This window comes from Crocodylus siamensis, chromosome 6 (genome assembly GCF_052110815.1).
Source record: "Crocodylus siamensis isolate JL-2025a chromosome 6, ASM5211081v1, whole genome shotgun sequence".
NCBI classification, from domain to species: Eukaryota; Metazoa; Chordata; order Crocodylia; family Crocodylidae; genus Crocodylus; species Crocodylus siamensis.
This window is the reverse complement of record NC_143400.1, coordinates 80,287,164-80,528,777: the sequence shown is the minus strand read 5'-3', so window position 1 is coordinate 80,528,777 and position 241,614 is coordinate 80,287,164. Positions and strand designations below refer to the sequence as shown.

At 42.2% G+C, this 241,614-nt stretch overlaps 1 protein-coding gene across 1 annotated transcript; it reads left to right on the top strand.

The window, feature by feature from the left end:
• The first annotated feature begins 44,937 nt into the window (after window positions 1-44,937).
• LOC149863059 (maltase-glucoamylase-like) lies at window positions 44,938-196,475 on the top strand. The gene is made up of 48 exons (XM_090051177.1): window positions 44,938-45,242; window positions 47,900-48,042; window positions 50,448-50,524; window positions 66,135-66,255; window positions 66,347-66,456; window positions 69,379-69,530; window positions 78,938-79,109; window positions 81,612-81,711; window positions 83,152-83,264; window positions 86,759-86,884; window positions 92,548-92,679; window positions 92,851-92,967; window positions 96,865-96,978; window positions 102,534-102,618; window positions 103,572-103,689; window positions 104,822-104,993; window positions 106,136-106,252; window positions 106,800-106,954; window positions 108,954-109,038; window positions 109,565-109,621; window positions 111,619-111,743; window positions 112,642-112,730; window positions 117,659-117,708; window positions 118,643-118,813; window positions 120,467-120,616; window positions 121,555-121,764; window positions 122,744-122,898; window positions 126,122-126,290; window positions 130,905-131,001; window positions 131,121-131,233; window positions 131,330-131,455; window positions 135,725-135,853; window positions 135,992-136,099; window positions 137,602-137,664; window positions 138,901-139,035; window positions 142,326-142,410; window positions 143,920-144,058; window positions 157,987-158,120; window positions 158,730-158,764; window positions 158,855-158,971; window positions 161,330-161,478; window positions 167,255-167,339; window positions 167,451-167,507; window positions 170,035-170,159; window positions 171,292-171,380; window positions 187,259-187,308; window positions 195,477-195,647; window positions 196,239-196,475. The coding sequence occupies exons 2-48, from the start codon at window positions 47,916-47,918 to the stop codon at window positions 196,311-196,313; spliced, it is 5,451 nt and encodes a 1,816-aa protein (XP_089907303.1). The 5' UTR covers window positions 44,938-45,242; window positions 47,900-47,915; the 3' UTR covers window positions 196,314-196,475.
• Window positions 196,476-241,614: the final 45,139 nt, after the last annotated feature.

Here is a 241,614-nt window from a genome sequence, read left to right as displayed (position 1 = left end):
AGCCTTCACCGAGGCCCGGGCTCGCAAGCGGGAGAAGTACGCCCCGCTGGCCGCCACCCTGAGGAGCCGCGGCTACGACGTGACGGTGGACGCGCTCATCGTGGGGACGCTCGGAGCCTGGGACCCCAACAACGAGAGCGTCCTCCGCGCCTGCCGCGTTTCCCGCCGCTACGCCAAGCTGATGCGCTGCCTCATGGTGTCCGACACCATCCGCTGGTCCCGCGACATCTACGTGGAGCACATCACGGGCCACCGCCAGTTCATCGACCCCTCCAGACCAGCCGCCGCCGGACCGGACCCGGAGGACGCCGCCGCCTGAACCGCCCCCCCACCGCCTCGCTTCGCGTCGAGAGGACTTCGCCGCCACGGATGACCCTGCCCCACCCGAAGAGGACCCCCGCGATCGGACTTTATGGACTGAGACGCTCACTCCGAGCCACTTCCTTCAACATCGTGGACCACTGTAACGGGTATGTGTGTATCTATCTTCTTTCCCTCTCAGCGTCGCGATCCCCCCCTCCCCGCTCCCCCTTCCACACACCCCCCCACCCCCGGGCTTAGTTGGCTAACATTGTATGCTATGTAACCTAGTCGCGTTCCACTCCTCTCCCCCACCCCTGGATTGTTAGTCCCTCGCTTGGGCGCTTTGTATTTCCATCTCAACATTGTCATCTTTTTCCTGGATTCCCCAACCAAAACATCTTCTAATTACATATCTAGAATTACGATATATATGAGAGGACTTTCAAAAATATTTTTTCTTCACTTCACTTCTTTTTGCTTTTTCCTTTAATGTACATGACACATATGTATTTACATTCTAGAATGCTACATCAGTATGAGTTTATATATCAAATGCATGCTAGTATGATGTTACACAATAAATGATTAAAAAACCCTTGACCTTTTTCCTAATGGTAAAACACTATTAGAATAATCTGTTAGTCTTAGTAGTGCAATATTCTCAGCTGAGACTTAAAATAAGAAACAGAATCCATGAAATAGGAAGGTAATTACTAAGGGCAAGAAATATACACCATGTGACTGGGATGTTACCAGAAAGAATCCAATGACACCTACTCCAAAGTTGCCATGGAGGATGGATAGGAGGGAGTCGAATGATTAATAGAAGAAGAACAAGAAGTGTGGTAGAGATAGGATAGTATCCATGGCAGATTTTAAAAACAGTGGATGTGTGTGTGTGTGGGGGGGGGGGGTGTTGAAGGGAGAGGAGCTTTGTTTTTTTCATTTGTTTTTTGTTTTGTTTTTGTTTGGAGATAGTGGGGTGTGGGGGGGAAGGAAATAGCATACATTTTGGAAATTAATGTCTAGATTTTGGACCTGATTGTGTGAGGTGCTAATCACTATTACTAGGAATTACATGTTCAAGTGATAACTGAATAAGGAGTCAAAATAGGAGAAGGGGTTTCAAGTCACTAAATTCCATTACAGAAGCATTAAGATAAAGGAGTTGTGTATGTGGAGGTAGGAAACTTAAGAACAGGCTAACTTCTCTTCAAATTATTCATTCAGGTGTGCAAATCTGAATTCATGATAGCATGGTGAATGTTATTGTTTCGAGCAATTTCACAACAAAATCTAGTATAAGTACTAAATAAAGGCACAGTAACTGGCATGCATCTTTTAAGTTATGTTACTATGAAGTAGCCTAATAATACTGTGCCGTAGCATAAGCATTGTCAATGATATGACGTGCTACGGTGCAATATCATTCAGCTACTGTGAAGACTTCTTGTGTAGACATGCCCACTTTAATTTAAATAGGTTTCATACAGTAATATTAATGCTGAGTTAAAACAGATGAAAGTCACAAATCCGATAAATTTTCAAAGCTGTTTATGTCATAACCATTTTTGTTGCTTTTCACAACCTGAATGGTCTATCTGCTGTTTATTATGAGACAGGAAAAGGAGGAAGGGATCATTTGGAGCAAAGTAATTGCACCTGCCTTCCACAGGGAGAAAGTAGGAGGAGGAACGTCCCTTAATCATCAAAAAAAACACTATTTATCATCACTTTGTCATTCAGTTGCCTCACTTAAGATCATTTCCTGCACACTAGTTTCAAAGTGTTTTATGAATGCAGAATTTTATTGTCTTACCTTGTCTTATAAATATTGCACAGATACCATTGTATCTAAAAGACTTGTAAATGTATAATAATAAACATAAACCAATATTTCTGTGATAAAAAGTAACTGGTGAATTTATGATCCGATTCTCCTTTCATTATACATAACTGCTTTTAATAAGTAACTGAACTGAAGTCATTTTTTAATAGGAAATGTATATTGGCTTAAGGGGACAATTCAATGATTTTCCAACTCCTCTTGAACATATCAACTTTCATATCCAAGGTGGTTACATCATTCCTTGGCAATACCCTGCTGCTAATACTGCTTCCAGGTACTATAAGATGAATTAGACATGTGAAATTTGGTATATTTTATTTATGAATATAGGTGTTTGAAATCTTCTTACTAGTCTAGAATGTTAAATGTTGTCTCAATTTAAATGAGCTATAGAGCAGGTTTTAAGTTAGGTATAGGATCATTTGAACTTATTATGTGGTGAATAAATATAAAAAAGTCAGTCTAATCCAAAGATAGTCTAGTATAAAGTAAATAGCAATGCATCACGGTCAAACCCTGAGTTGTTCTTTAGAAATCAGTTTCAGTATCTCTTGATATAAGATAGGTCTAACTTTGTGCATCTTACTTTTGGAGGGCACACCTGGTTCTACCATTTTTAAACTACATTTTTGGACTGTAGCCCTTAGGGTTATCATTTATGTCAATATTACAAATCTAGCTGAATTCTGAACCTGAAATTCTGGACAGCTGATAGATGGCTATACCCTGTACAAGAGGGATCGAGTCGACAAAAGGGGCAGGGGTGTAGCTCTGTATGTTAAGGAGAGCTACACATCCCTACAAGCCGATATTGGCACCCAAGGTGGATGACTAGAGACCCTCTGGGTTAAAATCTGTGGGGAACATGGCACAGGGGATACAGTGGTGGCAGTTGACTACAGACCTCCCTTCCAGAATCAAGTCAGCCAGGACGGACCATTCCAGGAGGTTCCTGGCTAAGATACAGGACCTCCACTTAATTCAGGAAGTGCATGGTCCCAGCAGAGGAAACGCCCAGTTGGTCCAGGTCCTGGCCACAGGCGATGAGCTGGTATGGGGCATCCAGGTTCTTGACCACCTGGGCAATAGCAATCATTCCTCGCTGGAATTCACCATCCAGCACACAGTGTCAAGGAAGATGGTAGCCCTAGATTTTAGGAGGGCCAACTTCAACAAGTTGAGGAGACTAGTGGATGAGGCGCTGGGGTCCTTGAGGGCAGGGGAACTCAGTGTCCAGGATGAGTGGTCGTTCCTTAAGGAAATGATACTCAGGGCTCAAGGGGAGTCCACCCCAACAAAAAGCAAAGGAGGCAAGGGTGCCCGAAAGCCCCCTGGCTCACCAAGGGTATCCGGGAATGCCTGCTTACCAAAAAGGCAGCGTACACCCAGTGGAAGGGGGGTGCTATCTCCAAAGAGGAGTATACCTCCTCTGCTTGGGCCTGTAGGGGGGCTGTCAGGAAAGCTAAGGTGGACATAGAGCTAGGACTAGCATCCAAGATCAAAGATAATAAAAAGTCCTTTTTCAAATATATAAGGAGGATGAAGAAGGCACCGGGTAATGTGGGGCCCCTGCAAAGTACGCTGGGCAATCTGGTGGTTGCGCCAGAGGAGAAAGTGGAACTTTATAACCAATTCTTTGTGTCTTGTTCAGGGACCGGGACTTCCCCACTGTGATGCCAGATGGACTTGAGTGATTTGGACGATGGGGTGAAATGCAACCTGTTTAAATTTGCTGATGCTACCAAAATTTGGGGTGAGGTGAGCACGCTAGTAGGGAGGCAAAGATTGCAGCAAGATCTGGATAGGTTACAGGAGTGGCCTGATATAAATAGGATATGTTTCAATACTGACAAGTGCAGGGTGCCGCACTTGGGCAGTAGAAACCAGCAGCACACTTATAGAATGGGAAACTCCCTTCTTGAGAGCATGAAGGCAGAAAGGGATCTTGGAGTCATTATTGACTCCAAGATGAACATGGGCCAATAATGCGAGGTGACGGTTGGTAGGACTAACCGGACATTGTCATGCATCCACAGGTGCATCTCTAGTAGAGCCAGGGAGGTGATCCTCCCCCTCTTTGCAACGCTGGTCAGGCCACAGCTGGAGTACTGCGCCCAGTTCTGTGCACCCCATTTCAGGAGGGATGTGGACAACATTGAAAGGGTCCAGAGGAGGGCCACCCACATGATCCGGGGACTACAGGGTAGACCCTACACTGAAAGACTGCGGGACCTAAACCTGTTCAGCCTTCACAAGAGAAGGCTGAGGGGGGACCTGGTGACTGTCTATAAACTCTCTAGGGGGGACCAGATGGGTTTGGCGGAAACACTGTTTCCCCTAGCGTCCCCTGGCATGACAAGGAATAATGGACACAAATTATTGGAGAGTAGGTTTAGATTAGACATCCGCAAGAACTACTTCACAGTTAGGGCGGCTAGGATCTGGAACCAACTTCCAAGGGAAGTGATGCTGGCTCCTACTCTGAGGGTCTTTAAGAAGAATCTTGATGCCTACCTGGCTGGACTCATTTGAGTCCAGTTTTTCTTCTGCCCAGTCAGGGGGTTGGACTTAAAGGTCTACAAGGTCCCTTCCGACCCTACTTCTATGATTCTATGAAGAGCTTGACCAGTAGTTCACCAGGGAATTGGCTGAGGCTGCATGTTCCTGGTCCATGGTTGTCATGGGAGACTTCAACTACCTGAACACCTTGTGGGAAGAACACTTGGCCAAATCTGAATGGTCGCAAAGCTTCGTCATGTGCATTGATGGGTTCTATGTGAGTCAAGAAGTCTACGGGACTGTATGAGATAAAGCCCTGCTTGACCCAGTACTGAAAACCAGGGATGAACTAATCAGTGACCTAACAATCGAAAGGAACCTGGGTGACAGCAACCATGAGCTGATCAACTTCATCATTTGCTGAAAAGCTGGCAAGGTCAGTCAGCAGTACAGAGGTATTCGACTTCAGGAAGGCTGATTTTGACAAGCTTAGGAGGCTTTGACAAGCTTAGGAGGACCATGACCCCAAGGGGAGGGGAGTCCAGGAAGAGTGGTTGCTCCCCAAGGGACCAATCCTAGAAGCATAAGCTAAGGGTATTCCATTACGAAGGAAAGGCAGCAAAAGGGCACAGGAGCTCCCTTGGCTCAACAAGGAACTAGCGGACCTCCTGTGTCTAAAAAGAAAGACCTACAAAGGATGGAGGACAGGATCCACCTCCAAGGGGGAATATACTGCACTGGTCTGGACCTGCAGAGCATGAACCAGGAAAGCCAAAGCTGAGATGGAACTCCAGCTGGCTCCAAGTATCAAGGACAATAAAAAGTCCTTTTTTAGATTTCATAGAGTTCATAGACATTAGGGCTGGAAGGGACCTCAGAAGATTGAGCCTTGCCCCCTGCCTGAAGGGCAGGAAGTCAGCTGGGGTCAAAGGATACCAGCAAGATAAGCATCCAATTTACTCTTGAAGGTGTTCAATGTAGGTGCTTGAACCACCTCTGATGGCAGGCTGTTCCAGACCTTGGGGTCTCGGACAGTAAAGAAATTCTTCCTTATGTCCAGCCTGAAATGGTCTTGCAGTAGTTTATAACCATTTGACCTCAGCATCTCTTGGGGTGCTCTGGTGAACAAACATTTCCCCAGGTACTGGTGGTCACCATGGATAAACTTACAGGTGGCCATCAGATCACCCTTGATCCTTTTCCAGGATAAATTCTCATTCACCCATTTGCTGAGCCAGGATCAGATTCTCATTCGCCCATTTGCTGAGTCTGTCCAGGTCAGCCTGGATCACCCTCCTGTCTTCAGGTGTGGATGCTGTGCCCCAAAGTTTGGTTTCATCGGCGAACTTGGCCAGTCTGCTTCTCACTCCTATGCCCACATCATTAATGAAGATGTTGAACAATATGGGTCTAAGGACAGAGCCTTGGGGGACCCCACTGGTCACGGGGTGCAATGATGAGTGACTTCCATCAATCACAACCCTCTGGGTCCAACCACGGAGCCAATTTCCCAGCCAGTGGATCGTGGTGGACCCAAAGCCACAATTGGCCAGTTTTGCCAAGAGGTGATCAAAGGATACCAGATCAAAGGCTTTTTTGAAGTCAAGATATATGACATTAATCTCTTCTCCCTTGTCCAGTTGATAGGTCACCTCATTGTAAAAGGAAATGACATTGGACACATGAGGACAGGATGGCAATCCAGGCTGCCCTTGACAGGCTCTGGAAATGGGCGTATGAGAACCTGATGGTGTTTAGTACTGAAAAATGCAAAGTTTTCCATCTTGGGAGGAAAAACTGGCAGCATGTTTATAGTCTCAGCAGTGCTACACTGGCTAGCACTATGGGCAAGAGGGACATGGGGGTCAGGATTGACCACAAGATGAACATGAGCCTTCAGTGTGATGCTGTGGCTAGTAAAGTGAGCAAAACCATGGCTTGAATAGTTCCATAGATGCTTCTCAAGCAACTCCCAGGATGTCATTATCCCCTTGTACTCGGCCTTGGTGAGGCCGCAGCTGGAGTACTGCATCCAGTTTTGGGCCCCACAATTCAAAAAGGATGTGGAGAAGCTTGAGAGAGTCCAGGGAAGAGCCATGCACATGATTGGGGTCAGGAAAACAGTCCTTACAATGAGAGGGTGAGTGCTATGGGACTCTTCAGCCTGGAAAAGTGCAGGCTCAGGAGCAATCTGATGGCCACCTACAAGTTCTTAAGGGGTATTCCCCAGTATCTGGGGGAATGTTTGTTCACCAGAGTTCTCCAAGGGGTGACAAGGTCGAATGGTTATAAACTCCTCCATGACTGTTTCAGGATGGACATAAGGAAGAACTTCTTTACTGTCCGACCCCACAAGGTCTGCAATAGCCTGCTGCTGAAGTTGGTTCAAGCATCTACTTTGAACACCTTCAAGAGAAATCTGGATGTTTTTCTTCCTGGGATCCTATGACTCCTGCTGACTTCCTGCCCCTGGGGCAGGAGGCTGGACTTGATGATCTTCCGAGGTTCCTTCCAGCCCTAATGTCTATGAAATCTATGACAGCATAAGATTTCACAGCATAGAAATCACCATTTTGCTATGTCTTCATTCCTAAAATATTTGTCAGGTATTCTGAGACAGTGAGACTGCAGATGGAGCTGAAGGAGGTACAACAAGGGCTATAGGCTGTACAGGAGGGACAGGATAGGAAAGAGAGGTGGGGGCGTGGCGCTCTATAATAAGGAGGAATACACATCATCGTTAATTAGCAAGGAGTTAGGGGAGGGGCACTCTGAAGTGCTTTGGGTTAGAGTACAGGGCAGTCAAGGGGAAAGGGACTTAATGGTGGGAGTCCACTACAGACCTCCCAACCAGGGAGAAGAGCTTGACCAGGAATTCTTGGGTCAGCACACAGAGGTAGTGAAGGCTAAGGATGTGGTAGTCATGGGGTACCTGAACTTCCCGATCATCTGCTGGGAAGAACAGTCAGCCAGGTCTGACTGCTCACGTAGGTTCTTGGCCAGAGTGCAGGACCTACATCTAACCCAGGAGGTGCACAGCCCCACAAGGGGGGACGCCTTGTTGGACCTAGTGCTGGCCACGGGTAATGTCCTGGTGAGGGGGCTGCGGGTGCTCGACCACCTGGGCGACAGCGATCATCGCCTGCTGGGATTCACCATCCAACGCAAGGTGGCAAAGGCATGCAGTAAGGCAGCGGCCCAAGATTTTAGGAGGGCAGACTTCAATGAGCTAAGGAGGATAGCTGGAGAAGCGCTGAGGTCCCAGAGGGGAGGAGAGCCAGGTGTCCAAGGAGAGTGGTCGCTCCTTAAGGAGACAATCCTCCAAGCCCAAAGGAAGGTAATCCCAATGAGGATCAAAGGAAGCAGGAGAGCACACAAGCCTCCGTGGCTCACCAAAAGCATCCAGGAATGTCTCCTTGCTAAAAAGGAGGCTTACACCCAATGGAAAGAAGGGGTCATCACCAGGGAGGGCTATTCTGTAGTTGCTCGGGGATGCAGGGGGGTAGTTAGGAAGGCCAAGGCAGAGATGGAACTGGGGCTAGCTTCCCAGATTAAGGACAATAAGAAGTCCTTTTTTAAATATGTAGGAGGTAAAAGGAAGGTGCCGGGTAATGTGGGGCCCTTGCAGGATGCCATGGGGAACTTGGTCTTCACACCAGATGGTAAAGCTAACATGTTTAACGATTTCTTTGCCTCCGTCTTCCTAAGTAGGGACCAGAACAGCCACCTCCCTGCTGGGCCCCCCTCGGGCCCCGGGGGAGGCACACCTGGGCCAGGGGTTAGCGAGGATTTAGTTAGGGAGCTTCTGGAGGGGTTGGATGTATTCAAGTCAGCTGGCCCGGATGATCTCCACCCTAGAGTTCTAAAGGAACTGGCCGAGGTCATTGCAAGTCCCCTGGCACAACTTTACGAGCACTCGTGGTGCTCTGGTGAGGTACCGGAGGACTGGAAGAGGGCCAACATGGTCCCCATCTTCAAAAAAGGCAGGAAGGAGGACCCAGGAAACTATAGGCCAGTTAGTCTCACCTCAATCCTAGGCAAGCTGTTCGAGAAAATTATGCTGGCACACATCCAGGAGGGGCCAGCAGGGGACTGCATGCTTAGGGGCAACCAACGTGGGTTCATCAGTGGCAGGTCATGTCAGACCAACCTGGTGGCCTTTTACAATCAGATCACCAGATCATTAGATGCAGGAGTAGCAGTGGATATAATCTTCCTGGACTTCCGGAAGGCTTTTGACACGGTCTCTCACCCTGTTCATAGATTCATAGATTCATAGATTCATAGATGCTAGGGTCAGAAGGGACCTCAATAGATAATCGAGTCCGACCCCCTGCATAAGCAGGAAAGAGTGCTGGGCCTACATTACCCCAGCTAGATACACATCTAACCTTCGCTTGAAGACCCCCAGGGTAGGGGAGAGCACCACCTCCCTTGGGAGCCCGTTCCAGACCTTGGCCACTCGAACTGTGAAGAAGTTCCTCCTAACATCCAATCTAAATCTGCTCTCTTCTAGCTTGTGGCCATTATTTCTTGTAACCCCCGGGGGGGCCTTGGTGAATAAATACTCACCAATTCCCTTCTGTGCCCCCCGATGAACTTATAGGCAGCCACCAGGTCGCCTCTCAACCCTCTCTTGCGGAGGCTGAAAAGGTCCAGTTTCTCTAGTCTCTCCTCATAGGGCTTGGCCTGCAGGCCCTTAACCATACGAGTGGCCCTTCTCTGGACCCTCTCCAGGTTATCCGCATCCTTCGTGAAGTGCGGCGCCCAGAATTGCACGCAGTACTCCAGCTGCGGTCTGACCAGCGCCCGATAGAGGGGAAGTATCACCTCCTTGGACCTATTTGTCATGCATCTGCTGATGCACGATAAAGTGCCGTTGGCTTTTCTGATGGTTTTGTCATGTTCTCATTAAGAAACTGGGGGGCCGTGGTGTAGACACTCACACAGTCAAATGGGTCGCAAACTGGCTGGAGGGCCGCACCCAGAGGGTGGTAGTAGATGGAACCTGGAAGGACGTGGGCAGTGGGGTTCCGCAGGGCTCGGTCCTCGGGCCCGCACAGTTCAACATCTTCATCAGTGATTTGGATGAGGGGGTAGAAAGCACCCTGTTCAAATTTGCTGATGACACTAAGATGTGGGGGGACGTGGGCACATTGGAAGGATGGAACAGGCTACAATCAGAGCTAGACAGGCTACAAGGGTGGGCGGACGAGAACAGGATGGGTTTCAACACAGACAAGTGCAAGGTGATGCACCTGGGGAGGAACAACTGGCACCATACCTACAGGTTGGGGAACTCCCCTCTTGTCATCACGGAGGTGGAAAGGGATCTGGGGGTCATCATTGACTCCAAGATGAACATGAGCCGGCAGTGTGGGGAGGCAGTCAGGAAGGCCAACCGCACCTTGTCATGCATCCACAGATGCATCTCGAGCAGGTCCAAGGAGGTGATCCTCCCCCTCTATGCGGCACTGGTCAGGCCGCAGCTGGAGTACTGCATCCAGTTCTGGGCACTGCACTTCAAGAGGGATGTCGACAGCATGGAGAGGGTCCAGAGGAGGGCCACTCATATGATCAGGGGACAGCAGGGCAGGCCCTATGAGGACAGGCTGTGGGACATGAACCTGTTCAGCCTCCAAAAGAGAAGGCTGAGGGGGGATCTTGTGGCCTGTTATAAACTAGTCAGGGGGGATCAGCAGGCATTGGGGAAGTCACTGTTTCCCCGAGCACCGCCAGGAGAGACCAGGAATAATGGTCACAAGCTGGCAGAGGGTAGGTTTAGGTTAGATATCAGGAGGCGCGACTTCACTGTCAGGGCGGCTAGGATCTGGAACCAGCTTCCAAGAGAAGTGGTGCAGGCTCCTACCCTGGGGGTGTTTAAGAGGAGGTTAGATGAACATCTTGCTGGGGTCATTTGACCCCAGTATTCTTTCCTGCCATGGTAGAGGGTCGGACTAGATGATCTGCTCAGGTCCCTTCCGATCCTAGAAACTATGAAACTATGAAACATTGTGGAAAATAATTTAAAACAAGAGAGAGAGTTGTATGCTTCTTGTCTTGAAAAACTTAACCTATCATTCATTTTGATACAGCTTATTGAAGGTGCCCCTGCTCAGTATGAGAGTTAGTGTGCAGCCACACAGATTTTCTCCCTGTGTCTCTGTTAGTGGCCATGAATAAAAGTTCATTTCTCTCAGGGACATGGAGGAGTTGAGCAGCTGCTACAATCCTTCTCACCGTCCCTTCCTTCCTACCAGCACCTGCTCCCTGCATCTTCCCTAGGCTAGGGTGACCCATATCTGGGATGGGTGTGGGAACATGTCCCCAGCCATTATGGACTCCTCATTGTCTTTGGAAAGAGTCAAGCAGAGAAAGCACACAGGCATTTGTCTCTGCATTTAGGAGATTCTCCTTATTCCTTCCTAAGGAAGAAGAAACTGTACTAAAGCCTGTATACTCCCAGTTTCTAGCAAGGTGCTTTCATTTTCCCCTCCATAAATTGAATGTCTGTCTATACCAGGTGACAACTGTATCTGCAGCTGATAACCCACAAAGGGTGCACAGAGCTCAGAGGTGGGTTGGGTTTTAATTAGAGCACTTCCTGGAGAGGTGATGGCCGTGGGACACTCTAACTAAAGCTGGTTGAATGATCTTTAGTTAAAGTGCCTCAGGGGCCATTTTTAAAGTTGTGGGGACTTATATATGTGACACTGGGGATGCCTGAGCATTTTAGTTAGAATGCAGAGGAAACTTGAATAATCAAATGCATGTTAGCACCTGTTGGAGCATGTTTATAGGCACCCAAAACCTCCAATCCTTCCTGCGCGTAATAGCACCTTTAATGTTTTAATATTAAGGACAAGGTTTAGCTTGTCTGGGATTATTTAGTAACAATCCCTGACTGGTATTGTTAATTTCCTCTCATGCGCTCCTTCTGTTTAATATTGTGCATTCATGTTGGTTAATATCACAGGGGGAAATGGAGGTGTTTATAATCTCCATAAAATGTAATACATTAATCTCTTAGTTTCCAGACTATGACTATGAAGAAATGGAGGAAAATAGTATATTTGCTGGATTTATTTATTTTTTTAATCAGAAAAAAACAATGGACCTTACTGTTACTTCGGATGATAGTGGATTTGCTCAAGGTCAGCCTTATTGGGATAATGGTGTACACATTGGTGAGCGTTTCTGGTCTCATAGAAAACTTCAATTGATAAAACCTTATCAATTTATATAAACTTACCTAAATATAAATTTATCACCTTGTATTCCTGATTTGAACAGTGGAATTTTGTATTTAAAAATATGCTTTTATATTATATAGGTTGTGGTAATAATTATATATCTGGACTTCCGCATATGCATGCAAGCTCCAATCATAATATTTTTTGCATTGGTGTAGTTCTGTTATATTCAGTGGAACTATGTCAAAATAAAGGTACTTATGTATGTCAGCTTTGTAGGAGATTACCCATACAAATGTTCTGAGACCCCGAATTCTACAACTCAAAATGCATGTGGATATTTCCAAATTTGCAAAGACCTATGCAAGTCAGGAGCTCTGTGTATCACATTTATGTTGCAAATTTCAACATCAGGCCTTTTTAACCCCTCCCCAAAACAAAACAAAACAAAACAAAACCCAAAACTAAGCCAAACCTCTGCAGAACCTTATCTAGAAATAGAAAGTGGAAGTTACTTACCTGGCATAATTGGAGTTCTTTGAGATATGTCCTCTATTTGTTTTCCATGTATAGTGCCTCTGTGGCAGAGATTAGAGCATTTTAGCCTCTGGTGAAACCTGCTCCCTAAGGACTTGAAACCCATTCACACAAACAACATATTATGGACAGAGCAGACAGTTGATCGGTTTCTTCTCAACGGAATCAACAGTAGCATAGCAGGGATTATAGGTAGGCTGATCATATGAAAATGCTAGAAATATGGGACAGCATCTGGGACACTGCCACCCCTCCCTACTCCCATGGTCTCACAAGTCAGAGGGGGCAGGGGTGCATGCCAGATTGGCAGCAGTGCCTGCCTGCCCACCTGCAAGGCGCTCTGCACCACTCTGACTCCCAGCCAGACTATGTCCCATGTCCCCTCACTTCTGGGATGCCCATTATAATTCTCAACAGACAACTGGGACTAGCTTCTGAAATCCAGGACTGTACTGGCTAAACTGGGATATATGATGATCACCCTACGTATAGAACACATATCGAGAACACATCTTGAGGAACACCATTAACATCTCATTGTACTTCAAATGATTGGCTACATTTTTATTTGTTAAAAAGGATGAATTAGAGGGTGTGTGGGCCCTACATAATTCCCAAAATGATGCTTTTTTGCATGGGGTTAACACTCTAGTAAGTATCTTCAAACATTTTACAATGGTACTGTGTGAAAACACTGTGCAGTCCTTATCTGTGTCCAGTAATAGCAGCAAGGTGACTACAGATTGACATTCATGACAAACCAAAGGTTTTCATTGATTACAAATAGTGGGAATGGAGGCTGCTAGTGGTATTAAATCATTCTTAGGTTGCCACAGAGTAGAGGAGGAGATCAAAGTCAACAGAGAGGGATACTGCTATCTAAAGTGTTCCTATCTCTGGGCAATGGGCACATGCACACCAGGATCAGAACATACATCAATGAGAGCTCAGAGAAGAAATTCAGTAAAATTCAATGAGATAAGACTGTTCACCTGATTTAAGGCACATAATATTACAAAGTTCAGGATTCCTACTTGTCACAATTTGTCTTAGATGTGCTTCATACCTAGTGTTGTATGTATAGTAAGAAGAGCATTTCCTCAGACATAAACATAACCCACAGGAAATATAGCAATGTTAAAGATTAATCAATTTCTTAACATTAGTAATTTTTTTTTAAATTAAAAGAAAGATGTATCAAATATATTCACATATAAAGTTTATCTTAAGACATTATTCTTAAAAAAACCCATAAATCTTCATCTAAGGTTACAACAGCTTTCTTTTGCATCCTTGAAGATGTCACTGGACATATAGCATGCAGTTAATTTGCCTTGAGGTTCATTGAAATATACCAAACCTTGAATCAATAGGATTTGGAAATAATGGTCATGTGTGTAGAGTGTAACTATATATTAAATTAACACAGAACATAAAACATTAGGGTTGAAACGGACCTTAGGAGGTCATTTAGTCCAACCACCTGCTCAAAGCAGGACCATCCCCAGCTAGATCATTCCAGCTTTGTCTAGCTGGGTCTTAAAAACATACAAGGATGGAGATTCAGCAGCCTCTCTGGGCAATCTGTTCCAGTTCTTTATTATCCTTCTAGTGAGAAATTTCTTCCTAATATCTAACCTAAACCTCCCTTGTTGCAACTTGAGACCATTGCTCTTTGTTCTGTCATCTGCCACCACTGAGAACAGTATAGCTCCATCCTATTTTGAATCCCCTTTAGGTAGTTCAGGGCTGCTATTAAATTCCCTCTCAGTCTTCCCTTCTGCAAACTAAAGAAACCCAGTTCCTTCATAAGTCTTGTGCCTCAGCCCCGTCAACATTTTCATTGCCCTCCACTAGACTCTCTCCAATTTGACCACTCTTCAACTTACTGAAGAGTTCCCTGCTAAGCCAAGCTGGTCTTCTAGATGACAAGGTACACTTCAGCAGTCTTTCTGTGATCTGTTTTCCATAGATCAGTAATGCAAGAGACTACAGTTTCTCTCATTATCAACATCACTGCCAGCTAGTGTAGATCCCAGTGTGAAGCTTATTGATAAAAATAGCCAGTAATGATTTCAAAGGAGACATTCCTGTCTATCATGATAATGTGTAACCAGGGAATGAATGGAGTGGGAGGTGGGAAATCATGGGCATGTAAGGCTTACACACCTTTGCATCTCCCTCTGAGGGAGTAGACTTCCCTTAACAGCTGGAAGATGAATAAGAAGCAAAAATACTGTATAATGATTCAAGAAGAGTTGTTAGCATTAGTTATGATTTGAGATTTAAGAATGATTGGGTCTCTAACTACACAGCATGAGTCTTATCAAAGGCAACATAAAAAGTGAAATGCAGTAGCCTTTTAATTTCTAAAAGCCACACGGAGAAATCAGAAGTTGAGATTGAAGTGCCATAAGAAATGACTTTTGCCAAATGTCAGTTTGCTGACCCAGCCATTGTAGGTCAGGGGTCAGCAACCTGCAGCTCAAAGGCTAGATCCAATCCATGAACAGACTGGATCCAACCTGTGGCAGCACAGGTAAACAGCAGTACACTCCAGCTATGGCAGCCAAGGAGGTATTTACAGGGTCCTATTGCCTTCATCCCCAGGGTTATATTATCTGCCTTTTTTTGTCTATTGCCTTCACAGCATTTATTGCTGATTTCAGAGGGGTGCAGGTATCCAGCCTACAGTGGGAGTTGCGTTGCAAGCAATGGTCTGTGAAGGCCCATTAGCCTGACTTCTATCCTGGGGAAGATCTTAGAAAAGTTTATTAAGGAGGCCATCCTTGAGGGACTGGCCCAGGCTAACATTCTAAGGGACAGCCAGCACGGGTTTGTTGCGGGTAGGTCTTGTTTGACCAATCTCATTTCCTCCTATGACCAGGTGACCTATCACCTGGACAAGGGAGAAGAGATTGATGTCATATATCTTGACTTCAAAAAAGCTTTTGATCTGGTATCCTATGATCACCTCTTGGCCAAACTGCCCAGTTGTGGCCTTGGCTCCACCACGATCCGCTGGCTGGGAAATTGGCTTCGTGGTCAGACCCAGAGGGTTGTGATTGATGGCAGTCACTCATCATGGTGCCCTGTGACCAGTGGGGTCCCTCAAGGCTCTGTCCTGGGACCCATACTATTCAACATCTTCATTAACGATGTGGACACTGGAGTCAGGAGTGGACTGGCCAAGTTCACCGATGACACCAAACTTTGGGGCAAAGCATTCACACCAGAAGATAGGCGGGTGATCCAGGCTGACCTGGACAAGCTCAGCAAATGGGAAGACAAGAACCTGATGGTGTTAAACACCGAAAAATGCCAGGTTCTCCACCTTGGGAGGAAAAACCTGCAGCACCCTTATAGGCTCGGCAGTGCTACGTTGGTTAGCACTACAGAAGAAAAAGACTTGGGGGTCATCATTGACCACAAGATGAACATGAGCCTGCAATGCGATGCTGCAGCTAGTAAAGTGACCAAAATGCTGGCGTGCATCCATAGATGCTTCTCGAGCAAATCCCGGGACGTCATTCTCCCCTTGTACTCGGCCTTGGTGAGGCAGCAGCTGGAGTACTGCGTCCAGTTTTGGGCTCCACAATTCAAAAAGGATGTGGAGAAGCTTGAGAGAGTCCAGAGGAGAGCCACATGCATGATCAGAGGTCAGGAAAACAGATCTTACGATGACAGGCTGAGAGCCATGGGACTCTTTAGCCTGGAAAAGCGCAGGCTCAGGGGTGATCTGATGGCCACCAAAAGTTTATCGGGGTGACCACCAGGATCTGGGGGAACGTCTGTTCACCAGAGCGCCCCAAGGAATGACGAGGTCGAACGGTCACAAACTCCTGCAAGACCGTTTCAGGCTGGACATAAGGAAGAATTTCTTTACTGTCCGAGCCCCCAAGGTCTGGAACAGTCTGCCAGCGGAGGTGGTTCAAGCACCTACATTGAACACCTTCAAGAGTGAATTGGATGCTAAACTTGCTGGGATCCTATGACCCCAGCTGACTTCCTGCCCTTTGGGCAGGGGGCTGGACTCGATGATCTCCCGAGGTCCCTTCCAGCCCTAATGTCTATGAAATCTGTGAAAGGCTAAGGATTGCCAAACCCTGCTATAGAAAATAGTGTCTTCTGCCAGTCAAAAGGGGTGGATTAAGACTTGCAACTCCGCCATGTAATGTTACCCTCTCCCAATCACCATATTTTATTGTATGCCACATATCCCCAAATAAGATATGCCCCTTGTTTTGAATGGCAAAATGAAGACAAAAAGATCTTTCCTTGAAATTGCTGGTAAATAGTAGCAAGTCACTGGGAAAAGTAGGTAGGAAGCCCAGTGTGCTGTTTCTGCTGCTCCCTGTGGAGCATGTACAGCATTGCTTTTGGTTTCCTTGGACACAGGCTTAGGCTGAAGAAATTTCTGTTGAGATGTATTTTTTTTTTTTACTTATAATGTGCACCCCAGTTTCCAGCAGATTTTTTATTTTAGAGGTGCATGTCATATACAAGAAATAATAGCAACTGGGCTGGTCCTAGAGAGTCACCATCACCTTCCTAACACTTATTTTTCTCACTTTGTTTCTGAACAATTCACTGCTCCATGTGACCCGTTCCAACATCGAGGCCCAGATCAAAAAGATCCAAGAATCCTATTTTATTTCCCAATTCAATAAAATGCTTAAATATGTTTTTATCTTTAAATTTATGAACAATCCCATAAAAATCATTGTGATAATTTTTGTGTTTTTTGTAATTAGTTAATTGTATATACAAATGTTTTATTAGACAAGTCTAACTATCTTGTATCAGAATGAATGATGTATTCAGATGTACCTTGGACCATGACAAGCATTAAGATAAAATTAGTTTTATATCGACAAGGCACATTTTTAAAAACAGTTAAACTAGTTTTTGAAACAATGCATAGGCTTTTTGTGCTATGATTTTGAATTGTGATGCTAAAGAGAAAAAAAAATATGTCTTTTGGCTTTATTTGCATGGGATGTAACTCACTGAATTTTGTTTTAAACTGTTTTTCCTATGGAAATCGTGGCATTACCTGATTACATGTATTGTACAATTTAAGCATATGATACATTTAGATACTATTTATATTTATCTTGTATCTTTAAAATTATTTTACTAATATCTTCCATATGTACTCATTGGACTGGAATTAGAGAGATTCATTTCAATCCATTAATTTCTTGTTACAGATGCGTATGAGCAGGGTGATTACCCGTTGGAAACATTTAATCCTAGCCAGATACATATTACTTAGAATTTTGCAAAGCATTATTGCCTGCCCAGCATCCTCAAAACTTTTGATGCATGACATGCCCTATTTACCCAAATCTAAGATGATGTCAAATTTAAGATGAAACCCTCCTCCCCACCCATCAATAGATTCTGTACATGGAAAATGAGATAATGTTGTTATAAACTTTCATAGAATCTAATTAGTGGAAGATTGTCTTAAATTTGTTCCTCCCCCACTGCTATGGTGGAGGGCAAGGAGCCAGACCCCCTGCCCTTTGCCCCTCTGCTTTTTGTCCCCCCTGTGTTTGCTTCCCCTGCTGTCTTCCCCTCTGCTCCTTGCTTCCCCCATGGCTGTGTTTCCTCCCTACTCCCTGCCTCCTTCCTGCATCCTTCCTAACCTTTGCCCCATCTTTTGCTGAAGCTCTGCTACTCTGGTGCAGTCAGCAGCCACAGCCCTAACTGTCCAGGGAGAAGCTGGTGACAGATCCTGGCCAGGCCACATCAGGGCTGGAAGGACTAAAGCCAGAACAAAAGTTAGGTAGAGAGGGGACAGATGGAGGGAAGGGACTGGGGGAGGTGGGTAAGGGAGGCAGTGATTGGAGGCAAAGGCAACAGGTGGGGGGGGGATGAGGGGGCATGTGCCCCACCCCGAGATTGGCCACCACCAAAGCCACCACTGGCTTCTGTGGGTGGTCACCACCCACTCCCCCCTTGCTGCCAACACAGCTGCTGGCAGCTGTAGACAGTCCCTACTTGCCACTTGCTACACCAACCCCCTGCTGCTAACACTACTGGTGGTGGCTGTGGGCAGTCCCCGTTCACCTCTTGCCACTGCTGCCACCGACTGTAGACTGTCCCCACTCACCACCACAGTGCCCCACCCAGTCATGGGAGGCATCAGTCATTCATGATTGCAGGTATAGGCACAGGCAGGGATGGAAAAGCCTGGGAGGCAGGTTGTAGGTTTTCCCTGTAACCTGTAATTCCTCCCATGCTTCCCCTGGCCATGTGCATCACCTTGTCCCGCCTCCTGGTAAATGAGCCACCCCAGCCTGCTCAGCTTTGGGTTCAGTCCTAAGCCCAGAGCCGAGGCCAGAGCTGTGCTGCTGTCCACCCTGTGCTGGTACTCAAATCCAATATGAGGCTTTTTTTCCTGCATACTGATTGGAGGAGAATACTGCATCTTGGATCGGAGTAAACAAGATAAAGCTATAAACATTGCCAGCTTTATTTTGTTTTATGTGTTAGACGTTTTACCATAAAACTGACTTTTCATTCTACAGCTAGTCATATTCAATAGTCTAATAGCTTCCTTAAATCCATGACCTTTGATATAAAATATTGTATAAGTTACGGCAGCAGTTCCCAACACAGTGCCCATGGGCACCATCACACCCTCCAAGGTTTATTCAGGTGCCCATGCACATTTTCACGATCGGTAAAAATCATTATTCCAACAAACAATACTGTCATATTGGCACCCATTGATTTTTTCTTTTAAATTTGAATGTTCCCTTCAGCACATAAACATTGGGAACCCCTGGGTTAAGGGATAAAATACTGTGCAACCACATTATTGGACAAAACCTTTCTCTCACTTATAGGTACCAGAGATAACTTCATTGTCTTCAATGTTGTTCTGTATATCCTATACTAGGGGCATCAAGCCTATAGCCTGCAGGCTGGATCTGGCTTGCTAAAGTGGGCCATCCAGACCATGGGGTATCTTGTCCACCTTAGTGACCAAGATTTAGTCATGGGTTTGGTGCCATGACTGATGGAGTCCATTTGTGATGGTTAATCCCTGTGGCTGTCAAAGCTGCTGTTTCAGTGTGGATTTGGGACCCAGGGAATTCTGCTTTCCTTGGCCTCTCCTCCCCCTTACCTGCTGCTGAAGTCAAGTGGGGTTTATAGTTTCATAGTTGGTAGGGTCAGAAGGGACCTGAGCATATCATCAAGTCCGACCCCTGCCATGGCAGGAAAAAGTACTGGGGTCAGATGACCCCAGGAAGATGTTCATCTAGCCTCCTCTTAAAGACCCCCAGTTCCATGTATTTATAAATTTTCTCAAGAGTGGGAAAATCTGGGTGTTTCACATCCCAAATCCATTAGGACATTTTATGACCAGTATGATTAAATTACATTAAGTATTTTGAAGAGATCATTTCTTAAATACTATATGTAAGTACATTTCATAAAAAGTTTTTACAACCTAAAGGTAAACACGAAATCAAAATCAAAGGAACATGAAACTAACAATATTATTTTTTTCAGCTGCACTTTCAGTGCCACTTTACCAATTAATTTAGTAGCATATCTATTTAATTGAGAACAATATAGTTCATCATCTCTCGCATTTTTTAAATCTAGTATGTAGTCAAGTACATATATATATATATATATATGCCACAATAATTTTTTCTGTGGTATAGAGAAAAGCTGGGCATATTGGAAAGGAACACATCCAACTTGAACTATAGTCAAACAGAGAGATTCAATGCAGGAGTTATATACCTACAGTCTACCTACAATCTTATAGGTGCTTCTAGTGTGGAGTGTAGAATTCTTTGTTAGCTGTCAAGAATCCTTACATAGTACAAGAGTTAGGGATCTCAAAACAGCCTAAAAACCCATACACTGACAGTTGGTCACCATAATACCAAGATTAATCTGAAATACTACCCCATACAGTCTGTCTCAGAGCTGTAGGGAGGTGCCTGCATTCACTTGGAATCCAGAGCCTGGAACCCTTTCCTGAAGACAGAGGTCTACAACTGTTCATTTCAAGAACTGAACAAGACTGTTTGTTTATTTTTGTAATGCAATAGGTAGAAAAAGGATATGGTGTTCAATAGCTTAAGAGGTAGAACATTTCCCCAAGATGTGGAACACTCATATCCTGAACCCATTTCAATTTAGGGGGTTTCAGTCACACATCTCTCACAGGCCAGTAGAATTGCCCTAGGAAGATATAGGTGAAGCTGGGTTGGGATAGTCTGCATCCTTCTTGCTGAAGCTGGGCTAGTGTGTAGCAAAGAATGGAAAGGCCAGAAGCAAAACATGAGGAGCCTTATTTTGTACCCTTGTGGTATGAAACCCCCTGGAAAGGCAGAGTCCTGAGTGTTTATTGGGGCTATGTGAAGCTTTGGTTGCTGATTTGATTCAGTGGAGATTTGGCCTGATTCAGAGGCTGAGTCTCTGAATCCGAAGCAAATCAGGAAACCCTTTAATCTCTCCGAATTGAATTGGAACCCTCCGAATCAATTACAAGAGATTCAATGATTTAGACATAGACACAGCTTTAAATGTTTTATTTATGTACCTCGAGGCACCAGGCATGGCTTGTGAACACTGCGATAGTGGGGCAGTTGGTAAGTCCCACAGGAGCATGGAGGGGAGGGCTGAATGCTCAGCAGTGGACCCAGCAGTGGACCAGAAGCACTTCCAGTTCATTTCTGGGTCTGCTTAGAACTCATGGGGAACCCTCCCCCACCTCCTGGCTTCATGACTAGTGCCTCGTACGTCTGGGGGGAGCACCTGGGGATCTCCTACGGCCAATCGCCGAGCCATGTGATCAGGGGAGGTGTCCCCTGCACATTCAGCAGTGGACCTGGAAGTGGACCGGAAGTATTTCCAGTCCATTTCTGGGTTTGCTGCTGAGTATGCAGGGAGACTCCCATGCTCCTGTGAGATGCTCCATCTACCCCACCATCGCAGCACTCATTAGCTGTGTCTGGTACCTCAAGTTAGGTAGAGACAACATTGAAAGCTGTGTCAGTATCAAATCTTCATATTCAGATTCTGCTGAATAGAATTGGGACAGTGATCTGAATTAACAAATCGAATAACAGTCCCCCAATTCAGGCCGAATCCAAATCCAAATTGAATATGGCCCATTTCACACATCCCTAATGTCTATTTTATTCAAGGACTCTAAAACTGTAAATGTGGAAACAGTCCTGGGATCAAGACCCAGAATCTAACATTCCCCCATTATACAGCTTCATTATCACGGCAGAAGGAGACACTTTCCAAAGTGACATAGAGGAAGAAACAGGATTTGCTCCTTCATTAATACATCCTTTTAGTACCTTTCATGGAATCAAAGCACCTTTAGTCAGTGATAACAATTTAAGTAGTCTAGAATCTACAACCTCTGATGCGTCCATGTGGCTAAAAATACAGACATGTGTTGTGTTATGTTGAAAACTTGTGTTTAGCAGTCAGATTCTTGTGCTGGCACTGAGAAACTCAATTAATTACTGGGCATCTGAATTTTGTGTCCCTGAAAGGCAAGAGAGTGCTTAGTCAGTCTGAAACATTCTTTAATTACTGGGAAATCTTTTGAGTAGATTAGAATAGAGTTGAGATTTAGTTCAGTATTATTTTTTCTCTTTATTCTGCAAAACAAGAATATTTAGCTTGCAGCAGTGGTACATAATAAATCCAACAAATAGAAATTTTTGTTTTAGGTATTGGCATTTCTGAGGGGGTCACTTAAAAAATTTGTTTACAGCCAGAGATAGCTGGAATTTAATTAGCCTGCAATTATATGGGTTATTGATTGAAAAGAAATGCTATTTATATTGTTTTTTTTTAAAAGATAAACTCAGTTGTTTCATTATTTTTGAGCACTTAATTGTATGTTATTGTATCTCTGTTGCACTCACTCTGCATTTAACTTAGTCCTTGTCAAATAATTAGATGCTAATTGCTACAGAAGAAGTTTGCTTCACTAATAATGACTATTTGCAATTTTAAAGGAATTTTAAAGCAAATGCACATTTCCTACTTTGACAGAAACTCAGTAAGATAAAGCCTAATTAACTAAAGATGCAGTGTGTTAGTTCAACCAATATTAAATAATGCCCATACCAAACCAAACAAATTGCTACTGCGATTCCATTAAATATGCTTCAAATATAATAATAGGTTTAAATGGAGTCCTGAACCAGTAAGTCTCCTCTCTTCATATAACTCTTATGAAATTTAGCGGAAGTTCTTTCCCTATCATTGGCTGTACCTAGAAGAAAATATAAGCCCGTAACTTTTCTTTGCCAAGTTTTATCAACAGATCCACAAAATTAATTTTCCTGTTTTTTAATCGTGATGTGATAAACTTCCTATATTCTGGCTAAGTATTTGGTCTTTCATAGTTATGTATTAGACCTATCAGAAGTAGATGGTCAATTGACCTGTCAAATATTAGCGGTGGTCAATAATTTTAAACATTTATTTATTAGAACAGTGAAGAGAGAGAGGTAAATTTCAGTGGGTTAGATACCTATGCTAATTACAAAAAATAGTATTTTAAAATAAAAATAATTCACTGTTATTATAAACACTGACATAAAATAATTATTTTTTTTATTTAATAACTACCAGTGGGTGCATCTACATGAGATTTTTAATGTAGAGTTGCCTAATTAGCCCCACAGTAAATGCGTTCTGTCTATATGTGTGACCCTTTTAGGCTGCAGGAAACTAATGAACTCTGCAGCAGGTTAGTAGTTGTAAATGCAAGTACTGTCCTGATGCAGAGGGGTTTTTTTGTGCACAGCAAAGCACGTGTAGATGCTGGCTGGGGCCCAAGGGTGCTTCAGTCCAAGGCTGCCTACTGTTTAGCCCCATAATGGAGTATCCTTATGCCCCAGCCAACCCCTACATATCATGTTGAGCTGTCAGAGCTCAGAGTTATTCTCTTTCCAGCAAGGTTACCTCTTAACACAAGCTAATAGGTCACTACATTCCAGTGATTTGCAATTGTTGCAAGTGAATGTGTGACAAGGGCCGGTGATACAAGGGCATTCTTGGCTTTTTGGAATATTTAGTAGTTTTCTGACTATGATCAAATAATAGCAGTCAGTTGACCAGCCAAATGATAGTATTTGATTGTTTAGTTTACCGGCTTGCAAACACTATTGCCACAGTGGCCAAAACGTGGCTCGCGAGCTGCATGCGGCTTGCCAACATGATATTTGCAACTCTCTAGAAATTGGCCAAAGCCCCACCCACTTCTCCCGGAGGCGGGTCCAGGGGACCGTGCAGCCCAGCACTTCATGCCTCTCTGGCTTTTCCAGTGGGGAGCATGCCCTGACCCCACCCTTCTCCCTCTGGGACTGCTGACTCAGATGCTGGGCTACTGGGGCAGGGGCTGCAGCCATACTGCTTACCCCAGGCTGCACTTCCTGCAGGGAAAGCCAGAGCAGCTCAGTGGTGCAGGGGAGGGGGGGCGGGGCACAGCTCCACTCTGAGTTCCTTAGCACCCCCCCCGCCCCCCAGCCTGCTCTCTGGCTCTTGAACTTTGGTGGAGGATCAGATATGGCTTCCAGGGAAGTAACTCTGGACACCCTTGCCCTATTGCATCAATTTTTAAAAAGTAGAAAAAAGGACTAAAAGTGTTGCAGCCTTGAGTCACTGTACCAGCCTTATAGGTATGTTTCACCCATTTATTCATCCACAGTGCATTGAGTCAAGGAACCTTTCCATTGAGTTCAGTGGTGTTCAGATCTGGCTCAGAATGAAAGTACTGAACTAGAGCTCATTTGACAATCAGAATTTGAATTTACTTGCTCCTTACCCAGATAAAATTCATAATGACCAGAATTTGGCTAAGTGCTAAACACCTACTTAGATGTTTTAAGTCCTCCCCAAAAGTCAGTTACAGCTATAAGAACAGGACTGGGGGTGGAGAAAAGTTTCTGTCATGCTGTTGCATGCATACACAAGGACCAGAAAAGATTCATGGAGTTTTGTCTCACATAAACCAAAAAGTTGAAGACAGTTGCTTTCCCTGTCCTACCAGAGTACAAAGCCTGCATACTTCCAATAATCTCAGTCAGAGATATTGCATATAGTCCCATGGGGCCTGTTTGAAGGTACGGTATCTTCCAAACAGGCTAGCTGAGCTAAACAACCAAAGACAGGGAATGAAACTTTATTTAGAAGCTTGCTAAGACAATGGAGTACTGGATCACCCCAGGATAGTGCATTCATGATGCAGTAGAGCATACAATTGGGCCCTCTAGTTTGAACAGGAATGTCTGAGTGCAGGAGGAAAAGAAACCTGGGAAAGACTTTTAACAATTACCCGGACATCTCATGGGAGGATCACTCAGCAAAATCCAAGTGGTCACAAAGCTTCCTGTCATGCATAGATGATGTCTACCTGACTGAAGAAGTCTATAGGCCAATGAGAGGCAAAGCACTACTCAACCTGGTACTGGCTACTGGGGATGACCTAATCAGTGACCTAGTGCTCGATGGGAAATTCGGTGACAGTGACCACGAGCTGATCACCTTCACCATCTGCCATAAAGTTGGTGAGTCAGTCAGCAACACGGAAGTCCTTGACTTCAGGAAAGCTGACTTGGACAAGCTCAGGAGGCTTGTCAGTGAGGCCCTAAGGGACCACGACCCAAGGAAGAGGGGAGTTCAAGAATAGTGGTTGCTCCTCAAGGGAGCGATCCTCAATGCACAAGCTAATTCTATTCCATCTCAGGGGAAAGGCAGCAAGAGGGCACAGCAGCCCCCCTGGCTCTCCGGGGACCTAGCAGACTTCCTGAGGCTAAAAAGAAAGGCCTACAAAGGATGGAGGATTGCCTCCAAGGAGGATTATTCTGCACTGGTCCGGTCCTGCAGGGAGCAAACCAGGAAAGCCAAGGCTGCAACTGAATTCCAACTAGCTTCAAGGACAATAAAAAGTTCTTTTTCAGATATGTGGGAAGCAGGAGGAAAAGCAGTTACAACATTGGACCCTGCTGAACCAGATGGGGCAACTGACAACTGACGCCCAGGAAAAAGCCAACCTATTAAATGGGTACTTTGTGTCAGTCTTTCATCAGTCCCATGGGATGCCCATGCCCGCTATGGGACATGGAGGTCTGGGTGAGGGAGAGCCCCTGCCCTCCATTAATGCTGACTTCATGAAGGAATATCTTGAGAAGCTGGATAACTTCAAGTCAGCTGGGCCTGACAATCCACACCCCAGGGTACTCAAGGAGCTGGGGAGCATCATAGCCCAGCCTCTGGCACAGATCTTTGAAAACTCCTGGTGCTCTAGTGAAGTGCCTGATGATTGGCAGAAGGCCAATGTAGTTGCACCCGTTGGGCTTTGGTTGTGTAGCACTGCTCGTCGCTCTGTCCCTGTGGTTGTAATCAATGGATGTCCCACCCTGGGATAGCCCCCACCCCAATCTCTCCTGCCACAACTTTGTTTGTTCCTTCAGTGGTGGGGTTTGACTACTGGGGCTTATCCAGAGTCTGGGATCCTTGGATGGCAGTCTTCCACGAGGCTCCAACCTCCCCTACACTTCGCCCCAATACCCAGGCTCAATAAGTTGCTGAAGTCTCTCAACCTGACCCTCGCTCTTGATGTAATGGGCACTATGGTACATATTTATAAGGTCTACCCAGACCTCAGATTGAGCTAACTATAAGGCCCACTGCGGCCTTCCCTCCTACCCCTCCAAAAGTAGGAAACAGAAAGAAACCAAACCAACACTGCCAGTAAAATTCCTGAATTCACACAAAATAGGCTACCCTATCCCTGAGAATTCCCCAACTAACCCTGTCCCGGGTACATATATATCGGGTGGTTATCCCCCCTCTGAGTGCCAAACTGGACTACTGCTGGTCCCTCAAATTCAGCCCACTCTGTCCCTCGCTGGGCAGCTCTAGCCAGTAGGAGCTTGTTTCCTGCAGCCCCTCCCTCTGCTTAGGCTCTCCGTTCCCCATCGGGGTTTACTCCTGGAGCCTTCCCATTCCTGTGCCGATCCCACCTGGGTTGGTGACTCGACTTCCAACACCCTCTCTTCCAGGCCATCCCTGCTGTCATCTTCTTCGTTCTGAACCCTTGGATCCTCTTCCTCGACTCCTTTTCCAGGAAGAGAGGAATCTGCCATACTGCTGCTGCTTCCTTCTTCTGGCAGTCTCCGATGCAGCCTCCTGCCTTGTGGAAGGTCGTCCAGACCCTTCTCACCCCTAATCGGGGTTCCAAAGACACCTCTCCTGGTGACTCTGCTCCTGATCTTCCTCCCTCTTCTTCACCTGAACCGCCTTTTATCTTCCTGCGCTGGCTCCGTTCACTGCTCCTTGCAGCTGGCTGCAGTTTCAAAAAGACGCGGCTAATCAGCCGCGCAGGTCCCACTGCCATTTCCAGTCTCACCATGGCATCAGCTGCGGGTAAGGTGGTCTTCATTTCTTTTCCTCTTTCTTCACCTTCCCTGTTATGTTCTGGGTCCTGGGGTTCCCCCTTGCCCCTTGGAGTCTGTCCCCTGCACCTTTCCTGTGACAGTGGTGCCTATCTTCAAGAAAGGAAGCTGGATATGGTTAACTATAGGCCTATCAGCCTGACTTCTGTGCTGGGGAAGATCTTAGAACAGTTTATTAAAGAGGCTTAATGGACTGGCTCATGCCAACATCCTAAGGGATAGCCAACATGGGTTTGTTGCGGGTAGGTCTTGCTTGACCAATGTCATTCCCTTTTACAATGAGGTGACCTATGACCTGGAAAAGGGAGAAGAGATTGATGTCATATATCTTGACTTCAAAAAAGCCTTTGATCTGGTATCCCATGATTACCTCTTGGTGAAACTGGCCAATTGTGCCCTTGGGTCCACCACGATGCACTGGCTGGAAGATTGGCTCCATGGTCGGACCCTGAGGGTAGTAATTGAGGGAAGTCAATCATCATGGTGCCCTGTGACCAGTGGGGTCCCCCAAGGCTTTGTCCTTGGACCCATATTGTTCAACATCTTCATTAATGATGTGGACATTGGAGTGAGAAGCGACTGGCCAAGTTTTCCAATGACACCAAACTTTGGGGCAAAGCATCCACACCAGAAGATAGGCGGGTGATCCAGGCTGACCTGGACAGGCTCAGCAAATGGTTGGATAAGAACCTGATGGTGTTTAATGCCAAAAAATGTAAGGTTCTCCACCTTGGGAAGAAAAACCTGCAGCATCCTTATAGGCTCAGCAGTGCTACGCTGGCTAGCACGGCGGAAGAAAGAGACTTGGGGGTCATCATTGACCACAAGATGAACATGAGCCTGTAGTGCAATACTGTGGCTAGTAAAATAACCAAAATGCTGGCTTGCATCCATAGATGCTTTTCAAGCAAATCCCAGGACGTCATTCTCCCCTTGTACTCGGCCTTGGTGAGGCCGCAGCTGGAGTACTGCATGCAGTTTTGGGCTCCACAATTCTAAAAGGATGACCACATCCTAAGCTTGAAAGAATCCAGAGAAAAGCCACGCGCATGATCAGAGGTCAGGAAAGCAGACCTTACGACAACAGGCTGAGAGCCATGGGGCTCTTTAGCCTGGAAAAGCGCAGGCTCAGGGGTGATCTGATGGCCACTTATAAGTTTATCAGAGGTGACCACCAGGATCTGGGGGAAAGTTTGTTCACCAGACTGCCCCAAGGTCAAACGATCACAAACTACTGCAAGACCGTTTCAGGCTGGACATAAGGAAGAATTTCTTTACTGTCCGAGCCCCCAAGTTTTGGAACAGTCTGCCATCGGAGGTGGTTCAATCACCTACATTGAACACCTTCAAGAGCAAATTGGGTGCTTATCTAACCCTATGACCCCAGCTGACTTCCTGCCCTTTGGGCAGGGGGCTGGACTCGATGATCTTCCGAGGTCCCTTCCAGCCCTAATGTCTATGAAATCTATGAACATTTGTCAATGAAACGTTAACATAAAGATGTAAAAAAATAAAATGTACAGGTGCAAATTTGCAATTGAAATGAAATTAATCAGATATTCAACTACCCAAAACTCTAATCTTTCTTTTTTATGTATAGTTAGTACCGTTTCATGGCTTCACTGATGCATATGCAGGAGGAAGGAATCTATTCCACTACTTTCTCTGAGGTGTGCAATATGGTTTTGTGCCTTTCAGACAGGGCTACTAGATAACCAGCTTCATTACTTCTCCCCTTCTTTTGAGCTACCTTTTTTCATCAGGATTTCCTGGTAGAAAGCAGTCTGTAATTAAAGAAGGTCTGCAATTGTGGTTGGCTTTTGCATAGAGAAAAGCTCCTTCTGCTGTTCCCATTTCATGTGCACTTACATGGAGAGAAGAAATAGTTTGGTATACAGTTACATGACACACAGAAATAGTTGTATAGTCTGAAGCAGGAAATACCAGCCATCCCACATAACTCCCGAATGGAGGGATCTGGAAATAAAGGGCTGGGTATTTATTTTTTTAGCCAATAATTAAATAAAAATAATTGAAACTGGCTAAATCAATTTTTGACATGGTCCTAATATCTGTTGTTTTATTTCAGGATGTTCTAGCAATCAGAGTTTTCCACAATGGCTAGACTGACCCAAACCAGTTCAAGTTCAGTGTAACTAAAATATTTATAACTAAAATACTTTGAGAGTTTCCAAAAGCCCTTCAATGGTTACAATAAAACAAAATGGAGAGATACATCCACCTGTTCATAATATCAGTAATTGTGCTGAAAATCAGGTAAATAGATGATTTAAGGAATGAAACTATCTACCCAGTCCCATCCCTTTTTGGCTTTCATTTAAAATCACACAGCTATTAGATTTCGTTCTGGTTTCCTTTCTTGGGTGGAAAATTGGGAGTTCCTAAGTCTAGGATGGGTTAGAAGGGGCAACACTTTTTTTTTTAACAGTAAAGAAGTATTTCCTTGACATAGTACCTGAAAAGAAAGGAACTGGGAGAGGAACAAAAAATCTATGCCATGTTAAAATGATTTTAAAATGTTTTAAATCTGAGGAAAAGAAAAAGATAAATACCTACCCAATAAAAGACGAAATTACCATATAGTGTATGAGCTTAAGGCATGTCTTAATAGAGATTTAATTATTGTTTTTTCCCTCTGTTTTCAAAGGTTCTGCATATAACTCAGCTTCAGCTTGAACTAGGACAAGATTATTCAGTAAAATGAAAGCCCTAAACTGTCTTCAAGTAATTAGGAAGATTTTTGGCCATATCTTTACATTTCTTGCCTTTTTACCTTCATAGAAAGCTTTAAAAAAGATTTCAGTATTAATTGTACCACTCCAATTTATTAAAATCTCATTTACTGTAATGGTATATTACAGCAGATCATTGTGAAGTATTATGTCCATACCAAAATTGTGGGTTTTTTAAAAATACATTTCTATTTTATGTGCAAGCTTTACATTGGAAGTACAATGATATTTTAAATATCTATGACATATATCTTGTCTAAGATATTTTACAAAGGGATGATCCTGCCTTGAGCAGAATATTGACATAGATGAACTCCTGAGGTCCCTCTCAACCCAAATTTTCTATGAGCCTAATAAACACAGTAATTTTGGACCTAGATTATTTAGTGCTTTTACTTAAGAATGCCACCGGACTTAATTTATTTTTTAAATTAGGGCTGTCCAGCTGGTGGCATGTGAACCACATGCAGTCCCTATGGGTTTAAGCTGCAGCCCCCAGACTCCTGGTCCAGATGTGTCTCCCCTTACTACTGTTACAGCTTCTGCTGTCTCCACTGGAGTCACTGGGCTGGCCCTTCTTCTACCTTCTACTTCCAGCTCTCACTGGACAGGGCCAAATGGCAAAGTGCAGCCAAGGGAACCTGAAGCTGGGGGTCTCAGGGACACTGCACAGTGTAGGAGTGCAGTGTGGAGGAGTACACAAGGGCCACACAACACAGTGTGCAAGGTTTCAGGGTGCTGGCACAACATATTTGGGGGTGCCCATCTTGGTAGTTGGGGGGGGGTGCCCATCTGGATGCCCACCTTGGCAGGAGGGCATCCAGGAGGTGAGAGGATGCCCATGTGCATGCAACCCAGGGACCACGTGGTCTGTACTGTGAGTGGCTGGGAGGCCTGCAGATCCTGGCCACTCAGAAGTTGGAGAGTCCTGTCACAAATTAGTAATATGCATATTTAATACTAACTAAGAAGCCATATCTCTATTCCTGGTTTGCTTCCTCTCCTGATTTTTAAGCAACCTATACATACATCAATACTACTAGAATGTGTTTATGACAATTCAAATATAAATGTTTTGGGGTAATTGATTTAGTATGAAATGTGTCCCCAGCTGTAACTGGGCAATACATTGCTGAGGCTCACACAACAGTTACTTCAAGTGATTTGTATGGCTTTACCACACAAAGGCATTACTTTTCTACTTTCTTGCTGGAAACTAGCAATGTACAAAAACTGATCCAATGTCTCCTGGAGAAACATACCCCCTTTGGGAGAAAATTCTTCCAGGCTAAGACCTGGAAGATCTCCCCTGCCAGAATTTTTTTCACAAATATGAATGCCTCTACACTTCTGCTCAACTCCTCTGAGTTATAAATGTGTCAATTCCCTTTAACTAGGCTTTTGATCTAATATTTTGATTTTATATCTGTATTATCTTTAGTGAGAATGCCATGAATTCAGGGATGATTAGGTTTTTACAGAAACTGAGATGCATCTTTAAGAAACTTTGTGTTGAAACAGCAGTATTTCAATACTGATTTATCACAGGGGGTAACTCTGAGAAGAATTTTATGGAATTAGAAAAATACTAGATAAGCTCCGCCCCCATACAATGTATAGAATCTTTCTAGCAATATATTTTGTGTGCGTTAATTTGACTACAGTATGCCTGTTAGATTTCATTAAGACATTTCCATGCTTAACTGCTCTACATGTTGAATAGGAGAGAAAGGGGGGAAAGGGAGGGAAATGTGTGAAGGAATGGAAGTGGCCAGCTAAAGGTAGGCTACTTGGGGTATCAGATGTTAGGCAGGCTATAATGTATCATAAATCTAATATCTATACTTAATACATGATTTTTTGTATCCAGTAGATTTATGAAGTTTGTAGGCTCATTTATGAAAGGTGTTTTGTACGTTCCCATTGAGGATTAGAACTGAGAGATTGGAGAGGGAGTGGTTGTCTTGTGAGAAGGTAATGGGATTTTTTTTGTCTTGGATGGATTTTTGGTTTGCATTCATTCTGTTGTGCAGTTGTTACTTGGTTTCTCCTACAAATTTTCCATCATGGCATTTGGGGTACTGCATGAGATACAGTACATTTCTGAAAGTGCAGGTGTAAGATCCAGGAATGGTGATGGCTCTGTTCTGAGGTGTACTTGTTGTGGGGAATGGTGGAGATGTATTGACAGGTTCTACATTTTTTGTCCTGGCATGGTCTGGATCCATTCAGTGTGCTTTGGGCCATAGGAAGTTCGCTTCTGGTGGTGAGGTTGGTGATGCTAGGTGCTTATTTAAAGGCTAGGGTGGGTGGCTTTGGAAAGAGCTCTTTAAGCTGAAAACCCATACTTCTTCTAGTGTGGGTTGCAATTCTTTGAGGATTTTCCATTTAGGTTCCAGGGAAGAATGGTATGTCATAACTAATATTGTGCATTTTGTGGAGATTTTCTTTTCTCAGTTCTTCACATGGTATCCAGGTTGCTCTTTCAAAAGTCTGATGTGTCTCTTTGGAGGAGTGTCTTTGTTGGGTGAAAGCCCTTTTGAGATTTGTGTGGTGACAATCGCAGGTACTGGTAACCTGCCTCCAGCTGACCACATGCATTCCTTCACACATTTCCCTCACCACCCCACCCCCATCACCATCTTTATCCATTGTCTTCCCAACTTCTACTCATTTGCATTTTCCCAGACTTGCTTGTTATAAATTAGCTTCCTTTCTACCTTGGAAAACACAATACCAGCACAGTCTATGTTTGACGAAGGGTGTTTGTGCCTGAAAGCTTGCAAATACCATTTTTTCCAACTATTTATTCAGTCTAATAAAAGATATAACATCTCCCTAAAGAGCCTTGCCTACATTTTGAGTTGCTTGGATATTTCAGGATTATCATTTAATAGTTGGGGTACCATATTTGGTGAGCCTCCATGGCTCACCTAAAGCATCCGGGAATGTCGCCTTGCTAAAAAGGAGGCTTATACCCAATGGAAAGAAGGGGATATTGCCAGGGAGAACTATTCTGTAGTTGCTCAGGGATGCAGGGGAGTAGTTAGGAAGGCCAAGGCAGAGATGGAACTGGGACTAGCTTCCCAGATTAAGGACAATAAGAAGTCCTTTTTTAAATACATAGGGGGTAAAAAGAAGGTCCCGGGTAATGTGGGGCCCTTGCAGGATGCGTTGGGAAACTTGGTTGTCACACCAGATGGCAAAGCTAACATGTTTAACAATTTCTTTGCCTCCATCTTCCTAAGTAGGGACCAGAACAGCCACCTCCCTGCTGGGCCCCCCTCGGGCCCCGGGGGAGGCACACCTGGGCCAGGGGTTAGCGAGGATTTAGTTAGGAAGCTTCTGGAGGGGTTGGACGTATTCAAGTCAGCCGGTCCATATGATCTCCACCCTAGAGTTCTAAAGGAACTGGCCGAGGTCATTGCAAGTCCCTTGGCACGGCTTTACGAGCACTCATGGAGCTCTGGTGAGGTACCTGGGGACTGGAAGAGGGCCAACGTGGTTCCCATCTTCAAAAAAGGCAGGAAGGAGGACCCAGGAAACTATAGGCCGGTTAGTCTTAGCTCGATCCTAGGCAAGCTGTTCAAGAAAATTATGCTGGCACACATCCAGGAGGGGCCAGCAGGGGACTGCATGCTTAGGGGCAACCAACACGGGTTCATCAGTGGCAGGTCTTGTCAGACCAATCTGGTGGTCTTCCTGGACTTCCAGAAGGCTTTTGACACTGTCTCTCACCCCGTTCTCATTAAGAAACTAGGGGGCTGTGGTGTAGACACCCACACAGTCAAATGGGTCACCAACTGGCTGGAGGGCCGCACCCAGAGGGTGGTGGTGGATGGGTCCTTCTCAACCTGGAAGGATGTGGGCAATGGGGTTCCGCAGGGCTCGGTCCTCGGTCCCGCACTGTTCAACATCTTCATCAGTGATTTGGACGAGGGGGTAAAAAGCACCCTGTTCAAATTTGCTGATGACACTAAGGTTAGGGAACTCCCCTCTTGTCAGCACGGAGGCGGAAAAGGATCTTTGGGTCATCACTGACTCCAAGATGAACATGGGCTGGCAGTGTGGCGAGTAGTTAGGAAGGCCAACCGCACCTTGTCACGCATCCACAGATGCTTCTCGAGCAGGTCCAAAGAGGTGATCCTCCCCCTCTATGCGGCACTGGTCAGGCCGCAGTCAGAGTACTGCATCCAGTTCTGGATGCCACACTTCAAGAGGGATGTGGAAAGCATGGAGAGGGTCCAGAGGAGGGCCACTTGTATGATCAGGGGACAACAGGGCAGGCCCTATGAGAAGAGGCTACGGGACCTGAACCTGTTCAGCCTCCAAAAGAGAAGGCTGAGGGGGGATCTTGTGGCCTGTTATAAACTAGTCAGGGGGGATCAGCAGGCATTGGGGGAGTCACTGTTTCCCTGAGCACTGCCAGGAGTGACCAGGAATAATGGTCACAAGCTGGCGGAGGCTAGGTTTAGGTTAGATATCAGGCGGCGCTACTTCACAGTCAGGGTGGCTAGGGTCTGGAACCAGCTTCCAAGAGAAGTGGTGCAGGCTCTCGCCCTGGGGGTTTTTAAGAGGAGGTTAGATGAACATCTTGCTGGGGTCATTTGACCCCAGTATTCTTTCCTGCCATGGCAGAGGGTCAGACTTGATGATCTTCTCGGGTCCCTTCCGACCCTAGAAACTATGAAACTATGTTCTGTTTCAAGCAAGTGATGTAAGCATGCTGCAAAAGAGAACCTGAAACTTTTTTATTTTCAGCATAGGCTGTGGAAAGTAATCTTTTAATTAAAGTACTGTATATGGGATAGTCAATATTATTTGTTAAATATGTATTACTGCAATTCAGACTCCAGGCTGACTTAACCCCTTCAGTTAAATGGGGAAACTAAGACACAAAATATTCAATATAAAATCCATGAATTAAGTTGCAAAATTACATTGTGTCCATGTTTTTGATACAATAGAATTGTGTGAATTTGAACAGCTTTAAAAATGTTCTAGAACAGCACTATGATGTGGTAGTTTTGGATAATACCTTTGGGGGAGAGGGGAAGGAGACATGAGTGAAATCACTGTAGTATCTTAATTACTGTTCACCAGCAGTCTCTTCAAAGCATATTACAAAATTAAATCCATGTATGAAATCCCACTGCCAACAATTGGTCTAAACAACAGCCATCACTTCTTCAGTCCACTGCAATTTCAGTGACTGACAAATCTCCCTTGATACAAAATGCTGGGTTCTGAACTAGCTGTTATGACTCAGGAAAAGAAACCTTAGAGTCATGGTAGATAGTTCTCTAAAAATATCAACTTAATATGCAGTGGCGACCAAAAAAAATAGTTAAAATTTTGGGCATCATTAAGAAAGGAACTGAAAACAAAACAGAAAACATCATTGTATCATTATGCAAATCCATGGTGCTCTCACACCATAATATTGTGTGCAGTTCCAGTCCCTGCATCTCAAAAAGATGTGGAAGAATTAGAGAAGTTATAGAGAAGAGCAACCCAGATGCTCAGGGGAATGGAGTAACTGCCATACCAGGAGAGACTAAAAAGGCTAGGACTTTTCAGTTTGAAAAGGAGAAGGCTGTAGGTGTCAGGGGATAAGATAGAAGTCTATAAATTATAATCATGAAGGGTGTGGATAAAGTGAATAGGGGATTTATTCACCAGTCCCCGAATACTAAAACTAAGAAGCACCCACTGAAATTGGCAAGAGATAGTTTTAAACTAACAAGAGAAAGTACTTTTTATATAGTGCATAGTTAATTTGCAAATCTCACTACCACAGGAGGTTGTAGAGGCTGATTAGTATTGCCAGGTATAAAACGGGACAAGACAGATTCATGGATGATAGATCTATTCATAACCATTAAAAAGAACAAGCACAGATGTACCCTCTGGCATCTCTAAGCCAATCATGGTACATACCAGGGAGGATACAACAGAGGGTAGATTACAGAGGGGAGATGGGCGTACAGGTGGTTTTCTCTTCTATCCTGCCAGTGAGTGGATGAGGCAGACAGCATGAAATGTGCATCGCAGAGACCAACTGGCGGCTACAGGAATGGTGCTTTGAGGAGGGCTTTGGCTTCCTCAGCCATAACCGGCACATCATGACGAGAGACATGCTGGGATGGGATGGGCTCCACCTTTCAGCTAAAGGTAAGCGTGTGTTCTCTTCTAGGTTGGCGGACCTCCTCCGGCGGGCTTTAAACTAGGCTCGTCGGGGGAAAGGGAAGATGAGGGCGGAGGAAACATCAGACTGCCGGACAAAACAGCACCCACAACTACAGCCCAGCCCAGCCCAACAAGTGAAGCAAATAAACAGGTAAGAGATAGGGGCCAGGGTAACGCTGGGACCAGGGGGTCAGTACACACACCCACAGGAGGCCTAAAATGCCTCTACACAAACGCTCATAGTATGGGCAACAAGCAGGAGGAACTCACCCTCCTGCTGGCTGACACCAGCCCAGACATAGTGGGGATTACGGAAACATGGTGGGATGCAACGCACGACTGGGTGGTGAATGTCAAGATCTATAGGCTGTACAGGAGGGACAGGATAGGAAAGAGAGGTGGGGGTGTGGCACTCTATATTAAGGAGGAATACACATCCTCGACAATTAGCAAGGAGTCAGGAGAAGGGGCATTCTGAAGTGCTTTGGGTTAGAGTACTAGGTAGTCGAGGGGAAAGAGACTTAACGGTGGGAGTCTACTACAGACCTCCCAACCAGGGAGAAGAGCTTGACCAGGAATTCTTGGGTCAGCTCACAGAGGTAGTGAAGGCTAAGGATGTGGTAGTCATGGGGGACCTGAACTTCCCAGACAGCTGCTGGGAAGAACAGTCAGCCAGGTCTGACTGCTCACGTAGGTTCTTGGCCAGAGTGCAGGACCTCCATCTAACCCAGGAGGTGCACAGCCCCACAAGGGGAGACACCTTGTTGGACCTAGTGCTGGTCACAGGTGATGACCTGGTGAGGGGGCTGTGGGTGCTCGACCACCTGGGCAACAGCGATCATCGCCTGCTGGAATTCACCATCCAGCGCAAGGTGGCAAAGGCATGCAGTAAGGCAGCGGCCCAAGATTTTAGGAAGGCAAACTTCAATGAGCTAAGGAGGATAGTTGGAGAAGCGCTGAGGTCCCAGAGGGGAGGGGAGCCAGGTGTCCAAGGAGAGTGGTCGCTCCTTAAGGAGACGATCCCCCAAGCCCAAAGGAAGGTAATCCCAATGAGGATCAAAGGAAGCAGGAGAGCACACAAGCCTCCGTGGCTCACCAAAAGCATCCAGGAATGTCTCCTTGCTAAAAAGGAGGCTTACACCCAATGGAAAGAAGGGGTCATCACCAGGGAGAACTATTCTGTAGTTGCTCGGGGATGCAGGGGGGTAGTTAGGAAGGCCAAGGCAGAGATGGAACTGGGGCTAGCTTCCCAGATTAAGGACAATAAGATGTCCTTTTTTAAATACGTAGGGGGTAAAAAGAAGGTCCCGGGTAATGTGGGGCCCTTACAGGATGCGATGGGAAACTTGGTTGTCACACCAGACGGCAAAGCTAACATGTTTAACGATTTCTTTGCCTCCGTCTTCCTAAGTAGGGACCAGAACAGCCACCTCCCTGCTGGGCCCCCCTTGGGGCCACGGGTTAGCAAGGATTTAGTTAGGGAGCTTCTGGAGGGGTTGGACGTATTCAAGTCAGCCAGTCCGGATGATCTTCACCCTAGAGTTCTAAAGGAATTGGCTGAGGTCATTGCAAGTCCCCTGGCACGGCTTTACGAGCACTCATGGAGCTCTGGTGAGGTACCTGGGGACTGGAAGAGGGCCAACGTGGTTCCCATCTTCAAAAAAGGCAGGAAGGAGGACCCAGGAAACTATAGGCCGGTTAGTCTTAGCTCGATCCTAGGCAAGCTGTTCGAGAAAATTATGCTGGCACACATCCAGGAGGGGCCAGCAGGGGACTGCATGCTTAGGGGAACCAACATGGGTTCATCAGTGGCAGGTCCTGTCAGACCAACCTGGTGGCCTTTTACGATCAGATCACCAGATCATTAGATGCAGGGGTAGCAGCGGACATAGTCTTCCTGGACTTCCGGAAGGCTTTTGACACTGTCTCTCACCCCGTTCCCATTAAGAAACTGGGGGGCCATGGTGTAGATACCCACACAGTCAAATGGGTCGCCAACTGGCTGGAGGGCCGCACCCAGAGGGTGGTGGTGGATGGGTCCTTCTCAACCTGGAAGGACGTGGGCAGGGGGGTTCTGCAGGGCTCGGTCCTCGGGCCCGCGCTGTTCAACATCTTCATCAGTGATTTGGATGAGGGGGTAAAAAGCACCCTGTTCAAATTTGCTGATGACACTAAGATGTGGGGGCACATGGGCACACTGGAAGGATGCAACAGGCTACAATCAGACCAAGATAGTTTACAAGGGTGGGCAGACGAGAATAGGATGGGTTTCAACACATACAAGTGCAAGGTGCTGCACCTTGGGAGGAACAAGGTCATTGATTATGTGTCCAAGGTGTTAAAGTTGGGGGCTGTAGATGACAACAATGTGAGATCCTGTTGTCAACAACCACAGGGAACCTATTCTCCTTGTCACAAAATCAGTATTGCAGCAGGTCAGAACACAGTCCGGGTCTAGCTCTGTTGATCTGGTGGCTACAGTTTTGGGATTGTACTGTAAGAGTAGGAAACTGTTATCCAGATACATAAGATGTGCATCTCAGGGCTTTATTACACATAGCACTTTGTTGAACATACACAAGTTTCTCAGATGATGATTGGTATTAGTATTTATTGAGTTTAGAACAATTATATTCTAGTTGTGGTGGTGGGCAAACAGGGCCACTGCACATGGCACTTAATGGGGACGTATGATGACCAATCCTCCACTCCAAACACCTGCCAAACCCCGCCTCAATCCAGGTTTTCTTCTCACTCTAAAGAGAATCCCAGGAAAATCCTGGCACTGATTTCTGGAAGGCATGTTGGTCTGGGTACTCTACCACCCCGTAGTGGCATATAGGCAGCAATGCAGTTCCTAAAAATGAGGGTTCTACTTAGAGTCCTTAGCCTTGTACATGTGGACACTTCTGTCCAGGGACATTGGTGAACCGGCTCCCAATCAGTGACATTCTCAGAATGGCTCAAGTGTTATGTCTGTCTGCACCCGTTGACAAAGTGAGCTGTTGCTTATGAAAGTTTATGCTTCAGTCAGTTTATAAGGTGCAACTCTGCCCTGCTTTCTACATATTATGTAAATACACACATATACCTACATGCATACAGATCTAATGACTGCTTGATGGATTAACAACATAAGTGCCAACACTTGCTCAGACCAATGGTCCATCTAGCCCAGTATCCAGTATGCCCTGTGGTGCTCGGGGAAACAGTGACTCCCCCAATGCCTGCTGATCCCCCCCTGACTAGTTTATAACAGGCCACAAGATCCCCCCTCAGCCTTCTCTTTTGGAGGCTGAACAGGTTATCTGTGTTAGTCGGAAGTCAGTCAGCAGGCAGGGTAGAGATGCATCCTTATAGGCTAAATAAATATATATAGACAGAGAACAAGCTTTTCTGGAACCCAAGTTCACTTCATTAAATGCTATGAAAGAATGTACAGAAAGCAGAGTACAAGAAGGAGAGAGATATTAAAATAAAAAAGGCAAGGGATCAGGGACAGCTAACTACCTCTCTGCTCATAGATGGCACCACACTAAGACAATGAAATGGACTGAAATCAATCTACACAAAAAACTTGATTAGGTATACTCAGACATCTTATTTTCTCTCTCCCCAATCCATTGCCTTGTGACATCCCAAGGTAGCCATAGGGGGAAAACCTGTCCTCATTTACAGACGGCTTCCTTCCCTCCCTCCCCCCACCTTAGACACAACAGACTGCTTGTCTCTTATCCTTACCAAGATTTGCAATGACCCAAATGCCAGCTATACCCATCATTACAGACAACATCAGCACGGGACCAAACAACATGGATTATAACACCTGAGCTTAATTCATCTGCTTCTCTACCAATGGTATCATCTGATTACCTTGAAAAGAGAGGGAGTTCCCTATGTAAATGAATGGACACAGATCTGGCGTCTAGTCCAGGAATAAAGGGAAGCCTGAGGCAGAATACTTTAGCCTCAATGGATATCCCTTGCTGATGTCAGAGTAGCTGTTCTTAAAGAACAACACTTTTAAAACAGACTTCATCAGGAAATTGTGGAACAAGAAATCATCCATAGTTTGGATTGTGTTAGGTATACTAGGAACAGAGCCTACAGATTCTTATCCCATTACCTGGATTAGCTTTTATGACCCCTATGTTCCTATGGGGTTACTGCTTTGTTTTGCTTTTTAATACACCTACACTTTTGCCTCAACACTGTTCTCTCTCCTTCTTCCTTCCCTCCTCTTTATATTTAAAACACTGTTTCTACCTGAATGCCTACTCCCTACATTTTCTTCATAGCACCTGATGAAGTCCCCCATTGTTTACTAAAGCTTACGGGTCTCTGAATTCAGTAGATTATAAAGTGTCAATATATACTTACAGTACTTCTGCCTGAATAAACCCTTTTAACTTTGCTGATTCGTGGTACCTGCAGTTCTCAAGAGTGGTTCCATTGTATTCTAAGCCCTTTCAAAGGTGTGTACCTGATGCCTGTCTTATCTCTTGATCCTTGCTTCATTTCTTCCTTAACTGAACCCTTGACTCCAGACTGACTTAAACCCTTCAGTTCAGTAAGGCACCAAACCAAACTAAATGGGGAAACTGAGCTGTACATGGTAGTTAAAAGAAATGAGATAGGCATTTCCCAGTCCATTTACACAGTCTTCCTTTAATGTGATTTTTACCAATTTTTCCTTTTACTGAGAAGTCTTTTAACTAGGCTTACATTGATGGAAGAGAAAACTGGATTTGGGCTATTGAGTTTTGCAAGGTCCTACATTTAATACTGTATTCAAAATATGATTCAATAAAAGGGTTGTAGAGTTCCATAAAGTTCACTAATATCACTAGTTCATAACTGTATCCTTGTATGTAAAAAATGTTGTCAAAATAAAGTTTATTCCACTGTGTACTTTTCTTAACAGAAGAGTAGGGATAATATTCTTGTTTTCAAATGAGTATTAGTATAAATTGTGTTTAGAAGTTCCTCAGATACATAATATACAAGTGTTTATTCAAATCCTCAGAAAAAAATATTTTCTAGGCATTCATACAAGAGCGAAATTAATTTAACCAGAACTATTTTGCATTTACCTATTGTGTTTTATATAAGGAATTCAGAGAACTTTTCAAAAGTATTATATATATGTGATAGTTGAAGCACTGAGTTATGTAAAAAGTGAGTGGGAACTAGATTTTTCTTTGGCTAAAGATTAGTCACAAATATAAGCTAAGCCTTTTCCCCTTGTCTCTGTCCTGGGACAGGGTCTCTGGTATGGGGTTTTTCTGGATTGACTAGAGAAAGTGGCTATTTCTGTTCCTTTTTGAAATATGAACCATGACTACAGTGTTTACTTTCTATTAGCTAAACGAAGAGCACAGTGTAGATTTTGTTGCTACAAACATTGGGAAAGTCTGTACATGCCCTGCAGAATATTCAAAGTCCATTGTATTCACTTTTTAAATGTAATATTATATTACGTATCATTTAGTCATTGCATTCCTACCCGAGCCAGTAAACGGAAGGATTCTTATTGCAGGAACTGAAAGGACTGAGACGAATTAATGTAAATCCCAAATACCAAAACAATAAGGTTGACGGAAGTATTCTGTAGCTGTGAAAGGAATAAGCCAATTTTTTTCAGTTTCTTAATTTGACTGACAAAGCAATTATTTTCATACCTTTGTGTAATGTAACCTGTTTTGTGATCATGGCTTGCTAGCACATTTTGAAAGACGTTAAGCTCTGATGTTTAACTTAGATTATTTAAAACATATTGAATGATACATTATATATAAGACCTAATTGCATAGTCTAGGTATTCTCATTTGGGTCTGACAATTCCATTCATTAGTGTTAAGAAAGGATCATCTCTTAATTCCTAGAAAGTACATTATATCACAGCAGAGCCCATTTTGCACTGTCCCTCATTTTAACAGATGTCTCAGTTTTCTTTAGTCTCATTCAGTGTATGGAGTTTTTTCCATCTCTCTTTTCTGCAGCTCAGCTATATATTTCTAGTTGAAATCCTGGATGCTGATAGATTAATTAAAATATGCTTTGGGGATACTGATGCTTTAGCCAGAGGACTTTCAGTCTTTATTTTTGCAGTTTGTATCCTCAATTTGCACAGACAATGTTTAGTAAGGGTGAAAACAAGGACTTGGACAACTCAACTCAGTTTAGGTGGCTTGCTTTAAGCTGCCCAAAAAACAGTTTGGGCTTGCTGTATATAGACACTCACCCCAGCAGCTGGAGGTAAGTCATAGAGCTAACAGAATCAGGGAGCTGGTAGGTAAGAGGGAGAGGGGGCAGAGCAGGTGGATCAATGCCCAATCTGGGGAGTGTAGTTGTAGGGATTAAAACACTTCAGCCATAGCCCCAGTCAGGAACTGGCTTTTCCTAGTGTTGCAGGGCACAAAGGCATGCCTGCTCCTTCAACAGCAGAGGCAGCTTAATTAGGGGGCCCTGAGAGATAGGCAAGGCTCCACAGCTTCAGGTTGCCTTGGCAGTAGCTGGCACCTGCACCCAGTCAGCTGACCAGAAGGAAACAGGGCCCTGGGCAGCTATAAACCGTAGGGCTGGGGCTGGCAGGAAGCTAGTTCTCTGTCACCAGCCCGGGGGAAGGAGCTCTTGCTGAAATGCTACTCAGAGATGCTTGGTTACCTATTATTCTGCTGGTAAGACTGATGGGATCTAGGAGCTACTAAAGTATTGGGAGTTAGGAGGTATGCATTGCTGAGGGAGAAGCTTGCCTCCTTAAAGGGGCAGTGTGACCTCCAATGTTATCGTTGTTGTTGTGGGGCTTGCATTTACGTTGTTAGTTGTTTGAACCTGTGGACTGGGTTGAGGCTACTGGGGAGGAGGAGACCTCATCAGGGCACAGTGACAGGGCTGCAGAGGGCCCAGTGATGACAGGAGGCTGAGCTAGATCAATGCTTCAGAGGGACAACTTTTGAATAACACCTGTGAGGCATGGGGTGTGGTAAAGGGGCAGTTTTGGAGCCACACACCTAGTCCATAAGGCTTTTGGTGTCCCGTAAGGCACTGACGGTAATATAAACCATTTAAAAGTGCTTAGTGGGGAAAAAGTTAGGCATCGCACAGTAAGAGCGACCAATTAGAATGGAAGTAGGACCATGACCACAAACTCTTGGGCAGCCTCCCAATTTACTATTTCAACCAACAAGATATAGCCAGCAAGATTAGAAGGTGCCTGCAAAGCGGAACAAGCACAGTCATAGAGCCCTAGGGTCATCACAGCCATGCGTGGGGACCCCATGCTGTGATACCCAGCCTTGCAGCTGTGTTGTGACTGCCTGCTAGGTGGGTTAACCCATTTTAGATCAGGCTAACTGAGGATCTAAAGTTAGTTCATCTCTGAGTTGAACTAACTTTAGATAGGTGCACTACTTTTAGGGAGATTTCATCCCTGTAGACACTTGCACACTGGGCCATTTAAATTGACCCAATCTTGGGCCTGATGGTGACCTAACCTTGGGCCATTAGACTGTAGCCAAAGAGTTAATAAAACTTATAACTTAACTCAATGTAGAATGTGTGCATATGTGTGGTATGCCTGACTAACAAAAAGAAGCAGCAGGTGGCATGAAGAGGTAACAGAAGTTAAGGAGAAAGAAGTTGCAGCTTCAGCCAGAAAGATAAGGCTGTTTGGGGGCCAGCTGTCTGCATAACATCCTTGAAGAAAAAGAACCAGCAAGAAACCAGAGTAAACTGGCTAGATAAGGGGAACTGGCCTACGGGACAACCAAACAGTGCATGCTTTATGGAAAAAACTCCAAAAACTGTGCCCAACAACATGAACTGTTTAAAAAGGGCAAGGAAGAAGATAGAAGGGGGGACTTGCCTCACCATCAGAGCCTGCGCCTGTGCATGCCAGGTCAAAAACCCCACTCCATCAGCGGATAGGGACTGATCACCCCTATCTACAACACCCTAATTTGGACTATGTAAGTGTCGCTTGCGTCTGTGTGTGTGTGTGTGTGTGTGTAAAGGATATAAGCAATCTAAAACTTTATAGTTCAGCATCCCATAATAAGCCTATCTCTCCAGTACCCTTAACAATAAACAGTCCCGCTAACAAAAAGCTTGATTTCAGTACATTTTTAAGTGACAAGAAGACCTAACATTGGCCACTGAGATTGACCTAAACATTTAGACTGGCTCTTGGTTAGGTCCACCTAAATAAAATTTGTACATACTTCAACAGTTTAATCCTGAAAGTTGAAATGAAAAAATTCTGATACTGTGCTCCAATTCAGGAAAGTGTTTTAAGCATATGCCCAGATGGATTGCAGTGGAACTGCCGATGCTTAGAATAAACATTTGTTTGTGTGCTTTCCTGGATTGGGCCAGTCTACAGTGGGCACATCTACATGTGCATTAATACGCCATTATTACAGCACACTAAATTCAGTACCTGTAATAACAGGTACTTTGTAATCAGTGCTACTGGGCAGTAGTACCAGTACACATTTCTAGGTGATGCTAATGTACAGTAAACTACTTCTACTGAGAATTAGTGCATTAGCATAGCTTTTGACATGACACACTAACGCACAGTAGAATTAGTCTACTGTGCTTTCAGCATCTTGTGTAGATGCACAAAGTATCTTATAGGATCACATTTATCTTGGATTTTTAAGTTTTATGAACCTCAAAATAGATCCTGGAAATAACAAACCATTTCATGTTAATGCAATCCCTTTCACTTTTCAGTTGGAGTCACTGAGAGGTGGGATGTTCAAGCAACCAATTAAATTTATGTATGATTTCAGAACAGAAGTTGCACTATTTATCTTGCTTTGATAATAATATGCTGTCCACACTGCATTACAAAATACATTTTAACACATTGGATTGAGGGATTCCCTCTGGGTAACTGACCCTTGTTTTCTAATAAAGGTTCTTTGTAATAGGAAATGGGGTCACATATCTTGTCAGTACGAAAAGCAGGTGTATCCTATACAAACATCTCAGTGCCTTTGCCACAGAGTAAACTTCCATTCTAATTGGTCACTCTTACTGCGCAATGTCTAACTTCTTCCCCACTAAGGACTTTTAAATGGTTTATATTACAGTTAAAGCAGAAATGACTCATAAGGAAAATCAAGGTCCCATGAAAATGTTGTTAGTTGCTTAGTAGAATGCTACTTAGCAAAACTTATTGCCAGGTGGTTGTCGGCACTTGGGAATTGTGGGGTAAATAATATCTCAGCAAAAAATATTACTAATTAACTAGCCATTACCTGGCTACAATAACTATAGCAGCCATTTTCAGCAAAAAGCAGTTTGTCTTCCTGTGATTATCCATGTACCTTCCTCTGATAGATATGTGCTTAGGATGAAGCTGGAAATTTGAAGCTGAACCTTCCCTGCAAGAGCACATATTGAAAGTCAGATCTGGAGGAGGAAACAAAGAGATTTTGAGGTAGGTACTCTCTTTTCAAACCTCTCTTCAGATTTCTAGAGATTTGAGCCTCAGTAACCATTAAGGGTACATCACACAATAGGATTTGTACTTGAAATCTTTGTTTTTAACTTCTCAGTATTCAGATTTGGTCTATGAGAAGCAAGGGGCTGCAACATCCTGATTCATTTTGTTTGATAAGAAAACCTTTTACTGTGGATTTGAAAATTCTGGCTGTAACTTTGTAATGTTCCTAATCAATATAATTTCAAAACGTTAACTGAGAGGAACAGCCAGATTATAATTTCATCTTTATTGAATTGGGCAATATATTAAATGTATATTTTTCAATATAATAATACAGGCTTTAGGTACAATACTCACCAGGAAAACTAACACTGATTTTAATTTGAAATGTATCTGGGGAGCCTTGTAAAATGCATAAAACATGAACAGTACTGTTAAATTTATAGAAGTATTTTTTGCTTGATGAATCACCTTACTGAAAACTATACTTTGAATCGTATCATAGTTTTACTCTTTCTTAGAGACTGCTCTCTCTCCATAAGTTAATAAACTACTTGTTTGTCCCTGTGGTGGTGAGTTGTTTCATCAGTGGAAGTCAAGGAAGAAGAGAGATTATTCAGACTATATGGGGAAGTGAATCTCTGCTGAAGTGTTCTTCGGTTAATCTTTCTTCTTTCCCCTCAGTATTAATGACTAGTGCAGTATGCAAACATTTTGAAGTTTCAACATAATGAGTAATATGACACTGTTCCCACTAGCAAAACTATATTTATTCTTTTTTAACTAAGTAGAAAAAAGTGATTTTTTTTTCCCCCCCCATGGGTCAGCCTACCTAATCAGGTAAATATCTTTTAACCAAATGAAAAATACAGTCACCCGTGCCGGTGTATTGATCTGGATTCTGGAGATTAGTTTTAATTAGTTTTGTTGCTGCTGTAAAGTTAAACATAAATGGTACTGTGTTGTTTTTCACACAAGATTGAACAGTTGGCTCTGCAGCCCAAACACTTCAACAGTAAGTGTTTGTCAATGATGGCACAGTTCCTAACTTCACTAAGTGTTCTGTCTCTCTTGGGATCTTGTCAGAGATGAACAGCTGGTATATTTCTCCTTGTAAATCACATGCTAAAAGATCAAGCATACATACCAAAATGGTAATACTAATAATAGAAGTAATTATTTTAAATATTCCATACGCATGTATGAACAGGGCATGCCTTCCTCTCCTGGTGTAGATACTGAGGGAAAAAAAGCAATATTTAAATGCAGAAATGCAGTCACAAAAGGGGAAGTATGAACTTGCTGCAGAAACTCAAGCTTTAACCCCACTTGCACTTTTCACCCCACTATAGCTGCAACAGCTTCAGCTCCTTAACCTCTCAATGTTCTATTCAGAGCAGTCATTTCTACCCCCAGCTTATACTCTTAGTTTACTAATATACCTTTACTCTTATATTTATGATACTCTTACATTTACTGCTATGTAACGTATACCCCCAGTACAATCCCATCTGATCCATGGCATTAATACTTCCACTGCACATGGACAATAATATTTATAGAGCAGGGCTGTGCGAAGCTTCTGGTAGAGATGCAATTTGGAGGAGATTTGGCCCAATTCGGTGGCTGAATGTCGGAATCCAAATTGAATCAGGGGACCAATGAAAAGGTAGGAAAAGATTTGAGAGCTTTGATTCAGACAATCCCTGATGGCTGCAGCAGGGGGCTGCAGCTGGACTCGGAGCTGGTTAATGGGGGGAAGGGGACCTTAGGGGGATCCCCACCATGACCCATCCCCTGCCTGCTCCCTCAACCCCTCTGACCCTGCCCACTCCCCCAGCTCCTCCATGTCTACCCCACCCTCCCCAGCTCCCAGTGCTTTTAAAAAAAGCCTGGACTCACCAGTTGCTGCCAGGCGGGGGCTGATCCCTGGTGCCCTCCAGTGCCCCACGCTGCATGGGGGACAATTCACAAATGATTACCGAATCAAATCACTCTCCCCTGAATTGGCTGAATCTAAATCCAAAGTGAATGCTAGCTGCTTCGTGCAGGCCTATTATAGAGCTCATTCAAACCAAGGTTTGTCAAATAGTATTCAACAAAATACGCCTTTAATATAAATCCAGGAAAAGCACAGACAGCTGCTTCCTTAGCCTGGTAAAGTGTGTTTGTGCCCAAAAGCTTGCTAAGAAGAATTTTTCCAACTATTTGAGTTGGTCTAATAAAACACATTGAATTTACCCAAAGAACTGTGTATGTCTTTAATATAAATGAACACTTTACCGGAACAATTTCAAGGAATATGGTGGATTTTTTTAAAGAAATAAACACATTTTTTAAATTTATTGATTTGTATAAGAAATAAAATATGGAATTTTAGTTTAGTTGAGGAAACTGACTTTTTTTAGTTTCAATGTTTTTCATTTAAAAAAAAAGAAATCTCAAACTTGACTGAAAATGAACATTTTTGCTTACTTCAAACTTTATTTGAAAGGATCTGAACATGGTAATATTATATTTTATTTTCAAGGAATGGTTGTATTTTAACTCCCTTGATCAAAAGATATATTTTTAAAACAAATATTTGCTAGATGTGTAACAAGCAAATTCTTGATGTTTTTCTTTCTCTCTTTCTTTATCTCTTTTTTCAGTTCTTTCTTTCTGAAGATGGGGAGAAAAAAGTTCAGTTACCTAGAAATCTTGATGATAGTCCTGTTCTGTTTGATGGTAATTATAGCTTGCATTCTGATTGGACTTGTAGCAACAGGGCAGTCCGGACTCAAAGAACTCAAAGGTAAGTTAACAATTATTTATGTATACAACTGCAGGCACCAAATGTCAAGCAGGAATAGCTCCATAGGAACTTATAAAAGAGTATTTCCACTGATTTCAATGGGCTTTGAATCAGACTCTTTTAGGCAAACTTCAAGTACGTGGCTGAGAATTTATATGGCTCCTTTCACAAATGGTGGTTGGTTTTTTTTTTTTGTTTGTTTTAATGAATAGACTATAAGCTCCCCAAGGCAGGGATTTAATTTGCCTGTGCATTTGTTCAAAATCTGGTATAATGGGGCTCTGATATTGCCAGGGGACCATAAGTGCACTCTCCTTGCCTTTAAAGGCAGGTGCAAAAAAGCCTTGGACCCAACGCTGCATTTTCCTTCAGCACTAAGAAGTGTGAATTTCACCTTTTGAACAAAGCCTTTGGTGAGCAGTAGAGAAAACGAGGTGTATGTTTCTGGAAAATCTCTGCTCTCCCACCACTGCCATTGTGTCTGCCCATATTTCCCCTGCATGTATAGTGTACAGCAGGGGTATCAAACTCAATCTTGTCCCTCCACCCCAACCTGGATCAAATCTGGACAGCTGACTCCTAAGGGTCAGAATCCCAATCTGGCAGTGGCAGGCCCAGTAATGGAGGCAGCTGTGGCAGAGACAGTGCAAGTGGCTGCAGAGTAAATGTCAGTGGGCAAAGTTGCAATAGTGTGAGTAGCCTACTGCCACAGCCTGTACTCACCCTCCTGCCAGTAATGGCTATGACCTGTGGGGCTTGGTATGCCCAGATTCTATGACAGGCTCTGTCCCCAAATTTTCTGGCACACCTGGAGCTTCATGGGCTGGGTAAAACAGCTCCAGGGTCAGGATTCAGCCTGCAGGCTGTATGTTTGTAACCTTTGGTGTATAAGAATGAATAAACTTTTAAATACTTGAATTCATTTCACAGCCATACTGATGAATCATTAATATAATATCATCTTTAAATATAATCTGGTCCTTTGGTGTATGTGCCATTGTCTTATACTTTTAATTAGTTAATTTTGCCACTTAAAATGACTTGGAAACTGTAATTTGTAACTAAGTACAAATTGATCGGCAAGATTCTGTAAAGTGTGGAAAAGCAGTCATAATTATGAAGGTGGTAAAGCTGTTTACAAATGTACCAATAATTAATAAACTACCGTAATTTGGGTGTATAAGTGCCAGGCCCTGACGCATGCAGGTGAAGACGAGATGAGATCTGATGTAGGATCCCCACAATTGCACTTCCTGACATGTCACATGTGCAGGGGAGGAGGTGTGACTGTGGGATCCAGAATCAGATTCCATCATGCAGTGTTGCCTGCACTGGCAAGTAGCAAGCTCCCATGGCTGAGAGCCCCATCAGCTGGTGGAGCTTAATTCAGAATCAGATCCCATAATGCACTATTGCCACTACACTGTTGCCTGCACCGGCAAGTAGCAAGCTCCCATGGCTGATGGGGCTCCCAGCCACGGGGGTTCATCACGTACTCCTACAGCTGAGAGCTGTAAGCTGATCCAGGTTTTTAGGAACAGGGGTGTACCATGTTTCCCCCAAGGCTCACAGCTAGTAATTGATAGGGCCTACCAGCCACAAGAACACACCTGATGGCTGGGAGCCAAAGTTTGGCCACACAGTCAATTAAAAACATGATAGGAGCCAGCCACAATGTTATTACACATTTTTTTTTTTTCTCTTCTGGTTTTAACACCTCTTCAATGCCATGTGCCAGTTGAAGATCTTGGATTTCCTAAGAACGCTGATGACAGGACACCCACAAATCTAAATAAAAAAAACTGTGAACTTTCTTAATACCCAATGTCTGGACCTTGTGGTAGAAAACATATGCAGGGAAAGGAGTATGTATAACAATACAGCAGTAGAAAGCAGAGCAGTAATTCTTCCGTTTTTTTATTTTGGGAATACTGTTAAAGGATTTCTGTGGAACATTTTCCCATTGTATATCTTCATTTTTAGCTGTAACTTTAAAAAAAGTCAAATATCTTGAGGGACAATAAGAAACGACTGTTTGCTTTCCTGTGCCCTAGTTTGTATACCTGAAGAAGACGTATCAAATACTAAATTAGAATGGTAAAACCCCTTTTTTCTTTCTTGATAAATGACTGCACAAACATCAAGGTAGTGGAGAATCATACCTTCAAATTTCTTAATTCTTTAAAAATGAATATCTATAATTCAGAGCCATTGGTAGGAGGCATAACTACCAGAGTCTACTCCTGAAGTGGTAGGGGTGGTTGCAGGAACAGGTTGGTTGCAGTAGTGGTAGTGGCTGCCATCTTGCGCCCTCTCTTAGTGGATGCCTAGGGCTGATGTTGTGGTCGTGCATTCCTCATTATGATACTGGTTGGCAATAATCCTTTCATGTATTTTTTTAACAGACTTTTCTCCAGAATGCCCAGTGATAGACATAGGAGAAAGAATCAACTGCATTGCAGACAATCAAGCAGCAACAAAGGTCTGAAAAAGCATATATAAAGTGAAGTTAATTTAAAAATAATGAATTATTATTATTGGATAATTGAATAAAAATTGAATGAAACTTCAGAACTCAAAAAAATCAACTTACACTAGGAAAACTCAGTTTTGTAACTTTTCACAAGTGCAGCAATCAGTGAGCTCTCAAGTGGGAGTTTTAAACGCTTCCTTCAGCTGACTTAGGACGCTTCCTATTGAAATTGAAGGGAATTTTTCTATTTATTTCAGTGAAAGGAAATTTAGACCAACAGTCATTATTCTAGAAAATCCCACTCATAACATACTAAAAATATTCATGCTGTAGTGAAACAACTGATACGTTGTTACTTAACTTTCACCTATCAAAATTTAGAATGAATTGTATCTAAAATTTGATGGGCTCTTAATCTCATCTAATTTCATCAGATCTTTAACCATCACTTACTTTGCCAGCTGTCCCACATAAAATGTTAAACCCAATCTGTTTCTCTGTCTCTGCTGGAATATCAGTCATTCATTATTTCTTTGACAGAACAAATTTTAGAGATGAGCTTTCTGGTTAAAATCTGTTGTTACATAATTCATTTCACCAATGGGAAATGTCTTTTTAGTTTTTTCTACCTTTCCCCTTCAGATCAAAATGTTTATTTTTATTTATATTGTATATTCTCTTCTGATAAAAGCTTGTGAGTAGTATATCATTTTTGTGTGTTTGGTTGTTTGTTTTGTTTTTGGGTTGTTTTTTTTTTAAGAAAAGCCAAAACTAGCCACATAGTTATTCTATAGGATGATTAAGTTCTGCCATTTAGACAAAAAAAAAAATGATTAAATGTGTCCTCAGTCTCGTGGCTTGATGAGAGAATTCCAAAATTCACATTTGCTAATACTTTCATTCCACAAGTTTGTGTTATGATTCAATAATATCATTCAGTAATATTACACAGGTAAATATACATTATCACCAGTTAAATTTATAGTGGGTTTCCCTACTTATTCACTGGGAAAAAGCTGGATTCTCATCTCGTTCAACAGCTTCGGCACAATATACGAGCACAGGTCACTTTAATCTTAAAGTGCAGGTCACTTAAATCTGTATTACTTAATCCAATCTTCCCACTTAAAGCAGTGTTCTCTTCATAGACTAAAAGATATATGCACACAGTACTTTGTTTACCCTAGTGTAGTAAGTTCAGTTTAATATTAGAAGCCTTTTGTAATCAGAAAAAATATGGGTTGGCTATCTGGAAAAATGTGAAAAATAAGACCAAATGTTAATCTTAAGATTTGGATACTGACATTAAATAAGCTTTTGGAGTTCTGGAAAGAAGCAGCAGTCTTAGGATCTAATATTCCATTCATTTTTCTATAGGCAAACAAGGTAAATCCAATATCTTTTACTAGACCAATTCAAATAGTTGGAAAAATTCTTCTTTGCAAGCTTTCAGGTACAAATACCCTTTGTCAGGCTGAGGAAGCATCTGCAGCTGGCTTGTGCTCTTTCTGGATGGGATAGTAAAGCAACCGGAGGCCAGCACGGATGCAAGAAAGTCAGTGAAAATGTAAATTGAGGTAGTCAATGAGTGAGAGACAGGTGGAGAGAAGGGGAATGAACATAGCTGTAGTCAGTGGGTGAGAGGAGGTGGGGAAGGAAGGGGACTAAATATAGCTAGTAGAAAATGGGGAAGTTACCTGGGGAGTCAGATGTTGGTTATGTTACAATGTGACAAAAATCCAATGTCTATATTTAGTCCACAATTTTTTGTAACCAGTAGATTTATGAAGTGAAGTTCATAGGCTCACCTATGAAATGTATTTCGTATATTCCCTATGAGAATTAGAACTAAGAGATTGGAGAGAGAGTGGATTTCTTGTGAGAAATGTGCCCCCACAGGTAATTGGTTATTTTTGTCTTCCATAGATTTTCGGTGGGCGTTCATTCTGGTGTGCAGTTGTTGTTTGGTTTCTCCTACATATTTTCCATCAGGTCATTTGGTGCACTTAATGAGAGAGATTACATTTCTGGGGTTGCTGGTGTAAGATCCAGAAATATTGATGGTTCTGTTGTGAGGTGTAGTAATTGTGGGGGTGGTGGAGTTATGTTGGCAGGTTTTATGTTTCTTGTCCTGGCATGGTCTGTATCAATTTGGTGTGTTTTGGGTTGCAGGAAATTTGCTTTTGGTGATGGGGTTGGTGAGGTTCGATGCTTATTTAAAGGCTAGGATGGGTGGTTCTGGAAAGATCTCTTTAAGAATTGGGTCTTTTTCTAATATGGGTTGCATTTGCTTGATAATTTCCCATACAGGTTCCAAAGAGGGGTGATATGTCATAACCAGTGGTGTGCAATTCATGAGGGGGGTTCTTCCGTACTGCAGCAATTCTTCACGTGGTATCTGGTTTGCTCTTTCAAAAGTGGGATCTTTCTGGTGATCTCACTCTGGAGGAGTGTCCTTGTTAGTGAAAGCCTGTTTGATATTTGTGAGGTGACAATTATGGGTGTTCTCAGTGCAAATTCAGTGGTATCGGAAGGTCTGGCTGTATATTACAGCTTCCTTGATGTATTTAGGGTGATTTCTGGTTCTGTACAGATGTGTGTTGGTCCATGGGTTTCTCGTATATGGTGGTCTGTATTTTCCCATTCTGGATAGCGATTGTCATGTCTAAAAAGGATATGTTGGTGCTGGAGTGTTTAAGAGAGAGTCTAATGGAGGCTGATGGTTGTTGAATTTCTGATGGAACGTAATCATAGATTGCAGGTTTTCAGTGGAAATGGTGTAGATGTCATTAATCTATCTCAAGTATAGCAAGGGTTTGATGGTGTAATTCTTGAGGAATTCTTCCAGGTGGCTCATAAAAAGGTTGGCATACTGTGGGGCCATTGTGGTGCCCATAGCTGTGTCCATGGTCTGGAGTCTGGAGGCAGTGTTGGTTATTGACAGTAAAGTTGTTGTGTGTGAGGCTGAAGTATATAAGTTCAGTAATATCTTTGGGTCTGTACTTTGAGTTGTAATCTTGCTCTTGTGGATATGTAAGGCAGGCTTGGATGCCATACTGGTGTAGGATGTTGATATATAAAGTGGTAATGTCCATGGTGGCTAGGAGCATGGTGTATGTTTTTAACTTTCTTTAGAAAATCTGTTGCGTCTTTGTATCAAACTTGCATTTTGGGTGGAAAGTGGATTTAGGATTGATTCAATGAAACCTGACATTTCCTCAGTGAGGGCTCCATGGTTACCTTGGTCTGCTAGGATTGCCTTGTTTGTGGATTTTAGGGGGTATGTAAAAAGTCCTGGGGTTGGGTAGTGAATGGGATCAAGTTCTGTAGTTTTTCTTGTAGTTCTGATGGCAATGATTTGATGGTAGTTTTGAGTTTCAAGGGGAAAAGGGGAGTAGAATCTTCCTGTAGTTCTTTGTAATAGGGGGTGCCAGAGAGTTGTCTGTTGGCTTCTTTTATGTAGTCTTCATGGGTAAGGATAACTATAGCTCCTCCTTTATCCTGTGGTTTTATTATTATTTGGTGGTTAGATCTTATGGATTCTATGGCCCTGTATTTCTAAGGAGAGGTTATGTTGATTATTTCATTGCTCATTCTTTCCCTGAAGCAGTCAATATAGTGGTCAAGGTTAGAATTTCATCCACTGTGAGGTACCCAACACTTTTCTACAGTGTCTTAAAGTGTAGTATGGCCAGTGCAACTAGACAAAGTGGTTTTGACAGCACTTTTTTTCCCATTGGATGTGAATTTCAATGAATTCTTATAAAGAGGGGGCAGAGAAGAATGATTTCTCACACCCAGTAGCCTGGTGTTTATTTAGGGCACTGTCCCAGGATGTGAGAGGATCCAGGCTCCAGTTCTTGCTGTGTTTTATTCAGTCATCTGGGATGTTTTTTTTTTCTCTGAATAAGAAACTTGAATCAAGGTCTTCCAGATCCCAGGCCAATGGCCTGGATGCACCCTCCTTATCATTTTGCTTACTCAAAACCTCAGTTTTTGTTTAGCAGATATTGGATATTTTGACAAATGTCATTGTTCAATGTCTGTTAGAAAGATTTGCTTTTGTTCTTTGTTCTGGAGTAGAACAAGAAACAGATTTCAAACCTTGAAAATTTCTATGAAACAGAATTGTCTTCCAAACAAGCAATATTGATCAGTAGTTTTGTTTGAAAAATATCCTTTTGGGGGGGGAGGTTGGACCAAAAAGCAAACATTGTTGAAGCTTTCTGTAATCCATTCTTTTTTTTCTTTTTTTTTTATCAAACTTGTTTTCAGGCTAGTTCTTCAGAGTTTTCATTACCTTGTCTTTAGTAAAAAAAATGTGATTTTAGCAATTGAAAATATTATGTGGTGATTTTGATAAAAGAAAAACATTTTTATAAAAATAAAAATGAAAGCTACTTTGAAAAGTAATAAGAAAACAAAAATATGGATGCTTCTCAAATATTGTATAGAGATGCTGAAATTTTGAATTATTTCATGAAATTGATTTTCCATTTTTTACCAATCAGCAGTTGCCTAACTTTATAGGAAGTAAGATTTTGAGGGTAGGGTGGAAAGGCATTTTAAGAGGTTCAGAGTTGCACAGGGTGAAACTGAATAGGAGGTCATAGGTCACTAATTACTATAAGGTGAAGTAAGTTTCTGGAGAGTTTGAAAATGAAGAGTAAATTCAAATTAGATCAGATGTTTGAGAAATTGAAAAAGCAGTTCAGGAAATGAAGTACTGGATGATATAGTTCAGCTACCAGGCATTGTTCTCCTGAAGAATAATGCAAGATGCAGTAAAAGTGGTCTAGCACTGGTTACGAATTTTCAAACAAAACTTGTTTGTTGTAAAATATAAGTATATTGAAATTTAAAGATATTTTGTTTTTATTAGGTAAAGGTGTCTTAGTTTGAGGGTAAAATTTATGGGCATACAGAGGAAAGAGGTTCAGCTTAGAACAGTAAATAGCTTAATACTGGGCTGTCCAAATTCAGAGGGGTTGCAGGCCTCACTGGTCACAGTGCACGGGCTACATGCCACAACAGCCACATGCTGTACAGGCTTCCTGGGACTGCCAGTGCAGGAAGCCTCCCTCCCCACTATGCAGGTAGCACAAGTTCCCCCTTTCCTCAGCTACTGCCACATGATCCCCTCCTATCCACTTTCCTTTCTCCTCTGCCTGCTGCTGCCATCACCCCAACTGGTTGCTGGGCCACCTCTCATGCTGCCCTGCCCTAGAGACCTCAGCCTACATAGCAACAGGAGAAATAGGGGGAGTGACGGCTTGGATGTGGCACCCCAGTTGGACAGGCAAGTTTAGTGGTTAGCTCACTGACAAGAGAGAAACCCAGATCAAAGACCCTATTCCATCTGTTTTAGAGCAGGGACTTGTATCTGTTTCTCTTACACCTCAGGCAAGCCCCTTAGACAAGAGACTGTTGTTGGATGTATGTCTCTATTTCTGAAAGTCTTAATTTTGACTTAAAGCAGAAAGATAAATTTGAAAGATGTCAAAGAGCTTCCTTTTTGGGGGAGAGAAACTTTTTTCCTATCCAATTCTTAGAAGTCCTAGAATGGGACCACACATCCCTCGGCGAACTTCAGATCCTCACAGATTGCACAGTGTGTGTGTGTGTGTGTGTGTGCACGTGCACATGCGTGTAGGCTAGTGGCCAGAGTGACAGAAGTAGAGCGATTACCCCTTCTCCTTCTTTCCTCCCTTCTTGGATTCAATCCTTTCAGTGAAGGGGTTGCAAATCTTATTGGCCTCTGAAAATAAAATAGACAGACATGTTATTAGGTAATTACAGAAAAGCCTAACCAGAGAACAGACTTCTGACTCTTGCTTTTTGCCCTGATGCATGAGGGTTCCCCTATATGTTCCTTTGGATTACACTACAATTGCTCAAGTTACCCATATAAATGTGTATCCAAGGGAACAGGACTGTAGGAGCAAAGATGAGAAATGATTTACACACCCACAAATATATCTAATCTTACTAACCTCTTAGCCTTAGTAATATCTTGGGAGGATGAATTGCACAGGTTAATTATATGCTTTATATAAAAGGATTTTTTTAATTAATTTTTTTGTATCTTACATTTCCCTGTCTTTGAATGTTTGTTCAGTCTTGTATTGTGAGAGAGGATAAATAAGATCCTGGATTAACCTTCTCTGTACCATTCACAACTATAGCATTGTATAGCTTATTCATACCTTCTACAAACTAGAGAGTTGCAGGTTTACATTCTCAGCTGTGCAAAAGCTCCAATGATACAGCTAGTGGACAATTTTCATTGAAATGTAATCATGATCATTTTTTCCCATGTTAAGCTTTGTGCTGTTTGGGACACTTCTGTTTTATACACGAGGCTGGGTAGCTGGTTTGATGGCTGCAGAAGTGGGAGTAAAAAGGCAACCTTTGGTTCCTGTCCTTGTGAGCTGCACTTTATCATAAAGTCAGACACAACCCAGAATCTAGCCCTCTGAAACCTGTCACTCTCATCGAAAGAACTTTCTCCATACACTTGCAATCAGGTTTGTTTTCCTGCTCTTAAGTCCATTTAAATGCCACATAGGCAATAGGAATCAGAGAAGGCCAAGTACCTTTATAAAAGCAGAGCCTAGTATTTTAACAACCTATTTCAGTCTTAAAATGTAGTTAACATATGGGAAATGTTTTTCAGTAATATTTAGTTTTTTGGAAGCTCTTTTTATGGTTTGGATTTTAAAATGATTCACAGATGAAGAAACTGAGGCAGAAGGAATTGGGATGCTGACATAGCAAGTGAGCTGCTGTAGAATCTCTTCTCTCCCAACACGCATTGTATTTCCTGCGCCACTGTGGCCTATTGGAACAAAATTGGCAACTTTTACAGGCAGGATTGTGGAATATGAAGAGAGATATCTGAAAGAAACAGATTTGTGTAGTCATTTAACTGCTGCAGAAGACTATGGTGAAGTTTAATTGCACAAGAGCTCCAAACAGTAACCATATGAATGGTTGAGGCCAGTCCGAACCAACATTCAGTTTTACGTGTCACATTGCATTGATCTCCCTTAAGAGGGAAACACTTAAAAAAAGCATTATTTTTCATGTGTGTACATTTATCTGCTTGTATTGTAACGTGACAATGTTATAGTTGAAAGTGTATGCAAACTGATAAGGTGTTTCTTCTAAGTGAAGCTAATTGAGTTCAATGTTCAGTATCTCTCTCATGGTATTAACCTTTATAAACACATTCTTTTTTTAACCTGTGATTACCTAGGATTAAGCTTTGTCCTTTTGTCCTCTCACTTAATTATTGGGTTCTGGTATCTCTCATGTTTATTGATATAGGACGTAGGTTGTGAATAGTCTGTCCCTGTATTTACATTAGATAAAGTTTCCATTATTCCCTCTAACATGAGAGACCTCTGTACTCTTTGCTCTGTTAGGCATAAAAAACTCACAACTTCAGTCTGTATGCTTTTTGCATCTGCAGATAAAATTATTTCTCTTTCAAGCATGATGTTTCATGTAATGACACAATTATGGCTTGCAGCTCTCTTACGTGGAATCAACTCTATCTATTAGAACATTGCCAAGCTTTTACAGTGACTGCTACAAAGTCTTCTAAGGATATTTGTAGGAGCTGGTTGGAAAATGGAAAACTGGTTGCACAATTTTTTTTTCTGTTTTGAGATGAAATGCCCTTTTGCCAACACTGTTTCTAGCTCTAGCATTCGTTAGGACAGATGGACCATTTAGTGTCTCCGGACCAGAAAGAGGCAGAATATTGCAGTGTTTTTCATTGCAGCACTTTACTTTCTAGTGCCATGCTACCAGTCACATCACATAATTTGGCACATTTACCCCTCCATGTACATGGGAAGCACAGGACAGCATGCTAAGTGAGGAGCCACTTATGGTAGCCAGCAAGAAATGCTTCCCTGCATTTTGGATTCCCACTTCCCACCACTTCGGATTTCTGGCATACTTTTACCAGGAATAGTGTGCCAGGTAGTTGTAATAGTCGCTCAGGATATGGGAGACCTAAATTCAGTTTTATCCTTCTTGAGAGGACATACTCCATGTACATATTGTACATGTGCATGCTAGAATTGCCAGGATATTGGTTATGTTAGGATGGTGCTCCCTCCTGCTGAAGCAAAGAACAATTAAATAGGCAATTTGCTAGAGAGAGATAAATGACTGTAACAGGGCAGGTGATTAGGGCTCCTGCCCTAGTAAGTGTTTAATTATTTACACAAAGTGCAACAGTGCCAGCAGGAGAAAGAGGTGCCAGGTCCCATCTTTTTATTCCAAAATTCCCTGGAGCCAGCAGTGCAGGGATGCAGCCAGGTGCCCAGGGCAAAGCAGAAGTGGTGATTTCCAGTTTATGATTATGAATGCAGGACTACCACCAGCAGCTGCTTTTTTCCCACATATATGCCAAGTCAGCCCTCTATGTGGTTGCCCCTGTCACTCCCCCCAGTTACACTACTTCTTATAGCCTGGTGTTCAGGTCATTCTTCTGGGTGATGAACACAGATCCTCCACAAAACAGGGGAGTGTCCCATCACTGGACTTTCGGGTAAAACAGAGGAAATAGCATGTCTTCCTCCAGCGATGCTTTGTGAGGCCCAATCCAGTAAGTATTCCCTGAGAGTGCCTCCCAAGTAATGTCTCATAAGGAAGACAAGCATGGGACAGCCTACTGTGTAAAACTCAGTGGGGCTCAGTTGCATAGGCTACTCAGCATAGGCAGGGCTCACAGCAGAGATTTAGGAGCCTATGGAAACTGCCTCTGGAACTGATGGGAACTGCCTCTGGGGTTAATTGCAAGCTGCAGTACGGTTGTAACGATCTAAATTTAGAGTTTAGGTGCTTAAGACCTTTTGAAGGTCCAGTGGTCTGTTCTCAGTGAAACTAGTTTTTTTGTATTTATTATTAGCGTACTTCAACCCAGATAACTCATTATTTCTTTACTGAGAGAAAATGTGTGGGCATCAGAAATGATATACTGCTGTAAGCTAGGTATAGATGTTACAGTTAATATGCATTAAGTATGCAGAAAGGGCTTTACAGCTGTAACAGAACAGATGTTCAAGGCACCAAAAGCCCTTTAAAAATGGTGGATCGTGCTCTAAGTTATCCCTGGATGGATCTGTATTAACCTAAAGCACTTTGTGTTAGAGAACTTTTTTGAGCATCTGTGCCAATCTCATCAAGGATTAACTTAAAGCATGATCACCACCATACCAGGCAGCATGGTGTAAGGCTGTTCCACCCCACCAGCTGTCACTGACTTGAGTCAGCGACAGCCCCTGATTCCAGCCCCATTTGCAGCCTCGTGGGGAAAGTGGGGTTTCTGTCCCACTGCCACCCTGGCCCCGTCATGCACTGCAGCTCAGCCAGGGGTGGGGGGACCTTTACGGGGAGAAGTCCAGGGTGTGTCTCCCAGAAGCTGCCCAGCCAGACTGCAGTGAGCCAGTGCTTGTTTTGGGGTGAGGGGTACTGTTGGGGAACGGTTCCAGGGTCTGTGTCCCTGTATCAGCCCAGTATCTGGTCAAGAGGCCTGGGAAGGAAGGGAGCCCTCACAATGTAGACCTGGCCTGCCCCTCCAAGACCTCAGCCAGCACGTTGTGAGGGAACCTTTGTGTCAGGACAGTCACCAGCTGGTGGAGGGGAGAGGTTGGCAGGACGGGGGAGAAAGGTTTCTCTGGCAGTTTCCTGGGAGGCATGTGGGAGCACCCCCAGGGCCAGTGTGGGCAGGCTGCAAGCCTGACCAGTGAATGTCTGGCTGGTTGGCTCCCACTCTAACTTATAAAGCTTTGAGTAAAATGCAATAAATTAGAGAGCTTCCACCAGGGGCTTTTTGAAGGTCGGTATTTGGCTGAAATCTTACTTACAATGTTACAGTGCTTGCTGACAGTCCATTAAAAAGTTAATTTCTAAAAGCACAGCTATGATATTCAGGCTTACTTGCAAAATCTTACGGCACTGCATATCATGGTGGAACAATTTAAGGCAATTTAAATCAAGCATAAATCACCTTGATTTATTATTTTTTTTTAATTATTGATTTAACACAGGTTGAGGGTTTGTAAACCTAATCTGAAATTGTTTGCTATTGCAAGATTAGGTTAGAATTTATAAAGCTGTAAATTATACATGCCATGTGATTTTACTGACTGGATATGTTGTTTGAATTTTATAGAACAGCTTTAGGCAAAGAATAAAACATTAAAAATGAGAGTCCCGATCCTACAAACACTTATTCAGGTTTGCAGTTTTACTCGCATGTATAGTCAGGCTTTTAAATTTAAGCAAGTTCATAAGTGCTTGTAGCATCAGCAGTTAAAATCTTTATATTTATTAGAATTTTCTGTTTTATTTGTTGATATTGGATTTATGACCCAGATACCTTATTCTAGGTGGACCCAAATCCTCAGATTGACCACAACTTTTTCCATAAAAAAAATAGGCCATTTTTATTGACACACAGTGATAGCAGATAACCGTAATGAAGGCAAAACAAATAAAATATGTCCCACAGTTCTAGGGTTCACAGAAGAAAGGCATACCTAGCCAGTATATGAGCTTCATCCTGTGGTTCTTTCTTGAATATCAGCAATCTTGGAAGTTGAGAGCTGAGGCCCACCCTCAGTGGGGTGGGTGAGATGGGCTGGTGGTGTGCCTCTGTCCATGGTGGTCTTGGGTCCCCACCCTTAGGGGACCTTTTGCTGCTCCGTAATCTCTCCTTTTATAATCTTTTCCTCCTCTGATGACTCTTCATTTCTGGGTACCACTGATTGATTTCCCTGTGGTTGTTCACATTCTGTTCTGCCAGGATCTTTCCTTTTTTTCCACTAACACTTCACATGCACACATCTTAATTTGCTCATTTACCAACGTTTTAATTTGAGCATGCCTGGCCTCCTAATTTGGTCATTTCACCAAAATCAAAAATCCCAGGGTTTTGCAACTGAGCACCATGACCTGGCATCACGACAGGAACCTATCTTTGCCTTGGGTTTTCAGGGAACACTGTGCAAATTTTACATTGTCCATTGGCTTCAGGCATGGTGTCTGCCTTGAAGGGTGTGAAACTTTGTTACAAACTGGCTTTTAGAAACCAATTATCCCTTGCCATTCCACTGGACCATTGTTCTAATACTTTGCCTACAAGCCAATTCCTCAATTCAGATCTCTAAATATCATTTTCTAGCCATTAATTTCTGGCCTAATACAGACATTCACTTTCTCTTGGCAGAGCTGCTACTCTCCAGGGACAAACCACAAGTGATATTCAGGCTTTTGCTCCTAGAATAAAAATGACCGTTCCAGGAAAAAAAAAATTATCTGTGAACAGCCAGGGTTAAATCATTCCAAGTAGAGTTTCTCCTGGGAGAGCAAATATTTTTCCTGAGAGAAGAGCCCCTATGTATATATATATATAATTTAATTGAAACAAGCATGACTAGGACGACAAAGGCATGGAGAGTTTAGCTTATGAAGGAAGACTAGCAGACTAGCTTATTTAGTCCAGCAAAACCAAAGCAAGAAGACATGCAATTACTTTCTAAAATGCACTGGTGCACAGGGAGCGGAGTGATTTAAGCATAAAGACAATGTTGGCACCAAAACAAATGCATGTAAATTGGCCATGAATAAATTTAGGCCATGAATTAAAAGACACGTCTATTTATCAAAAGACTAAAGTTTGGAGAAACCTCCAATTACGACTGGTAGGACTGGGAGAAGATACCTGACTAATTTTAAGATAAAACCTGATAAATTGATCAAAGGCCTTGCCTGAAATGATTGATTACAGTAGCAGGACATTGTCTATCATGGACTAAGAGGTCACTCCCAGGCTTTTGATCCTACAACTTTTTAATTACTATTACTACAGCATTTTTGTTTTTGAAGTGAAAAAGTCTGTGTATACACATTCAAATAACCTTAGAGAATTCTCCTAGAATTCTTCTAGCAGAAAAAAATACCCAATGCTACATCTACCGACATTTGATGCTGAGACCCTAAAAGGTGAAAAGTATGTAGTGAGATGGGGGCCCTGTGCATATAATATGAAGGTTCCCTTAGTCTGCCTGGTGATAGAAGGCAGGAGGGTGCAGGGTAGCCCTGATTGGCTACTCAGACTGCACATGATTAGCCTGTGTTTCTCTGCAGCACAATGTGGGAATTATGAAAGGGCATATTCTTCTCCTTGCTGAAGCAGCAATATTCATTGGGTGATATACTGTATCCCAGGGGGAGAATGAAGGGTTGGAGAGAGGCTGTTCTCTCAGGAAAAATATTTGCTCTCCCAGGAGAAACTCTACTTGGAATGATTTAACCCTGGCTGTTCACAGGTAATTTTTTTTTTTCCCTGGAATGGTAATTTTTATTCTAGGAGCAAAAGCCTGAATATCACTTGTGGTTTGTCCTTGGAGAGTAGCAGCTCTGCCAAGAGAAAGTGAACATCTGTATGAGGCCAGAAATTAATGGCTAGAAAATGATATTTAGAGATTTGAAAATTGTTGTCCATCTCCCCTTTTGTCTTATCAACCTTACAATGTTCTACATAGCCTACATATCCCATGTTCTTCAGCTTAACTAATCATTTCTGAATGGATGCCTTTCCTGAAGTCCAAATACATTTCCTATGCTGCGTTTCCCCTTTTTTAGAAAATCAATTGTGTTATAAAGGAATGATATCAATTTAGTGTTTATTTTGGTAAACCCGTGTTTTATTTTATTCATTTTATGTTTATTATTATCTATGTCTAATAAATCTTGCCTTCAACAGTGTTCTAAAACCTTGTATTCCATTAAAATCAGACCTGTGAGTCTCTAGGGTTTTAGATCACTTTTTCCTACTTTCTCAAGTAAAACCACTATCTTCCCATTCTTTATACCACCTCTGTTTAGTTCTGATTTCCTTTGTGTGATGGTTATTTATCAGTTTAGAATTGGGATCCTTTCTGAGGGAAAAAATACCACCCCCCCCTGCTTGGGTTGCAAATTCTAGGTAACGTTTTCTCTTTTGACTTAAAAAAATCCCAAGTCTTTTTATGTTGAAGTCCCTGAACTATTGAGTCTACTTGATATTCCCCAAAACCTCAGGCCCTGCCCTGGTTATGCTTTCATTTAATTTAAACTGAATAAATTCATGATCACTTGATCAATGGTTATTTTCTATTACCAGCTGTTCTGTACCATACTAAGTACTTACCTAAAAAGGCAAAAATAGCATCACATCTTGCTGGTTTCATGACCTTTTAGTTCAGAAATCTACCAGTTGCCTCATCCAGGATTATCTGTCTCTTACCCCTCTGTTATTAGCAGCACTTTTTGTTCATTCTGTATCAGGGACGTTAAAATGTCCCATAATGACACAGGCCCATATAGATCTTCCTTATCTTACAACATTACAGGAATTTCTACCCACATCTAAATCTTATTTTGGTGGTTTACAGTGAGAGTCTATGGACTCCTAGCATTTTCTCATTTGTCGTCTTCAGAGTGATTTTGACTTACACCACGGTATTTAGACTTTTAGTACATTAATAGCATTATTGAAAGCATTTTTTATACACAGGCCAATACTTTTCTTAAAAAAAAAAATCTTAAGTTTTACCTCCTGGCTTAAATGTAAGCGCCTACTAGTCATTTTTTGCAAAAGCATGAAAGGGTTTTTTTTATGTAAAGATATGTTTCCCTCAACTTGCTTAAGATGTCTGAGTTGTTTTTTCCAGTCTATACATAATATAGCACCTTGAATCAAAGCTGTGTATAGGATGCTTCCTGCTCCTTGTTTGGATACCTTTTAGAAATCAACCTGTAAATTAATTTCCTCTCCTTCTGTGCTAAGCTTTAGTTGTGGAGTGTTGCAACTGGATGGCCACTGTAGAGGGACCAGAAGTCAAGAACTTGTTGGTATGATTGCTGTTGGTGGATTTCTGGTGCCAGCCAGACTGAGTGACATCCAAGTGGTCTGGCTGGCTAGGAGAGAGGCTCAGTCTCAGAACCTGGAGTTCAGCAGAGCTTCTGGAGTCTGGCTGGACATCACTGGAGGCCAAATATAGATGGTCATCAAGTATAGATTCAGCAGAAGCCTTAACTACAAATGTAGACATACCCTGAATGACAGGGGGATACAACTTCAGTGACTACCTGTCGTTATAGAGGAATATATCCTGGTTGAAGGATTTGGTTGTGAAGTAATATCAATTTTGGGCTTGATTTCATGTTAGTCTCTCAGTAAGAATGTTAGTAAACTCTGATATTGCATGTTTTAGCACAGAAAGTATTTTAAATATTAAACTTAGAAGGCAAAGAAAATTTTAATAAACTCAGAAAATTAACAGGAAATTAAGGAAGTTAGTACATATCACCAGCTTTGTGCAGTCAACATTTAAAATAGTTTGTCAACCATGATTTTAATTATTTATTTTCATGTATATGTACATGTATTTGCTTTGCATCATGTAGGTCACATGATTCCTCTTTGTAAAATGTAACAGGTCAGTAAAATGCATCTAACTGCGTAGCTAATTCAGCCACTACAGAGAATTTGTGCTCCCAGGAATTTTCAAAAGGAGCTGCATCTGATTATAAATTGTCTGTATACCTTAAAAAGAGAATACAACTTTGGGTGTGAGCATAGCCATAAAGTTGCTCTGTAAAAGGAATGTCAAACACTGGACAAGAGGACATAACAAGGGTTAAATTGATGAAAGATAGGTCATGCCAGGTTCTGCTATGTGTTATTAATACCTATGGATTGTAAACTACATCTTTTATTAAAAGAAATATTTGAAGTGTTAAGACATTTTTATTATACCATCAGCATTTGTGTTTCAGACCAAAGGCACGGGTTTACTAGTTCACAATTTAGTATAAGATAAATTGTGCAGAGGTGGGCTGACAGCTGTGATTTTGCTTGTGGTTGGTCTATGAATAATTGAACAGAATTGCCTTTTGCTTGAATTATCTATAGAATATTTTAAATGCATTGGAAAAAAATACTAAATGAATGGAAAACATGTTTCCAGATGCATTTTGCAATATTCACATAGCTTAATATTTTCTCTTTTGAACCAATATATCAATTATTTTGCACAAATTGAACAACAAAATGTACAATTTTTTACATATACTAGTCTTGGAGGAAGCTCAGAAGTTTTGGAGCTTAGGTTTGATTCAGTTGTGCATCCAGATGTTTCCATTCTTAACCATGTATGAGACTACTGAATCTTCCTAAATGATCTAGAAATTCAATAAGAAGAACATTCCTTGAAGTATTAAGTCCACTTTCTGTCCCGGTGGAAAAATGGCAAAAGGCACAGACAAGGAAAAAAAGTCAGAATCATGCTAAGAATGGTAAAAAAAAATTAGGAGCCCTTTTTCCCCCTTGCAGTGAGTTATTTTAAATTCTGACTTGACTCTAGAAAAGGGATTTTATGTTTATATTAATTTATGAGGCACACAAATCACGATAGAGCAATTATGAAGGTTAGAACAAAGGTCACTGATATTTAAAATCCATGTGAAGCACCTTTTTTTTTAAATCCAGAATATTATTTAGTGCTAATCAGTCCTGGTTAGTGTAATCAAGTTCTTTTTGTCCTTTAATCAGAGCCTATGTGTGCTGCGTGGCTGCTGCTGGAGTCCACAGAATGACTCAAACATACCCTGGTGTTTCTTCTCCAGAAGTCATGGGTACCAAGTGGTAGGGGGTCAAAAACCTATAAATACAGGTAAGATGCAGGGTATGTTCAAAGAGCAGTGTCCATCCCAGTAGCACAGATCAGTAAAGCACTGGTGTAACATTTTGTTTTTCTTTTTAAGGTTTTGAAGCTACATTAACAAGGCTATCTTCACCTTCCCTGTTTGGAAATGATATCAATAAAGTCCTCCTCACTGGAGAGTATCAGACAACAAATCGCTTCCATTTCAAGGTGAAATTGTTTCTTATCCTGTTTAAGGCCTTGTACAGGTATCTGATTACTACTATAATTGTTGCTCTCCCCGTAGAAAGTAAGAGAGCACAAGCATTTCATTAACTCTCACACAGAAAACATGCCCAGTTTGGGATCACCAAGGAAGATCCCTACAAATGCCTGTACACTTTCATGCTGCTCAACTTCTAAACCAGGAAGTGTTCAGCAGTGGGGAAACGCTTCCTGAGCTTTCCCAAGACTGGGATAACAGATCTGGAGAAGACATGGGGAGCACTGGCGGCTCAACTCCTCCTGACACTCAGAGGAGGCAAGGGGCCAGGAATTCTCTATTGTGTGTCCCCCAGCCCAGGGGCACTGGTTCTGGGGAAGGCACAGGCAGCTCTTCCACCACTCCTTCCCCTCCCAGAGACAGGGAAGGCAGTGACAAGCAGTTGTCCGATGCTCCTTGCCTGTCCTCAAATCCAATGTGTCCAGGTTTAAAGAGGGTGGGAAGCCTGCTTTAAATAGGTATATTAAGCTGTGGATGGGGGAAGTTCTCCCATCTCCCACTGCTTGTGCAGGTGCTGCTTTAGATGGCATTGAGCTAGGAATGGGGATTCTTTCACCTCTTTAAATGGATGTGTGCTACGGGGGAACTCTGGGAGCTCTCATATTCATGTCCACTTTTTTAAAGGTTTGGGGTATTGTGAGGCAACTTCAGGGAAAGACTTTCTGAGGCTGGGGTAATGGTACCCCAGACCTTTAGAAAGACACTCCATACCTTCCTAGTCTTTGCTGAGAAGAGAGGAGTGGAATAGCCAGGACTCCTCATGTCTTCCCCAGACACTGATGTGGGGAAGGTACAGAGAGCAGGAGAGGGGGCAGCTGCCGCCTGGAACACCTTTACACATCCTCTCTCAAAAAGATTTATAATAATGGAAATTTCCCAGAAATTTCTAGCACAAGTCAATGCAAGTCACCACCTGCTTTATTTTCTATTTCATTTGAGGTGAAGAAATGGGCAGTAGATCCAAAAAAAAAAAAAAAGTCAAGGTGAGATACAGATGGAAAATGCCCACTTTATTCCCAAAGCATAAATTGTAGACGTGTTAAAATGAGACAAGTTCTAAAATATAAACACATGTAAAAATGCTTCTGTTTATTGGTAACAGCCATTGAAAATGGTATGCGTGGTCTTCAGAGACTAAAACTTCATTAATACTTAGGAAACTTCTAAAGATAAAGGCAACTGTCTACCTTTAACCCTTTGAGTCAGCTGTGAAACAAAACCCTAATGGGTATTAAAAATCTGAGAATCATCTTTTGGATGAGATCCTGAATCCAGGTCTTGATTACTTGTAGTTATTAAACTTTCTGTATTTGATATTGTTAAAAATGCTGGAGACACCTCTCAAATAGTAAGTGGCATTAACCATATACAGAGAAAGGTAGTGTTAGTCTGAAGTTTCTTAGAAGGTAGGGTAGATATTATGTCTGTGCAAAATTTCAAAGGGTGTTTCATTTCGAAGCTGTTTTGATGTGTTTTGAGCTCGAAACAGCAAAATCTAAATGAAATGAAAGGCTTTGAAACAGCGTTGAAATGAAACAAGGGCACTCAAAATGTTTCCAAAGTTTTAAAAGGTTTCAAGTTTCAAAGCCAAGCTTGCTTGCAGGGAAACAGAAAGTAAGGAGAGAGAGGGGAAGGACTGCTCCCATATTGACTGTGTAGCTGGCCAGTGACTGGGATCCTCCCCTGAGGTCCCTTCCAATCCCAGTGCTCTGGGGGAGGGGCAGAAAAACAACATAAAAATCATTGGCAGGCTTTGTGGCCTCAGCAGGGGCTACCATGCCTGCTGTTTTCATCTGAATCAAGAAAGAAATGACAAAGTTATAGGCATTTTCATGATTCCCCATTATAGCCTATGGGCAAAACGTTGAAATGCATCAAAAGAATATCAAAACAGCAAAACAGTTTTAATGAAATGAAACAGAACAGTGCTTCAAAATAGCAAAATGAAACACATCCCTTCAAAATAGTGAAATGGAAGTCAAAACAAAATGGTGCTCTTTCACATAGCCCTAGTAGATATGTTCCTTTATAGACTAAGTAAATGAGAGAGAGAGAGCATACGTGCAAGCTTTCATGAACCCAAATTCACAGCATTTGAGATCCAAACTGGGCAATTAACTTTTCAAAGATTCGATTCAGAAGATATATACTAAGCACACTTCATTTTGGGACTGTGTGCGCTGAGCCAAACTTTCCTTGAAGTGCTGCTTTCAGAGGACTAGGCACTGGAACTGAGAGCAGAAATGCCTCTTCTGTGCTCTTTATATTCCCCTAACTGGGCTCAGGCAATGTGGAGGAAGAACCATTCAGATATAGGAGAGTGAAGAAGTAGACTGGCGAAGTGGAAAGGCAGTGGCAGTGGAAGTCCCAAGAACACATTGGGATAAAGAGACCGGTGTGTAGTAAAATGGAAGATGAGGACTAAGAGCTGGAGAACAGGAAATAAAATATGGACCTGTATTCTGTGAATTAGGGACAGGGGACTATAAACATTTGTGCGAAGCTCAGAGGGAAACTTAAATTGAATGTTTTATAGATATATAAACATCTAATCAAAGAACTGTATTGGTTTCCATATCCACTGTCTTTTATTGTAAGCTGCTCTGAATATTTTTGGAGAAGGGTGGTAAATAAATCAAATAAATTAAAGTTTCATAATGCACATGCAGAAGGAACCAAATTAAGGTTGTACACGCAGACTTAATAATGATATCCCTTAACATTTAAATTCTTGACTTTTCAGCCTGAACATACTTTTGACTTGTGGGTGTCTGAATTCAGAAATATACCATGATTCAGGGAAATATTCTACTAGCCGAGTAGAAATACATTTTCAAAGCTTTTAATGACTTTTTACTGTTTAACTGCAGATTACAGATCCTAATAATAAAAGATTTGAAGTCCCACATGAGAACGTGAAAACTTTTGCTGGACCTGCAGTATCTGGTTTAAAGTACAAAGTCAGTATTGCTGAGAATCCTTTTGGCATCATAGTGACCAGACTAAGCAACAGCAAAACCCTGTAAGTCACTTCTATACCTTTTCTAAGTAACTTTGCAACAAACTGTTTGCCTTAAAAAATCATATCACAACATGAAATAATGCATATCAGAGATGGAATGAATACTCTAATTTGATCATTTACCTCATTTATTTGCTATACTATTTTTTCCATGTTCTGTACTTATCAAGCTTATGTTTTAGTGGCAAAATTGCAGGTAAGGGGGTATGAAGACATCTTTAATAATACATGCATTTGTTTGCAATTATGTTCCATTTAAACACAGCATCTGTCTACTCAGTTTAGTGGTTTGGCTGAACAAATGTACCAATAAGCACGGACTCATGCATGATTTCAAGACTTCCTTTGACATACGTAGCCAAGCTTTTCACATTCATTCACTTATGTAAAGCCAATGATGTTTTCAAATATGTCTACAAGCTGAACAGTAGAGAAACAAGTATTAAACTGTAAGGTCTGTACCAAAGAGCAAGAGTATGCAGCACCCCAGGCTGTGGCTATCAAAAATATGTGCAGCCTTCTGAACTGTATTAACTTTAATGGGAAGGATATTCTGTGAAAAGGTGGTCCTACTGTGCAAAACCAAACTAGTAAGGTAATGACTTCTCCAATGAACAGTTCAGGTTTTGAGAGGCTATGAAAATAGACTTGTCTTGCACATTGCAGTTGCTTATCCCTCTTTCTCTCCCGTGGCCAGGCAGACCATAAGACTTAATATTATCTTAGTAATCCCCTTGAGTTGTTGCCAATGAGAAAACAGGCACAGCAGTAAATGGGAAAGATACTTATCTGATGGAAGGCTTGAAGAGCAGGAGAGGATAGGGTCATTTTTTGCTCCTAGTTGCTGGAAAAGAGATGGATGAACTACTCTTTTTGCCAAATGCTGTAGTGATATGACTTGCAGTGAAATTAATTAATTCTTGGGTCAAAGTACTGGTTCATGTTTAGTGAGTGATCAAGTAGTTGTGCCAGACAACTCAATCTGGAAGATATCTCAAAAACAGTTTACAATTTCTCTCCTGGGTGTGACTTGTGTGGAGGAGGCAAAAGAAAAAAAAGGCTATTTTCTCTCATGACAGAGGGGAAAGTATAAAATCCTTCTAAAGAGACTGAGCGTATTTTGTTATCACGGGTGTTATGGAGCAAAGGGTAGTATAGAGTAACAGGTTATCAAAGAACTGTATTTAGGCAGTTTAGGAAAACATCCCCTTGTAACAGGGTGTTTACTCATCAGAGTAAGCAGTTTTCTGGCTAGAGAGAGGAATAATATGAATTTGGGCCCATACAAGTATTTAAGTACTTTGATTTGTAGATAATTTGTTTTAAGTACCACCAATTATAGATGAAATTATGACAGACTCTTATATTTGTAAATATGGGTTTGTTATATTGCTAGCCTTTGATGTAGTGATAGATGTTCTAGTAGTGTAGTGACAAGGCCTTGTTACATGTTACACTGAGTTAGTGCTGGCTTAAATTTGGAGCGATCACATATTCAGGCCAGCAGAGGCCTGGAGGACTGAAAGGTAAGAATCCCCACTCCTATTCTGGGTTTCAGCTCTGCCCTCCAGACTGCCCCAGTTCTACCCCACCCCAGGGGCTTCCCCCACTGTTCTGTAGGTTTCCTCTAGCCCCCACCACTGCTTACTTGTGCTTTCTGCCCCAAAGGATCAGGCAGGCAAGGGTTAACCCACCTGCCTGGACACCACTGCTGCTGCCAGGCTGCTGGCCTTCTCTGGGCTGAGCCTGCCCAAAGAGCAGCAGCCTTCCCTGCCTGCCCACCCACAGACACTGTGGGCAGTCACATATAAGTGTGCTGGGGGAGGGAGCAGGGGAGGGAATAGAAGAGCAGTGAGTGGAGATCTGGGGTGCTGGGAAGGAGGCCGGAGAGGCAATGGGCCGGATCCAGCCCAGTTGGGGAAGATGGGTGGGCCTAGAGTGGCCACATTTTAGTGCTATACGAGCTTCGTAACATGGATTAGAGATAATCTTATCCTGGAATGAATAATATCCCTTTGAGCTGCATAACAAGTGCTTGAAAATAGTTTCAGGTGTTAATATACAGATAGTTCAGGGTAAAGAACTCCAGAAACAGTCCAAAATGACTGTGTAACAAGGCCAATAGATGCTCCCTAACACAAAAGACTAAGGAACTGGGAAGTGGGAGATGTCCTAGGGTAAGACAGTTGCTAGTTAGTTAGAAAGACAAAGGTTATGGACAGGCTTAGTTATTGCTCCACAATAAAGCAGTTATTTAGTTCTTTTCATTCATGCCTGATAGTTTTCATTAAACCCAGTGATTGCTACACCTGGCTTGCTTCAGGTACTACCGGCTTGGCCCCTCATCCAGCAAAGCATTTAGGCACGTGACTTGTTTTAATTATATGAATTTCCCATTGGCTTCAATCGGACTATAGGTTTCCCTCAATTTACACGGTACATGCGTACCCACATAACAGCGAATATATTGAATTCACATAAAGCAAACTCACTTTACAATGTCAGAAATGGGGATAGGTTCCCTTGGTGGTGAGGGAGGGAAGGAGGAAGGGAGTGAGGCTAGGACTAGGCAAGGGGCATGAGGAGAGGTGCTGCTCCCAGGGCTGCACAAAGCATCAAAGCATTGCAAACAGTGCAGCACTCACCTCAGCTGCAGGGGCCCCGGGAGTGGCTGGTGCCAGCTGCCTGTAGCCCTAGTGCAGGCAGCTGGTGTTGGCCACTCCCAGGGCTGCTGCATCCAGGGCTGGGGTGAGTGCCATGCTCTGTGCCACTCAGGGCTCTGCTTGTCTGAACTCAACCCAGCCCATGCTGAAGCAGCCCCGTGAGCAGCCAACACTAGCTGCTTGCACCAGGGCACAGTGCAGCCCAGTGGCTACAGGCAGCTGGCACCAGCCACTCCCAGGGCCCCTGCAGCTGGGACTGGGGTGAGTGCCATGCCCTGGGCCACCCAAGGCTCTGCTTATCCAAACTTACCCCAGCCCATGCTAGAGTGGCCCTATGAGCAGCCAACACCAGTTGCTTGCACCAGGGCACAGTGCAGCCCAGTGGCTACAGGCAGCTGGCATCAGCTGCTCCTGGGGCTGCTGCAGCAGGAACTGGGGTGAGTGGGGACAGGCAGAGCGCTGGGGGGTTCAGGGTACAGTGCAGCCCAGCGGCTACAGGCAGCTTGTGTTGCTGCTCCTGGGGCTGCTGCAGCCAGGACTGAGATGAGTAGGGCCATGGTCCTTTCCCCTCCCCCCACAAACTAACCTGCATATAATGAATTATGGGTATAAATACGCTCATCACATAAAAGCAAATTCATATATAAAGAACCCGCATAAATCGAGGGAAACCTGTATTCAGATAATTTAAGTTAAGCACATACTTAAATGGTTTTCTGTAGTGGAGCTTTGATAGGCCTCAAAAGTTGTAACAAGGGATTGGGAACTCTGCCACATTCCTGGTGAGTCACCAAAGCAAGCTTTTCTAGCTGAAAGAGAAATTCTTTTGAACATAATGCTACTTGTCTATACTTTTTTGTCATAAAGAAACAAAATAGTTCAGGAACACGGTTTTGTTTCCTTTTTAGATCACCAGTAATGTTTTAAACAAAGAGATTATTTGTTTCTCATCTGCTTTCTCTGGCTTTGGATTTTGTGGATATTCAGCTGAACTTCTTAAGAATTTTGAATGTGGAAAGGGCAAAATAGAAAAAAAAAAGTGAATTCTAAGTAGTGCTGCAATAGCCTCTGTATTGGAGAGGAAGCTGCAAGTACAGACAACAGATCCACGCAACTGGAAAAATGAGGAAATTCATTGCAAAATATAAAAAATAGTATTTATTAAGCCATGCTGTGTCCTCAGCAGTTCTACAGTCTTATCCCAAGGAGGAATTAGCTAGCCATGGCTTAGAGTTTAAGAGGTTCATTCTATTTAATTTTTCTAGAGCTCTCCTGTTGAACAGTCTTATTCTGAACAAATGTATAATATTTGCCCAAAGTTTCAGGTCATGAACTCCATTATGACACTGGTTTAAAGAGAAAAATTCCAGTTGAATCTATGGAAATGTTATTCCTGATAGAACTATGACACTATGCACTTGATATTCATATTTTTCTCATTTACTAATATTAAATATTTAAATATTTGCAAGAGAATGTAAACAGGCAATGGCAGAACTAGTTTTGGGTCCAGTAAATCTATTCCTGGTGCAGAACCCACAAGTGAAGCAACCAAGCCTGGCTGACACCCACTTTATGTTCCTCTTTTGTATTCCTGGCAGTGTATTAGCATCTGTAAAAGTTTCATCATCCAGCAGAATTTAAGGTCAACGAGCCACCAGTTCAACAGCCCTGATCCAGATGGTCTGTAGAGGTCCTTTTCTTGAGAGATTATAGAATGTGCCTGCAACGATAACTTAACACTTTGACATTATGAAATTAGACTGCTCTTTTGATACCTGATACCAGGGAAGGCTGGTGCCAGGTCATCTGAAACCGTAAATAAAGTATTTAACATTTTTATGTCTTTAAATACAACATATCCTTTCAAATATATACTTTCATCCACCTTGTTTTTTGAAAACTAAATTAACTGCCAAACTCTGAGATCCAATGGCAGGAGATATCATGGCTAATAGACTTATTAAATCAATCAAAGATTAATTACCTGTCAGAATGCTAGGATGAATTAAGGTTATCAACTCTTCAACTTTAATTCATTGATAATTAATCTAGGATATTATTAGTATTGTTTATGTAAATGAAGTTAAAATCCTCCATAGTGATCCATTTACTACTATAAATTACAAGATAGATAAGTTTAATATTCAGTCAATAGTTCATGACTTCTTAAATAGGGACATAAGAGGAAATAAATATTCTAGTACAGGAGAATTGATTTAGAAAAATAAATCTTATGAATTATAGTGTCCTATGCACTGAAGAAAGGATTTACATGTTTCTTCCATCTTTCACTGATTTCCTACAAACCACGGCATTTATTGTAAATACTAGGCCTGTGCGAAGCAGCTAGTATTCACTTTGGATGAAGATGTGGCTGATTTGGGGGACAGAGATTCTATTCAGTGATTTGAATCACTGTCCCAAATCAATTCAGATGAATCTGATTTAGTGATTCGGCTGCCACAAAATCAGTTGAATCTCTACACACCCTCTAGGCTGTACATTGTGTGGTCCCCCAGACTCTCTGTGCCCCACACCACAAAGTACCCTCTAACACTTCCCCCCAGTCCTGTAGTATACTGCATATTTTTACCACTCCTACTGTGTGGTCTTCCCTCCACTCCCTTCCCAGTGTAGTACCCCCCTGCCCCGTGCTCCTCTCCACCACTAATATACAGTCTCCCCTGGGCTGGGGCCAGAGTTGGAACTGGAGCCAACTCCACAGCAGATACCTGCCCTGATCTGTACCTGAATCTAAGACGAGGTGGATTTTTCCCCCAATGATGAATAGGAGAAAAAAACTTATCTTGATTTCAAGTAAACATGGTATAAGTCCTACTTTGATAAGGAAAATGAAGAGAGACTAACACATGAATTGCAACCTACTTAGAAAATAAATAATCTAAGCTAGCTTGTAAGTCTAGTAACTACCTTCGTCTGCTTTTAGAATACCTCAGATAATGGTTGAAATTTCCTAGGCCAAATGATTGGAATAGTTTAATGAAAAACAGCTATTGGGTTTCCAATGCATGCATGATATCCCCACTGAAATCACTAGAACGGTGGGGCAGAGGATCCAGTCATGTAAGCCCTATATTGTTACTACAGATACAGAGCTGTTAGAGTAGAGATAAAAATAAGAAAATTAAAATCGGAGGGAGTCTGGACTGTGCCCATTGTACTGACTCATTTAATATAGTTAATGCTTAATTGCTAACACCTAAGTTTGTTTGTTTAACAGTCCAAGAACCACTCTTCACACACAAAACGGTACAGTTCTAGCTACACCAGTTACAGGTAATAGCATAGATGCAATTGTACTGGTATAAAGGTGCGTATTACTGGGGAATGGAACAGAATAAGTTATACCATTGAGAGGCACCTTTATATCTGTTTAACTATGTCCATAGTAGATGACTGGTTTAACTAGTTTAGCAGAAAATTGCATCCTAAACACAAATCCAGTTGTTCTGAACATGTTGAATTTGGCACAAAGACTGTGTGCAGGCAAAACATAAGAAAAAGCAATTGTGATCAGGAACAGTAGAAGTCTGTGAAGAGAATAGCCACAAAGGGATAACTTGGAAACTCTGTGGTACTCAAACATAGCTTAATAATTTGTCAGCTCAATCTATTGTGTTTTTTTCTCTACTTGACAAAAATAAAGGGTAAATATCTCCCTGCCCTATTTGAACCCTCATCTGTGTAAAGCTGAAGGCAACTTTAGAATCCCAGGGTCAATTTCACTGACATGCTCCATTAGCTTTGGGTTGCTTCACCGATGCAAACTGGCCATAAATCTGGCTTAACTGCAGGGTTAAGCTGTGTTTATGATCGTGTTCCTACAGCTGGTTGGGGTTTGTTCCCCCCCCCCCCCCCCCGGCAGCGTTGTTTCACTGGAAACTGCTGATTCATGGAAACCAAAGCTGTTTTTGGAAAGGAGTCAGTTTCAACAAATTTGAAATGAATCATTTGATTCCAGATGTGAGTCTATCTTGTATCTGATTCAGAGTGACTTGGAATGAAAAACCATGTTCAGATTCAGCCACTTGAACCTCATTGCCCCCAAAACCTGAGTGCCATTACCATCATGTACACACACCATTTCAGAACAGGTTCATTTTATCAGTAACATTCAACAGATTTTTGGAAGAGCACATGTTTTGAAACCTAGGAAGTTGCCATTACATAAAACTGTCACCCTGAGCAGACATATTAATAATTTCTGCTATATTTTTATGAGTTGGACCACTAATCGTTTAATCAGTTTGGGCACAATATTTTTAATATTATACAACTTGCCAGCTAGAGACAGTTTGGGATACAACAGCAAAGTTTAAGAAAAATTAATAAAAAACAAGATGAAATAAACTCTGGAACCCTCAAGGGTAATATAGGAATTATGGAATCCTCCATGCTGGGGTAGAATAGGTGGATGCTAGAAGTCATTTTTTTCCTCATTTATACCTTGAGTCTTTTTTTTGTTCCTTTTGGCTGTTCTGGCAAGCATGACCTTATGGAAAGATCAGTTATTTACAACCACTAATATTGTTCCCCATTCCCAGGATAGTAAAATGTCTGTGGGGAGTGTTGGAATTCAACTGCCAACAGAAAGTTCATCAGTTGCAGTCACTCTGACTTCCCAACTTCTACTTCTTACTTGGAACTACTAAGCTGTAACCTCAGAGGTCCATGGCGTAATTCCAACATTATCTGATTCATGAGTAATGAAAGTCAAACCTGAAAAGTCCTCCTTTTTTTGCAAGCCCAGAAGTGTCAGCATCGACATCTTCCAGGAGAGTCTCATTCCATTGCTATTTCATATGCAATTACCAGAAGGAAGCATCCTCTCTTTCACCTTGTCATTTGCATTCCATCATGCTAATGATGTCAATTTTAGAATTAAGGGGAGCAATGAAGCAATATTTTCCTCCTCCTCTTCTGTTTTAGAGCTTTGCTGATGCAGCATAGCTCCCCTTGCGTGTTGGCAATTGCTTAGTTTTGTCCAAAAATTGCTAAAACACAAAAACATCCATATGGGATGTGAACAATTTAAACATTGCAGATTAGATTGTCATTTTGTAATCTGCCTTATTTTAGGAGCATGCCCCAGGGTGGGAATTATGATTTTGAGGGTCTGAGCTGTGATCACTCATGCCCTACTCGATACAAGATGGAGGTAATTGGATAGTGCAGGGCTTGGCAACCTACATTCTGCAGGGCAGATCCAGTCAAAACTGCATTTTACTGAGAGTGCACAGATTTCCAGCTGTTTGTTCCAGTGTGTGTTGTGCTAATGGTACTATTCCAGCCAGCTGCTCTGGCCATCACGGAGGCCTGCTCTCCATTCCTGGAGTGACTGGAAAAGAACAGTGGCCTGAGGCACCAGCCAGGTTACAAGCTGAAGCTCATGTTAGTAAAAAGATTGCTATCTTCATCAAAAAGAAAATTACCAGGAGGAATCATCTATAGTTCTTTTTCTTCAGTTATTCTTGATCCCTAGATGCTTGCCCCAGTCTTATATATATTACTTTCCATGACCTGCATTTCTTGGCCTGGCTGGATGCATAACCCGGGCAGAGAAATGGAAGTTCTTTGAGACTCGGGGAATTACAGTCTCTTTCCTAGTCTGTTCCTAAGGCAGTACAAAAACATGATGTCCTGTATGTACATTGAGCTAGTGGCAAAACCCCTGGTGACCAAACGCTAGTACTTTTTGTTAAATATTGCTTTTGTTCCTTAATGTTGGCATGTAACAGTTCAGCTATAAACAAAAGAGAATCCAAGGAAAAAATATAAAATGAGCAAATGATGCATGGGTGTTCATGGAGTTCTAACTAGGCTTGGCAGACTTTGACTTCTCTTGATAAACATCCTGGAGACCGACGGAAAAATATCTCTGTCAGTAATAGTCAAAATTTATAGAAACGGGACTGTAATAGGGAACACTTACACCTGCTACTGGACAATGGAGGAACAGAGGGTGGAGGGGATAAAATGGAAAACAGTGGTGGCCTAATAGTCAATCAAGCAATTAGGTGCTTGTTGCAGCCTAATGACTCATCAATTAAGCAAGTAGCTGCTCATTCACAGGTGCCTAGAATCGGGTTTGAGGGAGATAACAGGCTACCTAAACAAACCCCTACTCAAAGGCCAGAGGTGGGAAGGTGGAAGAGTATTTGGGACTCCAGCCTGGTGGCACAGCTGGGTTCTGCTTGCGGCTGGTCTGGCTATGTGCTGGGGCCTGAGGGTGGCCACTGCCTGTCCCCATGTTACCAGAGCACTGGGAGTGCTGCTGTCCTCCTCTTCTGGCCCCTTTTTCCTAGCTTTCTCCTGATGAGTGAACAGAATGATTTAAAGCAGGTATGATCGGTAGATTTATGGATATTTACTTTTTATATTTTGACATGTGATTTTTCTTAAAGCTGTAAACAGTATGCTATCGTTTACTAAATTGTCTGCCCCCACACCTATAATTTCCTGCAATGCTTAAAATTTAAATGGATAAAAATTGGGAAAAAACCCTATTTTTGCACCATCCTGATCATTTAAATCAACAGAAATCTAAATTAAATGATGAAAAAAACATAGATTTTTTTTTTAGCTATTGAAATTATTAAAAAATTAAAAACTGAATTTTGCCAAGGCTAACTATAACATACAGCATAGGGCTTTGAGACAGTCATGTTGCACAAAAGCAATGGTAAGATCTTTTAAAAATGTTTAAAATTGTTTAACCAGGTTTAATACAAGCATAGGACCCCTTGTGTATGCTGACCAGTATTTGCAGCTCTCCATAAAGCTACCCAGCAGCAACATTTATGGGGTAGGAGAACATGTGCATAAGCAATACCGACATGACGTTAACTGGAAAACGTGGCCTATCTTTACCAGGGATGCTGCACCCATTGGAGTAAGGAGTGACTTTATTATGTTGTATTAGGGGTTGGTTTGGGGAATTTAAACTGATTTTAAAACACTGGAGTTTTTGCCGTGTACAGTGGATGGGATGCTTTTTCATAAACTGTTTATTAACATTGCCTAGTGAACTTTAGCTAAAGACTTGTAAGCTGCTGACGTTACTGAAACAAGATGGGAGTAGGGGAATAAGGAAGGTCCTGGCAGAATAGTTCTTGCAAATAATTAGATGGTTATGGTTCTTTGAAATGTTGAGGATCATTGGACAGGTCAGTAAAAACATAGCTAGGAGTTTTCAGTTTCTGCTACTAAACGAAACACAAGAGCATACGGGGCTACGGGCAAGTACAGTGGAGATACATCCTCAGTGTAATGAAAATGAAAGCCAAGCAAATAGTGACAAATGGCTGTATCTGTTTTCAAGCTGATTTCATGGGCACCTATTTTCTATTAATTATCAGAAAGGATTATTGATAGTAATTTTGAATCCTTTTAGGCCTTAGTTCCAAGCATTGCTGACACTGCCACACAAAAAAAACAAATCACACTTCAATTTTCCTGACCATGTTGATTTGTTAACTGGGGGCATTTATACATGTACTCAAGGGTGGGGAGCAGGGGGGAGCACTCTGAGAGCTGCTCTAATTAAAGTGCCCAAAGCATCTCATGTATCGGTGTCCCTGCATTTAAAAATGGCGGTGGAGACGCTTTGACTAAATCTCATAGAATCAGCACCTCATGTTTTATAAAACAGACTCTGCAGCATGGATAGTCTCTCAGGGGATATAGATATTAGCAGTGAGACTTCTTCAACACTGTAATTATAGCATGTCGGAGCAGACTTGATTAATTGAATCTGCTGGAGCATGGTAATTACCTCACTCCAACAGACTCGTGTCTCGTGCATCAGTGTCCCTGTGCTTAAAAACGGTGGTGGGGACTAAAGCACCCCGCCACCATTTTTAAGTGCAGGCGTGTTGATACACGAGATGCTGAAGTGTGGTAATGACCATGCTTCTGTAAAAGTTCCGGTTACGGTACATTGCAGCAGCCTTGCTGCTCATGCATAGGTGACCTGAGAGACTGTCCATGCTGCAGAGTCTGTTTTACAAAACACGAGGTGCTGATTTAAAAAAAAAAAAAAATTGAATATTCATTTTCTGTTTCTTGTTGTTTCTGAGCTTGTATTCCCATGCATGACCTCTCCTGTTTGGGGATGTGGACAATAAAATCTTCTTGCTCTGTTTGTGAATACATATTTATGTTAACAGTACCATAACTCTTTTGAACAAGGAGAATTGTCTGCTAATTGCTTGCTACTACAGTATTACAAATAAACAGCTTAGATGTTGGTTTAGTGACATGTGTCAGTATGGCCTGCTCTACATGTTCCAGTTATTGTACAATTAACCAGCTACACCAGCAAAGCACTTACCATGCTTATTAAAAGTTCCAACTAGCTATAATGTTAGACCCCAAAAATGTGCACTATCTGTTATAGCTGGCTCCTATCCAGCTTTAATTTGTACTTGTAGCAAGGAATACTTTGTGTGACTGCAATCTGCTAGTCCTCCAGCATTCCAGAGTGCGTTGCTCCATCTCCAGTGTAAACTTCTCTGAAAAAGAATAAGGAGGAAACCCCAGGATTGTTCCCAGTCCTAGGTTCATTCCCCCTACCCATCAGCACTCAACAGGAAAAATACTGCCCCTCTCCATATGCAAACGCAGAGCACCCCTGCCATACTGAAGCATCCCAGGTAGCAGCAAGCATGGATGGAAGGAGAAAGGGAACGGAAGGGGAAAACCTTCCCCCCTCTGCCCCATTATTGCCCAGCACAAGTGCAGGGAGCTGGGAACATCCTGCCTGGCCACAGCATAGCCTGGATCTCATGGGCAGCAGCAAGCAAGGGGGAGAGACTCACCTCATTGCTTGCTGCTTCCTAGCAGACCTAGATTGCACTGAGGCCTGGCAGAGTATCCCCAGCTCCCTGTACTTGTGTGACAGCCTATTCACGTGTAGTCATGCACGTGGTGCAATGTCTTCATTGTGCAAAGAAAGTAATGTTGCGATTGGAATAATGTCTACAGCCTCCTTAAGTCATAAGTTTTTTTTCCATGTTCTTTTAATTCGTAATGCAATTGAAAATAAATAGTTCTCTTGTATACATAGACCCATAGAGAGCATAAGATATTTTTTGTGGGGGCTGGTGGAGTATCAAGTTTAATTAGCACAGAGGACATTAATTCATCATCTCTCTCTATTTACACTGTCTGCCTGTTTTAAGCAATTCTCTGTTTTCATGTGTGGCTGAATAGAAAACCTTCCCCTATATGGGAGGAAAAAAAATCACAAACACTAGAAAAAAATAGTTGTTTTTTTTTTTTATTGTTGTTAGGTACATATGTTCAGTTGTTTAAATTTGCATCTCTGACACTTTTAAAAAAAATTTCTGGATAATAATCACCTATTGTTTTGGAATTTGCTGTTTCTTTTAAGGACATGAATAACTTGTATGGAGCTCAGACATTTTTTTTGTGTTTGGAAGATAATACTGGAGCCTCTTTTGGTGTCTTTCTAATGAATAGTAATGCCATGGGTAAGAAAAACATCTCTCTAAGTAATATTGTTTAATATATTTTACAATCATTCTTCCAGAGTGTGCCACAAATGTGATTTTTTTTTTTTTTTTAGAAATCATACTAAACAGTTTCTTGGGTTTTTTAGAATAAACTTAAAAAAAAGTATCTGTCAGTAGCTGTTTATGTAAAATTTAATCAAGGTTAAATTCATGCAAAGAAACAATGACTAATACAACCAGCTCTCTAGTGGGGGGGTGTAAACCAGGCAGTATTCGATTTAGATTTGGCCTGATTCAAGGGACAGTGATTTGATTCGCTGATTCGGATCACTTTCCCAATTTGATTTGGGCGAATCTGAAGATCCGATTCTGATTTGGAAAATCAACAATTCATCCATAGACACAGCTTTTTATGTTTTTTCTACATACCTTGAAGGTACCAGGTATGGCTCGTGAGCACTGAGATGGCGAGGCAGATGGAGAATCCTACAGGAGCATGGGGGGGTCCCCTGCATGCTCAGTGGTGGACATGAAATTGGACTGAAAGTATCCACTTCCAGGTTAGCTGCCTAAGGCGCAGGGGACCCCCCACCCCCTGCACCTCCCGGCTTGGCAATTAGCTGTAGGAGGACTCTGGGTGACCCCCCAGACTTGGAAAGCACCAGTTGCCAAACAGGGGGAGGGGGGCGGGAGTCCCCTGTGCACTCTGTGGCAAACCCAGAAGCAGACTGGAAGTACTTCTGGTCCACTTCTGGGTCCACTGCTGAGCATGCAGGGAACCTCCCCACGCTCCCATGGGACACTTCTTCCACCTCATCATCTCAGTATTTACAAGTCACACCTGGTACCATGAGGTGTATAGAAAAAAACATATAAAGCGGTGTCTATGGCTGAATCATCGAATCCCTCCAAATTCAGAGAGATTAATGGGTCTCCTGATTCAATTCAGATTTGGAAATTTGGCTGCCCGATGTCCTCCAAATCAAATCAGCATCTGAAGCTTCGCACAGCCCTACTCCTCACCTCAGGTGTTATAGTCCCTGAATTCCATTTATCTCAGTACCTTGACTGTTGCACTGTAGGATTAAGGGCTAAATTGGTAAAGAACAGTTTATGTATAGATGTGTTTTCTATTAGATAAACATATACTAATTTTATCTGCTTATGAGAGCTGTCCAAGTCTTTTGAGACTACACAGGAGTACTGAAAAAACTCATGAGAGAAAGCAACCTTATTGGCTTTCTAGTGGTTGTTTTGTGGGATGGAAATGTATGCAAAACTTAACATCTGAAAGAGACTGATATCTGACAACTTCAGAACCTTGCTTGAGTTTAACTACTGATTTAGGATGTCCTTATTTTCTTCCAAATTAATTCACTTATTCTTAATCTGGATATGGCATAGATACTTTGGGGGAGTTAAGGTACAACATTTACTTTACAATTTCTTTTCTGGCAGATTTTGCTCTTCAGCCTGCCCCAGCAGTAACTTATAGAACAACTGGTGGAGTTCTAGATTTTTATGTCTTCTTAGGAGACACTCCAGAGGAGGTGGTTCAGGAGTATCTAAAGGTATGTTTGTTATGCAGTGAAATAGATTTTGGAATATTTCTTTGGCTCTTTAATACAGTTTGTTTTCACTGACCTTTCAGCTTGAGGTGTAACTAAATGTTTGTCCCTAATCGGACTCCTGTCCATACAGACGCATCTTTTGCTTCAGTAAAGTTGTATACTCTTATTACTTTGTTCATGAAAGTGGAGGTGGGTTGAAGCTTGAGTGCTGCTGTACTTAATGCAGTGAGGCTGCAGCAGCTTGACTGGATAAACTACTGATTAGCCTTAATCTGTATAGCTTTGACATTTTTTTTTGGTGTAGCCAGCTTTTACTTGAACTAAGTTAACTCAAGCCTACTGTTGTGCTGAAGATGAGAATTATACAGTAGGTAAAATTGCTTCTGATACAATTGTGGTTATGCTAGAAAAATATTAGTAGCAGTCATTTCACATTTGTTCTTTTTTTAGTCCAATAAAATGTTCTAATGGATACTTAAAAGAAGCATGCATCAATTTCAAGACAGTGTTGCCCTCTGTTTGCTTGACTGTTCCCCCTGCACAATAGGGATTCCATTAGCAATGACGAATCTTCAGTGCTCCTCTCAACCTTTTGATATGCTAATGTAATTTTGGTGAGGGAACATGCCTGCCATTATTTTTTGAAATTTCTGTTTAGTCAGAGCATCATCATTTGCAACAAAAGATGTCATGAAATATATGACATGCTTTTGTTAGGTTTAAAATGGCAAGGTGAGTTAGGTCATGGAGCGCAGATCTGATTCCTAGGATCACAGGGAAGAAGGGTTAGAAGTGATCTCATGAAATCATCTAATCTAGCCCCCTGCTCAAGTCCTTGCTAAAGTCCTTGTTAAATTTAGTCACCCCTGACTATACCATCCCAGCTAAGCATCTGCCTAGCCTGCTCTTGGGAAATTTCTGGGTTAGAGAGGCCACAGTTTTTCCAGGTAGCCTGTCCAAATGTTTGATCACCCTCATAGCCAGAAAGTTCTTTCTAATCTCCACAATAAATTTTCTCTGCTTCAGTTTAAGGCCGCTTGCTCCTAGTCCTGTACCCCTACATCTGTAGAGAAAAATCTCTCTCTCTCCTTTCACTAATTTGAACATTGTTATCAAATTCCCCCCCTAAGTCTTCTCTTCTCTAGATGAAATGTCCTTAGTTCTTTCAAAGTTTACTCATAAGTCGTGCTTCCCAGGCTCCTAAACATTTTTGTTACTGCGCTCCTTCCAATCAGTCTACGTCTTTCTTGAAGTGTGGAACCCAAAATTGGACACTATACTCCAAGTGAGGCCTCACCAGTGCCAAATGAAGCAAAAGAATCACTCCCCTTGATTTTTTCCAAGACAAATTCCTCTTAAGACCACTCAGTATGCTTTTTTGCAATAAGAACATACCTGCAGCTCATACTCGGCTTATAGCTCTCAGGTCCTTCTCTGCAGTACTGCAACCCAGCTAGTCATTGCCCCAGTCTGTATTTGTGTGGACGATTATTCAGTACCAAGTGCAGGATTTTGCACTTATCCTTGTTAGATTTCATCTGATTGACTTTTGGACCATTTCTCCAGTTTATCAAGGTCATTCTGGATCTTAACCCTACCCTTTAGAGGGTCTGCAATTCCATCCAACTTGCCAGCATCCACAAATTTGCTAGGAGTACACTCAATCCCGTCACTCACCTAATTGATGTTTAACAAGACCCAGGACAGAATCCCAGGAAACCTCACTCAAAACCTTCTCCCAACTAGATCTTGAGCCACTGATGACTACTTGCTGAGCATGATGATCCAACCAGTTACCTATCCACCTTACAGTATTTTTTTTATTAGCCTGTACTTCCTCAGTTTCTTAATAAGAATGCTGTGGGCAACAATGGCAAAAGCCTCGCTGAAGTAAATGTAAATCGCATCCACTGCTCTCCCCCAATTCATAAAGCCTTTTGCCTTATCAGAGAAGGAAATCAAGTTCATTAGTCATGAAGTGCTCTTAGTTATTTTATGCTGGTTATTCCTGATAACCTTGTTCTCTTTTAGGTGCTTCAAAATAGATTATTTGAGGACCTGCTCCATGATCTTTTCAGGTATCAAGATCAGCATAGATGGGCTGGTCTATAATTCCTTGGAACTTCTTTTCTGGCTTTCTTAAAGAGAGACTCTGTATTTGCCTTTTTCAAATTATCTAGTGAATCACCTCCGTGAGTTCTTAAAGAGGATAGCCAGTAACTGTGAAATGATTTCAGCCGATTTCTTCAGTACCCCAGGGTGTATCCCATCTTGCCCTGCTGATTTGAAAGCAACTAGCTTTTGTAAATAATCCCTCGCCTGTTCTTCCGCTACTCCAGCCTGTCTGTCTCCTTTCCTGTCTTTGCTGCATGACTCATTTAGTAGCTGACTTTATTTGGGAAGAATGAAGTAAAACAGACATTTACTACCTCAGCCTCATTTGCATCATCTATGACTAGATTGCCTTCTGTATTCTGGGGGTCTTACTTTTCTTTGATTTTCCTCTTTCTTTTGATAAACTTGTACAAACTCTTTTTATTTCCCTTATGTCCCTTGACAGTTGCATCTTCAGTTGTGCTTTGGCCTTCCTAATTTTCCCATTTCATGTCTGTGTAAGGCTCTTAAAGGCTTTCCTAGTAATATGGCCAAGTTTCTACTTTCTGTAGAATTCCTTTTTTGAGTTTGAACTGATTGAAACTATTGCCGCTTAGCCAGGCCATTTTTCTGTTGCACTTCTTATTCTACTATTTTGTTTGGACGGATTAAGGGACTTGGTTTTAATCTTATCTCACTCACTGGCCTGCTTCTGATCTTGGGCAAGTCACTTCACCATTCTGAGCCTCAGTTTTACTTCTAGTAAGTGGAGTAATTGTACTGAGTTTCTTTGTACAGGGCTTGCAATTTACTGATAAAAAGCATTATGTAAAAGCAAAGTATTATTTATCTTTCAGAAACTGAAAGAAGTGTGTAACAATTGAGTGTAGTGAATTATACTAATTTGACTTCGCTTACAGAAAGAGATTCCTTGAATCCTGACTTCTCATATACTTGTACACACTTTTAATTGCCTCCTCCGTGGAGGCATTTCTCCTGTTCCACTTTGTAGTTTGTTTTTATGATTTAAACTGTGATATTCCTCCCCGGTAAGTCAGGTTTGTTTGTCAAATAATTGTTGCTGTTTGCATTGTAATAATGCCCAAAGACACACTTCAAAATCAAGGATGAAAAGTGCTTCTATAAACATCTAATAAAAGCAAACCTTACCATAGATGTAACTTAGCTTAAAACAAGATGGAAGAATTAAGTATAAAATATAATAGATGGAAGTAAGAAGGATGATGAACATAGCAGTTATAAGGATTATGTGCCCACCTTTAGACCGTGTACCAAAGTACTTTGTAATACATTTTTGAGAAGGACAGAACTAATGAATTTTGGATTGACAAATGACACCTACAAATGCAGTACCTCCTTTTTTGTTTCTTAACTTTTAGCTAATAGGACAGCCTTCAATGCCTTCATACTGGAGCCTTGGATTCCAAATTAGTCGCTGGAATTATGGATCTCTTGATGAAGTGAAAGCAGTAGTAGACAGGAACAGAGCAATTGGGATACCATACGTAAGTAAATAATAGTGATGAGTGGCCAAGCAGACCAAGAGTGCTGCTATTTAAGTTTTGTTTTTACTGATTCTGTGCTAGTTTATTGCAAGTTATTTTTGGTTGATGAAGTTATATATACTTTTGGTATCAAAGCCCTTTTTAGGCAGTTGCCTTGCTAGGGTCACTTAACCCCCCTGTTATCTTTCCTGCTTGGTGCAGAGGACTGGACCCGATGATCTTCAGAGGTCCCTTCCAACCTTACAATATATGGATCTATGAATAAGATGTTTGACCAGCAATGTGCAATTATTTAGGCCTGTGGGCCACAAAGAGGGTTTTGGGGAGCTGTCATGGGCTGGGGCAGTGTCCCCCCTCCCCCCTACCACAACAGCTTACCACACTTCCCTATGTGGAATGGAGCTGTGGGTGGGAAGGGAGTTGGGGTGGAGAGCTGGGGTGGCACCATCATAAGATTCAGCCTCAGGCCCACCCTCCTACCCCATGGAGGGGCTCAAGTATATGCCCCAACCCCAGAGGGAAGCTGGCACCCACTTGGTGCTGCTACAGCACAGAAGCCGGGAGTTGGTGTAACCTGTGTGGCTGTGTTGGAGGTGTTGGGGGTGATTGGGAAGGGGAAGACATAGAAAGGCAGTCCTGCCTATGGTGAACGGTGGTGGCCAGTGCTGGGTACCAGGCAAAAAAGCAGGACCTGGCAGCAGATGCACTCACCTCTTTTGGGACCTTTCTGGCTGAAACTGCTTAGCGTCCATGTTTGGGCTTCACTGTGGCTCCTTCCTGCTGCTGCTGCCTACAGGCTCCAGGCAGCCACAGCCAGAAGGGTCCTAGAAGAAGCCAGTGTGCCCACTGCTGGGTCCTGCCAGGAGCTGGTGTAAGCTGTGGATGGGGAATGGCATGATGCAGCAGATGGAGCTGCCAGCTGTCTATAGCCCTGAACCTATGACTTTGCTGTCATCAACCCATATTTTGCCCACCCCTGAGTTAGACTGATAACTCTGGGGGAAGGCAGTTGTAATTCATTTGCATTAGTCATTCTTAGAAGCTTCAGCTGAGATCTGTGCCCCTTCTAACTATTCAAATGACTACTAAGAGAAAGTCTGTACCTGGAAAATATTTAGACTCTGAGTAGATGAGACGGAAAAAGGAAGCATTTTAACTCATTTCACAGATTACAAAATGAGAGGCAAAGGCCTGCGTCTTGGGGCATTGAGTTCACAGGCTGAGTCCTACAAATAAATCAACTGCCTAAAGCAGTACTTAGGCAATAGTGGAGGGATCTGATTTTTGAGTTTTCCTGTGTGACTTTAAGCAGTCATTTAGAGCTAAGTCTCTAATAAAGACTATAGGCCCCCTGACCCTATTGGAAGTTGAGTACCTGAATGTTGGTTAGAGCAAGCCTATTAGGAAACGTAGGGGAGAGGTTTATCCTGAAATCTCACTTGCCTCCATAGTTTAGGAGCCTAAGGAAGGGCTGAAGGCAAGTGCTTTTTATATACTGCGGGAAAGAGAGTCCCAAGCCAGTTAAAATAAGTGCCTCCAACCATTTTTGTTAAAAAATGGAGCAGGACTTATTCTTTTAAAGATGTAGCCTAGTGGGAAACACTAGTAAGAATATCTGCATTTTCTATAGTTGCGAGCACGTAGAGGGATTCAGTTTGTTACTATATCACATTAAGTCTTACTTGGGTCATGAAGGTGACATAGGATGGCTGTAATAGCAGATATAAGGATAGTTATGGAGGGGCTCACCTGACATCCTTGTATCTCAGCATTCCTGTGACAATAAGCAACACAATGCTGACAAAAATTGCTGCTCCATGTGTGCCTCTCTTCAAATGTGAAGCTGGAGAGCTGCCTAAGCATAACACTATGGGCAAGTTAATTAGCCTCAATCTTGTAAATGCTTATGCATGTGCTATACTCCAAGCAGTATTTGCAGTATCATGACCTAGAGAACAGGTGGAGGAGGGAATAATGGGAGAATGTAGTAATGGCTATAAACAAATAATCAAGAAGTAGTTATAAAAAGAAACATAAATCACATAACCTGCATGCTTAATTTTTTCTCACTTAAACGTAAATTAAGAGTGACTCTGTGGAATTCAATGAAACTTCACTAGTGTGAAACTGGTGAGGCATAGATTCAACTTTGTTGGCTCAAATTCATAAAAAACATAGAGAAGTAGGGCTGTAAGGGACCTCCATAGGTCAACTAGTCCAACCCGTTGCTTGAGATTCATCCCACAGAAACCATAATCTGAACTTTACCTAAGACTATCATCAACCCTGACCTAACATAGACCTAACATCCTAGGCTGCCACAGGTGAAGTAGGAGAACTATCTCAGCCAATGTCCTGCTTCTATAAAATGTTTTCAAGATTTGGGCAAAAGATCCTGGGTAGAGTGACATGTCTTCTGCTACAGAGGAAAGCAAAACAACAACAACAAAAACCCCACAGCAGTTTGGCCATGGGGTAAAATTCCTACTTGACCATGAATATGGCAATCGGTCGACCCCTTTAGCCAGAAATCTCCAGCTTTAGTCCTAGTAGAAGCATTGGCACAGCCCAATCAAAGTCCCCATCCTTGGCTGTAGTTGACATCCAATAGCTCTGAGAAGATCTAAAAACACCTTGACATGTAGCAGAAAAGGGAGAGGGAGCAGGGGCAGCCAGCAAAGAGCTGTAGCATGGAAAATGCCCATGGTAGAAAATAGGCATAACTACACCTAGATCATCCCCAACCAGTGGCTGTCCAACCTGTTCTTGAACACCTCCAGTGATGGAGAGTCAACTTTGCCAGGCAGTAGGGCTGTGCAAAGCTTTTGGTGCTGATTCTATTTGGAGATTTGGCCCAATTCAGTGGCAAAATTTCCAAAGCTGAATCAAATCAGGGGACCAATTAAAAGGTCTGAATTTAATTCAAAGCTCTCTGAATAGATTCGGAGAGCTTCTATGGTTCGGGCAATCCCCCCTCTCTGCAGCAGGGAGCTGGGCTGACGCCCTCCCGGCCCAGCTCCCGGATCTTTAAAAAAAATCACTGGATGCTGCCAGGTGTGGGAGCAATCCCTACTGCTCCCCAGTGCCCCACACTGTGTGGGGGGCTCTGCCACAACCCCCCCACCCATGGCTGTCCCTCCTGCCCCAGTTCCCAGCCCTTTAAAAAAAAAAAAAAAAAAGGAAGAAAAAATGCTGGACTTACCAGTTGTTGCAGTAGTCTCAGGGGTTCTGGGGGTTCATGGAAGAGCCCCCCATGCAGCATGGAGCTGTTGGGGGGCAGCAGGGATTGACCCCCCTGCTGAGTAGCACCTGGTGAGTCAGGTCTTTTTTGGCATTTTTTTAAGGGCTGGGAGCTAGGGTGGGTGGGGCAGCCATGGGGGGTGGGGCTGGGATAGTGGGCAGGGGTCAAGGTGCTCATGGAATAGCCCCCCCCATGTGGCATGGGACCCTGGGGGGCAGCAGGGATTGCCCACCTGGCAGCAAACGATCAGTGGGGGCTTTTTTTTTTTTCAAAGAGCCAGGAGCTGGGGCTGGGTGGGGCAGGGGATGGGGCCCATGTGACTTGGAGCCCCAGAGGATGGGGCCCATGTGACTCAGAGATTTGGATGATTTGTTAGCAGCCGAATCTCCAAGTCCAATTCAGCCCAATCGATTCAGGACAGTGATTCAAATCACCAAATGGAATCCCTGTCCCCTGAATTATCTGAATCCAAGACAAATACTAGCCGCTTCACACAGGCCTACTGGGCAGCCTGTTCCACTGCCTCACTATTCCCACAGTGAAGAAGTTTTTACTGATATCCAATCTAAACTTTGCTGCAACTTCAAGTCATTGGTCTGTGTCCTCTTCACTGCAGCAAGAGAGAAAATGTGCTTTTCCTTTTTTTATGATAGTCCTTCCAGTATTTGTAGACTGCCCTTAAGTGCCTTCTGTGCAAGTTGAAGAATATACCTAGCTCCTTCAGTCTCTCCTTGTATGACTTGCCTTCCAAGCCTTTGATCATTGCCCGTGTCTGGACCTTTTCTAACTTATCCATGTCCTTTTTTAAAACGTGGAGCCCAGATCTACACAGACTACTCTAGATAAGGCCTAACCAGTGCCAAGTAGGGAGTCACTATCATTTCTTGTGTCTTACACTAATGGTTCTATTGATGCAACCCAAAACCACGCTGGCCTTTTGTGCCACTACATCATCACATTGCAGACTCATAGTGAGTCTGTGATGTACCAAGACTGCCAAGTCCTTTTCCATGGAGCTGCCATCTAGCCAGGTGAACATTGCTGGATCCAAGACAGATGCCTTTGGGACTCCACTCGAAACCTCCTGCCATTCTGTCATGGACCTATTAATAATTAACCTTTGCTTGTGACTACTGAGCCAGTTAACACCTTGCAGTAGTTTTATCCAGCCCACATTTTCCTGATTTGTTTATGAGACAGTCATGTGGGACCTTGTCAAAAGCCTTTCTGAAGTCCAGATACACTATATCTACAGCATTCCCTTCATCTATGGAAGTAGTTACTTTGTCAAAGGACATCAGGTTAGCTTGACATGATTTGTTTTTCATAAATCCATGTTAGCTATTTGCAGTCAGCCTTTCCTCCTCCAGATGCTTGTTAGTGACCTTCTTTAAGATATGCTTAAGTAACTTCTCAGGTATTGCGATAGGTTAACTAGTTTATAGGTCTTCCTTCTTGCCTTTTTAAAGAGGGGTGCTACATTGACCCTTTCCTAGTTCTTTGTTGCCTGGCCTGTCTCCCATAACTTAAAGCCTATTACACGAGTGTGACTGAGATTAAATTGTAGCCCACATGGCTAAATGCTTCTTTTGATTTACAGCTGCACAAGGCAGCTAGGAGAGCAGAGAGAACTCTCTGTCCTGTGCAACAAGAGAAGAGGCGTTAGGGTAATATTCCAAAAGTGCCTAATAACTTAGATGCCCAAGTCCCATAGATTCGGTAATGAAATGCTAGTAGATAAGTTACCTGGACATTTCTGAAAAATCCTTACCCTAATTTAGCAAACAAGTGACTCTGTGAAAAGGAATCACAGTCAGTGCATCCCAGACTGAAGAGTACTTACTCTGTCAGCTACTGACTGAGACTAGGCAGCCACTCATGTGCTGTGGTACATCCTGAGCTCACACATATGGTAATGGCAGCTCATTTTGAGCATAGCACAGCAATGTAACATACTTCCTATCACTGAACAAAGCTGTGCTACTTTGCCCTGTTAGAATGACCCTTGCATCAGTTGTAAGGGCAGCCCTTTTTGTTCCTCCCTATTCTTTACAGATGCCACCTCTTACTGCAGATTAATCTTGTAGAGGAAAGTTTTTAAAAGGCACAGGTTGCACTTAGACATTGAACGATCATGAGTTTTCAATGGTATCTGGGTGCATAGTTGCCATTTCTGCTTTCTTTAAGTTTCCACTTCTCCATCCATAAAGCTTGTAGCTTACGTGGTCTTTGCATTCCAGTCATTGCAGTTTCTCACCATGAATGAAAATTATCCCAACAGCATTCTTTCTGTGTGTCTGCAGTGAAATAACAGAAGTAAGTTTGCTCCAGAGTAAACAGGAATCATAAGAACATGATATCAGAGCACTCCAAGCTCTAGGGTATCACTTCTAATATTAAAAAGAACTGTGTTGTCTTTCAGGATGTTCAATACACAGATATTGACTATATGGAGAACAAGAAAGACTTTACTTATGATAAAGTGAAATTTAAAGATCTCCCCAACTTTGCTATTGACCTACATAACCATGGACAAAAATACATCATCATACTGGTAATGATGAAACCATTTCTTTTCTGAAATGACTGTATTATCATCATGTAATAATTGTTTGTATACAGCTTTAAAAATTGTGTATGCACTTGATCAAACTTTGCCTTACCCCTATAATGCTGCAGAAAATGGAAGATCTTGGCATGCTTTCTATTGTGCTTATTTTGTCAGGACCCTGCCATTAGCATAAATCCGCTCATTAATGGTACCTATGATGCCTATCAAAGAGGACAGAGCAAAGCAGTCTGGGTAAATGAATCAGATGGAGTGACAAAACTCATCGGAGAGGTAACCAGCTATTTATAAAGTCAAAACTCCTCATGTTGTCAATAATCGTTGCCTTAGCAGTTAAGGTTGGGTTAATATCTTTGTTTAAAAGCTCCATTTCCCAGGTTTCTTCTTTTGTCAGAATTAGCTATTCATGGAAACTTTAGTTTACAAAGCCTTAATCATTAGTATTTGAGATATCTTACTTTCCACTGATTTATCTTTAAGAAAAAATAAAGAAAAACTGTTAAATGTTAAGGAAGGGAAACTAGGAGAAAATTGCAGGATTCAAATAATATTTTGGCAGTCAACGCCTATTGATTTTCAATGGCAAATGGATGCCGAATTCCCATTTTAAATCTTTGAAAGTCAGTCCCTAACGTTCACCAATTATGTTGCTTATTTGTGTAATTCAAAAATGAGTTAGAATGAACTTTAGGACATCTGCCATTACCCTACCTGTTTAAAATGCAAATTGTATTAATTTTGTAATACAAGCTAGTGTCAAGCAGAATAAAGAGAAAAATAAAGGCCTGCATATTGTATTCAAGCTTGAATATTTTTCTGTTTAGCTTTTTTTCATGATTTTTTCATGCCCTAAACCTTGCAATACCATGCTTTAAAGCTACATTAAGAGAAACACATATGCATGCATATAAAATACCTAGCAGAAAAAGGGAAATATGATTTTTAGGTGGTTATACAGTAATCCATGTGGGTCCAAGCCTTTTTCCTCAATGAAATTTTGTCCTTGAATACAATAAAAGACTGGAAGGGCCAGATTTACAAAGGTATTTAGGTACTGAAAGATGCAAAATTGCATACTTATCTCACATCTAAATCAAGAAGAATCAAGTGCCTAACTTGGGTAAGTACTTTTGAAACCCTGCTAGTTGCTTATTGCACTTAAATATCTTTGTAATTTTGACCTTAAATCTTTGTGTTGCATGCTATTTTAATTCCTAGTACAACACACTCTTTAAAGTCTATGATAGTCAGGGATCCTGGTTTTCTCTGATTTAAAAAAAAATCCCGAATTTTTGGATTTAAAAAAGTAACCCCAACTCCACATTTTTCCATGATTTAAAACAAAACACTATTATACTATTATAATTCTATACTATAATACTATAATACACCACACTATTATAATAATAATAATAGACTTATTATATCTGTCCAGAGCACTCTGGTTGTCTCAGCAGCCAGCCACAACTGATCAGAGTGCTGTGGACACACAGAATAAGCATGTTGTCATGTACATATCCTGGGGCATTTCAAACAGATATGCAGGCAAGTCAGAGCTCAAATGAGGCACCAGGATCCCCTGCCATGGAGCAGGCAGGCTGTGCTGAAGGGGGAGAAAAAAATAAAGTGGTAAGGGGGCCAATCCTTTTTTTTTTCCCCACAGAGCCTGCCTGTCTGTCCCATGGCCAGGGGGCAAACTGCCAGCAGGCCTTGAGCTGTGGGAGGCCCTCCATGGCAGCGGCACCCCCCACGACCACCCTGGCGGGATATCAGCAGTTGGGTGCTGCTCAGGGGTGCTGCTGCCATGGATGAAAGCACCATGGTCCCCTACAGCTCAAGGACTGTGTGACATGCTGGCAGCTTGCTCGTCAGCCATGGGAGATGCAGGTAGGCTCCAGGAGGGGGGGGAAAAAAAGATCAGGCCCCTTGCTGCTTTATTGATAATGACCCCAAGGGATGACGAGGTCGAACGGTCACAAACTCCTGCAAGACCGTTTCAGGCTGGACATAAGGAAGAATTTCTTTACTGTCCGAGCCCCCAGGGTCTGGAACAGTCTGCCAGCGGAGGTGGTTCAAGCACCTACATTGAACACCTTCAAGAGTAAATTGGATGCTTATCTTGCTGGGATCCTATGACCCCAGCTGACTTCCTGCCCTTTGAGCAGGGGGCTGGACTCGATGATCTCCCGAGGTCCCTTCCAGCCCTAATGTCTATGAAATCTATGTAATAATTTCCTTGGCAGAGCCTGCCCTTGTGACCTGCCACTATGTTGTGCATGCTTTGAGCTGTGGGGGTGCCTGGTGCTTCCCTCCACAGCAACAGTGCTCCTCAGGGCCAGCCAGGTTGAGAGGTAGCTGCGTGGATACAGGCAGTGCTGCAAGCCCCAGTGTGCGGGGGGAAACTCGGGTTTGGCGGGCTTCTGGCGCCCCATGCACCAGAGGCCACGGAATAGAGTGGGCCCCCATGGCCATGGCCCGATCAACATTTAGCATGGCGATTCAAACACAGCCCTGTTCCCTGCCTGCCTCCCTCACACATGTGCTCCACCACCTGCTGCCCCACCAGGAGGGAAGAGTGACATCCCCCTGCAGCCAGTTGCCTGGGCCCATCTCCATTGGCTGCAGGGCATATTGGCTGCAGGGGGCTATCACTCTTCCCTCCTGGCAGGGCTGAGGGTGGCAGAACACATGTGTGAGAGAGGAAGGCGGGCAGGGAGCAGGGCTGTGTTTGAAATGCCATGCTAGACCTTGGTTGGGCCATGACCCGGGTGCCCCATCCTATTCCGTGGCTTCTGCCATGAACCATCCCCACCACCTGAGACCACCCAGGAATGGGCTGGCTGCCCCAGGAAGGTGGCAAGAGGGTGGCTGGGTGTGCTGGCAGCCAGAAGGCAGCAGGGATGGTGCATGGGGCAGTGGAAGCCCACCAAGCCTGAGCTTCCCTGAGCATGCCTGGGCTTCCAGCGCCTTGTGCACAATCCTTTCCATCTTCTCTGGATAGGGCCCTTGTACGCATGTGGAATATCACTGTAATTTGTTATGTAGCAGACTAAAATACATGGGATGTGTTTTAGTTTGCTACGTAAAAAAGTCGTTTAAATCAAAATATGCCGCCAAATGTGTACACTGTTATGAAATTTAATCATAACATGCTGGTGAATGTGTACACTGTTACGCAATTAAATCATTAAAAAGGGCAATTAAATCACTAAAAAGGGCAATTTCCTCATATGTACAAGGCCCTTAGTCATATGTGTAAGGGCTCTCTTATTCTATGACTATAAACAAGTCATAAGGCCAAACGTTTGACAAAATATGTATTTATGTTCCTATGCCTGTGTTTTCACAGGAACAGCTTTATGTAGTCTTATTGAGGGTGAGAAGTTTTGATTCCATTAAAGTATTCAGTAAAAAGATCACTAAAAATCCTGTATTTACTTTTGCAATAAAAATGTAATGGCAAATATTCTGTGGGTTTCAGCTAGTATCTATATATTAATGGCATTGCATTTTAATTACAGAAAAATGTGGATTTTAAGTTAGTTTTTTACGTGAAAATTGGGGATTTTTTTTTTTAATCAGAGAAAACCAGGATCCCTGATGACGACTGTATATACAGAGCAAGGGCAAAACCATACCTGATAGTAAGGAAAATGGAAAATCTTACGCTTTCCTGTCTAAGCCGACGGGAGGAAAATATTGTTAGATGGAGCCATTCTCTCCCTATAACTCCATTTTAGGAAGCTATTCACAGTAGTGTACACAAGGCAGCTTTGAGTATTATAACATTATTAGAAGTACACTTCAGCAAAAGTGGACTTCAGAGCAAATGAGGCTGAAAACCTGCTCTTTACTGCAGTTCTGCCACCTGCTTTAATTGCATGGAAATGGAGGGGAAAAAAGAAAGACAATAAACAACTAATAGTTGAATTTAGGACGTGAAATTGTTCTGAGGATCACAAGATAATTTTCCCAAGCCATATATGCAGAGCAAAAAATATTCCTTTGCTTGTGCTAATATTGTTATAAGATTACACTTGGGGAGGGTTTAAATTACATACTGGAAAAATATTACTAACAAATGGGAACGTTCTTTATAATGTTCTTTACATTAAATTAAATCTTTTCTGATATAACTAACCAGTTACTGGCTCCTCTCTTACATTCTAGGTATGGCCAGGACTGACTGTGTTCCCAGATTTCACCAATCCAGACTGTACCACTTGGTGGGCTGAAGAATGCAAGATTTTTCATGATCAAGTACAATATGATGCAATCTGGATTGTAAGCTATCACATTTTTATGTTTTGGGGGAAAAAGGCAATGAGAAGCTTGAACAATGCATGTTTCCTTTCTCATCTCTCAATATGCCTTAGGAATGTTATTATTAAATTATTAATATCAAAATGTGGCTTACAAATATACTAATCTTTTAGTTGCAAAACTAGACATTTAACGAAATGCAGGCAATTTTGAAACGAGTGGGAGTTTTGCCATTCACTTCAGACAAACAAGTTTGATATTTGTTTTTCCTGGCTATTGTAATGCTCCAAACATTCGTCCTAAGCCTAATGCTAGTAGCAGGCATTAAACACATGTTAAAGGAAATGCTTTTATTCATATTTGCTACCTTCTTCCACAGGGAAAGTAGATAAAAAAAAATAAAGTGGTAAGGGACAATATGTAACTTGCTGGATAGTAGATCTAACAGAGACTTTAAATTCTTCTCCTTTTCTTTTCCTATAGCAAGATAGTGACAAGAGGGATGGGGCACTGCACTTCAAGAGGGATGTAGACAGCATGGAGAGGGTCCAGAGGAGGGCCACTCATATGATCAGGGGGCAGCAGGGCAGGCCCTACGAGGAGAGGCTATGGGACCTGAACCTGTTCAGCCTCCACAAGAGAAGGCTGAGGGGGGATCTTGTGGCCTGTTATAAGCTAGTCAGGGGGGATCAGCAGGCATTGGGGGAGTCACTGTTCCCCCGAGCACCGCCAGGAGTGATCAGGTCACAAGCTGGCAGAGGGTAGGTTTAGGTTAGATATCAGGAGGTGCTACTTCATGGTCATGGCGGCGAGGGTCTGGAACCAACTTCCAAGAGAAGTGGTGCAGGCTCCTACCCTGGGGGTCTTTAAGAGGGGTTTAGATGAACACCTTGCTGGGGTCGTTTGACCCCAGTACTCTTTCCTGCCATGGCAGGGGGTTGGACTAGATGATCTACTCAGGTCCCTTTCGACCCTAGAAACTATGAAACTGAAACAAATGCACTTCAGAGAAAAGAACATAAAGGATGAATTGTAACATCTCGGATGTTTGTTTCAAATTAAAAGAATTAATATATTTTTTAAATCAGTAGACTCTATTTCAATTTTCTTGCTAATTATCAGGTCTGACCTCTACATTGCAAATAATAACATTGCAAATGATAACACTGCATTTTCTGTGCAACTAAAGAGACCTTCTATACTTTCATGATTGAAATACCAAACTCTTGGGCTTTCTGAATCCTACATAAGGAAAGGAATGGGTAGAAACTGTGAATAGAAGGAATGGGACTATATTGTAGGTAGAGAGCTGGAGAGTCTCATTTGTTTGAGCCAACTGTATGTTAGATTCAGCGGTCATTAGTCTGGATTAAATGAACCACATTGGGAGAGCTTTCTCCTGGCAATTCATAAAGTCAAGAAGTTGAACAGTATTTAGTTTTAATAAAAAAGTTGGACTTGACTATTTTTCATGTATCCAAGCATGCCATATACATGCACACACATTCCTAGTATATTTAAAGTTTTAGTTTTATATTTAATTTTGAAAATATTTTTTCCCTTTTTGATACTTTGACTACTTTGCATTTCTGGGGGGGGATGTGAAACTGCTGGAGACTTATTGCCTGTTCATGGAGATCCCTTGCAGTGCTTTGGACAGTTCTCATTTTGGCAGATGACAAGAAGCAGCAATGGTCTCAAGTTGTAGCAAAGGAAGTTTACGTTGAATATTAGGAAACAACTTTCTCACTTGGAGGGTGGTGAAGCACTGGAACAGGTTACCTAGAGAGGTGGTGGAATCTCCGTCATTGGAGATTTTAAGGCCAGGCTCAACAAAGCCTTGGCTGGGATGATCTAGTTGGGATGGTCTTGCTTTGAGCAAGGGGTTGGACTAGATGACATCTTCAAGTCCATTCCAACCCTATTTTTTTATGATTCTATGATTTTATATAATTCACTATTACTGTGCCTGGCAAAGAAGATAAGAATAAATGCTTTAATGACATATTTCTGCTTTAATAATGGCTGTATTGTTTCACCATATAGTGATTCCTTTTCTGTGCACTTGGCATAAAAACAATTCAGCATGGCTCAATGATAGAGTTCTTTAACAAAAAAAGTGGTGATCATATTTTTTCTTTTCTCTCTCTCTCTCTGTCTCTGTCTGTCTGTCTCTCTCTTAATTTTTTAAAAGTAAAACTAATTACAGGGAGTGAAGAAAAAATAAACCAAAATAGTGAACACCATGTCTTGCTTTCCAAAGAGCCATGACAATTTAAAATAATTGCTCTTAGCCCCTTCAGCGAGATTCAAACTTTTTTCTGCTGACAGTGTACTTTTTATTTATGTGGTTTTTGCAGATTTCATCATTACATTTTAGATTTGAGTCCAGTGATCAAGGATAATATGTAAAGGTCTTTTTCAGAAAGCTAAACATTTGCATAAAGCGGCCACTAAAATGAAGTTGCTCCAGCATAAGTGCCCATTTCCTCTCGTGCACATCATTTACATGGTATATAAAGGAATATATACAAAAACAGGGTGTGTCATCTCGTATCAAAAAAAAAAAAAACATTGCAAGTCTCCTATTAGTTGTAGTATTACTGAAGACATCTATGAGGATTTGAAGATACAGTTTGTAATCTGAGAGAAAATCACAAAATACATTTCCTGGTTCCTCATCTCTTAAACAGCTGAAGCCAACACATTAGGTACATAGTACCTTTATATTTAAGGCATTAATGATCAGATTTCACTGAGCACTTCCTTGAATTTATTTTGTTTCTGTTTCTAAATCTGAATTAAATCAAATTTACTAAAGCATATTTACTTGCCTCATGTAGTTCCCATAGTCAGCTTCTGTCTGCCCTCTGTGTAAGAAGCTGGCTAGCAATCATTCATGTACTCGATAGAGGCAGGGTAGAATTTTAGACCCTGAACTCCATAGAGCATCGTGCTGTTAATGGGGTGCTTTGCTCAGGCCCCAAACAGTAATAAAGAAAGGCTGCTTCCTTTATACTTACCTGAAGCTAACTGGCCACATGACTGGAGGGCAGACTGCTGTGCCCTTAAAGGGACGTAATGGTTTGTAGTCTGACCCCAGTGCACCAAAGGCTAAGTACAGAAAATCAAAAAGCCCAAGGTGGAATCAATTCAATATACACAGCTTTCTCTAAGAAATGCACTGTCTCTAGAGTATACGTTCGCTCAGCAGTTGGCTAAGGCAGGCAAATGTCCACATTGGCCAAGGCTGGAAGGTAAGGGGTAGTCATGCATACTCCCAGCCCCACCCCTTCAGCAGCCCCCTACCTGTCAGCCATGGGGGAGAGGTGGGGGGAATGCACTGCTGCTCTGGTTCCTAGCCAGGGTCTAACAGTGACAGGAGGAAGCCCCCAAGGTGGGGGCTTTTCCTATTGCATCAGGGCTCTGCTGGGCTGTGAACTTCCTAGCCGCCCCGCCCTCCCCCCCCAGCTGCCAGCGGGAGTGGGGATCCTTTCCTTCCCCTCCCCATTGATGCCCTCCCCCCCACAGCAGACGAGCACAGCTGATAAGAGGGTGACTGGGGCATTCTCAGCCCAATGGAACTGTGCTGCAGAGGAGAGAGGTCCCATCTAAGTCTGGCTTTTCCCCAGGCCCCTGCTGTGCAGACCCCAGCTGAGGGAAGCTGGGGCTAGGGCAGTGGATATCCCCCCTCCCCGCCTCGCCTGCCCCTCTACTGCTGCTAGCAGAGCTGGGGAGGCTGCCTTAGCAATGTGACAGCCAAGGGTGGGGCCGGGGGCAGGGGGGCTGCAATGCATCCTGGGATACAGAGGGATTGAGACCTAGCTTGTGTTGGGTGGGAGTGGATCTGGGACAGAATTTTGATAGACCAGTTTAACCTTAAGTAGATAAATTTGATACTACATCAGTGTGTCCAGGTCTATCTTAAACTGGTTTTGGCCATTTTGAAATCTGTTTATGTGCACTAAACTTCTGTTCTGATACAGGTTTAAACTGGTTTCCAATCACTTATACCAGTTTATGTGTAATATCTGTCCCTAGCCAAAGAGTTTTGGACTTATCTAATCTCAGAGCATTCCCTGGTGTATTGAGACTCTATTTGCTTTCTAACTGAAGGCTTTGTCTGAGGTTTTTTTTTTTCTTCATGTAGTCAAATGGTTTTAAACAAAAGCACCAGCAGAGACGGGTAATACTGAAGGTGAGAAAGGGCCAGATGGTTTTCCATTTCTGCCCTGCTGGAGTTGTCACCAAGAATGCATGCAAAATCAGCAGTCAAGTTTAATGTTGTATGACACTACATAAGAAAGGAAACAAAAACTTTTTTGATTCCAGACAGAAGGAGAGTATTATAGGGCATGTCCACATGTGGCAATCATCAAGAAATGATTGTCATATGATTGAGTATAACAAATCTACCTTTGGTTTAGGTAACTTAGATAACAGTAGCACTTAAGATGCTGTTCCAAGGGTTTTTGCAACATTTGAACACAGTCTGGAAGCTTAGGTCTTTGCTAGAGCCTGTACTACAGTCAAGTTATTGTCTGCACTGCTTTTTCTGAACTACCTAAATTAAAGCTAGTCAAGCATTGCTACATATGCCACAATCAAACCTCCAGTTTCAGACAAATCCTTAGACAAGACAAAGCAAACGTTTTAAAAAATAGTCTGTGTATAAAAGACCCGATTCTCATCGACTAGCATGATGTTTGTTTTTGTGTGCTGAGTCACTAGCAGATATCAGTCTTGTAAAGTTATGTTTCTATTGGAATAAAAATTGGTACATAATTAATTTCTTAATGTAACCAATGGTTAGCTTTACATAAGCTATATCAGCCCTTGAATAAAGGTGTCAGCAAACCCTTTTATTCAGTGGTTAACTCCAAATGTTAGAGATTAGAGGTTAGCAGAATACCTATTGGTGCTTAATATTGCCAATGAAGCAACAGTTAAGGTCACAGTTGCACCATGTTTTTGTTAGCATACATGAAGTCATTGGACTTTGTCTTTTGTTTGTAGCAAAACAATGGGTTGATCAAAGTTATAGGATATGAAGTGAATCTATAAGTCAATATTCTTATTGTTTCTAGCAGTTGCAATATGTAATAACAATTTTATTTTGTATTTGTTTAGTTCTTATTTTCTGGTAAAGTTTGTGCCCTGCAATTTAATGTTGTTCTTTCAAATAACTAACATATAATCTAATATCTAACTCTTTTAAATAACAAATATCGTGATATGTCATTCTAGTACTATACTTGTTGTATTTTGTCAATTTAAAATAGGATATTTATATCATGTATAAATACTTTTCATATTCTCATAAGCCTGCTCCTGTGAATAAACAGGTAAGTTAACTTTGACACATTACCATGAGTAATGTGTCAAAGAAAAACATAAGAGCCTATATTAATAATGTGAATGAGTAGGTTTGATATTTTAGTTATACATTTGTATTTTAAATTGGAGCTAACAATATTGCACTATCAAAATGTTTTTAAAGAGCTAGGATGAAAAGAATGCACAGAGTCTATTTAAGGAAATATACTTCAACCAAATCTGCTTGTTTGTTTTACCAGGATATGAATGAAGTATCCAGCTTTATTAGAGGTTCGACAAGAGGCTGTCAGCAAAACAACTTAAACTATCCACCTTTCACTCCCAGTGAGTTCATATTCTTTAATTGTATGGTAGAAGTCCAACTGGTTTTGTGACAGAATTAATCGATGATACCAATATTAATTTTTATGTTTTTGAGTGTGTTTGAAACATTCATAACAATGGAAGAGACAATGGGAAATATAAACACGTGGTGCATTATCCTTAGTCTTCGGTACTATTTCTAAAACTCTGAAAGGCCAATGGCTTTACTTGGGCCAGGCTGCAAAAAGTCAAGTAAACGGGCAGTATGTCCCAGACATAGGACAGGAACCGTATTGTTTTCTGGAGAGTTGTTTGCCTTCTGCTCTCAGTCTACCCAGAGCACATAGCAGCAGCACTGGCATGCTCTCTAGATGGCCTCTTCAGGAAAAAATAAAAAATCAGGATGGTTTCTTATACCCTTTACTTCTCTGCTCGGTCACATACCTAGGTTCATAATTAAGTCCACAGTGACCTTAATTACTGCAAAATAACGCGTTAGGAAGAGAAGCGTCAGAAGGTGATGGCATTGAAGAGAGCCTATAGTTACTATTTAATCTCACCTTGATATGGTGCATGATTTTATCATTCTGAATTCTGAACAAGTTGAATTACATTATATGTCAATGTACTAAACTTCATTCTGTTACCAAAGCCACGTTTATATCAGTGTTAGAGGTAATGGATGAATTCTTTTGCTGTTTATGTATTGATTGCTACGAGCTATAGGGAGCTCTAAAGCAGAAAACTCTCTCTGTTAAAACACAGATTAATAAAATCACTAAGCCTTAAGTCTAATGTACTGTTGCATGAGGTGATAAAGATCAGTGCCTTTTGTTTCATTCATGAAATACAATGTTGACTATAAATATGAAACATGCAAAAGCCCCTCCACCATGTGTTTGATATCAAAAGACAAGAATGGTTATATTTAGAAAGATATGTTTTGGTGCCATGGTCTATGTTCTTCTCCAAAGGGATTCTGGATGGACTCATGTATTCAAAGACAATTTGCATGGATGCAGTGCAGACTTGGGGCAAGCACTATGATGTTCACAGTCTATATGGATATTCCATGACCCTGTCTACTGAAAAGTAAGAACTGGTTTCCCATTATTTTTACATAAAGATCCAAAGTGGACATATAGTTTAGCCATTTTAGGGACCCACTTTGCAGTTCTTTAAACAAACTTGATTCTTCTAGAAAATGCTAAGCATCTGCCTTCTGGAAATCTGATTCTTTTGTGGTGTCTGAAGCTACACATCCAAAACAAGAAGCACCCCAAAGCACTAGGGATTTTTGTTACAGTGCTCCGTTCTGTGTAAATTTCATATTTTAAAATGTTGGGTGAACTCCTGACTTTTGTTTAAATGATTTAAGATGTTACAATTTATAGCCCGTGTAAACACAGTCCATTTCAAACAGGAACAAATGAAGCAATGGTTCTGCACTTCAACACAACCCAGGGAACCACTGTTTTGAAAGGTGGAAATATCCTCATCTCTTTCCACTTTGCCATTAAAGATTCCACTTTCACGTGGAAGGTTCTGGTTTGGGTATTGTTAGAAAAGGGAGGGAAATTCACTCCTTTGTCATGTGTCTTGTTTTCTGCTTGGTTAGGCACAGTGGGGTTTAAAAAATTCAGAGTTTTCAACAGTTATTTTCTCCCTCGTGAATTCTCGCCCTCAAACTGGCAGCCAGATATTAGGACCTCAGCTAATGTAGCAGTATTTAAATCAGTGGAATTATGCCAATATGCACTAATTAAGGCTCTAGCTCAAAGGTTAGCAGACAAAACAGGGGAAAAAAATCAATTGGGAGGTTTAACATTGGGAGCTTGACTAAAAGACATCCTGCTAACTAGAAGTAAGACTGCTTGCTGGGCCTCACTATTTCTGTAAATTAATGAATTTTTATTAGTGTTTTATTTGAAATACAAACTTATTTTGCTGAGATCAGTTCAGTTCATTTTTCATTCTTTTGTGAAGAGTGAGGCTGAGTTCAGAAACTCTGTAAAATCTCTCTGTCCATATTTTTTATTATACCTGTCACCTCTGAAGAGCAAAAGATTAAACTAGCAGGCTCACATCATCTTTAATGAAGTATTGAGGAGGATGTATTTAATCCAAGGGGCTGGAGGGTTTAGCAATAAGCATAGATGGGCTCTCAAACTCCATTTAAACTTACTAAACTTTTGTTTTAATTACCATTTTGCTTCATTTTCAGAGCCATCCAAATGGTTTTCCCTGGAAAAAGAAGCCTCATTCTTTCTAGGTCTACTTTTGCTGGGTCAGGGAAGTTCACAGGACATTGGCTGGGAGATAATTTTGCAACTTGGAATGACATTAAATGGGCAATACCAGGCATGCTGGAATTTAACCTCTTTGGAATGCCTTATGTAAACATTTATTTATATTAACTCTTCTTCAGCAATGATAAAGAATTAACAATGTATAACTGCACTATTTGACTATATAATTAATAGCAATAAGAAAAAACTACCTTATTCTTCAAGCCCTAAATTCATTATCTTGAGTAACAGAGTAAACCATTCACCCTTCATCCTCAAGTACTGCTTTAAACAAGGCGGCTCCTATGTCTCAATTCCTGACTAGCCTAGTATCTATGAGGATGTAGCATGTTATTATCTGTGTTTGAAGCCATTGGTCAACTTTTTTATTATTTTTCACTCTTTACTAATTTACTCTTTGAGTTGACACTGTTCACTATTTTCTCACTGCACCAAACATGGGAGCGGTTCTACCTATTTATAAACTAATGGCATGTCCAAATTCCATTTTTAAGATGTGAATTCCTGTGACAATGTTTTATTCTTAACTGTATTTGTATCTATTAATACTGTTTTATGGTAGCAACAACTATTTGGTAGTACATTCAAAAACATTCAAGGAGGAAATTGTGATGTAAAGACAAATTAAGAACAAAGACAGTAAAATAGTCCATTTATATAGACCCTGATTCACTATAGTCAGTTACTAGTGACAATGTGGACTGCTGTACATATACAGATACATGCAGATATCAAAATATTTGCATCAGACTTGTATTCATACATTTAATAGATTTTTAGCGTCAGAAGTGACCTCGGCAGATCATAGAGTCCAACCCACTGCCCTGGACAGGAAAGAGTGCGGGGGTCAGATGACCCCAGCCAGGTGTTTGTCCCGTCTTTTCTTAAAGATCCCCAAGGTAGGGGAGAGCACCACCTCACTTGGAAGCCCATTCCAGATTCTGGTAACCTTTACCATAAAGAAGGGTTATTCCTTTCCCTGTAATGATACTTTTTTTATGTATCAGTGGTCTCTTCTGATGATTTTTTTAAGAAAGAGTGATGTGGGAGATAAAATACCTTTCCTTAAACTCATATGAATTCCATTAGACCAACATACTTCCCCTTCTCAAAGCACAGATGTACCTCAGTTGATATATGCATTAGAGAAGAAACTACTGTTATGTCAGCCTGTATAATTCTATATTTACAGTATTTTGCCAACATGTGGTCTGTATATATTTCTTCAGATTGGAGCAGATATTTGTGGGTTTATCTATGATACCACAGAAGAACTTTGCAGACGGTGGATGCAAGTGGGAGCGTTTTACCCCTTTTCCAGGAATCACAATGCTGAATATAATAAAGTAAGTAACCAATGCTTATACAACTTTTCTTTAAATTGGTAATGATAATATTTCACTGCTGCTGTTTTATACTGTCTTGCCAGTAGAATACGGATATGCTACATCTCTGCTAGCACAACAGAACTGGAACATATAATCTTGGATATAATTATTTTCTTGTCCTTACTCATTTTTTACTCAGTTTTTACTGCCCACAAGGGTTATGCAACTAGCATACTACAGCAGCTCTGCCTCCTGCCTTCTAACACTCTACTTAATTAAAATTTCAATCAAAGTGGGTTACATGTATAGTTCACTAGATTGCAGTTGATATTTTGTGTCCATAAGCTGTCTTATGAAATTTTAACTCCAAAAGATTCAGCTACATTGGAAATAATTGTATGCATTGTGCCAATTTCACCACTGGCTTCAGCAGCTGCATGCTCATTGAGTAGTAGTTCCCTTGGACTCCAGAAATGTTTCAGCTGCTTGTTGAAACGTGGCCTACAGTGCTTTCCAAAACATATTGCCCTCTCTATAACAATAATCCTCTAACCTTTATTGTCAGCCTCAAGATCCTGCTGCATTTGGAGCAGATTCTCTTCTGGTAAGGACATCAAGGCACTACTTGAACATTCGCTACACTTTGCTGCCCTACCTCTACACCCTCTTTTACAAAGCTCATACGCAAGGAAGCACAGTTGTAAGGCCACTGCTTCACGAGTAAGTGCACTGATCACAACGTGCATAAATGTTGCTTTGGTTGGGAAGAGGGACGGGAATTCAGTAGGCAGAACATTATACACAAACAATTTGGGAGAAAGCGAAGTCATAGCTGCATTTCATTTTTGTAGGTATAAGAAACATTGCCAGTGGCTCTAAAATGTATGCCATTGCAATAGAAGTTAAGGATGTGATTCTTTTTTTGCTTGTTTTATCATGAGATGCATACTACTACTGGAAGCAAGTTGGGATGCCTGCTGCCTCATAGGCTCTCTGCTTCCTTGAGACCTTCTCAGCCAGTCCTCTATACGTAAAAACAGTCTTTGAACTAAACAAATGTAACCTGGGTGGTGTTCCAAGATGTACCCCCTCCCCAGTTGAAGGGATCAGAGCAGGTGCACAAGTGCTGTGGGAGGTGTGGGGACTCTCCTTCCCCTGTAGAGCAGAGCTAGATCACCAATGGGGAACCATATACTTTTTAATGAGAAAAACAGTAATGGGAACATGACATACCCCCCATAACCAGGGGGTATAGGGGATACTACAATGCCCTGAGGGGGTAGTATTCAATAAAGATTAGGCACTTACAGTCATAGATATATTCATCCAGTTGACAAAAGACAGGTTTAACAAAAATATAAAACACAAACAGCAGAACAAACAATACTGGTTGGTGAAATATGAAATGCACAAAATACAAAATGTCAAATAACAAGAAATATAGGGCCTAGGTACCTTGGGGGGGGGAGAGGGGAAACACAACGACCCCTTTTCCACTGCAACAAGGATTTTTTCCTGTCATTTCACTCACCTCAATTAATCCTAGCTAGAACTTGAACTCAGCTCTCCCATGCGGCAGGTGGAAACTCTACCACACAGCCACCAGAGCTGGGACTCTAAGTGGCTAGGGGTTTTGACCTTCTAGGGGCCCCTGCCTCACATCAAGACTCTTGCTGGGGGACCTGGAAGTAGAGCTGGGAACCTCTCAGGTCACTGCTCAGCTTCTTGCTGGAGTTGGGGAACCTCTCCTGCTGGCTGCAGCTTCTCATAAGGGATCCTGGAGCCCAGCGGGGAGCCTCTCCTGCTGGCCACATGCCGCACTGCTGAGGGTCCAACTGCTGCCTGCAGGTCCCACTCCTTCAGGCTCTTCTGGGGCACTGCTCCTGCCCTGCTGGCCCAGCTTTTGCCAGCTCTTTGAAACTCCTTCCTCATGGTCCCTCACTGGTCTCCCCTGAGTCAGCTGCACTGGCCCTTTTATCCCCCTCCCGGTGACCCTGGGGCCGGCCAGGGGACATGGAAGGTGTGTCTCTGGGACCTAATTGGTGAGGAAAGGGAATCCCAAGCCCTCCAAACATCTTTTTCACTTTCAAAGCGCCTGGGCCAAATCATTACCACCTAGCCCATCACACAAACAAATAAGTAGGCATATGTAGGAAAGATTAGGAATTGCAAAAGGACAAGACAAGCCCTGTTTTTTAAAATGAGCAAATAAAACCCACTCCCTCTCTGTGGAGTAAAAAAAGCCTTTTAGCTCTGGCCCTTTAGTACTGTCACATGGCCCCTTCCTGGTAGCAAGATTATCTGGGTTCCAGTCTGCCTCCTGGCTCTCTTCCTTTCACCATTCACCACCCCCTCTTTGCTCCTCTGGGTTTTTAACTGCTAGTGGCATACTTCCACATTCCATACTGGGATCCTACAACAGGGGTTTCTACTCCCTCTTAAAAGGCAAGACCTCCCGTTACAGACTCCAAAGAAGAAATATTTCTATTTTCCTATATTAACTAATTCAAGTAAACATGAGAATATATATACTGATGTGTACATTTTTTTTAATTTTTTTTTTTTTTGTGAAGCCAAAAACAAATTATAAGATGGCAGTTATTAGTTTTACCATGTTCCTAGGGAGATTGCCTGGAATGAGTACTTTGAATCATAAAGTGCTGGCCCTAAAAATACAGGAATTATATAAAATTATGTGACTGCTTTCTCTTTTATTTAGATTCTATTCAGATGAAGCAACATGGGCAATTGATAGGCAGTTCTTATGGGGTCCTGGACTACTCATCACTCCTGTACTGGACCCGGTATGTTCAATTATATGTTAGAATTTAAGGGCAGTTTTACACATGCTCAGGGAGTAGGGGAGGGAGGTACTTTAATTAGAATAGCTCTAATCACTTCTATCCACATATGGAGTGGAGGAGGGAGAAGGCAATTGCTGCAGGTCTGACACCAGGTTGGAGTTGATCAGACCAAGAGCAGCTTCCTACCTCCCCTCCCCGCCCCTCACCCCTTCACTTTCCCTCTGCAGCTTCTGTGCCCCAGTTGAGGAGTAATTTCCAAGTGCAGTAATATAAAACTTAATATATCACATTTGTAATGAGAACTCATAGTTCAGTAATAGTATAGGGAATAAATCTTTATTGCATGTGCCTGGATAAGTATTTCTATCTCCAATTTCAATGATTTTTATGAAAAATTCAACATGTTGGTCAGAATCCTTACAGAAAAAATATCAGATATGCACTTCTCACCCTGAGCTTTATTGTCCCTTTAGAAACTTTGTTTCAGGTCCTGACTTGACTCTTTGTTTCATTTTTCTTATTCTAGGGTGTAGAAAGAGTGACAGCATACATTCCTGACGCCGTGTGGTATGATTATGAGACAGTAAGTTGATCCATATAGTAAGCTGGGGTGTGAGTCTGTCTGCCTATTCTATACTGTGCTGTGTACAGTATTCAACATATTGCCATGTTTAGTTCAAAGAGTAAAACTATGTAACACAGAATAACCTGAAGTAAGGAAAAAGATGAGAGAAAAGGGAATAATGGAAAGAAAGACAGAAGAGAGATGGACAGAGGGAAGGAAAAAGATTGGATGGGATGGTGCATTGAGGGGGACTGGAAAGAATACAGAACAGATGCTGAAGGGAAAACACGTTCCATACAGTGCTGAGATAGAACATTAGTTAAATGATGAATTACATACTGTATTTACTTGAATATAAGATACAATGCCCCCCCAATATGGGGGGTGAAGGGAAATCCCTTCATCCTACATTCACATACAATGAACCCACATTAAATGAATGGTCTATCTTTTGAACTACTAGTAAAAGCAACATGTGCTTAGTAATGGAAACCAACCAAGAAGTTGTTTAAATGCAGGCAACACTGAACATAACTATAAATTACATGGTCTATAGGGTGCAAACATGCTGATGGGAACCCACCTAATTTTTTATTTTTTTTGGCAAGGAAAATGTTTCCTGTCCCAAGTCGAATTGGCCAAATCAATTCCAAATCCGTGTGAGTCATTCAAGAACCATATGTGGCCCTGCTACCAGCAGGCATCCTCCAACACCCTCCCCTACTCTCAGGGCTTCACATACTTCCAAATCCTTTGGTGGGCATCCTACATGCAGGCCCAAGCCTGGAGGCTTGAGATTTGGATGCCCCCAAGTTTCGCTTGCCCTCTACTATATGGCCACAGAAGCAAGCTAGAGAGCTAGTCTCCCATTTCTATAAAGTCAGTGTACAACTGAGATCTTCTCACTGGAAGTGAAAGTAGGAGGATAACCATGTATTACCTCAGTCAGGGTACTACCCCCTGCCATGTTCATGGTTTTCCCCTGCCAGTAGGAAAACCACCTTGGTGGTCATGGTATTTTCTCTGCCAGGGAACCACCCATAAGAATATATTAGTACAATTCATCTGTATAAGGCTACCATATGGTAGTGCCCATTGAGCACAGTGCTTGGTTCCAGTCATGCGTGGGGGAGGGGGTTACTTAGCACATGGACCTTTTAGGGGAGCATATCTGGAGTACACATGTATACTGAGAAGTGCTGAGCTGTAGGGTCACCATAGCCTAAAATGCTACCATCTCTGCTGGGGCCCAGCCCAATAACTATATGATAAATCATGAGCCTTTGAGCTTAAAACTAATATCACGCATAATTTGTACTATATACAAATTGTCTCAGATCAAGTATCTTGGCCTTTTGTGGACTAAGATCAAGTGGGGGCATTCAGACACCAAGAACTTTTGGCTTAGGCCTGTACATAGGATGCCTGCCAATGGATATGGGAGTACCTGAAGTCCCAGGGCAAGACCCTGGGATGGAGTATGCTCACCAATTGTAGTGCCATACATGGTGTTTAGAATGAGTGAGTTCTGCCTGCTCAATCGATATGGTTTTTGGAATGATTGAGTTCTGCTCAATTGATATGTTTTGACTGATTTGACCTGGAACAGGAAATATATTAATTAAAAAAATTACTATATATTAGTTGGTACAAAAATGTTACTTAAAAGTATGTTCATGGAGTACCTATGCTATAACTTGAAGTGTTTTTAAAAAGGGCAAAATGTATCAATTTTGAATGAACTATGTCTATGGGTACTACATACAAATTACTACAGATATGTTTATTTCAAGGTCAGTGTTTTCAAATTTGCCTCTCAGAGCAGAGTCTGACAGTAAGGAGGGGGGAAAGGGGCTGCAGAGGAAAGAAGTTGGGGTGCAGAAGGCAAAGGAGGTACCTGACCTGCTCCCCAGACTTATTTTCCCTGCTGTAGCAATGGAAACTGATGAAAACTCAGAATAGCATGGACCATTCTCTGTAAAATATCTAATTTCTTTCTTACTTCTATGAATTAGGGTGAAAGACCATTGTGGAGAAAACAACTGGTGGAGATGTATCTCCCAGCAGACAAACTAGGACTTCATCTGAGGGGAGGCTACATCTTTCCTACTCAGCAGCCAGCTAATACAACAGTTTACAGGCATGTTTAAAGCTGTGATCTTATCTCACCACACCACTATCAAATGTGGTCTTATAACTGTCAGGTTTCGGTGGCAGCATCACATGGGATAAGTCGAAGACTAACTTCTGACTAGAGTCCTAGTACAGTTGAGAATGCATGGCCATGTTCGAGAGTCCATTGTCTCTAGAGTTCTTCAGATCAGTCCCCAAAGCTGTGGAAGCGCCAATTTGTACACACAGGATTAAATGATGAATCTTGAGTAAGGATTAGTGTGTAATTCTGCTGCCTTTGGGATAAATCAGAAATATGCACAGAGAAATGGGGCTAAACTATGTCAGTTAAGGTTCCTTCCACTGCCTACGTCTGTCCATCCTGGTCCATTTGCATGGGAGAGTATTAGATCTGCACCTATAACCTACACAGCTACCTATGATATAGATATGCGGAAGTGGCAGGAATGTAAGTGTTCCCTTTCCCCCGTTGTCACCCTGACTGTGAGGGTATGTACATAATATATAACAGATGCTAAACCAAATTCTTGTCTGAGTACATTAAACCACAGACGTAAAATATCTGAGAAAGAAAACAGCTTATTGCATTTGCACCTTAAAATTTGGTAAGAAATGTAAACCTCAATACACTTTCATGATGAATTAAACAATGTAATTCTTGATTAATCACCAGTTAATTTTGTATTGTGTTTCACTCTTGCCACAGTCTTCCAGCTCCATAAAAATAAGAGGTAGTTTCTGCAGTTGAGGTATTTACTTTTTTTTTTTTTTTGTATCTCAGGATAGAGTAGGGAATCCTATAAAAATAGTGCAATTTTGCAAGCATATATTTTAAGAGAAGCAAATATACATAGTGTCTAGATATAATTTATGCACTTAAGTCAAACAATTTTTCTTTTCTACAGTCGTAAGAAATCTTTGGGACTTATAATTGCATTAGATGACAATGGTCAAGCAACTGGAGACTTTTTCTGGGATGATGGAGAATCCAGAGGTGGGCACAGTGAGATGCATGTTACAATTAAAATCTTAATCACTGAAGATAACTGCTGTTAATTTTTTCTCTAATTCCACTGATCAAGAATGCTGCTACTCTGACCAACTTAACAGTAAAAGGCAAACAATTGCAAATCAAAGACCCTAGTCTGCCAATTTTATTCATGCATAGTTAAGTGGGACGTGCCTAATGATTTGAAATAACCATCCTTAAAATGAAGAAAATGTAACGTCTGTTGACAATTTGGTAGCACTTTTTTTTTTTTTACTATTAACATTTTAAAATGTCTCATAATAGCTTTAAAAAGCTGCCGGTTTGATTATTGTAACACACTGACTTTCAAATATACTGACGTAAATCTACATTAACTCTAATAGAAGCAAAGGTGGAACTTTTAGCTGCAAGATTCAATATTAAGATGCAAAACTAGCTCCTTTATAAAATATGGAAGTGTGTTAAACTTCCAGGGAAGTCGTTAGGAATTTTTTATGAACAAAACCTATATCATTGGAGAAAAAATTTTCTCTCCCAGCTTTTTCACTCTGTTTATGTGAATATAACTTTTCTTCATATAAACCTTAAACTGGATCATTCAGAAACTTGTTTCGGTTTTTGTTTATACTAAAGTGTTTACTAGGGACCTGTAGTTTAGTGGCATCTTTTCAGTGCCTGCAAGAAACAACTTTGATGATGCGGGAGCACAGCTTAAACCAGCATGACTAAATGCCTACAGGTGGCATGACTACACTGCTATAAACAAAATAATTGGTAGATTATATAAACCCCTAAACTGGGATGCCTTTAGCAATCCAGTGGAGAACTATCTCTGAAAAAATCCCAACAGAAGTGCAGCAGGATTAACTACATTAATTTGGGGGCCTTTGTCCATCCTAGAGTGGCATTTTATCAAGGAATATCAGTTATTTGCTGCTCTCCCATACAATATCAAGGCCATCTATAAGGTACATGTATCTTAGAAATAACTGCTTTGTTGTCTGGTTGTGAACATTGTCTAATTTACGTTACTGTAGAAAATTATACAGATTACACTGGGGAGTGTGAGCATCATTCCAGGGCCAAACTTCTGAATGTAGGCTAAATTCACTTGAAAATTAAATGAATGACTTCTTTTAAATGCCGTTGTATCCAAGTACAATAGAGCTGGTATCATTGGTAGTTCAGGAATAATAATAAAAAAAACCTGCGTACAGCAGATCTTTCCTCACTGATGACTTCTGTTTTGCAGTGGTAGTAAGAATTGAAGCCAATGAAATCACCAATATGTGCTCTAAATAATTGCGTTCTCTTTGATACGTCATAAAAATAAAAAAAATTAGATTCATATTGTTTTATGCCAGCTATAGAGTTTAGTTAAATAAAATATCTAAGTTTTATCTCTTTTGCAAAATACTGTAATTAGTCCCAATAATCTTCAGATTAAGACAATTATGAAAAATGAAGGGAGCTTTGGATTTTGAGTTAAGTAGTCATTGGCTAATATTTTCAGAAGCGCTTAAGGGAATTAAATACAAAGGAAATAGACATCTAAATCCTTTTGACTGCTTTAAATTCCAGGCTTTGTTCTTTTTATTATATATTTTAAGAAAAGCTAGGAACAGTTAAATATTTATTCTAAAATGCTGTCCTATATGCATTTTGCTACACACTCAGGCATTTTTTTTTTTAAAGAGGAAATCTTTTATTGTTATAGTTTATAATAGCTATTTGTAGCTTCTTTTACAGGACAGATCTGTGGCCCATGACAAGTGAAACTTGTATATTTCAAGACCATTTCTCCAGGAGGGTTTGATCTCAAATCTTTGACACAGATGTCTCATTTTCTGGTACACATCTGTGAATGGAAAAATTGGAGGATAATTCAGGTTTTTTGGAAAACTTTAGGCTGGAAATTGGAAAAAGGTCTCAAGAATACGAACACTTTAACAATAGAAAAAAGTATCTCTCTTGGAAGGCATTCAGTGACGCCTTTTCAAAGTGGAAATAAGAGAACTGCCACTTGGGAGCAGGTTGGGCATGTTTACACGTGCTCTGGGGGTGAAGGTGGGGTAAGTCACTCAAATTAAAGTGCCTGCAGTGTCTTGTGTATTCAGTGCCCCATATTTCAAAATGGCAGCAGGGGCACTTTAACTAAAACTTGTTTCAGCAGACTCAGTTAATCCTATGTCATGTAAAACATCTCAAGCCATATGTGCCTTTTCACATCTCATGAAACTTTGGGCTGCCTTAGAAAAAGAGCTGTATTTTAGCCAATAATTGCTGCAGTAAATATGGAATGCCTAGGGCAGTTAAACCTACAGTGGGAACACGTTTTCCTTCAAGACCTAAGATAAGTAAGATTTTACTGTAAAACAAAAACAAAATGAAATATTAAGTTTTTTTTAAAAAACGTATTTTAAAGGCTTTCTAAAAATGTATGGCTAGGTACAGACATTGCACACAAACTGGTATAAGTGATCAGAAACTGGTCTATACCTGTAACCAAACAGAAGTTCAGCACCTGCAGTGTTCTTTAAAAATGGCTACTCAGCCAGCCCTGACCCAGACCTGTCGGAGGCCAGGAGCGGGGAAGGGAGCATCCTGTAGTTCACTATTTTTTTATCTTTATACAATGCCCCTGAGGATCCTGAATTGGGCCCCTCAGAGAAGTTGGAGCATGGGAGATGGGGGTGACACAGCAGCTCTGAGCTGGGGGCAGCCTTGGCTTGACCCCATGCCTGGGTGGAAGGTGCCGTGAGTTTGCCAGGTCCCGTATGGGCCCAGAGCACTGGCCTGGGCTCACTGCCACCACCACATTCTCCTTCTCCTCCTTCCAGACGTTTTCTGTCTTTCCCTGCAGAAAAAGCCTTCTTTGCTCGCTCAGGGCTGCCATGCACATGAGAGGGGGAATGGGGGATGCCAAACAGAAACTCCACTACCCCTGCCCCATGACATCTACCCCCCAGCACTCCTCACCCTGGGAAGAAAGCTGGGAATGGGGCTAGAAGGAGGGGCAGCTGCTCCCCCCTGGCCTCTGCCCCATGCTAGGACTGGGCTGGTGGGCATGGAGCATCATGACTGTAGAAGTTGTTGCATGAAGAGAAAAGCTGCTGCTGGGCTGCCCCGTCTCCTAAGTTAGGAGAAGGGGGAGAGTTTGCAGTTAGCCCAGGCTGTGGGGCAGCTGAGCCTGGCATGGGGGTGGCACTAGGAGCAGCCCATATCATCCTACTTCATCCTGCCCCGCACAGCCTGTGACTGTGATTCCCTGCTGGCTGCCATCTGTAGAGCCACCAACCTGGCTGCCAGGTGTGCCATGGTCACTGCTTTGCGGCTTCTTTGACAGGGAGCTCTGGGGTCTGTGGTGACAGGGTTTGGGGACTCGAGCCAGTCAGTGGTGCTTGGCTCTGCTTAGGAGTCTCTGGCAGCCTAGGGAGCTCATGGGGCATGCTGGGAGGTATGTAAGAACACCCCAAACCTGCTGGCTTCAGCAAGGCAGGCAGCCTTCCCCTCCACCAAAGAGTGACGTTCTGTTCTGTTTGCTCCCGAACTAACCGAGTACACTTAGAGAAAGCCCCAAAAGTCCGTCTGAATTGGCCTCAAGATTTTTGAATCTCTGTGCCAATATGAGTTTTAATATTTTCATAAGACTTTTTTAAATGTTACTAGCCACCATAATCTTCATGTCTTAGACTGAAACCCCCCTAGTATTTGATAATGAAATTGCCTGTTGTGTTGCAGCCACTAAAGTATTTGTTTTGTGTTTTACAACTAAATTACATAGACTAAGAATGTAACAGTTACTCTACATAAAAAAAATACTGATCAAATTATTTCAAAGACACGGTTTAAAATATGCATTAGATATAAGAGCCGGTATTGGCAACTGTTCTGGAAAGTAGTGTTTTTCCTGGTGGTGCTTAGGAATATAAAACTTTCTTCAACTTGATTGCATACCAAAGCATTGTATTAAGAGAAAACTAGTAATGTCACAAAGTCAAGCAGTCAAAAGTAAGTACATTTCAGAATTAAAATCGCCTGTGTAGCATTAATTCCCCTCCCTGCTTAATGAAACATGCCTCTAACGATCTAATTCTCCACTATTTTTCAACACAACCACTCTGTCATTTAGGCCAAATGAAGTAAAGCGCTTAAGCACATGAAGTTAATGACACTTCTCACATGATTAAAGTTAAGCTTTACTTATTTGGGGCCTGTATCTTTGACTACAGATGTTTCCATAAGCTTTCTAAGCGTGCAACAGCCTCTACTGTAATAAGCCTTTAAAATTCTGAACTTTTAAAATGTGTTGAAGTATTGTTCTAGCTATTATAGCCCGGGAAATGTCTGAGATGTATTTTTTGTGTTATCTTTTATTGAACAAACTGTATAGGTGGGAGAGCTGCTGTGCAAAGGTTTGGGGGTCAGGGTTAGGGTTTTGTGTCCTTTCTCAGGTGACCTCAGACTTACAGCCTGAGTAATAACACTTGAGACCAGAAAGCTTGTCCAACAACTCTCTCAACTCTATGGATGATTCAGTAAAAGATATATACAGGCACACACACTCACAAACCCTGCCTCTTGAACTTTTAAAAGGAACAGAAAAGATCAGGAATTTAAGGCTAGGTAACAGACAAACACATAAAAGTTGTTTGACTGGACGTTAGGGTGCACCAGAGAGGTCTTTGTCTCAGTTTAGATAGCACCTAACACAGCAGAGCCTCAATCTTGACTGGGGCCACTGAGCGTAACTGTAAAAACAATAATCACAATCATAATGATTAACAATCTGTTGGTGTTTAATTATGGGACAGCCCTATACTTAAAGTCTTAGTAACGCTATACAAAAAACTAGAACTCTTAGTATTAGTAATGCTATATTGTTTTGGTCTGCTGCATAAAAAGTGTACACTTCACTCTCAATATTTTAGGTACCGTGGAAAATAAAAATTACATTTCCTACCAGTTTTCAGTTTCAAATGTAAGTAGATTTTTTTTCCAATGTAATTTTTTATCATTATATTCATTTTAATTTTTAATGTTTTCAGTTGCTTTGGAGTGCCATGTTTTTCTTTCTTCTTCCCCCCCCCAAACTGATTTTTAAATATCACCGTGTATCCCTATTTCCTGGGATATAATTAATAAAACTGACAGGAGGCTCTTTAGTAAGGAGTTGAACTGCAAGGTAGTTCATTTTCCTCTCCTATCACAGCACCAGGAGATTTCCCTTTAGTAAGGAAGGAGGTTCAGTGTTAATATTTAATGCATGTTATAAGCAATCAGGTTAGCCACTTGATTAGGTTATAACAATAAGGATAGTCAGTTTGTCTACCTTTTTTACTTTTCTAGATTTTAAAATTCTTGGAACTGCATAATATTATATAATTATAAAGCTGTAATTGTGCTCTTAAGTCTCCAAAGTAATAAGTATTATTATATCAGTAACCCTGCATTGTTTTATGAAATCTAACAGCATGCTGTCCTGGGGAGGGTGATAATAAAGTATGGTGTCAGTCCATATAAAAATGGGCAAATGTTCAGGGCTTTAAAAACATACTGCTGGTACCCTTATATGCATTCTTAGTAGAGCAGGTTTATCCTCTGATATTTACAGAAACTCTATAGTATCCACAACTATTGAGCTCTCTCCTTCAAGTCATAGCTGAGATGCACCTACTAAATGGTGGTGCATGAAATAGCTTTGGTGCTAGTTTTGCTGCGAGCTTTGCTGCTATTCTGTGGAAACGTGTTACTCATATATCATTAAATTCATATATCTGTGTCTTCCAATTACAGAAGTGGTTAAGGTGAAAAGGAAGAAAGGACTGATGCATTATAAGTGTTATTTAGGCAAATAATTCTTACCAGCAGATTATTATAGATGATTATTATAATATGACTATCTTATCTTTCAGAATACTTTAACAATGAATGTTTTGCACATGAGCTACAGTGATCCAAACAATTTAATATTTGAGGAAATCAAAATTTTTGGATTGGCTTATAAACCAACGCTGCTTACTGTGTCTCAGAATGGAGTGCCGCAGGCTTCTTCTCATAATGTCAGCTATAATCCTTCAAATAAGGTAAATAACCACTGAAGCCAAAGACTGGACCTTCTTCAGAAGTATATAACTTCCTTTACACACTCCATAGAGTGGGATGATCATTACAGTGTACTGCATATATTTGCTACAAAATGAACGGCCTTAAATATGCTCACGATTATAGAAAAGGTATACAGGTTTTGCCTTCAGATACACTCACACAGTTGTAAGTGTTGCCAGTGAAAATCCACGTGTAAATGCTGGTAGCTAGATTTCATGCATATTCAAAGCGGGCTAAACGGTATTATGAATTTTCTGTTCAGGTACTGTTTCTTAAAGTTTGTACCTCAGTGCAACAAACATTTCTCAACAGAGGGAGTTCAGAGCTGTGCCAACATGGACTATAGCCTAAGTAAGCAGAAATGCCCCAATTATGCCCCTTCTGACCATCAGTTTTAAAGAAGGAACTCAGATGCTGAAAGTCCTGTCATTGCTTTGAATGGGGCTGTCTCTGCAGTAGTATAACTGTGGTAGCAGAAATGGTGCACCAGTCCTGGGCGCTGGTTTTAGAAGAGGGCCTGCAGCATCTCTCAGTTTTCCGCACCTTAACTCTCTGGCATTGCGATCCCTGCCCTCTACCTCCAACACCTTCTCGCTCGCTGACATTCAACAAAATTTCCACCCAGGGAGCTGAATTGCTAATTATGCCTTTTGGTTTTGGGGTTGTCTTTTATAGGCAAATGCTTTAAACGAGAGCTCTATCAATTAAAAAAAAAAAGCAGCAGCCAAAATTCATTTTTTATAGACTCGTAAATATTCAGGTGCCTAAATAACTTTAACCTCTATAAAACCTGTGGGTGATTGGACACTATTATTTAGGTGCTTAAAGTTTTCAGGACTAAGCGTGAAATGTTTAGCATGCAAGCATTTGTGAAAATATGAATAAAGTGGACATGGTGAGGCAGATAGCGTTAATTGTCACAGCTTCATTAAAGTCTATTAAGTCTTTTGATTTTAATGGATCCCTGACAATTGACCATTTGAGGATCAGCCAAGAAATGGATTTAAAAAAAAATAGAAGAAGTGAGTTTAGTACCATATTTCTCACATACAACACACACCTTTTCCCTCCAAAATCAGCCCCTCACCATAAAATTGGCCTGCACGTATAAAGCAGGGAAGCTGATTTTCTGACCAGGATATGTACAAGCATACTTTGACTCCCGCTTCGCAGTTCAGCATCTATTGCATTACTGTTAAGGTACCTGAAGATCTCATTTTACTTAGTTGCTCATTGTTCTTCACTCCAGAGGTATTAATGACCACCTCTTCTTTTTAATGGTCTTAATGTTCTACCAATCCTTTTTAGGGGAATTTTGCTACTCCTGGTCTCTCTTTTTTCCTATTTTGTACCTTTGGAGACTCTTTAGCACTGTTCAAAATCATAGATGTACCCATGGAAACCAACCTTCAGCAACAGTTTTAGTTTCAGCTTTAGTTAAACAGGAAAGTGATGGTGAGTCAGCTGAAAATCGGGCTCTGTCCCAGCTGTTTGCTGCTATAACTCTGGAATTTTTTTCTTTATTCTGCCTTTCAAAAAGAAGGTGAGTATTATATATTCTTTGACATGTTATATACAAGAATTAGTGGCATGTTTTATTTATATATATATATATAATGTTATTGTTACAGGTCACCAACATAACAGGGCTTAAGCTTGAACTAGGAAAATCTTATGTACTATCGTGGGGTCAAGTGTTCAGTGACAATGACAGATTTGATTGTTATCCTGCTCCTGGTGCAACAGCAGAACAATGCAGAGCCCGTGGCTGCATCTGGAATGTAAGTACAAATTATTTATCTAATGGGAAGAAAAAGTAAATGGTTAAGAAACTTCTCTCTCTTCCTTATTATTTGATATAGTAAAAGAATGGCCCACCCAAATTTGATATATAATTTATTTTATAAATTTGTCTATCCCCAATACTTTTTGGAAAGAAGTGGTCATATCCTCAGCTGACCTATGTTATAATAACTCTGTGGAACTAAAACAATTTGCAGCCATTGGAAGGTGTTCGGTTCTGAGGACAGGGATCTCTGTATCAATTTTCTAAGCATCATACATCCAAGTCTGCCATTTGTGAAATCCATATACCCGGGCAGTGCACAAGCACTTCTCTTCACTTGATTTTCATCAGGTTCAAATTTCTACTTCTCTGAGCACACAACTTTGCCTACAACTTTACATACATTTTTAAGAAGATGGAGTCACAGTGACTTAGAGATCAAGGAGATGTCTTTTTGCTGTACATGCTAGCAACATTAACCTTTTCTAAAATCTAAAATGTTTGGGCACCTATATGTGTGTCTGACACATATTAATTAGCATACATCAGAACAGACTTGATTAACTGAGTCTGCAGGAGCATGTTAATTAGCATGTTCCAACAGCATCTGTATATTCAGTGTCCCTGCACTTCAAAATGGTGGTGGGGGCACTTTAACTAAAGCTCATCGAATACGCTGTAGAGAAAGTGCTCCCGCAACCATTTTGAAGCTCAGGATGTGAATACACAGAACGCTGTGGGCACTTTAATTAGAGCAGCACCTGAAAGCTGCTGTAATTAAAGCACCCCACCATACACATCAAAGCAAGTGTAATAATGCCCATAGTGTTTCATTCTAAAAATGGAAGCATTTTTTAGCAGTCTCTTTAATACATTTTAAAAGTAAAGTTGCCAAATACAATTCACTAATACATATTATCTTTTCACTTTCAGGACCAAACTGTTACGCAGAATGTTCCCTACTGTTACTACCCTCCCAACTATGGTTATTATGTTAAACAAATTCAATATTCTTCTTCAGGTTTAACAGCAAACTTGAGCACAAATGCTAATTATGTTAAGAATTCACAGTCTTTTACTACACCGATTAATACACTTACCTTGGAAGTGAAATATCATGAAAATAATTTCTTGCAATTTAAGGTAAATTAATATTGCTTCATTTGTTGAAAAGTACTTCATTTCTATAACCTTTTATAGTTTGTTCAAATGAGTCATCTATTTGTGCATTAATGAACCTTCCTGGTTTTTAGATTGCAGTGTTGGTTAGGTAGTCTTCTCAATTTAGCCAAACACCTGGTATTGAGTGTTGAGTTCAAGAATATTTTTCTTCTTACAACATTGTCCTTATTTATATAACTTAATGATGTATATAATTACCCGAAAAAATAAAAATTTGAAGGATTTTAACTCTATCATTAGGATGTAAGAATTCCTCATTAGAACATACTCGTTATTAGCAAGTAGTCTTATGTTAATATTTGTATTATTCGTAATTAGAATATATTCTAGACTTAATGAACCACAATATTGCTATAGTAAATTCCATACAATAAAAAACATCATGATAAATGTATTATATTATTCATCTATTTCTCAATGATTATTGATGATTAAGTATCAGAATATGGAATACAAGGAACATGAAAACCTGATATAGAAAAGCACTGAACATAATAAAAAGCACGTAGAAGGAAAAAATCATGTTTACTATAAAAATAAATAGGTTCAGAGCCGTTTTAACCAACAACCATCCCTGGGAAAACAAAATGTTTTCAATCCCTATGTTTCTTATTTGACAACCAACTTATTTCAACTGTGACAAAAATGGAAACTGAGTGAAAGAGAATGCCTCACTGAAGCAATTACAAAATATTTATTTTTTTACCTGATAGGGACTAGTCTATTAAAGTTTTGTTTTTTTTTTAAATTTATATTAGTCCAGCTTAAACATTTTTCCCTGTGATAAATCATCTCTGTAAAGGGGAGGACTGAAAGATATCTTTTCAGTTAATATGGAAAATACCGACTGAAATATGGGACTGAAATTTGAAGTGTCATCAGTGTATATAACCTGTGAATATTTTACATGCATTTGAGTGAACCAATTTCTCCTTCGCAGATTTATGATTACAACAGTAGAAGGTACGAGGTTCCAGTACCACTAAATATCCCTAGCAGCCCTAGAAGTACAGCTGAGAATAGACTCTATGAAGTATCAATTCAGAATGACCCATTTGGGATCCAGGTTCGACGCAAAAGCACAGGAACAGTTATGTAAGCAGGGGTTTCTTGGGTATCCAGATATCTATCTTTGTTAATTTTAGGTTGAGCCATACCATCTTAGAATCTCCTGTGTTGTGAAAGTCTTGTCTACTTTCCCCAGTACAGTAGGAGTCAGTCAGATGACCCTCTGTTTCTAGCGTCTGCTCAGCCATTGTTTAGATATGAGAACTGCTCTCTGAACTGCCTTTATAGAATAATTATGAATGGACTGAACTTCTATAAGTATAGCTGTACTGAAAAATATATTGCTTATCTCACAATTGGACAAAACTTTTCCCAGATTTTCACAGTATGGCCCATGCCAATTTTGCCCATAATTTTAGAATGATATTATGACAATATTTTTTTTCTCTACAATTTTCTGTGGATTAATTTATTGTTTTGTTCTGTCTTGTGGATAGCTACTTCCTTTTGTTTTATTCCAGATTGCATTTGATTTTTCTTTTCCTTTGTGTGAGATTTTTCCCCCTTCCCTTCTGTGGTGGGTATGACTGTAAAATGTTTTGTTTCCTTGTGGTTTGACATGGACTATGATTGACTGACTTCTGTTTCTTCTGCTGCTTTTCTGGAGTAGACAGGACTTCCTTACTTGCTGTATGTCTCTGCAGGGTGCTTTATTTTTTATTATTTTGGAGACTTTTTGGCTATATATTACCTCAATAGTCTCCCTGTCCTGTAAAATAGACCCCTACAGGATTGTAACTTTCTGAAGTACAAGTGGTAACAGAAGTAAAAAATTGTCTCCACCAGTAAGTATGATAGGTAGATGTATTGTATGTCTTTACATCTAACTAGATTTTTCTACCATTGAATAGAATATTTCATCTTCACCCTTGAATTTGGTGTGATCAATCTGGAGCATTTGGAAAATGGGGGAACTATTGTTCCAAGCTATAGTTAACAACTTATAGATTCATAGATTGCAAGACTGGAAGTGACTTTGGAAGATCATTGGGTCCAGCCCCCTGCACCTGGCAGGAAAGACAACTGGGGTCAGATGACCCCAGCAAGGTGACTGTCCAGTCTTCTCTTGAAAATTTCCAGGATAAATGATTGTACCACCTCTGGAGGGAGCCTATTCACAGTCTAGAAACCCTGGCTGTAAAGAAGTTTTTCCTAATGTTAAGCTTGAAATGGTCTTCCAGGAGTTTATTGCCATTACTCCTGTTATCCCCAAGCGTGCCTTGGTAAACAGTTGTTTGCCGAGCCTTTGATGGTATGACCCTTATGTAGTGGTAAGCCATTATCAAGTCCCCTCTCAGCCTTCTCTTTTTCAGGCTAAAGAGTCCTAGGTCCCTCAGCCTTTCTTCGTATGGTTTGCCACGCAAGCCTCTGATCATATGGGCAGCCCTTCTCTGGACTCTGCTGAGCTTTACCACATCCTTGTTGAAGTGCAGCACCCAGTACTGGATGCAGTACTCCAGCTGTGGTTTCACCAATTTTGGGTAAAATGGAAGAATCACTTCCCTAGTTTTGTTGGAGGTGCATTGATTGATGCATGCCAGGGTATTTTTTGCCCTGTTGGCTACGGCTCACAATGCCGGCTCATATTCATACTATTGTCTATTATTACCCCCAGGTCCCTTTCATTCATGGTGCTAGTCACTTTGGCATTGTCAAGCCTGTAGGTGTGTGTGTGGGGGGGGGGGGGTTGTCCCCAGATGGAGTACTTTACATTTCTTGATGTTGAATTTCATTTGATTTCGATCTGCCCAACTTGCTAGTTTATCTAGGTCTGCCTGTAGCTGCGGTCTATTTTCAAGTGTGACCACACTTTATCATAACTTAGTGTTGTCCAGAAACTTGGTCAGTAAGCTTTTCACCCCCACATTGAAATCATTGATAAAGATGTTGAAAAGCATTGAACCAAGCACCAACCCCTGAGGGACACCACTGGCCACTTCTCACCAAGGTGACACAGATCTGTTCATTAGGACTCTCTGGGTCCTACCCCACAACCATCCTACCTGGCTAACTGTCTCATGGTTGAGCCACAGTCCTCCAATTCATTCTCGAGAATGTTGTGAGATACTAGATCAAAGGCCTTTTGGAAGTCATGGTATACCATGGCAACCTCCTCTCCCTTATCTAGGTGGTGAGTTACCTTATTGTAAAAGGAGATAAGGTTGGTAAGACAAGACCTGTCTGCAATGAAGTCATGCTGGCAGAATCCTACCTTCTGTAAGCCTATCACATATAGAATCCTTGATGATTTTTTCCAGGATCTTCCCTGGGATACAAGTTAGGCTGATTGGCCTATAGTTATCCAGGTCCTCCCTCCTCCCTTTCTTGAAGATGGGCACAATATGGCCCTCCTCCAGTCCTCAGGAACTTCTCTGGAGTGCCATGAGCTTTGGAAAGGTTTTGCCAGTGGTTCTGCAATAACTTCGGCCAGCTCCTTCAGCACCCTCAGATGAAGTTCTTCTGGTCCTGATGAATTAACTTTTTTCAAAAGATCACATACCAATTCTATGGTAATAGTAGGAAGGCAATCATTCCTACCCTGCTCGTTCTGTACCCGCTCTGGCATGATTTTACCCATGGCTGGCTGAAAGCCTGAGGAAAGTAGTCATTCAGAGCTCAATTTTCTCCTTAACTTAAATACTGTACAGGAACGAAAGTGTTTGTTTTCCAAACAGAAGGGTGACTGATGAGGGTAACCCTAGTGAGTAGCTGAGGTCATCTTATAGGCTGTGTTATATACAATGTTTTGAGAGACAGTAGGAAGATTGCCTGAACCTCATAGACAATATAATAGAAAGATAATGCAGAATTAAAGAATGCCATTAAATGAAAACTATGCTAATTATCTTTATGTTCATTGGACTATCTCCATATTAGATTCTGGTCTCTATTATGAGACCAGAAAAATGAAAGCCCCAGAAAAATGTTCTGTTCTGCTACTACCCTCTTAACTATGGTTATTCTGCCAATAACATTCAATATACACCTTCAGATTTAATAACAAACCTCAGCAAAAACCTCACCACCACTTGGTGCATCTATATGTATGCTTGTAAATGAAATAAAGACTTTAACTCTTTTACAAAATGGAAGTCTTTAATTTTGTAAATGAAGTAAAGATAGTATCAGAAATGTGCTGGGCCACTATGTGGGTTTGTGTGCTGTTTCTTCTGGCACAGAAAACTGCTCCTTTCTTATTATTTCTTTTCTACATTTCACTGATGGAATAATTCTTTCCCCCTTTTTTCAGTTGGGATTCTCAGGTACCTGGCTTCACTTTTAGTGATATGTTTATTCAGATTTCAACCCGTGTCCCATCACAGTATGTGTATGGATTTGGTGAAAATGAACATACTATGTTTCGGCGTAACATGAACTGGCACACCTGGGGAATGTTCACAAAAGACCAGCCTCCTGGGGTATGTAAAAAAATAATTTTGATTTCAAATTTGATTAGTCTTCAAGCTGCTGCTCTTTCTCTTTGATTTTACCTTCACATGGGTCTTTTTAAGATTGATTTTCTACCAAGGTAAACAGAGTTTTTGAAAACTTAAATGTTTGAAAGAATGAATTCTCTCTTGGGTAATAGACTTCATATGCCTATAGACTGTATGCTAGATACTCAGGTGTGGCTTAGCTGTTCTCAGAAAGTGGCATCTTCTCTTTTTTCCTGATTTGGGTGAATTAATCATGGAGGAAGGCACAGCATGAAGTTCCCCCATTTTTCAGCATTTCATATCTCAGCCCTAGGCTTCTTTGAGTGCAGAGTCCAAAATTAACGTTCAAAAGGCTTGATTCAAAGTTCATTACAATCAAGTAAATGACTGTTTAAGCACTGAATCAGATCCTTGATGCATTTCAGTGTGACATAAAAAATATGTATAACATGGAGTAAGTTTATGGGCATCTTTATCATTTTACTTCTGACTAGAGACCATAATCTTGAGGCCGAGATGGCTGATAGAAAGTACATTTTGTGCTTTCTCCTCTTAAAGGTTTTAGACAATTATTTATTTCAGAATATGGTTATGTCTGCTTGTGGCAGGGCACTGTTGGTGCCTGCCACTTTAATGCCTGAGCCAAGCAGCCAGCGGGTGCTTGATCGCAGGCCATTTTAGATCTCTGGCCACCTATATAAACAGAGCTGTTTGCTGCTAGCAGGACAGGTAGTAACATCACCTGGCTGCAAGGCTGAATGCAACATCTTGGAGGTAAGGGCAGGAGCTAAAGGGGATGGTTTGGAGGCTCCTGGTCCAGGGCCTGTGGCCAAAGGTCCCAGGGGGGCCACACCCAAGAGGGGGAAGAGCTCAGGGAGCTAGGCAGCCCAGAATGAGGATGGAGTAGGCTGCCTGATTGGAGGGATCTAGTTGCTGTCCAGATTGAAGGATACTGAGGCCCAGTGTGGGGCTGGTGATGCTATAGGAACTGTAGATACCATCTGCGAGGCTTGAGCTGTGGTGTAGGGGAGCCACAGATAGCGCCCCCTGGCATTGGGGCAAGAATGGGCAGCTTCCTGCCTAATTAACAACATAAATTTGCATCATCAAGGCATGGCAGAAGAAGAGGAGGTGAGCGGTTGGCCCAGAAACAGGTGGGTGGGCCATTGAGAGGTTGGCCCCAAGAAAACCCCGTTAGATTACTCTACATTTAAAACCTCACATCTTTGATAAACTAGTATTTGCACAGGTAAATCACTTATGGTGTATTTAAGTATGCCTATGTGTTCTCATGTACAATGTGGTTTGCAGGCTGTATAAAGTTAAAAAAGAAATGGTGGTATCATTAGTCCCTGTCTTTTCTCTACATACTGGGTGCATCTACACAACACTTTACTGTGCTGTAGCTTAGTTTACTGCACAGTAAGCATCCATGTCTACATGTGCACACTTACTTCACAGTAACATTCACTACTCGTCTGGTAGCCTCTCCTGGTACAGCACTGGCCAGCCTTTGTGGCAGCCCCGGCCACAGGCCCCTTAAAAGCCTGTGGGCATTTTTAGCCCTTGGGCATAACAGCAGGGAGCCTGGTGGGACTCCTGGCCTCTGCTGCTGCTGTACAGGCCACAGGCTACCTGTGCCAGCCTGCCTACACCCCGGCACCACTGTCTGGCACTACAGTGCTACATGGCTGCAAGGCACATGCCATCCGGCTGTGCAAGGCTGCTCCAGGCTCCTGCCAGGCCTGCCAGCCCCTGGGTCCAGCTGCAGCCAGCTCCTGGCTGCTGCAGCCAGCTGCCCCATAGCCAACCCTCAGCAGCCTGTCCAGAGCCTGCAGGTACTGTGGGACATCATCTTGCTGCACAGCTCCCAGTCCCATGGTATGCCCCTGCACTGGGTGCTGCAACTAGCTACCCAGGCCAGGCAGCACAGAGGCAGCCATGCAGAGGCCTGGAGAGCCAGCACAGGAGCCTCAATGGCCTCATCACTCATGCCATTCACCACCACCCAGGGCTTTAACTGGTTGCAAGGGGAGACTGGCAATCTTGTGGCATTGTGGGGTGAGGCAGCGGTGCGGCAGCAGTTCACCACCCAGCCCCCCCATCTGGGGCCAGACCTGCTGCTCACCTCAGCTCCACATGGGCACAGAGCAGGAGCTGTCAGCAGCAGGGCTAAGACTGTGCATCAGTCCTTCTGTCCCTGGTCCCCAGCTGCCAGAGGAGGAGCTACCTGCACCAGGGGACCAGCAGCCACCATCGCCCCTGGCCCACCAGAATCACTGCAGCATGCACACCCATGGGAGAATGGCCAGAGGCTGGGCTGCTGTCTGCCTGTCCCTGGGCTGTGCCCCTACCTCACAGCCACCCACCTCAGAAGGGCGTGCAGACACATCACACTGTAAATAGTTTGCACAGGGGAGAGGGTGTTCTATTGTTGGTGGATGGGCTGGGTGGATCTGTGGTGCTGGGGAGGGAGGGCAGAGGGGAGGGAAAGCCTTTTTCTTGTGAGGACAATAAACTGTTTTTCTGAGAACTGTCCACAGTAAACGTGGTGTTGGGAGTGGGTGGTGGGGCAGGGGTCCGTAGGCAGCTGTCCAGGAGAGCTACAGCTGGGAGTGCAGGAGGAGGAGGTGGTTGGCCAGTGTCAGGGGCAGGTATCTGGCTTGCCCAGGGCCTCACTTTCTCTGCCACCACAGGTGGTTGTCTTCCACTCACCATGCCTCCTCTGCCCAGGCCTTGCAAAATAACTCTTCCTGGGCCTCGTAGATGTTATGCTGTATGTGGGCTGTGACAGTGACCTGGGGGATGTTGTCTTCAGTGAACTCAAGGAGGGCAGTGAGTGTGTGCCAGTGTCCTTTGAGGTGGCTGAAGGTGCACTCCACCAGCATGAGGGTCTGGTCCAGGCATCAGTTGAAGAGGGTCTGGTGGCAGTCCAGCTGGCCAGTATAGGACCACATGTGCCAGGGTAGGAGTGAGTAGGTGAGATCCCTGATGAGAAGAGGTGGGAACACCATGGTGCCCAACTGCATGTCTGGCACTCCCAAAGTAAAGCAGTCGCTTTGCACCAGGGCTGGCAGGGTGGAGTTCTAGAAGACATGGGTGTCGTAGGTACTGCCCTCTGAGCCAGCACTCATGTTGGTGAAGGCACTGTGGTGGTCAATGACAGCCTGGAGCACAACTGAGTGAAAACCCTTCTGACTGGTAGAGGTGATCACCATGGGACTGGCAGGTGATAGGGATGTGAGTCCCATCCAGGGCCCAATGTACTGGGGGAAGCCCAGGGCATGGAACTCTGCCACCACTGCCAGGAGATTATGCATGCAGAGCATTGTGTGCCCAGCACATCCTGGAGGGTACTGCGTGCCTCCAGAGTGGCCTCCCCAGCATTGGCCTTACCCACAGCAGATGGAGCTTCTCCAGGAGGTCCCAGAAGGTGGTCTGGGTCATCCTGCATGCCTCTGGCCACTGCTTGTTGTCACAGGTGTGCCAGACAAAGTGGAGCCACCATTCCTGGATGGCCCGGTGGTGGTGGGGCTGGAGGCCCAGGAGGGTGAGGGCAGTGCCACCCTGAAGCAGGACATGGTCCAGCTGGCAGGTATGCAGCAGCAGCAGCCCTGGGATAGTGCAGTGATGTTGAGCAGGTGGTTGCTACATGTGGGGGAGCTGGCAGTGCTCAGGCAGCCATGGGCCAGCAGGGCCAGTGTGGTGGCCAGCAGAAGCCCAGGGCACTGGGATTTGCTGTCAAGGGCAGGGCCTGGAGCAGCCATGGTGCAGGGAGGCAGGGAGGTGCAAGAGCTTCTGTGTGCTGCTCCTGGACAGAAATGCAGCTGGCCAGGGAGAAGGTTGACCTCTGGGCCCAGGCAGCTGCAGCCAGAACCTCCAGCTCCCCCTGATGGCAGCAGGGCCCCGTTCCAGGATCCTAGGAAGCGGGAACAGTTTGCTGCTGGGAGCAGCAAAGATGCTTCCACATCCCTGCAGGTACACATGCCTGCCAAGGAGTATTTACTTATGAGTAGTTTACTCACCAGTAAACTGGTCCTGCATAAAATTCACATAAAGACACACCTGCTAACTCTCAATCAGTCCATGATCTATTTATCATTGTAAGGATCAAAATATCATACCAGATTCTGCTTTGGAAAAAGGGAAATTTATAAGAGATGTATGTACAGAATATGCATACCTATATAAATATGTTTGTAAAGGAAGGGGTGACTTATACTGGGAAAGTTATTTTACATTAGCAGAAATGTATCAATATTTATTTAGGAATATGTAGTAAAACAATTATTTTCATTTCCACTTGAGTGTTCTCATGTATATTGGGCTCAATGTCAAACTCATAAGGAAAAAAAAAAGTCTTTTACTGGGAAATGTAAGCATTTACCTTAATGTGATTTGAAAATGTATTAATATATGCACATGATTGCATATGCTTAAGTAGGTATTTGAAGGGAAAGAAAGCAATTCAGTGATGACTTTTTTTTTAAGTTATTTGTCTGTAATGAATTAATTTTATAGTAAGTGTATAGAAAGTGTGTTACTGTTTATAACATTTTATGCCAGAAACTAAAATTCTCTTTGTTTGTTTTACAGTACAAATTGAATTCTTATGGTTTCCATCCCTTTTACATGGGCCTGGAAGATGATGGAAATGCTCATGGAGTTCTATTGCTTAACAGTAATGCAATGGGTAAAAAAAACCTCACATTTTATTCTCTGGAAGTGTTTTCATAACAGTAATATTCACTTTTTCATAAGAGTAGTTTTATCTGATTATTCTTTTCCTGATTTTCTGCTCTGGATTTTCAGAAATAATATTCCAGCCAACTCCTGCTCTGACGTACCGTACTATTGGAGGAATTCTGGACTTTTACCTGGTTTTGGGCCCCACTCCAGAGCTTGTTGTTCAGGAATACACTTCAGTAGGATTGGCATAATGTCACAACTTTATCACAATTTTTTCCCAATTGTTTTTAATACTTTATTTGAAAACTCTGTCTTTTTCTAATTTATTTTAGCTGATAGGACGACCAGTAATGCCATCCTATTGGGCTTTGGGATTCCAGTTATGCCGTTACGGATACAAAAATGATACTGAAATCTCTGACCTGTATTATGCAATGAAGAAAGCTCAGATACCCTATGTAAGATTTTTTGCAATTTTGCACTTACTATTGTTTGAACTCTGATTTCAGAAGGCTCCATAAAAAAGGGGAAGAGGGAAAGAAAAAGAAAGAAAGCAACTAGCCATTGAAGAATTAATAATATTGTGTTCATTGTGCTGCTGTTAAGCTTCTGTATGATTTCTAATGTCTAGAGCTACAGCTATAATGGCTAAAATCCACATAGTGGACTTAGACATCACAGTGCTGATCACTATAGCATCTAATTTTTTGACCCATACCAATCCTGCAGAATTCACTTCTGTACACAAGCACCCTGTTCAAATTTGCTGATGACACTAAGATGTGGGGGGATGTGGGCATGCTAGAAGGAAGGAATAGGCTACAATCGAACCTAGACAGGTTACAGGGGTGGGCAGATGAGAATAGGATGGGATTCAACACTGACAAGTGCAAGGTGATGCACCTGAGGAGGAAGAACCAGCAGCATACCTACAAGCTAGGGAACTCCCTTCTCATCAGTGCAGAGGCAGAAAAGGATCTTGGAGTCATCATTGATGCCAAGATGAACATGGGCCGGCAGTGTGGGGATGCAGTCAGGAAGGACAACCGCACCTTGTCATGCATCCAAAGATGCATCTCAAGCAGGTCCAAGGAGGTGATCCTCCCCCTCTATGCAGCACTAGTCAGGCCGCAGCTGGAGTACTGCGTCCAGTTCTGGGTGCCGCACTTCAGGAGGGATGTGGACAACATGGAGAGGGTCCAGAGGAGGGCCACTCACATGATCAGGGGGCAGCAGGGCAGGCCCTACGAGGAGAGGCAACGGGACCTGAACCTGTTCAGCCTCCACAAGAGAAGACTGAGGGGGGATCTTGTGGCCTGTTACAAACTAGTCAGAGGGGACCAGCAGGCATTGAGGGATTCTCTGTTCCCCTGAGCATGACCAGCAGTGATTAGAAATAACGGTCACAAGCTGGCAGAGGGTAAATTCAGACTAGACATCAGGAGGCACTACTTCATGGTCAGGGCAGCTAGGATCTGGAACCAACTTCCAAGAGAAGTGGTGCTGGCTCCTAACTTGAGGGTCTTTAAGACAAGGCTAGACAATCACCTTGCTGGGGGCGTTTGACCCCGGTACTCTTTCCTGCCATGGCAGGGGGTTGGACTGGATGATTTACTAAGGACCCTTCTGACCCTAGAAACTATGAAACAATATGTAGGGAACTTAGCTCACCTCCAAAGCGTGTGCCCCTACCAAAAAGTTATAGGGGATTTTCAAGTGGAGTGATGCTCACAGTTATTCCCATTGAAGCTGTTCCACTTTGTAAAACATAAATAAATATACAGATAATTACTTCATGGCCTAGTAGTAAAGATACCTAATTGCAAAATGGGGTTCCAACCCCTTTATTGGAATCTCGAACCTAGTACTTCCCTTTCCCAGCTGGGTGTGTCATACAGCTTCCTTCTCCTTCAAGGAGCCTACTGTATCAAGAGCTATAGGTGGTCTAGTGAATTCTAGTGGTGCTTAGATATTGAGCTTCCCAGAACCGAGGTGCTTCTGGGTATGTCTAGAAGCAGACCTTTACATGCTAAAAGAATTTTAAGGCCTCTGACAAATGTTACTCTTAATATATGCTTAACAGATTGATCATGCCTCAAGCAGAGACCTGGCCACAGGTTCGTTCAATTAATGATATGATAAACAGAGGTGTAATAACTTTGTGACTTATTCATCTTTTGTATAATAACATTGTGACTAGATCCTATCACACTCTTAATTGTACATGTGGCCAGGGCTCCCAACCTCTGAAGGATCCTGATTGGGGCTCCCAGTTGGAGAACTCAGCATGTGCTTCAGCAGCTGGGAGCCCACATCAGGTGATCAGAGCTTGTAGCCATAGGAGCGCAGTGCACTCCCATGGCTGGGGGATCCACTAGCTGAAGGGGGCTCCTGGCTGAGGGAGCACAAGGAGCCAAGGGTACTTGTACATGCAACAGGGATTTAGTTCGGTTTAGTTCTCCCTGAATTGAAACGGTGGGTTTTTAAAAGCCCGCCATTTCCAGCATTTCAATTTAGAAAGAATTAAATTGAACTAAACCCCCGTGGTGTGTACACAAGGTTGGGTCCCAATCCTGAGAGCTTACTTGCCTCCCGGGGGGCGCTGCAGCCATGGAGTGAAGCATTGGGTCCCCACACAGCTGAAGTAGGCAGGCAGACTCCAGGAGAAAAAAACAAAAATGGTCAGGCTCCTTGCTGCTTTTTTTCCGCCCCCCTGCCCCAATCCAGTTGAGCCTGCCTGCACAAAGTGCCACTGGGTCATACGACCCCTGAGCTGTGCGGGGCCTGGTGCTTCCCTCCGCCAGCAGATGGGTGCTGACACCACAGAGGAAAACACCAGGATCCCCCACAGCTCAGGGGCTGTGCAATCTGGTGGCAGCTCGTCCCCTCTTTCCCCAACACTGTGGAAGAAGCACGTAGGCTCCAGCACCCCTGCACCATCCCTTCTGCCTTCCTGCTGTGTGGGACTGCCCAGGAGTGGCTGACTTGCCCCTGGGACAGAACAGTAAGGTGACAGGAGGGTGGCTGGGTATGCTAGTGGCAGGAGAAGGTGGCGGGGACGGTGCACCAGGCACTGGAAGCCTGCCAAGCCTGAGCTTGCCCAAGCACATCAGCTTCCAGCACCACATGCAGTGTTGCACTTTGTTAGGTAGCAAACTAAAACGCCTTGTTACACCTATGTTACAAAGTCATTTAAAGTGGAATACAAGCGTTCAAACAGCAAGGCCATTAAAGCGGAGCAAAAGATAATTTAAACTAATTTTGTAGGCTGTACAAAGTCTCCAAGACTCTTACTTGCTGGTGCAGGGACCCTGGGATCAGGCTTCTCCTACATCAGCAGTATAGTACAATGGCATCTGATGCTGGATCTGACACTGGATCCCACTGTCATGCTTCTTGTGGCATGTCAGAAAGGATCATTGGGATCCCACATCAGATCTCATTGTACCTTTAAATTAGCATTAGCCAACCAACTTCATAGTTTCAGACTTAGGTACATTAAGTGGTAAGGAGAGATCCCCACAGCTTTGGTGATTTAGCCCTAGTACCTTTAAAACTGTTCACAAAATGTCTTCAGTTTTATAAAATAGCTTCTGATATAAATATATTATTTTTAACCATCAATGAAATACTAACCATGCTCTTTTTGCTTTTTGCTTTAAATAAAACTTTAATATTAAGGACTAACATATATTGATTTTCATACATAATCTTGGCATACTTTCAGTTAAGTTCATGCTTGTAAAATGAGCACAGACCCTGTATCCATGCTTGGCTTAGTTTTATGTTCCCTGAATTCATTGATTCAGTGGGAGCAGTCATCATTGGCATTTCCTCAATATGAGGATGACAGATGGGGAGCAGACCAGGAACAGCAGAGTCTAAGAAATACAAGAGTGCATTCTTGAACAAAAGTCATGGCCTAGATTAAGCATTTTGAAGGCAGTCATTCTGAAGAGGGTGCAGCTGATTTGCCTGCTAGAAGTCCTCACAGAATTCATGGAGTGTTCACCGCTTGAAACTTCCCTGACGTTGTTGTGGAAATGATTTCATTTCCCCCCCCAAAACAGATTGGTGGTGGTAGCTTCAACATATAACTTATGAGTCCACCACTCTATCCATTTGTATTCATTTGCATTACAGACCAACTAGAAATACAAGCTAAGCATTGGCTCTCACTGTGCTACTTATAATGGATTAGCAGGGAAGAAGGAGAAAGAAAAAGCAGGATGTATTTAATGCCAGCATTGTAACATTCAGGTGGTTTTTTACAGTCATGGCTGGGCACCGGTTTAATACTGTTGGGAGTAACTTTCAAAGGCATGTGAGCACAGTATAATGGTATCTCACATTAAAGGCACTCTTTCAGTATAGAGTTCAGATGACAGGGAATCATCTCAGAATGGCACAAACTGATGATCCATTTATTCCTCAGGCACTGATTTACACACATGTATATTTTTCATATATATTTGAAAAATGGGACTTTATTCATCTCTAGTGAATAATAAATTTTCTATCTTTCAAATAAATTTAGGATATGAGAGGTCTAACTGTGAAATGACCTTGATTTTGGTTTAATATTCAGTAGATATTCTTGCTAGAAGATGCAGCAGTTTCCACTTTTACTTTTCAGAAAGTCAGCAGTTCTCTTGATTTACCTGCTGTGATATAAATATGCACTTAAAAAAACACTTAACTGCATGCATTGTTTTTGCGAACCACAGGATGTACAATACACGGATATCGATTATATGGAACGGCAGTTAGACTTCACTCTTAGCCCAAACTTCTTTGGATTGCCAAAACTTGTTGACAAAATGAAAGCAGAAGGAATGAGATTCATCATTATTCTGGTTAGTCTTCAGGCCTTCCTCCCCTCCTCAAATTGCTATTCATCATGGCAGGATATATTTAATTCCTGATGCATATTACTTCATTTCTAGGCTTGATTTCTGAACACAAATTTAAAATAGTTTTTCCTTTAATTTTAGGATCCAGCAATTTCTGGAAATGAAACCAATTACCCAGCTTATACAAGGGGCTTACAGAACGATGTCTTTATCAAGTGGCCTAATAGTAGTGATATCGTATGGGGAAAGGTAATGTTTTTGGACAATTTATGTCATTAAAGACAGCGTGTCTGAGTATGATTTTATGTTAACATGGCTAAGTAGTGATTTGACCCTGAGCTACAAGAGGAAAAGGGTTCTGATTCTAGAGAATTCTTTTAATAAAGTAGAAAAAGGATATGATGAAATTTAGTATTTGGAAGCTGAAGCTAGACCAGTTCAGAAGTTCTTTAGCTTGTTTTATAAGGGAATCTAAGAAAATTATAAAAATCCCCTTCAGGTCTTAACATTTATTATAGCAGTAGTAAATCTAAGGAGATATTCTTATGTCTCTTCAATTAGGAGAGATGTCCTGTTTTTATGCCAGCATCTTCGCAGAGCAAATCCCGAAGGCAAATCCAATAGGAATTCTCCACAAATAGCTAATCATATGTCATGGGTATGTCTCAGTTCACATCAAAATATGTAAAAGTAAAATCCTCATGATACTGAGTGAGGCTCAAAATGCCTAATGATACTGAGTGAGGCTTACTAACTGGATTTTACTACTGAAACCCAACATCTGTAAGTCCACCTGGACTAAAATAGCTGAATAATGAACCGTCATCAGCACCTATCCATGTATGACCCAAAATGTTCCTGCCACCTCTGGTGGTACCAGCAGATTAGACCAAAGGAAAACGTGTACATGGAATAGTGTCATTCCTTTTTCTTCATGCGAGGACTTGGGATGGTTGGCTGGGGAAATAACCCCAGATGAAGGTGCCTGGAGGAAGCCCTTGATCCATTTAGGAAGGGAACGGCAGAGGTGGTATCACACTATAGAGTCTTGTCATCTCTGCATGGAAGACCGTGGGTCCTAACGATTTTCTTGAGATCTGCATGGGTTGAGTGAATTTTGGAGGCTGAGCACAAGCTATTTTGAAGAGGGATAGTGTACATACCCTTCCAAAGGACCAACAACACTTTCCATTAGTTTTCTTCTCTAGAGAGAGCATGGTTTTTATAACTTTTATTTATTTCTTCCTTAATACTGGTTTTCTATGTACTGGTACCCATAAGATGAAACTATGCACACAGAAGGGCTTCCCTTCATTATAACAGTAATCTCTTTAAAAAATTGAGTGGCTTGTATGTTCTAAAGAAATCCAAATCTTAGCAGTATCAGCAGTGGGTGGAACACATACCTTATTACTGATAATTGTGTGAAAAAATGGTCTGAGATTGATTTTGATACAAAAAGGAGTCCTATGTCCTTTTGATGAAAGAGGTTGCGTCTCTTGTAGTAAATAGCTATCAGCCTTAGAAATAGTTGTGCTGGAGAGGAACTTGGTTTGAAAGGACATAGTTACTATTGAATCAATGAGGAAGGATCAGGAAATATTACTGTGAGTGTTCACAAGAGTCCCTTTTAAGAAAAGAAAATGCTTGCGGTGGGGGATTTCAAAATGAGTCTAAAACAGAGTTTGTCATATATTATGTAACTACCATGTTTGTACTGATCTTTTAAATACTTGTTTTCCTTTTAATAGGTCTGGCCAGATTATCCTAATGTTACTGTTAATGAATCTTTACCCTGGGAAACCCAAGTGGAAGTAAGTATGTATGCCATTGTTGGCATGATCATTTCCTACTGACACCAAGCCACACAGGCAGAATGAACAACACGTCTGTTCAAAATAGCAGAATAACTATGTAATGAAGTGGTTCTCAAACTTTTTGGACTTGAGGCACCCTTCAGTGGACTTGAGGCACCCCTCCATATTGAATGGCATCCAGTTTCAAAAAACAATATATATATATATGACAGTGCTTAGCTCCTTGCAGAGGGGCTGGGCACTGGAGGTGGATTGGCCGGGCAAGGACAAGCCTGAGCTTGCACTTCTCTAAGACCATTTATGTTTTAGGGTTTTATGCTAAGACCAAATGAGGCACTAGTGTTCACTTATACTTTGACAATGTGAAGTGGCCACAAAGTTGGTGCACATGTAATTCTTGTTTGATTTAAGAACTCGTTAAACCACCAGAGTGGAGTACAGCTGTTTTAATATGAGTGAAAAGAGACCCTGAGAGTCAGATCCTTGAGGATGAATTCCTGATTCTACAATGATTAGAAGTGTTCTTTTAAATAAATGACTTTGCTCTTATGTAAATTTGTCTATTCCAAAATACAAAGTCATTATACTTTGACTACAAAGTAGCCAATTATCAGTGTTTATTTGTGAAAACAACCAAAATTAAAATTCACCTTTGCAAGCAACGCTTTCTTCTTCTATCTCTCTGTATTTATTATTCAGTTAAAAAATAGCCAAACTATTTTTCTTTTAGTACTCTAATGAATTTTAAATCCCTTTTAATCTGGTAGTATTTTAAGCATTCCTGAAGATTAATTTATTTTTTTTTTATTTATTTTTTTTTAATTCAACACAAAAATAAGAAATGCATACGTACTGATTACATAAATATCCATCTAAAAGACATAGATGTCTACCACAAATAAAGCACTAAATGGCAGGAGGGAAAAAAGAGGGAGGGATAAGAGACGAAAAGATAAGTATGTAAGGAATAATAATCACTAAACCTAGTTTTGAATTTAGTTTCCAACATTTCTAAAAAAAAAATCTTTCTAAATGGCATTAAACTTTTGAAAGCAGTTACAGTCACAAAACCCTTTTTTTTTTTTCCATGGATGCTAGTTGTGACATTTGATATTCAGAGATTTTATGCCTGTGTTTGCAGATTTCAGTTAAAAATCCATAAACTATGAAAAACATTTACTGCTGTAAATGCAGTGGTTCCATCTATTTCTAAGTATCTATCATTTTTTGCAGCTGTACAGAGCATATGCAGCTTTCCCAGACTTCTTCCGTAATACCACAGCTCAATGGTGGGAAATGGAAATAAGAGAATATTACACTAATCCTAATCAGCCTGAAAAAAGTGTAAAGTTTGATGGCCTGTGGATTGTGAGTATTTATATTTTATCTTTTGAATTAAAACCTGTTTTAAATTTCTGAGGCTTTTATGAGGCTAGGGTTTATACTAACATTTGGTTGTAAACCTTAATGCTATTGAACTGCAAAGCTCAGGGCAGTTCTGGAAAAGGATTTTCCCAGAGGTTTGCCTGTTCAGATCCAGACTATTAAAAGGAGGTGGCCATGTACAGCGAGTAAACCCAAAGCTAAATTCCTTCAAAAGTTTGGGAGAAGCAAGGATTTTTGTGGATGATATCTTTTATTGACTGGGATAAATTTGCAAAGCATTCCTCACCAGCCCTGAGGAAAGAAGCAGGTACAGCAATGGCTGTTTCACTAATACACTGCTGTTTGCCACTAGGCAGTCCTAATTTTTTCGTTATTGAGATATTTTAGTTTCATTACCTTATTGGCATTATTGTGATTTTTGTATCTTCAGCTATTGTTTTTTAGGTTGATCCTACTGTTATTCACATCTTTAGGGCTGTCCACAACACAGGGTTATCAAACAATTTGCCATAATTTTTCTCTCTGCAGGACAAACTACAGAACTGGGCTACATGAGGTTTTTAGCTTATTTCTAAAATGGAATGGACACAATTTCTGTTGGAGATAAAATATTAATATACTGTTCTATCCCTACGATGCAGTAATGTTGTTGACATTTTTCAGTAATGCTACCAATGGCCAGATACAGATATTCAAAAAGTCCAAGGCAGAATTGATCTAAATTACACGGTTTTCTGTAAGTGGCACAGGCTGTGTGTAGACGAAGCAAGAAGCATGTGTGCATAACACTGTAAAGTGAGCTAAATGCTTTTGCACCGCTTTAATGGTGTCAGTATTTGCATGAGTCAGAGGTGTATTCACATTAAGTCCAGCTGCTTTAGGAAATTCGGCAACATAATGCGCCTTAGATAAGTTGGGGTGCAGCAAACTAAAACTCGTTTGCTGTCCCTACAGCTGTGGAACAAAGCGCTGGGCTCCGTGCAGCTCCACAGCTCTAAGTCAACAGGATGTGTACATGACACGGGAGGGGGTTAATCAGCCCTAAATTGAAGCAGTGTTTTTTAAAACCCACTGCTTCAATTTAGGACCTCCATTTTGTCTACACACGCCCATAGTTTTGATCATTAGTGAACAGAATGCACATTCACACTTTGGTAGGGTTGCAAGTCTTTGATAGGGCTCTGCCATTTTAAAACTAGTCTATATGTGCCAAACTTCTCTTCTGTTATGGGTATAGACTGGTTCTGTGTGCTAACTTCTGTTCTGTTACAAGTATAGAGTGGTTTCTGATCAATTATAGTGGTAAAAGTATAGTGTCTGTACCTGGCTTGATTGTTAGTTAAACCAGTAGACAACATAACGGAGCAACTGTAGCTACACACAAATTATTAAATGTTTCAAAATTCAGAGATGCAAGCATTCATACATCTGTACTCTGTCTTGTTCTCGAGGTAGTGGGATTTATAAAGAGAGACTGAGAGGATGCATGCTATGTGATCAAAATATTGACACCAGCCAGCGTGCACTCTGTCATAATGAGATCAGAGTCTAAGAATAAAGTTTCAGTCCATTACTCAGGATGCTGCAAAATCCTTGGTCCGTATCCAAGAATAAAGGACTTAGGGACTTAAAATGGGGCTCAAGTTGAATTTAGGCTTCATAAGATCCAAATCTGCAATCCTGAAAAACTTGCTAAGCCATTGTCAAACTTTGAAGGCACCTGATGTTCATGGCACTGAAATTTTTTACCTTAAAATTCTTTAAGCATATAAAGGCTTCATTTCTGGGCATATGCAAAAGCACTTCATTTTTTATAGGAATGACCAACTTCATGTATATGTCACACCTAACCCTGGTGTGGGTCAGGATATGGAAATGAGGCTTTCCTTTGCTGAAGTCCATTGAATGGCTTGATAAGCATTCTCAGATCATACATAAACCATACTGAAATAACTCTCTACAAAATACAACTCTTCCTCCCCACCCCCCTGCCCCATATGAATGTTTCACAGAATTGCTTAGTAGTAAGAACACTTTCTCAAGAACTGGCAGCATTGGGTCTGATTCTCTACTTTTCACTAAGGAAACCAAACCTACAACTCCTCTTCTCCTAGGTGAGCACCCTAACCATCAAGCTAATTTTTATATTAAATAGCCATTAGTTAAAGTATGACTTAGGAACAGGGGCCATTACCCAGTTTTCTCCTGCCCCTTCCCAGGTGAGCACTTCAATTATGTAGTTATACTCTTGCATTCTGTCTATTTCTGGTCTAATTTATGTTGAATTCCTTTCTTCACAAATGGCACAGCATCAACAGGAGGAGTGGACCGTGCCCCCCTGTCCCATCTAGGATAGCTTATACTAGAGAAAAAGGCTTAGAACATTTTCTTGCAAGTTAAGTTTTAATTCCCTCTCATGGAGGAAAAATTTGACCCTGGCCTCCCCAGTTCCTAGGTGATTGCTCAAAGAACTAGATGTATGTAAACGGAGATCCATGTCCATTCTTCTCTGTGTAACAGAGTGAGCTCAGAGTTTCTTTGAAACAAAGAAAGAGCATAAATGTTGGGGAGGTGGGGAGCAAAACTCTGGGCTTTAGGCGCTGTTTGGAAATTTTAGCCCAGATTCTGTCATTTTTAAACCAGTCTATGTATACCAAACCTCTGTTCTATTATGGATATAGACTACTTTCCAATCACTTATACTGGTAAAAGTGCAATGTCTGTATCTGGCCTGTGGGTCACTAGTTAAGCCAGTGGACAACATAATGCAGCAACTGTAGATCTCTAGAAACTATTACATGTAGCCATGAGTCACAGTGACATAGGTTGGGTGTATATAGGAGGAACAAAAAAAGGAGATTCCAAAAGGACCATGGAAGGTTAGTGGATCTCTTACAGAGGCCAAAGGAAAATTATCTGTCAGTATCTTGGCAGGGAGCCTTTCAGATCACTAGTAATTATTTCTAGGAGCTTATTACAACTAATACGTTGAGAAGGGAAATTTTAAAAAGTAAGAATTAGAACTTTGCATGTTAAATCCCAAGAAGAAGCAATATTTTTTCCTTCCTTTTCTTTCTTAGAAATTTTGAATATTACCATCTGAAATAAAGGTAAGTTGCAGGGATACAAATACTAAAAAAAATTGCTTTACAAGCACTTGAAGGACTTTTTCTATGCTTGTTTGCAATACAGGGTTCAGTAGATAGTGGTGTACCATTGACACAAATAAGATTCATGTTGCGAGTAAGTTTATATTATTTCTCATTATTTAGGACATGAATGAACCTGCAAGTTTTGTTAACGGTGCAGTCGGAGGCTGTAGAGATGCCATACTAAATAATCCTCCATATATGCCATGTAAGTATAACAGCTGTCACTCACTCTCTTAGGTCCCCCTGGTTATTGTAAATTATTGCTCGGCCAAATTTTCAAGCATGGGATGCCTAAAGTTAAGACATGTAAGTCCACGTCTTCAGAGCTTATGAATAGAGTCCTACTGGATTAACAGTTGAAGTGGGCTGTGCTGGAGCTCCTTTAATCTTGCAAGTTCCCTCGAACACCCTACTGCTGGTGATTGGTGGAGGGGCCCTGCTTGAGACTCATTCCTGATCAGCAGGGAAGCAAAAACCATGGGTTTAAACTTGGCAGCATTTTTGTCTCCCCACCAGTCAGCAGAAAGCAGTGGGGCCATTGGGGCCCCCCAGCCGATCAGTGGCAGGGAAACAAACACTGCACCAAGTTTAAACCCACAAATTTAACTTCTTTGCTGAACTAAGAATGAGCTGAAAGCGAGGCCCCTCCACCAGTCATTTGGGGTGGGGGGAGTGGATGCAAAGGGGAACCTGCAAGATTAAAGGAACTGCAGCACAGTCTACTTCTGCCATGTATCTGGTAGGGCCCTACTTACGAGCTCTTGCTGCAGAAACTGGTTTCTTAAGACATCTACATCTGTTTACATATGGATTTAGATACCTGACTTCAGACATAAATAAAAATGTAGAGCCAAGTGGTTTTTTTCCCCTGGTTTATAAGTTATGGGAATTTGTTTCTTCAGATGAACAATTGAGTTCAGTTTTAAGGATTTAAAAAAGATTCCTCTTGGTTCCCATCTTTAACAATGGGCCTGATTTAAAAAAAAAAACAACTTAATTTTTAAGCTAATTTTTAAGCTCAAGGAATACACTTTAGATACACAATCAAATACAAATGTTCTTCAGTCACCCTTGAGTACCACCATATAGACGCTCCAGAACCAACCACTACTGCCTCTGTTAATGAACAATTTGTGCTCAAATTGTTAGAATATTGGGACCTCAGCAGAAATGTACATGGCATGTCGTTATTTAGGTGGATATTTCAAAGGTAGAAAGGATAATTATGTGCTCCAATTCCTCTGAAAGTCCTTTTCTGAACACCTCTGACCTAATGCATTGCTCATATTTTCACTGCATTGTCATCTGCTTACTAATTTTTTTCAAACCTCATGCATAGTATCTCAGTATAAATTTGCGCAGCTTTCACCTGCTTCATACTCACTCACAGACATTTTCCATTCTGCAGGTGATATGGATGATACATAGAGATGCTTATAAAGTGTTAGGTATCCTTTGCTGTTTGTGTATGCTAAGGAGTCAGTATTTCTTTCATAGTCCCTTATTAATGCACAGGAGCACGGGAGACTGCCAGTATTCACATGTTGGACATTTAAAAAAGCAAAAAGAACTTGAATGTATTGCATCGGAAGGTAGAGGAGAATGGGAAGAGAGAGAAAATTCAGATATTGATAAAGAATGAATTATTTAGTTATTAAATATACTTAGTTACTTGAGAGTGCCAATATTTAAATTTAAATGTTATTTCCATTAGATTTGGAATCACAGTCACTTGGACTGAATCACAAAACCTTGTGCATGGAAAGTCAACAGTTCCTGCCAGATGGAAGTCCAGTTAGACATTATGATGTGCATAATCTCTATGGATGGTCACATGCTAAACCCACCTATGAGTAAGGTTTTTTCTTCTCTTTTTGAACAGTCTCTTTATGCTGTAGTCCCATATGCTGTAGGTGCTTCTTTACTGATAATAGCAATGGGTGCATCTACACTGGATGTTTACTGCAGTCGCCTAATTAGCTCATCAGTAAACATTTCAGCATCTACACATGTGGCTCTATTAGGCTGCATTGAAATGAATAAAGTGTGCAGCAGGTTACTAAATAGTAAATAAAAGTACTGTCCTGCTGCAGAGTTGTTGTGTTCTGTGCACAACAGCGCACATGTAGATGCTGACAGGGCCGGCTGGGGCATGAGGGTGCTTCAGTGCAGGGACTGCCTGCTGGCTAGCCCCACACTGAAGCACCATTATGTCCCAGCCAGCCCCTCTGTAGCATGTTGAGCCAGGTGAGAGCAGCCCTGGGCTGGCAGGTAGACTCCCCTGGAACGTCTGCTAGCCAGGGATGCTCCAACCCAGCTCAATGGGCTGTGGGCCTGGGTGCATGGGGAAATGCAGTGCCTGGCAGCAATAAACTCTGGTGCGATATGCACTGAAATTTATTACTTCACATAAATATGCATGTGTAGATGTGCCCCTTGAGATGTATTCAAAGAGTTAAACAAATATTACAAGGGGCAACAATTATTGTTGTGAAAATTGTAGGCCATTTCTATTTTATTTTACATTGTTCTAGAAAATTAACTTCTAAATTAATGCTTTGCATCCAGTAATGTATATGTGTGACCCAATTTAGGATTTATTAGCCACATTCAATTAATAACCTTTCCTTTTTCTTCACTTTATTTCTTCCTAAGTTCAAGAATGAGTTGTTTCAAATGTATAAGGAGCATAGTTCTCCAGCAGCTCTGAGTGCAGTAATGATTGAGATACTTTGACTTTTCTGGCTTTAGATACGTTATCAGGACATATTGCCATATTATGTACTAAGGTCTTAATTCTGATGACCTTGCACTTAGTGTATCCAAGTCATGGGGAAGGGCTGGGGCAAAGAAAAAAATTTTGCTCTACCTGACTTTTATTCCTGTCTTCTCCTGACCCATCTTAGGCCCAAATTGCTCCCTGTACAATTAACAGCTACAGCTGTTCTGATTTACTCTGGCTAGTACTGTCATTTAGGGTCAGCTAGGGTCTGGGGACTGACAGAACATAGTGTGCAAATGTCCTTTGTCCTTGATCCCACCCTCTGTCCTTGATCTCACCCACTTCTTTCCACCCCGAAATGTTCTCTGCTCAACTGCAGCTTGCTCTGGTGTGCCCATTTCCTTTGCAAGCAAGTATTTTGCAGCAAATGCTAGCATAAAGCCAATATGACAGCTTTGCCCTGGGATTCTTTCCCTGCCAGAAAAAAACTCAGTTTTCCACAGTAGCTGTTATTTTGAAAATGCCCCCTTCAAAAATAAATTCTCAGGTAGCCTAGACCTGCTGTGGCTGCAGCTACACTGCCTGTCCATCCTCCCTTTATATTGACTGTGGTGCAAGCTTCCCCTGCGTGTGAATCCCGGCTGTTGCAACAGTCCTCAGGGAATTGTTGATATCTAGTATATATTGGGTCATCCATGTGTCTGTTTTCATTTTACACTTGGGACCAACTTGGTGTTTGAATGGCTCCAGGGTCAACAAGTCATAAACAAGATATAAAGCATCCTTTCCACTCCCCACTCCAAGCTGTTCTTATTTCACAAAGCTGATACAATTGAAAAAGCAGAATTGAGTTGAAGTCACCTGTATAATGAAACAGAGGGAAGGCTACCTATAGGGATACCATGTGCACCCATTTTAAGTTAACATCATTCTTCCTTGATCATGAAGAGTTCCTGGTCATGAAGAATTCACATTCTTATGACCAAATCTCTCAGCACAAAAAGGTACAAAGGATGATGTTATATTAAGCATCTGGCTGTTTTGTGTTTCTCTTTCTTCTCTTGGTGGTAGTGATGGTGGGGATGATCACACTTCCCATGTTGTAGAGTTTCTTGCTTGGTACTATGATCTTCATGAGGTTTATGCAAAGAAGAGGATTAAAGGATCCAGAAACAGCTTGCAGTTGAACAGTTAACTGAAGTCAGGACCTGGAACTGTAATCTGTTTTTAATAGGAACACTGTATGTACATGTCATGGACATGTAGACATGGTTTCTGTACTTGTGTAACCAGTGAGGCCCTGAATTGGGTTGTACTGCCTCATGCCCTGCTACTGCCCCAAGTGGCTGGTGGACCTTCGCAGCTCTTTCCACCTGCTGACCTTTCACGGGACCACCCTGTTGCCTTGCCTGCCACATCTTCATGTTGAAGTTAAACAGGGAGGCTGCCCTTAGAGATCAATGGGCTTTCTCTCCAGCTTCTTGTCAGGCTCCACTGAGCCTGCTTGATTCAGAGTCCTGACACACTTCCCCATCTCTCCATATCAAGAACACTGCCTCTTAGGGGCCTTTCAGGACCTGAACATTTAGCCCTCTGGTGTTTGCTCTCTTGCTTTAGCTGGGCCCCTCATCCCCAGGTCCATTGCCCCAGACCCCAGGATCCTAGGTTCCCCAGCCCCAGCCTTGCCCTCCTGATTTCTGGGCCCCTTGGCCCCAGTCTTACCCTCCTGGGTTCTGGGCTTATGCCCTCAGTTTTGGGGGATTCAGGCCTGCTTTCCTCTTCCATCCTTTCTGGAGTCTGAGCCCATGCCCACAGTCCATTTTATTACAGGTTCAGATCCTCAGTTTGCAAGCTAGTCCTCCAGCAACAGTAGCAGTGCATTCCTTTGGGGCTGCCTGCAGCCTCCAAGCCTCCCCTCACAGCCGCTCCCCTTCCTCCGCTATTTAAACAGAAGCACAGATCTAAGCCAAAAACTGCTTCTGAACTGAAACCCTTCCTCCCAGCTGTGTCACACCACAATAAAATAATAAATATGTAGCCAGAATAACTCAGCCTTTATGCCTACCTGGAGGTTCGTTTCAGCCCCGCTAGGATCTGGAACTTCCCAGGCAGTCCAGGGCCCGTTCCCTGTAATAGGGAACCCTTTGCCTTATTACAGGGGTTGTCAAATGGGGGTACGCATACCTCCAGGGGTACTTTGAAAGGTCCCAGGGGATACACGGGGGTGGGCGGGGATGGAGTGCTGCCCGGCTTCACATCCAGCCACTCGTCACCCCCCCCCCACTCCACATCCGGCTGCTCGCCACCCCCCCCACCCGCTTTCTGACCAGCCACTCACCCCTTGCTCCACACACTCAGCATCTTGCTGCTTGCCACCCCCACCTCCACTCCCTGCTCTGTGTCCAGCCTCTCACCACCCTCCCCATCCCATAAGGGTACACTTATTAAAAAGTGGGCTGCCGGGAGTATGCTTGTTAAAAAAAGTTGAAAACTCCTGCTCTATTACATATAAAGAGAACCCTGTGCCTTTAAGGAGGCCACCCTGGGGTGAAATCCATGCCTCCCCAAGGGAATATAGAAGAGGCCTGACCGCAGGAATCAGTCAGTGAGGGAGGACACAGTATAGATACAGGAGCTTTGCCAGTGGAAATATGAGCTAGCTGCAGAGCCACAGGTAGGTAAATCCTAAAAGGCAAGCCAGGTCTGGGAGACTTCAGTTAGGATCCTTTTCTCAAGTAACACTGTGAACATTGATTTACATTACAGTTTAGGAAAAAATGGTGTCTGGGCAAAACAGGTATTTAAGAAAAGTCTCTTTTAGTGTCTCATGTTTCTATGTTTGCCTTATCTTTAAATACAATATATTTAGTCCTTTCTCTTCTATCATAGTTTACTGCTGCTGGAACACAGTGAAACACTGTCACAAACAAATATAACAACTCTTCATAACTGTTTATTTCTGAAAAATGTATGTGCAAGATTAGGAATAAAATAAGATTATTTTTCAGAATGCAAAGCAGAAAATTGAATACAAAAGGGTAGCTGTCATAAATAAAAAATATGTATATACCAAGGTTTACAAGAGCTGACACTGTAGTTTACACTAGAAAATGACCTGTATCCTCAAATACAGTCCAGACCACTTAAGTCAGTAACCAGCAACTTTAGGTATGTTTTTTTTCTCTTAGCATCTTACAAGTTGGCTTTCTCCATAGAGCTTTTTATGACTCATCCAGTCCTCCTTCCTTGGACAAACCAAGGTGTTTGTGTCCCCTTTCTAAGATCTGTTCAAACCATGACAGACCTTTCCTAAAGTCGCTGGAATTCTTCCAGCAGAAACTAAAAGCTAATTTAAAAAAAAAACAAAAAATACCATCTCCTTTGGAGACAGATCTATTATCTCCCTTCCTTAGCCAATCACAGCATAGGTGATGACTCAGCATTCGTTTCTTGTTCTTCCATCGAATAAAGGGAATAGTGTTCTTTTTTTCTGTGTAGTAACATAATGCAAGCAGTTCTGTCTCCATGATCATTGTGGTTTCTTTCTTCTACTCACACATCAAGACAGGGTATTTGAAGGTAGCATCTGAACTGGTATTAGACTCATAGGATGTGTACAGGCAAGTGTGGATGTATGGTATGCGGCGGGGGGTGGGGGTTGACCTGAGAGATCCTGGATTAAAAAACACCCACACCAAAAAAAAATGGGGTAGTGCACATGACAGCAGTGCATACTTCCCAAAACCAGAGCCTGGCCAGCTGGAGCCATACTCTAGCTGTCAGCCAGGATTCCTGCCACAGCTTCAGCTCTAGGAGGCCCCCAGGACCACAGGTAAGGCACAGTTGCTGGCCCCAGCCTCCTACCACACCTGGGGTAACCTGCCATGCAGCAGAGCTCATGTGGCACAGGTGTTCCCCAGGGACAAGTAGCACTGGCATAAGAGACAGTCTGGGGAAATAAATGCCTGCAGTTATCTGGATGTGCCCATGAGGGTTCAAGCAGAGAGATTAAAGCATAGACTGGTCTCTTCCCCTCCCTCTATGCACAAGTTGTATGATCTGCCTTTGCCTACTGGAAGCCTTTGAATGATAGCATTGCAGCAACTGGCCTGACTGTTTGCCCTTCAAACTGGATCTACGTAGTACTAAACAGTATTTTAGAAGAAGTGGCACTTTCTGTGGTTAAAGGGAAAGTCAGCATCCAGTACAATCCTCCACTCTTAAGCCTTAGAGGTGAACTGAGTTCTGCATGAACAAGATGCATCCTCAGGGCTCTCTTTCCCAAACTAAATTCTGAAACTTCCAGTGCTTTCCTTCCCTGCTACCATTTACATGACACTTTTAACTTCTTTGCCTAGGCCTAGTATCTAGGAATATGCATCTCAGCTATAAAAATGGGTTACTAGCACTTGTTTACATCACAAGAGTGTAGAGAGTTTAAACATACTAAAGATTGCAAAGGGTGCAGTTACTGCAGTAATGTACAGCAAACCTGTACAGCTGGCCACCTGCAGGCCACATGCTGCCTCCAAGAGCCCAACATCTGGCACAAATGCTTAACATGTATCCTATGGGCTCCAGTGGTAGCTTCTCCCATTGCTGCATGGTGATGGGGGGCCTGGCTGTACTAGCCTAGCCCACACGGACACTAGTGCAGCCCAACTGGGGGGGCATAGAGGGCTTCTTACCATGGGCAGTGGTGGGCAGACTGCATGCCTATTGCACAGCACACACAGCAGTGAGTCATGTGCTCCTGGTAGACAGCCCTGCCTTACATAAAGAGATGGCGCTGCTTACCCTCACACCTACCAAAGTCTGTGACTGCCTATGTATACGTTTTAAGGGGAGAATGCCCTTACTTTGTTGAAGTGAAATACATATGGCCTGACAAAGGGTATTTATACACAAAAACTTGCAAAGAAGAATTTTTAATAAAAGATATCAGATTTACCCAAAGAACCTTGTCTGCCAGATACAAACATTACACTTTTACCACCATAAGTGATCAGAAACCAGTCTATACCCATAACGGAACAGAAGTTTGGTACACATAGGCTGGTTTAGAAATGGCAGAACCTGGTCTAAGTTTTCTCTGCCTCCCCACCCCCCTTCCCACCAAATGGTGAATGTATATTCTGTTCACTACCAACCTAAACTATGCCACTTACGGAAAACTGCCTAACTTAAATCGATTCCACTGCAAGCTTTTTGACTGTCTGTCCCAAGCCGCAAAGCCCAAAGTCCTTGAGAGATTACAAGAGTTCCAGCATCCTTTAGATGCCTGTAGCCATAAGGCCCAGGAGCCTTTGTAAAAGCTTACATGTCCTGTATGTGACCTTCCCAGTCTCCCAGTTTCTATGACTTTTACTTATCCCCACCTTCCCCCAGTGATTATTGTAATAATCCGGAAAACATGAAGGGAGCTTAAATACATTCAAGATTATGAAGTGTGCAGATACAGCAGTAATGAATGCCAAACCTCCATAGCTGACATTACGTGAGTGGTAATCACCCTTTCAGCATGTTCTATAAACCTAGCCCAGCCTTCCCATAATAGATTCAAGGATGATCAGGAGATTCCCTGTATTTTTCCCCCTAGGTTTCCTGAGTCTCTAGCACCCCCAACATGATAATTTATGCAGGGATTTCTTTGGCCCAGCAGAGTCTCTTCTGTGTTAACACAAGAAAGTTTGCTTTTACCCTACCCATCTGGTGCAGCTGACAAGAAGAAAGTATTCAGGGAGACAGTAGTATGGCTGCTGAAGGGCCTTGTTTAATACCAGTGCCATTTCCTTTTTCTTACCGCTCTATAGAGGTTTAGGTCTTATCCTTTAGCTCAGGCTGTAAGGACTTAGGTTCTTATCTTGGGAGGTCCCTGATTCAGTCCCTGATTCTAACCAGTATGATGGCTATTACACCTGCCAGCGGAAGAGGAAAAGGCTTATGATGAGAGGCAGAAGTGAAGGCAAAAGGCAAGCCAAGAGAGGAGAGACAAGAGCAAAGGTAAAACAGGAGTTGTAGATCATAGGTACATCCTTTTGGGAAGAATTGTAACTCGCTTTTAATTTGGGTTAGTTCTTTTGCACTTGGATAATTGTGATACCAAAGTCTGCAATCTATATCCTTTGAAAACATCATAATAAGAATGCACGCTTGTCTTGATTATATATACCTTAGTTTAAATATTCTACTAGTAGCTTATGTATGTAAATATTGTATGTGAAGATGATGAATGAACTTGCATGCCCAGATGGAAATGAAGACTTTTTGATACAAGTTTGAGAATCAGAGTCCCAAGTCCTATTAGGACCTTGACTGCTTATATTTAATACATCTTCTATTATTCAGTCACTACTGTACAGTGATCTCATTTGCAATAATGCTGTGGCAGCATAGACTTGAGCTGCCAAGAAAGTTCATGGGATGTCAGAAAGGATTATACAACTCACAACTCCATTTGGATGCAACTTCACTACCGTTGGCACCTAAGCAAGATAGATTAAAGCTAGCTCAAGGAAATCTATGCATGCTGCAGTTTTTCAATACAGATATACTCTTGGTTTTGAGTTCAGGAGCTTTACAATTGCTAACTTTTAGTAGATGCAATTTGTGAGCAGCATTCTGGAAACAGTTTGCCCAAGTCTGATATTAAGGGAACTTCATTTCTTACTTAGCTGGGAGCAATTACTTGTACATTGATTCTAATGAGTTCATCCATATAATTTTTTACGTTGTGTGATCCTAACTGCTGACCTACTTTATGAAATAAGATGGCCATGGCGATATTCCTAATATAGTTTAATTTGGAGGCAATTACTTGCCATCAAATGTTTTCTTGTTCCAGCACATTCAGACACAACATGTTGTATTTTCAACAGGGATTTCTATAATGAAACAGTTACCAAGGCCATGCTGGGACAATGCTGCGCATTGTAAACAAGATCAGTCAATCATAAGAGAACACTTGCTGCCACTCATTTACGAGGCAGAACTGTTCTCAGCATTTTGATCAACTGTTAAGAACATTAATTACCCAACAATAACCTCAAGTAACTAAAGTAATTAAAATATGAAATACCTTTTGCTTCTAGGTATAGCTGTGATGGACTATTTTAATTATAGAGTTGATATTGTTTTGGCCTTACAGTGTAAAGCATATGAGGGTATGTGAATTTATCATTTTAAATGCAGGCACCATACACCCGTTTTTCAATTAACACGCTTAATAAAAAAACCCAAGAAGTAATATTATAAAGGGAAAAAGAGTGAAGTTTTTATGTAAATGATATGCATACAGCTTTTCTTTTAATAATTTATTTTCTCACTTTCAAGGCGAACTTTATTATATGTTAATTCCTTACTGAGTAATACTATCCTATTTTAGATAATGTCTGAGCTAATGATAATATATCTAGGTTGTTTCATTTCCAATTCAATGAGCAAGCAAAGAACATCATTTTTATGTGGGTCTTAATGACCTTAAAGCCCTTGGTAACTTTGATATTATCATAAAGAAAGAAAATATCAAGGCCACTTGATTTTTTGACAGAAAGGATGGTATATTTGGCAGTGATCCAGTACATCACTGTCAATCAAAGCTCTCACAGAATTGCTGACAGAACAGTACAGAATCTCTGGTCTTTATACTGTCAGCCAAATCAAAGTACAATTTGGATTGTGTCAGTAGACAATAAGCTAACACCGAGGACAGTAGTATCATTACTTCTGAATAGTAAATGTACAATTAGACTTATTTTCTTCTTTTTTAAGAGGTCCAATAGGAGAACTGACTTAGACAAAAGATACATTGCACACATTGTCATTATATCGAAAAATCAACAGTATAGCTGTTTACAAATCTCAAAACATTCATTTTATCCTTCTTCATTAGTTTTAAGATGACCCAATGCCATAATTCAAGAGGTGCCATCATAGTAGAGTTGGGAACAATGAAAGCCAAAAAAATAGTTGTGAAATATCCCATGCTCTGAATTAATGGCAGGTGCAATATAGTTTGCATATGTAAACCTTATGACTGGTGACTTTTGGCCATACCTTTGGAATGGATTTTAATTAGATCAAGCCATAGTGACTTGCAAAATTCAGGGATTAAAATATTGACTTTTTTTTTCTAGGAAAGAGTACTGGGCAGGGAAACTGAGCTGCGGTGAGCTAGTATTTTTCTGCTCAAGTCAGACACTGGAAACAGTATCTCAGGGGAAACATGCTTCCTGATTCTTTTGCATTTGCTCTTCCAGGACTGTCTTTTGAAGCCAAAGAATTCCACACAGAGATCAGGGACTTGGGGCTGAAGAGCACTGCTACAGAGAGTCTAGCTCTTTCCACTTTCCTAGTGCTAGGGGACTATTTTAACTTCATTTCTGCCTTAGCGCCATGCCTTCCCACCTTTTAACACTATGCTTTGTATCCTGCATAGATACAACTGCAGAGGATTAACCACAGTATATTTCTGTATGCGTTGTGAAACTAAATAGCTTAGCATTTCAAGAAATTCATTATCCCTATTCCCTAATCTGTGGAAATAAATTTAAACAAAATATACTGTAAGATAATTAAAGGACTTCAGTAAAATGAATCTTTAAAATGTGTCAGCAACCAATAGTTACCACAAGTGTACAGTGTGAAGGTAATTCATTGATAAAATTTTCTTAAAATGAAAGTTCAACAGTATTGTTATTGCCAAGTTTCCATATAGTAATGAGAGTTGTTTTAAAAATAGATATTACAATAATGATAGATTTGGGATTTTTTGTATTTGTCTTCTGGTATTTTAGTCTCAGAGCTCTGTGTTTTCCTTCCCAGCATATTTTTAACAATGGCTGAAATTCTCACCTAAGCAACCACTTCCCACGATTAGGGCTGTAAGACCATCAGATATTGTGAAACTCTCAATAAAATCCCCAAAGTTGCCAGCACCAATACAGATATATGTTCACTGTAGTGGTTTTATAGTTCATTTGCAGTGGTTAAAGGTAAGCCCGTTCAGAAAGAGCACAATATGCACACAAGCACATAGCTTCCACATCCATATGGGTTTTGAAGAGAACTTTTGAACAAAAGTACCCTTCTGGCCTGACTTGAAAATATACCAGTCTCTTGACTGCCATGCTGGATTACTGTCATTCACTACTAAAATAGCTTCCAGACTGAATTAAAAGCCAAAATATTTTCAAGGAAAATTTAGTAGCTAGGAAGAATTTTCAGATATATATTTTTTTCCTTTCATGCAAGCGCTGTTCATGTACATACTTCAATCCTGCAAACTGCTGAGTGCCCTGACCCTGATCCCACAAAACACTTGAGACACATGCTGAATGTCTTCCACAGATGACATTTTCTTTTCATTTACTTTACTTAGATGCAAGTTCCAAAGCATTGTGCAAATAGGACAATTCAAGCAGGGCAGGAATGTGTGTGATAATACATTACCAAGAAATAAAAGATACTAGAAAAGTTATTGTTTATCTTGGAAGAAATAATTACAGTACATTAGTCTAGTTTAATTACTATGGTAATTTAAGTGACTTGTGTGTTTTTACTGTAATTATAGTGTCAGTAAAGCAGCAAATCCTGTAGAAGAATAAATAAATAGTGCCTTATTGAAGCAGCTGTTTAGGCTATTATTGTAGAAAGCAAAAGCGAGCAATGCAATTTCATCATTGTGGCTTTTTAACTAGTATTTTAGTTTAGTATTTTTGTGTAATGATTCACAGCATGTGTTCACAGTTACACAGGAATAGTTCTTTCTAAGAGCTCAAACCAGTGGTTCATATAACAAAGGGGGTCAAAAAACAGGTTTTACAGGAAGGTGCCAAAATACTTATAATGACAGTTAAAGGACAAAAGGAAATTTCTTATTTATGCTGTCAGCTAGTCATTGCCCCAATGTACATATGTTTAATATCCCAGGGGGTAGGACTCTCATGTGTAAAGTCAGTTGCTATAGGTAAATATACATTGTATAATAAATATCCTTTTTCCTTCATAGTAAGGACCACGGGCCCATTCCAGTGGATACTTTTACCTGTTTTTGTGGATGTATTTGGTAGTCGTGTTGGTCTGCGACAAACAGAAATGCAAAACTCTAGAACTCTTGCTTCACAGCTGATACCTTTTATTAGACCAACTAAGAAATTGCAAAAAAAAAAAAAAAATCTTTTTCTGCAAGCTTTCAGGCATCTCCCAGGGCTGCATGTACTTTTTTGGAAGATTGTTCACTCATCTCTACTTCTCCTTCTGGATAATTTGCATCAGCCATTGCCCCTGCAGGCCTCAGGGAGGAAGGTCAGGAGCAAAAGGAATGGTCTGTCTCTCTCATATGAGTGTCTTGTTGGAGAGCTTAGCCAGCAGGGTTGCTATGTATAAATTTTCAGACTGTCCATAAAAATCCAGGATAAAAACACCTGTCTGAAAAGGCTGTAAAAAAATATCGAGCTGTCTGTAGAAACACTGAGCAACCCAGAGCTGATTGACAATCCCTCCTCAGAAATAAAGCTGGAGTTAAGCATTGAAAGATGGACAAGCAGAGGAGCCCCAGTTAGTCTCTGAGTGGGAGCAAAGCTGTCAGAGCTTTGTAGCACATGGAAGCTTCTGGAGTCTCCCTGCCCCAACCATTTGCTGCTGCTGCCGGCTCCTGTTACCTGCCTGTAATACTGCTGGGTTACAGGTAGGCAGACAGTCCTTCTCTGGGGTGTCTCTGTTGGAATGGGAGTGTGTACAAGCCATTAACTGGCAGGGGTAAGATAGGAGGTGGGCTGGGGGGCATCAGTGTATGAAAGAAGCGAGTATGGGACCTCTGGGAGGGAGAGTGGGCAGGTCCTCTCCCCCTTGAGATCTCATACTCACTTCCACACACTCATGCCCCAGAACAGAACAGTACTGGAACTGCGAGAATGAATTGGGATATCCACGCACTGAAGCCCTGGGTCAGCACAATATAAACCATTGCTGCAGTCAGGCAGGGTTGCCAGACCAAGATTTATTTTCTTACTCCTGGTCTACAAACTTTTACTGATAGCCAAACTTTTTACTGTAGTCAGTTTTAAACCAAAAAAATTGAAAATATTATGGACCAGTCAAGTTATTGATGGGCAGAACCCTATTACTTCTGGTCAAACTCAGAACCTAGGAAGGAGAAAGAAGGACTGGGTTTAACAGAGACACTGTCACCCCTGTCATTTTCTGTAGGACAAAAAACAGTGAATAGAGGGTAATGCGAGTGTGAACACTGGCCTGGTGTGTAGGAGGGAGAAGGGAAGCACATGGAACTTTTGGCATGGAATAGACTGGGGGACAAGAAAGCAAAGCACATAAAGCCCTTCTCAGGGGGTAAAGGTGAGTATGGAAGGAAAGATTGGTAGACAGAAACTTCTTCATGTTGGGACCTAGGATTTGAGGGGTTGAATGACTATTAAAAAGCCTTTCCTCCTTTTTCACTGTTTTCCAGAATAGAAAAGTAAGAGGAAAGGGCAGTGATAATGCTGTTTATGCCTTTCTGGCTCAAGAGGCTTTATCTCATGGGCTAAATTAGCCTCCTTGTAGATAATTTTATCTTGCAGAGGAGTTATGCTATTACAAAACCAATGCTTTAAACCAGGCAGATTTAAAATGAATATCAGAAATAAAAAAAAATATCACCACTTAAACCTTAGAACAGTGTGAAAAAAAGATAGATTGTTCTGCTGGCTGATGTGTGGCCCATAGTCTAATTATCATGTTAAATAAAGGAAACACAGTCTGCTGTACCATATTTTGCATTCAAACAGATTAACCTCAAAAACATAATGACATTTGCATCCTAAATACATTTAAGAGGTAATCTCTTTGATTTAAATGTCCATGTCATGGCCTTTGAAACATGGAAAATTTGGGGGCAAAGGAATGGTGTATATTCTGTTTTGAGATCTGCTAGACCAGGCTTGTCCAACATGTGACCCGTGGGCCATCATGCGGCCCTCCAAGCTGTTTTCTGAGGCTCGAGGTGCTGTGACGGGAAACAAAAGTAAACACTGTACTTTCGTTTTGGGGGGGGTGATGGGATACCACTTTCTGTGAGGTCTTTGAATATGGCTCGCCAGCCCACTGGGTGATAAAAAGTTCATGATCTGGCCCCACATTCAAAAGGTTGGACGCCCCTGCACTAGACCATTGATAGCAGACGTCCCCAAGTGCTGATATGTCCTGAGGCCAACTCTGGATGGTCAAGACATGCTTCTAGGAAAATGCCATTGTAATGGATCTATAGATTTAGCACAAGAAGAATAGGAAAATGTATTTCTTCTAACCCAAAAAAGTCCTTTATTTGAGTTTTAGTGCCCTTGGATGTAGTTTTGTTTGAAAACAGAAAGGTGATTTAAACTGGTGATGAAACCACATAATCAATGGGCTTGCTGTTTATATGCTGTATGATTTAAGAAAGTTGAATGAAGTTATTTTGACTATTGAAACATTCTTAAATTAAGGGAAATTCAGGATATATATGGGCATTCCCTTGCAGCTAGAATCAGGTTGGTCTTGTTGTGTCTTTAACCTGAAAGCAAGTGGAAGTACCCATTGTAACAGGTCTATGAGCCTTAATACTCAAAAGAAAATTTTCAGTCAAGTACATATAATTTTTTTCTATTTATCTTTGTTCAGTGAGTTATCTTTTAATTTACTTAAATATCCAAGGCTTTTTGAAAGTATGACCATATTACATTTACAGACTCTCTTCCACTTTTTGTCTGGGTTTTAAGCATTTTTAAACAACTGGAGTAGATTGAAGATGCAGCATTATCTGAGACAGCTGTGCTGTCATTACCATGACCTTTTGTATGTTTTAATGTGACCTGTAATTGTTATTTTCAACTTCTCTGGTAGTAGATAATGGATATTCATTGCCTAGGACTATCTACATAAACGTAAGCTTGCCTACCTTTCAAATTTCCTTTATATTTCCTATTTTTTTGTATTAAATTTAATGTTCCTACAAGCACTTATGCAAGGTCTCTTAGTTTTTTTCCACATATAATGGGCTTTTTGTTCCAATTTCATTGTTAGTGCTTTACAGAAGGTCACAAAGGAACGTGGAATTGTCATCACCCGTTCAACATATCCATCTAGTGGAAGATGGGCTGGGCACTGGCTTGGTGATAATACTGCAGCTTGGGATCAACTTTATAAATCTATTATTGGTATGTGAAATCAGCCGTCTTTCTAGTCAATATATGCTTTATATCAACTTTACTCTTTGACACTTAGGTCTTTTATTTGTATCCTCTGACATCCTTAAACCAATGATAATGGATGCCAGGGAGGGTGTAACAGAGGATGGATAGCTCTAGACATGCCCTATTCATATACTCTCCCTCAACAGCATCTACTACTGCCACTGACAGTGATGGGATAGTGGGCTAGATGGACCATTGGAGTGATCCAGTATGGTGTATCATATGTTTTTACCTGCTTTTATGAGGGTTAGAGTAGAAGAAATGTAACTTTAAGCAAAATAAGGATTTTAGCAGTCAAAATTCAGATATTAATCCTTTTCTTGACCCATACTCCATATTGCTGAAGTTGCTAAATAGATATTAGACTTCATAGAGGTACTTCCAACTCCCACCAAAGTCATCTCTGATTCTTCTCTACTCTCTGCTCACCAGTCTGCTTCACTGCTTTTGAGAAGACAGCTTGCAGCAATGCTTGCAGGGAGGGAAGAACTGTACTTTGTAGAAACTATATAAATGCCTTTAAAATGCCAAAGAAAATACCAATCAATAAAGTTGCATTATATTTTCTTGCAGGCATGATGGATTTTAGCCTCTTTGGAATATCCTATGTAAGTTAGTATTATTAATATATATTTTAAACATTTTTACCCATTTGTAATAATCTGCAAATTCAAATTGAATTTGTTTTACACTTTCAGACTGGAGCAGATATCTGTGGGTTCTTCAAGGATACAGAGTATGAAATGTGTGCCCGCTGGATGCAGCTGGGAGCCTTTTATCCATTTTCTAGAAATCACAATGGCAAAGGATCAAAGGTAGGTCATAAGTTGTTTTTTTTTATTTGTTGTGCACCAATAATGTGCTTGGGGATGCAAAGATCATGAGTAGTCCTGCTGTGACTAAAGAAAAGAGTAGTAGAGTAGAAGGGCCACATTGGGTCCCATTGGGTTTAAGCTCTCTAAAATACAACTGCTTATTTTAGAATAAGTGTTCTTGGGATGCCCTAGATGTAAGTGGGTGTTCCAGGATTGTATCCTGCTAACTTCAAGTTGTCAGTTGGATTTGAACCACTTTCTTTGAAAATGCATAAAGGTTTGAAAGTGTTAAGGGTGAAAACCTTGCACTACTGAAGTCAGCGGGAGCTTTGCCATTGGTTTCAGCAGAGCAAGGATTTTTTTCTAGAGTTGTGCAAGACCATTGACTCAAACCAGGAATTCGATCAAATGTAGCTTAATTTCCAATGTGCTAAGCAACAGTAATTCACATAGCATACACGTCTAGGCTACATGCAATCAGTGTTGGATACCAGATTTGGTGATGCATGTTTATTAGCACTTGCTGGCTGTTTTTCATCACAAAGTGATGTCTGGGAAGATGACAGCACGTTCCTGATGTGGCCGCTATTCTGCTTTGGGTTCCTATAGATCTATGTGAATATACATGAAGTTGTCAGATGCATAATTTGGCTGGAGTAGGATTTAGTTGTGGAAAACGAAATGTATTTGAATGAAAGCTTGTTTGAAATTCAGACTGCAAACTAGTTCTTACACAAAACATTTGCTATTTCTTTCAAGAGAGCTTAGAGGTACTAGCAGCGGAAATCTCCTAGTTGGCTTAGTTTTGTGTCTTGTGCTTATGACCCAGCAAAAATAAATGTATTGGCATTTAATATAATATGCTGGTGTTTTATGTTAGATATACTGGGGTGCCTCTAGGAGGGAGTCAGCAAGACATAATGTTAATTACAAGCAAGGCTTGCTTCATCAGGGCTAGCAAGAAGCAGTGCAAAAGAAGATCTGTTGTACCAGCTAAAGCAACAGCATTTGGGAAAGATTTCATCCCCTGGGAATTATATATAGTATTTGTAATGCCACCATTCAGAGGGAAGTGTGGTATTATCTTTATCCTGTAGGTACAGCCCGATGGGAGGTGCAGAGGTGACCATTCTCCTGGCTCCCTAAAGAGATGGTATTCTAAGTTAAACCATATACCGGTGTATACCATGATATTCTGAAACTGAAATCCAGCTCATCCTTCCACCTTCCTCCTCCCATGTATACCTTTAAAGAAATCTTTTATACCTACAATGCTAAAATAAATGTTCTCTTTTTTTGACATAGACACTTAAGGTAGCAAGATTGACCTTAGTGTTCTTATCCCGTAATTGTTCACAGTTAGAGGGCAAATCAGAAAATGAAACACTGTAATATGATGCTTGAGGGAGTATGCAAAATGACAGTGTTTTGCTTATATTGCCTCTATCGAATACTGTCTTTCTTTAAAGAATAAAAGGAAACTTATTGTCTAGATGTAGGACAGTGCTAGCTGAGGAGTGTATTGTGGAGAGCTGTAAAAGAAGGTAACTGAGAAAATAAAAAAAAATAGAACCAGCACTTATGTTCCAGTTAGAGCTTCAAGTCTAGCAGAGTAGAGCTATTTATATGGCATATATCTAATGGATTAAAGTCTCCTTTTAAAAACAGTGTGCTTTATCTTGCAGCAGCACACCTTTCGATTGGATTTTTAAAGCCTTTAAAAATGCAGATGCAGGGTTATCATGTTGCTTCCAGTCTTACCCAATTTGCCAAGGTATTGTTCAATACATTTAATAAAGATTGAAAGTGCTCCCTGACATCACTCATTAGTGCTTCTTTTTCTTTTTGAAAGTCCTGAGTGCTGCCCTGAAGGAAAGAAGGATAATAAATTATGTACAACAAAATGTGTCACATATTCAGTGGAGTTTGCATTAAAATCTTTCTCCCTCTCCTAGTATTTTCCATAGGTTTTTCTGACCTTTCCCCTTTATGAGTTTCCCTGCTTAGAGCTCATAGTGACACCTACTGCTATTTACTGTCACTTTGTCCTTCGGAGAGAGAAAAACTCTGCAGTTTTGTGTGAAAAGGGTTTTCAGTGCAAAAGTTTATAGAGAATGTCTCATCTAGGAATAATTATCAGGGTTGGTGAGGTCACATATGTACTCTCTCAATATCATTATTGCTATATATATTCAATAACTGCTGCTACTGTTACACCTAATGGTGCTCCCACTGCATCTGCTACATCTACCATTGAAGACTTACAGGAACATTAACAGTTGCCTTGAGCCATTTATATTTTCTGTTCTTGAAAAGAGAAAATAGTTTGAATAACAACAACCTCTTTGTCCTTTCTAGAGGCAAGATCCTGTTGCCTTTGATGAAGCATTTCAAAATATTTCCAGAAATGTACTCAATACAAGATACACATTGTTACCCTATCTCTACACATTAATGTATGGAGCCCATGCCCATGGTAGCACTGTGGTACGTCCTATTCTCCATGAGTAAGTATTTGTGTTTTCCTCAGTTGAACATTATTTTCATGAGTATCCCAAGATTGCCTTAATCAGTGTTTTTTTTAAGGAATAATTTATCAAGATGGTAGAGATTATTCTTTATAAATGTGCAAAAGAACAGATAAGAACTGTTTGATGCTAAATCCCACCTCCCATACCTATCAATACCACTGGCTCCAAGGAGTTGCCATCCTCTGTAAAACTGTATATTTGTGTCTGTCGGCTCATTTACACATCGCCATATGGCGACATTGGTACAGCACCATGCTTTAGTACTTCCTTTTGCTGCTACATCTCCATAGAGACGCGCTATACCAGGGGAGTGCAGTGCTACAACAACATAGCTGATGATCATGTATAGACTCACGTGATTACTATATCACCATAGCATACCATACAGTGACATAGTACATTGCTGTGTCACCATACGGCAATGTGTAGACGTGCTGTATATGTATGCATGTAAAAAAAAGTTTTCTATTTCCATCTTTGCTAAGTCAGTGATTTTCTTGATTTTGATGGGGGTTGTTCTCCCTTTTTAGTCCCTGGATGTGTATACCTCCATCAGAGAGGTGGAGCACAAGAGAAAATTCTACCAGAGCTTTGTAAACCTGACACAAATTATGTCTGTCCATATAGTGTGTTTGAGACAAAGATATATTTTATTCTTTATTTTCTGATTGTTCAGCAATGACATGTCAAGGTTTCACAAATTTCTAGTAATTTGGATGCCTTGGTTTTGCTTACACTGACACACTGAGAAACACTTTAAAAGAGCTTGATTTTAAAAGGGTGTACTTTCTGCAAATCAGGCCCCTTTAAGGTTTCAAACATTAGAATTTAAGTTGGAAATATACAAGCAACAAATTACACTAAATTAAAAGGGATCGAGGGTAACCTTCAGTGACGACATCTACACATGTGGTTTCTTGAGGAGTAGAATCATTAGATACAGAGTACAAATGAAATGGTAATAGGTCCCAATAAACCAATTAACACTGTCAGGGACAGTAGTATCTTATGGCAGAGTAATTAACTGCAATTAAATGCACTTGTAGATGCTAACTGTGGGCCTAAATTGTGCCCAGACAGCACTTAGTCACATGACTCTGCACTTTCATCCCCAGCCAGCCCCTCTGCTGTCCAACACCACTTCACAGTGATCAGGACAGATCAGGGTAGAAGTGGCCTTGGCATAAACTGCTTTGCTTTGGGCCATAGGTGATGCACTGGGGAGGGAATGTGCCCACCTGACAAGGCCGCCACTAATGGCAGTGCCTGCGGGAACTCACCAGCTCCATTCCTGCTGCCACCACTGACGTCAGTCCTTGTGGGAGTTCAGCAGCTCCACTCCTGCTGCTCATGTCAACAGTAGTGCCTGCAGGAGCTCACTAGCTCCAGGCTCACCGTTGATGGTGGTGCCTGCAGGAGCTCACCAGCTCCAGTCCTGCTGCCAATGCTGGCAGCAGCTCTGTGAGTGCCCCAGACTACCCATGGTGACTACCCCTTCCCTTTCCCTCCCCTCAGACTACCCATGCCCTGGGTTCACATGTAGATGCTGTGACAAGGAGTAGTTTACTGCAGCTCAAACTGCCCCAGAGTGTATTGGTTCAAATGAATTGCATGTGTATATGCACCCAATCCAACTATGTTTGCCCTACAGTAAATAGAAGCTAAATTCCAGTTTTATCCAAGGGGTAAGTTCAGGCATACAGTTAGTTACCACTGGATAAGTCCACACCCCCATTTAGCTTTCAGTGATTTGTTCAAATGTCCATACTCTCTTTGTTGACACTGTTGAACTGATTGAAATTGTCAGATCGGTAGGTTGAAAGTTTTCATTTGCTAACTAAGGTCCTGGAAGCAGTGTAGGCTGGTGTCCATGTAGGGATTTAGAATAGCTTAGACTGGTCATTACCATACTTGAAAATATTAACAAGAATCATTAAAAATGATAATTAAATACCAATTCAGTACTGGAAAGAGTACTGGCCTAGAAGGGGGTCCACCGTATTTTCCTTTCCTCTTCTTAACTTGTTTCATTTTTTTCCAGTAAAGGAAAACACAGTAGGAGAATTAAAAACAAAACAGAAAGAGAAGCAAAGGCAAAAACAGTGAAATGTAATATTAAGGTTTCATTTCTAAATGGTTTACAGAGGGTTGATAAATGATTTAATAGATGTTAAGAGTAATTTTATAGGTCATCAGCAGGGATCTTGGTTTTATCTGATTAAAAAAAAATCCCCATTTTTCAGATAGAAAAAAGTAATCCTCATTTTTTCTGTGATTCAAGTGAAACACCACACACGCGCGCGCACACACACATTTTTGTTTCTGTGATTAAAATGAAACACTATATATATATATGTGGTGTTTCATTTTAATGACAGAAAAATATAATATAATTAATATCTTTTGTGGTATCCAACTGATTTCTAGTTACTTATAACTATGAGATGAAAAAAAAATCCCTGTTTTTTAATAGAAAAAAGTAACCCCAAATCCACATTTTTCTGTGATTAAAATGAAATATATATAGGTGGTATTTCATTTTAATCACAGAAGAATGTGGATTTAGGGTTACTTTTTTCTATTACAAAATGAAGATTTTTTTTTTTATCTCATAGTTATAAATAACTACAAACTAGTTGGATAGCACAAAAAGATATTAATCATTTAGCAATGGAAACTAAATATTAAGGGCCAGGGCAGACTATTAAGCACCTAAGTGTGATCCTATTCTACCCTGTTAAGGTCCCTGAATAACTATTTTTTGTTACATGCTGCTATCTTAGCCTTAAAGCTAAGTTCTGAAAAACAGTGAGGAGGGACCCACTCATTAAGTTTTTCAGGGACTCAAGTGGGATGGAATAGAATGACGTTTAGGTACTTAAATAAAAGCAAGTGCCTAACAGATGGAGTAGAGATGGCCCTATGCATATATGAAAGGCAACAGATGAACTCCAGACTTGCAGACTGATGCAGAGTCAATCCTGATGGTACCATTTCAGTAGTGATCCCCTGCTCTAAAATACATGATCTAGATCAATGTTTGTGAGTCAAAGTGCCACAGCACCTTCAGTTGCTGCAAGATCCTTTGAAGTGTACCACAAGGTATGAGAAGATAAGGAGTTGGGAGGACATTAGCACAGGCTCCAGCTGCTCCCTGCCTGGCAACTCCCTTCCCTCCACAGTCCCTTCCCTCCACAGTCCCTCTGCAAGTAGATAAGCAGATGCTTGTCCCAGGTCATGTCTATAAGAGACACTTTACTGCACAGTAGACCAGTCTGCTGCACAGTAAAACATCACAGTCTACACAGGAAGGGCATTTACTGTGTGGTAAAGTAAACTACTGCACAGTTAGCTAGTCCTTGTATTTACTAATTACATAGTAGTTACTGCACAGTACTGCACTTGTAGACACTGACCAGGAAAAACATTTGCTTCTGGTCAGCCTAGGCTGCAGGGGGCCATGGGATAGGGAACCCTTGGTCCCCACTCCTGGTACTGCTCAGCTCCCTGATCCCCACAGGAGCTGGGAGCTGATTAGCACCAGGACTGGGGATCGCTCTGCTCCCTGTACTGGCTCTCAGTTCCCAGCGTGGAGCTGGGAGCTCCGGAGAGTGAGCAGGGGCTGGGAACTCAGCTCCCACTTACTTTCCAGAGCAGCTCTGTGTGGCATGAAGCTGGAAACTCCAGCTGCCACTCGCTCTCTGAGCTTCCCACCTCTGCACTGCACAGACCTGCTCCTGGGGAGGGAGTGGGGCGGGGGGCTAGGAACCCAACCAGGGCAGCTGTTGGTGAGCACCCTGCTGAGCCTGGGTTGGGGGGTGTGGTAAAGGACTGGCAGGCAGCTGGTCCACACCTGGGACAGCTCCCAGCAAAATTATGCCAGGCAGGAAAGCCCCACCTGGTAGGGAACTCACTGGCAGCTATGTGTCCTGATGCTCATGGGGCCAAAAGAGTTCTTCTGGCTGCAGTGGCAGCTGTCTTCTAGCCCCATGCACATCAGGTCGAAAGACCCAGTGTACATGGGGTCGAAAGACAGCTGTCACTGCAGCCAGCAGAGCTCTTCTGGCCCTGTGCACATCAGAACCAGCCTGGAGTGCCACCTGGTTACTGCAGGAGGGGCAGAGCAGGACTTGCTCCCAACAGGTTGCATATGTAGATGTGCTCCCAGGGCAGGCTTATTGAGAAGTATTTTACTGTACAGTAAACCAAATGTGGATGAATAGTACATGTAGACGCATCCCAGGGTGGATCTTTCTCTCTTGCTCTTCCTCATAGGAGGGGGTATGCCCTGTTATAAATAAATCAGTTTTTGAAATAGGATGCTACTCAAAAAAAATTATGGAAGGATAGCTAGGGGTCAAAGGCTGAAAACCATTGATCCAAACCAAATGTTAAAAATATTTTTTTCTGATTCAGAATTTTAGTCATAGATTTATGGAAAAAAGCCTGATCTTTTCTGGAGTTTCAGCTATGAGAAAATCTGTGATCATCTTGTAGCTTTAGACTTAATTGAAAATAACATATTTAATACATGGATGGGGTTTTTTTCCCCATCATTCCAAATTGATTAGCAGAGGCATCCATTTTCCCTTCACAGAATTAATTTCTATAAAAACAAAATGATTATAGTTTTATTGAATGAGCAGATTGAGGAAATTTGTTCTCCGCTAGAAACCTTCCAGTACCAGCTTTATGAAAACATATTAAAGGAAGTATTTCCTGGTTGTGTCATAAATTTAAGACTAAAGGCCAGTTTGCTTCAGTAGTTCCATATTATTTGTTTTTAACATTGCATTAATGGCAAGAAAAATACATGTTTGCACTGAATCCTTTGGAGATGATAAACCAGACTGAATAAAATAAGAACTGACTTTAAACTTATTCCCAAATCATACTGCATCCAGACTGCTTACAGGTTTAAAAATAGTTGGCTTAGTTTGAGAACATATTATTCCCATTGCTGAACATTAACTTGCTCCAGTTGACTTCAGAGGAACTAATTATGTGAGGCACTGTGTAAAAAAGTGATTAAGGGGTTCTCACTGTGGCTGTTAATTAATTTTACTATTGCTGTTCCCGGGAACCTAACAGTGAACCTTTCAAGAAACAAATCTTTCCAGTTTCGTGACTAAACTGAGTGAAAAGCAAACAAAAGTAAAATCATCATCATCATCATAATACCTTGTATTTCCATCCTGACTTTTTGTATGACGATCTGTATAAATTCCCAGTGGCCATGTCTGCACAAGATGCTGACTGTGAAATCATTATGGCGCAGCCCTTTACTTCTTGTTTATAGCAGTACTAAATGACTGCGCAGTAACCAGAGTCACTGCACAGTAGCATTGCCAAATGCCTTTTTCGTGATGCTGGCTGTGCAGTAGCTTGTCACTACTGCACTGTAGCGCTGCATCATGCTTTCTGCCAGTAGTCACGGGCTACAGCACAGTCAGTGTCTTGTGTAGATGTGGCCAGTATATATTAAATGTAAGTGGAAAAGTAAATTCCCCAATTCAAAACCACAATTTGAATTTTACAAATTCCACAATTTTGTCAAATTGATCCAACGTCAATTTTTTGAAAGATGTATTAACACTCTGAATAATTCTGTAGTAATATAATCACCATTAGCAGTAATATAAGTAAAGTGGGGGGTGAGTTTTAGAGCTTTAGATATGTCAGGTGAACTTAGAAGAAGACATTTTTGAACAGTTTGTTACCATGTGCATAATAATGATTTCCTTGATTTTAGGTTTGTGGAAGACAAAACGACGTGGGATGTGTACAAGCAGTTTCTCTGGGGACCTGCACTACTCATTAGCCCTGTATTGGATCCAGTAAGCATTTATATCTAATTGTATATGAGTGGACTTTTAAAAGTGTTTTTTCTTCTCTTCACTTCACTTTTTTCCTTTACTTTATATAACATATATGTGTTTAAATTCCAGAATGCTACATCGGTACAGGCTTATATTCCCAATGCCCGCTGGTATGATTATTATACGGTAAGTGATTTTTTTTAAACCTTCAACTCATGGTAGAGGTGATCTCTTTTCTTCAACCAACTAGATATTTGCAAAAAAAATAATTTTTTTTTTAAATTTGCATGCTTTTGGGCACACTCGCCCTTCTTCAGGCATAAGAGAATGACCTTCTTCCTAATGGTAAGAACTGTTAGAATAGAATAGAATACTCTGCTTGCCTCAGTAATAGACTCTTCTCAGTTGAAGCTAAAAATAAGAGCGAGAATCCTTGAGATAGTGAGGAAAAGGAAGGTTTATACTGCTGGCAAAGGATGTGCAGGATAGGACTAGGATATTATTGGTAGGAATACAGTAAATTGTGGCATGGAGGGTGGATAGCAGCTAGGGAAGTGATTAATAGAACAAGTGCAGTCAGAAGAGGGATAAAGATTGATATGGTTGATGAGATAGGATAGCATACTTGGATGATTTTAAAACAGTCTTTAGTAAGGAAATGACATCAGTTTGGAAATCAATTGATACATTTTGGATTTTAGATCTCATTCTGTGAGGTGCTTATCACCAGCAATAAGAATTAAGAGCAGTTAACATTTTCAGTGACGTCTGAAGAAGTCAAAATACAGTTTCAACTCATGAAGTTTCATTACAGAAGTATTAAGATGATAGGATCATAGGAAAGTGGAGCTACAGGATACTTCATGAGGTCATCTAGTTTAGTGCCCTGCTCGAGACAGAATCCTCTCTGACCATACATAACAGAATGTGCCCCCTCTGGGGCAGGGGGGAGGAGGGAGTGCACTATGTCCATTTTCTTTCTCCCGCTTCCCCAGTCTGGCCTGGTTCTCTTGCTTACCATGTCTTGATGTTAAAATTAATATATTTGGGAAGCTGCCCTCAGAGAACCAAAGTTCAGCTTTAGCACCTTGCCTCCACCCTGCTCAACAGCAGGCTGCTGGTCTGCACAATCTGCACTCCCTAGCCTGAGCAGGACTTGGTCTCTCTCTTGGCTGCCCCCCCTGGCCCTGTCTCTCTCTAAGCTTTAGCCCTTTACAGCCCACTAGCTCCCTAGACTTTATAGCTTGCTCCTGTGTCCTTAATATGGCACAGGATTAAGTACAGCCAGTACTTTAAGAACTGGCTTAAGTTACAGCCAGTTCTCCTGGAATCCTTTTCTCCTCCAAATTGCTTCCCAGACGATCCTTCCCACCAGTTTTCTGAGTTTGTTAAAGTCTACTTTTCTGAAGTCCCATGTCTTTATTCTGCTGTTCTTCTTTCCTCCTTGCAGGATCTTGAACTCTATCATCGTGTAGACACTCTCACACAAAGTACCTTCCACATGCACATTTTTAATGAGTTTCTTCCTGTTTGTGAGTAGAAGGTTGAGAAGACTTTTGTCCTTAATTGTGCTCTCCATCACCTGTACCAAAAAGTTATACCGAACACAGTCCAGGACTTTGTTGGATTGCCTGTACACTGCTGTTTTTCCTTCCCAGTAGACGTTACAGTAATTAAAGACCTCCATGAGAAGGAGGTCCTACCGTTTGCAATTTGGAAACTTCCATCAGTTGTTTAAAGAAGGTCTTGTCCACTGCCACCTCTTGATTTAATGGCTCATAACAGATGCCTATCATGACAGCCTTATTTCTATTTTTCCCTCTGGCTTTACCCACTTACATCATAATTGCTTAGTTATACCAGGACCTCCAATTCTTCCCATGCTTCTCATGTTAGTATATAAACATTTCAGGTTTCTAAATAATGGTCCTTTTCTCTCCCTAAGAACATGGCTAAGGCTTCCACTATTGCCTCTCATTATTAAGCTTTTTATCAAGGTTCCTTGTCTCTACTTACCTTTGTGCTTTTTGTCTCCATCTACTGGTAAACCTACTGTAAAGTTAAAAGAGGAGTTCATGTTTATGGAGGTAGGAAGGGTCTGACCAAGATGCTTCTCTGTAAATTATGCGTTCAGGTATGCAAATCTGAGTTCATGATACCATGATTAATGTGAATAATTCCACATAAAAACATTTTTATAACAATATTATGTTAACTTTGACACAACTGTAATAATGATGAGTGAAATAGGTAAGATATTTGAAAGTCACAAATAGATACATTCTCAAAGACCTTTACTTCCATAAACATTTTTTAGTGCTTCTCATGACTTTGATGTCTATCTGATATCTATCCCAGGACAGGAGAAGTAGAGAGACATAACTTGGAGCAATTTAACTGTATCTGCCTTCACAGGAAGAAAATAGGAGAAAGCAAAAGATACTTAATTTATCATTATTTGTCATTCAGTTAGGCATTCAGTTGCCTAACTTTAGGCCATTTCCTATCCACTAGTTTCAAACTATTGTTTTATTAATGCATAATTTTGTTTTCTTAGTGTGTCTTAAAACTATTGCAGAGGTACCATTGTGTCAAAAAGTCTTGTAAATGACGATTCCAATAATGTATATCAACCAACATTTCTATGATCCAATTCTTTCATCTTGCATAACTGCTATTAAGAAGTAACTGAACTGAAGTCATTTTTTAACAGGAGAAGGATATTGGCTTGAGGGGACAATTCAGTCATTTTTCAGCTCCTCTTGAACATATCAACCTTCACATCCGAGGCGGTTACATTATTCCCTGGCAATACCCTGCTCTTAATACTGCTTCCAGGTACTGTGAGATGAACTGGAAAACTGAAATTTGTGCGTGGGGGATGTGTTATTTGTGAATGTAGATGCTGAAAGATGCTTAGTAGTCCAGAGTATTAAAAGTTTTCCCAACTGAGATGGCCTAGAGAACAGGTGATAAGACAGGTACAGAAAAATTTCAGTTTATCACATGGTGGAAAAATATAAGAGGGAATCAGTTTAAGAATGTTTTATTATAACTTAAAAAGTTATGTTTAAGTTATGATTACATGGTGAGTCACCCGTTAGAACCCCTTCTGTCTCTCGGAGTGCACATTAGGTGATAGGCCTGGCTTTCAGCACCTCATTTTAGAAGGACATATGGTTCTATCAGGTTTACGCTGGATTTCTGGGCTGCAGCCTCTGGTTTTTTGCCATACATTTTAACACAACAAATCCGATTAATTTTGATACCTGAAATTTCTTTGCTTTGCACATCTGACACAATAATACTGTAGTTACACAGGAACGATCTTTCAGAACGTACAAGGTATGTCTGTATAGCTGGGTTGAATGTGCATTGTCTTGGTTAGGAGACTGGTACCTACTTGATAAACATGAATGTTCCACAGCAAAGTAATCCCCATGTTACTGTGTCTTCAGTGCTAAATGTTTCATAGGCATAAGACAGTACAACAGTGCAAATATAGCCAAGGAGATGCACCATTTTGGAAAACAGGCACATATACATCTTGTCTTAACCTATGTATAAATTTAACCTATTCATCACGCATTTTGTTATACCTTAGTTCAGGCACCCCTTTTCAGTAGCAGAGTTAGTGTTCAGCCATACAGATGCTCTGTCTCTCTGTGTCCCCTACAGCTGATGGCTTCCAACTCGTCCTGAAAATACTAGTATATTTAAGGTATAAACATAACCTTTGGTTTTTAAGTTTAGCCTGGGAAGACTAAGGTCCCACAGCCTTCATGGATGCCAGGCTAGGGTTATTTCTCACTAAGTATTTTGTGAACTGTTTCATGAAGGACCCTTGGTACTAACTATGACAGTCCCCTATCTTTCTCCTTGCTTCCTCCCTACTCCCCCATATCCAAACTGTGGCTACGAAGAAATGGAGAAAAACATAATGTGTTTGTTGGATCTAATTTTATTTTAGTCGAAGAAACCCAATGGGACTTACTGTCGCTTTGGATGATGGTGGACTTGCTCGAGGTCAGCTGTATTGGGATGATGGGAACAGCATTGGTGAGCATAATTTTCTTTTGTCTCATAATAAACCTTAAAATCTTTTCAAGTTATATTACATTATAAAATATTATGTATAAATATTGTTTTTCCCTTGTTACCTTATATTGCTGATTTGAACAGTTGAGTTTTGCATGTTTTTTAATTATACTTTTCTTTCAAATTTGGTGTGTAAATAATTGTCCATCTAGATTGACTTCTGTATATGCATATGCACCCCAATCATGATGATATTTTTGCATGTGCATAGTTCTCTTGTATACAATGTAACTGCATGTGCAAATGAGAGCTTTGTAGGAATTTACCCATAAAAATATTCTGAGACTCAGAATTCTACAACTTAGAGTGCATGTTTAGAGTCTCAAATTTGCAAAGACCCACTGAAGGTAGGGGGTCTATGTACTAGGCTCCTCCCACATTCTGTTGCAAATTTCAAGATCAGGGTTTACAAGGTGGAAACTGAAAAACGGTCTTACTTACCTGTTCTTACTGGAGTTCTTTTAGCTGAATTCTCTAATTACACTGTACTTACTGGTGCAGACAAAAATAACAATGTTCACCTGATCTGGCCACGGAAAGCACAGTTTACAGCTGTGACCAAACACAAGTGCAAGGCTGCAGACCACTTCAAAAATGGCTGATTGTGTGAAAACCTAAACCCTCATTGTATGAGGGGTCAGATGAAGATATTTCAAAATAGAGCATCTTCTGAAATTTGTCTACACTGCCTGCCACCTTGCCAGAATGGGAGGAGGGAAAGGGAGCAGAGGAAGTTCATTCTGGGGGGGTTTCAGCCCCCACTGGAAGATGGGGTGGGTGTATTGGGCTCCCCTGATGTGGGGAGGGCTCCAATTCACCCACTCCATCCTCCAGCCCAGGATAGGGAACCCCTAGAATGAGTTCCCTCTGCTCCCTTTCCCCCCTCCCATTCTGAAACAGGGACATGCTGGGAAAGAGGAGGGGCTGTTGTGAGGGGAAACCAGCTGGCAGCCAGCAACTAGATTCCCACACCCCCTGGAACCAGCAGTAAACTTCTGTTTGGTCTCAGGGATCAGAACAATTCCTGCAATGTGTTTTCACTTACAGGGTGGAGTTGTACTTCAGTCTGCACCCATAGTGCCCATGTGGCAGAAATCAGAGTATTTTTTGCCTTTGGTGTCACCTGCACCCAGTTGATCTTGAAGCCCATTTACACAAATAGCATAAAATGGACAACTGACCTCTCTTTCTTCTCAGTGAAATTAATGGTAATATGGGAAGGAGAAGAGTATAGGATACACAGACAATGCATCTTGAAGAATGCCAATTACCAGTAACTTCCCTTTCTTCTTTGAGTGCTTATCTGTACGTGCCATCAGTTCAAATGGATGATTCCCAGGGTGGGTGGGCCCAGAAGAACTAGAGACAGTATAGAGAATAGTAGTAGGGATGATTAGTGGCATGGAGGAGCTCCCATTTGAGGAGAGACTAATTAGGCTAGGCCTATTCAATTTTGAAAAAGAGAAGCTTGAGGGGGGGTACATGATAAGTGTTTACAAAATACTAAATGGTGAAGAAAAGGTAAATAGGGATTTATTATTTACTTCTTCTCACAATAGGGGTCATAAAATGAAACTAGGAAGCAGTAACTTTAAAACTACCTAAAGGAAGTTCTTTTTCACATAGCATGTAACTAAAGTGTAGAACTCATTGCCTCAAGATATTACAGAAGCTGGTAGTCTAGCCAGATTCAAACAGGGATCAGACACATTCTTGGAGAAAAGAAGCATTACTAGTTATTGAACCTGGGAGTTAAAGGTATGCTCTCTGAATCAGAACTTTCTAGGCATTAAATGCTGGAGGCTACAAGTAGAAAAGGACCAGGGGAAAAACTTTGGTTATACTTTGTTCATGCTCCCTTTCAGCATCTGCTCTCTACCACTGTGTGATACAGGATACTGGACAAGGTGGACTTATGGTCTGACCCAGTAAATGGCAAATCTTACGTTCTTCTAGTCTTATATTAAAGATTAAGAGAGTAGCCTTAACCATAGTTTCATAGTAGGGTCAAAAGGGACCTGAGCAGATTTCATAGATTTCATATACATTAGGGCTGGAAGGGACCTCGGAAGATCATTGAGTCCAGCCTCCCGCCCAAAGGGCAGGAAGTCAGCTGGGGTCATAGGATCCCAGCAAGATAAGCATCTGATTTGCTTTTGAAGGTGTTCAATGTAAGTGCTTGAACCACCTCCGCTGGCAGGCTGTTCCAGACCATGGGGGCTTGGACAGTAAAGAAATTCTTCCTAATGTCCAGCCTGAAATGGTCTTGCAATAATTTATGACCATTCAACCTCATCATCCCTTGGGGCACTCTGGTGAACAAACATTTCCCCAGATACTGGCGGTCACCCCTGATAAACTTATAGGTGGCCATCAGATCACATCTGAGACTGTGCTTTTCCAGGCTAAAGAGTCCCATGTCTTTCAGCCTGTCATTGTAAGGTCTGTTTTCCTGACCTCTGATCACACATGTGGCTCTTCTCTGCACTCTCTCAAGCTTCTCCACATCCTTTTTGAATTGTGGAGCCCAAAACTGGACGCAGTACTCCAGCTGCGGCCTCACCAAGGCCGAGTACAAGGGGAGAATGACGTCCCGGGATTTGCTTGAGAAGCATCTACAGATGCAAGCCAGCATTTTGGTCGCTTTAGTAGCTGCAGCATCACATTGCAGGCTCATGTTCATCTTGTGGTCAGTGATGACCCCCAAGTCTCTTTCTTCTGCAGTGCTATCCAGCGTGGCACTGCTGAGCCTATAAGGATGCTGCAGGTGTTTCTTCCCCAGGTGGAGAACCTTGCGTTTTTCGGTGTTAAACACCATCAGGTTCTCATCTGCCCATTTGCTGAGCTTGTCCAGGTCAGCCTGGATCACCCGCCTATCTTCTGGTGTGGATGCTTTGCCCCAAAGTTTGGTGTCATCGGCGAACTTGGCCAGTCCGCTCCTGACTCCAATGTCCACATCATTAATGAAGATGTTGAACAATATGGGTCCAAGGACAGAGCCTTGGGGGACCCCACTGGTCACAGGACACCATGATGAGTGACTGCCCTCAATTACTACCCTCTGGGTCTGACCACAGAGCCAATTTCCCAGCCAGTGGATCATGGTGAACCCAAGGCCACAATTGGCCAGTTTTGCCAAAAGGTAATCATGGGATACCAAATCGAAGGCTTTTTTGAAGTCAAGATATATGACATCAATCTCTTCTCCCTTGTCTAAGTGATAAGTCACCTGGTCGTAGAAGGAAATGAGATTGATGTCAAGCAAGACCTACCCACAACAAACCCAGGCTGGCTATCCCTTAGGATGTTGGTGTCGGCCAGTCCATTAAGGATGGCCTCCTTAATAAACTTTTCTAAGATCTTCCCCGGGATAGAAGTCAGGCTGATAGGCCTATAGTTAGCCGGATCCACTTTCCTCTGTTTCTTGAAGATAGGCACCACATTGGCCTTCTTCCAGTCTCTGGGCACTACACCAGAGCTCCAGGAGTTCTCAAAGATCCATGCCAGGGGCTGGGCTATGATGCTCACCAGCTGCTTGAGTACCCTGGGGTGTAGATTGTCAGGACCAGCAGACTTGAAGGTATCCAGCTTCTCAAGATGTTCCTTCACAAGGTCAGCATTTATGGAGGGCAGGGAATCTCCCTCACCTGGACCTCTCTGTCCCGTAGCGGGCATGGGCATCCCATGAGACTGATGAAAGACTGAGGCAAAGTACCCATTTAATAGGTTGTCTTTTTCCTGGGCGTCAGTTGTCAGTTGCCCCATCTGGTTCAGCAGGGGTCCAATGTTGCCCTTGCTTTTCCTCCAGCTCCCCACATATCTGACAAAGCGCTTTTTATTGTCCTTGGTGCTCAAAGCTAGTTGGAGTTCATTTGCAGCCTTGGCTTTCCTGGTTTGCTCCCTGCAGGACAAGACAAGTACAGAATAATCCTGCTCGGAGGTGAATCCCGTCCTTCATCCTTTGTAGGCCTTTCTTTTTAGCTTTAGGAGGTCTGCTAGGTCCCTGGAGAGCCAGGGGGGCTGCTGTGCCCACTTCCTGCCTTTCCTCTGAGATGGAATAGACTTAGCTTGTGCATTGAGGATTACTCCCTTGAGGAGCAACCACTCTTATTGAACTCCCCTCTCCCTGGGATCATGGTCCGTTAGGGCCTCACTGACAAGCCTCCTGAGCTTGTCAAAGTCGGCTTTTCTGAAGTCAAGGACTTCTGTGTTGCTGACTGACTTGCCAGCTTTACAGCGGATGGTGAAGGTGATCAGTTTGTGGTCGCTGTCACCCAACTTCCCATCGATCTCTAGGTTGCCAATTAGGTCATCCCCCGTAGCCAGTGCCAGGTCAAGCAGCGGTTTGCCTCTTGTTGGCCCATAGACTTCTTGAGTCAGGTAGAGGCCATCCACTCATGAGAGGAAGCTTTGGAACCGCTTGGATTTTTCTGAGTGATTCTCCCACGAGATGTCTGCGTAATTGAAGTCACCCATGAAAACCATGGTCCTGGAGCATGCAGCCTCAGTCAGTTCCCGGGCAAACTCCTGGTCAAGCTTAGGACTTTGGGTAGGAGTTCTGTAGTAGATTCCAAGTATTGCATCCCCTGCGCCATGTTCCACATGTATTTTAACCCAGAGGGTGTCCAGTTGTCCACCCCGTTCACCAACATCAGTTTGCACGGACATGTAGCTTTCCTTAACATAGAGAGATACATCCCCGCCCCTTTTAACTACACGATCCCTCCTGTACAGGGTATAGGCATCTATACCTGAGGTCCAGTCATGGGTGAAGTTCCACGAGGTCTCTGTTATCCCTATGACATCATAATTATTTGCATTGAGTAGGAGGACAAGCTCCTCCTGCTTATTCCTCAAGTTCCTGGCATTTGTGTACAGGCAGGCAAGTGTGCCCTTCGGGGCTCTTGCCTTGCCCACAGATTGTCAGCAGGTTCAGATGCTCTCCACCCCAGGGTGTTGAGGGAGCTAGCTGAAGTTATTGCAGGGCCCTTGGCACGGCTTTACGAGCGCTCGTGGTGCTTGGGCCAGGTGCCAGATGACTGGAAGATAGCTAACGTGGTCCCCATCTTCAAAAAAGCCAAGAGAGAGGACCCGGGCAACTATAGGTCCTCTCCCGTAGCAAGTCTTACCTCTATCCTTGGGAAACTGAGAAGATCCTCAAGGAGCATATATGTGATGGGCCGGCTTCAGGGATGATGCTCAAGGGCAACCAGAACAGTTTCATTAGGGGCAAGTCATGTCAGACCAACCTGATTGCCTTTTATGATCAGGTCACAAAGGCAATGGATGCAGGTGTTGCCATGGACGTAGTCTTTCTAGACTTCAGCAGGGCATTTGACACTGTCTCCCACCCCATCCTCATTAAAAAAACTAGGCGACTGTGGCATTGATGCCTACACAGTCAGATGGATTGCAAATTGGCTCAAGGGTTGTACTCAGAGGGTGGTGGTGGATGGGTCATATTTGACCTGGGGGGAAGTGGCCAGCGGAGTCCCCCCAGGGCTCAGTCCTGGGGCCTGCACTGTTCAATTTCTTCATCAGCGATTTGGGCGATGGCGTGAAATGCAACCTGTTTAAATTCGCTGATGCTACCAAAATTTAGGGTGAGGTGAGCACACTAGTAGGGAGGGAAAGACTGGATAGGTTACAGGAGTGGGATGACATAAACAGGATGCGTTTCAATACTGACAAGTGCAGGGTGCTGCACTTAGGCAGTAGAAACCAGCAGCACACTTATAGAATGGCAAACTCCCTTCTTGAGAGCACGGAGGCAGAAAGGGGGCTTGGAGTCATTATTGACTCCAAGATGAACATGGGCTGACAATACGAGGTGATGATTGGCAGAGCTAACCGGACCTTGTCGTGCATCCACAGATGCATCTCAAGTAGAGCCAGGGAGGTGATCCTCCCCCTCTATGCGACACTGGTCAGGCCACAGCCGGAGTACTGCGCCCAGTTCTGTGCACCCCACTTCAGGAGGGATGTGGACAACATTGAAATGGTCCAGAGGAGGGCCACCCGCATGATCCGGGGACTACAGGGCAGACCCTACACTGAAAGACTGCAGGACCTAAACCTGTTCAGCCTTCACAAGAGAAGGCCGAGGGGGGACCTGGTGACTGTCTATAAACTCACTAGGGGGGACCAGAAGGGTTTAGGGGAGACACTGTTTCCCCTAGCACCCCCGGCATGACAAGGAACAATGGACACAAATTATTGGAGAGTAGATTTATGTTAGACATCCGCAAGAACTACTTCAGAGTTAGGGCGGCTAGGGGTTGGAACCAACTTCCTAGGGAAGTGGTGCTGGCTCCTACCCTGGGGCTCTTTAACAAGAGGCTTGATGACTACCTGGCTGGACTCATTTGAGTACAGTCTTTTCTCCCGCCCAGTTGGGAGGTTGGACTTGAAGATCTATAAGGTCCCTTCTGACCCTACTTCTATGATTCTATGATTGTACCAGGGCTGGGGCAAGGGTGGGTTCCCTTAAGTGACTTGGCCCGCTGCCTTTGCAAGGGTTGCTCAGCAGGCCAGCAGTGGCAGTAGTCCCCCCGTCCCCCAACAGGCTTAGTTTAAAGTCCGGTGGAGCAGGTCAGCAAGTCTGGCTGAGAAGAGCCTCCTCCCCAGGGAAGAGAGGTAGAGGCCATCTCTTCCCAGCAGCTCACTGCCTCTCTCGCCAAAGAGCAGGCTGTGGTCATGAAAGCCAAAGCCTTCCTGATGACACCAATGCCGCAGTCTTTGGTTGACCACACGGATCCTCCTCTCCCTCCTCAGCCCATAGCCCAAGATGGGAGGATCGACAAGAACACCACCTGTGCCCCCAGACCCTTTAACCCTGCTCCCAAATCCCTTCATGACCCAGCTGGGAGCACTCTGAGCCATGTCATTAGTGCCCACATGAATAAGGAGAATAGGATAGTGGTCTGTGGGCTGGAGGAGCTTAGGGATCTTCTCTGCGATGTCACGGATGCGGGCCCCCGGCAAGCAGCAGACTTCCCGGACTAAGGGGTTGGGGCGGCAGATTGCCCTCTCAGTCCCCTGCAGGATGTAGTCTCCCACAACAAACACCTTACATTTTGTCTTGGGGAGAGTGGGAACGGTAGCTGCACTTGAGCCTGTGTTGCCTGTCGAGCAGGAAACTCAGCAGGCTTTGCTGGAGCAGCAAGAGGTGTGTACCTGTTGCTAAGTTCTGGCGGGGCAGGGGCCTTGATGCAGCGGGCCTTAGGGCTCTTGACCACCTTGGTCCATATCCCTGATTGGACATGGGAGTGGGAGGTCCCGAAGTCCTCCTTTGTCCTGGAGGGAGACGGTGGTCTACCCTCCAGCTCCCAGGGGAGAAAGGCCTAGCAGTAGGAGTCAATCTCCTGCTCACAGTCCCTGATAGCATGCAGTCTCTGGACTGTGGCCTGGATCTCCTCCAGTTGGCATGCCAGAGACCCCAAAAGGGAGCAGATCCCACATGGGAAGGTGGCCATGCTCCTGGGCCCCAGAGCCTGAAAAAGGGACAGGCAGCCTGCACAGCCAAGAGCCAGAGGCTCCATCTGCGTGGAGCCCGGAAGCATGGGCTCTGTCTGGGTGGTCGTCTCTGAGGTGCCCGAGGGGAGGCCGCAGAGCCCGAGGGGACTCTCGGAGTGCGGCGCTTGCCCATCCGTGTCATGTCCCTGGTAGGCTGGCTATGACTGGGACTGTCTACCCTGGGGGGTTTGCAGGCAGGGTCTCGGGCCCTCCTGTGTGAACTCCATGCTAACTCACGTACCAGCAGACAAATGCACCTGTTTGCGCAGCCTATTCATGAGGCTCCAGTCGCGTGGCTCCCTGGGGGGCTGGGCGAAGTAGGGGCCTGGGCAGGGCTTGACCTGGCCAGCCTCCATGCAGCCACCTCCTCCCACTCAGAGAGGGGTTAACCCCTTCCCACCACGAGCCTTGCTTGCCTCCGGCCATGTTGGGGGTCGGTGGGGGGCTCCATGGCTGCTGGGGAGCATCTGTGGGGCTTTGGAGGAGTGGGGGCACGGCGGGCTTTCACCCACATGTCTCTTGCTGCTCCAGAGCCTAACTGGGGCTTTTTTTGCTGTTGGCATGCCCTTTTAAACTGTGCGCATGCACAGTGGGCCTGCCATCAGGAAAGCTGCTCTCAGACAAGGGGGGGCCTTGCCCGGGATTTGGGGGGCCCTGCCCTACTGGAGGGGGACTGGTGAGTACCCCCTCCTACCTTTCTCTCGCTCTGGGGGGCTGGGCCAAGTAGGGGCCTGGGCGGGGCTTGACCCAGCCCAGCTCCACGCAGCCGCCTCCTCCCACTCTGAGAGGGCTTAACCCCTTCCCACCACAGGCCCTGCTTGCCTCTGCTTGTGCCGGGGGTCGGTGGGGGGCTCCGCAGTTGCTGGGGGATCTCTGGGGGGTTTTGGGGGAGCGGGGGTGCAGAGGGCTTTCACCCACATGTCTCTCACTGCTCCGGAGCCTAACACAACATCAAGTCCGACCCTCTACCATGGCAGGAAAGAGTACTGGGGTCAAACGACCCCAGCAAGGTGACTGTCTACTCTTATCTTAAATACCCCCAGGGTAGGAGCCAGCACCACTTCACTTGGAAGTTGGTTCCAGATCCTAGCCACCGTAACTGTGAAGTACCGCCTCCTGATGTCTAATCTGAATTTACCCTCTGCCAGCTTGAGACTGTTATTCCTAGTCACTCCTGGTAGTGCTGGGGGAACAGGGACTCCCCCAATGGTCCCCTCTGACTAGTTGGTAATGGGCCACAATATCCCCCCTCAGCCTTCTCTTGTGGAGGCTGAACAGGTTCAGGTCCCATAGCCTGTCCTTGTAGGGCCAGCCCTGCTGACCCCGATCATGCAAGTGGCCCTCCTCTGGACCCTCTCCATGTTGTCCACATCCCTCCTGAAGTGCGGCACCCAGAACTGGACGCAGTACTCCAGTGTCACATAGAGGGGGAGTATCACTTCCTTAGACCTGCTTGAGATGCATCTGTGGATGCAAGACAAAGTGCGGTTAGCCTTCCTGACTGCATCCCTGCACTGCCAGCCCATGTTCATCTTGGCATCAATGATGACTCCAAGATCCTTTTCTGCCTCTGCACTGACGAGAAGGGATTTCCCCAACCTGTAGGTATGGTGCCGGTTTTTCCTCCCCAGGTGCATCGCTTTGCACTTGTCGGTGTTGAATCCCATCCTATTCTCATCCGCCCCCCAGTAACCTGTCTAGGTCTGATTGTAGCCTATTCCTCCCTTCTAGCATGCCCACATCCCCCCACATCATAGTTACATCAGCAAATTTGAACAGGGTGCTTTTTACCTCGTCGTCCAAGTCACTGATGAAGATGTTGAACAGTGCGGGCCCGAGGACTGAGCTCTGCAGAACCCCACTGCCCACGTCCTTCCAGGTCGAAAATGATCCATCGACTACCACTCTCTGGGTGTGGCTTTCCAGCCAGTTGGTTACCCATTTGACTATGTTGGTGTCAACACCACAGTGCCCCAGTTTTTTAATGAGAACGGTGTGAGAGACAGTGTCGAAGGCCTTCCCAAAGTCCAGAAAGACTATGTCCACTGCTACCCCACATCTTAGGATTTGGTGACCTAGTCATAGAAGGCCACCAGGTTGGGCTGACAGGACCTGCCTCTAATGAGCCCGTGTTTGTTGCCCCTAAGCATAATCTCCCCTGCTGGCCCCTCATTTCCTAATAATAGAAAATATATATTTTCTGATTTTAAAGGAAATGTTTATAAAACGTATCCTCATGTAAATTGTGTTGTAAATGCAGTAACATGAGTGTGAGGGGGTTAGGGATTAGGGCAGGGGCCTCGGATACTGCTTTTGCAGGGAAGGGGAACCACAAAAATAACCACCCTGTCAGTGGGAGCTGATTATACAGCTGCTGTTGGTATGGTGGCAACCCTTGCTGCCCCATGCATCTTAACTACCCACGTACACCTCTGCTTAGCCGTTAATGTTAAATTAATAAATCTTCATTTAAGATTACAACAGCTATCTTAAAGATGTCACTGGACATATGTGGCCTGCTGTCAATATGCCTTGTGGTTCACTGAAGTATGGCAACACTTGAATTACTAGGATTTGGAAATGATGACCATGTGTGTAGGGTATAATAGTAGATTAAATTAACATAGATGACAAGGTATACTTCAGCAGCTTTTCTGTGATCTATTTTCCACAGATCACTGATGCAAGAGACTACAGTGCCTCTACTTATCAGCATCATGGCAAGCTAGTTTAGATCCATAATGTGAAGCTTATTGAAAAAAATAGGCAGTTATGATTTCAAAGGAGACATTCCTATCTATCATGATAATGTGTTCCTGGCGAATGTGAGGTGAGAAATCACAGGCATGCCTAGTGGGAGAAACCCTTATCTCCCTCTAAAGGAGGTGACTTGCCCTGGCAGCTGAGAGATGAATGAGAAGCAGAAATGCCTTATACTAATTCAAGAAGAGTTGTTGCTTTTAGCAATGATTTGAGATTTAAGAATGATTGGTCTTTAACTCCACACCATGAGCCCTTATCAATTGGAACATAAAAGCTGAAATGATGTCCTTTGATTTTTTTTTGTCCAAAAGCAATACATGGAAAAATCAAAAGCTCAGATTGAACCTCCATCAAATATTACTTTTGACAAATATCAGTTTGCAGGAGGTAATGCTTTCAACCAGTCAGATTGGGTACTGTTTCAGGATCTGGTTCTAAACAGCAACTGCGGGGTATTCTTAGCAACCCAACTGAGCCTGTTCCTCATTCACTTCTCCCAGGGACACTGCCCAGTCTTGCTTGCCACATCTCACTGAAAATTTTGTAAGAATTTGGGAGGTTGTTCTGAGAATTCCCAAGCATGTCTACAATCTCACAAGCCACTTCGTACTATCTTAATTCTTGACTCCTTGATCTTTGCTAAGCAGGATGTCTCTCCCTTTTAATAACATCTAGTATCCCGTTCTCTCAAGCAATCCTGAAGCCTCTGGAGGGCTATGCCCACAGACAGTCCAGTGGCTGTGGACAGCAAGCTCCCACAAACAGTTCAGGAACCTCTGGCAACCCACACCCACAAACGGTCTTCAGGTTTTTGGTAGCCCTCTTTCACAAACACTCCAATGTACCCTGGTAGCCTTTTCACTCAGCTCATTTAAATCAGTTCAGGGTGCCTTCCTCAGGAATCTGAAGCACTCTGCAGTCTCCCCTCCAGCCACTCCCATGCCTCACAGTGAACAAACCCAGAAGAGCAATGCAAACGTACCTTCCAGAAAGCATAAACTACTTAGCTCTCTATGGGTCTCTCTGCAGAGCTCCTTTCCCTAACAAGATCAGGACCAAAGTGATTTGGTCCTGTTCTGAAGCTGCTTTTATGTATTTTCATTCAAGTTCTGTGAAGAGGCCCAGAACCTCAGACTTTCTGCCCCATGCAAAATAAATCTGTTTTAGCGGAGCTGTGTCCATTTTCTTAGTAAAGGTTTTGGGGCCCCTATAAAGGTGGATTAAGACTAGCAGCTCCCCTATGTAATTTTGCACTCACTGAATATTAAGTGCCTCTCCCAAAATTAGCTGGCCTTGCCCAAGAGAGCTTCCTTCATCTTTCTAACATTGGTTTGCTTCATTTTGTTTCTTTGCAACTCACAGCTCCATGTGACCTCTTGAGGCCCAGATATAAAAGATGCAAGAATCATACTTAATTTCCCAATCCAATGAAGTGCTTGTGTGTTTTCACATATAAATTAATGAATAATCCTATATAAATCAATGGGATAATTTCCATAATGGAAGTTAACTGTATATGTAAATACTGTATGAGTTCAGGTCTAATTAGCATAAACAGCATCTGTATGACCTAAATCAGGCTAGAGGCATTGAGATAAGTTGAGTTTATTTTGCCAAACCAAATATTTAAGAATAATCAAACTAGTTTTGAAAAGTAGCACAGATGAATTACTTCATGTGCTAAGAAATCCGTTTTGTATCCCGGGGCAAATCCTGGGGCTGGTTTTGTTCAGTATCTTCATTGACGATCTTGAAGATGGGATAGAGTGCACCCTCAACAAGTTTGCAGATGACACCAGGCTAGGGGGAGTAGTAGATGTGCTGGAGGGTAGGGTAAGGATTTAGAGAGATCTAGACCAGCATTTCACAAACTCTGACAGGTTGCATACCACTAATTTAAAATACAGCCTTTTTTCATACACACAGGTAACAGACTATGTATTAAAACAGCATCAAAACCTTCAGTAATCATAAAATATTGTTTTATCAGTTATAATAGCCATATAAAACAGTTAAAAAATATTTAAAAATGATCACGTTTAGTTGTATAATTGTCTCAGTTGCAATTTGTGAAGGTGTGGGAGGCTGTGGATATGTGTGGGGTTTGAAGCCGGGGGGGTCCCCACACACCCTGGTAGGATGCGGGGTACTGTGGGTCAGAAGTGAGGGGCAGCAGCAAGGCTGGGGGGGAGCTGTGGCTTGAGAGTGACAGACACACAGAAAGACAAACAGGCAGACTTACATACACAGACAGACATGCACACAGACAAATGCACAGTGCCTAGCAGGTAAGTCTGTGGAGGGGGAGGAGTGGGGGAAGATCATCTCCCTCAGTGAGGGAGGAAGTGGAGCAGGGGCAGGGGACCCTGGGGTTGGGATGGATTCTGAGATGGAGCCAGGGGCAGCTCGTCCAGGGAGCACTGGAGGAAGTGTGGCTCCCTGCCTTTGTGTGCACCCCTGGGAAGGCATGGGGGGACATGCCCCCCAGATTTATTCACAGGGCAGAAGCGGGCTGCTGGCTGCATGCTGGGGTTTGCACTGCTTTGCCGCTGCCTCTGACCTGCACAGGATGCCATGTCCCTACAACAAGCTGGCCGAGTTCCTCTACCTGCCTGGCAGCAGGCGGCACATGGCGTTCTGAGCAGATCCAGAGGCAGTGGCAGTGGTGGGAGGGGGAGGGGGTACTGCTGCTGTGTGCACTCTGGGGCAGGCATGGGAGGCACATGCCCCTCCAGATCTGTGTCTGAGGTGGAGGCAGGCTGCACGCTGGGCTCTGCAACATGTGGCACTGCCTCCAAACCTGTGTGGGACGCCATGTGTCTGCTGCCATCAGGCAGGCAGAAACACTTGGCCAGCGCATGGTAGGCACATGGCGTCCCACGCAGGTCTGGAGGCAGGGGCGGCAGCAGCAGTGTGGTGCAGAGCCCAGTTTGCAGTGGGCAGCCTGCCTCTACTCCACGCACAGATCCAGGGGGCACATGCCCCCCATACCTGCCCTGGGGTGCACCCAGTGGCAGGAGCCTCCCACACCCCTGGAAAGGCCCATGCCACCTTTGTGCCTGCCTTGTAGCAGGGACAGAGTGAGCCAGCCCAAGGGGAGAAAAGCCCTGGGGAGCAGCAAGTGGCTGCTGCACTCTGCTAAAGCTACCTCCAGAGCTGCAAGGTACACTATGTGCCTGCCACCACTGGGTGGGCAGAGGATGCAGTGCAGCCAGCATGTTGCAGGAACATGGCATCACATGAGGCTCCTGGGGCAGCAGCAATGCAGTGCAGAGCCCAGTGCGCAGCTGCAGCCTGCCTCTGCCCCACACACAAATCCAAGGGGCATGTGCTGCATGTGCCTCCCCCAGGGTGTGTGCGATGGCAGGGACTCCACCACACACACACACACACACACACACACACACACAACCCTGGATGAGCTGCCTGGGTCTACCCATCCCTACCTACCCATCCCGCCACCTGTCCTGGGGCCCCATTCACCTCTGTCCCCCTACTTTCCTCACCATAGGGGCCTTAATCTATCCCCCTCTTCCCAACACATTTTTCTGCTGGGTGCTGCTCCACATGTGGTGCTGTGTTCCTGGCCCTGTGCCACAGGCTGTGTGCAGCGGGCTGCTGCAGGGATCTGGGTTTGGGCAGCCCCTCCTCCTAGCCTTCCGCGTACCACTTCCAGGGCATCCGCATACCAGTGGTGATATACATACCACAGTTTAGGAAACATTAACCTAGACAATTTGGAGGATTTGACCAAAAGAAATATCAGATTCAATAAGGACAAGTGTCAAGTCCTGCACTTAGGATGGAACAATCCCACACACTGAGACAGACTATGGACTGATTGACTGGCTAAGCAGCAGTAGGTGGTAGATGAGTTTTCCCTGAGCGTGAGCCTCTTCCCAGTGGGGAAAGCTGCTATGGGGTGAGAAAAGCTGCTGTGGCATGCAGTGGCAGTGCTGGGGAGGGCTCTGGCCCCCTCTGAACCTCAGTGCTCCTGTGCACAATCTGCCCCAGCTCTGCCTGCCCTGCAGCAAGCCACCCCACCCCCCATCAGGAAGGGGTTTGCATTCCCTGGCACTATGACAGGGGCTACTGCCCCCATCAAGGGTCCTGTCCCCTGGCTGCTGCAGCAGCCAAGTGGGGGTGTGGCTAGATGCTGACTGGCAAGGACCCTTAGGCAGGGGGCAGACCCAGGGATTATTCCTCCTTCCTCCAGCATCTAGTGCAAGGGGCAGAAGGCGTTTTATTCTGCTGCTTGCCCTAAGCAGGGGTGAGTGGCAACGGCAGTCAAGGTGGGTAAGACCTGGCTGTGGTCCCCCAGGGACAATGGGGATAGATGAGGGAATAAACCCCTCCCTGACCCCTCTGCCTCAGAGGCCTTGCCAGCCTGCCACTGCAGCAGAGAGCTGGGAGCACCCAGCGGACCGAGCTCAGGTCCCTGCTGGTGGGACGGAGTGGGAATTAAATCCCTCTCTGGCTAGTTTAGCCCAGGTTGGCCACAGCCCCTCAGCACAACTTCCCCTCAGTTAAGGACGCTCTGTAGTGCACCCCTGGGTCATGGGCTGAGCCACTGCAGGCATGTGCCCACAGTTCCTCAGTCCAGAGGGAATGTGTGTGCTGTTACAAACCAGTTTAGCCTAGCCAGGTTAGACTAACCCAGAAAGATTTAATCAATTCAGGCTCTGGCTTTTTGAATGTCTGTCCCTAGCCCAGAAGGTTACAATGGACGACAAGCTCAATATGAGCCAACAGTGTACCCTTGTTGTGAAGAAGACTAACAGCATACTGGGCTGCAATTAGTAGGAGTATTACAAGCAGATTGAGGGAACTGATTATTCCCCTCTATTCAGCACTGGTAAGGCCACAACTGGAATACCTTGTCTGGTTTTGAGGCCCCCACTACAGAAAGGATACAGAAAAATTGGAGAGTCATGCGGAGGGCAGTAAAAATGGTGAGGGGGCTGAGGCATATTGCGTATGAGGAGAGGCTGAAAAAAAACAAGTTTACTTAGTCTGGAGAAGAGAAGACTGGGGAGGGGGAAATTTAACCTTCATCTACCTGAAGGCTGGTTCCAAAGAGGATGGAGCTAAACTGTTTTCAGTGGTGGCGGATAACAGAAAAAGGAGCAATGGTCCCAAGTTGCAGCAAGGAAAATTTAGGTTCGATATTAGGAAAAAAATTCTAACAAGGATGGTAGTAAAGCATTGGAACAGTTTACTCAGAAAGGTTGTAGAATCTTCCTTGGAGGTTTTTCAGGCCTGGCTCAGCAAAACCCTGACTGGAATGATATAATTGGAGATGGTCCTGCTTTGAGCAGTGGGTTGAATTAGATGACTTCCTGAGGTCCCTCCCAACCCTAATTTTCTATGAGTCTAAGATTTTGAATGATGAATTGACAGAAGGAAATCTTTTAGGCCTATTCACATAGTATGCAACTCACTGAATTATAATTTTAACTATGCTTATTTTGGAAATCAAAGCACTATTTTATACTATAAGCAATTTATGCATGTCATGTATTTCAATATAATGTATTCACTCCACTAATTTCTTTTTGCAGATGCATATGAAAAGAATGCTTTCCTGTTAGAAACATTTAATGCTAGCCAGGTATGTGTTACTTTAATTTTGCAAAGCATTATTGCCTGCTCAACATCCCCCAAACATTGGATAATTATTGATATATTTACAGCTATGAACATTTCATAAAACTGACTCTTGGCTATACAACTGTTTATGTTCAGTAGTGTAATGGCTGTCAAAAATCCATTAATTTTGATTTAAAATATTAAATAGTCTAGGGCAGTGATGCTCAACCTTTTGGTCCAAATAAGTGGCCTGGGACCAGTCTATGAGCCAGAACCCTGTACCCCAAAATCGAGCCCACATGACCAGAACCAGAGTGTGCCACTCTCACCTGGTGCTACATGCCAAGAGTGGGGCCCCAGGACTCCATACTATGTCCACATCATTTATAGGTGCCTCAGTGGTGAAAGATTGACTTCAGTGGTGATCTGTATATCCTATCCCTTCTATTAAGAGGATGGGGAGCTATAACTAGAGCACTAGATAGGAGTACACTAAGGAGAAGGAGGTTGAGTCAGAATCAACACACAGACCAAGTTGCTTAATTTCTTAAATAGCCCCTAACTCTACTGTGGAATCAAATAAAAATCCAGATCCATACATCTGCAAACTTCTCTAGGAATTGGCACATTTCAATTCTGAATCGTCTCTGGCATAACCAATGTGATTAAATTATATTAAGAAATATTTTGAATGGAGTATTTTAATATTTCTTAAATATTGTGTGCATTTTTTATCCTTAAAGTACATAAACATTAATATAAACCCATATTTATAAAATTAAGGCATTTACATCAAATCAACTCAAATGAATAAGATGGGCTAATAATGTTGTTTTATCAGAAGCACCTTCAATGTCACTTACCAATTTATTAAGTAGCATATCTATTTAAGGAAGTAGATTATAGTTCATCATCTCTTGCATATATTTAAATCCAGAATTCAGTAAAGGACATGTATTACATATCACACACATTTTTTCTTTGGTATAGAAGAAAAATGGGGATATTGGAGTCTGGCATTATGCTTTACTCACCAAGCCAAAATGAACTTTTAGGATAGTTGCACCTTGTATTCTAGGTCCACATTTGGTCTGTTGATTTCATATTTAAATTAAACCATGGACCAATTAAAACACTTAAAAATAGTTCTTCATTTAAAAACAGTAATTTCAAAAGAAGCATCCAACTTGAACTATAGTCACTGGGTGAATCTACACATGCACTCAGAGTAGACACGTAACTTCATAGTAAAGCATCACCATCTACATGTGTTCTAATATTAAGATGGAAGAATTAATTCACTCTACTGTAAGATAATACCCTCAGGAACAGTACAATCTTACAGTGGAATAGTTAATTGAGTTGAAAAGCATGTATAGATGGTGACTGAAGGTATAAATTGTCAACCTAAGCAGCAGGAGGCCAGACATCTGCTTATCACCGCCACACAGCTTGGCACTTAGGTACTCTCGAGCTCCAGCCAGTCCTGCCACCCCCCAGAGCCAGGGCTGGCCCCCTGATCCTGCTGTTGGCCCCAGCCTGCTCCACCCCAGCTCAAATTGATGCTGTCCCAGGTGCATGTGTAGACACTGCACACAGGAGCAGTGTACTCTGGCTTAAACAGTTCCAGAGTTTATCCTTTTGCATTAATTGCACATGTAGATGCATCCACGTAGAACTAAATACAATGAAGGACTTGTGCACATACAAGCTAGGTATCTTACAGATGCCTGACCCCAATATATGGAGTACAAAATGCAATGTTAGGTAGATATCAAGACTTCCTGTACAGTGCTTGGGAAGAGCTAGGCAATTCAGAATAGTTATCAAAAAAATTCCACACACAGAGCTGGTGGCCACCTTGACCTACAGCTATTCATCAAGATTCTCTTTAAACTGTCATAACATAATAGGTAGAAGGAGCTGGTGCTATACTTGACCTTTTATGCTGTAGTTTAGTGGTTAAAACGTTTGGCCAGGTCATGGGTTCAGAAACCCATTTTGGTCTGACGGTCTTCAACAACACATTGCTCACATCCCAGGAGAATTGTCCTAACAAGATATACATGAGACTGGGTTGGGATATTCTTTACCCTTCTTGCTGAAGCTGTGCCACCATGCAGCAAAGAATGGGAAGGCCAAAAACAAAACACAAAAAGAATCTTTACTTTGTTCTCTAGTGCAAGGATGTCAAACTCACTTCATGCCCTGGGCCACATCCAGACCTTGGAGCTTCTTGTAAGCCAAAACCAGGCCTGGGGCATGGAGTGGCTGCTGTCTGGGGTATATGCCAGCATTGCTTATAGCTCTAATACAGAACACGTGAGTTATGCAGCACCAGTTCCAGCCCAGAGCATGTACTGGCAGCTGTGGCTCTGGATCCAGCCCAGGACATACACCAGCAACTCCAGTTTCAGCTTTGGCCTGGGGCATATGTTGACAGGAGCTCCAGCCTGGGAAAGCTGCAGGGTCAGCAGTGGTGGACATACAGCAAGTGCATTGGGCCAAGTTCTCCTACTGCCAAGGGCAATGTTGCTGAAAGCCAGATAGAGTGGCTCCATAGACCAGATCCACCCTGTAATCTGTAGGAGCTACATGTTTGACACCCCAGCTCTAAGGATTAGGACACTCCCCTGGAAGGGCAGAGCCCTGGGTTATGGTCCCTAGTCTCAATTAACTGGAAAACTGCAGAATACATTTACACCAGCCATAAGTGCAAAGTAAGACCAGTCACAAGCAAAGTAATTATTAGACAATGAACTGGTTAATTTAGACCAACCACATGTACAAAGTAATTGTTACACGATAAAAATGACTATCCAGCTATAAAAAGAGTAAACCAGCTGTAAAGGTAGTCCTTGAAAATGTGTAACAGTTCTATAGCTGCAACTCTATCCAGCCTTAATTTGAACATGTGTCAGGGCCTTAAGACACACAGTCATTATCTCACCAAAAAGAACTGTTACATAGAGAAAGAAACACAATTTGCTCTTTCATTCATACAGACGTAGAGATTTTCATGTAATCAACAACACTTTTAGTCAGTGATCACAGTTAAAGTAGTCTAGAATCTAGACATTGTTTTCCTCTCCAGTGTATCTGTGCAACTGAAAATATGGGCACATAAGTTTTCACTGTAGCACAGTGTTTAGCAGATATAGCCATGTGCTAGCCTTTGAGACACCCAATTACTGAGCATCTTACTGGGTCTTGTGCCCCATGGAAGATCAGAAATGGTTGGTTGGTCTGAAATATTGTTTAATTAAAGGGATATCTTTTTAGTGGACTAGATTAGCCAATGATCTAGTTTATTATTACCCTTTGTCTTTATTTTTCAAAACAGAAATATTTGATATTCAGTAATTGTGCATAATGAAGCTGATGAATAAAAAATTTTGTTATAGGTATTGGCATTTCTAAGGGGTCATTTTTAATTTTATTCAAGCCAGTGATATCTGGAATTCAATTAGCCTGTGATTATATGGGCTATTAACTGAAAAGAAATGTTATTTACATTGTTTTTTTTTTTAAAAAAGTAACTCTGATTCATTATCTTCCAGGGTGCTAAAATGTGTGTTATTGTATCCCTTCTGCACTCGCATCACATTTAACGTAGTCTTTGTCAAGTAATTAGATGTTAATTACTGATAAACGAGATGTTTATTTTACTAATATTTACTATTTTGTTGCAAGAAATGTTAAGCAAATGCACATAACCTACACTGACAGAAATCCAGAAAGGTAATGCCTAACTAATTGAAGATGCAGTGTATTGGTTCAGCCAACAATGAAGAATGCCCTTACTAAACTAAAGACATGTTGCTCCTGAAATTATATTAAATTTCACTAAAATATAGTAGCAGTCAAATAAAGATAAATATGGGATCTGAACCAGCAAGTCTTCCCTCTTGGTACAAGACTTATCAACTTCAGTTAGAGTCCTTTCCCTAGAGAATTTGTATTATTGGGTATAGCTAGAACAGGGGTGGTCAAAATACAGCCCTCAGGCTGAATCTGGACTGTCAAGGGATTTTATCCAGCCTGTGGTGGGCCCCTTGGTCCTACCTGGCCCAGGAGCAGGGGGCAACCCAGGCTCTGGCATCTGTGGCTGGTCCTGCTGCCCCTGGGCATGCTGTAGGGCTGGGGTGGTGAAGCAGCTGAATTCAGTTCCCTCCAGCTTCTGCAGTAGGAGCTCATTCCAGCTACCACTGCCAGTCTCTGCTGTTGCTTCTGGACCCAGCCTTACTGCTAGGCACCATAGCCCATCAACCCCATGCCCACTGCTGAAGGGTACCAGACAGAGTGTGCAGGTGGGCTCTCCATGAAAACTGGTCTGGGACCCATGCAGGCAGGGTGCACTTGGCTAGGCAGATGGGATGGGGCTATGGGCAGACAGGGAGCAGCATCCGGGAGTAGGATGGGTGGGCAGGGCTGGGATCAGGATTGTGGGGTGACAGTGTGAGGCTGGGGCCCATGGCAGAGCTGAGATCTGCTTCCTGCATGCCCCTGCCCATGGAACTGGCACCTGTTGCAAGGGCATGTGTGAGTGGATTGTGGATCTGTCCTGGGCCCCTGCACCATACTGTCATAGTTCTGTGATCCCAATCCAACCCCAGCCCTGACCTCACCTGCCTATCCCACTCCTGGATGCTGGTGCCTGCCTGCCCATGGCCCCATCTCACCCACCTGGCCAAAGTTGGAAAAGAACAATTTTGTGAGTTTTGGTGAGCTGTTGTGGGTCAGGGTTGGGGGTGCTGACCTGGTCTGGCTGGTGGAGGAGGGGAGTACAGTGTCCCAGCCCATGACAGCTTGCCAGAACTCCCTAAGTGGCCCTCCAGACCAAATAATTTCCCAACCCTGACCTAGAAGAAAATATGTTTCCATAACTTCAGTATATTTGCATCAGCTGACCCATAAAACTGTTGTCCTGTTTTTCACTCATATTGTGACAATAGTTAGCACAGTGCTTCCTATATTCTTGCTGAGCATTTTTTATATCAGTAATATATATAGAAAATGAAACCATTTTTCCATGAAAATACAGGTACTCAGTCATCACAGTAGCTTTAAAAATATATTGTACTCCTCAGCCTTCATTACTGACAGAGTTTGTTGAACTTGATTCATAGATTTCATAGATTTGTAGGGTTGGAAAGAACCTGGTAGATCATCAAATCTGACCCCATTCCCCAGGCAGGACAAGAGTGCTGGGGTTAAGTAACCCCAGCCAGGTGCTTGTCCAATCTCGTTTTGAACACCTCCAAGGTAGGAGAGAGCACTACCTCCCTTGGAATCCCATTCCAGATTTTGGCAACCCTTACCATAAAGAATGTCTTCCTGATCTATCTAACCTAAGTCGATTCTCCTTCAGTTTGTGGCCATTATTTCAAGTAATCCCGAGGGGCACCCTGGTAAACAGAGTATCCCCTATTCCCTGCTGACCCCCACGATGAGCTTGTAGACAGCCACAAGATCACCTCTCAGCCTTCTCTTGCAGAGGCTGAAGAGATTCAGGTCCCTCAGACTGTCTTCATAAGATCTTACCTGCCAGCTCTCAACCATATGAGTACCCCTCCTCTGAACCTTCTCAAGGTTATCCACATCCCTCTTGAAGTGCAGCATCCAAAACTGGACTCAATACTCCAGCTGCAGCCTCACCAGTAGAAGGGAAGTATCACTTCCCTAGACCTGCTTGTGATGCACCTACTAATCCAAGAAAGAGTGTGGTTAGCTTTACTTTATTACCTCATTACATTGGCGACTCATGTTCATTTTTGCATCAGCTATGACTTCAAGATGCCTTTCCACTGCTGTGATACTCAGAGTGGTACTTCCCATCCTATATGTGTTCTGGAGTTTCTTATAGACTTGGAAGTACTTGAGGACAAAGGCACTGAGTCAATAGGTCAATTGAGTCTTCCATTGAAATAGTGGTGTTCAGATCCATTCCAGAGTTAAAGGGCACCCATACACATGACAGAACTTTGCTCCAAAACATGCTAATTAGTAGGGGTGTGAGAAGTGGGCCCTATTCAATTCAGGTTTAGCCCATATTGGAGACAATGATTCGATTCATTGATTGGATCCCTGTCCCTCATTCTATTCGGCCGAATCAGGATCTGAAGATTCGATGTTCATTTGGGGAATCAGTGATTCGAACATAAACACAGCTTTAAATGCTTTTTTACATACCTTGAGGTACCAGTGTAGCTTGTGAATGCTGTGATGCTGGGGTGCATGGAGCGTCCCACAGGACCGCAGGGGGTCCCCCACGCACTCGGCAGCAAACCCAGAAGTAGACTGGAAGTACTTCCAGTCCACTTTTGGGTCCAACAGGGAATGTGCGGGGGGGGGGCGCTGCTTCTCTGGCTTGGTGATTGGCCACAGGGGGACCTCACGGGCCTTCCCAGACCCAAGAGGCCCCAATTGCCAAGGTGGGGTGTGCGGGCAGCCCCCCTGTGCACTTCCCAGCAAACCCAGAAGTGGGCCAGAAGTGCTTCTGGTCCACTTCCGGGTTTGCCACGGAGTGTGCTGGAGGAGCCCCCCTCATTTCTGTGGGATATTCCATGTGCCTCAGCATCGCAGCATTCATGAGCCACCAGCTACCTAGAGGTATGTAGAAAAAACTTTAGAGCTATGTCTCTGTCCGAATCGCTGAATCTTTCCAAATCTCCAAATTGATTTGGAGAGTTCTGGTTCAATTCAGAGAGATTAAAGGGTCCTCTGATTTGATTTCGATTCAGGCAAAATCTCTGTTCAATCAGATCAGGGACCAAAGGTTTGCACAGACCTAGTAATTAGCACACATTAGAGCAGACTTCATTATTGAGTCTGCTGCAAGTCTGCTGGATGGTGCTACTTAGTGTGCTCCAGCAGCCTCCGCGTTGTGTATTCAGCATCCCTGCATTTTAAAATGGTGGCAGGGGCACTTTAACTAAAACTTGTCAAGTGAACTTTAGTTAAAGTGCCTCTGCTGACATTTTGAAGCACAGGATACTGAATATACATAATGCTGTAGAGGCTTTAATTAAAGTGGCTTTCAGAGATGCTGTAATTAAAGTGCCACCCCCTCACTTTGGAGCATGTGTATAGACATTCAACGTGCTGAACTAGAGTTTATTGACCTAGCAGAATTTGAATTTACTCAAAATTCATTTTTGGCAACAAAAAAAAAGAAAGAAATCAGCAAGAGTGATGAGGACAGGGCTAGGGTGGAGAGCAGTTTCTTGCTTGCTCTTGGGCAGGTACGTAAGGTGCAGAAAGGATTCGTTGAATTTTGCCTCACATAAACCAAAGGGCCAAATGCAGTTGTTTTCTCAGTGCTGCCAGAATACAAAAATTACAAACATGAAACTGGTTTAGAAGTGCAAGTTGCCAATGGTAGTATGTAGTATGTGCTATGACATGATGCCAGCTGTGGTCTGAGAATGAAACTGTGTACAGTGAGCTCCCAGGATTTTGTCCAGTGTTTTTAATAGGAATTTTGCCTGAATAAAATTTGTAGGGGGAAAAATTTGGAAAAATCTTATAACATTTGGTAATGAAATAGTTACATAAAAATAAGAGGTGGAAAAAAATCTACATTAAAATTAAAATTAATTATGTATTCCAGAGTACAAACTCATGGCATTCTTGCAAGGGCTAGATGGTACCTTTTGAAATTGCACTAATGCGCATACAGAGGAAATACATTTATTCTACTACCTTCTGTGAGGATGTGCAATATACTTCTCTGCCTGTCAGACAGGTCTATTGGCTGTTGAAGAAGAAATAAAGGCCCATGTCCTCAAGGTCTCCTTTTATTTTGAGCTGGCTTTGGCATCAGGAATCCCTGGCAAAAAGCAGTCTGTAATTAAGGGAGGACTGCAATTGGGGCTGACTTGTACATGTAGAGAAAAGCTCCTTGCACTGTTTATGCTTCATGCTTCACTTGTACTCACATTGAGACAAGCAATCATTTGGTGCATAATTACATTAAACACAAAAGTAGCTCTTGCATAGTCTGAAGCAGGGGACACTGACAGGCCCATATAACAAACAAATGAGTGGTTCTGGAAAGAAAGGACTGCATGATTTTAGCCAATAATTAGGTAGAAAATAATGTCATCATGCTGTAAGATGCTCCAGGAATTGAAATGGACTAAATCAGTTCTTGATGACAGATTCCTAATGTGTGTTGTTTTCTTTCAGGATGTTCTAACAATCACGGTTTCGCACAATGGTTATACTGACCCTAATGCATTAAAGTTTAGTGACATTAAAATCCTGGGAGTTTCCAAAAACCCTTTGAACGTTGTAATTAAACAAAATGGGGTGAACCTTCCATCTGCTCATAACTTCAGTTACAATGCCGGAAACCAGGTAAATAGCCAATTTAAAGAATAAAACTATTTACATAGTTATGTCACTTCTCTGGAATAGAATCAGTTTTCATTTGCCATATCATATTCCATGTGTTTATATTTTAGTATATGCAAAAACATATTCAGACATTAAGGTTGAGAAATCAAGCAATCAAAACTCAGGAAATGTCTGTAATTAAGGTTTCTATTGCAGGGTTAATTTAGTCATCCTGGAAGTATTCTGGTATTTTGTTTATAACACAGAATGAAGTCAAAATTTATATTTAACCAAATATCAAACAAAATTGAAAACTATCGCATAGAGTATGTACAGTGTGGCACGCTAATCATGACAGTAGGAACCTTAATCTTTAGAAATGCTCATTCTGAGTGTCTGATTTTTTTCCTCAGCATTACCTAAAGCTACTTCCACCCTGTGGGAATATTTCAGAAGTAGCTGCATGATTCTGTTCCTATCAAAATGTTTTATATGTTGGAAAAAGAAAGAGAAATAGCTATCTCATATAAAATACAAAATTACTATATAATGTGTGAACTTAAGAAGGATGTGTCTAGAGAGTTAATTATTGTTTTTTCTATCGTTTCAAAGGTTCTGCATATAACTCAGCTTCAACTTGAACTAGGGCAAGGCTACTCAGTTGAATGGAAGGCTTCAAACAATTAGGAAGATTTTCAGCCATATATTTTCATTTCCTGCCTTTTTTACCTCGCTACAATGTTTTTTTTTAAATCTTGGGTTTAATCATGCCACTCTGATTCCTTAAAATGTTGTTTACTGTAATGGTGCTTTACAATCTGTTCATATTAAAGTATTATGTCTATACAAGAGTTGTGTTTTAAATATATTTATATTTTAAATGGAAGTTAGATATTGCATATACAATGGTGTTTTAAAGATCTACAGCACACGAGTACAACTTTATCTTCTTGGCTAGAATTATTTAGACAAGGACGATCCTGCCTTGAGCAGGGGATTGGATTAGATGACCTCTTGGGGTGCCTTCCTGCCCTGCTTTTCTCTGATTCTAGTATTCTAATAATTTGGAGATAGGCTGCTATATGCAGTTACTTAAGAATTCCACCTGACTTCATGCAGTCTCTTAAATTAAGGATATGTAGATTTGATACTGGGTATAATATAACAGAGGCTACAACTGCACTGACGATGCATCGAGGGGGAGCACAGGTGGGCACGTGCCCCCCAGATTTGTGCGCTAACAGTGGGGGATGGGGCTGCAGCCCAGCTGGAACCAGGGCCTGGCAGCAGCAAGAGTGGTGGGAGCGGTGTGACTTCTGCAGTGACCATGGGGCACAGGGTTACAGTCCTGTCAGAGCCAGTGCATGGCAGCAGCAGGGGTGGTGGCACAGAGTTGTGCTCCACTATGGTCATCGCTTAAGCATCACCTCTGCATAATTGTGATTACATTTTGCATCCTGATTTTTAAGGTTCCTATACATGTGTCACTAACTGCTGCAATGGGTTGAAGAGAGTCAAGTGGAAATTGTTTTTGGATAATTAATTTATCATGACATGGTGTGTCCCCAGTTGTAACTGACCTATAAAATTCTCAGCTGAGACAGTTATTTCAAGTGGTTTGTATGACTTTAACAGGGATTCTGTTCTAATATTTTGTACAGGAGTTTTAAAATGGACCTTACATTTTCAAGGTTACAATCTCAAGGGTTTATTTTGCTGGAGTAAAATAGTTTTATATTCTTATTTTAATAACTGTTCATGCAAATTGTTCTTTTTATCCAGAGAATACAACATATGATGGAAACAGATTGGTAAAACAGATTTTCAATTAAAGCTGTTAGAGATGAACTATTGATGGTTAGTAGTAATCCCTGGTGATTTATGTCTGTAACTATTTTAAATGGCCTGTTTCCAGTTCAAGATTTTGGAGGAAAGAAAATAGATAGCTGGAACATAAGAGTATAGGCTTGTGGATTTTTTGAGGAATAAAATTGGAAATTTGGAATATCAGAGCACCTACATCATAAAAATAAAAACATAACAAATTGCCACTGAGGGCCTACAGCTTAATTTATATGTTCTGACATAGTTGATTTGACTTTATACTGATGAATATTTAATTACTTTAAGTCAATGTATCCTCTGATGCTCTAAGGTGCAGGGGTTGACAAACTGTGGCCCATAATTGTATCTGCCCCATGAAGCCATTGATTCAGTTCACAGACAGGGAGCTTCTGCAGCAGGGTGACAGAGAAAAATGGTAGTGGGGTGAAGGAGCAGCAGCAGCTGGGTCCTCAAGCCAGCTAGGTCATTTGAGCCTGCCATGGGAAAATGTTGCCAACCCTAAGATATACCCTAAATAAAGTAAAACAAAAGATACAAGATTTACTATTTGTAAGCCATCATTCAGCAGATCCATGGGCCTCCTGAGTCAGGGGGCAATTGCCCCCCACAATGGACAGTCAGCGACCATGCCCCCCATGGCTGATCCTGTAGACGGGGGGAGGGGGACATCCCCCCTGTGGCTGATTCCCCCCTTCCCTCCCCGTTTTCTTTTTTCTAGACAAAATAAGCCCAGTTCCCTCAGTCTTTCCTCATAAGTCATGTGCCACATCCCCCTCACCATTTTTGTTGCCCTCCCCTATACTCTCTCCAATTTCTTCACATCTTTTCCATAGTGGTGTGCCCAAAACTAAATGCAGTACTCCAGATGTGGCCTCACCAGTGCTGAATAGAGGGGAATAATCACTTCCCTTGACCTACTGGCAACAAACCTACCAATGCAGCCCAGTATGCTATTAGCATTCTTTGCAACAAGGGCATGCTGTTGGCTCATAGTCAGCTTATTATCCACTCTAAGCCCCGGGTCCTTTTCTGCCAAGCTGCTGCTGAGCCAGTCAGCTCCCTGCCTGTACTGGTGCATGAGATTGTGTTGTCCTTAGTGCATTTGTCTTTGTTGAACCTCATGAAATTTCTTTTGGCTCAATCCTCCAAATTGTCTAGGTCACTCTGAATCCTGACCCCACCCTCCAGTGTATCTACTACTCTCCCCAGGTTGGGATCATCTGCAAACTTGCAGAGGGTGTACTCTATGCCATCTTCCAGTTTGCTGATGAAGACATTGAACAAAACCAGCTCCAGGACCAATCCCTGGGTCACTCTGCTTGATGCTGGCTGCCAGCTAGACAATGAACCATTGATCACTCTCTGACACTGATGCTCCAGCCAGTTTTCTATCCACCTTACAGTCCATTCATCCAGCCTATACTTCATTAGCTTGCCTGTGGGAATATCATGAGAGACCATATCAAAAACCCTGCTAAAATCAAGGTAAACTATATCCACTGGTCTCCCTGTATCCACAAAGCCACTCATCTCATCATAAAAGGCAATCAGGTTGGTAAGGCATGACTTGCACCTGGTGAACCCATGCTGACTGTTCCTAATCACCTTCATCTCCTCCTAGTGCTTAGAAATGGATTCCTTGAGGATCTGGTGTATGGTTTTTTCAGGGACTGAGGTGAGACTGACTGGCCTGTTGTTCCCTGGAACCTCCTTCCCTTTCTTAAATATGGGCACTATGTTTGCCCTTTTCTGGGACCTCTCCTGATCACCATGAGTTTTCAAAGATGATGGCCAATGGCTCTTCAACCACATCAGCCAACTGCCTCAGCATCCTTGGGTGCATCCCATCTGTCCCCATGGACTTGTACACATCCAGCTTTTCTACGTAGCCTCTAATCTGTTCTTTCACCACTGAGGGCTGCTTACCTCCTCCCCAAACTGTGCTGCCCAGTGCAGTAATCTTGGAGCTGACCTTGCCTATGAAGACTGAGGCAAAAAAGGCATTGAGCACTTCAGCCTTTTCTGCATCCTCTGGCACAAGGTTTCTTCCCCAAGTCAGAAAAATCTCTCACTTGGTGTTGAACCTTCCATGAGTGTATTTTGTAATGAGAGAAAGAGGTTCCTTTTGTTTGCTTTATGCCTGTGTTACTGATTTTCTTAAGTGTTTCTACACATAGTATACTACAATATATTGTGCCCTAATGTATGTCTGTTGCCCTAAGGGACCATTTCACTCCTGTCAAGCATCAAGCGGCTTAACTGCCTCCACATGTCTGCCACTAGACTTAGGTTTTAAAAATTATTTATTATTATATTTTTTATTGCATTTCAAATTTGTAAAACTCTAAAGAAGTGTACTCATCCAAGCGTGGTATGAAAAAAACCCTGAATTCTGTGTTACTCCTTATGTCTTACGTGTTTCCCATTTTCACATTCAAGGAAAGTTACAATGACTTAACAAAGTTGAGGAGAGATTATCTCACTAATTGACAATCCAGTTGTTTTTGTATGCCTTTTTGGTTGTTTAGTTATTTCAGTTTCACAGTTCTGGACACTGAAATCTTGTCATTTTTCCTTCAAAAACCACAAACCAGAGCAGTGTTTTTTCATTATAGGTCATCAAAGAGATTGGGGGGTAATGCAGAATGGGCTGGAAGGCCATGCACTGCCGTTGCTGGGCTAGTTTGCCTGGTTCTGTGTCAGGCCTTAGGACAGGGGCAGGAGCTGTGCAGCAGAAGAAGCAATATGAAAGGATCCAATAACATTCGGAAGTTTTAAAACCACTGAACCAGAGTAATAGAAACTGGAAATGTTTTTTAGCCATTGAAAGAATAAAGCATTCAGATATAATTACTTGATTCTGTTGTACTTTCCACGGAAACCTACAACTTGGAGACAAGAAAAGTCTAGGCCATTTTCTTAACAATGAAAGAGTTCCCTCTGCTTTGGGGATGAAGTTGTGAGTAGAGGAGAATATGAGAAACTGAGAACCCTTATGTTACATGAGAGAGCCTGAAAACATGTATGCTCTTCCTTGAAGATTTCTGATGTCATTTTGCATTGCTATAAAATGAGTACAGTAAAAGCTCTATCATCTGGCATCTCCTGGGAATGGGGGATGCCGGATAACAACATATGCCGGTTAATTGAGTGGTCCAGGCCGCCGCTTCTCCTGCCACATCTGGGGCTGTTGCCCTGAGAAGTCAGGCCAACTCTCAGGATCTCAATATTGAGCTGTTAGACAGGAGGGCATGGTGTACAACTGCACATGCACACATAAAAATCAATTAAGCATACACTCACTAGGTGCATACACCCCCATTAGACATACACACTCACACTACCAGCTCAGCACATACACTATACACCCCAAAAGTTATACACAGATTACTAATTCATATATCATGCACACAATACCATATATATATATGGCATGCACACACACGCGTGCACACACACACACACACACACACACTCACACTAGCAACCCAGATACACACACGGCCAAAATAATTAGTCTAGATTCATGCACACTACATACACCAAATTTAGACGGAATCAGTTACCAGTTACCAACACCTGCACATTCAAAACACATATGTGGATTACTAATTCATATACCACACATGCACACAACATCTATATATGTATATATATATGTGTATGCACTAATTTACAGACATACCACCCACCTATACATACACACACAAATGAGTTCCTAAGTTGGGTGTTGTGATATGTATGTATGTGCTTGGTGTACTTGGGATACCTGGGGGAAAAAAGTAAGAAAGTAGAAGTGTAGGGAGTAGAAGTTGTTGGAAATTAAAGTCACCAGGACCGGGATTAGAATCAGTAGACTAGAGGGGCCTAGGCTGAAGAACTGAGGCTCAGGGGTAACTTTAGGTTAATTGATCTTAATTGATTAAGACAACTCCCAAAGCCTGCAGAACAGGGAAATATGCAGCACAGAGTCTGGGACCGGAGCCAGAGCTACGGGGGAGCTGAAAAGGTTGGGGAGGGGGAAAAATGGGACTGAGGGGAGGAGGGAAAATGGGACTAAGGGAAAGTGTGGGTGTTAAAGAGGGGGTCTGGGTGTGGGGAGCCAGAGGATGGCTCTAGGGTAGCTAGAGAAGTTGCAGGGAGCGGCAGTAAGTGTTAGAAGCTGGAGAAAACTGGACAGCAAAGAGGAGCTGGGAAGCTGTGAGGGGGAGGAAGGGGGGAAATTACAGAAGGTGCGGGGGAAGCCTAAAAACAGAGAGTTGGACAGCAGAACATCACAGGAAAAGCAGCAGGTGCCAGGGCAGCAGGAAAGCAGAGAAAGGCAGCAGAGAGTCGCAGGGAAAAGGCAGTAGGAGCAGGGAAGGCTGAGAAGTGGCAGAAAAGGGGAGATGGAATTGGGAGGAGATCAGGAAACTAGCAGAGAGGGTGGGACTAGAGCTGAGAGAGAGAGAATGAGGCTGGAATTTAAGATAGGGAAGGGACTGGGATTCAGTAAAACATGACCCATCTCGGGGTTGCAAATGACAGTGGTTTTATTGAACAGGGGAGATGGTGACACAATGCTAAATTGGTTCCCTTGCACCCACACCCACCCACCAACACACACACACACACACACACACACACACACAATGGCAGCAGGGGTTAAAGAGGCTTGGTGCCGGGGTTGAAGTCCACTGAAGTCCAGGAGGAGAGAGACAGAGAGAGAGAATGAGTGTCTGTAATGACAGAGTTGCTGGTTCTGCAGGGTCTTTCATTTTTCAAATCCTGGTCTTGTCTCTGTTCCCGGGTGAGGTCTGTAGTTCCTGAATGAATCAATGCGAGGTGATGGCCCAGTCATTACAGGCCATTCAGTAGAGGCCTGCTACCCTTGTATTTCAATCGTGCCCAATCATTCTCATTCATTGGGGAGCCACTTTACATGGGAGGGGTACAATGAATCATATTGTTGCAACATGGGATGCCCAGGCAGAGGACAGAAGCTGGAGATTTGACATATAAAATGGAAACTTGACATGACTTTGGTTCACTTACAAACACAGGCCTAAACCATACAATATCCATATAAAACAATAAAAATCAATACAAAAATGATAATAATACAATATACAACAGTAAAAATTAATACAAACCTAATGTGCAGCTGCTGCTTTTGCAAAGTTTTCCCCTTCTTAAATAAAACAATGGATATACAAAACCAAAAATTTGCTACCAAAATAAAAAGTTTAAAGCTTATCGTAAGTTTGAGCTCACTTATACTTATCTATAGGGAATAGAGAGGGAGATAAAAGTCAGAAATGGTTGGGTAAGGGGGGAATACATTTTAAGATAAATAATAAAAAAAAAGAAAAACGGGGGGGTTTTGCTACAGGGCATCCCACCGCCCCTTCCGTGGCATCACCACCCCTCCTGCGGGCCACACGGGACAGGGAGGCAGGCCCCACACAGCCCTGCACAGCCTGTTATGCTTCTGCGCCATTGGGGTTTGGTAGTGCAGGCTGCTTTGCCCCAAGCCCCGGGGGCTCAGAGAAACCAAAAGTGCCACAGTGGGCACTTCCAGTTCACTTTATCTTACAAGCTGGCATGTTAATTGAGCATGCTGTCTTGAAAGATGCCAGTTAACAGAACTTTTATTGTATATATTTTCCATTGGTATTTGTAACCATTTCAGATTATTTCCAAATGACGGGGAAAAAGTAAAGATGTATTTTCTTTAGTTGCCTGTCTTTATGTTAGTAGTTCTAGTACTACCATTCTGTTTTTACTGCAAAAAATAATTCAGATGAAAAAGTCAGTGGGGACATTATATCTCAAAACAATCACTGAATAAGGAAGGGAGAAAGAAAATAAGTGCATCCTTGGGCACACATTGAGTATATGCTCTAATTACATGCATTTAAATAATCTCTACCATAGTAAAAATGATTTTGAATCAATATGAATGTAATGAATTGAAAAAATTAGACCACCTTTTAAAGCTGTTTGGTTCATCATTCATATGTAAGCTTCTCTGAAGTTGCTATTTTGACCGTACTTCTTTGTGTGCGTGTATATATCATCATCCAACTCTTGACCAACTTTCAGTATAGTATGTGATGAAGTAAGATTTTCACCCATGAAAACTCTTGCCTCTCTGAACCAATTCATCACTTTAAGTATGGATGGATACATGTACACTTGGAATCATTTAAAAAAGGCAGCAACTGTTACATTATACTGTTACATGTGGACAAGCTTGCCTGCAGTGCCACAATGTCCTACCATCTACCTAACTTCAGACTAACATGGCTAACTACTTCTTTTCCAACTTTGAAAAACTAGATTTTGCTGAATAAAAACTGCTAGTATCTATTTCTCACCCTTGTTTCTTGCTTCTCATAAAAATAAGCTTTCACAACAGTCACATTGAAAATATTAGTTCTGAAGGGCACAAGCCTTTCAGAGCTTTCTGCCTGAAGAACTCCCATAGCACACTTATTAAAGAGCCCCCAGACCCTCAACACCTCCCGCAAACTGCTATATTTATACTATCTTTGTCCTGTGCTTTCTGTATCTAAGTCTACTCTGATGTGTATATTTTAGAAGGCAAGTGATGGTAATAAATATATTGAAGTTGCAGAGATATTATGAAGTCTCACTTTACACTCAAAAGGGGATCTCTAGTCAAAAATCTCTATCACCATCTCACATTCATGAGAGTGCTGTGAAACCAAGAAAAATCTAGGTCTTTACAACCCCCCCAAAGCAAACAAACAAACAAACAAACAAACCCTCATACATCTTTGAGAACTTTTGTCTTGGAACGTCAGCATTTCAGCAATTACATATCATTGAGAATAATGTTGAGAGTGAATTTTGTGGAATAAGAATATACTAGCTAAACTTTTTAGTTTCTGTAATATAAATATTCTAGTGTCTTTTACAATATTTTTGTGTTAATTTGGCTGGTATTATGCCTGTTAGTTTTCATCAGATTTTTCTGTGCTTAACTAGTCTGCACATTGAATAGCTTGGATATTTCAGAATTATCAGCTACTGGTTGGTGGATCACGTATGTTTTTCAAGTAAGTGAATTAAGAATACTGCAAAAGAGAAGTTGAAACATATATTTACCTTCAATTCAAGTTATGAAAGAAATCTCTGATAACATACATAAATAAAAATAATAATTTATTATATATTAAGTAGAGGTGCACCAATACTTCAGTCTGATATCAGATCGGCACTAATACAAAGGGAATTGAACATATCAGAAATTGGCCTGATGTGGCCAATATTTGGCCAAGAAATGCCTGTGCATGTGTGCAGCCATAGCACAGCATGCAGGCAGGGAGGAGCACAGTCCAGTAGCTTGGAGAGCTACATGCAGCTGGTTTGTTTGTTGTAGTGGACGGGGGGGTGGGGGGCGGGAAGATGTGGGGGGGTAGATCAAGGCCCCCTACAGTGAGGGATGGAGTGGGGCAGGGGCTGAGGAAGGGCTGCCCGGCTGGGGCAAGGTGTGGGATGGAGCTGCAGCTCATCCAGGATACACGGGGTGGAGGGCGAACACCCTGGGAGGGCATAGTGGGGGGTGTGCCCCCACATCTGCACAGGTGGGGTTGGCTGTAGCTGTGGGCTAGGGCAGGTACTGCATGGGGCTTTTCCCAGCACGTGGGTGGGGGAGGTGGCCTGGGTCAGTGCTCCAGGAGTAACAGAGTATATTGCTGTGATACCTCCTTCATATTGAATCATTTGTGAATCAGGCATTGAAAAAAATATATGATCCACCAACCACTAACTAATAATTCTGAAATATCCAAACTATTCAATGTGCAAAGTAGTTCAGCACAAAAGAGTCTGATGAAAACTAACAAGCATACTAAAAGTCTTTATATGTCCCATGGTCTACACTGGGACTGTCACATGCTGGAGAGTTTTTAAGTTGCCATTTGTGTGTCAAGTATCTGCATCTCCCATGGTTTGTGAGGATAAGGTTTAGAGTTAGCTATGAGCATTGTGGGAGATCAAATCCAGGTACCTTCTGCATTGGATCTATCATGCAATGTTTATTTGGAACTTCCTGTGAACTCCATTCATTTTCCCAAGCTTCATCAGGGTTGAAGTCACATTGTTGAAGGTTAAGCATGTGGAATCAGAAGGGCTTGCACAACTTCAGGTGATGGTGAAGGGTATTGTTGAGGTCATGGTGGATGGCGAATTTTTTTCCCTTTTAATTTCCTGGACTTCCTTTAGAGTTGCTGCATCATGATAAATGGATGGAGGAGCGATGTACAACAGTATGGGCAGTCAAGGTTTTGGGGCTGTCTTGAGGGTTCCAGTGATGGACCTCATTGCAGCTAGATGTCAACAAGTTGAGTGTGACAGCTTCTGGTCCACATTAATGAAGGCAGACTGTGAGCCCCATAGCTAGGCTGGTTTCTTGACTGGATATGACACTTCATTTTCAGTATTTAGTCGTAAACAGGTTACAAAATGACTGAATTTCCAGGACTGCTATATAAAGCATGAGAAAGAGAGACTAGCTCAAGGGCAGGCAAAGTCTGGCCCATGGGTTGGATCAAGCCCATGGCAGACTCCATTTCCCAGCAGCCCCAGTCCACATCACTGCTGCCAGTTTCTATGGAAAGCCCTGCGGTGGCAGTACCATGACAGCATGGGGCCAGTGTTTCCATGGAGACTGGCTCCAGCAGCACTGGCCGGGTGTGCAGCAGGGCAGGGCTGGGATCTTGCGATGGTGACAGTTTGGTCTGGAGCCAGGGCAGAGCCACGAGCTGCTGGCCACACACCACAGGGCAGGGGCGTGCAGGCAGCGGATTGTGGCTCTATCCTGGTTCTGCAAGATCTCAGCCCTGCCCCCAGCGCACCTTCCCACACAGCTGCATGCCCCCCCAGCACTGCTGGGGCCAGTCTCCATGGAAACCCTGGCTCTGTGATGTCATGGCACTACTCTTATTGGGATCTCCATGGAAACCAACTGCGCAAAGTGGGCAGGGACTGCTGGGAAATGGTGTCTGGCCACCAGTTGGATCCACTGTTTTGCGAACCCCTGGATTAGCTGCGTAAATGCAAATATTCATATGTACACACTTAAAAGGAAAGGTAAAAGTAAATAAATACATTAAAAAAACCCGCCAGAAATTGAGAGGAAGGTAGAGAGCATAGTGTGGGGAAAGGAGAAATGCAATGAACATAACTCAAGACTTTTTCAACCCAAAAGTTCAATGGGAAAGTGAGAAAATCACTATATTGTCAAATATTGGCTTTGGATATATTGAGTCAAACTGTATTTAACTTTCCAGACTCAAACTAGGATTTATGAACCCAGGCATTTCAAACTCAAGTAGGAAAAATCTAATCAAAACAATAAAGAAAGGACCTTTTCCCCAAAAGAAATGTTGAGCAACGTTAGCCTACTTAAGAAAAGAAAATAACTTGTGTACACACTGCTTTCAGGGTGGCAGCCCAGTCTAGTGATACTTTAAAATTTAAATATGGTGGCTAAAATCATACCAGTGTTTTATATATTATATTTATCTAAACAGTGTCCAGATGCTGGTATTATGTTAATAGGAATTGACTTGTCACAACCAGATCAAGCAACGTGGTTGCATTGATTAAATACATGATTTGGCAATACTGGCAAGGACCAGTTTCCCTTGGCTAAATCAGGCTTTATTTTCCAAGGTATCTTAAAAAGACTGCCTGCAGGGATAGAGCTCCTTTGAGAAGGACTACTGCAGTGCCACTTAGCATCATCAGTAGACCAAGAACTCTTTGGTATTCTAGTTTTTATCATTAAAAACAGTAAACTCAAGTTTGTGAACAGCTGTAGAATATCCATGCTTTAGGCACTTGCGAGAGAGGAAAACTATGGATTTTCTGACATTCTCAGATAAGTCTGGGATATGCCTAACTTTGCTAGCTGTACTAAGTGAGGCTGCAGGAAAATCAGTTTCCATTATACAGCTGATCCACAGTTGTTGCAGGTAGTTGTTTCTAATAGTCTGAGGAAAATTATATTTTAGCTTGTCCTTGTTTTTCAAATAGGTGTGACTGTTTATGTTTCAGTTTTTAGTAGAAACTTCAGCTCTGGCTATAATGAAACATGGGAAATTCACTTTGTACTCCGAAAAGTGAAAAGATCATAAAAATGTGAGAATGTGAATAGGGAATTTGGAATAGGCTCTATTATATACAATTAGATATGGTAGTGTCTGCTGATATTGTAGAGTTGTATAAAAAATACCAGAAAGGTGCCTTTATTGAAATGCAACAAAAAGTTTGATTAATTAGGGAACCTGCCCATATATAATATATGAATTCAAATTGATTTTATAAGGTGGCTATTATGAATATTGCTGAATAGAATATATCTATGTGGATCTGGACTCCACCATCTGCTGAAGGGACATAGCTCATCATTGCCAGAGCAGAGATCATTGGAAATCACTAACTTTAATGACTAATCTTAAATAAAAGGAGGAGTTAACTGAAGCCTGAGAGAGACATTTTGCTTCAAACACCTCTGCGGGAGGTGTTTGGGAAGTGCAGGTTTCTCAAACATCGGACAAAGAAATCACATATTGGTAGGGATATATATTATATGAACTTTTTTATTATCCTTTTAGCAAGACTGAGTCTGACTGAATTGCAGAACAAGCCAAAAACAGAGAAGGCTAAAAGGCTTTGTGATTCTGAAGAGGTGCCATAAATTTCAGGAGATGAATCCTGCATATCTCAGAGGATTATTATAAGCTGAAAAACTCTTTAAAGTGGTATATTGGGAGGTTTGTTGTTTTGTGTAGATTTGTATAATTCTCATGGGGTGCGTCTACATTAGACGCTTACTGGACACTAGCTTAATAACCTTGTACAGTAGCATGGTGGTTAAAAACCATGCTAATGTGCTACTGTTCACTGTTATTAAGCTGCTGCTCAGTAAGCATTAAAAATGTATCTGCTGGCATTACTGAGCAGTAGTGTGAGTTACTGTGCATTGAATTAGTACTTGGTTAATGAACATGTAGACATGCCAATAGTATCAGAAGGTTGGCAGGATCTTAAGGATCACCTGGCCCAACTCCTTGCAGATACAGAATTTCTTATTTCTAAACCAGCACAGACAGATGCTTAACTAACCTCTTCTTGAAAACCTCCAATGAAAGAGATTCCTTTGCTTTCCTAAGTAGCTTGTTCCATTGTTTGCTACTCTTAAAATTAGGATTTTTGTCCTGAGAGTTTATCTAAATCTACTTTGTCCCATTTAAACCCATTGTCAAGTCTTCATCTATCTGTGGGAAGGTAGAACAATGTTTTTCCATCTTAATGGTACCTTTTAAGTATCTGAAAACTGCTATCACGTCTCCCTTTAATATGCATTCTTCCAAATTAAATATACCTCCTTTCTTCAGTCTCTTCTCATTTGGCCTGCTTTCATTTCGGCTTTGTATTTTTTGTTGTTGTTGCTGCTTCCTTTTGAAACTTCTTTAGTTTCTTATAATCATCTTAAAATGTTGTCCTCGAACAGTACTCCAGTTGTAGCCTATTGCTCTTGTGCATGATACTTCTGTTAACGAAACCCAATCTAGTGCAGTCTAGTCCTTCTTTATAAAGGCATGTTTCTGATGACTTGTGACCTCTGTAACCCCCAGTTCTTTCTTCAACTCTGCTACTGAGAAGCCAGTTATTCCCTCTTCTGTATTTGTGCATCAATTTTTTCTGACATTTCTCTCTCTTGAATTTTTTAAAAAGCCTGTTCACTAATTTATCAAAAGCTCTTTGATATTTAATCCTACCCTCCAAAGTGTTTGTAACACTTCCCAACTTAGTATAATCTGAAAATTGGATTAGTTTACTTTCTTTCTTTGTATCCAAGTCAATAAGAAAACTACTAAAATAGCAGTCTGAACTAGGTCCGGTGCTGTAGAACCCTATATGAGACCAGCTAACCTTTCAACCAACTGTGTATCCACCCAGTGGCAATTCTGTCCAGCCCATATTCCTCCAACTTACTTATAAGAATGGTATGTGGGATTGTGGCACATGCCAAAACTTTACTAAAATCCAGGTGTGTACAGCAACTAAATTATTTAACTTATTTTAAAAGTAATAACCTTATATATAGTAACTTTCCAGATTGTTTCTGCCCCATATTTGCCACATGGTTCCTACCACAATCGTTAGTTAAGTTTGTTGCTATTCAAAAAAGCTTTTTGGTGTCATTGTCGACCACTACACATCTTTTAGTAGTTCTCACTAATGTGGGAATTGTCCTCCTTTTAGCAGCCTATGTGAAATATTTATGACACTCCTATGCTGCCGTGTATGGCAATTTCACTTGGATTCTGTAGAGACGCTCTGTATTGACACTGATGAAGATGTATATTGGTAAGCATATGTACTATTCACATGATGTCTAGCAAAGGTTTGAGAGCTAGACTGTCATACCTCTCATTTGGGTTACCTGCACAGGAAAAATTTGTCCACCTCTCAAATGGTTTGTATACAGGCCACTGCGGTTGAAGCCAAGTGTTTCTCTATCAGAGCTACTGGGCAAAGAGTGGTAAACAGTCAGCAGTGTTTTGTCACTCTTCCCAACAAAGCGCTGGCCAGAATAACTGGCTGGCTGTGTGAATTAATGTATATAACATGCTAGGCCCATTGAGAAGGTGTAGTATATCACTCAAGAGTCCTGGGAGCAATTGTACCTCAGTAAGAAATAATGCCTCCCAGTTCTTCCTCTAGGACCAATAAATATGTCTACACATCGTCCCTACCATGGACAATGTTTTATGTATAGCTCAAAACTTTTCCCCGTCTTTTGGCATCATTTAACTGCTTTGCTGAAAGCCAGTTGGTCTTTACTCACTATATTTGAGGGATATGCGGTGTGGGGAAGACTTTTTTGGTCCAAGATGGAATGACTTTGCAGCATATAATATTGTTATGAAAGAGATATCAAGATTATACCCATGGACGGTATCATTTTATTTACTGGCTTTTTTTCTGTTCAGGGGGAATACACTTTTCCCCTCCAAACTGCTAGGGATGGCTTGCTGTGCAAGTAAGTGGATCACAACAGAGTGTCACATTGTTACAGTAACATGACACACTGATTAAGGAGGCATTTGTCCTAGTCCATATATTATGTCACATCACATTGTGCTGCATGCCTTACCTGGGATATTAGATCTGGTGTAAGTTCTCAAAGGGCTTGTTCTGACCCCTTGGTTTGTGAGTTTGCATGTGTGTGCGCTGTGGGCTCTTTTTCAGGCAGCTCAGCGTGTCAGCTGGACTACATAAATTTCAACAACCATCAGCTAGATAGGACGGTTTCTGTAGGAGCACTGAGGTAATAATTCATGAAGAACCAATTCAAACTGTGAGATATTGCAGCCATAACACACATAGGGTGCCTTATGGAGAGCGCCCTTCTGTGCGCCTCATAAAGAGCACAGGGATTGAGCGTGTAGTCCTGTATGCATAAAGATGACAGGTTTGAGCAAATGATGATCCACTGCTTACTCTTCACATTTCATCTGTATATACAGCATTGCCTTAATTCAGCTACCTTTTTCATGCTGTATAGTATCTCATTCCAAGACTCTTTTCATTAGGCCATATTCCTGTACATGTTGAGTAGTACATCACTGTGCAGTTAGTCCTTGTTACCATCGGAGGGACTTCTCAAGACCATGCCAGAACTCAAGAGGATTATATAAAGCAGTGAAAATCCCTTGGCTAATATACTGCACATGTGCAGGATTGATTATCAAAAGGCTTTAAATTAGCCAAATCAAAGCCAGTCATCAGTAGAATGCTCAAAGGCATTTGTCTTTAATGACTGCTCTGCTAGATTTCACCATTATGCTCTCAATCCTGCAACAATTTTAGCTACTAAACTATATAATGGTCACTAAACACACAATCTATGGGCAAATGTATATATTGTTTCACTCTCCTTGTACTGAATTCTTTTTCTTCAAGTTAAATTATATAATACACCTCCAGACAGCACTCAAAGCCTGCATCCAGACGAGCGTGGCTGTGCAATGTGTGACGGGTCTGTGGTGCCACATACAGCACGTAGAGCTGTTCTCCACACTCCAGGGAACAATGCCAGGGTCAAAAACACTCAAGGAAAAAAAAAGTGGAGCAGTGCATGTAGGGGCAGCGCATACCACTCACTCAAACCAGAGCCTGGCCAGCCGAAGCCATGCTCTGGCTCCCAGCCAGGCTCTGAGTGGAAGGGTCACTACTGCTGCAGCCAGAGGAGGCCCCCAGGCCGCCAGGTAAGGCTGTTGGGGCCAGCACAGAGGGCTGTGGTGTCCCTACCCCACCCACCCAAAGGGCTCATGGCACAGGTGTTCCCTGGGACAACTAGCAGTGGCACAAGGTGGGGAAACAAACGTCCATGCTCACATGGACATGGCCAAAGGGGCCAGTCCTTGACTCTGACCAAAATGTACCTGATGTAGAATCAAAGACGGGAGGATGAAATGGTGTCTTTATTCCACTTTTGTGGCTCCAAAATTCTAAAAAAGACTGAAGATGACTTAGAAAGTGCCTTGGCACAACTTAGATCGGGTTCAGAGCTGTATTCATTAACCAAGCTGTCTTGAAAAATTTAGGATGTTGCCAGGTGCTCAAACCATACCTCCATTTTTCCTTCTCATGCCCATTTCCACTTTGAGAGCTGGAAGAGAAATGCAGAGCTGGCTTTTTGCAGGGGGGTGGGGTTCCTCAGCATTCAGAAGTTTTCAGGGGGTTATCAAACTGACTTAAAGACATATTTCACCATCGGAGTCATGCAAAGGAGTATCAGTTGGCATTGTGAGGCTATGTCTTCATGGTAAACTTACTATGCCCAGCAGAAACACCCTAACTATTAGATTGCTGCGGGCTAGACAGCCTCTTAAACTAGAAATGGTGGTGCTGTTGCATTGTATCAGGTCTTTGAGTGGGTTGATTAGCACTGCTTTGTGCCTGGGCTATATTTTTGCTAAGCTTTCCTACTTTCAACTGGAGAAAAATTCTTAATGTTAAATTAATTAACTTTTTTTGCTTTACCAGGACCTATCCATTATTTTAGAGAGAACATTAGTACATCAGTGATGTCTTCAGGCACTTTTCAGAAATTAATTCTCACTTTAAATGAATTCCATTGCAAAATATGAGTTTTCCTCGTTAATCAAATTTAGAACTAAAAGTGTGGTTTACCGATGCTGATGGAATGCTCTTGAGCTGATACAAATTCTAAAAGGGATACTACTCTATCGACGCTGGAGCTGTGACTTTAAAAAGATGCACATAGTTAAATGTTTTGCTCGGAAATGTGAGAACCAAAGAGAGGTTTTGATATTTTTTCCCAATTCATTATCAAATACTCAGATGGCAAAATGTGTTCACAGGAATTCAGAGACTCAGATTTTCTTCTGCATATAGCACAAATTACTGGCTAGACCAAAGTTCACAATTTGAATTGGGTTTGAAAGTGCAGATGCTTATTCCACTTAAAACCATCTGGGCTGCAATTTCCAAAACCTGTCAACATTTTACCCTTAGTTGTTATAAAATCTTTTTTTTTTTTCTTGCCCAATCCTTAACCTACAATGCTTTTCTGCTTTTAAGATTAAATCTTTCTAATACATATTTGTCCTTTATTTTAACTAACTTCCAGGTATGTTCAATAATACACAAGTTCTAAGCCTCCATAGTCAATTTGCTAGCAGTCTGGATTTCACCTACCATTAATAAATCCAATTACATGTCTAGTATACCAAATATAGTCTCTCACTTTTAAAGTTTTCAGTAACTGTTGCTTGGGTATCTTTCCAGCTGTTTATTGATGATAGTGGGATAATTCTTTTTTCTACCTCAGTCAAGATTCTCAGGCTCCTGGCTTGGCTTTAGTCATATATTCATTTAGATTTCTACCTACCTGCTATCAGCGTATGATAAAACTTAACACACTGAATTTCAGAGACAAAGTTGGGAATGTTTCACCCCTTGGGGAAAACAGAAGTGAGTTTTTAAATTACATTGTTAGTTGTATTGACTTCTATAATTCTGAACGTTCCTACCACGTTTGTAATGGATTTTGTTTGAAAGCAATGCAGACAGTAATGTGAGCTGGGGAGAAGGGGGAAGGGACTACAGTATTTTTCTTTGATAGGTTTTTTTCCCCAAAACTGCTCATTTTTTTTATTGCACCTTTTGCTATTGCATCTGATATTGGCCTGCCCTGGAAACAAGATTCTAGGCTATACGTGCGAATGATCTGACCCGTTACAGAAATGCATGCGTTCTGGTGGTCTCTCCAACAGCTAACATATCATATATTTGTGTGTATGTATATATGTGTCTATGAAAATGTTGTTTACTTATAGAGGTACATGTACAAATGCCTCATCAAATGATACTACTAAATGCTATATCAAACCATTTGAGTGCCTTAGTAAGTGGAAAGTGGTATTTGTATGCAAGTTGTATACTGGATGGCAAGGCAGCTTAGGACATGGTCTTTTCAAAACTGTTAGTACTGCCCCAAAAACTGAGTAACTACTGAACCTTGTATACAAAGATGGAGCTCAGCCTATATACTTTAGCCCTTCCCCAGCCCCTCGTGACTCACTTTTTAGGTGTCATGTTATTCTAAGGGAGTAGGGAGGAAACAACTCTCCTAAGGATTGGAATTGCAGCTAGCCTTTGTGCACTAGATATTCTATTTCTGAATATGAAGTTTATTTCATATATGTATTACATTTTCTTTAATATTATTGTTAAAATGGTTATTCTTTTTTAAATTTACATATATTACCCTGGTGCATTGTTTTGCCTTGTTTATGAGCTTTACAGTATATATTGGCATTACTGAGCTGATGTTATAGTGCCATTAGATTTATTTATACATTATCATGGAGGTCTGAGTTCTTTTTTGTCTGATTTACGAGTCAGAGTCAGCCAAAAGAACTGATTAAAAAAAAGTTCAACCTTCTTTAGTATTTAAGAAGAAAAAGTAAAAAAATAATGCCATCTTAAAAAGAAAACAAACTAACACCTGATTTTCTTTAGTGTTAGAGTGATGTTGTACCTGTGATGGTCCAGGAAAAATGCAAGAGGTAAGAGTTTCTGTAGCTGACATATTTTGTTGATAAAGCTGCATGTTTAGGACAGACTTAGGAAAACGCTTGAACGCAACACAGTCTTCTTCAGGTCCCCATTTAAGAACACAGGTGGCCTGAAGAATGCATTGCATTTAGAAGCTTGTCTAAGTCTATTCCAACCATGAAGCTGATCCAAAAAGGATGTGACCCGCTAGAAATCCTTGCCTCTTTGATTTTCTTTATAGCTTATTCATTTTTAGCTTCCAAAACTCTAGCAGATGGACTGGATAACAAAATAGGCCTTTTCCATCTCAGTTTTCTATGATTCTCTCATCCCACACCTGAAATATAAAAAGAGGAGAAAAGAACTGCTATTTACTATGTCAACTACTTTCTTTCTGTAGTTTATTCCAATTCAGTTGAAAATAAGACTCAGTTTCTTCAACTGTCCACTTTAATTTTGGTAGGGATGATGTGGTGAACAATTCCAGACCTGGACAAGATACAAATTCATTTTTCCCTCCAGTTTTCGAAGAGGGGAATGCAATCTTTTTGGAGATACTCAGTGGAAAACTGTTTTGATATTTTTAATAAAGCATATCAAAGACAAAATGCCTCTAAAGAATCTGTATTTTTTTCAAGATGTTTTCATGTGGTATTCCTTAGGCTTTGTGTAGTGCTCTCTCTAAAATAATAATTCATACACTTTTTTTTTTCTTGGAGGAAAGAGGCTCTGCTCATGTTTTTTAAAGCTATTTTTTTTATCCACTGTGACAGTATGTGATATTTTCATTTTGATTCTCCATACTTTATGAGGTGCAAAGAGTACTTTTTAAAACTTACAAATACTATTGAAACAGCTTGTTCATTTGAATAAATTAATAAGCAATGCCAGTCTTCGAACAGAATTTCTTAGAACATATTAACAACAGACAGTAAGGAAACGTCAGGGGTAGTCCCATCAGTGACTTTTCCCAATGAATTAATTTACTCAGTGCCATTAACTTAGGGAATCTGTGCCTGAGGGCTTCCTTGCATAAAAAGTTTTCAGGGGTAGGGTCTGGGAAAAGATCTGACTGCATAGTAAGAAAATGTAAACAACTATGGAGAAAATGCAAATTAGCAGGACATTGGTGCACATATAATTTAAAGCTAATCCTTATATTGGTATTTCACATTATTATATTCTTTGTGATTCTTGGGACAGTTGGCCCCTGCTCCAAGGAGTGTTTATATATTTAAACCCCGTGATTGTTCTGGTCAGTATGCAGGAGGTTAATGAAACATGTCCTAAGAAATCCCATTTGCAAGCATCTGGAGGAGGAAAGGTTGATCACAAGCAGCCACCATGGATTTACTGGCTAGGGGCAGAAGTTACACATAAGCCGGTTTAAGTGATCAGAAACTGGTCTAAACCTGTGACAGAACAAAAGCTCAGTGCACATAAACAGGTTTCAAAATGGCTGTAATTGGTTTAGGATAAATCTGGTTGAATGTAGTATCAGACTTAACTGATTTAGGTCAAACTGGTTAAACCCCTCCTGGTTCAAGTTAAATCACAGTCCCCCCATATCCCAGAATGCACTGAAGCCCTGAACTGGGTTGTGCTGTCTGCTTCAGAGAGCATGGCTGGCCCCACACTTCTGCTCCCTAGCTGGCGCAGTGAGGGCTGGCTGACAAGGCGGGTGGGGGACAAGCCCAGTTGGGGAATCAGCCCCGTTTATAAAGGCTTACTTCTGGCTGCAACTATGGACTACAAATCTCAGAGGCATCTGGCAGGAGGAAAAGGAAGTGATGAGCAACCCTGCCTGGTCCTGCTGCTGGAATTATGGGCTGCAAACCCCAGAGACCTCAGGGGTATCGGGAAGAAAAAGTAAACACACAGCTAGAGAGCCATGCTCTAGCACCCCTGGCTTCTTAGACAATTTTCTTCTTTGACAAAGTTACTATTTGGGTGGGTACAGTGTATCTGGACTTCAGCAAGGCTTTTGACAAGGTCCCACATGACCTTCACAAAAGCAAACTGGAGAAACGTGGAGTGCTCAAAACTACTGTAAAGCGGAGAGGAAAGTAGCTCAATAGTACCAGCAAAAGATAATTATAAAAAGATCAATGCCAGAATGGCATGAGTTTTGAGTGGAGTCTCACAGGGGTCTGTCCTGGGCCCAGTGCTGTTCAGCATGTTTATTAATGATTTGGATGCTGGCACAGGAAACTTCTTGAGCAAGTTTGCATATGACATAAAACAGGGAGGAACTGTGAACATGTTAACATATGGGAGTGCAATCAAGAAGGATCTCAACAGATTGGAAAGCTGAGCTGATGCTAACAGGATGATGCTTAAAGCTGACAAATGCAGGGTGCCAAACCTCAGGAAGAATAATTAAAAATACAAATACAAAATGGAGGATACTTGGATAGATGGCAACACTAGGGAGAAGGATGTAGGAGTCTTGGTAGATCACAATCTCAATTTGAGACTGCAGCATGGTGCAGCTTCACAAAAGGCAAATGGAGTTTTGGGATACATCAATAGAAACATTAGGTGCAAGGCACAAGAGGTGATAGTGCTTTTCTATTTGGCACTAGTTAGGACTTACCATGAGCATGGGTATGCAGTTGTCATGGAAAAAAAAAGCCGTGGCACAAATAAATGCCACTCTTTTTTGCTCTTATAAATGCCTCTGCATGTGAGGTAAGCTCAGGGAAAAATGCTCTGGGTGGGATAAGGGAAGCTGCCTTACCTGGGATCCTGGAGGCCTCCTGGGGATTTAGTGGTGGTAATCCATGGCTCTGGCCTGCCAAGCTCCAGTTTCAGGTGGTGCATACTGCTGCCACATATGTTGCCCCACTTTATTTCCACATGCATTTTTTTTTATAGCAGGATTTCCTGGTATCTAAATTTGGCTGTGCATTGCAAATATGTAGCATGGAGAACCAAATCATGTGCATGGGGTGCCTTTTGTGGCACCTCAAAACTTATGAGGCCACATGCATGCTCATGTGGACATAGCCATCTAGACCATTGTGTGTAGTTTTGGGCTCCATATTTTAAAAGGACATGGAACAGTTGGAGAGAGCCCAGAGGCAGGTGACAAAAATGATAAAGGGTTTGGAAGGCAAGACATACAAAAAGAGGCTGAAGGAGTTAGGCATGTTCAGGAAAAGGCACTTAAAAGGGGAAATCATAGCAATCTTCAAATACTTGAAGGGCTGCAATAAAGAAGAGGGAAAACATCTTTTCTCTCTTGTGGCAGGGAGGAGGACATAGACCAATGGCTTAAGGTTGCAGCAAAGAAGATTTAGGTTGGATGTCAAGAACAAACTTCATCAGTGTTACAACAGTGAAGCAGTGGACTAGACTGCCTAAGGAAGTGGTAGACTCTCCATCACTGGAGGTCTTCAAGAATATGTTTGCTAGGAATTTTCCTGGGATGTTCTAAGGTTAGTTATGCCTATGGATTTTAATCATATTTTGGCATGCGCTAGATGCCAAGCAGATAAGTACTTTCAAAATTGAGGTGCTTCTGGAGGACTTTATAGTCAAAAACTGAGGTGCACATAAAACATAGATACCAGATTTAGGCATCAACTAAGCAGAACTTTTTCAGGAATGCAGTTTTATATGGATTTTCCAGATCTTGTCCTCTTTATCTTTCTAACACTGAATCAGCAATGACACAGATGTACTGTATGGGGAGATGTACAATGGAGGCCAGAACTTCTCAGTGAGGAGTCTGAGAAGTGGAGGCCTTTAATGTATGGAAATAACCCATAAGTTTGGGGAACACTTTAATGAATTTCAGCAGACCTCAGAGAGGCCACAAGCTAGGGGGAAAATGAAATAATATGCTTAACAACACAGGCACTAAGCATGTGTTACCAGCAGGCTTATGATGAATTTTCCATTTACATTCAATTTTCTCACTTGTTCCTAACTAGGAAATATATTTTTGCCTTCAAGTTCCAAGTGGTACATCAAGGAAGCCTTAGTTCATAGCATAGTCACTGAATATTCTTTTTAATATATTTTAGGGCATGAATGAGCTGTCAAACTTTATTGATTGAATAGTAGATGGCTTCAGAGACCCACTTCTAATTAATTCCTTTTATATGCCAGGTAGGGAATCTTATCTGTAGCTTGCACCCTTAATGTTACACATATGGTTATGAAATTAAAGCCTCTGTCATAGAAACAGAGAACATTTGTAAAAAACAGATCTTTTTTCTAAATAATCCTGAGACATACACGATGTGTGTTTTGAAAAGATGGGGGGGTTAACTCCAGCATTGCATAAAAATCTTACAAATTTTTTTTTTTCATATAATATGTGCTGTAAGGAGATGATTATAGGCAGAAAAAAACCTTTAACCCTTTAATTAAAATGACCGTTTTGCAGCAGTAACTAAATCTTGAGAATGGACACTGATTTAAAAAGTTAGCTTGATTGAGAGCAAAAGGTGCAGTGTCAAATCCAGTTCATATGTCTTAAGTCCATGAATTAGTGTACAAGATGGCTGAACAGATGGAGTCTAGCGATGTCATCATTCCACTTGAAGTACTGATATTATAAAATATCTGTGGATGGCAGGGACATTCTAATATTATAAAAGCCTAGGTCTGTCTGTCTGTCTGTCTGTCTGTCTGCAATGTTTTATTCACATATGCTCCCATGCTTCAAGCATTGGGGAGTGCTGCCATGATTTTGAAGCCGCATTAAGGACTGGACAGAGGGTGGGTCATCCCTCTCCCTGGAAGCTGCGCCAAGGACTGGACAGGCAGTGGGGGAGCCGAGGCCAGCAGTGCTGGCCTTCACTCCCGCACCCCGCTCTCTGCAAGAGGCAGAACAGCAGCAGCATGGGGCGTTAGGTGGAGCCACTCCATCCCATTCCCCCCCCCCCCCCGCTCCCTGCCATTCTTGACTAGTAGAGATATATATTCCCAATATTTATCTGGGCACAGGTAATTTTAAGAAAAACAAATAAAAACAGTAAAAGACTTAACTGCTTTATTAGCTACCATGTGGCTGGTCACTTGTCATTAAACTTCCTTATTATCTTTGGAATTAAGGAGAAGATACTTGGATCTATTGGCTATAGTCGTGGAAAGCCAGCAGTTCTTGTCTTTTGAGATTCTGCTTAAGCACCACGCTGTATATTATCTGTTGGGATGGGTATGAGCAAAATGCCGATACTAATACATTTTTTTTCATTCAAAATCTAGTGTTTTGAAGTAGATTTTATCCTGAGCTTATCCAAATGCAAATCTTGAGTAGTTTTATTGGCTTTAGTGGGTGCATCTACATGTGTAATTTATTCAAAGCAAATTTTAATAAACACAGTTTGAGCCAGATTAAGCTACTCCCAAATGAAGTGTCTACATGTACACATGGAAGAGCAGCAATTTAGTCAGAGCTGAGCCGTTTATGCCAGGGCCACTCCTGCCCTGCTGGCAAGGAACATTGGGGTCAGCCCTGGGCAGAGAGGCTGGCTGGTGCATGAGGGTGCTGAAAGTGTGGACCATATGGTTAGGTGGCAGGCAGGCATCTTGCCTTCTGCTGGCTGGGCTGACCAGATGCAAGTTATGCTTGTAGTCAGTGTCTATAAGCACATTTAATCTCAGTTAATTGCCACACCATAAAATAGTACTGTCCTTGACAGTGCTATTTTATGGTGACGTTAATTAGTTTACTGCAGTCTAATAGCATGGCACAGTGACACTTTACTCTGTAGCTAATTAGTCTATCTGCAGTTAAGCGCACGTGTAGATGCAGCTACTGGAAATCACTCTAGTAGAAATCCACAGTTATGGGTTTCTACTGGAGTAAGTGAAGGAAGCACTAGCTAAGCTTTAATTCTACCATGTAATATGGTAATATGGTTCGTGTATTAAGATTAAGATTAAAGAAGTGCATTTGAATGCAATTCCAATTATTTTTCTTTAGAATTCATTCCAAAAAAAAAAAATAGCTCATTTAGCATTAGATTCACAACCCACTGCAGCAAATGGAAATCTTTTCATTAACTTTAATGGGCTTTGTTTTCGACCTTAAAAAAGGTTGGTTCCATTTTCTACTTTAGGTACTTTGCTTAGGTCTTAGTGAATACAAGTTTATTTATCAGGGCAGAGGTGACCATTGAGTCTACTGTTGCAGATCAAGAATACAACAAGTGATTTATATCAAGGTCCCATAAAAGTTTAATGGGGTTTAAAAGAAACCTTTTCTAATTATAAGTCTGGAAGAGAGCTTATCCTCCTGTTCACACCAAAATAAACTTTTTGAGGTTTTTCCAAGCCTGATTTACAGAGTTCTTTGGAAACCTCTGATGAAAAGCACTCAATAAGTGAAAGCTATTAATATTTTTATTACTGCATTGTTCAGTATATAATGAGGTATGCATACGCATTATCCTGCGTGTATGTGGTAAATATTTTGGACCATATTCATAGATTCATAGATGCTAGGGTCGGAAGGGACCTCAATAGATCATCGAGTCCGACCCCCTGCATAAGCAGGAAAGAGTGCTGGGCCTACATTACCCCAGCTAGATACACATCTAACCTTTGCTTGAAGACCCCCAGGGTAGGGGAGAGCACCACCTCCCTTGGGAGCCCCTTCTTATTACTGCATGAATATGCAAGGAAAAAATGCCATGAATCATGCTGCTCTTCCTGGTCTTATCATGTCATGCTTCTCTTCCCTATCCAGATCCAAACAATCCATTTTGATACCCCCCAATGCCTGTGAAGTCTATTTCCCAATGTAATAGATAATTCAATGCTGACTGCAGTGCTAACAGACTCACCTATTCCCTCACTGACTAATAGTTTTATTTAGGTCCTCATTTTTAACTTGCTGTAACCTTTTGCATGTACGGTTAAACATGCTCATATATCATATATCACCTGACTCCCAGTTACCTTTCCTGCTTGGTGCAGGGGGCTGCACCTGATGATTTCCTGAGGTCCCTTCCATCCTTACAATCTATGAATTTATGTATCTTTATAGGACTACAACCGACAAAGTAAAATCTGATGTGTTCCATATAAATGTGCTTTTCCTATATCATGTCTCCTCAGCAGTGAATTGTTTCAGTAAAACAGTCCAACTTTAAGAGAGGCATTTCATTGAAGAGGTTTTTTAAAGTTATAACTACATCTAATGTACCTGCCTCTGTATTTTTCATAGCAATGTGTTTCATGATGTTATAGGGTAACATGCATCATTATTATCCATTCAAGCATCCCTCTAGTTGACAATTGGTGGGCCAGTGATGAAAACTTTACTGATAGGATTAGTTTGAAAAATCTATTCTTGGTGTGCAGAGTAATTAAATCACACTCAAGTTTTAATCCTTTAGAAAGGGGGGAAAAAATCTGTTCAAGTACAGTGGTTCCACTTGGGGAATTCTGGTTCTACAGATATTTCTGATTCTAGCAGTATTGCTTATTTTAAACAACATACCCATGAAACCTAGATTAATTTAAACGATCACTCTAGAGCATATCCCCCTCTTAATGAGTAAGTAACATCTTTGAAGCCTTTTAAAAGTTTTAAGTTTTACTGACTAGTGCTATTGTTTAAATAGGGCGAGACATCACATTATTCAGATGGAGCAGCTCTTGAGTTGATGCTGAAAATATTTATAAACCTAATTCTGAAAAGCAAGGCACACTATATTAAGAATCTATAAATTAAGACAATATTAAGGTCAGGAGGCACTTAGTGATACGACTGCTTAGAGTAAAATCAAGACTTTACCACAAATCTAGAGGTAAATCACATTTCCAATGACATATGGCATAAACTTCAATACCTTATAGTAAAGAAACATCTCAAATCCAATTGTTATTAACTCATCAGCTAATAAGGAAATCACCGTGTTGGCCCCTGTATATTAAATGTGGAAATGAATTAGAAAATACAAAGCTATTTTACTTGACATGCCTTTTATCATTTGAGAATGTATCATATAATAAAAAGGAGAAAAATATAATTACAATCAGCATTTTGCAGCATGGGCAGCAGATATTTGAAGCATCATATGAAGTGTGAAAAAATGGGTATACATTTCTTGAGCTGTAGTCTCTGGCCAATGACCTTTCAGCCCCTTTAACAAAACTGAATCATGAACTTTCCCTCGGGTTTTAGACCCTACCTTGAAATTTTAAATCTCTGTTGGTAAAATGAAATACTTGTTTTGTTTTGTGCATTGAATAGAATGAAAAGATTCATTTTTTTAATGGAATGTCATGATTTATGTACAAAACTTGCATTAATATTTCTGCTAGGATCTTCCTAAAAAGAATGGTACATAAGGAAGATACAGCTATTTAAAATTTGGCCTGTATTACAAGGAGTCACGGAAAAAGGTTTTGGACTACATACTCCAAAAAGGATTTTAGGTAACAAGCTATTTCCCCTAACTCCAAAATTTAGATCCTCAAAAACCCTTTTCAAGTTCTGCCTAATCCCAGTGGCATCAGTTGCTGCAGTGAAGCTTCCTAAGAACGTACAGTTATGTTTCTGGGTATAAACAGAGATCGCCTAAGTTTTGGCAATGCTCAGCAAAAGGTGCCTATGTGAGATCTGTCAGGATTCACAAGCTTGGATCTACCTACCTTGTCACAATGTAGTAGAAAGTAAGGAAGACTAACTGATTACAGAGACTAACTGATTTAGACAGCCACAAGCTTTTTTAGATAACAACCTGCTTCACAGATGCAATTCTGAACCAGTTAATCACTAACAAATCATCTTGCCTTATCTTCTATCTATCTTCAGGCCCACGTGGCTAACCACCTCTGCTGTCTATCAGGCATATTTTTAGAGTATGCTTACTGAATTGAGCCTTGCACAAAAGGTGGTGGTACGGCTTATCTTTTATCCCAATTACTCAGTAGAGTAGTCAGCTGGTATAAGAAACCAAAGCTTGAAGGTCTCTTCTGCCTGAAGGGACTCCCACAATAATGCCTTAGCCACCAGGGTATAGGGTAGTTGCAATCAGGTTCTACCAGTCTTTCTGGTTACCATTCTTCATTTTTATATGGAACAATTAAATATCCTTGTGGCAACAAATGGAGACAGAATGAGCATATCCCTCTACCCTACTATTTAGGGCATTCATCTGGGTTATATGCCCAGTTTACTTCAACACATTGCGTTTTTGTAGTAGGAAATTAAACCCAGGCTGTGTCCTTCCAGGTGAATTGTGCTTACCTCTTACTCTGACTTGTTGTATCAATGCATATTGAATTAATCTGTGCAAAGTGGAACAACTTCACCAGATGCACTGAGAAAATTCAACCCTGGAGTACATCATAGTTTGCTTTTGGGTGTGTTTACTAGACAAGAGGAAGATGTTACCTGGATTACAGGTAACTTTGCAGGTTGGTTATTAATAAAAGAGGCAGAAACAGTTCTATAACCCAGCCTTTTATTTTCTTACACTTCCAAACAAATATTTATCACGGAGCTTATCTGGCTACCCGTGACAGCACAACATAGATTTTCACCTATACCAGTTGGGGATACTCAAGAGGAGGGGGAGAAGGAAGAAATGCAGATTGGCAGCAGGTCTTCTTGAATGTACTGAGTTTTCTAAACTTCCCTCCAGCCTATACCCCATATTTATAGATGGCTGGTTTTAGTATTTTAATAAATGATGGTTGATTGATTTATTTTGTTTGCATTACTGAAAATTTTGGGATTGGACTGAACCAGATTTATTGGAGACTGGGAAGGTGTCAATTAGTTGGTAAAGTAAAAGGGAGGGTTTCTTAATCTCCTTTCCTCTTCCATTGTTGAATGATGTTCAACACGATCCTGTTTCTTCTTTACCTTAGTTTATGGTCTTCTCTGACAGCTGTTTTATTTTCATAAATTATTTAAGCCCCTTAACAAAAGTATATCTTATATCAAAATAGCATCTAACACATTTGGTTACATTAATCACTACTACTAATATGTTAATATAAAGTAGTAATATACTATATATGGGTTATTTAAATTATGGTCTTCCTTTCAGGCTTTGTGCTTTGTTTAATTGTATCCCATTACTAGTTTAGCTGTATGTTGATGGACTCATTTACTTTGCTGATTAAGCTAGTTGTCGCATCTGCAGAGGTTCACACAACGGTTACTTAAAAACAGGCTTTGGAGCTTTCTACTTGGTTGTAACTTCTTCAGCTTGGCCTAGGCCCCTTGAAAATGGCCAAGGTTGGCAACAATATAGGTTTAAGACCTCTTGGATAGAGCTGGAATCAAACCATGGACTCCCATGTCTCATATACATGAGTGCTATAACCACAGCATTATTGGTTAAAAATGAGAGGGGAGGGAATGGAGAAGGGGGGAAAGCTGCTATCATTGCCCCCTCTTCCTTTTCCTCTGTTTTGTCAGACAACTGTAGGCATTGGAAACATGAAAGAATTAATGCTTGAGTTAGTGCCCTTAATTCTCAGTGAAAGGAAGCAATTAAGTGCCTGAGAGGGTATAAGACCCCTAGCTTAGCCCACTCCATGTCAACATGTTGGCTGTTTTGGCTCCTGAATACTTTCCCCCGTGCAATATACAGGGTGTCTAGTTGCCTAACTCGGGGCCCTGAATACAGTCAACAGGCAAGATGCCTAAGTCTTTTTGTGGATGTAGCCCCAAAGTAATAAATAAAAAAAATCAAAATGCATAAAGGTAGGATGTGATCTTTCAGGGGAAATATTACCCTAGAGCAATGAAAATTAATAGCTATGGGTATGAGGATGAGGGGGAAAAAACAGGAGAATTTCTGTGTTACATAGTTGTCTGCAGAATGAACACTTAGAAAATCACTCCTTAAATACTTCAGATGCTAGCTAATCTCAGTGTGCTGACTGGTACGGGAAAGCTTCTAACCTGGGTTTTGAAAATAGAGAGTTTCTAGAGTAATAAATCCCCCCTTGAAAATGGAATGAAAAACTCAAATCACTTGGATACCAGGTGCTTGAACCAAAAAAGAAAGCCCTTACTTCTCTCATAAAGAAGGTAAAGTATGTTTTCTAAATCACTGCAAGGTGAATCAAGGGCGCCTAATTTTCTCAAATGCAGCAATACAGATCTAATCTAGAAATCCTCTTTCTGAGGCAAATAGAACTTGAAGCAAACAGATACCAGGAAAACCCTAGAAACTGTTATGTTGTAATGACTTAAGATAAGGCTTTGATACTAGCCCGAGCCACTGCAGGTATGTGCCTGCAACTCTTGATTTTAAAAGTAAATGTGTATCCACATCCAAATAGGTTCAAAGTCTGCAGGTTAGACTAACATGCAAAGATTGAATCATTTCAGGCTCAGGCTTTTTGAATGTCGGTGCCTACCCATAAAGTTCTAGTAGTCTACAGTATTTCAATCTAATTACTGTTTTAATGCTACTGAAAAGAGTAGATTCAAGTAGAATTGGGTACTTTCCAGAGCAATGGATAATCATTAACTTCAAAGGTTTAGTCATCCTAAACTGGATCCTCATCCAAACCCTCTGGAAAACAATGGAATGATTCCCAGAGACTACATAGTACTTTCTATCATAATCCTAATTTGCTTTTTCCTACTCCGTCATGTCTGCATTTGGTTGTCTAGAGAGGAGTTAACTATTTCACAGGTTAGCTAGTGGAGAAGACCTAGGCTATTGCTTTATTATTTGTATACTCCATAGCTATGCAACTTTATTTTTCATCTTGTTTTAAGTTTTATAAATGAACTCATTTCTGGGTTATTGAAATTTATTTTTAAAAAGCCTTAAAAAATAAATTCCCACATGCATCTGTATTTGGAAGAAAGGTTGAGAAGGATGTGTGCACGATAATAGGAATAGTAGACTTGTTTTTCTTTTTTTAGAAGCAAGGTTCTATTTTTTTATGAAATAAATCAAATATTTCTGGGGATAGACACAATATAAGACACAACCTGGTGCTTTATCTCTTTATGTTAATGTATGAATTCCTTTGTAATGGTAACACAGTAAAACATTTTATACCCTATGGATGTGTCTACATGTGCATTTCGGTGTGTCTAAATGTAGTGTGCTTTAGCTCAATGCACATTAATGTAATTTAGGCTCACGTCTATACATGCAGATGTTAAAGTGCATTAATGCCATGTGTGCAGACTGACGTGGGACTAAAGTTGGTACCAAGTCAGCTCATACACAGCATTAATGTACCTTAATGTATCTACATGTGCATTAATATGCTTTAGCTAGTCACGCCTAAATTTAATACCTGCTTCTGCGGGTATCAAATTTAGGCATGAAGTAACCTAAAATCACCATTTTGAAAGCTCATTAAGGGTATGCACATGTAGAGGCACACCTTTTAATGCACCTTAACTTGGGCTGAAGTGCCTTAAATCAGCATATGTAGACATGCCCTATGAGTACTAGGTCTTTGACCATAACGTGATAATCAAGATCTAACTCTGACAAGCAGGCATTAACAGTCTTTTACAAGATTCTTTCCTCTTGTGACAAACAATATGGATATTCTCCTTTCAATAACCTCTTGTACTTCACTTTTCTGACTAACTCTTCTCTGTTTCTGATTAGTGTTGCAGACAATTTGTACCTTCCTGTCAAGGTAGCAGAATCTTCATGAAATGAACTGCCAGGCTAATGTTGAGCTTCTGTTTCAAAGGCAACTCAATAACTTCAACTACACAGAAAATTATATTTCCTTTCTCATGCCATGGACTATTGGAATTTTATTATCGGTGGTGTGCATGTGACAAATCGGCATACAGTCTGCATCAAATTCTGACCTTAAATTGACATTGTAACTGCTGTTTTGAAGAATGTAGTTTGCGTTTTGAGTATGTAACTGCAGCTGTCTAAAGGTGTCTGGAGCAGATTAATGGTAGCCTATTGTAATCCTTGATATTTCTTTGAAGAAGGAACACAAAACTTATCAACTGACTGTCTTCTTAACAACAAAGATTATCTTAAGAGCCATGGTTTTATCAAGTGATTACTATATATATTTCTTAGGAAAGACAAGATCAGTGACATGGGCCCTTGAACTTGGAGTGGAAGGTGGTGAGGTTGTGAGAGCCCTTAGTTTCCTGCAAGAGGTCATTCTGTAATATTAACCTATCCCCTGAGAAAGCTCTGTCTCTCACCTGTATGACTGTCCTTTTCCACTGGCAGTTTGTATAGCAGACAGCAGCTGCCCCTGCCAAGCTACCACAGCATGTGCACATCCATTTGCTTTTGCAGCTGTAAGATACTAGAGCAACTAGCAGACACTTGGGAATGTTTTTTACCTGGCTTTGCTTGCCGCTAGGCCTTACTCTACTCCACAGAGCTGGTGTAACTCTACCAGCAAATAGTGCAAATCTGCTGCCACAAAGGACTTTTGAGTGTGTCTGTACTAAACGTTTTGCAGACAGAACTAGGCTTTATTGCGGGGATTTTTGATGCGTCAAAGAAGTAAAGTTGTCAGCAGCCAGGGTGTTCCAGTCAGTTATTTAGAAGACACTTTCCATTGACTTCAGAGTGTGCTGCATCAGATCTTGAGGCATGAAACATGGCCTGCATCAGACTATGTTTTGGAAGGAAAAACGTATTGCTTGAAAAAAGAAGAAATTAAAACCAAACCAAACCAAACCAAAAACAACTGTCCTTCCTGATACAGGAAAACTTCCACTAAAACTTGGGGAAGAAAATTGCAGATCACCTCTCAGTTCACCTTTGCCTTTACTATTACCTCTTAGCATGAAAGTTTTAAAAATCTTCTCATAGCTGCAGCAAACAGTGAGTGGAAGGATCCAGGCAGCTGGCAAGGGAGCATTCTGGGAACAGAGTGTTTGTGAGCGGTGTATCTCTACTGAATAGGCACAGACATCACAGTGCTAAAGAGACACATTGATGCTCCTGAAATTACTATTCCACTAATGTAAGGAACTAAATCAGGTCACACTTGGCTGTACTTGTTCTAATGAAACTACCACACACAAGCAATTAATTGGGTTTTTCTTTGGATTCTGGAACTAACAGCTGGATGGCAACATCTGGCAACACAGCAGGAGTGTACTGTGTCTTTGTGAGAAAGTGAGCAATGTTTTACCACTCAGATCGGTGCCGGTACAGAAATTCTTAAATGGCTTCACTCCTCCCACTCCAGAAAGAAATTAACCTTAAAATCCTTTTCTTGTGGGAGCTGCAGTTATTTCTTTCCATTTCCTTATTATGTTCTTTGAGTAGCTGAAGAAGATCTTGAAATGTTAAAAGAATTAGCTTTTTCATATAATGTCAAGTTTCTCTTAGCTCCAATAGGGTAGGCAGTATTTCAGAAATTGCATTTTCCTTCTAATTTAAAAACAAATGCAAGACGTGTTGCACCAAGAGATTTAGTAATTTAGAGTTTTGGTTTTTATTCAGTTGCAAAAAAAAATAAAAAGTTTTGGGTTGGAGTTTATTCTAACTCAGTGGTTGTCAGCTGGGGGGGCAGGGTATGTGAGCCTCTAGGGGTACTTCTAAAGGTTGTAGGAGATACAGGGGGCTCCCACTGCTGTGCACACCCCAGAGGAGGCCCGGGGGTGGGGGGGGCACATGTCCTGCAGATCTGTGCATGGGGTAGAGGCAGCTACCACAGAGCACGGGGCTTTGTGTGCCACTGGAGTGGTGTGATGCCACATGTGTCCTGCCACTGGGTGGGCAAGGGACATGGCACAGCTTGTTGGTGGCAGGCACATGGCTTTGCGTCATCCCAGAGCAGCTGCGGTGGCACGCAAAGCCCAGTGCTCAGTGGCAGCTGCCTTTGCCCCACACATGGATCAGGGGGCATGTGCCCCTCTGGGCCTCTGCCGGGGTGCTTGCAGTGGTGGAAGCCCCCCCAGTGCCCCTGGACAAACCACCCAGGCTCTGATTGTCTCACTATCCGACCTGGCCAGGGACGCACTCACCTCAGCCCTTGTCTGTACTCCACTCCCCCCTTATTGCAGGGGCCTTGATCTGCCCCCTCCATGGTCCTTTTCCCCGCCCATCCCCAAGCAAGTAAATCTGTGCAGGGAGACATGTGTGCACATATGTGCACACATGCTCAGTCCCCCCAAATAATTTTAATATAAAGGGGTACATAAGCTGAAACTTTGAGACAGAAGGGGTACACTTGTTAAAAGAGGTTGAAAACCCCTGTTTTAATGTATCTGACCAGAATCACCCATCCCTCCATGAAATAGTTATTTTATCCCCACTGTGGGTGTGTCTACATAAGATGCCAACTATGCAGTAGCCTAATCCTACTGCTCAGTATCGTGCAGGGCACAAACTGTGCTAATACACTACTGCGCAGTAGTATTAAGCTACTGAGCAGTTAGCATCACTAAAAAGCCATGGACCGGTGCTACTGTGTAGTAGTGCCAGTTACTGGACATTGATTTAGAACTTGGTTATACAAGTACTAAACTTAATCCGTAGTAATAGGGCACATTAATGTATGTGTAGATGTGCCCTGTGTGTCTTGAGGGAATATAAAAATTGCAAAGATTAAACCCTGCTTAGAGAATTTTTACTGTTTTAAGGTCTGGAAGATAAACCAACATCAGACAAATACAAATGTATTTCAGTGGTTTAAGCATTGCTGATTAGCCATGTGTTTAGACAGCCAAGTTAATATTTACATATTTACATAAATCAAGGAATGAATATTTAAAAGTATACCTATACAAACATCTTATTTTTATTTAATTATTTTTATATGTATGTTTTCACTTTCCAGGGGGTGCTGAAGTAAGCACATATCTGTCTCTTCCTCTCGCTCTCACTCTCTCCCTTTCTCTTTCAATATAGATTAATATATATATAAGCACACTAGCATAATTGTTACACAGTAAGTAATTTAAGAGTGGTATCTATATAGCAAGCCTTTTCCAAAGATGCTGAGCACATCCTGAGAAATGCTATACATTTTTAACTCATCTTGATACAAGCACCTTTCAGGATGCATTCAGCAGTTTACATCAGGCCTTACTATTTCTATATTTCATTATTTTTAAAGGGTAAGAAACTTGCATTGAACATTCCTCATTCAGAGTTCTGTCACTATAGCAGCTGAAACTGGATGAATGTTATCTATCAAATTCATTACCTGACAACCGTGGCTCCAGCATCCAGAATGTACTGGGTTACATTTCTCTTTTCTTGTATTTGACCAGTGCTGCAGTCGATATTTTGAAATGGAATTACTAAATATATGGATGTAAATCAGGATGTGAATTGACTGCATATTAGCTGCTCTGCACTAATTCCTCAGGTGAGCTGTCCCACTTACTACACAGTGGGTGCATCTACATGAGATGCACAGTAGACTAATACTACTATGCATTAGTGTGGCAGGCAAAATGTGTGCCCTGACACTAATGCACCGTAGAATTAGTCTACTGCACATTAACATCACAAAAAAGTGCACCGACACTAATGCGCAGTAGCACTGATTACAGCATGTTAAGTTAGTACCTATTATTACATGTACTAAACTTAATGTGCTGTGATTATGGCCCATTCATAAATGTGTAGACATGCCCACTGAGCTATCCACTTGAGGAGTTGGTGCAGAGTAGCGTAGTATACTCTCAATTTTATACCATAGCTTAGGGTACATGCAGACATTATATATATATCAACTTAACTAGGGTTAGGTCAATCTAAGTGCCCCACTGAACATTTGTGGACTTTAGATTGGGAAAAAATAGCTGGCCTGATCTAACTTAGTTCACCTAAGGAGGTGTACTATGTAGACTGGTCTAACCTGTGCCCAATCTAACAAAACGTGTATACATGTTTGGAGTGCAGCCCTGCGGCTGGCAAAGGCCAGCTGCTTGCCCCAAGCCCAGAGCTGTGCTTTTCCTACCCATCACTGTTTTAGCTCTCCAACCCCCTGCTCCCAGGCAGACCTGCCAGCCCCACCCAACCCTACCAATTCCTACTATGACCCACAAACCCACTAGTGCTGCCCCCCAATCCTGCCCACCCTCCACCACCCTGATTTGGGAATGGCTTCTGGCACTGGTGAACATGTACGCAAGCTACACAATCATGGATTGGGTCCCATGAATGCTTGCGTGTGTTTTTAGTTGCTCATGGTAATGTCTTCACTGAGGGAAGCTCTTGGTTTTCAAGGAGACTTGCAGCCTAGTTTCACTTTTGTAAGATCATTGTTTTATTCTGAATTTTTTACTACCATGCTTAATTAATGAACATTGACAGTGGGTTATATTAAGGTCACGAGCCTGTTGTCTTATGTAAATAATATAAATAATATCTATCTCTATTGAAGAACGCTTCATGATAGTATCAACAACATATTACAACTACTTTTCAGTAGTTGCATCATTACTACAGTGTTTTCACTTCTGTTTGAGATAATGAGAGAACATTGATATTGAGTATCATGTGTTTGAGAGTGGGCACATCTACACATTTGCCCAACTGTGGAGTAGTTACTGTGCAGTCATTTAGTACTCGGTTTAGCAAGGGGCTCATTGCTATGGTGATGTAGCATTGGCAGGCGTGACCTGTGACACCGATGCACAGTAGCACCGGTGTCACGCTTCATGCCTGCCGACACTATGTTGCTGTAGCAATGAGCTACAGCAATCTGGTGTCTGGTGTAGGATCAGGATACAACAGCCACCATTCAGTTACTATGCTATGTCAATGACACTGCTGAAAGGAAGAATCTGAATGTGCTTTCTTTTTAATTTTTGTAGGTGACAAAACTGTATAGGACTTTCTGTTGCTTTGAATAATAATATCCAGCTTTACTTTAAAGATGGGGGGGAGGGGCGGAGGACTACCTGCAGGTGTCTAGTCTCCACCTAGCAGAAAATGCTAGTTGTACATGACAGGTGGGGATTTGCTTCTTTCTGCAGGTGCTGCTGTGATGTTTGGAAAGTTCATGCACAGGCCCTGCAACAAACTATATATAAGAGTCTGTGGGAATCCCAGCCAGTTGTACAGCAGGTGTTATTTATATAGTGAGCTACACTGTGCAAGACAGGCAATTGAGGAGGCTCACATATGGAGTAGAGAGTAGAGACCTAGGTATATGATAGGCAGATAGTTGTAGTAGGCTAGGGACTAAAGAAGTGTAGAGGAAGTCCTTAGTGGAACTGAAATAGGGTGCACCTATGCATGGAATAGTATGTTGGAGGTGACTGCTGGTGCCTCAGTGGTTTAAATTCACGGTTTAAATTTGCTGATGATACCAAAATTTGGGGTGAGGTGAGCATGCTAGTAGGGAGGGAAAGACTGCAAAAAGACCTGGATAGGTTACAGGGGTGGGCTAACATAAACAGGGTGCATTTCAATACTGACAAGTGCAGGGTGCTGCACTTAGGCAGTAGAAACCAGCAACACTCTTATAGAATGGGAAACTCCCTTCTTGAGAGCACAGAGGCAAAAAGGGAGCTTGGAGTCATTACTGACTCCAAGATGAACATGGACTGACAATGCGAGGTGACAGTTGGCAGGGCTAACCGGACCTTGTCGTGCATCCACAGGTGCATCTCAAGTAGAGCCAGGGAGGTGATCTTCCCTGTCTATGCAACGCTGGTCAGGCCACAGCCAGAGTACTGCACCCAGTTCTGTGCACCCCACTTCAGGAGGGATGTGGACAACATTGAAAGGGTCCAGAGGAGGGCCACCCGTATGATCCGGGGACTACAGGGCAGACCCTACACTGAAAGACTGCAGGACGTAAACCTGTTCAGCCTTCACAAGAGGAGGCTGAGGGGGGACCTGGTGACTGTCTATAAACTCACTAGCGGGGGACCAGAAGGGTTTAGGGGAGACACTGTTTCCCCTAGTGCCCCCTGGCATGACAAGGAACAATAGACACAAATTATTAGAGAGTAGATTTATATTAGTTATCCGCAAGAACTATTTCACAGTCAAGGCGGCTAGGAGCTGGAACCAACTTCCTAGGGAAGTGGTGCTGGTTCCTACCCTGGGGGTTTTTAAGAAGAGGCTCGATGACTACCTGGCTGGGCTTATTTGAGTCCAGTCTTTTCTCCCGCCCAGTCGGGGAGTCGGACTTGAAGATCTACAAGGTCCCTTCCAGCCCGACGTCTATGATTCTATGAGTGCTGGGCTAGGGAGAAAGATGAGAAACTTGTGAAGGAAAGGGGGTGGGAGTTTGGATGGAGACATACTGCTATGTCCCTGGAGTGTTTTCATCATCCAACAACAATATACTGTCCTGAGGGAGCCCCAGCCCTAGTGACTGGCCTAGCCTCTTGTGTATCAGCCCCACTAAATCTATAATAGATGACAGATCTATAATAGATGCTCCGTGCATCCAGTGGTAGTAGCTCCACATGCTGCATGGCAGCTTGGAAGTACCAATCTATACCAGTATTTCTGTCTCTGCTGTAGTAAAGTTAACAATTCCATAGATATTCTGACCTCTGCTCTTTCAAGAGGGCCATTATCTCATACATTAGCCAGTCCAGGTTGTCATCTTGCTAGGACACCCCAGCTTGCATTGTTTTCTCGTGGACCCTGGCACCCTGAGATGAGCTATGCAGGACTTTCATCAGACTGCAAACTTTGCCCAATTCCTGGGTGCTATAGATGTGTCAGAAGCCACAAATTTGCATAGAAACTTTCACACATTCCTGAGCAATCCTCATACTTACAACATGTATGTGATTGTGGTCAACAAACTGCTTATGCCATGGCCAAGTTTTTAAGCCCAGCCACAACTCTTCCAATTGGCTTGCCTCAAGTCTTCATGCAGTGGAGTGGTTTGCACCCAAATCTTCCCCACCTCCCAACACACACTTTGCCCCTGAAGCTGCCTCCTCTTGTCCCGGGTATGGCAGGAGCCATGTCTCTGGGAAGGCAAATGCTCGACAGCCTAGAAACAGTTACTGTTGTTACTTTTCTCTTGTCTTCGTGCAGGTGATTGAAGCTATCCTTTTCAGCCCTGGCTGTTCATCCTAGCTTCCCTTCTCAGCCCAGGTATGATGTCAAACATGCATACAATCCTGCTGCAGTAACTTACTTGTGAAAGAGGACTTCTCAAAATGTGCTTGTGATGTCTCTGGCTACCTGATTGCACATTACTGTTTAGCTTTGAAAAGGTTGATAGTAGGCCTCTGTGAGTAGACAGCTATTCTGTCCAGCTTCAGATCTGGCCACTCCAGATGCCAGGGATCTAATCCAGAGCTCCAGACTGGGTTCCCACATTGATCCAGCTGAAGTGCCTCCGAAACTTCGGAGCCACCTTGGAGATCCGGCCATAGTGTATAATGGGGAATCAATGAAATATCTATAACTTTGTTGGTTTTTGTCCAATTTGGATGAAACTTTTAAGGCTGATAGCCTGTACTTCGAGAATGAAGTTTGCCAAGTTTCAAGAATATCAGTGCAGGGGTTCAAGGGGAACTGCACCCCAAATTCTTGAAAGAAAAACTCATGTCACGTGTATGTGTTCAGCTACAGTGGGGTCAAACATGCAGGGGTGGTATGCCCTGCTGAGACCACAAAGCCTGCCAAGTTTCAGGAAGATCAGTGGAGGGGTTTGGGGGAAACTGCCCCTCAAACTGCTGACAGGCACAACTCATGACACAGATGACCCTGTGTGTGTTAAGGTGCAGCAGGCTGAAAACTGTAGGGGTGGTGGCCCCAGCTCAGGGAACAAAGCCTGCCAAGATTCAAGGAGATAAGTACAGGGGCTTGGGGGGAACTGCACCTCAAGATGTGGACATGCAAAACTCGTGACATGGGTGACACTGTGTGTGTTAAGGCGCAGCAGGGTGAAAGCTGCAGGGCTGGTAGCCCCTGCTGTGGCCAGGAATCCTGCCAGCTGTCGAGGAGATTGGTGCAGTGGGGTTCTGGGGTCCTCAACCCCTGGCTGCTGACAGGCAAAACTCGTGACATGGGTGCTTGTGCATCTGACTGTCTCTGTCTTGGGTCAGTTGATTGTCTGCATTGACTATTTCCTCTCCTTAGTCTGGGGATTTTTAGCTGTTAATCATTGCTCATTAACGTATTAACACCTACAAAACCACGGACTAAGGAGAGGAAATAATCAATAAAGACAATCAACAGCCCCAGTTGCGCAAACACCCATGCCACAAGTTTTGCCTGTTAGCAGCCAGGGGTTGAGGACCCCAGAACCCCACTGCACCAATCTCCTCGACAGCTGGCAGGATTCATGACCACAGCAGAGGCTACCAGCCCTGCAGCTTTCATCCTGCTGTGCCTTAACACACACGGTGTCACCCATGCCATGAGTTTTGCTTGTCCACAGCTTGAGGTGCAGTTCCCCCCAAACCCCTGCACCTATCTTTTTTAAGCTTGGCAGGCTTTGTGGCCTCACCAGGGGCTACCACCCCCGCAGTTTTCACCTGCCTGTGGTGTAACACATAAACATGACATTAGTTTTGCTTTCAAGAATTTGGGGTGCAGTTCCCCTGAATCTCTGCACTGATCTTCTTGAAACGTGGCAGGCTTCATGCTCTAAGTAGAGGCTACCACCCCTGCAAGTTTCATCCAAATAAGAAAAAAAGCCAACAAAGTTATAGATATTTCATTGATTCCCAATTATACTCTATGGTTGGATCTCCGAGGCCGCTCTGAAGCTTTTTCAAAGTGGTTCAGAGGCTCTGAACCACTTTGGAAAACCTAACAAATGCAGCACTTCAATCGGGACATGCTGCTTTGGATGTCAAAGCATCCAAAGCTTCTCCAGATCCAAAGCATGGTCTGAAGCCTTGCACAGCCCTAGTCGATAGGTTTTTCATGGCATGTTGTTTTCTGCACACAACAGCTTTCCTTTGCTGGCCATAAAGAAAGGAGGAAGAGGTTGGCACAAGCCTGAAGAACTGGGGGAGCCCTAACCATAGGCACAAATTTTAAGATTGGCAATGAAGAGCTCCATGGAGGCTCAGGAGGCTTCTGTAGACTTTGGAGATTGATGTGCTCTTCAGATTTAATGAAAAAGGCTAAGCAGGAATGAGAAATGAGGCAATATGAGAGATGGAGGTGGCTGTAGGTAGTGAGGCTGTGACCAGCTTCTGTGAATGCAGGTGAGTTCTCTTAAGATATGTTCCCTTGCAGTTAGCCCCTGCAGCTCACTATCATCTATGACATGCTGAGTTTACTCTTGTGCTTATGCATGCATTCCATGCATAAGCCTGAACCAGTCACCTGCTTTATTTACTTTTATGTCAGAGGCACAGCTCAAATGTGTGTACTTCAGAAATACTTCTTCTCTTGGCAAGAGTGACTGTGACAGCAGCCAGATACAACATGCCTCTGAGTTTCATCCCTCAACTCATGGAAAAGCAGTTTGTCCCCACCCAACCACAGGTCTCTCCATTTTTACTCTGTAGTCTCGATGATGCATCCTTGCACCATCTCCCCACAAATTAATGTGTTCTTGCAGCTTGTCTCCATAGAAAGTCACAAGCTCTGGAACCAGTACTGGGTTGACTTCAGTAATTGTTTCTTATGCCACATTTTGGCCAATTGTTTTATGAGGTGAAATGACCATCTTTGCACATCAGGCCAGTCCCTGTGCATCTATGAATACTGTTAGGATGCCTAAGGATTGCCTGGATACTCCATAGTAGAATCAGCTGTGAGGCTGGATGTGTAAGGTCACTTTTGCTGTACTTCAAACTTAATCAGCTGCATAGGCAGCAGCACAGCAGCCCATGGCTGGCCAGCTGCCTGGATTAGAAACTGGCCAGAGACTGTAACAGAGAGTTCCCAGCTATTTTCAGTGTGTACTGCAGATAAGAGGACTACGCTATGATTAACTACATAGCTACGTACCTACCTTGTCTGTGTTTGCTTGTAAGCTCATTCTGGAAGCTAGTAAAAAATAGAGCTAACATAGCTTTGCTACCATATGGTCATACCCTTATCTCCTCGCTCTTCCTAAGGTCCTGTCTCCCCTGCTCCCTGCCTTCACGGAGTGCCCACCTTTGGTAGGGCCCCAGCTGTTGGAGACTGACTGAATGCTAACTGCCTTTGTGTGTGGCGAGGGTAGAGTACTGCTGTCTTTGTAGTGGAGGACTGGTTGCCCAGCTCTGGCATGTCTGAGTCAATCTTCCTGAAGGTTTTGGGAGTCTGAAGAGTCAGGGTATTGTTCTTAAATAGCCCAGGTTGTAAAGTGATAGGAGGAGGCACTGGAGAACTGGGGCTGACAAAGGGTACACCTGGTGTACCCTCCAAGTAGCTTGGCTGTGTCTTGGTTGCTGTCATGTATCCCTAGCTTTCCTCTGGCAGAGCAAGGCACTGCTCTGTGCAGCAGGTCTTGCGGGAATAGGTCCAGTTCCAGCTGGAAGGCAACCCTGCTTGAGCAGCTTTGTGAGAGGTTATATAGTACTGCTTCCAGTCTGATGACTAGTTTGACCTGCCATCTGTGGCGTTCTGGGATAGGGTGGCTAGTGATTGGTGCTGCAGGCTGTACAGTTTCCCTACCTGTTGCTGTAGAAAGAATCCTAAAGTTTTCCCGCATGCAATAGAGCTGCACCCATGTGTTCTCACTTTGCTTAACAACCAGGTATCTTTGTAGGATCTACGCTGGCAGCTCTCTGTGTCTTGTGGAATCCATGCTGGCAGCTTTCTGCTGGTAGTGAGTGAACCACCTACCTTTCTACACTTATTTGCTTGATCCAGATGTGTGGGGTTGTTTCCCATGAGCATTTTTCTTCCTCATAGAATGAGACTCTTACTCTGGTCATATATGTCTAGACTGCTGAAAGCTGTATGTCTGACATCTAGGGGTTGAAATTAGGCAAATTCCTTCTGGAGTCAGCCCCATCCTTACTTTAGGCCTGGAAATCATGTTTTGTAAAAAGGCCCCGGCAATTAGCACTCTTGACTTGGAGTGGTTGTATACTGGTGGGCTATTTTTATTTGCTGCTGTCAAAGACTGAATTAGTTGGTTAACCCTGATATTTCTTGCTCATCTAATGTTAGGTGAGGGCTGGTATGGCTGTAACCTACTTCATATGGGTAGGAGTAGGAAATCAGAACAGGACCTTAAATCTTTGTGAATTGGATCATGGATTTGGTTTCTCTGGGAATAAGCAAAATGGGCTGCAAGGTATCCCAGGCTATCAAACAGGAACATGGGTCATAAGGAAGTCTGACCTCCTCTCCTCTCTACACTGAAGTGTCCCTAAACCCCAGCTAGGGACCTCTATCTCCTTTTCCTATCCAGTCTACCCATTACCCTGTAGTTTCTGCCTCTCTCCTCTGCTTGCCCCCACATTAAGATCCTACAGTTCAGAAATCAGCACACACACACGTGCACACACACGCACAGGCATGTACACAGTCTTCCTCATAGAGCTCTACCATCTTCTATTTAAGGCCCTAATCTGAGAAAATACCAGTTTCCAAAAAAGTTAAGCAAGTGCTTAAAATTCTTTCCTATACTCGGGTCTAAATCTATCAAAGCTATTTGTTTATTCTGTTTATTTGTGTTTTCCTCATATTAATAGATTAATCATGAGAAGATGTAATTCCATGCATCACAGATATAAAATATGACGATACATTTTATAATCAATATACACTGAGCCATTTTCTATTCAAGCAACATTCAGTCAGCTTTCATCTGATTCCTCTGAAATATTTTTCACAATTGAGCTAATCTCTCTCTCAGCTCCTCCTCTTTTCATTTTTGCTGCCAGGCTTAGCCTCCTTCTCTTTGCCTTATGCTGCTATCAGTCTTGTAAAAGTCATTTTAAGGGTTCTACCCATTCCATCTCTTGCATCTACCTTCTTTAGAAATCTAAATAATTTTCACGCTACCTTTATGCACTGAAATTTAAAATAGATATGATCTCTTCTGCACTCTACTTGTAACAAGAGACACTTGCAAATGAAAATTGAGATATCCCATCCAGCTGTAATAGCCTAATCTCTCTCTCCTTTTCTCTCCCTATATAACATTCAAGCATCAGAGGGAAAAAAAAGTTCTCCTGACTTTGAGAACTTACCCACAGCACAAAGGCTGTTTCCAAGTGCTTTAATTAAAGCTAAACATTTATTGAGGTTACAGTGTCCTATCTTTTACTTGAATAGAGTCATTCCTTTTCTTGTATTTAACCTTTGATCAGCTACCTACCTTTGAACTTTTGGATGACAATCCTTTCCTTGTTATCCTTGTCCCATTTTTCATGTCAGGCTTGCATAACTTTTACTTACAATACACAGTAGAATTCCTCATAGGTGAGACAGCCATTCTTTTTTAAATGAGAACATTTACTTGCTTTGCTTGCTGTTTTGTATTAAATGTAGCCACTGGTACAAGGCCCTAGAATACAATGATGCACTACACATACAAAGATGGTCAGCTTGTGAGCTTTGCGCTGCTCTTCTAAACTGCTTATCATTTAAATGAAAAGTCATTTTGAGTATTTTCTATCCATCCTTCACCATTAAGCTATAACTAATACTGACGGTTCAATGGAAAATAGATTTAAATTATTAGCTGGCTTATCTAATTTTCAGCTATGGAAACTTTAATTTTAAAAGATGTTTTTGTGGCTTTGAAATATGTGTCCTTAAACTCCTTGATCATGATTGTTTTTTCCACAGCTCAGACACATCTTTTAGGCTCACGTCTTGCATCAGCCTCAAAATGGATATATTCTCTGTAGAGTTCTGACTGAAGTCACGGATACTTAAGTGTTGCTGAGTTCCTTCCATCATGACTTTTGTCATTACAGACCCATACTAATAGGGTTTAATAAATCTATTTCCTTTCTTTGTTGTCTTCTCTAATGTCAGGTGCTACAAGTTAATTTTAATAACAAAGCATTTAGCACTGAAAAATGTAGATCACATAAATGGACAACAACCAATTAACCATCTGTGGACCACAGGCAGAGCCATCAAAACATAGTTTCACCAATTGTTGTTTGCTCAGATACACTAATAAAGAAAACACTGAAGAGAGAACTAATGTCCTGCTGTGAACAGTGTTACAAAACACATCTAATTTTGCCTGTGCTACTTAATTCAGATATAATTAGTAGGGATGGTGGCATAGCTGAGACAGATGGTTAGAAGCCAATTTGGTAAAATATATTTAATATTAATGAAAATGTTATTAGGACTAATTTGAGATATTTTGTTGAGTAAATACAAAAGAGTTCATAATTTTTACAGGTTATTAAAGTGGAATGAAAATGTCAGTGCAATAAATAATGTGTCCAATATAATGGAGGTATGAAATTATTCTTTATATTACCATTTATAATTTTCTGTATGCATTAATGTATTTTATAGAATGCATTATAGATTTAATTACTTTCATATGTATTATATACTAGTGTCCCAAAGCTGACAGTTACAGTGCATTTAAAATGTATACAAATCTACATTTCTTTTGATTTTTTTTGTTATATTTTGGATATATCTGAAATTATTAATTGAGATGCGCCTATGCCAGGATGTGAAATGGCCATAGCAAGGGGGAGGGTTTCATAGTCTGAATGGAAATCTAGAACTAATATCAGATCCTGGTTAGATGCAGTGGTGTGAATTCTGTTGCTCAGGAACTACTCTATTCATTTCATTAAGACTCTGCGTGACCCTGGTATATCTATTTGCAAGACAGAGGCCCTATTTTATCACTTGTCTCTAAATAGTAGGACCACAACACTTCTGATAACACCTTCATTTAGAGGAGCATGGTAGAAGTCCAGATATAGGCTGGATGAATTTTGGATCTTGGGTCCATTGTTAATGTTACAAATATTTGTCTTTCTGCTGATGTATTAAGCTAGGCTATAACCTTGGTTTAGGTTGGTAAGTCAAGAACCATCCCCATAAAGATTATTTGCTTTCCAGCCACCTGACAAAACCCATAGTAAAGCTCCTATCTTTGCTGCTGAACATTTTGAAATACCTAAGGTATTTCTAGTAAGAAAGTAACTGAAAAGGGAAGAGGTGTGAACCCTTTCCAACGTGTGAATGACTGATGGGAGCTCAATTAATGTTCTATGTGTATTGTTGTTATGACCAGTATTATGTGTTGA

Coding starts and splice junctions, on each gene's coding strand:
- LOC149863059 (XM_090051177.1), top strand. CDS start 47,916: ATGGGGAGAAAAAAGTTCAGTTACCTAGAAATCTTGATGATAGTCCTG. Junction 69,531..78,937: donor CTAAGCAACAGCAAAACCCT/GTAAGTCACTTC, acceptor TTGTTTAACCAG/GTTTAATACAAGCATAGGAC. Junction 161,479..167,254: donor GTACGTCCTATTCTCCATGA/GTAAGTATTTGT, acceptor CCTTGATTTTAG/GTTTGTGGAAGACAAAACGA.